The 237,500-nt window shown below is 38.4% G+C and overlaps 6 protein-coding genes, 3 long non-coding RNA genes and 6 pseudogenes across 20 annotated transcripts; 7 read left to right on the top strand and 8 right to left on the bottom strand.

Moving 5' to 3' along the window:
• Positions 1-3,110: 3,110 nt before the first annotated feature.
• LOC146465556 (uncharacterized) lies at positions 3,111-6,325 on the bottom strand (annotated as a pseudogene).
• A 1,185-nt stretch (positions 6,326-7,510) lies between these two features.
• On the bottom strand, positions 7,511-9,253 carry LOC146465555 (uncharacterized; annotated as a pseudogene). Its single transcript, XR_014868340.1, has 4 exons — positions 9,060-9,253; positions 8,547-8,695; positions 8,243-8,431; positions 7,511-7,978 (listed from the first exon to the last, which is right to left on the bottom strand). The product of XR_014868340.1 is annotated as an uncharacterized LOC146465555 (transcript).
• A 1,816-nt stretch (positions 9,254-11,069) lies between these two features.
• Positions 11,070-12,820, bottom strand: LOC146465554 (uncharacterized; annotated as a pseudogene). Its single transcript, XR_014868339.1, has 4 exons — positions 12,502-12,820; positions 12,076-12,389; positions 11,421-11,769; positions 11,070-11,319 (listed from the first exon to the last, which is right to left on the bottom strand). The product of XR_014868339.1 is annotated as an uncharacterized LOC146465554 (transcript).
• A 3,175-nt stretch (positions 12,821-15,995) lies between these two features.
• LOC146465553 (uncharacterized) lies at positions 15,996-21,530 on the bottom strand (annotated as a pseudogene).
• A 12,402-nt stretch (positions 21,531-33,932) lies between these two features.
• On the top strand, positions 33,933-36,009 carry LOC146465552 (uncharacterized). Its single transcript, XM_085128846.1, has 3 exons — positions 33,933-34,708; positions 34,773-35,353; positions 35,449-36,009. The coding sequence occupies exons 1-3, from the start codon at positions 33,967-33,969 to the stop codon at positions 36,007-36,009; spliced, it is 1,884 nt and encodes a 627-aa protein (XP_084984972.1). The 5' UTR covers positions 33,933-33,966.
• Positions 36,010-56,686: 20,677 nt separating this feature from the next.
• On the top strand, positions 56,687-79,167 carry LOC146465551 (uncharacterized). 6 transcript variants are annotated; one of them, XM_085128875.1, is made up of 7 exons: positions 56,687-56,757; positions 62,958-63,025; positions 66,716-66,817; positions 67,200-68,159; positions 74,837-75,016; positions 75,983-76,333; positions 76,847-79,167. In XM_085128875.1, exons 3-7 carry the CDS (start codon positions 66,748-66,750, stop codon positions 77,497-77,499), a joined length of 2,214 nt encoding a protein of 737 aa, XP_084985001.1. In that variant the 5' UTR covers positions 56,687-56,757; positions 62,958-63,025; positions 66,716-66,747; the 3' UTR covers positions 77,500-79,167. The 6 variants fall into 6 exon arrangements, with proteins under 6 accessions (XP_084985001.1, XP_084984998.1, XP_084985002.1 ...); XM_085128876.1 differs by lacking the exon at positions 56,687-56,757 and adding an exon at positions 61,686-61,892; XM_085128872.1 differs by lacking the exon at positions 62,958-63,025 and having other exon boundaries at positions 56,728-56,757.
• Positions 79,168-83,628: 4,461 nt separating this feature from the next.
• On the top strand, positions 83,629-108,950 carry LOC146465550 (RYamide receptor-like). Of its 3 annotated transcripts, none has more exons than XM_085128582.1 (3): positions 83,629-83,758; positions 106,420-106,957; positions 108,068-108,950. In XM_085128582.1, the coding sequence occupies exons 2-3, from the start codon at positions 106,623-106,625 to the stop codon at positions 108,828-108,830; spliced, it is 1,098 nt and encodes a 365-aa protein (XP_084984708.1). In that variant the 5' UTR covers positions 83,629-83,758; positions 106,420-106,622; the 3' UTR covers positions 108,831-108,950. The 3 variants fall into 3 exon arrangements, with proteins under 3 accessions (XP_084984708.1, XP_084984706.1, XP_084984707.1); XM_085128580.1 differs by lacking the exon at positions 83,629-83,758 and adding an exon at positions 102,495-102,811; XM_085128581.1 differs by lacking the exon at positions 83,629-83,758 and adding an exon at positions 104,736-105,599.
• An 8,508-nt stretch (positions 108,951-117,458) lies between these two features.
• Positions 117,459-131,106, top strand: LOC146465549 (gastrin/cholecystokinin type B receptor-like). Of its 2 annotated transcripts, none has more exons than XM_085128617.1 (3): positions 117,459-117,727; positions 126,706-127,234; positions 127,861-131,106. In XM_085128617.1, the coding sequence occupies exons 2-3, from the start codon at positions 126,843-126,845 to the stop codon at positions 128,810-128,812; spliced, it is 1,344 nt and encodes a 447-aa protein (XP_084984743.1). In that variant the 5' UTR covers positions 117,459-117,727; positions 126,706-126,842; the 3' UTR covers positions 128,813-131,106. The 2 variants fall into 2 exon arrangements, with proteins under 2 accessions (XP_084984743.1, XP_084984742.1); XM_085128616.1 differs by lacking the exon at positions 117,459-117,727 and adding an exon at positions 121,887-122,171.
• Positions 131,107-137,954: 6,848 nt separating this feature from the next.
• On the bottom strand, positions 137,955-147,624 carry LOC146465548 (uncharacterized). Of its 2 annotated transcripts, none has more exons than XR_014868327.1 (2): positions 147,104-147,624; positions 137,955-138,295 (listed from the first exon to the last, which is right to left on the bottom strand). It is a non-coding gene; the product is annotated as an uncharacterized LOC146465548 (long non-coding RNA). The 2 variants fall into 2 exon arrangements; XR_014868328.1 differs by lacking the exon at positions 147,104-147,624 and adding an exon at positions 140,891-141,008.
• Positions 147,625-151,257: 3,633 nt separating this feature from the next.
• On the top strand, positions 151,258-152,326 carry LOC146465547 (uncharacterized; annotated as a pseudogene).
• A 10,523-nt stretch (positions 152,327-162,849) lies between these two features.
• LOC146465546 (uncharacterized) lies at positions 162,850-163,606 on the top strand (annotated as a pseudogene).
• Positions 163,607-185,322: 21,716 nt separating this feature from the next.
• LOC146465545 (uncharacterized) lies at positions 185,323-197,921 on the bottom strand. Its single transcript, XR_014868329.1, has 3 exons — positions 197,791-197,921; positions 190,465-190,547; positions 185,323-185,621 (listed from the first exon to the last, which is right to left on the bottom strand). It is a non-coding gene; the product is annotated as an uncharacterized LOC146465545 (long non-coding RNA).
• Positions 197,922-207,397: 9,476 nt separating this feature from the next.
• Positions 207,398-211,112, bottom strand: LOC146465544 (uncharacterized). The gene is made up of 2 exons (XR_014868280.1): positions 210,867-211,112; positions 207,398-207,598 (listed from the first exon to the last, which is right to left on the bottom strand). It is a non-coding gene; the product is annotated as an uncharacterized LOC146465544 (long non-coding RNA).
• An 844-nt stretch (positions 211,113-211,956) lies between these two features.
• Positions 211,957-218,551, top strand: LOC146465543 (mitochondrial ornithine transporter 1-like). The gene is made up of 5 exons (XM_085128633.1): positions 211,957-212,876; positions 213,805-213,977; positions 215,252-215,343; positions 215,460-215,529; positions 216,771-218,551. Exons 1-5 carry the CDS (start codon positions 212,398-212,400, stop codon positions 216,881-216,883), a joined length of 927 nt encoding a protein of 308 aa, XP_084984759.1. The 5' UTR covers positions 211,957-212,397; the 3' UTR covers positions 216,884-218,551.
• Positions 218,552-220,751: 2,200 nt separating this feature from the next.
• LOC146465542 (pyrroline-5-carboxylate reductase 1, mitochondrial-like) lies at positions 220,752-225,691 on the bottom strand. Its single transcript, XM_085128688.1, has one exon. It carries the CDS (start codon positions 224,492-224,494, stop codon positions 223,664-223,666), a length of 831 nt encoding a protein of 276 aa, XP_084984814.1. The 5' UTR covers positions 224,495-225,691; the 3' UTR covers positions 220,752-223,663.
• Between the last annotated feature and the right edge of the window lie 11,809 nt (positions 225,692-237,500).

Raw genomic sequence — 237,500 nt, 5'->3', positions numbered from 1 at the left:
GGCAGCCACAGATCATAACGACCACCTATTTAGACACTGGATCGAAGCCGGGGTGATTAATGATACAATTCGGTGTATTGGTAACTTCACATAGAACTAACTCATTGTTGAGGGATTTTTTGCATCCCTCAATTCATCACAACATTGACGCTTCCAGTTCTGTAACAGCTCAACAGAGCAGTTGCCGCTTTTGCCCCTAAAAAAATAAATAAACGTAACCTACTTTACAACTATTTTCGTTGTACAAAGCACCAACAATAAAATAAACCAAAATGCAAACAAATAAACAAGCCTGTCTTCCATAAGTCTGCAATGCAATATGGCGGCTGGCTTATATTTACCTATTTATATTTACTTATATTTATATTTTATATGTACCAGGTCGATTTTGCATTGCCTGCTTCCTCTCCTCGATTCGCCGTAGTTCCTTGTTATGTCCTTCTAGCCATTCGGCACTTGCTAATGGTTCTTCAGCGTACAGCCCTTCTGGATCGTCATCGACAGTGGCGATAGTAGATTCAAGTTTTCCAAACTCTATCTCGTCGTGAGTATCACTTGACTCTGATGAAGACCATTCTTTGTCGTCTTCCGATAAAAACTCCCTGTCATTTGTGTTTTCCATGTAGGAGTTGAATAGCCCTTGTTGAAAGTTTGATGAAAGCAGTCTAATCGGTGTAAACACTGTTGGCTGTCCGGTTGTCAATACAAATGGTTCCGGTTGTGACATCACTAGTTACCAATCTTCAATTGCGTGGTCAACTTGATTGTAAAGTAAAGTTAAACATGAATGATAGTCAAAATGACATTTATTCATTCCCTCTGCAAGGGGAACAAGACTCATACAAATAGCTTGGGGAATTTAGTGATGCCAAAACACCATATTATTCTTTAACAAAATTCACTGCAGTCATGAAAAAACGTAAAACCAAGCTTCGTTTTGCATGGTAACTAAAAGTCAATTTTTTTTCATAGAAATAAAAAAAAATATTTTACCCCATACACTGTTAAAAAAAGTAGGGAAGGAAGGCCGGCTGTATAGACAGCATAAACAGGAACCATAAAAAAACCCACCCTTCGCTCTTCTTTAATTTTTATGTAATGTTTAAAAACGAGCAGGAGTGTTTATCAAGTTTATAAGGATGAGGCGCAGCCGAGTGGTTTTAGACCTGATAAAACACGTGCTGTGAGCTTTTTGAACAGCTTCAAAAATATTTCTGGAAAAGTGTGTCAATACAGTTCATGACAATTAAGCTTTTGTGACATTTGGAAATTAGCATATGAGAAAAACACCGCATACTAATGAGGAGTATTTTATCGTCTGATGATTGTGAAATTTGATCATATCACACCCGCACTTATCGACCTACATTGGCTCCCAGTAACATTCAGAGGTCAGTTTAAATTGCTCCTCCTTGTCTACAAGTCATCTACAAGTGTTTACGCAACCAAAGTCCTCCCTACATTAAAGATCTTTTGTCCCTGAAACCAGCTACTAATTATGCTTTTCGCTCGTCTACACAATCTCTTCTGTTCGTTCCAAAAGCCAACTGCTCTTAACTTGGGGATTGGGCCTTTGCTCATGCTGCACCTGTTTTATGAAACTCACTGCCACTAACCATAAGAACAAGTAGTAGCCTCGCCATTTTTAAAAAACAACTTACATGTAAAACATTTTTATTTAGGAAAACTTTTAGTTTATTTCAATAGTTTTAATGTTTAGTGCCTTTCAATATTTTAATTTTAAATTAGTGTAGATCGACTTTGACCTTTCCGAAAATGTAAGTGGCTATGATCATGATTTCCCCATTGCGAACCTTTTTGGGCGGCTGTGCCTAAAAGTGGGACGGGGACTCAGGGATGGGGGTGCATGCAGAGATGTGGGACGCAGGGACGTGACATCGGGTGCCCCTGACCACAAAGCAATTTCTCTTTGTGTTACCCATCTCGTCTGAAATGGTTAATTAAGTGCTGTAAAGATGCTGTTAGGCTGTAATAAACTTTTTACCTCTTGGCGTAACGCTGACAAATGCAAATGAATTTACGCAACTTTTTAATGCTAGCGTAAATAAAAGCTTATAAGCTGTATATGAACCTGTCTTATTTCGCTGTGGCTATATGACCCGCAGCCGGTTAAGATTTTTAATAGACAAAACTGAAAAGAAAAGTCTTAATCTTAGCTTTTTGCGATATTCTCCCAATAATTATAGTTTCAGTTCCTTTCAGGATTTGCCCCACTCAATTTTTGACTGCAATACATTAAGTTCCTGAATTTGTCAAGAAGATTAAGCCTGTTTTAAATTCATGAGATAAATCAATAGAATGGTAACAACAACCTTTTCTCTTCCATAATTAAATTTAACTTTGTGCTGAACTGTCAAACATTGACTGTGAATTCTTTGAGCTGGAATGAAAAACATTTCAGAATGACTTTCAAAATCTGTACACCATACTTCAAGGGGGTCTAGAAACCAGTTCCTTTCGGGATGGGTCTTGAACCTCAGTGAGCGCAAAAGTAAGTTTCTGCCTTTTGCCTCGGCCTTGCTTTACAACCACATCATGGGTAAGGAATCTGCAAACTCTTCCTGGTCTACACTCCCCATTTAGCTAAAAGACCATAGTTCCTTGAACATCTGTATATTGCACCACTGATTTTAACTCTCGAAAAGCTGTCACAGAGTCTTTGAGTAGAAACTACTCACAGTTGGGAAGCAAAGTTTTATTCATTTCTGTAAGTTTGGAATGATCATCATCATTTAAAGCAATCCTCTTGACTGGTGGCAAAGGAACAATTGTCTCACTCTGTTCTTCATTCAGCATTTCTCCAAGAGTGCCATTTTGAGTAGCAGTAGTAGAAAGTAAACACTGGAATTGTTTATGTTCACCAGGGAAGTCCATCATACGTAACTCAATATCCCGAAGAAATCTGCTCATCAGCTGAATACCTACAAGAAATATATATTTATTAAAAACTGTATCATTGTATAATGCAATTCCAGCGATTTGATTGGCTTAGCGGCTATGGTATATGAGCCATTACTTACACTTTTTCATTTAACATAGGATCTTTTTAATGTAAATTCTTCCATAGTTCGATAAAAATAAACATACTAGAACAAGTAACAATACAAGGTTTTTTTATTTATAAATAAAGTATTGTTTGAAATGAAATGAAGATGTCATCATGGCAGTTCTTTACTTTTTGTTGGGATAACATGCATATTGTCCTGGTAATTTTTTTTCTTTTGGGTGGGTTTTGTCAGGAATCCAAGAAATCAATAAAGGAATTAAAAAGTGTGTTCCACTCGGCAGTTTAAACACAGTTTGAGGATATACAAGCTTTGGTGTGGGTCCTCAGTAATTCACATAGGCTTCAGTATTCGATCATGAACACGTTTCATACTTCGCATGAGTCTTGTGTTCCAGTCGAACACCACAGGACACTTGAAGTATGTCGTTTACAATACTGTTAAAACCTAACGTATGTGTCAATTCAAACATAAACATGTTTCATACTTTGCATGACCCTTGTGTTCCAGTCGCACGCTTCGGAACACGTAGCATGTTGTCTGGCTGTACTACGCGGTAGTGTATATTACTAGATAAAACCCATTCTTGATGACACAAGACATTTTTGGCTGTGAAAAATAATTAATGGGACCTAACTTTCGTATTCTTAACATGCGATTCTCGAATTTTAGAGCATACTCGACGTATCCTTTAGTATTCGAAGACATTCAAGTCAGAAGTGGCGTTGTGGATCTCGTGTTCCAGTCGCAAACTCTCGAACAACTGAGAGGATTCGAAAATGTTCGAGTCATAAATGATCACTATATCTTTAAAGAACATCTATGTAACATTAATCTACCAAAACGTGGCCCGTATGATATATCGAACACTTTGAGTGTTCAATTTGAATACAGAAAAACAGGCCGGATTTTAATAGAATATTCCAGGTGTATTCAAGACAGCCATAATTGAATATGTCAGAACATTGCAATATACGTGGTGTGCGCCCATCCCGATTAGAGCGAATTCGGGCCCAAATATTTGGCTTTTCGCGCAGCGTAAGCAGTTTTTGAACAATTTGATATGAAGATACCAGTGTTTCTAAAGCTTTCTCAGTGTTTATCTTAGTCTGAACTCGAGAAATTAAAGAGAAAATGCCGTGACTTATCTGATTTAGGTCTCTGTTATGAGCATCAACCAAATAGGCAAAACCAAAAATGTACAGCTGGGCTACATTTAAATAGTTGCACAAAAGTTGATAAGTATCAATAGCCCTGTAACTCGAGTTATCCTCCTTGATGTTTAAGAGACTGTTTCTTTCAGCTATATACAATGAGGCTGCTTCTCGAGTCGACATTATCACGGATTCTTCAAGCTGAACAGCCACCTTAATCACTCCGTGTTTAATAGCTTTTTTGTGCATGTTTCTTCCATTTTTCAGTTGCTCCTGCAAGTGTTCAATGTTTTTGCGCATGGAACCAGTTACGTTCCCTCTCTGTAGCCTGCTCATTCCATCCTGAGTGGTTTGTGGTGGTGCTTCATCGTGGGCCTTATTTCGTACTCCGTGCTTTGTCCAACGCCTTCCGTCACATCTGTAGAACTCCTTGGATACGTCAGGAAAGGGCAATTTTGAACCCGAAGTTGAAAGTTGTGCTTCGCACAGTTGCTTCCTGCATTATTTTTAGGGATTTTTCTGTGGGTGGGCACGCCGTGCTGGGAAGGAATAGTGCTGTCAGCCAGCATTTTTTTTTGCTGTGGTTAGGCAGGCGCATCTCCTGAATAAATAGTAAAAGAGTAGAAACTCTGTAGATGCGTGACACTCAAGTATAAAATATATGAAAATAAACGTTAATAAAGTGTCAACTGAGTACATTAGTACAAACGTTTCGGGCTGAGCCCTTCATCAGTGTACCGAAAAAGGCACGTTGCACCATACAAAAAACCTAACCATTAACGTAGTGCGCACGTAAAAGAATCCTCATAAATTACATTTAAACCGTAACTGTAAAGCACTTGCGCGCGCATGTGGAATACGCGCGCAAGAAGAAGAAATAAAAATAAATATAAAAATAAATACAAGAAACTAAAAGAAATGAAAAGAAATTAAAATTAATGTTAAGTCCGCTTGGCCTAAGTGTGCCAAGCGTGAAGAAAAGCTTCATTTCCTGCCGCTTTCGATGGAGGTTGTTCCCCGTGCACTGCTTGACGCCGCAGACCATGACATCGTCTATCGAGTGGGAAGGTGGAGTTAAAGTGTTCAGCTACGGGAAGCCCAGGGGTTCGATTGCGAATACTGCGCAGGTGCTCACTGAAGCATTCCCGTATGCGCCTTCCAGTCTCTCTGATGTACATGCTGGTACAACGGCGGCAAGTGATACAGTACACAACATTCTCAGACTAACAGTTGAAACAGTCGCGGATGGTGTGTGCACTTTTGGGTCCATGAAGAACAGTCTGAGATGTTATGTACTGGCATGTCTGACAATGGGGACGACGGCAGGGAATGGATCCAGTAGCAGATGGCGTTGTAGGGCCATCAGTGGAATGCATGAGAATATCTCTGAGATTTCTGTCACGACGATATGAGATGAGGGGCGGCTCAGGGAAGATTCCACATGTTTCAGGATCTGTTCACAAGATGTTAAAATTGTCCAACAAGATCTTTTTGATTCCAGTGTTGAAAGGATGGTAGGTCAATACGAGAGGCACTCTGCTGTCAGTAGTTTCGCCAAGGCGTGTTGGGTTTAGAGCTGTGTCCCGCGAGATGGTTGCAAGCCTCTGTAGATCGTCGTTCAGGCGCTGCTCCGGATAGCCCTGTTTTGAGAAAAAGCTTCTCATTTCCTCCGCTTTGTTATTGAAGTCGTCGTCATTAGAACAGAACCGTCGGAGACGGAGAAACTGGCTGTAAGGGATTGCCTGTTTGCACTGTTGTGGGTGGAATGATGTGTGGTGGAGATAGTTATGTGTGTCAGTCTTGTTGTAGTATACCGACGTTTGTATCCCGCTGCCGTTAATAGACAACTTGATGTCAAGGAACGGCAGCTCCAGTTCAGTAATGGTAAATGTGAACTGGAGAGCTGGATGAAAATTACAGACGTAATTGATGAACTGCTCCAACTCCAGGCGATTGCACTGAGCAACCCCAACTACGTCATCAATGTAGCGCTTGTGTAACTGGGGAAGAAAGCCAGTGTAGTTTGCATAGATCTGTTCTTCGACGAACCCGACAAATAGACAAGCATAGATTGGACCCATCTTGGTACCCATGGCCACTCGACCAGTCTGACGATAGTGTTGGCCATTAAAAGAGAATGCGTTGAGAGTCAGCACAAGCTCAGCCAGATGGGTCAGTGTGTGCGTTGGTGGTTCCTTGTTGGTCCGTTGGTCCAGGAAATGAGCGAGAGCTTCAAGTCCACCATCATTAGGGATGACAGTATATAGGGACTTAATGTCCATGGTGGACAGAAAATGAGAACGAGCGTCCATATCATCAAAACTGAATAAATCAAAAACAAGAAGAGCGTGGTTGGTATCCTTGATATAAGTAGGAAGGTTTCTGACAAATGGAGCCATTACCTCGTCAAGGTACGCTGAAATGTTCTCTGTACGACAACTGCATGCAGAAACAATTGGACACCCAGGGTTACCCGGCTATCAGCTGGCAGGCCCTCTTTGGGAATGTTAGCATCAGCGTACAAGTTCTTTGCACAATTTTTGCTATGATGGGAAAGGTTTTCTTCACCAACTTTGGCGTCGGTGGGCAAGCTATTTCCAGGATGTTGTTGTGGTTAGGTATACTTTCCTCAGGAACACCAGGGCTGGTAGACAGCTGTGCAGGGATTTTGCTGTGGGTAGGTGGCTTTTTGTCAGGAATTTGCGCGTCGGTCAGAAGGTGTTTTTCGGGACTTCTGCCCTGGGCAGGTAGGCTTTCTGTAAGAACACTGGTGTCAAAAGACAGGTGCTTTCCAGGAATTGTGTTGTCAGTTAATACGTTCTGTGCAAGGACTCCAGAGTCGGAAGGCAGTCTCTTGAACGGATCAATTTTCTCAGCACATGTAAAGTCTTTACGATTCTTTCCTGTAGGATTCGTGTTGCTAGTACTTGAACGACTCAGAGGGCTGTCTTTAACAAGTGGTTCCTCCACATTGCTCCACTTTGGGAACAAGGTAATTGTTGGATCCAAATAACAGAGGCTCACCTCATCCTGTACAAGCCAACTCATTAGTACTACCCTTAGCAAACTTGATTTAGTTGAAATGTGTTTAATTCTTTTACAGAGTTCATAGTCAGTTTGTTCCAAAGTATACTTCCACGCGTTTTCATGTTTGCGAGCAAAAGCTGCCATGAAAATTGGACAAAGGCCACAAGCGTTTCCACAAGTTTGCAGGGGAAACCCCTGAAAACATCTGTTATTGCACTTGTTATGTGAACCAAGATTACTGGCGTGGTGCATTAATGTCGGCCTTAAGAGTCCACGTGGGCCCAAAGAGGATAAGTAACGAGGCTTCGTGTACAGCTTCCCATTCACATAAGAAAGAGTTTCAAAAAATGGTTTCATCACAGTAGAAAGGTTATTTGGCAAATTCCAGCCTAAACAATCTCCATAATATAGTTCAGAGAGGAATTAAAGACGAAATATGTCCAATGATTTCCACTGCCAACAGACACAGTTTCATTCCAGTTTCTCTCACGTTCAAAGCGTAGTGCGAATATTGCAGCCCATGTGGTATTTTCTTCTCTATTTCAGCCTTTAAATTTTGTTGGGCTCTGGTTGAATAACAAGCAGGCCTAAGTTTCAAAAGCCTTGCATTAAATAACAGTTTTATGGCTGTCTATTATCCCTACTCCTGGGACAGTCTTTAAACTCCTTGTCCTTTCATTAGCCTTTTACAGGTCTGACAGTGTCTTTTTCTCTTCCTTGATGACATGGCATTGGTTACACCCAGAGCCTCCATTTCCAAAACCTCAGCCACTGAAAGAAAAAAGGTAAAACAATGCTGGTTAGGTCTGTAGTGGGGAGGGGGGTTGGGGGGTCTGCCTTTCCCATTTCCTGTACCTTGTAGTTCCGGTCCCTTCCCCCTCCACTCCAATATGGTGGTATTCATGCAGGTAGTTTTGACCTAAACAATAGGCAGGACCTCTACCATGCTATCAAGTGTCATAATGTATAGAGACCACCAAATCATAATTTTCTTGGTTGTGAACACAACAATTGGAAATGGAGGTTATTACTCACATGGTGTAGTTGGGGGGATATTTTTGACAACCATTTCTTTTCCTTTCTACCTCTTATCCAGTGCAGTCTGTCTTGATTCCTTCTCAAGCATGGTGTTCGTGGGAAGAGGTGTTATTTCTTTGAGCTCTTTAACAGTATCGCCCAAACAATTGGATGTGTTGGAGGCTTGTAGGAAGGTCTGATGTACTTCTCAACATAGGCTAGGAAATATAGTGAACAGAAATATATGTGCTTTTTAGTTTGTGTTTCTGTTAGTGAAACAGAGCCAGAACAGTCAGATTTTTGAAGGACAAAGCCCAGTTACCATAATTTGGTTCAATCCTGACATCTCTCACGGAGGCTAATCCATTCGTAAACTTTGGGTAAATGAGTTTCACTTGGCTTGAACCAGCTAATTTCTTTTTAACATCTCGGACAAGATTGTAGTTGAAATGCAGGGCTGCAAGAATATGCCTAGAGGATCCAAAAGAAGAAAAAAAAGACAGCAAAATAATGTATATAATATAAATCAGTCAAGTATCAATCATCTGGGCTATCTTAGTCTGGTGACCGTCCAGGGATGTTATGGTGTCATTGAAGAGAATGTTGCATTCAAACTAAAATTAAGTGCTGCTGTTGCTTATTATTATTCAAAACAAAAATTTCCAACTAACCCTAACCTTTGAGCAATCTATGTGCCCATTGTATAACAAACCTGTTGCTTTGTGGGCGAATTGAACGAACCGCAGGAAATCTCACCTATAATATTAATATTATCGCTGACCACCTTTTCATGTCAAGTATTAGAATTTTTTTGAAACTCCTTGCATAAACTAACCTGCATAACATTCCAAAAAATGAAAAGGATATCATCTTGGGGCAGAAATGGTTCAGTACTGAATGAAAGCCCTCAAGGCAGCTTGTCTGGGCAATTGGAGAGGTCTGTTTGATGCCTTTAACTAGCCTGTTGTCAGTTGGGGCTGCAACATTTTCTCGTACACCACTGAATCTGAAAAAGTAATTTAGCAACATCACCAACTTGAGTACCTCTACATCTACATTTTTAAGTTGATAAAATCTTGTAAGACATCGCATCAACGGTAATAAAAGCTAAAATAAAATATATATGTATGTATGTATGTATGTAGGTAGGTAGGTAGGTAGGTAGGTAGGTAGGTAGGTAGGTAGGTAGGTAGGTAGGTAGTGTCGTGGTCAACACACTTTATTTGACGTTTCGCCTATTCAGGCTTCTTCAGTTGTGTGTGTTGAGATTAAAAATTCTTGGAATAAAAAAATCTCTATGAATAAGTGTTATATAGGGTAAAAATTTGAATACGATTGAAATAACAATAAAATTAATAGTGTAAGAAAAACAATAAAATTAATAGTGTAAGAAATAGGCACTACGCCTCTAGGGTATTACATAATAAAAAGAAGAAGAAATAATGAAGCAAAAAAATATATATATAATGTCGTAACAAAATCCCAAATCAAAGCCTTTGAACAAGGCACTTTCGAACTCACAATGCAAATGGGCATAACAGGATCCGAAAAGAAAGGCCTTTGAATGGTTAATAACAAAATCCTTATTATCACCCCCTGAATTCCAGCATTGTGTGGTCTACTCTCAGCCTTGTAACAAAATCCCTGATTGAGCCTTTGAACGATTATTTCAAAGAAATATCTAGAAAAGCTAAAAATCTTTGTCATCAAGTTAAAAGGAAGAACGCTTGTGGGTGATAAAAACAAGGTGTTAATTGTATCTAATTCTATTCCTAGAGTTGAACTCTGATCTTTTATTCAACCCGTGAGGTTGAAGGGTACAAAGTTGAGCACTCCAAAAAGCTTCTCTTGTAAGCAGGCGGTTGTCGAGGCTATTGTGATCACTGAAATTGCAAATTTGTTCGATGATAACGAAACCGAAATCAGACAGAACATGAGTTTCTTTGTTAAAGTGTATCGCAACTTCACAAGTGGTCTTCTTTGTGCTCATGGCTGACTTGTGTTTCCGAAATCTACCTTTAAACTCGTTGGTTGTAGAACCGACATACTGGACATTACATTTGTTACAAGTGATCAAATATATAACGATCTTAGATTTACAATGAAGTTGTTGTCTGATGGGATAGCTCCTGTATGTATGTATGTATGTATGTATGTATGTATGTATGTATGTATGTATGTATGTATGTATGTATGTATGTATGTATGTATGTATGTATGTATGTATGTATAAGTTGAATAAAAGTAAATATGTCAAATAACAAAAAATAGATGATAATTCAAAATTATAATTTACTATAATTTACTTCACTTATTTCACGTGCTTTCCTAAATTTAACTTAAAATCAGATAATGACTTTCAATTTACTAAGTCAGCGAGCAGTGAATTCCACTCGGTTATTGTTCTAGGAAAAAGGAAAACTTAAAGACGTCCTTAGAAACATTTGGCATTCTATACTTAAAAGCATGGCTTTTGCGTGTTCTTAATTCACTGTTTGGAGTACTGCAAAAGAATGTATTATCGTCACATAGCCTTTCCATCTCTACAGTGTCGCATGTCACACGTGCATTTTGGAGGCAAATTACCCAGGCTACACAGTGTACTCAGTGACTGCATTTACTATTCCCTAAACTATAAATAATTAAATAAATAAATAAATAAATAAATAAAAACAAATGCCTTATTAGGTAGAAACCACTTCCTAGGAGGAATGCTCTCTTGATGATGTCATTTATTGTAGAGTGGATTATCTAAGTTCTCATGTTTATTCACAATGTGGCTCAAGAATGACTTAAACGTTTTTTTCACAACCTTTAAGCTTGCCTATTTTGGTGAGAACCACTTCTAAAAGATATAAAGACAATATATTGGAATTACAAAGTCAGAACCAAATACAGGCTGGTCTGCAAAATGTATGACCAGTGGTAAAGAACAGCAAAATATGGTGTATGCGCCAAATTTGGCACTGTGGCCCATACTGTCATGTCTCCCATCTCCAGACATAATGAGGGACTTTCCCATGGCCTTTAGTTTCTCCAAGACTGTTGCTAGATACTTTTTCCAGTGGAGATATATGGCTGGAAAAAGTTTGTCGTAAGTTTGCAAGAAAAATAAGGACAGTTCAGCAAGGTGCAAGCTACACCCCTTCAGCATTCTGATTCTGATTCTAATAATAATAACTGGATATTACTTACACGCTGGTGTTGAAAGAAAGTGGATAGGCAAATACAAGCCAAGCCCATGTGACCAAAGATCTGGTTAACTTTTCTGGCAGAACCACCTGCCATCAGGATGAAAAAGCAAAGAAGAAGATTCCCATGTGGAATTTTAGTACCAGGCATGTATGGCTGGCTGACCCACACCTTCTCTTTCTGTGGACACTGGATTCTGGCACGTAGTGGTAACAACCACCATAGTTTCTACTTCTCTTGTTTCAACCATTGGATTATCAGGCTTACAGGAATGGCAAAACTGGAAAAGTAGGAGGAGCTTAGATAGGAAGACTATATGCTTTGGTTCGGTGCAGAGATTATCATCCTGTAACCTTAAAAACAAGCAAACAGCATAATGTCAAACACATATTCCTTTCATAGTCTTCCAATAATGGCAAGAGCATAATGATTTGAAGAAATTAATAATTTGTTGAGTGTAATCATCTAGTCGGGTGAGTGTACCGGTGATTCTAAAAATAACTTTTGTTGGTGACAGAGTCAATTTTGTAGAGTTATTTGTCGGGTTAGCTATGTTTCAGATTTACACTCACTCAGACGATCACACTCAACAAACTTCTGATACTCCTGGGTTCAAATCCTTTTACTACAATACTGAAACCTATATCTACTATTGTTACCTTGGAAGTTTGGCGTGAGTGTTGTCTTCATCGTCTGTCTCTGACTCTGACCCAGAGTCCTCGCTCTCTGTGTTTGGCTGGTAGTTGCCATCCTGCCAGGTGTCCTGATCATATTCAGGCTCTTCTTCTATGACATCAAACTCGCATGCATCGTCACCAGCATCTTCGTCAGCACAGTACTGGATGTCATCAACTGCAGTTTCACTCCTACATTAGTGGGCTGCTGATCATTGTTGAGAGTGGGCTGCTTCTCTGCTACAGGCATCTCATTACCATCACATTGAATACCTTTGTCAAGCAAAAAGAAACATTTTCTCACATCAGTCTTTTTATGGACTTTTGGAGGGGGAGGGGGAAGTGAGCCTGAGTTTATTACATATATTAAACTTCACCGGTGGAAACGTTAACTAGTTTCTTCATTGCAGCAGCATAGCAGCATATTTGTCCTTGAGAGTGATAATTTTGTTCCCCAACTGACGGATGTCGCCCTTCAATCTGGTGCAATCAACACATCCCTTAGTTTGAGTTGTAGCATCACTGGATATCACAACGGGTTCTTCGTTAAGTGCAAGTTCCATCGGTTCTTTGAGCATTTTGACGTCTATTGTTGGATCATGATCAACAACTTTGGGTTCTTCACTGGGGGCAGTTTGAGTGCACGAAAATCCCTTGAGATCTTCAGTACATGTAGAATTGGTCGATATCAACACCATCGCTTCCTTCAAAATCTACAGAAGTGCAACGAAATGTAAAGCGAATAAACATAGATAGTTTGTGAGTACGTGATGACAAATCAAAGAGAGTGTCGTAACGCAATCGATGATTTCTCGCATAAACAAAAATTATAATTGCTAACCTGGTAGTAGCCTCCCACGCAGTCGTTTTTAGGGGAATCGTATTACTTCCTCCCCACAAACGCCTGCTTACCCAAGCGCCACATTCCTTTCCGCCGCTAAGCCAATCACAGTGAACCTTCTAAAATTTGGAAGGTTGACCTTGACCTCAGAACGCCTCTCGCGGGAACAGTGAAAAACATCACAACGGAGAAAGAACTTGACCGAGCTTACGTGAGCTTTTAGCACCGTGTGCCCTACGTTCAAAATTTCTCGCGTAAATGCCTGTCAACTGACTGCAATAAAAAAATTCGTGACGGGAAATAGCGGTATTTTCGTCAATTTGCCTACTGGTTACGCAAAGTCGCTTTAATATTTATCAAGCTTTGCCTTCAATCTTGTCGACCTTGTCGGTGTGGAAGAAACCGAAATATTACCCGATATGTCGGTAAACTTTAAAGATTTTGCAGTTGAAACTCGCTTTGTTGTTGTAATTTGTTCGGGGGCATGTGCGACATTTTCCACAAGGACCACAAGTTGAACGGCTCTTTGTCGTTTAACTTTCCGTTTAATAGTCTTTCGTGGACTGATAAATACTGCAGATCTCCCCTTGATACCTTCTACATTCTTCTTTGCTTTCTCGAATCTAGTTAGTCTGTCGTAGCACTTCGTACAAACAAACAAATCTGCTCCAGAGTTTCCGCACCCGTAAGAGGCGATATCTTCACCGATTGTCAACTCGATCAGGCGGGGAAGATCGATTCGGCACTTTCCCGAAGATTTTGACTCTCCCAGCAGTGTCAAAACGTCGCACAAGAAGCGCTTGTATTCACATTCGATATTTGTTTTGGTGTTTTAACCATGACCAGCCATTCCAGAAGTGAAAAAATATATATATTCCAACTTAACTCCCGCATCTCTCAAGACGCTAACAGCGACTGTAGACACTGTACAAAGCTCGCAGGAAACGGAAGCGACCATTGTAACCAAAAACCAGAAATTTGATTTGATGTCATTAAACAATGCCTCAATGGTGATTGGCTAGGGTGCTTGGGGAGTAAACAATGGGAAAGGAATGTGGCGCTTGGGTAAGCAGGCGTTTGTGGGGAGGAGGAAATACGATTCCCCTCAAAACGACTGCGTGGGAGGCTAACCTGGTAGCGGCTTTGATGTGACAACTCCTCTTCTTCTCCCCACGTATTGCGGTGAAATTTGGGAACAGGAAGAATGCCAAGTTCATCTTTTACATTTTTCCGCTGGTATTTAACATTGCCAAATGAAAGTCGCTTGATGAAATCCTCAGGAGAGAAGTGACATGAGCAAAATTTCGGATGAAGCACTTGGCTCCATTTTGCCGCGCCTTAACTTTATGAAGTCAACCCACTTCTTCCTTCTGGCTTTAGCTTCTTTTCGATCGTCGCCATAATACGGTTTGAACACCCAGCAACAACACACGTTTCGGACCAAGCTTATCAATTTGACATTGCCAGAAGATTTGGCAGTCCTGGTTATGACGTCACAACCAGGACTAAGGTTCAGTCTCTTTTTGAGGTTATTGCGCGGTCAATTAGACTGCGTGGTCAATTTGATTGAGGCCTTGACAAAAACCGACTCCTATGCCTTTACACAAGTTCACTGGTGGACAAGGGAATTGTAGGTCCAATAGTGGGTGCAATTCGCTTGGGATCATTGAGTGACATTTCCATGAAATCTTGCATGTACCCAGAATCATTCTTACGCATCTTGAAAATTTTAGCCATAAACATAGGAATGTACGAATAGTCCTTGTCTTCCTTCAGTCCAACAGCATCCCAGTGTTTTGTGCGTTGCTTGTATTTCCTGGAATATTTGTGTACCCCTGACTCATCGGCAAGTCTATTACGTGGGTGGGGGGTAAGTTCTATTTTGTATGGATCGATGATGTACGTTTTATTATTTCATGGGGCAAGCTATGGGGATCTGCGATCCACGAACCAAAGAAACTAATCCTGCTTTATGCTGTGAGAACGTCAACATTATTGAGTTGAGCGATGTTCAACAAACACATAAAAGTAATCCAAACTGTGGCATTTGTTTATTGTATTCCTTTTTTGAGACTCGTAAGATCTAACACCTGACACTGCAGAGCATGCGAGTATTTGCTTGGATCGACTAAATGATACGAATTTGTTACATATGTGCAAAAATGTAATATTGAAATCAAAACATTCATTCGACGAAAAAGTTGGTCAAAGGTCACATAACTTGGGCATTAAACCTTCTAACTTTGTTGAACCAACAAATGTTGCACAACATAAAGCCAGCACTTGCTATCACTATATCCACAAGCAATTCTTCTTTTGAGTTATTAATTGTCTACTGTTATACTGGTTTTGATTCTGCAAACTGTAACAAAACTGGAACTGTATATATACAAATAAACTAAATTAACTTTCCCTGGTTAATCATTTGTCGTACTGGCTTTCAAAAAACCTAGACCGTGAGCGGTCGTCCTTTGTTCCTCAGAGCCAAGCAGGGCTCATGAAAAGTTAAAATTATGCAAATTACTGGCATAAAATTAGGAGAGATTACCCATTTCAGCAAAATGGAAATTCCGATTGGCCGGCTACTTGTCAATCTGTCAACAATTCTGTCAAAAAAGTAGGGTAATCGGAAGGAAACATCGGGGTACTAGGCTGATGATATAAAAACTAACAGTCTTCCCAGTTTCGGTATAACAAACCCTGTTTAAAATTGGGGTGGGTGGAATTAAAGGTAACGGGAAGAGTTAGATTTAGACCACCCTCACCCCACACCCCTCTACCCCCCGCCTCCCCCCCATCCTCCCCATCTACTCCCCTCTTGTCTCTCGGAAACGTCTTAAGTATCAAATTTACCTATTGAAGTCTCCGGAAACAGTCTATTTGTAGTTAAATAGTGACTTTGTGATCAAATGATGTCATTATGACGGCAGTATAATTGTTTGATGTATTCTCACTCGTGGTCACTCATGTGTACTTTTGGACACAATCCAAAAACAATACACACAAAAGTGACCAAAACTGGCCTTAAAGAGTATCATAGAGAAACAAAGCAAAGAGACGACGCTTATCCCTTGAAGGGATTTTTGGCGTTAGATGGTACATTGGCTTCTTTGTTTGAATCCATCTGGCCCTCCGAACAACCATCACTCTCGCTGTATAACTCCTGTTGTGAGACATGCTCATTTTCTCTGTAACCACGGTCGTTCTGAGATTTGACTCTGTGATCTTGCTGCTCTTCTGAACTGCTGTCATCATTGTGTTCGTTGCAACACTCACCTTGCGGTGAGTCGCCAACATCAACGCCCCATGAACCGTCGTTGCTGTCATCATTACAACTTCCAGGGAGAGAGAATTATATGACAGATTTTTTTTTATTTGCTTGATCAAATCTTCATGTTGTTCTCGTATGAAAATCGAAAAAATAAATTCGTAAATGGAAGTCGAAAACACTGACCCCGAGCTAAGTATTCGGCGGTGTCCTCGATGCATCGCAAAGAAGATTTCACTCGCACGTTTTCTTTCAACCAACAGTGCTATCAGGAGCGACTGAAGCATGATGAAATTGGTGTTTTGCCCGTTCCTCGATTTTATCGACCAAAGGTTGAGCAAGAATATTCAACTAGAGATCGTCGTTTGCATCGCCGTTCGATAAGATTTCTCACCTCTCATAGTTGAATTATGAGCACTTGATCAAAGTTTATAAATGTTCTGCTTTCGATTAACCTTAACTCATGGAAGTTCAGTATGAATAAGAGTACATATTAATTCTCACATAAGTGTAAGTTTGACTTTATGCGCGTGGTTTATTACACCTTTGTTATTCTTGCTACCCTTACTATTGTAGTGATTATGTCATGCCGGTTGGTAGAGCTTCATTTTTGCATAATTCTTTTTTTGTTTTCTTTTCTGTACAGCTTGTCATTTGCAATGGAACTTTTATAGCATATGTGAAGAAGCAGCCTTCACACAGTCTTTAAAGGATGAGTAGAGATTCATGGGTTCACTTTTAGAATGAAGAATGTGTTGGATTTGAAGATAATAAATGATAATGTGATGTCAATTTCAACTTGGTTGAAAACTTACAGAACATTGGAAAAGTTTTATTCTTGTAGTAATAAAGACCTTTAATTCGACTATGGAGGTGAGATAAATCTTACCGAACGGCGATGCAAACAACGATCTCTAGTTGAATATTCTTGCTCAACCTTCGGTCAATAAAATCGAGGAACAGGCAAAACACCAATTTCAACACGCTTCAGTCGCTCCTGATAGCACTGTTGGTTGAAAGAATACGTGCGAGTGAAATCTTTGCGATGCATCGAGCACACCACCAAATACTTGCTTGGGGTCCAGTGTTTTCAGTCGACTTCCATTCACGAATGAAATCCATTTTCGTCTCCTTTTCACGGCTTCCGATCTTGTATCACCGTAGAAGGGAATTTGGTGGATGTGAATCCCCTTTTTCTCGTCTTTCTTGTTGCTACAGTCGTACACAACACACCGCAACACCACGATTTCTTCCTTTGCACAACAAAAACACTAAAACCCGCGAAAGCAGCGTTCTTGCATTCACGTCACAGGTCCACTATCCCCAGTTTCCCACCTTGCGCGGTTTTGTACACAACCGGAAGTAAAATTACGTATTTGTCCGCCTCAAACGAAGGGAAGAAAAATCGATAGCGAATTTATTTTTCCGATTTTCATATGAGAACAACATGAAGATTCAATCAAGCAAATAAAAAAAAAATCCGTCATACCGCTTTAACAAGATATACAATGGGATAGAGTAGCTTACATCTAACATTCTTCAAAAAAATCAGTACCCTCCTCAGATAAATGTAACGGTAGTTTGTATCCTTGTCATATCTTGCCGACAGAGTTTATCTCGAAAGCGTCAAGCAGGCGCGTAACCAAAGAGTAACATGAGAGTTTGTCAAATTATACGTGACATTTCGATGATCGACTTTTGAGCAGAATTTGCCTAAAACTGCCCCCAGAAGTTAAAGGGAAAATGGAAACAAAGAAAACCCACAGAGGTATGGTTTCGTAAACTTAAGTTTCATTTCTGTTTCTTTTTCTAACGAAAACAGAGATTAATTTCGCCTGAATTTCAGGTCCATACGAACTCTTATATTACGCGTTCATTACACGTGGTACAACACCGGATAAAAAATGAACATACAGCCAAACCTGTGTTAAGCGGACACCCTCTGGACCCTTCCAAGTGTCCGCTTATTACAGGTTGTCCGCTGAAAACAGGTTCACTTAGAATTCGTCTTAAAAGGGTTATATTAATATTCCTCAGTATTAAATGGCCTTGAAAGGGCCAAATACCATTCTCGTGAACGCATACGATAACTGTGGAATGCCATATTTCAATAAGCAATGGCAATAAAGTATCGCATGCGGGATCACGCTTCGTAGGACTGCCCAGACTGCTTTCTCGAAGTTTAAGGTGATTTGCTGGACTGCCGGGGCTGAAGGGAGGATCTCAAGAAGGTGTTTCAGTACCTTGCAATAATCACTCTTTCTCCGTCCGGACATTAACACGAACAAGAGGGGCACTCGTTTGGCATGGTCGTCCTTCCTGACAAAGGCATTTACGGTCAGCAGCTAGTTAAACGGATGCCTGCACTGCTTAAAGGTCCCGTCGATATACCACGCTTTGGCCTGGGCAAGGTACTCTAGTTGAAGTTTGAAGTTTATTTGCCTTTCTTTCTAATATATTGACAATTAATTGAGTGGTTAATGTATGGCGAGGTGACCTCTAGAAACCACCAGGCTTATAGTTGAGGCCACCTCGTACCTAAAAGTTGCTGGTCGGTTGCAAAGAGAAGATGTCTATGATCGCGTACTCGTACGTCTCTGCGCAGGAACCCGTCAGGAATATTCTCCTCGTCTAATTCGAAGTCTAGGTCCGTGGGGTCCTTTGGCCTCAGTCGCTGCCGGTGTCGGTTGGCTACTCTCGCTATGTACTCAGACCGTGGTAAGCATGCGCAGGGGACGTCTTCCAAGTCTTCTAATAGTACCTCTTCAAAGATAGCGGACGCTGGTCGGAAGGTATTGGCGACAGCTCTGGCTTTGACTTTCACCGTGATATTGGCTGCTAATGCTGCTCCAACTTCTGCAGGGTGGTTGTGGGCGTTGGAACTGATCTGGAAAACACCATTTGTGCGCTCTATCACACTTGCTTTGCAAGGGTTCTCCTGAAAAAAAAAAAAAGAAAAAAATTCAATTAGTCCTTGTAATGGGATTCAAGTAATTGATGAAATAATTTATCACCAATAAAAACTGTATTTACCTTGGGTCTTCTGGTGCACACCCAGTCAGTGGCGGTGGCTCGACAACGTTTAATGCCGTAGCTGTAACCTCTGCTATCAACCAGTTTGGCTTTCCCTTTTGAAGTGGAGTCGCTGATGATCTTAAAGGTGATTTCAAATGCTGAGCTGGACAGGTCTCTCCGGCGGGTGGTTTGACAATGGATGATTCATCGAGAGCGGGATCTTTGACAGGGTCAGCTGCAGGTAGGTCGGATGCGATGTCGACAGACTGAACGTAAGGAGTGCTTTCAGCAAGAGGGATCGGCTCAGCAAAGTCGCATGTTGAACAGCACCAGTCAATTGAAGTACTGTTTTTGACTGCATCGCGGTAATCAGACTAGCATACTCCGGTGCCATACTTGCGGTGTTGCCAACAGAGACAACCGTCACACTGGAGACCTTCTTGACGGGCTCTGACTGGCTGTTTGCAAGAAATATACTTCGTTGACATAACGGAATAACTCGGAATGAACAGATTGACTTTGACTTGTTGTTGTTGCTGATTAAGCTGATATGAATAACCCTCAATAAAGTGCCCCTTTTATACGCTTCCCCAGGATCAAAATTTTCATTTCGAATAAAACTCTCGATTGGATTGGATAAATCCTTTATCTAACAAGCAATAGCCATGAAGTGAAGTATTAATGAATTAAAATTCTCGCCTCGAATTAACATACTTCACACGTTGTTTTGTTTAAGTTCACACATTACGCGTGGGCGCGTGGGCTTAAAGCGTGCGAGGTTGTATTTAGACTGACGTTCTTCTTAGTTCACGCTGGCTACTACAGAAATGTTTTCTGTTGGGAGGGAGAAGTGGGTGGGCGCATATTAACATTATTGAATAAATACGGTATTTTAGTGCTAACGAATATAAACATACGTGCAATTTGTACTTTATAGTGTTCGCCACATTGCACGTGGGTTTACTGTGTAGGGGCCGTAAGGGTGCGAGAAAAAAAATAAATGTAAGCTGCTAATTCGGGAAACTGGATCGAAATCCACCAATCACAGTGCACAAACCCGACCCCGATTAGCCAAACGTTGTTGATTTGTTAGAGGTCCACAGAAGTGATTGATGGCAGTGAAAGCGTAAAGGTTGGTTGAATCTTGAACTCTTGAACAAATCATAATTGCGATGAAATCAAAGCAGATACTCTTACTCGTCGTTCTGATCAATCATATAAACGGTACTCAGAACTTTCACTCGAATAACACTCGTGGAGTGACAACCTAGACTCGATCTATCATGTAAACAGTTCATCGCCTTGATCGATCGTATGAGCAGTATTCGGTCATGTTTGTAGTATCGATCCTGTGAGCAGTCTGATCTTTCTGATCGTTTACGTGACCAACTGAACTTACATTCGTGGAGTGATCTATGAACTATTGAAATATTTTTTATCTGACCATTTCTTAGTGGAACGATCTGACTTTATTGTGGAACAATCTGACTTTTCTGTGGAACGATCTGACTTTCCTGTGGAACGGTCTGACTTGGAACGATCTGACCATGGAACGAACTGACCGGATACCTACCATAGCGGACTGTCTACGCGCCAAAACAATGAAGCAAAGCAAAAATCAAAAAACATTTGCCACGTACATAAGCTTATTAACATGTAACTTTTGCAGTGACAAATTCTATAAAATAGGTGCAGTTTGTCACGTTATGCCTTGTACATTACATGATGCAGAAAATAAATCAAATAAGCATACGTATATCCATGTATATCACGAATTGACAGATTTTTAATTGAGAGGAACTCACCTTTCCCATGGCTTCCGCAGTCCTTCTTTGCAGGAGATTCTAAATCTTCCATCAATAATGAAATCCCTTCAACACTAAGATAAAGAGAAACAAAATGTTAACAGGTACCAATGTGTTCACTGAAATGCGCCGCGGGACGAAAGCTACAAATTCGAAATTCTAAGCAAACATCCGGACTACCCGTTTGGTTCCCAAGGTATTTTTACAGCACTACACGTGTGGATCATTATTAAGCGATAATTATTAAGCTGTTATGACTGCGAGACGTCTGGTTAGACTGACACCATAAGATTAAAAGTAGCCAAATCGAAAATCAAACATTACGTATTTTATGTGCCGGTACAAACAGTTCAGAAAGCTAGGCCTGAGGAGCAATATTATAATGGCGACGGACTTGAGGTTAGATGCTTTAGGCATTTATATTTAAGGTTTTTTTATTCTGACCGCAAAACTGAAAATAAAAAGCAAAGCATTCCACGTACCTTTCGTCTGAATCCTCCTCCCAATCCATGTTACTGATGTTATTAAACGAAGACAAAACATATGGTACCTTCGAGGGACTATGATAACACAGCTTGCCTCACGGCGAAGTGTAGTGAAGATTTCATTCCAGTTGGCCAGCGGAATGCGCGCAAAGAAACGTTTGCGCGGGAACTCAGCTATAACAGAACCCCCACCCCCTACTCCTACTAATAAATAACGAAAAACTATATAATCGCCCCGTGGGGATCAAAATAGGAATTTGACAGTAATAGGACGAATTTATTTTTTGGAATTTTTTTTTATGAAATTAACCACCTTGGGCTGACACCTTGCCGTGGTGGTGAAGCTTGTGTGTCTCAATGACCCAGAGAGCTGTCCCGGTGGGGACTGTGGTCCCTGGCAGGTCTAACCATGCCGGATTAGTCGAAAGGTAGAGGCCAGACGAAGAACAGCCCCTGCTCCTCCAGGTTGGGGGTTAAGTGGCAGGCTGTTAACGCGCTCCCAGAAAAAATTATTTATTACAGAAACCGAAACTAGAACTACCACTGCACCCTATCGGGAAGCAGGTGTAAAAGATGTAAACACCCGGTTGGAACAATGTGCGAAGCAGTGAATGACACATAAACCGCCGACGAAATTGCTGTCGCCAAAAGCGTGTGAACTACCGGTAGGCCATGGCCTACCCTACGTTTCGTCCCAACCTGACCAGCATCAACCTTGTAATACCATGATGTAATTAAGTACATAGGTTACCAGAATTGAGAACATGATCATCAATAATGCACTGTTTTGGTATTGAATGATTATAAAGTATTTTTTCCACAACAAAAGGCCAATGGATGAGAACCGAGGATTTCCCAAGGTCAAGGTCACGATATTTACAGGCAGCTACCTTGGAAATCAAATATCGTATTAAAGGGTTTGAAAAAGGTATTGATGAAAGGTGAGTTGGGGTCAAATTATGTGTTATTTTTGAAAATTGAAAATGAGTGAGTTGAGCTTGTATTCGAGACAAATATGGGGGAGTTGGGGGGGGGGGCAAAAGGGGCACATGTCTGAAGAGTGTGCTTATACCCTCATATTGCCTACTACTAATATGACCACTGGGGTGCTTTTAAAAAAAATGTGGTCGTATTGAATGGGGTGGTCGGATCACCGAGGTTTTGTAACTAGAAGACAATTACTTAATAACCTTTTTTTTTTTTAAATAAAATTTTGGAACAATAAGGTGGTCATATTAACAGGGAGGTCAAAATAACTCCTCCATAATAACTCCCAAGCATGAGTAAAAACAACTCTCCTTGTAGAGTTAAAGTTACTCCATAAAGGTGAGTTATGTTAACTCTTCTTACAGAGTTAAATTAACTTTTCCCAAGTAACTCTCTAAAGTGAGTTATTTTAACTCTCCTTGCAGGGTTAAAATAACTCCTGTAAAAGTTTAACTCTTTTTAGGAGTTTCAGTTCACTCCCTTTGGGAGTTATAGTAACTCTAAAAAAAGTAACTCCATTATAGGAGTTAAATTACAATGGGACCAGGAAAACCGTGAACACCTAAAATATGTCAGGAATGCTTATTATTTTTAAGCCAATCATGTTTGAGGACTTCACACGCCAAAACCGCAATTTAAATAACCGTTACTAGTCGCGCTTAATCGAAATGAAAAGAGTCGAAAAGGCCAATATTACGGGCGCTCGTGCAACGACAATTTCCACTACCAGTAGTGCTAGAATGCCTATTTCTAGATCATTCAGTAATAGACGATTGCATCCCTATTTGTGACCCTAAAGCACGTTCGACTTCGTCGACTGATTAAAGGAGACTTGCAGCCGGCAAACTGTTACGTTCTTTCAGCTCACTTTCGTAGAAAAATGGCAAACAAAGGAACACGAACATTTCTTACAGTTAAGGCTTAAAAAAAATATCGGCTGACTGTTGAGTTGTGATAAGTTCATCGTTCAATAAATCGTTCATGATTTTTATTGAAATTATTTGTTTTATTTCAGAGTAGTAGATAATACAGGTATTAGCGACGGCGCCACATGTTGAAAGCAACAATTCCTTCAGAGCGTCAGTGATCGGTGAAAGGACACATACATGCACTGTTCTGTTTCTTTATGAGTAGTCTGAGAGCTTAAACGACCAGAATTAGCTCAAATTAAATCAATTACCCTGAAAATCTGAAGCCGACACAATTCTTGCCGCGCAAAGAACAGTAAACACTTTGCAGTTTGGCAAGTGGATTTCGGACGCGTGATTGGACAGAAATAACATTTCTGACATATTTCAGGTGTTCCCGTTTTCCTGGTCGCACTGTAACTCCTCCAACAGCAAAATAACTCCCTTTTGGAGTTCTAATAACTCCCAAAAAAGTAACTCCACCTTAAGGAGTTAATTAACTCTATTAAGGGAGTTATAATAACTCCTTAAAAGTTAATGTGTACTAGTAGACTTGCAAAGTGTAACGTAACTGTAAAATAATTTTTACAAGTGCTAGAAATTTACAGTGCTACTAATTGAACTGTATACCAGGAGTAAAGCTCCAAATGAAAAGCCAAGTTCTGATGAGAAAACAAGGAAAAAATTCTTTGTTTACTTTTAGTTAAGAAATGCATCACTTTATCATTGAGGTGCGATATTAAAGTCATAGAGCACTATTGATTCTAAGAGCGCTGGACAAGCGAGAAGTGGAACTACACTGTCCATGTGCAATCGACCACGCATACACTGATCTCGAAATAACTTTATGAAAAATGAACTCATTTCTTTTATCCTGGACATATTTCGATTGTCGTTTCCTTTCTTTCACGTGCACCATAAAGCAACTCAACAAATGAATTTTGATTTATAGTCGACTCAACTGAAACAGCATACATCAAAGACATGGGAAATGTTACAGTCATTTTAAATGTTGTGCTTTGCACACCCGGTGTTCATTAACAAAGCGTACTGTTACACTATATTAAATCCCCATGTACCTTTCTCCGTTAGGAGTGTAGTGAATTCTTCTGAGAGTTCGCTGAGGGAGTGGTATGTGTATGGTAGCTCCACAAGAGGCCCGCAAGTATGGACGATGGGTCTGCGAGCAAACCCATCCATTGACGTAAACGACACTGCTATGCTGTCTGGCAAGATGTCACTTCCAGTGGTGTACTTTAAGAAGGTGCCCAGCATAGGTGCATCTGACGAACGGATGAATTTCTTTAGGAAATCCAGGGATTGCCTCTCTGCATCATTGCTCGGATTGCACTCAATTGACCTCACAACTTTCCTGGTTGTTGGTTGTTTGGCGGTGCGCTCTGGGGTTGTGAAAGGTTCATACTTCTTGAGTTCAATCAAAATAGGTGCCCAGCATTGACCTATATATCGAGGTCTCTGGATCAACTCTTGGTGTGCCAATTCATAAAGGATCACAGGAATGTTTTCCTCATTTGGACGTTTAAAAGGTTTGTCATTTCCCAGGAAATCAAGGACGTCGCCGTCATCATGAGCTGTATTATTTTTTCTCAATTTGTCGAAGATTTCCCGCTCATCAGAGGTTATGTGACATCGAAATGACTCGAGTAGGTATTCATTACTAATACTTTCCTCACCAAATAAGCAGGATGCTAAAAACGCAGATGACAGGGACTGATTTAAAGCTATAAACTAATATTCTTGCCATGGCTTGCCACTCCACCTTTTGATAATCGTGGAGAATACAGGGCACTTTTTTCGTGTCCCCAACTGAAGTCGAGGAAAAGTTGATGCCAAAAAGTGTCTATATCATCTCTCAGTACTCCAACGCCTTCACCTTCCTATATGTGCCGTCCATTGAAGTGTCTTGAAACCTTTCATAAAAGTTTTCGTTCACCACCGGTACCTGGCCAGATTCATTTCATGAAATTAAGTATTTCTGTTTAAAACAATTTTCTAACCAATCAGAATAAAACCATAGAAGGAGAGGGTTGTTAGAATTAAAAGGACTCTGGCATCGATAAAATTAATATTTTGACAGATTACTTAAGAAAGGCTTTGAAGGTAAGACCATTATGCACTGAATTGACAACTGTAGTTGGGTATTTCACTGGAGCAATAACCAAACCAAGGAGATAACGATACTGTCCGCTGTCGGCTGATCGTTGAGATTCACTTTCAGTAGCAATGAACTTAGCATAAATAAACAATAGCCTCCATTTGGGGCAAAAATATGCTCAGATATTTGTCCGCGGACAGTATCTTTTCCGAGAAGCGAACAGTTTTCCGAGAGCGAAGCTCGAGGAAAACTGTGAGCTTCGAGGAGCAGATAATGTCCAAGGACAAATATCTGAGGATATTTTTAAAGTTAAATGGAGGCTATTGTGGTTATTATCCTTCAAATATCTTTCGCAACACGTAGCAACGAGCTTGAGTATTTGAACATTTCGTTTAAGAGCAGTTTACCATCAAAAACGCTCAGAGCGTATGTTGTTTTGTGATACTGCTTTATCGACCAGCAGATTTATCTCTCCTTCTGTCTCAAAAGCAAACCGTTCCTTCATCTTGACATTAATTTTAATTGCAGTTTTGACGCGCCTTGAAGGTTTTGAAATTGGGGAATATCATCGGATATCCCCCAGTTTTAGCTGGGGTATATTCGGTCACGTGAGGCGTTTAGACCAATCGCGCGCGAGCGAAAATATTTGATGGATTATAATCATAAATATCCAGCTGGTGTTATTTCCTTCATATTAAATACCACATGGGTTTGTTTTACTTCAGTTTATAACAATAAATGAATAGTCCACCTATACTTATACTTTGTAATTACAAAACTGTACACAAGATAACTGCAGAAGTAAAAGATCAACATACAAGTGCACTGTCTTGTGTTTGCTCTTCGCACCTTGTTTCTGCTTTAAGTTGATGTAAGAAATCGTGGACATTTGAGCCCGCGCTATGGTATGCGGCTTTCTTCTTAACAACAGAGAATCCAATGTGGCGGACAAATGGCGTGCTTTCCCCGTTGATTACGCACGGCGTCACAATGTTTTGTCTGTGGTTTTGTACGACATGTCCAGCAGAAAATCCAAAAGAAGTAAGCTGTACGATGTCGAGAGAATATTCGAGCGGCGGAAGATGTTCCCTTGCCTTTGAAATATTCACCGTAAAAAAGTATTTGATCTCCTGCAACACATTCATTTTTCACATAAGAAAGACAATGCTCGGTGAATAGCGAAATCTTTGCATTGAATTTATTGAAATGAACAGCATTGAGAAAGTCAGACATTGTTCCTGAACTCGATTTTACGAATATTTAATATAAAACTCCCGCCATCTCTCACCGGAAGTAAAATTACCCACTTTTCACAACGCTGGCCAACATTACTGTTTAACCACTATTCCCCATTCCTCATCGGAGGTTGAAGCCTGGTTTCTAAGCTTTATTTTGATGCCAAACATGGTGGATAAACGAAGGAGAAGGCAGCGAAGAACTGGCCTTACGTTTGCGTGTAAAAGCAACCTTCGTTTGCTCGCTTCCGGTCGTTCACGATTTAACGTCGCTACTTTCGCAGTTCTTTTTTTTCTCGTGTTTTCATCACAAAAAAGGACGCTGTTAAATTTAGCTGAAAATTGCTGTGTTTGTGAGCCACTATGTCGACTTTCAGGAATGAGCGCGGCAAACTAAAAAAATCGGACGTAAACGCGGTCAGCTGAGGTGAAAGACTATGATTTAAGCAATTTAACACATGAAATAGAAGGATTAAAAGAGCGAGATCACAGCTAAAATCAGCCTGAAAAAGGACTCAAAACAGAACGGTGTTTATGGACTTGTGCAGATGAAAGATTCATACAATGTGATTACGGATACTTTCTACTGGTGGATGCAAGGGCGGCAAATTTTACAGGTATGCGAGAACTTTTCCTATTCTCAAATATAATTTTCGCTCCATACGTACATTTCGTTGTTTCCTTCATGTTTTGGCGATTCACTAACTCGAACTCCCAACTAACTGGAACATATTTTACTTTGCTTTGGTGCCATTGAATTTTTTTTACAATAACTAAGCAAGAGTATATTCTTTTTTTGCAGCTCGTTGTTTCACTTGACATTTGAACATCTTTTCTCAAACCCATTAGTTGTTCGGAAAGAAACAACAAAAATAATATTTAATGAGTGTTTATAAGTCAGTCAGTCTCATTTTTGTATCCTTAACTTCTTCTAAATCATTTTCTTTGAGAAGTAATATGAAACATTCCACACAGTATTTCGTCACAATATCAAACACCTTTCTTGAAGTTCATCTCTCATCAAAGCCGGTGAAATTAATGAAAAGATGGCGCTTGCACCGGTTCCCATATTTTAGTGTATAGTGTAAGTAGGTGGTCTTCAAACGTCATTGTGTTGATGTTGTCAAAACCAGGAAAATGGTCTTGTTTGGTTGGCAAATCAGTGTTCATTATGTCCTCATTTGCTGTTGCTTCTCTGGTTCCTCAAGATCTTCGTTCTCAGGACCCCTTTGAAATGTTTAGTTCTGCAATTTAGCTGCCGGTAACCGAAACTCTTCCTTTTTTTAACTCGCGAATGTGCGCATACCCAATGAACGAGTAATCATAATGTCGGGAAATGTCACTCGCTCGCTCGGTCCATCGTTTCATCGATAGGTCGTAAACTTTCAAATATGGCATACTCTCACGGCTCGCTTAAGTTTGTCTCCCTCTTCAAAATAAATAAAATAGCCTAAAGAACACTCGACCGGTGTGTATAATCTTCGTACTCTTTTTTTTCCTTTTTTGTGAGAAAAGCCCTGTGTTGAAAGCCGCTCAAGCAGATCGAGATTGTCGTCCAAGTGAACAGGGATTTCGCGCAAAACGGAAGACGAAACTACGATGGAGAAATGTATGCGTATTCTTCTTTGGCAGTCCGAAGTCATTTGACTGTTAAAATTGTTAGAAACCGTAAAGAAATGATAAAAACAAAAATTGTTCTCTCCAAAGAAGCCAGAGAGGAAAAAGGAAAATACACAAACACCGTAAAATATAAAACGATTGGCTTATTACAAATACATTAAGAGGATAATTGTATCGATATACATTCATCAGCATTAAGTTAAGTAACGACAACGACGATTTCGCACCTCCGTGTTTTCCTGCTTGACATGACAAGGCTTCCCTGTGTTTTTAACAGTCTTTATAGTTCCTCGAGCATGGGGAGGCACATATAGCGGTCTGTCTGGGCGTCGCTTGTTTCGCCTGCATGCTGCCTCCGTCCGCACACGCGCTTGATACCCTTCATGTCTGTCGTTCCCCTTCTCCGTCAAACCTATACCCGCCTTATCTTGACTGCTTTCCCTGTAGAATGAGACCCCTTATTAAGCCTTTATGACTTTCTTGTTAAGCACGATTTAGATTGTGAGTCCTGGGCCAACCAAACACAATCCGATCAATGTTTGATGCGAGTACTGCGTTACGGTTACCACTATTCACTTGTACATTCACGATTTGGCTCGCAGGAGCCTTTGATTAACTTCATTTTCTCCTCTGCGCTGCCTCTTCTTCCTTGCACAGTGTGTACTTTACTACTTGAATTCTTCTCTAAACCGTCGTCGTCTCTGTCCATTTCATCTTCATCAACAAGGGCTGGAAGTTAGAAGGTGTAGAATGAAGGTTTCTTTACTGTCTGGACCTCACAATATGTTTACATCAGTTTGTGAAGACAACTTCCATCAAGTGGTTTTAGTCTGGACTTTATTTAAAGGGGAAGTATCATGGTGTTTTTGGTATCTTTTGTTAAAAATGATGAAGTAAGACCTTTAATCAGCTGCCAAATAATTCTAGAATGACAAGAGGAAAGAAATCAACTCAGTTCTTGAAAGGAACAACTTGTGATCTGTTCTAGCGCATTTTGGAAACAAAAATGCGAGAACTTGAAAAACATTAGCCTAATGTTTTTCAAGTTTCAATCCATTTCGACCAACTCTTTCTCTGGCCAGAGGCACTAATCGATAGTTTTATTGCACTGGGGTGATAATTTATAACAAACTTGACAATTATTTATTTGTTTCTGCTTACAGACAAGCATTTTTGGGTTTTGAAATGACAGCAAATTTGCGTGATACTTCCCCTTTAAGCAGATACAACTAAAGTTTCTGCCAACATCCCACGGAGAAGGGCGCCACTTTTATCTGCTTCTCATCCTTGAGAGAATGAATTGTGAATGGCTGCAATTGAAAAGGGTACAATTGATCAAGTTATGTGCGCTGCAGATTTCAAATAACCTTTCTTTGCTATATTGTCCACAACTTTCCATTCGTAACTGACATTTTCAGAGCCAGCTTCTGCGTTCAGCTTAAAGTTATTGAAATGGTCTTACGTGTTATTTTTGGGAGCATGAAAATAAAGTCCATTGATCTGGCCATATTGTCCATATGCTATTTCCAAAAATAGTGATCACAAACATTTATAGAGCAAATTGAATAAAAAATGAATTATCCATTGCCCTTTTGCAATAACATCTATAGCCTTTTTGCAGCTTTATTTATTTTTTATTTTTTTTTTAAAGTCCTTGTTTTGCGGGACAATTTTCAGACATATTACCCTAAGAAGGAATAACAAAAACATTGCCCTAACAGTTTTTTTTCTTTCCTGTCCATTGATTTTACACGAAAGTTACAACTCGATCTTTAAAATAACACCATATAGTTTTCATCGGCATGTGTTGATTTTTTAATTATCTTTATTATTTTCACCCTTTTTTCTCCACAGTGGTTATATTTGCACATCAAAGAAATACGCTTGGTTCACCCGGAGGCGACCTGCTAAATTTTCAATTTGTCATGTAATAACCACGGAAATAAAAGTAAATGCTCAGTGGGGGTCTTGCAATAATTTGACTGTCTGAGAAAAAATTGAGGTGCTTCACGTGTGGTGTATGCCCTCATTTGGAGTGATAGTCGCTCGAGCGGGAAGTTCGACTTGGTTTTATTTCCGATAAAATAAACCCTTGCTCCATAGACTGATACTGAACCAAAGTGGAAGACACAAATCAACAGAAAGCTTGATTAAAAGGGATCCCCTAAGGCGCCGAATCGTTGCTCTTTTTTAAGTGAGCCTGACTGATATTTTAACAGGGTAGGCCACAGAAGGCATTAATTGTGCAACGTTGCTAAGTATCAGTTCTGTCTTCAACGAGGATGTAAATAGTGAATTTTCCCATTGTGTTTGTTCTTTGGCTGCACCAAGAGCTGAATAGACTGTGCTGATTGCAAAACAAGAACCAGTAAGTTTGCGTAGCGTTGTCTTGATATACGATTGTTATTTGTAATGTTGTGTGACGGACATTTAAAACATGATCGACTCAGAGCTACTCACAAAAGGCAGAATTTATGTGGTTTGTTGGAGTCAATACAGCGGTGGTCCCATTGAACTTTCACCGGAACGTCGGTGCCTTGAGGCTGGTCTTTGCCCATTTAGCGGCTAATTTGGAAAGCCCAGCTCGTGTAATGACCGCTTTGGAAACGATTGCAACACGGTATCTAACACAGACGTTCTTTCTGGTTGTGTAACGACACAAAGAACGGCTGCAAAGGAGACTACTTGTAAAGAAGACCAGCCTCAAGGCACCGCCTTTTGGTTTGCCGTAACCTGCGATCAAGCTCTATTTTCGTTTGGATTCTAATAAGATAGTGTTTTGAAATATAATAATTAATGAAAATAAGCGAAGAAAATCCGACGTTTCGAAGTAAACAAACCCGGAGGAAACACGAAACGAACGCACACCCCTGTTTTGATGGAACGAACGTACGTACGTACATGTCGGTGTTGTGTAGTAAACATTACAGGTTTCCTAAACCTAAAATACTAAAGTTTAAATGTTACATACGTCCCCGATACATCCTATCATTGCCGTATTCAGATATCCTAAAGCTAAAAATGAAACAATTTGACTGGAGGCACCTAAAGTTACAAGATCGAAGAATTTGAAAAAAAACTATTACTAAAATTAAAAGTAATAATATTCACATTGCTGTCATTGCCATATACATGGAGGTAAGTGAGAATTATGTGGCGGAGTACAGTTTTTGCAAAGATTGGTGTCAAGAATCGTAGTCAGATCAGCTTTACGAATAAAGAATTTAAATTGTTTTAGTGATAAAGTGTTTCTGGCTTCAGTAGGGAGGTTGTTTCTTAGTTTCCGTCCTGTGTACCGTAGGGATTGCTTTTCGAGGGTGTCAGAGCTAAAGCGAGGAAGAATGAAATCAGCCTTTCTTTAGTTATAGGGGGAGAGGCTCGATGTGAAGAGATCTCAGATTCCCTGTGGTAATAGCTTATGCTTAACTTTAAGCATAAGAATTGAAATGTCTTGTAGTCGCCTGTCGTGTAAGGAAGGCTAGTCGGCTTGATTGACAGTTTAGAAATTTGCCAATCGAAATTACTTTCGTTACGCGATTCGTGCGTCGCCTAGTGGTGGGGGAAAAGTAGACCCCATTTTGTTGGGGTTAAATTTTGCATCACAAGCTCTTTACTTAATGTATCAGAAAAAGTACTCAGAACAAACTCTATGAGCCTCGAGAAAGATATTCTGTGCTCGGAAGTCTTGCGGCAACTGATATCTTGGATCAAACACCAACGACTTTTGCGATGGATCTCGATGAAAAAAATTCCAAGCTGCTGTCCAAGTTGGTAAATATGTGATATCTACAAACTAAATTCAACACAACAATCGGAAGAAAACGAGTGTTTGAAGCGGTGTACGTAAAGTTATACAACAGGCCCTACTCGCTCTAGTTTCTCAAAGGGCGGATAACTTTATCCATTGAATAAAATGTACTTCGTTTGACTACATTTTATCCACTGGATAGCGATCTATCCACTGGATAAAGTTATCTGCTCTTTGAAACTGGGGGCCAAGTTTGTTTACGTGATAATTGAAATTTATGTCGACCTCTCTGAAAGGTCGATAAAATGCGCAATTCAAGAAGGAATAAAACACAGCACTTAGCTTTGTTTTTCTCAACAGCTGAATTGACCTGCGTAGAAGCGTAGTCACAAATGTAGTCTTGTCCACTGTCGAATAAGCTGTTCACAACTTTTCACTGGAAAAGAGCGAAAAAAACAGCAAGCAAAACAATTTCGCAAAACGCTTTCTCGGAGAAACGAGGAACAGCACTTTCAGCTGACGCGACCAACACTGCATGTATGATAGCCGAATGGTAGCCCGAGAAAAGGCGCGAAAATAGTGGCCTCCTTTTCGGTTCCAAGAATTTTTCCCGGGCTCTCTTGTTAACTTTCCTCGCCCGTTTCCAGGCTACCACCAATGAAAAAAAAATGTATTCAAGATATGATGGAGTCAGAATCGAAGGAAACCGTCGATGCCATTCGAGCTTACATTCAAACCTCGTATACGAGTTTGCTTTTATTTTTAACTTGACAAGTCGCTGAACAGGAGACATTCAACGGAGTTATATGAGTACATGTAAATCATCCTCCTTGCCTTCAAATCAACAATGTCATTTAGCATTTGCAATTTTTCAGGTGCAAAAGATTCTGGGAAGGTTTTTATTATAATTATATATTTTCTCTATACGGAGATACTTAAGCTAACATTAGTTGTCTGCATTCGAAATCGCAAATAGGAAGAGCATCAATCATTAACAATTCCTCTTATACCATAGTGGTATAACTATTGAAAGAGCATGTCACGGTGTCAAACGCTAATTTTAGGTTGTTCTGGGTTACTTATGAGGATGTTATACATTAGCGTGGTTGATTTACGTACGCGAGTTGATTTGTCATCAGTCGCCCATAATATATAGACTGGTTTACCTCTGGCTGCGTATTTTTCGCAGGATTCCTCAAAATACGATTGAAAGCGTTCTGCAGAGTTATGTAGCCTGCAGATCATGCTACAGATAATATCTTTTCTGGAACCAAGATACTGAATGCTTATCCACAAAGCTTGAAATGTCCGATGATGCTAAAATAATAATCTAGCTCGAGTAATAAGTGAATCAGTCGGCTTCTCAGGTGGCGTTTTTCTTTGAGATCATGGAAATTGTTTGTAGAAAAATAACGACATCGAACCTGATGAGACTGAACCGAAATGTTTTATTGATAGCTGTATTGTTACATCTTCACCTTGGGCTGTCACCTTGTAGTGGTGGTGAGGCTTGGGTGTCTCAATGACCCTAAGAGCTGGGACTCTAGTCCCTGGCAGGTCTAACCATGCCGGATTGGTCGAGGGGTAGAAGCCAGACAAAGTACAGCCCCTGGTCCTCCAGGTTGGGGGTTGGGCGGTGGGCTAATCACCCATCCCCTTAAAACAAAGCAGATTACAGAAACCTTAAACACTCGAACGCAATCTTCTCTTGGTGCCAATGTGGTACCTTGCTTAAGTAAGCAAAGCACGACGCCCTTGAGCCAAAGCCGAGAGGAAGGTCAGGAGCTAAACAAACCACTAATGACATCAAGTGCTCACATAAGAATAGGGAACTGGAATGTGAGAACGATGTATACTACAGGAAAATCTGCACACGTTGCGAGAGTGATGAATCAGATGAAGATCCAAATTATGGGAATAAGTGAGTGCCGATGGACAGGAGCAGGTAGAATGAAATTGAGTTCAGGCGAAACAGTACTTTACTCAGGACGAGATGACGATCAACACATGCAAGGCGTGGCGATAATGATGACAAAAGAGGCAACAAAGGCTCTAATTGACTGGTCACCAATTAATGAGAGAATAATAAAGGCAAGATTCTACTCTAAGTTTGTCAAGCTTACGATGATACATGTGTACGCGCCAACCAATTATGCCGATGAGCAAACGAAAGAAGATTTCTACGGGAAACTACCAGAAGTAGCTGAACAGGTACACAATCATGATATGTTAATCATCACTGGAGACATGAATGCAACGGTGGGAAACCTTGTCAACGGCCTTGAAAGAGTAATGGGAAGACACGGGCTGGGCACCGTTAATGATAATGGAGAAAGACTGAAAGAATTCTGCAATTTTAATGAAATGGTTATCACTGGAACAGTATTTCCTCACAAGGAAATTCACAAGCAAACCTGGGTGTCGCCCGATGGAAGAACAAAAAATAAGATAGATCACACTCTGGTTAACAGAAGATTTAGAACGTCAGTGTTAGATACCAGGTCCATGAGGTCAGCAGATGTGGCCAGTGACCATTACCTTGTACGATCAACCATCAAGTTAAAGCTCAAAAGAGCACCGTTGACAAAGAGTACCAAGGAGAAGTTTTTCACGGCCCTATTCTCCCAGAGGAGATAAGGAACTAAATCAGTAAGTCACCAAGAAGAAGTTTAACACACAGAAACTCCAAAACAATGATATACACAGAAGGTTTAACATACAGCTGAAGAACAGATTCCAGGCACTAGCAGTAGATGAGCCAATGACCGAGGAAGAAGAGGAAGATGAAAGAGACAAAGTGGAAAGGAAAAGTGAGATAATGGAGAAAGCTTATGTACAAAAGGGAGAAGAGGTCCTAGGGTATAAGAAAAAGAAAAACAAGCCATGGTTAAGCCAGGAAGCTTGGACTCTGATAGACCATAGGAAAGCCATTAAACAGAAGTTAATTGGTGCAAGATCAGAGAGGCAAAAAAAGAGATGGCATGATAAATACCGACAGAAGGATAGGGAAGTTAAAAGACAGTTTAGGGTGGATAAAAGAAGATGGACAGAAGAGATTGCAGAAGAAGCTGAAAATGCGGCTAAACAACAACAACACATGAAAACACTGTATGCCCTGACAAAAGTATTAAGCAACGAAAGGCCAACGCAGAGTGCTGCAGTAATGGACAAAAACGGCAAGATCCTTAATGATAAAGAAAGTAAAACCAAACGATGGCTGGAGCACTTCTCTGAAGTACTAAATAGGGAGAACCCTAGCAATCCAGTAAACGAAATTGAGACAGAACTGCCGGATGAAATAGAAGACATTGATACATCTGAACCCAGCAGGACCGAAGTAAGGAAGGCGATAGGGCATCTGAAAATGGAAAAGCACTGGGAATTGACAACTTACAAGCAGAGCTGCTTAAAGCTGACATTGACTATGCTACCACTAAAGTCAAGGAGATCATAGACATAGTGTGGAGAGATGAGAAGACACCAAGAAAATGGAGAAAAGGACTGATTGTCAAACTGCCGAAAAAAGGAAATCTGAAGGAATGTAAGGTCATGGGGAGAATTGTGATCGACAGGATACGAATTGGAGTAGAGTCGAAGCTCAGAAAGGAACAAGCAGGTTTTCGACCAGGTAGAGGAACTACTGAGCAAATTTTCATATTGAGAAATGTCATGGAACTGTCAATAGAGTGGCAGTTATCATTGTACGTTAACTTCATAGACTTCGAGAAAGCGTTCGGTTCAGTCCACAGGGATAGCCTATGGTTGATTATGAGAAGCTACGGCATACCATCTAAGATAATCAACATGGTGAAAGCGCTTTATGATGACTTTCAATGCGCAGTAGTGGATGGCCAGGATACAACGGATGGTTTAAGATCAAAACTGGAGTAAAACAGAGCTGTAACATGTCAGGTTTACCATTCCTACTAGTCGTTGACTGGGTAATGAGAAATACCTTGCAAGAGGGGAACACCGGTATAAGATGGAAGTTCACCACAAAGCTCGAGGATCTAGACTTTGCAGATGATATAGCCCTTTTGTCATCAACCAGGCAGCACATTCAGACTAAGACCGATGAGTTGGCCCATGAAGCAGAAAGATTGGGACTGAAAGTCAATGTAGACAAATGTAAACTGCTACGAATAAATTCGCGGAACAACGATGTGGTGGAGGTAAATGGACGAGGAATAGAGGATGTTGATAGATTTGTGTACTTGGGTGCTACAGTTTCCAAAGAGGGCGGAGGCACTGAAGACATCCACAACAGAGTAGTCAAAGCAAGAGGGGTATTCTTGAGATTGAAAAAGATTTGGAGTAGCAACAGCATCAGTCGACGAACCAAAGTCAGGCTATATAAGACACGGGTAAAGCCAGTCTTGATGTATGGCTGCGAGACGTGGAAGATGAATAAAAGTGATGAAAACAAAATCGACGTCTTCCAAAGCAGATGTCTTAGACGGATATTTAAGATACGCTGGCAGGAAAGAACTACAAACAAAGAAGTCCTGATAATGGCTGAGATGGAAAATCTCAGTGAGGACGTGCAAAGGCGGAGATGGAAATTTATCAGCCACTTCATGAGGAAAGAACCGAATAATGACTGCAGGACTGCATTATCCTGGACACCAGAATTGCGACAAAAACGGGGCAGACCAAGGACAACATGGAGGAGGACGGCGGAGAGGGAAAGGGAAAAGGCTAGATGGAAGAATTGGAGTGAGGTACAAATCGCCGCGGCTGACAGAGCTGATTGGCGGAGTTGTGTTGAGGCCTTATGTGCCACATGGCACAAAGTGGATAGGTGAAGGTGAAGGTATTGTTACATAGCTTCGATAGCTTCAGTGACCGAGTTAACTGATGTTGATTATTCTGCTAGTTTCTTCGATAAGGGGAGGAGGGATAGCGCAGGGGTGAGAGCACTCGACTGCTACGACCAATGTCGCCCGGGTTCGATTCCCGGACTCGGCGTTATATTTTGGCTCAGTTTGTTGTTTTCATCCTTGTTCCGAGAGGTTTTTCCCGGGTACTTCGATTTTCCCTTCTGCTCAAAGACCAACATTTCCAAATTCCAATTCGATCTGGAATCTGAGGGCCACAGGGTTGTCAGTCATAACAGACTAGTAAGTTTCACCCTCGTTGAACATTGTTATTTAATTAATTAATTAATTAATTTATTTATTTATTTATTTATTTATTTATCTGTCTGATAATCGATTTATTTCCGCGCCAACAGTTTGTTTGAAGGTGGCGAGGTCGTTCTATGCGTCCGATAAGATCTGCAGTCCATCTTGACGGTCTTGCTTCTTGGCGGTGAGTGCTTATTTTCTCCTTGTGTATTGCCATTTCTTGCTCAAACGCTTTCAATTGAATTTTCAATGAATCATACCCTTTTTATAAAGACTTCAATTTTGGCATGAGTAATATTTACCATTAAAGCAGTTAACAATTTGCGGAGCAGGGCTTCATACGTCTGCACTGTTCGAGCTCACAAAGTATCTGGCCCAAAAGGGAGTCTTGTAAATCGATGTCGCACCGAATAGGTGTTCAATGTTAACAACTTTGAGCGGGGAGTTACCAGCATCCACTGCTTTCCCCAAGGGAGGTAAACTCCTTAGCAGCTGCACGTCGACTGTAGACATTCTCCTCTCCTGTAACCATTGGATATTGGGGCCATTAAGCGTCTTGGGGACGTCTCATGTGTAAAAACAAACTCAAACATCTTTGTTTCATCGTGTAGTGTTCTTGTTGTCAGTTTTCCCTAATCTATTGCAAGCCATATCACGTCAGTCACTGGCAAAGGTGACAGCCAGGGTATGTGCTCCTCTTGTTTAACGATAATATCATCATCCATCTTCTTGAGAAGAACAGCTGTTGAGCAACTGGGATTTGCTGTGAGAGAGTAGCACTGGGGAACAAAAGGAATAATTTTCAGATACACTTTCTTTGGCAATTTATCAGGTTTGTCATAGACGCAATCGTGCCCGTAAAACAGCCGATTCAGTCTGGAAGAAGCTCTGATATCCATATTGTTATTTTTATTTTATTTTTTATTTTATTTTTTTTATTTGCCTTACGCGACCCGATATTTACAATACTGAACACTACTAACGATTACTTTACAATACTCACAATATAAAATAAAAGTAATAATGTACAACGCAAAAACCTATATCAAGCCCCTCCCTTTCACCCACACACACACACACAAAGGCCAAACAGCATACTAACAATAATAGAGTGTAAAAATTTCATATTAAGGAACAAAAAGTTTGTGATGGCAGTTTACATTTAGTTCTACGTATCTCTGATTTTTTTATTTTTTGGCCAGCTCGTTCAAAAAAAGAAAAAGGTATTTATTAAAAAAGTGAGGTAAAGGGTTCCCATTTACTATAGTGCTTTAAAAAAGAATCATTTTTCCTAGCAATAAATAGCTCTAAATCACATGTGGCTTTTAATTTCCCTTTGAAAACTTCAAATGACGGAAAGATTTTGTTGAGTTTACACCAATAAATAACGAATTTTGCTAATAAGATAAAATGGTTAATTACCATGAAATCAATATCTCTATCAAGTTTACCAAAAAGGATATTAGTAAATGAAAGATCAACGACTTCACCTCTGCAACGAGCCAGCCAGGATAGAATCTCTTTCCAAAATAGCTCTGTTACTTCGCAGAAAAAAAGTAAATGCTCAAGAGATTCCTCATCAACTGTGCAGAACGTGCACAAAGGGGATTCGACAATATTGAAACAAAACAATTTATCGTTTGTGAACACAATTCTTGTAATGAAAAGTTCTTAGTTTTGTGTCTAAAGTAACACCAAAGGCTAAGGAATAGATTTCCTTCCATTTAAAGGAAAAGTTTGGATATTTATCTTCAAGTTTGGTTTGAGCAGTAGGGGGAGTTGTTTTATGCGAACAAAATTCTTTGTAAAGAAGCTTTGAAGTGGTACTCGTAAGTGCAGCATGAGAAAAAAAAAACATGTCACCTTTCCACTGATGTTTCCGGATATTTTCTACTTCTTTGGTGCTATACGTTTCTTGCAAAAAACAAATGTCAGCTCCTGCTTCATTAGCCATCCAAACACCGCTTTACGTTTTTCAAAAGAACGAATCCCTCGAGCATTTAGAGATACTAATTTAAATGCAAAATTCATTAATTACCTTTACACAAATATGTACCACTCGCCACCAAACTTGATAGTAGATCACCCTAATTTTACCTCTTACTTCGAAATATATTAAATTTGCATACCTCCAAAAGAAAAAACAAACTTGCAAAACCCCCAACACAACACTGGGAACAATAGTTAACACTAAACAGGAATTTTGAACAAAAGACGGTAACCAGAGAAACTGTTGAGTTACCGTTGAATGAATCGAAGCGAGATATAAAAGGAAAAACAAAAACAAAAGCGAAAAGAAAGACAAAAAAGACAAAAACAAATAAAAATAGATAAGCGAAGATTTCAAATTTGACACGACTATTCGCTCCCCATACCTCGACCCAGTCCCATCCATATTATGTTAGTGTCTCAGTTAAAGTTATATAGCCATAAGGACTTCTTAATCCAAGAAGGCATCATAGACCAGTAATGGTGCGAGGTTTGCTTCTACAACAACAACAACAACAACAACAACGTACAACAGTTTCATTTTGCGGTTTTTAGACCGTGCTTCAAGGCTTACACACTGGCCCATTGGGTGGATGGGTTTAGTTGCAAGCCAACATTTCAAGGATAGTTCAATCTTCAGGAGAGGTTTCTTGGTGTTTTCTTTGCACAGTCTATAACGGCTCCTTGTCTCCAGCGTCAAGTAAAATCACTATACTCCTTGATCGCTTATAGCGTAGCGCAATTCAGTATCATTTTCCTTCAGTTTGTTCGATAAATCTTCTTTTCCTTTTGCCACGAGGTAAACCTCACGAAATGCATCCAAGTGTTCCTTGTCTCGATGCTCTTCAAAGGGATCCAGATTCATGCGCAGTGAAGCGGTAAATAGAACTGGATTCTGGGTAATGACTGCCATGGCTCGGTGAGAGCTTTGAATGCTAATATCACCGATATAAACATCACCAATAAAGACGTCACCAGTCACTTGAGAGATATGAGAGAGAGCTGCAACCTATGACGACTTTCCAGGTCCTGTACGACCAACGATTCCAATTTTTCCTGTTTGTCCGGTTATCTTTTTTTTTGCCACAAGGTAAACTTCACATTGTATAAAACTTCCTGCAGCTCTGGCGTCAAGTTGTGAACTCAACTCACATGAATGAGGCTACTGACCTGACTTGCGGTGTGTTTTGCCAAGTTATCTGGCCTTGAATTACATTCGACGTGACCGAAAATTTAACACTTCCTGAGGAGGATAATAAATAACCGTGGTATCACATATATTGTGGAAAAACACTAATGAGCCGAATCTGCTAATGAGTCATTCAGTCGTTTGTTGTCTGCATTGGAAAACAGTGTGTTGTTATTCTTAGCTTATTCAAGAGTACTGTTTAATTTTGCTCGTTTTGGTAAAGTGAACAATGAAAATTGAAGACTATAACGAAGCTTTCAACATGAATAAACTCAAAAGTAAAAATGTTGCTTCATTGTCACTTCTACTCCATGGCTGTTTAATTAAATGGAAACGAAAATACCACAAAATTACATCAATTTATCGGTTCATGTTTATTGCAACAACCTAGCACACGAACCCTGTAATTTTCACCGCCCGTTTATCGATAAAACACGATGATCTCAATACCATTTATCGACTGAAATAGTAACTAGTTGTACTGTTACAATTTACAAGAATAGGTTGCTTTTTCATAGAGTTGAATTAATATCAACACAGCTTGTTACTTGACATCAATTTTTCTTCGTCAAAAAGATATTTAATTTATTGGGCATGCATAAAAAAGTGTCGAATTTGATTACCGAAGCTCTGGTCATTGTTCAGGTATTTTCTAGGCCATCAACAGAACAGTGGGCAGGCTTAGTTGTCGCGAAAAACTTATCAACCTACAAGAAAATACAGTCAGTATCTAAACGAAATAATTCCGAAAAGTATCTCGTTGACCTCATTTTTATTTATGTTTCACCGGCTGCCTCGTTTGGAAACGCCCACTTGTAATTTAAGGCTGGCATGCTTTTAACTCTTCACAATAACAATTAAATATTTAAACCAATACGAGACTCTATTGGAATAAAAACAAAACAAAGACCTCGAAGGCTTGCAATTTGAAGGTCGACAATTAGAAATATTTGCATAGGATAGCCTTAAATAGGTTTTTTCGGACCGTCCGTTTTCGTTAATTTAACCAGCTTTAGTCAATCTGCAAAACTTCCTTTCTGAAAGGGCTTGACGATAAAGTGAAAAGCTTTCAGGAGTAGTTCACACGACAAGTTGTCTTTTTAACTTGAGAGTTATGAGTATTTAAGCTTCCTAACCCCTGCAAGACAAATTTTCGCATTGTCTTTGGCGCCTAGAAGTTCACCAAATCGCTTTCGCATGAATATCGAGCATGTTGTTGGTGCATTACATTTGGAACATAATAATACAGGTCCACCTGTCATACATTATAAGACAACTGACAACAGAAAGCAATTTTGTAGATAATGGGTTAAAAAGGCCAAAGTGTATGCTTTAGCTGAATCTCACATCAACTTGAAATTTATGCCAGGTTAGTCGGACGAAACAAGTAGAGCGATTATCCCTTGAAAACGACGGTTTATGGTCCCGCGCCAAGCTTACTGTGATACCTAAGGTTGGTTTTAAAACCATTAACGCCCCGAAGGGGCTAAATTATCTTTTTTTTTTCAGGTAAGTAATTTAACACCCTTTGAAGAGGCTACAAATCGATGATATTTGAAAATTTATGATTATTTGTTTTTCCATTTGTCATTTTACAATAACTGCCCGTTGAAATTTTCATTACTTCTAATAGAGCAGCAAGCTAAAAACAGCGTAACTTAAAAATTCAATAAAAGCTTTGCATTAAATTTTTTCTGGATATAAGAACATAATGTTCTTGACAGGGAATCACTAGCTCTGGGAGTGAAAAGTATTCTTGCCGGTCAGGTATTCATGTACCCATTATACGCCGGTGTCTGAAAATGCATCTCTAAGGTGGTAGATTTATTTTTTTCCTCAATATTTTACTAAAGCTGAGCTGCAAAAGAGTAAAAACAAAACCTAACTTTACTAGCTTTAACCCTCGAATCAAAATACAGAAAGAAAGTTCGTTAGCGCAAAAAGAAGGACCACATTGGATAACATTACCATCAAGGTAGGCACAGGTGCTTGGATAGCTTCAAAGACCTTAATTTGGTGTTGAATTTATTCTTTTAAAGAAAAGCTAACATTAGTGTCAAATGGCTGTTCATAGCTGTCTTGCGTGAGTTACAGTGAGTGTCTAGTTACTTCCATGGTCATGAAGTTGTCGGCAGCCTAATCGGATACACAAATTTCCCTAGAGAAGCGAATCAAAGGAAGTGAAACACACCATTACAGCGGTTGGCATTTTAAAATTATGTAACTCTCACAAATGTTGCCCTACGCCTGTAATGATTAAAACGCAACTTTCGCGCGTTTTAAATCTGCGAACGTCAGAGATAATTTTTGAGGTCGATAATAAACCAAGCCAATACTTCATCGACGGCGATATTACCCTTGAGGGCTTGTTTGCTTAATTATATAAACAAGTTTTTCTATCTTTGGAAATAGATTAAAAACCGCCTCGGGGAAATGGATGTGTTTTATGAATTTGCATTAACATGGCAAATAACAAAATAGCTTGACAAAAAAATGAATTATTTTTTTAGGTGACAAAATCTTCCAGTTAAAGCGTCTAGAAAAAACATGATAGAGAAATATAGCTTAGGGAGGATAATTCCGTTGAAAGCTCCTATCATCTTTCATGCAAATTTGGCGCGTAAAGTATTATACGAATATATTACCAAGTGAGTGTGTACGGTATTAACAAGTGTGTGTTAGATAGATCCAAATGTAAATCTTCTTACCCTGGGCTTAGCGCTCTGTTTAAATGCCTACTAGTCATGACTAACTGTCTATAAATAGGTTTTGGAAAACACTGAACCTAGCTAGTTGATACTATTAGGTTAATCTATAGCGTTAGGTTCAGTTTTGAATTTTGAGGAAAGGAAAATGCCTTGAAGCAGCGGTCTCAAATTTCCTTGACCAAAACAGGTCGCTATACCGCGGTCAGAATACTGAGGAATTCATTTTTTTTAATGCTTTATTCAAAATTCGCTTCAAAACTACGTTCTATTTACTATTTACATTAGGACTCTGCCGCAGACGGTATGTCATTAGCTACTTATGAGAAGAAACAATGACTTCCAACAATTTGAACTCCAAGGAACGGCCATAGTACGGAGTGTGAAGTTTTTAATTTTCTAAAGCAAGAGAGATACAGGCTTATTTGTTTTCATCTGATTTTTACATTCAAGGATTTTCGGCACTTAAAAGTTACTATTTATATACACATTAAAGACTCGCAAGCTGCATTGTAAATTTATTGTTTTCTATTGTTTTTGGCTAACGAGACAAAAACTCATGACCAGTAGTGGAATAGAGTGATTTCTATCGTTTTATTGTTCAGTGAAAAATCGACAAAAACTGACCAGTATTGGGATAGTCATTTCTGTCCTTTTATTGTTCAAGTAGTGAAAAATGGATCAGAAATGTCACTAGCTTATCGCTTGTCGGTGGTCACCAGTTGTAGCAGTGTGACGTCACATATTGATTTATCCTGATGTAGACTAAACAAACGACCTCGAATAAAGTATACAGATATGTAACAAAATAAAGGATACAATAACAATAGGATAAACGTCAACACGGAGTATCGTGTTCTTCGCTTATATTTGTAACTCCGCAGAAATTACACGCTATTAACCTTCTTTTTGGCCAGACCATAAGTAAATCGAAATTTTTTTTAAGGCGGGTGACACATATGGAAACACACAGAAAGCTGTGATCATTGAAACATCGATCAAGCATACAATGGTGCGTAGAAAGTTATAGAATAATTTGTGGAAATAAGGAAAGCTGGAGACCCGGAAAAAAAAACCCTTGGTCAAGAAGGAGAAACATCAACACACAACGGGTTCTCTTATGACATAAGCCCTAACCTTCAACTCTTAACGCCGCCAGAACTCGTCCGACACAACATAACAGGTAAAACATTGCCTAACTTATATTGTCTTAGTGCGTTGTCGCCTTATTGTGTATTTTTGTGTTTCTCCTATTGGGTTTCTCGAACTTTCTACCGGAACAAAAAAGAGCAAGTTAAATTCCAATTCGGTAAACGATCCGAGAGCTGAAACAAAATGTTTTTTTTTTAACGCAATTTATTTAGACATTGTAAAACATGAATTTTTGCTTCTTTTGGATGAGGGCCGAGTGCTCCTTTCTTTACTTCAGTAGAAGTAGATGAATTCGTATTGAAAGACGAGAAATTGTTAAATTTGATTTCCAGTGTGGGAAGAATTTTCTGTCTTAAAGACGTATCTACCGATCATTTTCCCTTCGTTATAATAACGGACAGAAAAGTGAAAGTTGTATCCGTCGAAATGACAGGAACATGTCCGGAATGAACCATCGGCAAGTAATAAGGACGGTTTCAGCATGAAACAGGTAAAGTAGATAGGTGGAACTAATCGATTTGTAACTCTGGTTACTTTAAAAAAGATGATCTTTCTGATTAAGAGAGGTTTTTCGTTGTTGGCGGGTTTCTCAGCTCTCTCCAACCTCGTGCTAATGAAGCCTAAGGAATAAATCCTTTTACGACTGTTTCCGCCATATTGGTGAGGGTTGCAAACGTAAATTGCATGGATAAGCACTGATAGGGCCTGCGCCTTGATAGGATGATACACAAGCACCACCGCAACTCAAGCTTCTGACTTGATTACCGTAACGTTCCGATAGTAGCGACCCTCGTTGCTTTCGGAATTAGCAGCGTTTGTGGCTCGTTACTTTCGGGGGGTCGTTATTTTCGGGGAACAAAAACAATGAAACAAGCTAGCGCTAGCTCTTTTCTCCGAAATGAAAAATTATATGATTCGCGCAGAGCTCAAACAACAGACAGAATTAAGACCATTTGCACTACCCATTTCGGGTAGCAGGGACAGTGAAAAAAAAAAAAAATGGTCTACCGGACTACCGCATGAATGAATCAGCCGATGTAGAATCGAATTCTTCTCTAACTCAGAGGAGGAAAGATAAACTCAGTGCTTTTAGTCCATGACACATCAATGCGTTTTATACTGCAGTATATATAGAGTTTTTAATTTGAAGAAACGTTCCTGTTGTTAATTAATAAGAAGTTCTACCAGTTTAGTTTTCACATTACGCTGATGTCAAGGACGAATGATGGCTTAAGGCTTCCCGTTATTGTAAAGTGCCTTATCGTGATCAATTTGTCCATGCACGAAGATCTTAGTATTGTACATTAAAAATTTGACTATGGATTGGGAAGCAATAAAGGCATTCGGTATTTGTATAAAGACTCTATAAAGTAATTTAAAAAAAGACGCATGGTCTCGCCACTTTTTGGGGGACTCGCTAGTTTTGGGAGGGTCGTTACTTTCGGGGGCTCGCTATTTTCGGGATTTATTAGTAGCCACAAAGTTTTGACGTTACTTTCGGGGGGTCGTTACTTTCGAAGGGTCGTTAATATCGGAACTTTACGGTACTTCAATGCAATGGAGACAGATGTCAAATACTGAATCCATCACTGTACCTCAAAGTTTCTTTCTTTGCTATTCATGCAAGACCCAAACTACTATCTATAGAGTACAAATTTTAACGAAAAAAAACTGACATTGCTTTCCGTTTTTCCTCAAGTAAAGTAGTGATCTTTATAAATCTTTATCTCTATCTGTGTTCTTCGCCATGTTTCTGTAAACGTCAATTAACTCTTGCATTGTCTCTAAATTTTCGGCAGACATTTAGAGGGACTACAAACAAATGTATGATCAATTTTATGATTCCTAGAATGACTAGGCTATCCGCTATCTTCATGGTATCTGTAAACATGTATTATCTGCATAAGTTATCATTTCACTGAAGATACAATTCAAATAATAAAACTATATCAAGAATAAGAAATAGGGAACACGCAGATCACTTTTGCATTAAGAAGATGTAACATTGGCTCTGAAGGCCTCCGCGCTGGGTCGGCGAATCAAATACACTGGAAGAGAGTCCCACTCGACTATATATCTTGCAAAAAAGCTGAACTTATAGGTGTTACTCGCAGAAGTGGATAAATCTCTTGGGATGCCACTGCCTTGTCCTTAAATTTGATCAGCAAAATCTTCCACTAGCTGTCTTGAGTTCACACGGTTCCTTCCTTTGTTTCAAAAGCTAGACTTACAGCAATTGTTGGACATTGGATTTCTCGCCATGTTGCTCCAGTTGAATAAGATGGCGACTAACTTGCTCGAAAGTGCTTAAATGGGGTAAAACAGTCAATAGGAAAAATTTATGACATTTCGATTTTTTGGGTGGTAAAGAATTAACATTTGAGATAAGTGTAACATGAAACTTAAATAGGAGACTTTCAAATTAAAAGTTATGTCGTCTCCAGTAAAATTGGAATGATTTTGTGCGTATTTATTAGACAACATACAACACCTGGCTCAACATTTTGGAGACAGTAATAATTCCGAGATGCTCTTTTCAGCAGCTGTTTGACGTTCTATATATATATTTTTTCTAGTTTTATTGTTTTAATTTTTTTAAATTGAAATTTACAATTGAAATTAGGCAAACTCCAAGGTGGTCCATCTAGAGTAAACTTTTAATCAGCTATTTTATTAGAAAACCAAACGGGGGAAGAAAGCGCGGCCTTTGTTGAAATATTGAAGGTTAGCATGTCTTGTCTTGTAATGCCGCCAGGCGCCATTGTTTAAAGCATTCAGTTGTTGTGAGACAGGTTGCACGAATTTAAACTTACCTAGAGTAGCACCGCCCTAAAAGTCTAGGTGGTGTGCATATTCAATTTGTCGCTAAATGCTTGCCACATAAATATGGAGATTTTTTGATGTTTGATCATAGTCTTCCCCTTGCTCGGCCTTATTCTGTCATCAATATAATTTATATTAAAATTCTAATTGATCATTTTTCTTGTTGTCTGACAAGTAGCTTTTCTTAGATATGGGGTAACTTAAAGGTATTAACAAAACCTTACATCCAACAGCCTACACATGACTGGCGAGCAGATTTGTATCTGACACATGCGCTAACCTTCAACTCCTAACGCCGCCAGAACCGGCCATCGGGCACAACATAACAGGTAAACCAATGCCTACCTTAAATGGTCTTAGTGCGTTGAAGCCTTAATTTTTCTTTCAGCTTTCTCGTGTTTCTCCTATTGGGTTTCTCGAACTTTCTACCGGAACAAAACCGAGCAAGTTAAATTCCAATTCGGTGAACGATCCGAGAGCTGAAACAAAATGTTTTTTTTTTTTTAATACAATTTATTTAGACATTATAAAACATGAATTTTGGCTTCTTTTGGATGAGGGCCGAGTGCTCCTTTCTTGAATTCGTATTGAAAGACGAAAAGTTGTTAAATTTGACTTCCAGTGTATAAAGAGTGTATCCACCGATCATTTTCCCTTCGTTATAATAACGGACGGAAAAGTGAAAGTCATATCCGTCGAAATGACAGAGACATGTCTGGAATTAAAAATACTAAAATTGTAGTCAGGGATAGACATCAGAAGTAAAAATTTTTTGTTTGGCACTGACTATTGTTAACGTTAGAAACAACGTTAATTAAGCATCAATGACGTTTCGGCCAAACAACTTCGGCCCTCCTCGGTTATTTTTAAAAGCCAACTGAATCACGGCTTTGTAACGGTTCACGGTTCTACGCGTGCTACGCTAGCAAAACGCAACGAACGGCAGCCGCACGTGTTTACATGAGGGTTTTGTAGACATCCGGGATAGCAATATGTTCGTTTCCCGCGTGGTTGTCACTTTGCGAATACCAAGCCTCGAGAAAAAGTCTCTTGTGAAAATTACGAGCCTTGTCTACAATTGTCGCATGGTCGAAGTCTATATTATGGACAAACTGGTTCGCGTGTTGCGCAATTCTGGAGTTATTATCTCGAACTCGATCTGCCCATTTATGTTCTTTTAACCTTGTTTCCAAGGCTCGGTCAGTCTGTCCATAATACACGAAGTTGCAATCAACGCAGCCGACCTTGTAAACAACGCCTCGGCACTGCAAAGCAGAAGGTTTGTCCTTTGGTCTCGGGAAACGCGTGCGCAAAACATTGCAAGGTTTGTAACCCACTTTAACACCATTGTTGCGTAGTACTCGCGAAATTCTCTCAGAGACGCCTCTAAAATACGGAAGAACAACAAATGTTGACGTTGAAGGTGCGCTAGCGCTGGAAGCGTCGTTGGTATTTGAATCGCGGCGGAGAGCGCTGCGGTAGGACTTGCAGCTCCGAATAAAACACAGAGGGTAATTGTTATCTCTTAGCACTTTGATGACGTGTGTCCTCTCTCTAGACCGCCCCGTATTTCAGTGTTGATGGAATTTCTTGGGCCCTGAGAAGGAGAGTATTAACGACTGACCTCTTGTGCTGCGATGGGTGGTGGGAGTTGTAATCGAGGTATTTATCTGTGTGTGTTTGTTATTTGTACACACTGACCTGTATGCGCCACGTACTAGGGTTGTTGTTGTGTCTAAGAAGGAAAGCCCGTTATCCTTCTCAAGCTCCTTGGTGAACTGTATGTTAGGGTTCAGATGATCATGAAATTCTTGTATGTAATCCTTCTTAAGACACGCATGGCTGTCGTCCACGTATTCAATTTACAATTGAAATTAGGCAAACTCCGAGGTGGTCCATCTAGAGTAAACTTTTAATCAGCTATTTTATTAAAAAGACCAAACGGGGGAAGAAAGCGCGGGTTCAGTTGAAATATTGAAGGTTAACATGTCTTGTCTTGCAATGCCGCCAGGCGCCATTGTTTAACCCATTCAGTCGTTGTGAGACAGGTTGCACGAATAGTTAAACTTACCTAGAGTAACACCGCCTTAAAAGTCTAGGAGGTGTGCACATTCAATTTGTCTCTCTATACTTGCCACATAAATATCGAGATTTTTTCATGTTTGATCATAGTCTTTCCCTTGCTCAGCCTTATTCCGTCATCTGCCATGCGGTCAATCAGGGCTGAGTTACATGCCCGTACTTTCTCGATTAAACGTCTACCCTCGAATAGGCGCCCTCCGTAGAACTGAAAATCGCCTCTTTGGTGTCATGAAAACCGCAAAAAATACCCAAGATCCTAGCCAATTATTGATGCTGAAAAGTAAAAATACTAAATAAATAATATTAAGACGCTCTTCGCATTCCTGATGAGCCCAAAATGAGTCTGCGCAGAAGGGTAGGATATCAAAATTGTCTTGCGTGGATAGGCGTTTAGCTGAGTGTGTGTTTTCAATTTTTACCCTACTGTATTTAATTTTTTAAATCACATCCTAATTCATGAAAATCCATTCACTCCTATCAACTTCCTCTAATGATTCTGTATGATATTAAGCTTTTTCCATGTTTTAAAATTATAACTTAATTCCTGCAACTTGAACAACAGGATTGAGCTGCTGATTCCAAAAAATATTTGCATGCCAATTAGTTGTCTTCCCGATATTTAAACAGAAACAGCGAATCAGGAATAAGTGGCAAGGTCACTACGGCAGGATGGTTTTAAAACAAAACCTTTTGCAGAAAGTTAAAAGCGATAAAAATTTAACAAAAAGTACAAATCAGTAGGTTTTCAAGTTACTCTCTACCCGCTCAGATGAAAAAACAGGGAATTTCATCTAGATTCTATGCTAATGTAACTTCCAATAACATTAATTACGACTCCCCAGGAGTATATTAGAATTTCACACTTCCATATTAACAGGGCAAAATCCAATTGTTTAGTCCAAAAACGATTTCTATTGTGTTCCAATGTTTTGACTCACACAGGGAGGCTTTTTGTTTGGCTGTTGGCGACCTGTGGGCGATCTGTATTCTACTGCTGAATGAAAGCGCTAATTACCTTATAGCACTTTTATGAATGCGTTCCCCAGCCGACTTTCCGTTACTGCCCAACTTCTATGAACTGAATTGTTTACACAACCACGCTATGAAACGGCGATGTTCACCCGACAGGTGAATATCAAATATGTCATGAACGTGTTAAGAGGTCCACATAACAAATTTCTCTCCGCTGCTGATAATCCTGGTTTCTGTTACCGCTTCAGGCATGAATAACACGCTAAGCAGGTGCGTAACTTTGTTTTGTTTTTGTTTCTTTTGTGATGAGCTAGTTGAACTTCTATCGTCCCATTTTCGCCTTCCTGTGGATCCCGCAAACGCGATGTTTAGTTAAGATCGAGATACGAAAATTATTCAGTCGTTTTGAAAACGTAGTCTATTTTCAATTCTCGAGAATCAACAAGCACGCACTGCGATTGAAATCAAGGTGATATGCCAAACTAGAGTTGTATAATCTTGAATTCAGAAAAATTGAGTGCGTTTTTCTCGTAGCCTGTATCTGATACGATCATCAGGCCGATGAATTCTCATCACCGTCATTCAAGCTACAACAAACAGGTTTAATTTAAAGGATCGAGTAAACTGGATGTTTAAACAGCGGTTTTGCGACAGTTGCCTGACATTGAAAATATTTATTCAGGACGGTTCGGTAGTATTTCAATGTTTGGGTTACAAAATTAAATAAAGCCAGGTGTCACGTGACGCTGCGCTTGTTTTAGTAGCAGACAAGGACTAAACCCAAAAAATAGAACTATAATGGATAGCTTTTTCCAATTGAACCGGAACGATCTAATAAGTCGTCAATCTAACAACTGTATTCTCGTTATCTCTTTCACGGAATCATTTCCTTTAAAGCATTACACTTTTCTTACCATTTATTGCTTGTTCATAGATATCTTCCCTGAAAGATATGATGCCATTAAATTTATAGCCAGACAGTTGTATTTAATAGCGCAGAAAAAAAAATTACCATGAATCACTGATTAGCTGGTTGTATAGTTAAACACGGGTGAATGCATAATACGGTAAACTGCCGCTTAGAAGCCCTGATCTTGTACTACTTCGCAAGGGGTTTTAATGTGCTTATAATAGAGGGACTTTTAGGCGAAAAAAAAGCGTAATGAAATGAGACGATGAGAAGTCGAGACGGTAGGCGATATCGATCAACTGAACAGGTTTTCCATTTACTGGTTTTTAATTAAGCTCTTAAACGTCACGACAATTCGAATTTTAATATTTGGAGCAATAATCAAAACTGTAACAGCACGAACGTAACAGGAACAAAACAAAATGGAAGGCCAGCAGACTCTTGGCCTTAACCTCATGTAAGCTATTATTATTGTAGGTTATTATTCAACAGTCAGGTTTTAATGTCTAGTTCTCAGTGGTTCCGGGTTCTGATAACTATTGTACATTTACAGCAATATTACAGCAAACGTTGAACGGTTACTTTAACACTATTTGACTATTTGACGTCTCTCGTGAAACTTGTACCTTTTTGGGAGTACCTTAATGTTGAAGTTGTATTTTGGTCACCTTAATAAAAGCAGTAAGTCTTCACGTACCTTGTGCCGCACAACTACTGCCCGATTTGTGTCAGTAAAGCAGCCGCGTTCATCTAGAAACTTGTGTTACAACTTTTACTTGACTTAACCCTTTCGTACCTGCCATGAAGCCCTCTCTTGCAAGATTGAAGAAAATTGAACGTATGTCCATGCATGATATACTATTTAAAAGGTCTTGATGTATTCATAAATTACATTAACAAACCTGAAGGAAATTTCGATTTTGAAAAAGTTTATTTCAATTATATATACGTTGTTGTCTTCATGTGTGTATATTAGGTATAACCCTGAACATAACTATAGCTTCATATTTCTCTAGTTGCACCTCTCAGTGCAAAGATATAATGTGACAAATGTCTTAAACTACAATAATAGTGAAAAGTTGTTGGGTGGTCAACCATATGGTGTATTGGAGGGATGCAGTACTTTACGCGTTTTAATGAGACCACTTTAAGAGCATTTTGGTGGAAAAATTGATTGAAAAAAAAAAAAAAACAACAACAAAAAAAACAAACAAACAAACAAGAGCCATTAGATTTTCAGGGAGGTCGTGGGAAGGGGTGATATACAGCATCCACAGGAGCCTTCCATGTTACCCTTATCTCCATCCCGTTATAGACCTTCCTTTCTTGTGTCATATGCGTTAGGTGGTCTTTCGCCGTCTAAGTTCTGACTGTTACGGCGGTTCTCAATTGTGTATTGAAAATGATTTGCGTATGCATTGGTTTTCTTTCCTATGACAGGCTGCTATTGGTTACAAAGGTTTGCGTCAGAATCTCATCCAATCAAAACTAAAAGCAATCGTGACCTTTTCGCTTGGTTTTTCCTCGCCTGTTTCAATCCCATGTATTTCCTTCTCGAACTGATTGGTTCATTGTGTTTTAGCGGATGCTGTAATTGGCAGGTGAAATTTACTCCTACACGTTTTTACACATTTGAAGTCCATTCTAATAAAAGAAATATCAAACCCTTCTCCGTCTTCTCCTCTGCAATGATTTACTCAACAGTGGTTGTCCTCCCGGTTCCGCTAGCGCCCCGTTAGCCACCCACGAGTTTTTGCACCTTCTCGAGAACGTTGCCTAAGTTGCTCGACAGGAGCGCGTGTTCGGTGTAAAGTTCGTTGTGAATGCGAGTCCACAAATCACAAAATTGTTAGTCGACGCCAGTTCACTCTTCTCGAGCATCGACCCTCTTGAGCACTGAGTTGTGGTTATAAACCTTATTCCAAAATGGATTTCATTTACCATTCTTTTGTTTGCATTCAAATTAGACCTTCTTGCCTAGTTCAAGGTCAATATTCTTTCGATTTTTGAGCTTAAGAACGAGGTAAGATGGACGAATTTGAATACGAACAAAAGAATCATTAAAATGGTAGCTATTTTGGAATAAGTTCTATTACCAAGTTCAAATCTCTCTTATAATCTAAACTAAGCCTGGCATTTTGTAATCTCAGGGTAGCTTAACTTGTTAATATCTGTGGCATTATGTTTTCAGGGAAACCCTCGAACAACTGATATGATTTTAACTCCTGTCGCATTTAATAACCAAATGTCTCATTCTATACAACCTTTTTTAATCTGTCTGAAACCGCATTGTCTCCTTTCCCTAACAACCGCATTTGCTAATACTCGTCAGTGTCGCAAATTGTAATATATTTTGTACTTTGTAATAAAGCTGCGTTTTAATGAAAGCTTGTCACATTTTATAACAATAGTTGTCGTGCTTCGTACTATGTGTTTTGTAATATATATTACACCTTGTCACATCTTGTAATAACAGTTGCTGTATTTTTTAATATCAGAGTGTCGTAAATTTTAATACCTTTCACATTGTTGCATTGCATTTTCTAAAGCCTGTCACATTGAAAGAAATGTGATATTAGATTTTAAGCCCGGTGAATAAATGATTGGAGTATTTTTTCAGTCAGTAAGGCTCTCTTGAGTCTCCTTTTTTCTTTCTTTTCTCTTAAAAATGGCAGTAGTGGAGTAGGCAATTGCTTCGGTGAATGGCGAGCAATAGTATGAGAATTTTGGGCGAAGCTAGTCCGCGGAATGGTACGTTTAGAAATTAAGGCCAAACAACAGATTCTTAATTGGAAAAAACGGCTTTTGCTGAAATATTTTCAAAGATTTTAAGATTTGGGCATTTACGTTTTTATATCAAAAAGTCGTTCTGCAAGTTAATACAAAAAAGGTGAACATTTTTCATAGGTCTGGCACTGTTTCAAAACGCAACAATCGTAATTTTACAAATTGCGACAGCGGCTCTGGTGACAAAAAAATTATAAATGATGTTATATCATATTATATCATATCATACAGTCAAACCTCACTGTGCGATCACTTCTCCGTAAGCGACCACGTTTCCAGCATACCTTAATTTAATTTTCTCGATCAAATTACTATAGTTGGAACCTCTCGTAAGCAACCACTAAAGCTTGACATTTTGGGTGGTCGCCTACGGGAGGTTCGACTGTATTTTACTACAAGAATAAGGCAGTCAGAGGGCCAATAACTAAAATCAGCCAATCAGATCCCTCTATTGCCGGTCAAGTATTTTTTAAGTATTGGGCCGGGTATTTTCCCGAATGATCCCGCGTTTGGGTCCCGCTCTCAACTTGAAATCAAGATATGGCGGACATGACAGTCAAAACTGGGCAAAAAACAGCTGGGCAAGTTTTTTTCAGACGCTGTTTATGCTGCTGGCCTTCAATAAGGCAAAAGAAAGCTGTCAAATCATTCAGTGAGGAAAACCAGCATCGGACATGTCGGAAGATTAAGATTAAGCCCGTAAAAATCGGCTTCTTTTGGCCATCAACGCCAGATGTTCGATGCACTCAGCGGAAGAAGAAACGAGTGAACAACTGGAAGCTCCAGCGATATAAATGTTGATGATTCCTACAATTCTGTCAAGGTTCCTTCAGTTTTTAAAATTCAGAACGTTGTGACCTCCGTCAGGTTACTCGTCAGGCTCAAACACCCTTGCACGTTCCAGTTTATGACAGGGTCGGTTAAAATTGTTAATAAACTAGCCCTTAAACGACCAAGAACACTCATCATCGGAAGCAACGAAGAAGATTGAATAATATATTTCTGACTCGCCCTAGCGTGTTTCAGTTGGTGGCAGCTCCTTCCCACCGGCAATCAACCTTGCAACGCCGATTTTGCCATTTACTTGAGTTTCGACATGCCAGACGAGCCGTTCATTAAGACGCTCATTTTCCAGGTCAGTGTTAAAAACACAAAGCTCTAAAAGCAGTCCACTTTGTTAAACTTTTTCTTTCCTTGTTGAAGGATTCCGTAGAATCAAAGCTTTTTGATTTCGAGAGAAGTGAGTTAAAAATGGTCGTTGACTTATTTGACAGTTTTATCATGTTTTACTAAAATTAATCTGATTGGTTCAATTAAAAGTAAGTCAAACTGATTCCTGCACTGGAATGGCTTATCCAAACTTTTGGTTTGTAAAATCCTACGCTAGAACACCTTGTAGGCCCTTAATCAGTATCGGGTAATTTTTATTCTTTACGACTCCCACATTTTTTTTTTTGTTAAATGTTATATTTGCAATATATTGAAAGTTCTTTCCAATCGTCTATTAAATAAATCACTTGTTAACCAAGTATGCTGTTCTGGGAGAATATCGGCCCTCTGTCTTATTTGTACGGACCTCCTTGCGCTCGGTCTGTACTATCAAGACCTCAGGAGCCGATTTCTTCCAGTACGGCTTTCGCGCTTGGTTAATAAGATATATGTACCACCCCTCCATCTACACCCCCCCCCCCCCCCCCTCTGCCGTTAACAAAGCTTCAAGAAGAAGAACAACTCAGTGAGCGAGTTCTTGCTGAGTGCTTCCGTTTTTGCGTCTTCTTGGTGGCTTCTTGAATTAGCTTTTAGTCTAAGACGGATTTTACAGTACAGGCGAACTACTCAACTAAATACTAACTTCGGCTGCCTGACATAATACCTGACTAACAATAACTGAACCAACTAATTATTTGTTTCATTAAACAACGCTCAGTAGCCATTGACGCACTGTTTCAACTTCACACCAAAGACCAACAACAACGAAACACCCCAAGCAATGCTTGTTTGACTGTGGGGTAAAGGGATACTCTTTTAATGTTTTCCATAATTTCAAATTAATCTATTGTACAATAAACTTGAAAAAGACTTTGCTTAAAAATGCTATTCAAGTACCTGTTGCCACGTGCTCAAAATTCGTCTAGAAAAATTGATTAGAAAACTCATTATTTTCCCAGTAGTATGATGTTTATTATAAAGGATCTGTAAGTCCTGGTGCTCATTGTATTTTATTGCACGATCACTGGTAGCCCCCTGCTTGAGCAAATATGTTGTGTTCTCGGTAAACAACTTGGCTAATTAGTTTTTACACGCTTATTGAATCCCCACTGACTAGCTCTGAGAGGATCCACCAGTTGTAAAAATTGTCAATTGTCCTTCGTCCTCAGTAACGTTGTACCTGCCGTTCAACCACGAGGCTCCAAGTGTCAAATTAGGCCGGAAAACCGCAAAAAGCGGTCCTTTTTGGTTTATAAGTGGCTCGGCAAGGGTTGGAAACATGCCGGATTTTTTAACAACGTTCAAGGGACTTCGAACGTTCTCGCTTATTTCATGTGGTATAGATATGTGAGTAGTGGTTTAATAATTTCAGGATTAATTCTACGGTTTGCGCTCGCGAAAGCGAGGTCAAGGGTAATAATTCCCATGACTTCCTTTCGTGTTCTCAGCGTATAGAATGTTTTTTACAAAGTTGAAATTCGGCATCAAGTTGGAGTGTTGGGTAATTTTGGTTTCCGGTTTAAGTATCTTTTCTAATGCTTGATAATTTTGTGTGATGCACCTTAACACGTTTGCTACTTAAATTTGGTTTATTTTGGACAGATATCTTACAGGCTGACTGAGATTCAACTTGTACGTCTGATTTTGGTGTAGCGTGGACTGCATATGAAGGTTAAGCTCATGGTATGATACATGGTAAGTTTTATGACCATTTAACGTGTTACAGTTGTATTTGTGAAAAGAAACAATCATTAGTTCAGAGATCATGCCCCGCTTAAACCGCCTTCCTTTTCACCGCCCTCTCTTTACCTCGCTAGAAATCGTTGTTGGCAACTTGTAGGATAGCATTTCCTTATCATAGCTTTTGTGTAGCTTCATGAGTGCAGAAAGATCAGTTGAGTTGTGCTTTTGTCACAACATATTCAGACAATTTTATCATTTTAGAACATCGCCAACAGTGAACTGACGGACTGACGGTGCCGAAATTTGCAAGATCAGGCATAAAGATGGTTGACTTGTTCCCACGGAAGTAATAAACAACTCGCGTCGTCGCTTCGTGTTCGCGTCGTGTTCGCTTATGTTGCAACCTGCTTTTCAAGTTTTTATATTTGTTTTTGGCTTTTCTGCTGCTGATGAGTGTCACTTGACTTTTTTTGAAATTGATTGGTAAAGCGATAGAAGCAAGATATACCATTGAAGCTCGGCTGATTAACCGATGAAAATCGATAATGGTAATCAATAAATTAATCGATATCAATCGATGGCTGTTAGTTAACTGAGCGGCATTGGCCAATCAATGGCCAATCGATAGTCAAAAGAAGGATTTCTCTATTACATCGATATTGATTGTTATCGATCGTTATGATATTTGGTAGCTTCCGACCAGCGTCGGTCACATTCTGGTTGGCGCGCCGTCTTGACAGTGTATGGGTACGGTTTATCGCATATTGAAAAGCTTTTACTAAAAATAATCAAGTACCTATTCGCGTATAGTATCTCTGCGCGGTTTGCTTGTAGCTGAGTGTCGTAGACAACGTGATATTAGTGTTTAAATGTTTGGTGAAAGGGGTACCATGCCTTTCGACGTGGGAATTGGTGAAGTGTTTGCGGCCCGAAGGGAAAGAAGGGCTTGTAAACGTGTTATTAAACTACTACATGGGGTGGACTTTTTAGGCCAAAAAAGGTGTGTCGTTTACAACCGTAGATATGACGCTTGCCGACTAATAACACTGGGGATATTCCTCCGTCTCGGCAGTGTTTATAGCACAAGTGCTAGTGGGGCCGAGCATTAAACTTCACAAAGAAATAATTTAAATTGCAAATAACATAGTTAAAAATCCCAACTGGCCGGAGGCAGACCAGCTGGCTGCTTACAAGGGCGGCCGAGGAGTTGAACTCGGGGCTACCGAGAAAGAACTCCAGCTAATAATTAGCGGTCAGAGCGGGACTTGAACCCGGGACCTCCGGATTTCAAGTCCGGCGCCCTAACCACTTAACCACTCGACCACTCTGCTTCCCTGGTTTAATCGCTTCCAGGAGTCAGTTAGAGTCGATCCAAGAGGACAAACATGGATGGAAGTCGATAAGAATTGATGGTTATCAATGGCAATCGTTGAAAATCGAACATGTTAAAGTTGCGAAGTTTCCCCTAATCGATTGGTCATTTAATCCAGAGGTTGTGGGTTCTATTCCCGCCGTGGTTGCGGTCTCCCATTTCCTTACTAGAGCTAACGCTCAGTGGGATTTTCATTGGTTCATTTAGCACTTTAACATAGAATAAATTCTCTGATCCATCAACCTTCAATCGATTAGCTTGAAATCGACGGTTAAGGTTGATATTGATTCTCATAAAGGGAACATGAAGTGTTATCACCGATTATTGATTTCATCGATTGGTCACCCCAGGCATTGAAGTTATTGCCCCCCACCCCCACCCCCTCCTCTCTACTTCCATTCTGGTCTCCTTCATTGGCACAAAATGCCCAATCCAGTCCAGCTGGCGGAGCACTAAAGTAGCCTCGAGAATCGATATTACCCGGAAGATTGGCCTTTCACAGAACAACGTAAGCAACTTTGGTAACGTTCCCTGAAATAAGTAGGCAGTAACAGAAGTATCGGTTATTATCAGGCGGTGTGCGTCACGAAATTCGACCAATCAGAATGTATCATTTGATCAGTAGTTTTCGCTCCCACGAGCCGGTTGTCAACGTAAACACAAAATGACTTTCACTGTTGTTCAAATACTAATAAAATAGTGGTTGCCTATCGATATCAATTGAGTTGGCTGCTTCTTCCGCTTTCTGATCCCGCCACGTTGGTCTTTTTAGTATCCGATAATTCCTGTCCTGTGGTGTATACTGTCCAAGCTGCCTCTTGGCGCACACAGGTGGTGAGGTCTGTGCATAGACCAGTTCCTCTCGTTAATCCAGATCAATTTTTCTTTCAACGAGTTGCCTTTATGACCTCGAGAACATCCGTCTCAGTCGTTGCCCATTCTCTTCATCAAACATCATTCTTTGCATGTAGACTCCTTGCCTGACGTGCCACATCTCTGGAATTTTATTCTGCAACTTGCTCCTGCAGGATCTTTAACGCTATGTGAACCGATACACTGAGAAGCTACTGAAACAAAGCGTCTTAACTTTGTAATACTATCGGTCATGACTCTTGACCTATTTCCTAAGCTTCCAAACGCAATCACGCACGTTGTCTCTTGCCTACTGGCTCCTTCCATTCTCAGCACACTGATTTTGTTATAAACAGTATCACTAGAAATGCATAGGACAAAGCATTAACCAGATGCCAATAAGAGCTTCCTCGTATGAACCCGATCAACTGGGCTGGCCCGGTTTCCTAGATCTTACCTGACCACTATTTCCTTTATAAAACTTTCGATGAGTTCATATGAGAAGGAAGGCTAACCCTCGGTTTTTGGGTCCGAGATCTGGGTAACCAGGCTAGAAATCTTTCTCATTGAAACACTCCAGTCCGGTGACCAAGACGAATCAAAAATGGCCTATGAAAGCCTTGATTTTGCCCTTGACGAACAAATTCAGTACCAACAACTGAGAGTGGATTTTCTGTACGATATATCTATGTTTGGGCCTGCGGTTGTTTCACAGTTGCCGGGTGATTTCGACAAGCGTTCAAAGGTGGGCATGGCCAAAGCGAAGAATCGCGCCTTTTGCATCTCAGTAACCGGGCTGAAACTACCCCCTATGAACAGAAGACAAAATTCGTCCCGGTTACTTGGCACATATGAAGAGGCCCTTAGAGGCCTGTATGAACCTGCTGATGCTGATGAAGATGCTATTTTCTTGTTTGTGTACGGCTGCATGTGTATTTCTATATCACTGAGTCATTGCTTCCAGAGACTTATAGTAATAATTACTGATAGTTTTGTCTATTTTGCGTCATTGCCGGGCTTGGCCTGATACAGTAGTCAGAAACCGATCAGGTTTACAGTTCTTTTATGGCAATGTTGCTTTTGTTTCTCACCGAGATTCCACATTTGTGTTCAAATGGGCTTAAAATTCAAATACTAAAAGGTGAAATCCTCTCAGTTTAAGAAAGGCCGGTCCAAAGACCGAACATTGTAAGTGCTCTTAAAATAGGCACCGGATCGTAGATGTAAAGAATGACTCGGATTCAGTGCCGAAAGAAAAAATCTAAAAATGTTAAAGATGAGCAAAATGTTTGATTCCCAAAGGAGAGGAACATTTCAGTCAGTAATTTTTTTCTTCCTAAACGCTGTTAAGTAAGTATACAACGGTGGCAAGGTCGGGATGTAGCACAGCCGGGGAAAGATTTTCATGATACACTCTATTACTGTAATTGCCAAGAAAATATAACATATGGGAGCGTGGTACCAGTGATCGTTACTGCTCAGTTCCCGACACCGCGCGGGTCAGTATTCCCTTGGTCTGAAATAGCAATAAGATTTTGGCCATCAGTGTAAGTCTCAAATAAGTTTGTTTAAGAGAACACTTTTTGTCGTTTTGCCTGAACGGAGGTAAACATTTTAGACTGAAACATGTTTAAAGTATCTACGAACTTTGGTAGGAGGTTTCAGTCTGAGCCCCTGTGCGCAGCTCCAAGTAAGTGACTCCCTTCCTGACGTCAGCTTACCACAAGCTGAAAATAAATTAAAAACAACCCTCAACAAAGGCTCCGCAAAGACATCTGCGGAGCTCGTGAAGCAAAAGTTTGGTCGTGTAAAACCGCCACCCTCCTATCTTGTTATCTTTGGTCGTTAGAATAATAATTTAGCTACGTATAGAACACAGGTATTCCAAACTAAGAAAAAAAACGCAGATTGATACATTTCAACGCTTCAGTGTCTTGCGCTTGATCTGAGATTAAGATAGTTCTTGATGCATCATTTGCAGTGTTATGAATCTTGATTCCTATTGTGTTTTCTTGACAACCTTCAGTTTACACATGTCTCCGTTTTCTTTGTCTGATTATATTTGACACTTATATTTACCTAAATGCACGTGGATTTTGGTGGATATTTACCAAACCGCGAAGTATAAACAGTGGGCCAGTGAATAACCATCCTCAATGATAAGTCACCATTTTGGTTCCGACAAATTGGCGAAAAAATATGACGCAAGAAATCCAGGACAACGCGAGGTAGCCAATCAGAGTGCGACAAACACTATTCACTGGTTTGATATAGATATATGTACTAATAAATGTATCTGTGTCAAGTATAAGACCTAGTTAGTAATGTTATCATGTACAGAAGTATCATATGTGTTCCGGTGCGAGAGTTGCAAATTTAATCAAGTTCTGTCAGTGGCAGTCTGTTTGCCTAACAACGGATACGCCGGACAGTGCCAGCAGGACAACCCAATGTTGTAGATTTCAGGAAAACGCTGGCCCTTTGAGAGGTCGTTAGCAGTGGCCAATTTCGGCACGTATCCCTGGTCCTAGTTTGCCACTCATGATCAGTTAGGTGAAACGTGATAAAATGCCCGTGGATCATTATGGGCTCTTATAACTTGGAACGCCGACCAAAAAACAAACTAAATCCTCTTTTCAAATTTAGCGTCAGTGATGTTTATACTAACCAGAACCGTTTTATTTCATTGTAAGAATGGAGCGCAATCGATCAGATTTACATCTCGTCTAGACAACATTGGAAGTTGTCGGATGAATCAGAACCCAAAAAGTGTAATAATGAAACTGTAGAGACGAACGGTCATCCATCTTATTTAAGTAAACTATCTATGACAACTTGTAACAAATTTAATTTATTCAAGCCACGGCAAGTTTGACAGTTGTAGTGGAACCGATCGATGACCACATTAGAAATGGAATCGTCGGTAAGCAAGAAAAGTTCTCCCTTCGATAATCCTATATAACTTTTACTATAAAATGTACTCAATTGATTGGTTTAAAACAATTAGGTTAAGAAGGGGAAATAACCAAATATTACAATGTAGAGTTGAAACTAAAACTTCTACATGCATCCAAGAAATAAATAACTGCTTAAAACATGCTTCCAAGAAATGAATAGGAGGATATATTTTATTGTATATTGACGATTTACAAGATGTATGTTCCTCTGAATTGTGTGTAGCAAAAACGTTGAAAATCAATTCAGTTTATTGGATTGTATAAACAAGCTAAGCCGGTACAACTTCACAAGAATTTTTCAAAAGTTACTGAGTAAGCCAAAGGGATTAACTCGGACGCCTTTCAATCAGATCAGTCTGCCGGTTTTAATGCTTCAAAGGCTTTGAGGAGAATTAAAATTATGAAACTGTAAACCTCTTGCCATTTGGCTGCTATTCATGTTCTCGTGGATGCCATTCAAAGTGGGATAAGCTGCAAGCGAAGATTCATTTAGCTCAACCTCATGTTTGAGTCACGAAAGTATCTTAAATATAGGTTAACAAAAATTTATTCATCAGCATTTTATATAATCGGTTTCTTCAAAACTTTGTGCTTATGTTTCAAACGTATTGATTTAGCAAAATTAAGGTAGAACACAATCTCAAATGGATGTTTTTCAAACGTTTTCCATTTAATACAGTACGATTAACTTAATCCGGAAATGGAATTAAAGCTATCGAGGACCCGGTCAAAATTCACCTACATTCGACAAAAAAAGTCAAAATCCTTTTATTCTGGATTAACTTTGCCTTTTTAATTTCCCCCCTCTTACAAAGGCTAACTTAATGGATAGAAGCATTCGCTAAGCCCTAGCTTTCCTATAAGAAGCTCAAACTGAAATCCAATGTGTGCCTTTTTCCTCTGAAAATATTTATTTAGTGTCGTGTTTACCTGTTGTTATGTTTGTTCAGTTGCGAATTATCTCAAGCAAGTCGATTTAAATACGTTAGTAGCGAAATTTACCATTTATTTCATTTGTGAATTCTTGCTAGCCAGGACTCCCTGGCCACAATAAAACAGCTAGCTACACCGACAGCCGTCAAGATCATCGAATCAAAAGGTAAATTTTGGTTTGTCTTAAATTTCCTTTATTGTGCGTCACATGGATATTATTTATTTTAAGTTGCGTGTCTTCGACTGCTTGCAATGTTTGCGTTGGTTTGGAAGTATAGGCGAATATCATTTACTGTTCTCCATAATATTAATATCTGCGAAACTAATGTTAGGCTTCGTTGTTACCACCTTCGTAGAAACCTCCCTCGTTGAAACGCTATATAACTTTAAAATACGACGTAGACTAAATTTATTCATTATTTAAAAGTTTATGGCAACGCAAGTGTTACGAGGAATTGAGTGATATTCACAGGAGACTATTACCACGACCTTGACCGGCATTTTCGCTACTGCTTGTGCTATATGTATTACTCAGTTTGTGGTCTCCGTGATAAATATTTCAGTTTTAAGTGTCCTTTGTAAAATTCATCACAGCAGATGTCATTTATGTCAGGTGCTTTTGAAAGCACGAGAGACAAAATCTAAATATGTCTGCCTCGCTCAACGTGTCTCGGAAGCAAGTTCTTGAGGTAGAAGTGAATCACAATCCTACATAGACATCATGGCGCGGATCCTGTTGTTGCCAGCTTGCCAAGCATAAAAAAATATGACGTTGATCGACACATTTACCCACTTCACTCTCTGATTGTGGCTATTCTTGGAAGCAAAAATTGACAGTTCCTGACTGATGCAAATGGCTACAGAAAACCACTTTTGATTATGAAGGAAAATCTGAAAATTGCTCTTCAAACTCCGCGAGCCAATTTGATATTTCAAAATGACGCCTGTGGAAAACGAAAAAAGAAAACGGCAAATTTCCAATGTATTTAACTCGATTGTCTCCCCACGCTAATCTTTTTTTTGCGCAAACAACACTCACAAAGTAAAATAAGAAATGTAATGGCGACAGAAGGTGGACACCGAGTTTATCTGATTGTAAAGAATGATTTCATTTGGCTTAATGGTGAAAACAGTGTTTAGAGTTATTGCTGAATTCATTACGGCTTGTTCAGTCTGGCAAAATATTCGCTGTTTTATACAAACATACGCGTTCCACTTAACTTTTCTGGGAATATATATATATATGTATATATTTTTACAAATTCAAGCTATAATTAACATTTTCATTAAAACTAAGACACTATTAAACACCGTTGCTAGAGAGGTGATTGAAACAGGCATCTGTCGAAAAGCAATGAAGTAAAAAAAGAGTGAAAATAAACTCCGCTTTGCGTTTGGGGTTATTTAACAACGAAGAGCATAAATGCCTTATTTCGGCCAATTCAGGACTTGTGTTACTGAATTGAGGATTAAGTCGTCAGGCCGAATACAGAGTAAATGAAGTCGAAGGAAATTTGGAATGAAGATCCCTAGTTTTGTCATGTTTAAAACGCCTTCGGGTAAATGGTGTTGATACGTCTTCCATCATAACAAGGTTTGCTTTTGTTTCATTGGACAAGTTTCTAAACTTCACCACCCACCTCATCAAAAAACAATACAACTGTCACTCAGAATGCACTTTGCCTTGACGCTGTGTTGTCAAAATTGGACAAGGATATTTTGATGTAAATCAGTCCCGCGACCGATAAGTTGACCACGTGCACTCTTATCTAATGGAAGATATAAGCCATGAAAGATACACGTCTGATCAGTAGCGTGTGGTATGTTTCCGGTAACAGATCAAACAAGCAACAGCACTAAGCTTTGCCCATTAAGACCTTCAGCGTGCATTGCCCGGCGACAAACGAGCGTATTCCAATTGGCAGTGCGTTCGTGACATGCATCGCGAAGGCAAAGCAGCGAATGCTACATCTGTAAAGGAATAACAAGAGCGAAACTGGAGCAAGTCCAAAGAAACGGCCAGTGTAAACACAGCGAACAATCATTTGCGGATTAGGCGATTACTGCGAGTTCTTGCTGTGTTTCGTCAGGTAGGCTGGCGTTAAATTTTTTAATGTATCAACTCGATTTGCATGCAAAACCGAGAAATTACGCTTATGTCATCGAGCATTTAGCTCAAACACACGAAGCGAAATTGTGATATGCATCAGCACCCGCGAGCTTGCTGTTTATCTTCAAGGACCTTTGCGTGCTTTCGCGAAGCTTTGAATTCACTGACGCTAAGCCGTGAAATTATCTGCCATTCTTCAAATTTCAGATTATATTGTTCAGGTAATGTCTAGGAAGCTCGATCTCATGGAGGATCATGGAATAAAAAACAGCAAGCTAGCGCCGCCACTATTATATCACCCTTGACTCAATTTTGTTGCTGACACGAATCGTTCGAAGTTTCCATCTCCGTGACCTTCTACGACACAGGCAGGCAATCTGATCTTATTTACAGTTTTTGTAGCGCGATGATTTACTGTGTTTTGGCAACTGAGTGAATGGAACAGGAATCTACTGCTCCGCCTTGTTTATCTCGATTCTTTGCCTCGTCGACGGCTTCTTAGTGGGCATAAAATTTACGCTGTGAAATTTTCGTAATCCATTCAAACATTTTAATTATTGCAACGATTTTAAGTGGAGGCAAAGACGCGCATTAATCAAGGAATCTTCTAAGCCGATGAAAAGACAGACCGATCGAAAAAGGTTTGTTGTGTAAGTTTGTACCTGAACTGTAATTAGAGGGAGGGGAAATTTATGTGATGATTTTCGCCAATGTTTTTGGAAGACTTCGATCTGTGGAGTCAAACTGTAATGGCTATGTTGACGTCCCACGTCATAGATAGCAACCAACCATGAAAGGCTTGGATTGACATGTTCAATACATCTTAACACGTGTCTCATTAGAAAACCAAACATAGGGGCGTATTCAGGGAGGGAAATGTATTGTCACGACGTAATTACTGTAAAAACAGAATATTCAATTAGGAAATTTGTCAGCGCCGAACGAGGGCCAAAACGGATTTTGTTTAATTTGCAGTTCGTTTGGGTTGTTCTCACATCTTTGGCGACAAATTTCGCGTATTGGACTCGAAAATAGCGTTGGTTACTTATCGCGAGTCTGTTTACAGCAGAAGCAATTTTCACCCTACATTGCCAGATGTGTGAAAAACGACTTGTTCAAGAAAGCGAAATTTGCATACAGGATGGCAACCGATATCTTAATATATGCAGATGATAAGAAGAGAGGGAAGTTGTTGTCGCTTGGGTGATATCAGCAGCATAAAAAACTGGGGTGTTTTTTGGGTTAACATAACAACTCGCTAATCCGGTCGACAAACGTAGACGAAAGAGGTTAAATCCGTTAAGTAAACATTATAAGCCGGCGGGAGGTAAATCACAGTAAAAAGCCACTGAAAAGATTGCTATGCGGCCTCCCGCGCGCCAAGTACAATACGATTACAGTTATTCGAACATCACTTATCATGTAGCGATTGCTCGTTCCATTCGCTTCATTTTGGCAGGCCAAGGAGCCGTCAACATCTGTTGAACTGTGGAGCTTCTGTAAGGCGCAAATTAGCAATCTGTTATTGGCACAGCAGTTTGTCATTGTTTGGCTTTCAAAGGGCACAACAAGCCGAATGCTAATTGAATATTACAGCACAATGTAACAAGATAATTGTGGACAATTAATTATATGTCTTAAATGGTTTAAGCAAACGTTGAGTCCAGCAGTGAGCGGGCACATATCGCGGTGAGATATAAGCTTTGCCCTCGTGCTCTTGGCTCATTCCATTCTTGTCGGTTTCAGGACAACAGACATTCCATGAAGAGGAAAGAGCGATGGAAACATGGTCGATGCTGTTATGCGGTTTGTTGATTGCCTCCGGCATTCTTTCATCGCAGGCTGAGGGTAAGAATATCTGCTTTCAACAGTGCAGCGAGTGCCGGAACGCGACCGAATTTTCGCTCACAATACAACGCTGTGATGAGCTCTCTAGATTACTATTAGTCACTCAAACATAACTTGTTTAGCTAAAAGTTGAAGTTCGACCATCGCTGTTGTAATTGTGGTGGGTCGCGTCTCAATCCTTCTACAATAGTTGACAAAAGAGCGTTTAAACTACAGTTAATGTAAATTACCTTTATTTTGCCACGGGGTAAATACGTAACAAGACCTGTCAGATGATAACGGCATATTTGTGCAGGGGCAAAAGTTGAACGGCGAAAAATGTTTGGATTCTGTTTTTTTTTATATACATAAATATATAAATACCTAATATTCGTCATTTCAGGTAACAAACAGTTTGGAAAGGGAGCGCTAGCTGACCTTGTAGTGGATTTATCCCCGGCCTCATCGGAAGTTCTTGGAGGCAATGTCACTTTGTACTTCCATTTTCCCAGACATTATCCTGGATTTTCACCCGAAAGAACACTTAGTGTCCTCGTGTATGATAACAGCACTGGCAAGAGACTTCACACAGAAACTGTGCTGTTGGATGGTCCCGAAATTTCCGTGGTTTTGCCCTGCGAAGTCTTCGACCACCCAGGATTGTACCGATTCAAGTATCGCATTTCAAACAGTGAATTTGCGGCGTTTATCTCTCCGACACTGACTCTAAAATGGGGTAATATCATCATTGAGTCGCCGACAAACCACACCGCTTTAACTCGATTTGGCTCCATCTGGATTCGACACAATCGCAAGTGCTTACCCAAGAAACACCGCGACGAAGTAAATCTCTTCTATCTTAAAGGCCAAAAGAAGATTTTGGTGACCCGAAAGTACGTTCGAAAACTCTCGAATGGAAAGCAAAGAATACCTCTTGGCTCGTGGATTCGAATGAGCTTCTCTTGTGATGTTTTCGACACTCAAGGAACATATTTTTTTGAGTACAAAACTGGATTTGCAAACTTGTCACTGGCCAGGAGTGTTGCCCTCCACGTGCGCTGGGGTCGTCAAACATTGTCCTCTCACGCTAACAAAATTTTCCCATGCACAAACTCGTTTACAATTTCGTTCCAGCACCCCGATTGCCACTATGCAAGGACTAACGACGCTATATTGTTACGCGATAGATATTCCGAGAAGGTCATCGCGCAGAAAACAGTAGAACAGGGACACACAGCCACATTCTTTCCGTGTTCTCAGTTTAAAGACTACGTTGAAGAGTATTGCTTTGATTATGTGACTTATTCGAGCCTTACGAGGGGAAGAGTTAAAGTCGCTTCGCTGTGTCTTCCAACGCGTCCAGGTATGTAACACATTCTTATCTAATGAATAGCACAACAGAAAGACATGCTTTAATTTTTAGCTGCCACATTTTAGGATTTCATCCACAGACGTGAAACTTGAAACCGCTTTTATTGACTCGGTGTTTTCCTCCGCGGGTAATAAAGGTAAACGAGGGTGATTTTACTGAAGACAATGCTATAGTTTTCCGGCACTGCCCCCTGACCCTAATGATTATCCAGAAAGTTGCCAAAATAGTAGCCAGTTTTGGAGATTAAGAAGTTAATTTGTGGACTAAAATTCGTTTTTATATGACTTATGTGTCCATTGTTTCGAGACATTAGTAGAAATGTTCGATTTGCAATACAATAATGCAACATTAGCAGAGGAAGGCGTGAGAAAATGTAATTACGAGTTTGTCAACGCAGACGCTACGTGGAATACGAATTACGAAAATTTGAAGCATTTGAGTTCAAAACGCGCTACTTTCCAATGCATTCTAAAGGTCTTTTTCCGCGAATTACTCGGTTTGGAATGGTAACTTGGCATGTAAGGAGGCCATGCAATTTGTAACGTGATTTTGTAGCTAAACAGCGTTTACAAATCAACTTCCTTCATATTTTAATGCACTACATTAGTTACATTGGTATCATAAAAGGCCGGTGCGTTTCTAGATATTTGTTATTATTTCGTCAGGTTTTCAACTAGAGGCGAGTTTATATGTCATGGGTAGTGTTAATTGCAAACAAATGAAGTGAAAATGGTTCGATAGGAAGGAAATGCAGCGAGGCGAAGATGAGCTATTAAGCGTCAATTAGCGCCATTCTACGACACGACTCAGAAACCTGTTAAATTTTTCGCTTGATAATAGAAATTAAGTTCTAAAGGAAAATTAGCTGGTAATTAGTCGCATTCATTTGTAAAGCGATGAATAGGTTTCTAGTGACGTTAAAGGTCCCCTGACAGGTATTAATGATGTATATTTTGAGACAGCTTTGTTGTTTTCTACAAAAGACAAATCAACCTGGTCGCTCCTTGAATCAAGTGCCCATAGCTTCTTTTAGCAAAAATACAACACGGCAGAAGTTTGGAACAATAGCTTTCAAAATATTGACTCAACATTCCATTACGCCTCCCGCAATGGGTTAAAATAGCACCTAGTCCTTCATTTTGTCAAGAAAACATCCCGTCTCTAAAGTAAACTAACTTTAATATAAACAGAAACAAGAAATATATTTGTATAAAATCGATATGTTGTAAAGTGGTCAGCTTCCTGTGTCACCACTGCGGCTTCCCACTAAGGAAGGGCCAGAACTGATGAATAACAGTAACTCTTTTTTAATTGAACGCCAGCTGAAGAAAGTTCGAGTTGTTGAAAGTTCAGTAACGCCAGTTTCGATCGGAAAGAGTTTGTTTATTGGTCATTCCAAACTTTTTTAATTTATATATTTACGGCATGGATTTCGCAGCTGACTGATTTCAACTTTTTTCGTCTTTGCGTTAAAGCTTGAATTAGATAGCTAAAACTAATCGCCAGGGACTAACAGAAAGACACACTCGGAGACGTTGCAATCCGTTCAGTTTGTCATAAATGTTTTAGATACAGCAGGAAATTCGTGGAGGCTTAAACTTGTCGTGAATTTTTTTGTTGCCTTTCCGGGAATTTATCTGTCAGATTCGTGGGTATAATCCGGAAAAGAATGTCATGATTAAAATCAATCTTTGCTCTACTTGAACATGACACGAAGAACGGTGAAATGTAAATACATTTGTGACAATTAATGCCTTCTACTGGCATCCCTGTCAATATCTGTGAAGTGCCTTTTGCTTTGCCACTTAGCTTTGACGGTTCTATGTTTTGTCTTTGAATGTTTTTCACAACCTTCGAATTTTCGATAATATTTTCTTTTTTGTGTGCGAGTGGTATTCCGTAGTTATGTTGTAACTATGTCTTTGAATGGCGTATGTTGTTATATTTTGTATTTTTTGGTTGTTTGTTTTCCGTTCCACATCCACTTCGTCATAAAAATGGTGAATGTTTCCCGCAAACATGATGAAAGGAAGTTCCTCAAAAAAAGTCAGTCTTGTGGGGTTCCTGTTATATTTTGCAACATTTCATGTTGTTAATTTGTATTTTTAGAACGTTTTCCAGCTTGTCAGAGTTTCTACAGTTGTCGATGCTGATACATGCTGATACGAAAGCAAACTCTGATTTCATTTTGCTAAGTTAATTTGCTGTATTCGAATGTCTGGAAAGCGTATGATATTGGCACAGATGGTCTGGTATAACGTGTCGAAACTGTGAAGGTCACCTACAAAAACAAAAAACAAAACCTACGACTAAAAGCTGTTTACGTTTGAGTATTTTCCTGTCTTTGCGGGATAGCAGACATTTAAAGTGCGCTTTGCTGATGTCAATTGATGTTTGTTTCCGGAGCATTGTCATCTCAAAATTGAACACAGCTTCACGAAATCTTATGAGCTCTCAAAGTTTGTGGTTTCAGATACTTTACTATATTAATACCAAGTAGTTCCCTTAACAGTGAACAGCTTTCATTTATCAGGGTCTTATCACATTCTTTGTAATACACTGAAGTTTTCCACGTTTGTAACTGTTTTATTTTGGGCTGAACCACAATTTAAGAAGGAACACTAAAGCTTACTGGCAACTCACCCGGGTAATTGGCTTTGTAGGATCCCGCTCAATTGTGTCTTGCTACTGATTTCACTTTTATTATTTTTGTTGGTCCTGTAGTAAGATACAGGAAAAGGTCTTGCTAATTTAGCGGTCATAAAACAGGGTATTTCTTCCAGAATATGTGTTCCTTGTAAATATTACTGTCCATCACGTGCTAATTGCCCAATTTAGGCTTCCCGCCAAACCCAACCTTACCACGGTGACCTTGAATAGCTCAGAGAGAAATCACCTGGGATTGAAAAAGTATAGACATTCATACTGTTCCTGATAGCTTCTCAAAAATAATCTTGGTTTTACTTCTGACTTCCATACCGGTATACCTTGTCTCGTGATTCATTGTCTTAATTTAGAGCATCACTTCCATAACAAACCAGCCCAAGAATTTCTATCGTTTGGGAAGTGTCAAACTGAAGAAGATTCTTCTTTCATGTTGTTCACGCTATACTAATAATTTGCAAACCAGGCATAGTTTGAGTATATGGGCAGAAACAGGGTGTGGTAATTAGCTTTTCAATAATAGGATTAGGAGTAACTGAAAGTGAACTCAGATGTTTAACTCTAGCTGGCATGCTTGACACTTATCATCATAAGTTGTGGATGAAAAGGCCTATATTATACTGCAGAAAAATCTAATAGGGAAAACGTTCTCGTAAATTAGGGAGCCCCTTGAGGTGCCTCATTAGCTGGAAGAGTAATACGCTAAGATTTTCAAAATGGTATCTAAAAATATGATGTAACAAGAAAGATTAGGTGATCATGATAAGAAGAAAATATAGATAGCGAAGCAGGCAATTTTGCCATATAAGGTGTCATGGAAAACAAACACTATTAGCTATCGCTTTACAAAGGAATATTTCGTTCTGCATGTATTCTTCAGTATTGTATTTCTGTCGGAAAGGGCAAATTAAAATACTACGAAAGCAATTTCAATAGATGAAAAATGCAGTGAGCAGAAGAATAGCTCTGGCAAATTTTACAAATTTCACTGTAATAAATTTGGTGATAAATTTGACTTATTTCCGAACGAAAAACTCGTGGTCGACATGCATGTTCTGTTAAATATGTAATCGCAACTGAAAATATATGACAAATGTTATAAATAGTGGTAAGCTCGATAAAAAAAAGAAAATCAGGTCGTGCTACGTCAGATCCCCGCACCTGAGTCTCAGCTGACTTCATGTAGAGGGATCTTGAGTACGTCAAATTGACAGTAGAATTTGTCATGCCGATTTCGTGACTTTGATTTGTATTCACCTGGTCACGCACCAGTCACGTTACGTATAATTAATGAAAAATCAATTACAGATATTAGTCAACCACACACACCCCGCATAAAGTTTATTTCTCTAACATCACGAAACACTTTTCTTTTCTTTAGCGATGGAAAGAATATCTTTGGGTACAAGAACGTATTACTCAAACAATTGAAACGCGTAATCCAGATCAGAAATTATAGGTAGACTTTCAATACAAAGACTTTCAATCCTCTTAGAAAGTTCCGGAAAAGGATTTTTTGTACAAAGCTATTTTAGGGTTAATAAAGAGGAAAGAATACTTAAGACTAGACTTTGTGGCGCCAAAACCCGGTGCCAATATTTTCTTTCTGTTTCATGAATACAAAGTTTGCTTTCGTATCGATAGAGAGCCATAAAAAAATTCCCACCCTCAAACGATTTTCGTTTGAAATAAAAATCTGCGTACTTGTGAGTGAACAGAAGTAGGGTGAACTCATTTTCCGTGATCCGAAATTTGAAATTTCCGTGAGCAGGCTATTAAGTTTCCTTTTGTTTCTCTTTACTTATAATATAAACATGATAAATTAGCACTTTGTCAAGCAATAATTCATTCTTAAAGTGCTTTTAAAATAGACGAATTTAGCCTTGAGGCGAGTACAAGAATTATTTGTGAGAAATATTCTTGGCGAGATAGGCGACGGTGATGTAGCTGAGTTACTAGCCAATCGGTTAATCAGTTTACAACTAGAAACAAAAGTAGCCCAGGCAGAAGGAGAAACGGGTTATCTTTTAATCCGTTTAAAGCCTTGCGGTCGACCTTAATATCCTTTCGGTCAGTCGTTAATGGCAGTAGTACTAACCTATGACAATGTGCAACACCATTTCACAAAGTTTTGGATAAATATAAGTAACAATTATGACCGAATTGTGTTTTCATTAAAATAAATATTGAACGGCCCCATATAATATTTTCATTTTAACTTTTTTTCTTATTTTAACTGCAAATCCTACAGCTCCTCAGTCTGGGTGTTGAATAACTCATTCCGACTGAGCAAAGCCAAAAAGATTTGTTTTGTGATTTTGTTGCAAAGCAAAGTAAACGAGAGGCATTCAGTACCGCGTATTGTCGGATGTACCCGGCGTAAATCGTTGCCAAAAGCGTTTTCTTTCAAGACGTCACGACTGAGGAAAGTAAACACTGTAGTGAAAAACGTGATTTGAGTCAGAAACTAGTTAATAGATGAATTCAATTCAGCAATTCCATGGTCCAGCTCATGTAGTATTATCTCGTTGTTGTCAGCATAATTGGCAGACTTTCTTCTAATTATTGTACAGCGGTTGCTACTGTCTGGAAACGTTTTTTAGTGTACTTTTCAATACCCCCCATGGACATATTTTTATATTGTGTCTAAAAAAAAATAACCTCAAGATTTTGGTTAAAGAGAACGTTATTCACACAAAACCATGTGCGTGCTATTATGGTGTAACGTGTAGTTATTTTTATTGATAATCTGTAAAATAATGAACGTTTTTCAAATCATCAAACTCTTCGAATGCAGAGTTGTTGATTTTATTCAGAAAAAGTTTTTCTTATTTCTAAAATACTGAAAGCTTTATTTTCCGAAGACCAAAGGTAATATCGAAACGAACTTCAAATGCGATACGGAAATAAATCTTGTGAACCATTTGATGAACAACTGCAACTAATATTTACTCATGTTGTGTTTGTGAGCTGTGTTGAAGCCCAAAAACGTATAATTTTATAAAAAATATTGGGTATGGGCAGCACAAAAAACTGCCCTTTCTCCATAGAAACTGTTTGAATGAATGTAATTGTCAGGTTAAATGTCTTCTGGGCTTTGAAAAAACCCATCGGGTGATTAATGACAATTCAGGTCCTTACGTGTTTGGTTCATAACAACATCACGTACTATCTCAGTTGGGTCATTGTAAACAGAAATATCGCACTCACAGTTCTCAAGAAGGTTAACTTCAAGTTTTTCCCTTACGTCAATCAATTCATTACCGGCCAACACAAGAGTGTATTTGCCAAGGCAAATAATATCGGCTCAAGTTCAAAATATGTGAGAGCAAGTGTTTTTTTTTTACGAAAGTCCGAGTGTAGGTACTTGAAGGATTTCCGCTGTAAAATGAAAACTACAACGTTGTCATATTATCATGAATCCGTGATCTAGGCGGTTTGCATCATTAGCGAAAAGCCCGAACGATATCTCGAACCATAAACAAATTTAGAGAATGCGTCGAGTTTGTCGAAAGACACATTAAGTGCAATTTTACATTTTTTAATATATATATATATATATATATATATATATATATATATATATATGTATATATATAATTGCCTTCCTTACCGGCTCAGTTAGTAAGACAGTCAGCTACTGCCAAATAGAGGAAAACGGAGATTTCTTCTTATCGAACAAAAATCATTTTAATATGATAATTAGCGATAAGAAAATCCGACGTTTCGACGACTCCATGTCGTCATTACAATGAATACACAATTACTGGTTTGTGAGTATGTAGATAATTCGTTAAGAACAATACAATGAATGAAGGCGTGAAAGTGCAAATATGTTCAGCTTTTAAACAAAAGGTTTGGCACGAGTCAGCTTGAGTGTTCAGTTTCAGCCTCTTGTTTCTAGAAACTAATAGTCCCATCCCATTTTAAATGGAAATTGTTGGAAATAATATATATTTCCTATACTCTTCCTAGTCTTAATTTGTTTTGAAATATTTTCGCAGGTACCTCGAACGTTGGCTGGAGTTCGTGGTCGTCTTGGGGCCTGTGCTCTAGCTCATGTGGCGAGGGCAAGCAGCACAGATATCGGTACTGTTTGAGTGTCAGCACCTCAAAAGACAGGAAATCCACGTGCGCAGGGAAAGCCCTGATGTCCAGATCATGCGCACTCAGCCCTTGTCCAGGTACGAAACATAAAACATAGCCATTGCGTTCTGTGTTCTTAAAGATGTTTGTTTCAAATTATTTCAGTCCTTGAGTCACAAAATATCAGGTTTCTAACTTTGGGTATACACCTGATGTTTGAAGTGTAACTGTTCTTATGGAGAGGTAAAGTATTGTGACTTAACTCACCTGAGAGCTGCATGTACGGCTTAGTCCCTTTTGGTATTTTGGTATTGTCAGGAGAATATGGCTCTTGGTACTGTTTATCATGTACAAGGCGGTTCTACGTGTTGCGTCTGTGGATGTGAACTTCCCATGAAAGCTATTCGGCAGCATATTCCTGTGGTGCTGTTTATTACGCTGTGCTGGATGGTTGTAACTTTTAAAGCTTGCGTGGAAAGCATTTCCTTACAAAGCGTTTCCATAGGTTTTACTCTATAAAACTGGAAATTTTGCTCGGACTCCACTTTTGCGGCGCAAAACGCATGAAACGCCTGGTACGCAGACTAAAACTTTCAGTCTTAAATGAGGCATTTTAATTTTGCCATTCAATGAAAGTACTTTGTCAAGCTTTGAACGCAGGGAAGTTGTAAGGTTCATTTTCTTTAGTTACGTTCAAAACATTGTTCAAGAGTCCATGAGCCTGTGGTCTTTCTTTTAGTCGAATTTTTTTGATGTTTTTTCTTGCTGTCTTTCTTAATCACTTATCTACTTGTGTAATTATTATGTCTGCCTCTAGTGTTTGTAAAAATTTGATGGGTGCTGAACTGAAATAAAAAAATTTAAAGTCTTAATTTACAACATGATATAGTTTTGTACTAATACAAAAATAGGCAAATTTACTCAGTATAAGTAAAAAGCTAATCGAGCTGACTAAAGATATGTAGTATTTACAAGTATAAGGTGACTATTTATAATTAAAAATCTTGTCAAGCTACAGATAAACTCGTAAACTCACGCCTTTAATGAGTTATTAAACATTCCAGTTTCAGGATCCCGTTGTTACTGTGGGTGCCTACTGACTGAACCTCAGGGAATGATTACGTCATCTCCGCAGCTTTTCCCTCGCCTGGGACCTTCCACCTGTACGTGGGTGATAAGACTACGTTTGGGGAGTAGGGTCAGGTTGTGGTTTGACGCCTTGAAAATGAACGGAGACTCGATTATAATACGAGATGGAAGCGATTCTAGCGCACCGCAAATAACCATTATCAAAAACGATAAGCTCAAAGAGGCGATAATTTCTACCGGTAACAGTATGTACATATTTTACAAGCACAACGGAATCTGGACAAATGGTACACGAAGAGGATTCACCGCGTCTTACAGGGCAGAAAGTAAGTAGTATTCAAATGTGAGCAGCGTGTATTTTTTGATACAGGCAACAAAACCTAATCCACGCGGAATATCTCCTGATAATTAGCCGACCGACGAGGCTGTAGGCCGAGTGGGCTAACATCAGCCGATATTCTCCAAGATTGAGCAGGATAATTGTTTTATTTTATTGTTCAACATATTGATAACAAAGCGCAGTACTATTGCAGAAAGGCTGGAGATGATCATCATTTGTTACATTCTTCTTCCGGACAGATGAAATTTTGTTTATCGCAGAATATATGATGTGCAAAGACGACGAATATTGAGTTCACCATGACCATGTTTTGTTCAATTTGATCCACCATGTTGTCTTGCACTATTACTGTCATGCACATTGCTCTGTACGTTTTATCTTGGTTTTGGAACAATCCTCTTAATTGTCTAGGAAACGTGTGGGTGGGGGCCCAATTTACACTGCACCCGTATTAAGCATGTTTCAATTTAATATTGTTTTTATTTCCGTCTTTTCTCAGCTGCTGAACCCGTGCCTGTTCAAGCGAGGCCAGTGCTCCGCAGAAACAAGTTAGGAAATCAAGAAGTAATTTTCCTCGCGGTCTTTATCTTTGCGGTACTTGTCTTCGGTGTTCTTCTGTTTATTGTATTCACGAAGATTCGTCGTCAGCACAAACACCTCTCTGCACCATCCAGCGGTAGTTCAAGCACCTCTGAGTCCACACTAAGATCCACGGGAACGGCGTCTCCTCTTGATGACGAGGCATCCAGCAGCGAACCTCTTAAAGGCTGTCATAATCAAAGAGTGAAAAAACATTCAAGAAGATCATCGCATAGAAAACGGACTCGAAGGACAGAATTTATTTGTGATGCGGATCGTGTTCCGCGCTGTACTTGCGGGGAGATTTCTGAACTTGATTCTGCATCAGGAAGCAACTCTGCTAGCGATTGTTCGCCTGTCAGGGTGGTGGAAAGGATGGTGCCAAGGGATGAGATACCCTATGACTGTCCAGAATGCCTAAGATGTGACAGATATCCTGTCGGTATTCCGCAGGAGTTTCGAGCTCCAGAGAAAAAATATTATGGGGACTGGATGCTGAAAGAAATGCCGCCAAAAACGAATTTTCACACAGACCATCATATTTATAGAGATCCATGTAAATCGTTTGTGTAAATAGTGTTGATATTTCTGCCTGGGGGCGGGATCCAGGAAAACAGTTTTAGTTTATAAAAGTGCTTAGTGACAGTCATTGCCGACAATAGAAGTAAGAACTATCTCCAGTATAAGAATCAAATTGATGAGGATTTCATTTTCATTACTTGATGCTTCTTCAGTTTTAAGTTATGTTCTCCTAAAGATAGATAGTTTTCGACGCTAGTGATTATTAAGCTTTTCTAGTTCTCTCAACGGCTAATTTAGAATAAATGCGATATTGAGCACTAACAAAACACCTTCACACTAAAGTCACTATTGTCACATTCTGATATCACTGAGCAGTTTTCTAAACAAGGTAATGATGTATGTTTGTCTATGTTTATGTATTCTAGTCGCCAAACGTTTTTCATCTACCTTTGGCAGGTTTAACATCTAATGCAAGTATAACTTTATCCAAAGTAACTGCTTGCTATTACATCTTTTTCACTAATTTGTCATCAAGTCATCGACTCGAAAAAAATAATATATAATTATACTAATTTTTTAACCGTTCTAAAGTTTCTAAATCCGTTCAAGATTATGAACATTTTATAGTAGATCCCACCATTCTCGAAATGCTATACATAAACTATCGTGATGAACTCAGTTATACCTGAGAATTAAACTTTGCAGGTTCATTCAGTTGATTTCCAGGAAGTGGACATGCGCACTGGCTCAGGCTAACCAAAGGGGAAGTGTTATCTACAGGACTCACTCCCATGCGTTTTTGTCTTCCGTTTGGTCGGAAAAATATTGAAATTTTTGGAAACCGCAGGTTGACATAATTTTGGAAAGAAATTCCCAGGCTTCTCTTGAAGATCTGGAATAACGACACTTCTCCTTTTAATGCGCTTTGTGGAACAATCATCGTTTGTGTCCTAACCTAGCTTAATAACGATACACATGTCGTGACTTTAAACCTGTGCTTCGTCATCAAAACGATGGATTCACAAATTTCGTCATTTTCAGACGTCAATTTGGTTATTTGGAACCTCTTTCCACACTGGCATACAAAGATAAGTGTTTTCCTGACATATGTACCAAATTTGCCCAGTTTCTATTACTATCACCTATCTTGACCCATGAAAGGACATGTTAATCTGCTGGGAACGAGTCAGCGACACGTGAACTCGGTTTCAACGTTCAGTAAAACGTCTTTGCACTCACTTGCTTTTGAAACCGTTCTGTGGAATATTTTTTCCTAAGATAATATAATTTATTTGGAAAAAAAAAGAGAAGTTAATTTTACTGACATGAATAGCATTGAGATTTGATATTTTCTAATCAGCATATTAACATTAATCAAACATATTAACATTAACTTTAATCAAAACCAGTTGGAAATAGCGACACGTTAACCCACCGTTTAACCATGACAGTACCCGAAAAAGATGTATCTTTGTAGTATAAAGTTTTGTAAAACAATTTTAGAGCCCTGTTAGTGGGGTAAGACTAAATTAAGATACTTTTTTGGAAAAAGAGGATATATTGTACTATTAAAAGGTAATCACTATTTATTAAAAGAAAAGGGGACGAAATCCTTTAGAGAACTAAGTTTGGGAGATTGAACCACAGTAGTTTAGTCTGAGACGCGGATTTATAGAATAAAACATTAAATTAAATTCAAATAGGAAAACGTTTGCAACATTTGTGTGGTTTCTCTTGATTTGCGCGCTGTCCTTGGCTTGTCTTACCTTCTTGACCACGCCAAAGTTTTTTCAGTCCGTATTTTTCGACTGTTGTGTAACGGATACAGATTTGAGATCTCGACTCGAGTTGGCATCTTTCTTGTGTCCTCAAGTGTCGGTCATTTCTCATAGCCATACAATATATCGTTTTGCCTTTTTATTACTAAATGATATAAAAACAAAAAGTTGAGTGGAAAAGAATTCAGAAGCTTTATTTCTTGGCGTTTATCTTTTCGCAATCTTTCTCGATTCCCAGGGAATGAGAAACCAAGAAAGCATTTTTTGATGCGCTGATAAAACACGGCTTATTGGCCAACTGGAGCGCATGGGTTTCATGTACACATACATTGCGAACTTTTCCTTTGAGATGAGAAATCACATTCAGTGGACCTTACCATCCGAATACTTTTCTGGAATGGGGGACGGGGGATAAATATTTTGAACTCTTAAATTAATTGCAAGAAGCCATTCGTCCGCCATTCCAATTCTGTTATCGATTGGAACGATGTGGTTCCTTCCTTTTTACATCAAAAAGCTGTATGTGGATTTTGGGAAATGACCACGAAAAGTTTACACAAACAGCAAGTGCCACTTTAATTAGCCCCTTTTACCAAATCAACTGTAATAAAAGTGCTAAAAAAATCAACCTCGCATCTATGGATCCAAACTCGTATATGATTAAATTCTCCCAACCAAAGCTACACGAAATGTATAGGAGAGAGCTTGGGACTATTAGGTTTGTGTGTGGTAGGTAACGAAATAAATATAACGGGAAGGGTAACAATTAGAATCGGCGAAATCAATCAAAATTCCCCAAATCAGTGGCAGAAGGAGTCTCCCTTCCTTCAAGAATTAAGACTAATACAGGCTCTTCCCTAATGCATCAGTCATTTCCAGCAGGGCCCATACCACCCCCTACCCACACCCCCCAGGCTGACCCCCGGGCACGGGATTCTTTAAAAAGAAAAAAAACGGCAAATGTCCCACGGCAGGGATGACCGAGCTGTTCCAATGCCCCACAGTACAGCAAAAGATAAGTTGATTCCTTCGTTTCATGGATTTCTTTCATTCTTATCAAAGCTAATTCAGGCCAAACAAAGTCTCGAATAAGTCTTTTTTCTCCGTATTGGTCTAGTCACCGTCAGTTATGTGGATTCGGTAGACTAATGTACGATTAAATCTGGAGGTCGTGGGTTCGATTCACGCCGAGATCCGAGATTTTTTTCTTTGCCTCGTGCGGTCTCCCATTTCCTTACGAGGGCTAACGCTTAGTGGGAAATTCATGGGTTCACTTTAGCACCTTAACAGACACTGCAGAGCAAATTCTCTGATCCATCCTAAATGAACAGGTCATACGTGTTCGGTTATAATTTTGGTCTTGATGGTGATTTACAAATATGAATGAATTTAGGTGAAATAGATAAGATTATATTGTGGGAGAAAACAACTGAGTTTTGACTTTTGTATGTCAGTTATTTTCCTACAATCAATTTTTAAGAAACATATTAGCAATCTGTCATTATTTATCGCCTGTGATGGTCGGAGGCTTTTCGGGTGAAACTAGGTTAAAATATCTGATCCCTCCTCAAGAACTGTCCTATTATGCACTCCCTGAATGGACACCATGGGCGCTTACCAGCCCCTCGGTGGGAAATTTTCGACGTAAATATGAAATGATTTAGCTTGTTTTTAACAGTAGACGGATAACGTGCAAAATGTATCAGCATCAAGTGGAAATCCCAAAAGGAGCAGTAGAAGTGCATCACTTGACTCACTTTGACGGGGAGCCCATCCTTCAGAAATGTTCCAAATGGCCCGACTTGTACCATTTGATTTTCCAGCCGGAATGTTTGGGTTTTCCCTGTAAATGGTAAGCACCCCAAAATTCCTTATACAGCCCAACCCTCCAGCCTCACTTTATAATTTTACTTCAACACACCAAAAAATCTCCATCTCGGTCTGTTTCTCAGTTCTTACACTACGGCGGTGTAAATTTTCCATACATTCAGCTGAAATATCTTCAGAAAAACATAGACACAATGCAAATGCATGGAAAGCTGAAAACAACCGTCAAATTCAATCATTAAAACCCTTTCCATGGCCCCGGAGCATCTAGGAGGGACTGGCGTCATACCAACTGGGAACGTTTTGTATTTTAAAAGCACCACACGCTATGAAATTTAACCTGGCTACAATTGACCAAAATTTCAAGTATCGAAGCTATTTTGGCAGTAATCTTCAGCATGAAATTTATCGTTATAGTACAAGATGAAAATAAATTGCTTCAAAGCTGACAAACCCCCCCTTTGTCTCAGCGTAACTGAGTAATCTCCCCTTTCATTGATACCGAAATATAATAACCCTCCCCCCTTCTTCCCTGGCCAAAATCCTCCGACCCACCAAAGGTGATTAATAATGACCGGTCCATTATTTTAGTTCATTATGGCTGGCAATATCCCGGGCGTGGGCGTTGTGTTTAAACATAGTTTTATTTGCGAAATCTGGACGTCGGGCAAGAGCTTTTGGCGGGGAGGGGCGGAGGGGGGGTGAAATGAGGGGTTTTTGGGGGTGAAATCTCCTATCCAAAAATGTGGAAAAGAAAGGGAATACTGGACAACCCTGAGGTAACTCCTCCCCTATAGGATTATGGTTTTTGAGCTTCTTTGGTCTGAAAATGGCATTAATTATATCCATTTCGGTCTAAACACGGGTATGGATTTTAGAGGCCAGGTCCAGCCTGAAAACAGTTATTAGAAAATTACATACCTGAAAGAGGGACAGGGTTTGTAGGACCAGGGCGCACGCCCCCATTGAACCAAAGATGCCGAGGAGTACCTCACCCCAATCCCCCGAGCTGTGCTCCACGAGAGATCGTCCATGGAACAGTTTTTCTCACGTCTCAGGGTTGAGCTTGAAATCAGATGAACGCAATGCTCATGCAGTAAGGTGAAAGTTTTCGTTAAACTTGCTTTTCAACGCAGGCGTAAGCCCAAACATGTATTTTTATGCTTGTACTTACGTTTTGAAGGAAAAACGAGGCCTTACTCTTGCTCTTGATCTTGACCAAACCACAGCAGGTTTCATAAAGAATTTGTAAGGAGCAATTATGAACGGGGCAATGCCGTGTCACTTTGAATAGCCCAAAAAATAAATCTGCATTAATGGCAACGTTAAAATAATGGTCCAGTTTTGTTCACAATTACTCCTCTAGTACACAGACACCAGTGTTAATTATATTTGTCTGCAGATGGCCAGGATAGAAATGGATTACAAACTTGAAAAATTATGCCCTTTTTTTCGATTTTTTTTTTCTATTTTTTATTCTGGAAAAGTTACTTAAAGCTGGTATGGTCTTTTTTTGTATAAAAATCACTTGGTAGTTTCTTCTCACAGCGCTGGGAACAACTTCGGGCGTAAAATAGCAAAATCCCCTTGGTAGCCGACCCTTTAAACCATTAGTAGCGTTCACGTTAAGTTATTCAACTCTGGAAACGAGAAATTCGAGGTTAAACATATAATGGAACATTAGAAAGATTGAAAAATTTTCAGTTGCCATCTGGCCTGATTCCATTTCCCATTAGTCAAGTTACTAGCATGATTCAAGAAGATTTAAGATCATCCCTATGCTCCTACTCCCCTCCTCTTCGTCCTCCTTGATATTTTTGTTAGCATTTTACTTTCTCCTGCTGATAACCCAAAGAAGAAAGCCTTTATTGCGAGATGTTGGAAATGATCTGAGGAAGTTCTGACCTCGGAACGTCTCAATGACATCTCAAATATTTAAACAGTGAGTTGTAATAAACGAACGCGTTGAAATTAAGGATATCTCGAGCCGCACAAGGCTTGAAAAAATGCCAAGGAAGAACATGTGGTTTCTTTTTTTCATGTTCGTCATTAGACGTACTTTTTTGCCAAAAGTGTTTTTGAAACAGAATATGCTGATATTTATTAAAATCGTGCCTAAATAATTTACTGAGTAACTATTACTAAAAGAAAGAAACAAGGATAGGCCATTTGCGCCTAAGATGAAAGTCTCGCACACCAAAGTGTCTTTCTTTAAAGTCTGTAATTGAGGTGCACGTTAGAAATGCGCCGGGACAGGCATTATTTCGAAAGGTTATTTACCCGCTCACTTGAACGGTTAGATTGCCCTTTTTTCAGCTGAAGAAAGGAAAAAAAAGGCCGATTTGCGATTGCCAGTTACAGACTTTTAGAAATAAGAGATGCGAAAACTCATAATTGAAGAGCAAATTGCGCACTTCTGAGATATTGAAAATTTAATAAAATTCAACCAATTTTTAATTCCATTAGACTGCACATTTCCATTTGGACACAATGTCAAGGTGATGTTAGGTTTTTTAATAATTCAGTGCTATCATATCATGTTAACAGCTTCTAGAAAATTTCAGCTTGGTGAGTGAGAAGACAGCATAAACAAACCATTACGTCCAGGTTTAACATTTGCTTATGGGGCACTGAAATAACAACAGAATTTAGCCCTAACAAAGGCCACTGGAGATCTTTACGCAAGAATTCATTATTGTGACAAGGTAAGTTCTGTACTACGAAAATATTGTCGCTTTCATCCTAATTTAAATATGCGTATATGATGTTATCTTCGACATAAATTGTCGGTGTTTAGGTGCATTCATGGAGACAAACTTATATTCACAAATGGTCAACGAGAGAACCTTTCAGACGAAATTCTTACCAGAAGACAACGACCCTTAGGCTTTTCAGCAAATTTATGTAAATGGGAGTTTTCTTCACGTCTTTTTCCTTTTATTTCTGCTTCGTTCAAAGTAAGCGAATTGATAAATAAAAAAGACATGAAATACTTCTTTCATGAAATGACTGAGACTTATGCCACCCAGTACGCCGAATCAACCTAAAATTCTTCCGATAATAATCCGTCTCCAATATAAGGACACGTTTCACATTTCATATTTGAAACATGTATACGCACTGCGGATGAAAAATTATATTGAAGAAAAAGTTTCTAGCGGTTATCTTTATCGGTTATCATGAAAAAAATTCAGGCTTGAATGGGATTCGAACCCATGACCTCTGCAATGCCGGTGCAGTGCTCTACCAACTGAGCTAACAGCCAACTTGAAACATGTTTACGCACTGCGGTTCACTGCATTCAAGCCTGAATTTTTTTTCTGTTTTTTTTTTCGCAACAGTCTGGTTGCTTAGAAAACTGCGAAAATCTTTTTCCTCTCTATAGCAACAAGTGAAGTTTATTTACCTTAGTTTATATGAAGTAGTTACAAGAATTAAACGACCATATCGAGAAAAATTCCACCCAGAATAACTATAAGAGTTAATCCAATGCGTTCTGCCGGTTAGCTTTTTTCCTGTGAAGAACAATTTTCAATTTTCAGGCTGAATGTGTTCTTATATATATGCTTCTTTTTTACCAAATTTCAGCCTGGGTGTTCTTATCCACATGTTCTTGTTTACGGGTTTTTACTGTAGTTAGCTTGGTGTTTTTTAAAAGCACCTTTTACTCGGTCAAACCAGTAAAAACGCAATTTTCCCTCCAACAATAAGCATTCCACTTCCCATAAAAACAAGTGCTCCCCGAAAATAAGCCCTTAAAACAGTCTTAGGCATTAGATTTAGCTTTAAATTCTGAATTTTATTGTCTGAAATTTGAAAAGCTTTCATTTTAGTGGGAGAACTTACAATCATAATTTTATGGTATACTAACAACATGAAAGAAAAAGAAGCTCAGCTCTTTTCCCGTGCTTTAAATCATGACACTTCAACCGGCAAAAATATGACAACACAGACGAGGCGCTTGTGAAGGAGATTGCAGTTACAATGCCAACGAACGATGCCGAAGATGTGAGTTGGAGTGATTATCTCTATATTGTCGATTTACATTGTGTCGGTGCGACTGAATATCTGTCTCCACATTTGTAGAGTTCCGAATGTGAACGTTCGCACGTTTTGCTTCGCTGCTTCGTTCAAGAAACCATCCCTATGCTAACAATGTCGATCTCACTTCACTTTGAATTGAATACTGATTACTAATGTATAGTCCGACACCCCTTTGAGACCGAACTGACCTGTATCCACGTGTGAAATAAATATGTGATCAATCTGGAGTCAGACTACGCCGACATTTTTCGTTTGCCATATCAACATAAACCACAATCTTGGACAAAAGTAGATAAGAAAAACGTGAATTGTGCGCGTAGATCTCCATGTCCCTTGAAGCAAACATTGATAGGAGAGTAGTAAACCTTCCCTCCCCAACCTCTCCTCACTCATTGTTGCTTTGAGGATCTGATGATCAGCGGCGGACCAACACTGCTAAGAGGGAGGGGAGCTGAATTGTTGTTGTATAAATGCAACGGTGAATTTGTAGGTCCATCAAAGGTTTCTTAACATTCAAAGTTTTCCAAGTTTCCAGTTATTTCAGACTCATGTGTTTTCCTTTGTGACGGCACGTAAAGCCAGTAACGTGAAGTCAGCCAGGAAGTCCCCTGACTGAGTGGACATCACATTTCTTTCACATATACCACAAAAATGTTAACAGTATGCAGGATGTTTGTCCCATGAACCTTGTTTAATGGTCTTAGCTTTCACGAGTCTCCTGTAGCTTAGTGATAGAGCATGCGAGCTAGGAATCGGAAGGTCTTATGTTCGACCCCAGTTGGGAGAACTCGGATTTTCTTTTTCCGAGTGTGCCTGTGTCACTGACTGAAAAACATACATCTATCATTTTTTCACCAGGTTCAAAATATAACATCACATTTCTTGTCTCTCTTTTGTTCAAAACTTTTTTGTTCGTTTACTTACTTTTGGGAGGTTTTTGTTCGTGCAATTTTTCACTATTATGAACAGCCTCACGAAAACTAGGAGTAGATCAAGGCAAAAGCCAACATGTTATTCCAGGGGCCTTTAACCGTCCTTTTTTCACCCAAAACTTTCGTTGGATCCATTTGTGGTGGCTGACTCTCTCCTACCACTCCTTATCAAATGATACTACAATAATGGTGTATTAAACAAATGTCTAAACATCAGTGAACAACTTTTATTTGTTTTCTCGATTTTATTTACTATTGAATTGTATTCAGCATGCCAGGACGTAACTTTTCTTCAAACAAACTTTTAGGGAGGAGTTCAGAACCACCTTAAATTTTCGAGAATATAAGAATGCTCTGAACCCCTTTCTATATTTTTTTAAATTGCAAAAGTTGCGTCTTCGCATGCGATCACAATTCGATAGTGAAAAGATTGGAGGTCAGCGAGCTCGTGTTTGAATTATATTCACCTAAAACTAAAATTAGGATTGCTTTAACAGGTTATAGTGTTGCCATGTTAACCTATTAAGGCCAAAAAATGACCGGCCTTAACTTGTTTACCAAAGTTTAGGCATTTGTTTGATACCACTAATATCCACTGATAAAGAGTGGTAGTCATGATTGACCAAGTTATCGAAGTGGTGGAAACCGTTGTAAACCACCTTAAAAAATATTTCCCCAAAATATCTACTCCCCTTTTAAAATTAACACTAATATGTCTTTTAAACAAAAAAAATTCAAAAATAAACCACTTTCAATACTACTTTCTGACGGTCAGGATTCCATCCTGCTAGCAGAGCTTTTCTTTCCACGAGAGAAGAAAGGTTCTGCAGATATCTTCCCAAATTTGTATTGAGCATGCGCAAGCTTTTGCTTTGGCTAAAGTTTAAGTCCAGGCCGAATCTCGTGGCCTCAAAATAGTGTTTGCCTCAAAACAAAAAAGGGAAACTTCCTTTAAATTAAAAATAAATAAATAAATAAATAAATAATAATAATAATAATAATAATAATAATAATAATAATAACAATTTATTCAGATAAGCTTTTGCTTATGTTTGAAAACCAAAAGCGTTCAATTTTCGTTTCAAGGAAGCATACCCTAACATTGTACTTTTTTCGCAAAAGCTGCTGTATTCCGAATACGAAGAATCGGTCAATCAAATTTCATTACAATTTACAATCAAACATATACATGCAATTCACTTTACCAAGAACTCCCAAGGCGCTCGAACATTTCCTAGAAAGTCTACCGCTCGTGTAATATTTTGTGATTACAGCGTTTGTCTTCCCGGCCGCGCTTGACCAAAAAAGAGCTGTTCTCCAAGAATGATATGTTTCACTCTGAATTCTTTGAATTTTACCGTTTAATCCGCAGATTATTCCTTAGAGCTTCTTGTTTAGATTTGTAGTTCTAAAAATATTTGTTTACCGAGTCTCGTCAAACGTACCACTCCTCAGGTACACATCATTCTAAACAATCCTGCAAAACATTTTGCCCTGGTGGAATGGGTTCAGTCTTGGCCTTCGGTCTTTAAACAAAACAAAAATTGTAAAAACCGGAGTTGCTAAGCCAAAAGTTTGGACTACGGCGCATTCAAAGACTTATTACGATTTCTGCAGAGCTAACTTTCCCCTTCTTCTTTGGAGAGTCAAGAGGGTCTCTACTCGCAGGATGTTAAGCACGTGGCTTAAGCGCAGTGCCTCCTAATGCAAAGGAATTTTCCCAGTTTATGACTACGCGGGAAAAGTAGATCTTAGAAACGGATTTTGAAATCGAAAAAGGTACCTGGGGGTAGCCATGCATTTTTCAGAGACAATTAAGCAACTATAATTCTAGAAAGCGTTAAAATACAAAGCAATGTATGGCATCTTTTTCTAAGTTGAACCTTAACTATCCCTGAAAAATACGTGGCTACCCCCAATTGTCTTTTTGTATTACAATAACTCTTGCTAAGATCCTCTTTTTGCGCATAGTCATAGGCCGCGCCAAAAAAGGCTTTGTATTTTTAGGCCCCTTCCTTAACAAAAAAAACTGCAAACGAGCCCAGCCGGCAGTAAGAAAATTTTTTCCCCTCCCCTAACCTCCATTCCAAAGAGAGGAAGAGCGAGACTCGGCCCTAAGAACATGAGATGATGATGTCTCATGACATAATGGTTCAACCTCGTTCTCAGAGTCCTCTCTCTTCTTCTGTCAATCGAGAAAGAAAGAGGACCATTGGAACGAGGTTGATAAGATTTACGCCAAAATTGACTCTTAAATAGTTAAAACTAATGAGCGTAGGCTAAAAGGATAAAATGTAAATGGTAGTGCTAAAAAAAAGTTTTAAAAAAACTTTCATTGAGTTAAAGAGAAAATTTTAAATTATGACACGCCGCTCTTAGAAAAATAAATTAAACAAGAACGCGTGTGTTCAGTCTCGTGGGCTTTTGAGTTGCTTTATGACAGAGCAAATTCCCGTGAGAGCAACATGTTTGGTCAAGAAAGTATCAAGCTTTGTACAAAAATATCTTTTTCTTTATTGATGTAAGCAAAACGCAACAACATGAGGGGTAGAAAAAATTTAAAAAGCCCAAATTTCACAAATGAATTTTCAGGTGAAATGCTCATTAAACCTAACGGAAAAAAATCAATATTGAATTACGAAGAAAATGTAAGTGAATTTCAAATGCCATTTTACATGATTTTAGGTCCTTTTAAAAGCGCTCTAAATAAGTTCTTTTTTAAATCTTGGCAGACTACGTAACTCGTTTCCTTTCATCGGCACTCGACACATCTCCAAAAGTAATTATTGTTTTCTAAAGTAATTTTAGTTCAGTTAATGCTTTCTGATTGCCGCGTCATTGATTTTCTTAACTTCATTATTATTCAAAGTTGCTGTTCCTGAATTCATTCAATAACTTGATTTGAAAAGCGGAAAGCCTGTTTCTCGGTAAGTTCTTTGCTTCATTTATTTTCGGGTACAGTTCTTTTCAGTAACGTTTAACTGCATCGTACAAACTAAGCAGAAATTTCACCTTTAAAAGCAACAATTCATGCTACAGCCAAAAAAAATTCCGGTAAGCCAGGAGCTGTTCGTAAACAAAATTGTACGTACTTCAGCTAATACTAAACTAAATACTCTTTCAATTGTTCTACTTGTCTAGTCTGATAAACGAAATTCTTGTTTAGATGCATTCCTGCTTTTCATTTTTAGAAAAAAAGATTTAATACTTAATATAACGAGTGTGTTTTCCCACCAGCTAGAAAAATAGTGGCTTCGGTGGTAAATGAAGTGTTTCATTTGCCGGCCACTGCAAGTAAAATATAAACTTATCATTTCAAACAAACGATATCCAAGAAATTTTCTCGGACTTATAGCCAGCCATTAGGAGCAGCTTTGTTGAAGCTTTTATACAATTTAACTTCTGTCATTAGAAAAAGAGCAGTGATTGAAGACTTATGTTTGATTAGACCTGCCATCATCTTCACACGCCCATACTCAATGAATTCAAGGTTTTGTCATCGTCTCTATTTTGACTAAATTACGAAAATACCTTCGATTCACGTGTAGCTTAGTTCCTCTACGCACGGAACAGATGTAACCGTGGTGTTTTTTTTCCTCTTTTTTTCTCTTGTATAAGGAATCGATTTATTAGTCATATGGCTACGTAACAGGAAACCTTAAATCAAAATGGAGTGTCAAGATGCATTCGTTTTGCGCATAAGTGCAAATTGTCTGCTGCAGGCGCGTTGAGTAGTTCTTTATTCGGAAAAGAAAATATTTTCACAAGTTCAAACAGTTCATTACATTTTTCCCCTTAATTTCTAAAATGCTAAGCGTTCTGCATGCACTAGGAAGCGTCGCTCTTTACGTAAGATTACCCTCTGAAAAACAAAATCATTTCATGACGCCATTACACAGCAGGTGTTTTGAGATAGCTAAAATGGAAATATTGTTACGACCTTACCATTTTACTCAAACCAAAAAGAAAGACAAAATACACTTATTTCTCTGATCTTTTCCGCTAAGCATCCCTTTTTATCAAAACTGAAAATTACAACAATAGCATTAGAAGCAAAAAACTCTTCTCTCTCAGATAAAATCTAATTATGTTTAACGAAGCTGTAAGAAATGGGTAGTTTTCATTCATCTATTCATTCATTCATTCGCGAAAAAAAAAGTCAGTTAGCTTCGTATTGTCATTTTTTGGACATAAATAATACAGGATTATAAAGAGACAAGGGTAATTCATCAGTAGAACATAGAAAATGCTTTATTTCTGTGTATTCGCTCTGACAAGCTTTATCTATGTTCAACATCGCTCGTTTCCAAATAGACGTAATAAATTCAATCAATCGCTGACAAGGCCATCATTTTTGTCTGCAATTCGTTCCACGAAAACGCCTAAATAAACTCTGAAAGGAAAGAAGAAAGTAAATATTTAACGGCCAAATCTCACCTTAATAAATAATGACTTTATTTCCCTAGAATTACGGACCACAATTTCATAAAAAATTATCTTAACTTGATCTTGTTTGATGACAATTAACAGAAATATTTTATAGCTACAGCAATCAATCTTGTCGTATTCGACCTCTGTATTTCTGGAATTCAACTGAAAACACTGTTGTGTTTTCAAGTAATCAGTTGAAGTCCAGTTATGGCCTTTATTTATTTTGCAAATGGAACGGAAGGTAAGACAACATTTTACTGACGCATAAAAGGACTTTTTTTTAGGTTCAAACACAAGTTTCTTATAAGACAACCTCAAACAGTTCTTTCTTTATAAAAGGAGCTGAAATCAGTAGAACCGGCCTCTCGCGGCTTCACTCACAGCGGGTTATCTGTTCGGTTCCTGTCAGAAGCCTCGAATGTCTTTTAAACTTGCTTCAGTTTGCAAACAATTTCAAAGCGCTTTTGTAACTGCGGATCAGATCACTGTCTATGTCACAGTTCATATACACGTTATCACGTAATGATCTTTATTGGAAATAAATTTTAGAGTCTACAGCGATAGCGGCTCCTTTTTATGTTCTGATGTCCCACAACGGATTAAGATAAAAACAGAATGTAAGGTAACCGTGCTCTAGTTATAGAAGAATAATTGCTTTGAGCTTTACCACTACCCAAAATCAATAAGATATCCAGAACCAAAAAAAAAGAGAGAGATTTTGCACGCCAGTATGACCTGCCGCCAGCTTTGAGTGACGTTAGGAAACAGGATTCTTTTCATATCCTGCCTTATGAATTCAATTCATGTTATTGTGTTCAATGAGAAAATTTTATTTGGAGAGTTCGCTGTATATAGACAAAATTATAGTAATTTGCGCTGTATTTTGACGTGCTCGCGTGAATATCTGCACCCGGCCGTTTACGGTGAATAAAATACCTCGCTAAATGTATCGTTGATGTTCTTAAAAGAATTCATGGCGCCATTCCATTTTCTTAATTCTTGTAAGGATTCGTATTAGCGCAAGAATTACACTCAGTCTGCCTTTCTTAGGTTTCTACAGACTCATTGCGAGAGTTATCTCAATCAAAATCAGGTCTTTTGTCACTTGAATGTTCACCAACATCGCAATTATTCGCCACAGAAGGAAAAACCATGTTTTGAACCATTTAACTTTGCAAAAATTTTTGACGGTGTCTTCGGTCCATGTTAACGATAAGCTAAAAGTGTTTATAAATACGAAACCTTTTACTGTTATTGCAATGAATATTTTGAATTTTGTTTCTTGTATTATGAGGGATAAATTAATCAGTCAGTAATGAAGTGCTCAAACAACAATAGTTCGCATCGTTACATATGGGTTTGACATTTAATTATACTATTGTAACAAAAGAAAACATAATGAGTCCTCACAAACTATTGGCATAGTTTTAAAATGCAATGGATGCACACTACGACTGATATCAGTATTAAGGACATATACTGAAGGCAGTGTCCAACTGGCAAACTAACTAGGTGATGTTATGTGTTGTTCATCTTCCCATCACGTAACACTTCTTTTGAATTTCCAACAAAAATGTTTCAAACGTCCATGACGATAACACCGTGAAATGATTAGTGTGCGTTTTAATCACTCTCAAAGCAAAGGTGTTGTCAATGGCCCGGCTAGCGGCACCATATATCAAACAAATAAGAACATTAACTTCTATCTTTAAAAAAAAAAAAAAAAAGCTGGCACTAACAACGTGGCGTTCCTAGCCCCGGGTGGTCGTTGATTTTCAATCAAATGAAATTGTGTGGAGGTCAAGGTTCCAATAATTTTGCCTCTTAGTTTTAACAATTTTTCTTTATCCAAGTCTGTCGTGTGTTGTTGGTCTACCCATCACCTAAAACTCCTTTTACCATCTCTTCCCCGATCACTGTCCTGACCGGAGTAAGATCTTTTCGCTTGGAAATTCAGTCGTTATAAGGGTCTTTCATAAAAAAGACATCATTTTTCATTGAAAGTTTTCTTTAACCTGGAATAGGATCGTTTCACTTGAAAGTCCAGCCGTTATCCAGCTATTTCACAAAAAAAGACAGCTTCTAGAGAAAACTGTTCTGAAAAGTAATGCACTAAAGCAAACCATTATGACGGCGGCTTCATTTTTGTTCCTACTGGCCAACAGAAAAAAAGTTACATCAATTTTGTTTAGTCTCATTTGTCCAATTTGCTTATCTGTTCCCCTTTGTTTGTGTGTGGGTACTTTCTGATGTTGAAACACATTTTACTGGCTGGAAGCAGAACGTGCGTCAGACAAGAAGCGAGTCAAGGAGACTTCCTGCAACTCAGTGGTTAGAGCATCTGATTGGTGCGTGCAAATTGATGGCGGATGAACAAGTAAATCCGCTGTGTATGCGATATGCGCGCGAAATTCACTAACTGCAGTTCACAAAGCATTTACAGTGAAATGATTCGGTAGAATTCGGTTTACATGTTGTAGCTTGGCCTAACCAGTGCTTCTGTTTTCAGTCAATTAAACTGGTTTACTACTCAGCATATGTGTTAGTATGTAGTAAAATTACAATCTACAAAACGAATACACTCTTTTTTTATATAAAAGAACGTCTAATTTTGGGTGCTGAGGCTCTTATACACGCTCTTATTATTTTTGGCAATTAAAGCCTGACAAGGTCTTAAGATGTTCTTAGTTATCTGTCGTAGTATTTCAATAAATTCAAGAAATCTATGCGGACGTGACCAAAACACCTATTGTTGGACAATAAAGACTGACGTTTTACATGACATATTTCATCCGTATTTATACTGTTCATTTTAAAAACATTTGGTCGTAATAAAAATGTTCTTAACTGTCTGCCAGCCCGGGTTATGTTCTTAAGGGGGGACTTAACCTAAAGGCCATTTTTCCGCCACTTGACATGGCTTTAATAGAAATATCTCGTTTACGTTTCAAGCAATCCAAAAACTCTATGCTCATAACGTGAATCTATGTTAAGGGGTGTTTTGTGAATTTTTGGGTGATTTTTGGGTATATTTGGGAGGAGAAAGTTTTTCTTGAAGGATTCGTAAAATTAAAAGAAATAAGAAATATTGAAGATCTAGTGAAGTTTTAAAATTATAATTTGTAGTTAATAATTAATAGACGGACACCAAGTTAGTCCACTAGCAACCTGGGGTGCTCTTGCGTGGGTATCAACTGTCTGTTAGTGTTCAAAAAATCATTTTCTTTCTTCCATCCCTTCTTAAAACCTCTTCAAATTTCATTCAAATTTAGGTTAAGTCCCCCCTTAAATTTTAGTTAATCTCAGCCTCAGCGTTGTAATAAAAAAGGTTCTTATAAAAAAGAGTGTAATTTTCAATTACATTCTTACAAGATATGTATGCCATAATAGCTTTTTCCTTCTTGTTGACGGATGTTACTAAAATCAGGAACGGGGACCCGGAACAACGGGGAACAGGAGTCTGGGAACGAGTGCACAGCGGTGATCTGCATAAGAATTCGATAATAATAATAATAATAATAATAATAATAATAATAATAAGCTTAATACTGAGATGAATGGGAAGCTTTTTACGCTAGACGACTCGCTCTCTTTTTCTTTTTTCTTTTTAATGTCGTCTAGGCAAAGTCATGGAGCACCGTATTCCTGTTTCTGCAATGGTTGTTACCATTTGTTTGGACGAAAACAAAATCTGCCATCTTTTGGCAAAGTTTGTGTATGTAGGTGTTTGTGTAGTCTATAAACCTCATTATCATTATCAGCAGATAAGTAGCGAGGCGGTAACAGATCGAGTCTGAACACCAATGAGGCAGTCCGGTTAAACACACAAAGTTTTTGCCGACACGCAAGCCGCCACACACGTTCGCACAGGCCTACCTATTCGAAAATAAATCCAGAAACTTTTGTCATTTTGCCGCCAAATTGTATTCGAAAACGTTTTGAGGGATCAATTTAGTTCGCGATTAATTTGGATCAATGCCCCTTAAACAGAAGACCCTTTTGAAAGTCTAGCCTGATGGAACATATCTGCCCTCGAAGGCTAAGTTGGTTACGTGGGTGGGTTTCTCGTGCCACTAAACCGCGCGAGAGATTGGTTGGCAGGCCATGCATACACAAACAGGCTCATTATATATGTGGTTAATATGTTTTATAAATATACGCCGAATGTTTCAATTTCCTTCAGTGAATCGAATCCCTGATTTAAAACTGAGTCCTTAAGAGAGACATTTTCAGAATAGAATTTCGAGTTTTTGCCTTGAATCTTGGCTGCCTCTTTGAAATCTTGGAAAACCGGTAAGTTTAGTCTAAAACTAGTAATACCTGCCGGTAGAGTACCAACGAGTAAAAGCTGTCACAGTTGCTTTGCGAATGAAAATTAAGAAGTAACCAGACTACAAAACATTTTTCAAACTGAATCATTGTTTAATAAAGCATTGCAAAACTCTCATGCTACTCTTTGTTGTTTAGAATGTCTATAAGATCTAAACTTGTGAGGTAGATTAGAGGTGAAACATCTGCGGCCCTTGCATTACCTGTTTGAGTTTATACAAAAACCAAAATAAACAACTTTAATGTGTACAAGATTAGCTATCAACCTGGGAATAACAGAATTTTACAATAAATATGAGCTTTTCAAATCCAATTTATTGAATTAATGAGCCGCAAGTATGGTATTTAAAAGAAAATAGAAGAATGGCACAAAGCTAAGTTGCAATTGACTTGAAATATTTCTCGTGCATTCAAACAGCTCCAATGTGCATCTCCCTCAAACAGAACCTAAAAATCAACAAAAAAACACTGACCTACTATTGTCCGTTTTAGCTTGCAATTTGACTATATCATGATTAAAGACCGAAAGGTTACTTTAAGAAAATTGCTCCCTCTTCAGAAAACAAAACACTCTACAAACAGTTAAGATTTGAATTTTCTTACCTCCTCGATTGACAGAGCCGTCGGAGGGATCCGCTGTAATTGGCTACGCTGTAGTGGTCTCCCTGCCTAATTATTATATCTTTGGTATTTTTTTTTTGTTTCTATTGTTTGTTTCCATTCTGTTTGTATTTTAGTTAGGCGAAGCTAAATAAATAAACTTTCGCCGTCCACCAACGGAGCAACAAATCTGCTATTAGAGCTTAACATTTCCACACTGTCGCGCAGGATCGAAAAATAAGATGGTGCGAAGGAAAAATTCGATTGCTCCTAAACGTGGAAACTTCTGCAAAGTTTCCTAGCGCTTAAAAAGATCTTTGCTATTCTTATACACCATCCTTATACAATAAGACGTATAAACACTGCTATTCTCGAAGACAACTAAATTCGCCACTTCGGCCGCCATATTGTTTACAAAATTTAAGTTCGCGCGTGTGTAAGAAGAATCTGGGTACTAGCGCTCACCGATCGTGATACTCCTGATTGGTTTAGATAAAAAATACCGCGATGCCATTGGCTAGCTCGAAAACAATCACCGATGATGTCACTCTTACATTACCTTATCCTTACCTTATGCTTACATTTTCATTCGAGATTTTTTCTGCCTGTACCAAAACTAACTCGCGCGTCGGCTTTATAATGCTGCCGCCTCGTCACCCTCGCGTCCTCGCGAGGGTGACTCGTTGGCAATTTAAAATTAATTTACTGTTCGACGAAGGGGTGAGATTATTCACAAATCTTTCCTGATGTGAGATCATTAATTCCTGTTATGAAACTTAACCCGGAACATCTGCCAAGAAAATCTAAAATAAACCTTAAAGGCGCTCTCTTTTTAAACAGCCTATTTTGAATTCTTATAGGGATTACCCCTGTACACTCGTTCCCAGACTCCCGCTCCCTGTTGCCCGTTCCCGGTTCCCGGTTTCCCGTTCCTGGTTTCCCGTTCCTGGTTTTAGTAACATCCCTTGTTGACCTGATTCAGTGAAAGGGATAAGCCGATTAATTGTTTCCAATCGCCGTTATAACCAATTAACACGTGGGAAAAAGTATCCGTTCGTGCTGGAATTTCCTTGTTATTACACTGCGCGTTGGCTCTCATGACCACTTCAAAACTTGTAACGACGTCTAAAAACAATGCGTGATGCAAATTGCTCATTTGATGCTCTTTTATACGCTCAAGGTTAGAAATAGCATAAAATTCCTGCATATTTTTAAACCTAAAATCTGATCATTTTTTTCTCTCGACTTTGAAAACATCGAAGGACACGCGATAGCCGATCATTTTCAAGGTTTTGCTGCTGATTGAAATGTTTTTTCGTTTGTTTTATTAAACACCGTTACATTAAAAGTAATATCAATAGTGATGATTGAGCTGTTTTGAAGTATGTTGTTATGAGTAACCGGAAAATAAGAAATTTAGTAACTTGACAGATTTATGAGGTTTGCGAGGGCGTGGAAATTCCACGCGAGTTGAAACGTACTTAAATCACCCTGGTCATTAATACTCCATGACACAACTCTTTTGACCAGTTAAATGGACAATTTTAATCGACATCATTAAAGTCATGGCATTGATGTCTGTTACCGTTCGATTTCTTTAATCCCACCCTTATTGGAATCGTTCATTTCACACACAAGGAGTTGTGCTTGTGAATGCTGTGGGAAGGTATAACTAAAAATTTTGTCAGAGGTAAGTTCCTTGCAATCTTTGATTTGAATATTTTTATTCTTAGTAATTATGAACACCACCATTCACTCATTGACATGGGATTTTCTGTGTTATAAAAGCTGAAAAAATATCCTGACAAAAATGTTTTTATTCAAAATTAAAGGGGCAGTTTCATTAGGATCTGTTGTAATTACAAAAACTCGAGAGCGTTTTTCTATCAACAGAAACTTAACAATATTGGTTCAGTTTTGTTAAAAATTTCCACCGCAGTGTATTCAATTTGTGGATGAGTGTGTCCGGTTACGGATGGACTTGGTCGGAGTGGGTTGGAAATTTAAAACGCTATACAAACATTATTCAAGTTTCCGCATTTTCTTTTTCAAAATGCGCTGGAACAGATCATAAGCTGTTCGATCCTTTGCTTTCAGTCAGCGATTTCTGTATTTCGCTGTTCCGCCTGGAACTAGTCAGCTGTAACTAAGTGAAGGTGTTGTTGCACAATTTTCGCTACAAAAGGTAAAAATCCCCGCGATACTTTCCCTTTAATATGGTGCCTACTAATAAAGAAGTATTTTTGTGTGGTAAATATGACAATGCATGGAAAGCAGATCTTAGAAAGGGCTTTTGAAATCCAAAAAGAAATTTGGGGATGACCATACATTTTTTAGAGATAATTAAGCAATAATTATTCTAAAAAACAGTAAAATACAAAGAAATGTATGGCGTTTTGTTCAAAATTGAAGCTTTTTTTCTCTGAAAAATGCATTGTTACCCCCAATTTCCTTTCTGGATACCAAAAGTACTTGCTAAGTTCTGCTTTCTTCACATAGTTTTAAACCGTGCAAAAATATCCCTGTATTAGTAGGCAACACCCATAGGAAACTCGAGTATCTCGAGATGCGCAGAACGTATGCGCAGTAACAAAAGTAGGCACCGTCCTTAAGGACAAAAAAAAAAGATTCCAGTCCTCAAGTCTTTCAAGCATTCACCCTGAATACTGATAGTTTTAATAGTTAAGAGTTACAACCACCTTGTATAGCATACTAAGGCAGTAACACAGGAAACACTGCATCAGCAGCCTGCTTCAACTGAATAATCCGATACACTTTGGGTTTTCCTCCACCGATTCAATTAAGATATAACCACCTTGTAATGTATGATACTGAGTTTTTCTTAATCAATTAATTGAGTAATTACTTAATTAACTAATTCGTTCATTCATATGTACGTTATCATTCACGTTATCGCCATCAAAATTTGATTAAACCTGAGCCGGACTTACGTATTAACTTACTATTACCATTAACTTGATTAGGTCTCTTTAATTTTCTCGACAATCCCGTCTTAAGATCACACATATTCTAAAACCATGGAACTTTAATGGACCATTTTAATCTATGTGGGCGATCTTCTATGTCTCTATGACATGATTTAAGAGAGGCTTCAGTTCCGATTGATAAACGTTCATTTTTGGAATGTCATCTTAAATAACACGGTTAAGAATCGCTAATTGGCGGATCTGTAAAAAGGAACGACTTGTCTTTTAAATCAAGAACTAATTTCCAAATGGACAAAGCTAGATTACAATTTTCTTAAATAATATGCAAGCCTGCAGAAAACTGCATGTTTTCCTCTAATCTCTGATCAGGGAGAATGCTTATAAGCAAACAAAAATGTTCCGTAGTCTTTTAAAGTTGTAGGTTACAACAAATCTTTTCAGCTGAGAGTAACACTTTGTATGATATTTCTTAGTTATTATTTAAACCCAGGAATGAAGCTGTCTCTGCACCCGATGGACACATTTTAATCAGTGGATTCTTTTTCCTGTCTGATCTCTGAACGGTAACACAGGTTTACTTGCTGTTGATGGACACGACAAAGAAAAATCTTGCCGGAAAATATTTGCGAAAAATATTTGGCACAAACAATTTAGGTGCCTATAAAGTGAAACATTTTACTCTAAAGAAAATTTATCCAGCTATTTAAGCGTACTTTCTTGTTCATTTATTTCGATAAAACGTTTTTTATATATTCTGTGTTGAAAGATGTAACAATATATGGAGGTACATCCATACATCATCAGTGACACGGCTGCATGCTAAATCAATTAAAGATGAAACAACACCCGCATTGAAGATAATGTTAAAGTTCATAATTTAACTGGTTAACTATACTAACGCCTGAACACAATTAGGTGCGGTTGACAGTTATATGAGGTATGATCTTGACGAAAATAAGAGATAATATCATTGTCAGTTTTATACACTGCTGCTTCAGAAAGTACACAAGACAAAACAGGCATTGCTTTTTAAATTAATTTTTAGTTAGAAGTCATGGCTTGACTAAGCGCTAGATTTTGTCCCGTTGCTATGGTAACTCCATCTCAATTTTCATAATTTTAGTCAGGTATGACGATAAGATTGGCCCTTACAGTAATAAATCAACTGATCTAACAAGCTAAGTGCTAGCACCTTTATTTGGTCAACTCATAATTCTGACGTCACATAGGTCAGACTTGTCCTGAAGCAACAAGAAAGTGAGAGCATTTCAGACGCGGTGAGTACATGACAAGAAGCTTGAGCGTCTTGTTTCTTTCATGGTTGGAAAAAGAAGCGAGATTGTTAGGTCGCGCACTGGTATTATTTTTGTTGTTTTGCTCATTCCTGATTCCTGTCTGCGTTCGATGGTATTTAGTGTGCAAATGTTTTGTTGTCGTCTCACTGCAGAGTGATTAGAGAGCAATGTATTTTCTTACGTTATGGAAACAGGATTGTATTGGGGATTATCCCAAGTTTACAGTATTAGTGTTATGCACTATTATGTATTGCTCTCGCAAAATAAAGACTCTACTACGTACTACATTCTGCTTTGGAAGCACGCATGACTTTTCCTAATTTAGATATATATTATTTAGGTGTTCTTTGCAGTTCAAGGTCACTTGACGACATATCTCGTTTTGGCTTAACGTAAAGTTTTTAATATGGGCTGAGAGGAACCTTAATTTAGTATTAGCTATTGATGTAAACGTTGGATATGCAAGGCTAAAATGCATTTATTTAATTAATGAATATTTGTTATGATCCTTAACATTCAGGACGACTACACTGTACTGTTCTTCTGCAGCCCGTGTATAGGTATCAGTAATCATCACAAACGAGAAGCCTATTCCCGATTCTTGACTACATTTGACGAAATTTTGAGTAAAAATGTTTAGTTCTAGTTTCACTGCAGAGTGATTAGAAAACAAGCAATACTTGATTTGTATCTACGAATGTTGTTATCGTTATTAATATTGTGGACATCGCCATTCAGTTCTTGACACGGACCTTTCTGTGCTCACAAAACATATGGGCAAGTGACAAGTTAGAAAGAACGCGACGAGAAATCCTGCTTTTAAATTTGATATTTGTTTTCAGTAGAAATAAATTAATTATTCTCAACTTACGTCATTAAAAATTTTGAAGTTGTTCAATATTTCAAGATTCTTCTTTCGACTTTTAACCCTCTTTGGTCTTATTGTTCAATAATTATTTTCGCCGGTTGCAGTAGCACGAGATCACAGTATCTGCTAGCTGCTGAAATATACGGCTAGCCTCGTCTTGATATTTGTTGCAATCGCATCTAGTTTGAAAACTACATATGTTGATCGCTTGTGGAACACACTGTCTCGGCGATACCTTATAATTTAATTAAAGTAAATCATTTTAGTTTTAACGTGATTCGGAAATATAACTTAAACCACTAAAATTGACAAAAATGACAGAAATTAAGGACGAAAATACGAGACTCCAGTTCTCAAGCTTAGCAAGAGTTCATCCTGGAAAATATTCTGTAATACTCTCGTTTTAATACAAGATCAAGTTCCCCGACGGGTATTTAGAGCCCTATCAAGGACGATGCCTCTTTTTGCTACTGCGCATACGTTCTGCGCATCTCGTGATGGTCCGAGAAACTGATTTCTTAAGGCTTCCAAGGGCTGTTGGAAAACAAAAATAAACTTGGGGTTAACGATGCATTTTTCAGTGATAACTAAGCTTCAGCTTGGAAAAAAATATGCTGTCATGTATTTTAAAGATTTTTTGAATTATTGTTGTTTAATTGTCTCGGAGAAATGTATGGTTGCCCCCAATATTTTGGAGGTATTTCAATAGCCATTGCTATGATCTGCTGCTCCTTCATAGTCATACACTGTGCAAAAATATCTGTGTTAGGAGGTACCTTCCTTACGGTTGTGAGAAAAAGTTCGGCCATTTTCTTTAAGTACGTTTTAAAGTAGCAACTTATAATTATTACAATTTTATCGGTTGTAGCAAAAATGGACAGTACTACAGAAATAAGGTCACAGGTTTCGTTTGCACATATTGACCGGAGGGCAGTCTTCAGTTCAGAAAAAACGCAGAACAAAATCTGGCTTATGAGCGGGATACGAATACAGAGTTTATAGCGATACTCAGTGAAGCAAGTATTCTACAACTGCAGGTTTCCAAGATACAACTGGGCAAACCTTGCGGCCATCGGGGCTTAACTTACACAGGGTTTCGGTTGAATCTTACATGACTCCAAATTTCATTCAGTTTATTCTTTTATTAAGAGTTCTTCTAAATCAGTTAATTCACTTATTCGTTATCACCAACAAAATTTATCTCAAAGCTGGGCCAGCCTTTTTTGAAAAAGCCAATTAACTTGATAAAGTTTTGTTTAATTTTCCCAAATAATCCCGTCATAAAATTACACTTGTTTTAGAATCATGTGGATTAAATGGGCCATCAGTTTAATCTATGTCGGCAGTTTCTACGCCATGATTTAACAGACTGACGTTTTTCCGATTGAGAAACGTTCATGTTTGAGATGTTAGCTAAAGTAACAAAGAATCGCTAACTGACGGATCTTAAGAAAGGAAAGAAGTGTTCTTTATGCAAAGCGAGCTAATTACAGAATGGAAAAAGTGAGATTACAATTTTCTTAAATATGTTAATTTCTCAAGGTGCTACAATATCAGCGTATTAATTCCTGAAAATAGAAACTGTAATTAAAACTGTATTAATTTCAATAAAATTCCTTTTTTTTCCGTGGTATCAATGTAGGCAAGTACATCTATCCATACATCATTAGCAACATGGCTGCTAAAACACTGAAGATGGACCAACACCAGCATTGAGGACACTGAGAACAATTTTAAAGTGTTTTATAATTTGACAGGTTAACTGTAGTATTCGGAACACATAGATCTTGTCAATCTTTCCATTACTATTGGTTGTGGTTTAACAGTCAAGGGATCTTGAGTGAAACTAAGAGATAAAATCATTGACAGTTTTATGTAATATGTTTGCGTTAGAATGCTAGCTACTTTAAGAAAGTACACGAGACAAAACGAAGTAGACTTTAGGCCACTATGTAAAAAAATAATAACATATTCATAGTTATTCAGAAGTCATGTCTAGAATAAGTGCTAGATGAAAATATATATGACGAATATCGTTAAAAATTAATTAAAACGCCTTTTATCTCGCCGTTTGAGCGAAAGCAAATTGTTCTCGCATTTTGTCCCGTTGCTATGGTGAATCTATCTCAACTTTCATAATTTTAGTCATTTAGATTGGCCCTTAGGGAATACGTCGACTTCTCTAACAAACTTATGCCCACAACACCTTTATTTGGTCAAGTCCCGACAGCTAAAAAGCCTTTACGATTCGGTCGTCAGGGAGATCACTCTTGAAATGAAGCAACAAGAAAGCGAGAGCATTTGAGGCAAGGTAAGCTTGAGTGTCTTGTTTCTTTGTTGGTTACTAGTATTGGTTTTTAAAATTAATATTCGGTACATCTTCATTAAGATTCAGTTCGTTAGTCTTGAATTATAAAGCTTTATGCCCGTTCTAAAAGCTATGTTTCTGAATCCTGTCTTCGCACTAATTAGAGGATTCTTTGATGCAGCTGTGTGGTAACATAAAAAAGTTTTGCATTTTGTTAACAGAAATATGAGTTTTAAAGAATGATGCTGTGTAGTTAGAATTCAGAAAATCCTGGGAATAGACCTCAGTAACATCGCTTAAATTTTCAACGCATAAACGCAACCGTGATACCTTAATTCTTAGAGAATAAATGAATACTGGAGTGCTCTAGTTTAATGACGAAAGAAAGGGACCGTTGTTTTTCATCAACTAAAGCAATTATGAGGAATATAAGGCAAAATAAAGCAATAATAAATGTGAAAACTGTTTTGATGAAAAAGTGCTATTTGAAAAAATCCTCATTTTTTCTTTGTATTTTAACTGATAACTGAAAGGTGAATTAAAAGAGGGCTTTTATCAAATAAGAAATGAAATATACGCTGTGTTTAGGTTAAAAATTTCATGACTGGCTGTATTAACCAGCTGGTGTTCACACCTTTTTTCAGAGAAACGACTCTCACAGTAATAACTTTAAAAGTAGTTCTCTCTTGAGCGCCGGATAATTACAAGCTACGCCACAACTCAGATCGTGTAGTCATGTCGGTTCATTTTAATAATGTTATTTTTCTTGGATGAGCTTAAGTTCTTCCCAACAATTTGTCATTATCTGTATAGACTACACAGACCAAAACAATCAAATTGTTTGTGAACTAAAACTGTTTTTGAAAAAAAGGCTAGAGGCTTTTATTTTCAAAAGGAGGATTATATTTATCGCACGCAATCGGTTGTTTTGAAATGAACGCAACTAACCCGGTTAATTTGCATTTTAAGAGCCTGTTAAACTTAAGCACTGTAATTGGTTTTCTGTTGTAATATTCATGAAATAAGTCAATTTGTGTTATCCACTCACGGCATGACGCAAAATAATACAAATGGATAAAGACACCAAAATGGATCGAGAAAAACTGATATTGTTTCAGTCCGTGGTGTGTGCATACGACTGCAAAATACAAATCATAAAATGACCAAAATTGAAAAAAAAACAAAACAAAACAAAACAAAACAAACAAAAAAACACTACATATTATATACTGCGAACAACATTTTATGAATAGGGCGCAGGTAGCTGTAGCAGGTGGATTAAGGTATTTGACAAACTATCAACCAGAAAGTACAAGATATCATTGCCTTAAACAAATTTCCTGTACTAAAGGCACTTTGCCGAAAAGATAATAACAATTTGTATTCGGTGTTTTGTTCCTTCTGCTGTCAGCCGCGATATTTATGCCACCAGGTCGAGATGAAAAAAACTTTCAGCTGTGCAAACTTGCTGCCGGCACAATCTAATTTTCTTTAGCTGGAGTTAAGCCTTGAGCAAGTAATGAGATTCTGCCTTTTAAAGTAGCTACTGAGCGGTTGTTCAGTTTACTGTGGAAGTTGGATCTGAACAACTGTGTAACTATTCAATTCAAATGAAAGCTCTTTTAGCATGGTTGTTTCTTTTACGCTTAATTTTTCTTTTCTTGACCTTACCCCAAGTGACACATTTCAGAAACGTTGTCAAATTGCGCAAGCCTTAGGTGCAAGTAAAATCGAAGGCTTTTAGTAAATGCTTTCGTTGCGTCTTCGAGCTTGAAAGTTTTCTCATTATAAATTTGAAAATACAGATTCGATCATCACACACTCTCTCTCTCTCTTAGGTCGTTAGATCCGGAATTTGATACCGCACCATCGTTTATTGTTTTAACAAAGTCAAGTAAATCGGAAGAATAAAAGAAATCATGGAGATTAAACGAGCTTATCTCTAGGAAAGAGACCGAAACGTTTCCAAATGCTTTACAGCAACAAAACCTGAATTAAGTACGCTGCAACAATAACGTAAGACTGTACCTTCTCAGCTTTCATTTCTTCTCTCAACTTAACTTTATACTTCACAACTTTCCAACCGAGTCACTTCAGGGAAAACAGTTATGTCCCTTTCAAATGTCCTTTTGACTAAAATGACATCAGCCGTTAGCTTCCAAAAAATTTCTTTAAAAAACAAGATCATCCTGGTTCGATGCAGATGGAGATAAAATTATTCTTAAATTGAATTTTGTACGTAAAAGATATATTTTGTTGATCTTTTTTAAATGTCAGTCAGTGAGATCTCCGCTTTTCCGGGAAATGTTCCCATTATCCTGCCGCTTAATAATTTGTCACTTTTATCACAAAAAGAAGATTGAAAAACTAATCTGTATTTGAATTGTCACGTACAGAGGAATATCTTTCAAAAGTATGTCTTGTTGTGAGTAATACCAGTCAGGTGGTTGTTCAACTTCGCAATTGGACCTTCTTCCTACAAAGAAAAAGAAAAACTGCATTGTATGGAAGCGATATTAGAAACTATATTACTACGCATTTGAACCTTTGTTGCGATTTGTGGACATAAAGAAGGACACATTTCTTAAGAATGGGGTTTTACTGCTTTCACTTCATAAAATTGAGTGTACTAACAACATAACTTGTAAAACAAGTTTAAACTGGAAAAGCCTTAAAACGAAAGAGGTTAAAAGAAACCTGCTATTAATCTTCCTGATTGACTTTGCGCTAAACTGATCACATGCCTAAGGCTAATTCATTTAAGCATTGGAAATATAGAACCTAAAAAGAGGTATCGTCTTTATTAATAATGTAATAAATAATCAGGAATATACAAAAGTTGGGAGTATAAGTTGCCACGGCACGTTATTTTCTTTATCTTGTTAAGTGGTTCACCCTACATTGCCTAAGAAAACAGCTCAAACTAACTGTGACCTGTTTTTTTTTTCTGGTAAGCGTGTTGTTTTAAGCCAGTCAGTTTGAAGGATTTCTTTTAAATCAAACGTGAATTTTTCCACTGGCCTTGTTGTACAAATGGTCACTAAACTGCAGGTGATCGCTTGGAATATTAAAAAGGTACTTCATTAAACTCAAACTGCAGTCAGCGAAACGTAAGAAAAATGTCATGCAATGACTACGAAAGTTGAATGAACTTTTTACTGATTTTCAAAGGATTCTCAAAAAATACGAAAGACGGTCAGGAGTTACGCTACGAGTACGACTAGGAGTTCCCACTACGAGTGCGTAGATTTCAATGCTATAACACGCCAAGCAAACCATTCTCGCTTCCAATACCTGACTCCGTTGATTTTAACATTGAATTGATAGTTTCATACAGATTTCCAGACCATTTCTCCAGTTGTTGATAAGGCTGCAGCCTTGTTGAAAAGTTGACACTCGGGCTGAGTGTATTTCTAGGATACATTTTTAACCATACCAATTTTCCAGAATTCTAACCACTTTTACTTGGAATCAACGATATCTTGAAGAAATCAAATATCAGGCATTCGTCAAACTGGATTATACTCTACGATAACTACATCTTCCATAGGTTTGATTTCAAGTAAAAAATCATGGCATTAAAATATACATAACTACTTTTCTTTGTCCAGAAATCATCAAGAAACAGACATACCTCAGCAACTGACTGAGAATATACGAAGCCGTTGCACTGAGTATTGGAGGACAGTGGAAGGCCTGCTTTTATAAACGAAAAGTTTGCCAACTCGTTAGAGCGGAATACATAAACAAAAGAAACAGTTTTAAAGAAACAAAAAGCAGTAGAGTGGCTTGCTACTGAAACTTTGACGAAGAAATGACGAGCTCAACCGAAGAGGGAATAACTGCCATTCAAGTGACAGAGTACACTTTGTTTGCCATCATCTTTATCATTGGTGTCACCGGGAACACGCTCGTGTGCTTAGTGATTTTTCAAACACCACGCATGCGCACTACACGTAACTACTTATTGGTGAACCTGGCCGTGTCAGACCTTATGGTAGCGATGTTGTGCATTCCGTTTGATGTGGTGTTGAAAGTAACATACCCTGTCTGGCCTCTTGGTGCTGCCATGTGCAAACTGTTATGGCCTGCTATGACGCTCTTCACAAACTGTTCTGCCGCAACTCTTGCAGCCATCAGTTATGATCGGTGAGATTTTTATCGCTTTTACTATTCTTAGACCGCTTTCTGATTTACAACCTTAAATACTCGCAATGGAATAAATGTGATGGAATATTTTAAGCCTGGTGAATAAATGCGAATGATGTATTATTCAGTAAATGACACAAGCATACTCGGAAAAAATCCGAGTGCTCCTATCAGGAGTCGAACTTAAGACCTTCCAATTACTAGTTCGGGTGCTCTACCACTGAGCTACAGGAGACTCGTGGAAGCTTAGGCCATTAAAACTAAGTTCCATTGTAGCTCAGTGGTAGAGCATCCGAACTAGTAATCGGAAGGTCTTAGGTTTGACTCCTGATAGGAGCACTCGGATTTCTTTTTTTCCGAGCATGCCCGTGAATAATACTGAATAATACATTATTCTCAACCTTATACGATTTTGGAGACTTGTTGGCCAATCAGGCTAGAATCCAAACGCAATCTCTGAAAATTTAAAGAAGAGAACATCCTTACTATCTCCTGTCTATTTGTTTCATTTTGTTTTATTTTTTTGTTGTTGCTGTAAATTCATACTAAGTGTACAATGTACTGATAAGTAGAAAACCTAGATAACCTGCCTATTTAGCCGTGTTGGAGAAGGGGGCTCCTACAGGCTAACATGGCATTGTGGGTTCCCTTTTGTGACCAACCTAAAATTTCCATGGAAAATTGCGAATCAGGAGTTAAAGGAGGCAACAAGACTAACAGGGCTTTCCAGGTTTCAGCTTTTGGACCAATCCCTGGCTTTCCTGGTTTTCAGGTAAATTTGGGTCCGACTTACCATCTTTTTTCCTCAAAATCCTGGAAAGGGAAGGGAACAACCATGTACGCAGTGCTGGGTTCCATTCCCGGGCACAGCATTGTATGTTGGGTTGAGTCCGTTGCTGGTTCTCGACCTTGCTCCGAGAGCTTTTCGGCTGGGTATATGGGTTTTACTCACTCCTTCTCCAAACTCAATTAGTCCCAGAATAAAAGGGTCACAGGTTTGTCATTCGTTAAACTGTTCCGTGTCACTCTCGGTAAACAAAATCGTGTTTTTTTATTTATTTAGAGTATCGTTTCATTAAAATAACTAATACTTTTGTCCTCTTTGCCAAGGTACCGGGCAGTGATACACCCATGGAAGCCACGCTTCACCACCATGCAAACAGCAATTATTATCAGCACAACATGGTTCATGTCCCTAACCCTAGTGCTTCCCTACATACTAGCACTTAAGATGCAAGACGGCTACTGTGCAGAAGACTGGCCTTTACCTATTGCCGTTAAACTCTACACCATGGGCTTGTTTGTGTTTCAATATGCCCTGCCGCTGGTTATCATTGGTTTTGCGTATACGATGGTAGCTCTAAAGCTGCGCGAACAAGCATCGCGTATAGCAAAGAACCGGCAAGCGAGTGGCATCTCCGACAGCGCCTACAGGAGCGCAATGAAGGCCTCTAACAAGTACAGCGAGTTTGCCGAGGAAAGTGAATTTCCTTCAAACGATCCTTCGGCCCTCATCCCACTGAATTCAGAAAAGGAACGCCGCAAAAACTCCAAAAAAGATCATGCTTCCAGCGCACGGCAAGAAGAGAAACGCCTTCAAAGGAGCACCAAGATTGTACAGATGTTGGTGGCAGTCGTTCTTCTTTACGCCATTTGCCTTCTTCCCAATCAGGTGGTGTGGTTATGGTACGAGTTTGGCTCAGGAGCTGACTGGATTCATTTGGATAAATTTCTCACTTTTGGAAGTATCATGGTTTACGTTAATAGCTGTGTGAATCCGCTGTTGTATGCTGGTATGAATGACGAGTTTAGGAAAGGCTTTTTTAAGATTCTGAACTGCCGGGGCAAAATTCTTCGTTCCTATGTTTCATAGCTACTTAACTTAAACAGCACACTTTTATCACAAAATCTATTTCTAAGAAATTACTCATCAAGACTTCGATGTCTAAACTTAAAATGCCGATAGTTGATATTTGAGTCAAATATCAAATATGCACATTAAAAACAAACGATTTGTTTTTAATGTGCAAAATTGAGGGGCAAAAAGTAGTGGAACCTCTTCAAGCCTGATCTATTGAGGAAAGTCTCTTATTTTAACAGACTTCGGCGATATAAATTAAAGTCGGGAAACCGGTTGCTTGTCGGTCAGAAGGTCTCTCCATGAAGTCGAAAATTAGATTGCTTCTTCAATTTGTGCCCAAACTTTGAGTCGATTGAGCGGTAAAGGAATGTCTGAAATTCCGGTTGGAATGGTATAATGGGTCACCGGTTCAAGTAAAACAATTTCAATTTTATTGTCCAGTTGATATTTAGTATGTTATTCATTTTCCGTAAGGACAAGCTAAACATCCAACCGGATGGTTTGTCTAAATTGTAAGTGCCCAAGGGTATGCCAGCACGCCAATGCCAAACAGACTCACGTGCTTTTTAGAAACTCAACCACAAGTTGTTTTGATTCCGCAATAATTGTTTAGTTTAGTTTTTATGGTGGCTTTGAACTAGCTGACTTATCGGCAGGCGATGATTATAAAATGTTATTAAGAGATGTAAATATATTATCTAGAGAACACAGAGCATTTAAGTATATATTAGTAAATAAATAAATAAATAAATAAATAAATAAATAAATAAATAAATAAATAAATAAATAAATAAATAGGTCATTAATTAAATCCATAAATAAAACACATGTATAAAGTTTGAAGAAATCTTGATAGATCTGGCACACACTCATCTTTATCTTACTCAGTACGACAATAAAACTGGTTAACTTAAGCCTCAATTTTACAGGGCTTAAGCCACTCTCACCAAAATTACACTCTTTCTATGCAACACGACGTTGTTGAAAACAACTAAAAAGTAATTTCAATTCTGACAGACAATTATTTCCTCTTTCAATGTTGATTTTCGCAGACCTGAACGTAATCCAACCCGAAGTCAGCGGCACAAGAATTATTTGTTAGGGAGGAGGGAAGACGACATATCAATTCAAAAATTATTCCGCAAGCAATCGGTTAGAACTTTCTTAACAAACGGTTGTAGGTAATACCTTCTCAGTGTCTTACATGCGATCAAACTGGCTCCTTTCGTGTCTAGAGTTATAATACGCGTTCTCTCATCACAGGGAGCCGACAGTAATTCTGGTTAAATTCACTGTGGAGTCGATACTTGTTGATTCACCGAAAGAAGGATGTCACCGAACAAAGCGTCCTGAGATCTTGCTCCGAACCTTGCAAAATTTCAGCTTCCACAAAACCAATGCCGCAAACAGCACATACTGTGTGTGCCCCCAGTAGAGAAAGAAAGAGCAAATTCGGTCATATCTGAGTCTCCTGCAAATCCCAAAGTGTGATTAAAAAGGGTCATTTTCGGCAAGTGGAAATAAAAGATTTTCTACCCAAACTTATTAAAAATCCAACCGGTGATTTCATTAAATTTAACTTTTGTGGAGCAATTTTTGTACAGTTAAAGGTTTGCTCTTGTGCGAAGTGGAACGGATGTAATGATATTGGCGACAGTAGTGGGTATTCAGTTGCATAATCATGCGTTGTGCGCAGGATCAGCATCAGGACCGCTGGCACTTGGCCAAAAAAAAAATATAGGGGGGCAACAAAACAAATAGTTACACGCGTGATGCTTTTTAACATAGGGAACATGGAAAACCTGGTGTTTGCGTTTTTTATTTCTTTCTTACTACTATTTACATTGAGACGTGCGAAACGAGGCAAGAGGCAAGGCAGACTTGTTGTCCATATTTCACCGTTTTGCTGGTAGTGAAGACCAAAAATTATTGTGAACTTAGAAAACATGCCCTTTTGATGTACATGGCAGACTTATTGGTGTAACAAATATGGAGCTATGGTTGAGGAATTAAATAAATCATTGTGGTTACATGACATGTCTATCTATTTTTCTATTTGCATGTCGCAGAAAAATGGTGAATCTCTGTTGACATCAGTACAAGGAGGAAGCGCACAAGAGTCCATCAACAACAACTTTTGCTTTTCGCACTCGCTGGCGTCAATATTCTTACATCGACGTCAACCTTCCCCCCACCCCTTCCCCTCCCCCTCCCAGTTCCCCAAAATCGATGATAGTCTCTCTTTAACTGGCCGATTCTTTTGCAATACCAGCATTCAGTATTGAATTTTTCGAAATGTATTTTTTTGGAGTCTAATTTACAACTGGTGTTATGAAGGCAGGTTAGATAAGGTTTGAACAATAGCTCAATAAGTAAAGATTACTTAATGACAGGATTAGGGGTCTGAAAAGAGCCCTTAAAATTTGTCAAATTGTAACAATAATTTAGTTCTTGTGGCGTGTTCAAAAATTTCACCTCGCCAACAATTTAAAAATAGTAATGAAATTATAACAAGGTAAAGAAGATAAAAATTTCTAAAAATTTAGAAGAATATCTTCTTCAAAAGAGACGTCTTGAGGAAACTTTTAATACAGTGTTTCAGCTATATTATAAGTTTGGCAGTGTTGACCTTTAAAATAGCAAAGATGTTGTTCCTCAAGTCCATGAATTTGTGCAGACGTTAGTGTGGAGACGGTCGGAACCTGCCCAGTTAGTCAGTGGAACTCTCTACCAAGTATGCACATAGCTTACTAGCTTTTTAAGAAAGGATCGAGAAATTATTTTTTTGACTTATAATGTTTTTTTTATAATTTTTTTGTATTTAGAATTTTTCCAAATTTTTCTGACGTAATGGAAGTACATTTTTGCTATTTTAAAAGATCACACTCAAATTTGGCCTTTTCACTAATTTTAAGGTCCTCTTCTCCGTAGAAAAACGACAACTAATCAACCATCCCCCACCCCCTAAAGACAAAAAGTTAATTTACCGCTCTTCACATCGACACTGACCCTACCCCCGCCCGTTCCCCTCCCTCTTCAGTAACACACGGAGATCACTACAGCTCGTTCAGTTCCAGACTGACTTTATTTCCAAATCTGTCTCTATTTACTTGACAAAACAATAAGTTAAGAGAGTACATTACATCGGTCAATTACAATTCTCTGCAGATGACGCAAATCAGCTGTTATTAACTATTATTTCCCTCCAACAACAAAATCACGCTTTAAAGGGGAAGTATCACGAAAATTTGCTGTCATTTCAAGACCCCAAAATGTTTGACTGTCAGCAGAAACAGCAAAATAATTGTCAAGTTTGTTAAAATTATCACCCTTTTACAATAAAACTGTCGATTAGTGCCTCTGGCCAGAGACATGGTAGGCCTGTTCCGATTGAAACTTGAAAAATATTAGGCTAATGTTTTTCAAGTTCTCGCATTTTTGTTTCCAAAATGCGCCAGAACAGATCACAAGTTGTTTCTTTCAAGAATTGAGTTGATTTCGTTCCTCTCGTCATTCTAGAATTATTTGGCAGGTCATTGAAAGTCTTATTTCATCATTTTTAACAAAAGATATCAAAAACCCCATGGTACTTCCCCTTTAAGTGGCCCAATTATTGGTAATGCAAGTATTCTGAAAAAGGAAGACTTATTTATGCCATGAAATAGAAGAAAGACCCTCGCAGTTATGTACGCAACAACACAAAGCCTGAATATGGGCGAACCCATGACCTCCGCATCCCGTTCAAGCCTACATTGAACCTTTCACCCGCAGTTCAAAAGAAGGTTTATGTTTCCGATATTAATATTCATTTATGTGTACCTTAACACCCTTTAAGTCCTGACAATGTAAATGCTTATTCGACCCCAGAGGTCGTGAGAATTAAGGCTATGATCACCCAAGGGGATTTCTATTGATATTTTGATTACTTCTCCCCAGACAACAACTGTGATTTTTTTGTATTGAGAGGAATTGTGAGTTGATGGGGTACGGTTGTGTTACTGTGATTCTGAAGATTATAAATCTTGTGAAATTGTGATCAGAGTGGAAGTCGTTTTTGTTGAGTTGCCCTTTGGAGTCCATTTTCGATCCTATCAATTGAAATATTTTGAAAATTTGATTAACTTACTTCCTTTTCTGGTACTGCTGTCTTGTTCTAAAAAGAAAAAAAAAAGAAAAAATTTGGCCCAATTTTTTTCATTTCAGTTTGAAGTTCAATCTGCTTAGTCTATTAATGTTTCCCTGAACCCTGAGAGCATGAGAATCGAGGATATGATCACCCAAGGTGATTTTTCTTGAGAAGTTTGCTAACTTCTCCCTCTTACTTCGCCTTCGGAGAATAATTGTTAAATATCAATGCTTTTGTTGTATCCCAGTGCACATTATCTTGGGGGCAGGTCACTGAGCTCCTCTTCATCCAAGGTTTTCTTAACAAAGTGCAAAGACGATTTTTCCTGTGGTGATCGAACACCAGTTTCTAAAATTTTACAACCTAAATTTTTAAATGACGCTGCGTTATTTATTGACTTCATTTCATAAAACAATACTTCTAAGGGATTGCTCTTTCTTTCGTTTTGTTTTGTCCCTTAAGTTTTTTTTAAATTCATCGAGTTAACACTTTCCCAGTTAGAGGTTTTCAGTAAGATATGCTGTTGAAAAGTGTCCGATTTCATTCCAACCCACCTCCTTCTTTTCTAGAAGCGAGATGAGAACTCTTAAGACATCATTTCCTTTGATTCCGTCATTTATCATAAAAGCTCTGTTAAGCTCCCATCTCTAATGAGCCCTCCATATAAAGTTATAATCTTTTTAACAAACCCCTCCCCGACTCTCTATTAATCACCGTTTTTCTCATGTTTAGAAAATACGATAGAAACGCTTCAAATCTCAGTCATAAATGATTTGAATTAGCATGAGAAAGTCAAGAAAAAGGGTCTTTAAAACATCTGGGGCATATGAAAGGTTGCAATCGGGAACCCAATTTATCTGACTTCAGGGCACGAAACCAAGAATTTGGTCTACTTTACCAGACATTTTTTTCAAGAAATAGCACTTGCAATAATATGTCCTTGGATAGAAGAAAACCAAACGTATAACTCTAAAACAAACTAGATAAATTCAAGAACAATAAGCTGCCTAAGACTTTCAAAATGTGTTCACCCCGCCCTCCCCTACCCTTCTCATCTTTTAAAATTTTGTTTGGAATCAGCATCTTATGATATTCTTGTTATTAAATCAGCTACACCTTGTTTGCTAAAGTTTAAGCAAAGAAAATCTTGAAGCACATTCTAAAATTTTGTTGAATTTAAGTTAGTTTTAGGTAATGACGTAAATGTAATGTTCGCCTAACACTTTCCCAAACCATTTCCGATTATGAAGGTAAGCCTCAGACGAAAATCAAGAGGAAATGAAAAGCAAATTCTATCGAAATATTAATATTGGCGTAGTCATACATCATCTTCGGGGTGTGTTCCGAATCCACCAACCAGCGTTTGCACAACTTTTCGTATGCCTTATGAAGACTATGCTACTGATATGACACTTTACAGAAAATGAGAAAACATATATTTATTTGATATTTTATCGGCTGTTTGTATGGAAGTGTTTATTTCATGGGAAATTAAACCTTCCCCTTACATTGCGCTTATGAAACTTCAACATAAAACGGTTGAATGTATATGAAATGAAATTATTATACAGATCTATTTATACATGCTTTTATATTCGATTTAAATATTAAACGAAGCATTCACAATTGTTTAAAAGAGTCAACTGTGGGCAACGCAAAGCTTAAATCGCACTTTATCAATTTTCAAGGTAATTCAACGTTCCCGCAATTAATTACAAACTTTATCAGATTGGCAAAGGTCATTCGTTCAATGTATGTCAGTTTATATGGATCCGCCCTTCTTCTACTTCATTACCCATCAGGCAAGGCTGACGTCCATTATAATAAAACTCATTTAACCCTTCTCATCTTGCTTGCTTGTAAAATTTGTTATATTTTTTAAGGCAATAGACAATCTTTATTTTGCCATTTTTCTTCCCGACACACAGTTAAAATAAAACAGTTTCCTCTTCTGATGCATTCATATTTTCAGGAACTATATCCATTTGGATAATTTAATAGAGCGAATCGCGTATTACCTTAGTTATTATTTTGGGTCCAATAAATATCATTCGGGATTTTCTACGAATTCGCAAGCTGTTTTTACACCATGTGGCATTTTCTAACGATTTCGAAAGTGGTGGCCCATCATCCCTGTTGTTTTGTTACTTTCGCTAGCTCCTTAGCTTTGATGATAAAGTACCCTAAGGCGATTTCGAGGTGGACCACAGGACTGGGATGAGTTGCAAATTTAACCAAATTGACGCATTACAGTCACCACAGAGAGAATAGGGAACTTAAACGGCGACGGCAACGAAAAAACCACTTAAAAATATAACTTCGCTCTATTTTGTGCTACTTCGCAATTATTTCAACTCATCCAACTTGTACAAAAACAGCGAACTACCCAGGAACCAGATCGGTAGGCGTGCAAGAGAATGAAAAATTCACCGTCGTGTGCTCACGCTCTCCTCAAAACCTTGAGCTTGGTCATAAAATGAATGTTTTGCGGCGTTGTCGTTGCCGTCGCCGTCATCTTTGCTTAAGTTCCAGAGTATCATTAGCATAAGTGACTTTGCCAAATTTCAGTTGGACAGTAACAAAGTAACGTTCTTCCGAACATGGCTTAATTATGTACACTGTATACTCCAACCAAATGTCTAGCTAAAATTGTCCCTCACATCTATTTTTCTCATTTTCGTGATGTTAATGACTATAGGCAAACGAAACAACATTAAAGGTCATTTTGATTAAACAGTAGCTACATTCTGCATAGATTCCAGGGAAGCTATAGTATCGATTTTTAATCGTTTTCAACTGACTGCACGTGACCTTTAATGATGAAGAGACAGTAGTCCAGAAACGTCTGAGCCTCATGAGGAAATATCAGCAGCCAAAGAAAACAAACTTTACAAACCACTGGCACTACACAGTGGTAAACAGATTTTGATACCTTTAATGTGTGTTTTATGTACCAGTAGGGGAGATTTTGTTTCGTATATGTAATCGCATGAGGCCGAGTAGATTTAAGGATTTTAAAATTTTCACGCGTATTTTCAAAGTTTTTGCAAATTTTGCCCACGGTGAAAGGAAAATTAAGAAAAAATGCTCTCTGTTTCGACCAATAGGCATTCAGTAATTTTGCCCTCTATGTTATAAGGCTCAAAATTCTTTGTTCCTCAAAATATGTTCAACACTGTAACGCCAGTGGTTTGCAAAGTTGGTGTTTCTTTGGGCGCTGATATTTCCTTATGAAGCTCAGACTTTTCTGGACTACTGTCTCTACATTTGACTAAAATTCGACTTACTGTAAACAGTCAGTTATGAAATTATAGTCAACATTCATGGTCTTGTTCGGAGCCGTTCCCTGTTTCAACTTATTTTAGAATAGCATTAAAATCCTGGCCTAAGCTTGGCTGCCTTAGGGTAAATGACTTAAACAATATACCAGTCCTGCTCTTGGAGAAATGTCGGGATGGAGCGCGGATTATTTGGTCAAATGTTAGAGTGGGACTCAGCCTTGGTTGCCACTGGTTTATTGATCTTAGCACCAGTCCAGTTTACTGCAGGCTACATATGTGAAGAGTTTTTGTGTGCAAATGTAGTTATAACCAAACCGACGTGTAAGACTTTCCTAGGAAGGTCTGTTTGACAGAAGGGATTCTTAGGTTTCGAGCAAAAGCACAGCCTACATACATCATACAACATCAACCCCAACAGCTGCCAACAACCAAACAACTACTAACAAAAACTACTCAATATAATGTCGAACGCACGGGCTATATACATTTATTCATCAAAAGCGCGTCATCGAGTTGTATCATTCTATATTTTTCAGGCAGAGATTCAATTATAATAAAATAGCAATCAATGTTAAAAAATCCACAAAATAATATAACGGTTTGACGTTTCTTTGATCGTACCGGACGGTTCCTTTCTCTATAATTCTGTAAATATAATAATCTGGACAATGAAGGGAATGAAGAACACTTCCCCTCTTTGTCAAATTTGGATTCAATTATATTTACATCCCCGCTTTAATTAAAAATTGTTTGTCTTTCTTCTATCCTTTTTTCTACAAATCCCAAGACAGCTGATCCAAAATGAAGGATTTAATTTAGAATGTACTACATCGTTTTCTCGTAATATGACAGGAGTAGTCGCTTGACAATACTAAGAGAGGGCTTCTTCAGAACATTCAACCTCTCGAATTTCATATTAATATTAAACTCCTCTATACGCTTTTTCTTTCAAATCCCATCCGTCCTCACGTAAATATGCTCTCTTTTATTTGATATTATTATATTAACTTTTAAGACCACCTGCAATACATATGGTGATGAGCAATGACAAAAGGCTCACCGCTGTATTAAATTTACGAGAAAATTATTGATTGGTTATAAAATAGAACATATTCATTTCCTCAGGGCCTACTACTCTCCTTGCTTTATTAATCTAAACTAATTGAAAACGTGACATCTTTTCGCTTTCGGCGATTACCTTATTTCGCACATCAAACCACTTTCAACTGTTCTTAATTGTACACCAGTGTCGTCCTTGCAAATGTTGGTAGGAGTTTGGAAATGTAATCAGGTAATAGCAATATTCAAGAAATCCAGGTCGCAATTCTTTACCACTGGGAAGTCCAGCAACTTTTATCTTTTCTTGGCTGACGAGGCAGACAAATTAAAATCATAACACACCAGGGGAGACGCTAACAGAAAAGCTAGCAGAACACCAAACAATGTTTGGAGTTATTCAAGAACACGTAGTTTATCGCCTAACATCCTCGAAAATTGAGGTGGTAAGTTAGTTGTGAGACTCAGTAGTGAGGACTTAAGCTGTTAGTGACGCATTCTCGTAACTAGCGGTAATTTTAATCTTATCCAAATATTTTTAACATGTATTTGAGCAAAAGAAATTGTTTATATTTTATCTCCAAGAAAATTACGACGAAACGTGAAGATGGTATTAACAATTCCGTCTGATTTTCTTTAGTTTAATCTGTTAAAATGTAATGTAAAATAGTAAACATAAGCAAAATTCAGTTATAGAATTGCCTAGATACGTTTAGTAATGCCAGTTAAAATATTGGCTTTGTGGCTATTGTTTTTGAGGTCGTGCGCTCTTTAGGGATACTGAATCTGAATATACAGATTGGCAAATAACAAAGGGTAAACTCAAGTCAAAAGTCAAAGTCAAGTCAAATCAAAAGCACCCAACGAGAAGATTTATGCAAAATATTTAAAATGCTGTTCCTATGTTACCAGATTATTTTATGTAAACTACTACAGCTTTATCTGTTCGGATTCTTTATCTGAAAAAGCCGCAGAACGTTTTAGGGAAAGGAACTGTGCTAGCTGGCCTTATTTCGCATTTAAACTACATTTTTGTCTCTCCTGAAACGAAAGCAATTATTTTTTTTATTTGCACGAAAGTTTGAGGTGATATTTTCCAACGAAAATTACAATTCAAATCATCACGATTTTTCCAATCTTTTTTCTAGACGGCCAAAGTCTTCCAAATAGATACCAGTCCAAAGAGACGAACCGTTGAGTGCTCCTGATAAATCAAAAGATTCTTGTCAGTTGAAACTGTAACCACTGAATTAAACGCAAAGATTTTCTTGTCTATTTCCAACATAATATGACGCATGAAGATCAAAATCAGTTCACGTGTAATACACAACTATACAGACCCAGCAGAACCTTAGATTTCCGTCAGAACAGAAAATTGTCGTGATAGGATTGAGTGTGTTGTTTAAAAACTGATGTAAGTGAATAGAATTTTACTCTTCTTCAATGTTTACAGGATTGTCTCTATTTGCTTCATTAGTCGTGTAAGATTGTGTGGTAAAAGCATAATTTTCTTAATTGCAGCATGTGCCCCTTTACTGTCAAGTCATTATCTATTCTTCTATTTCATTTTGGATTTTGCATCATCATAGGTTTGCGATTCGTAAAATATACTTTAGAGTATCCAGTCATAAGTAAACTATTTCACGTATTACTAACTCATTCCATTGTGGCTGGAGTTCGTCCTTAATTTTCAAGCTGTTTGTTATCAACATGTTTATCCAGGTTAATCACGTTTCATCGGAGCCTTATTTTTCTTCTTCCTGTCCTCCTCCTCACTTAAAAGTTAATTCTTTTTTATATATATACGTAACCCAGTTGTCAACCTTTGCTCTATTAAAAATCTTTAGAAAAGTAAATGTGTTGAAGGTTTACACTCAACTTGTTTTAATATGTCAGAAAGATAAAATGAAATATGCCTATATTTTGCGGAAAGTCGTGGGGTGCCATCTCTGTTGGTTTAATTAAATTTTTGATATCGACTAGCATTGTAATCAAACTACCTGCTCAGATCGATCACCCGCTGAGAGCAATATATAAAATTGAAACAAATCTATATCTGCAAGCTTCGGACAAAGCGAGGACGCAAATACAATTTTAATAGGGGTGAGAAAACAGACTCATGGGTGCCGATTCTCAATCTCATTTATTATTTATAAGCTGATGACCCATTTGGTCAGGTGTATGTATCTTGATACCCAATGAATATACTGATCAAGACACTTGAATATTAATCAGTCTTAATGCTAATTAATAGCATTCCAATTCCCGCTTCTCTCATTACTTTAAGAGAGCCACATACTATTCTTTCTTAGGAATCGTCACATTAATTGTGCAGTTACAGAATTTTCCTTTCTAGAAAACAAAATCCTTGAAAGCAATAGATTCGTCTTGTTTCTTTGTGCTTGTACGTGTACGAAAGAAGCTTGAGAGCGCGCACAATGCCATAAGCATTCTGGGGACGAAATCTCTCTCCGGACTTCAAATGTAGTTGGAAGTTTTTAACGGTTTGACATTGCGTGTTTTACTGACCCTGAGTAATCGGTAAAAATTCCTGTGGTGTGACAACATTCACCCTTAAGAGTGATAATAAGAGTGCGTAAATTAGCTGTACCCACAATGGTTTTCGGGGCAATTCTACCGACCTAATTAGCCGGCTTTTTGCTTTATAAGTCAATTCATATGACTAAGTGAATCCTTCGGTTTCGTATTGGCTGCATGTATTTCAATGTGAAAAGGTCTAAAAATCTTAATAACATTTTTTTTTTTGCAAAACTGTACTGGATGATATGTCCTTCCAAATATATGCAATCTCGTACCCAATGTCCTCACGCTCTTTGGCAAGCAGTTGGTCGCCGGAATTTTTGCAAAGCATAATCCTGTGGTAAAAATGCAAGTGAAAGGCAGAACCGTTAACAAAACAACCAATCAAAAATTTTCTTTTTTCCGATTTCTCCAGAGTCTCTCCAGGCGACCAACCGCTGGCCAAATAGCCTGAGGACTCTGTGTGAGCACAGGCGTCCAGCGAAGGATAAGGGTAAGCCAGGCTCTGGGAACAAGTTTGGTAAGGTCGTAAAACACTCGCACAAAACAAAAAACAAAAAAAACAAAAACAACAACAAAAACAACAACAACAATAATAACAACAACAAAAAACAAAACAAAACAAAAAACAACGTAAACATCACTGATCGGGAAAGTATTGCTAAACAACCTGCACTTTCAGCACATCTCACTGGTTCATCTGGCATTCCTACCTTCAAGATACGAATGTACAAGTTTTCATTGCAAGAATTCTGATTTTTTCATGCCGCACATACGCAGCACTATTCTGCATTTATTGTGTTTTCGAGGTGACCTCTTTGCATAAGCCCGATAGTTTCTTGAGATCTCCTGGCCATATCTTTAATTTCTTGCTACTTTTGTCTTACATTAATGTGTTTTGTGGCAAATGAATAAAGCAGACCTTGATTTGTTACAATTCAGGCTTCTATCCATCAACTGCTTGTACAGAGGATAGGTAAGCACAAAGCTTTCATTTCAACGGTCACACTTTAGGATTTGATACACAGCCCCGGATTTGATAACCACGTGATACGGCTGTGTTGACGCTAGGTGAAAGTTCCAAACATTGATTTGTACATGGAACTCAATGTTAAAATTGGGCGCCAGTAAAGAATTTATCGAGATATGATTTTTATTTATTTGTTTTTAATTATGAAAAAAAAAAAAGAGTTGTACAGGCTCTAACATGCCCAAAAAGGTCCGAAAGGTTCAAACCAGCCAGCTCAACGAGAGACAAGGAAACTGATAGAAAAGGCGGAAAAAACTTTATTGTGCCTAAAGGTCGCTATAGCTACAAGCCTTAAATAATTCATTTATTCATTTCATTTTGTTTATTTATTTTTGGTGGGATAAAAAACTTAAAAGTTACTTCATCAGTTATAGAGAAAGCAATTAGTTTCCTCTTTACTTCTACGATATGCAGATTTGTATAATGAAGATATAAGGTGTTCCTTTTTTTTATTTTCCTTCAAAATGCAAATACAAATGTCCCTACCATAAGCCGTCTGAACTAAATATGTCTTTCGAAAAATGTTTAGATAAATAAAGGTAGACAAAAATTAAATATTATTAAAGTAGGATTTAAAGGAAATTGAAATTCGATAACGCTTGTCATGGACGTAAAGTTACCGATTAGTTGTAAGGAGTTTTTAATCAAATTACCTTTAGGAATGGTCATGATCAAAAGCAGCTTTCGGCTTCCTTAATAAAATGCGTTTTAAATGTTTAATCGTCAAAGCTTTTACAAATGTATTTAAGTGATGTATATTTTGAATTAGGTTACTGAGAATCAACCGTTTATTGTTATCACATAATTGTGGCCCTCTCGAAAAAATCAAAATAAACTTTATTTCATTTCCTTTTGCGGATCATGATATAACGCAGTAAACTTTTCAGTTATAACGTAGTCAGACTAGGATTTTGATGAGTTGTTTCTCCATTCAACTGTGAGCTTTGCCAAAAACCTGTCGCGGATTACCGTCAGGAACAGTTCAACAAACTGACTCAGGTTGATAGATGACAGAACCGAATTCCGGTGCGGACGTCGCATGTCAAATTAAACGACAAAAGCTAAAGTAGTTTTCCTGAAGAAATAATACGTTTAAGTCCTCAAAATTTCCTCTTCCATTGTCTTAAGGCCAATTCATTATTCAAAGCCTTTCAAAAGTGAATTATTCTTTACAAGAAAAAGATAACAATGAAAAAAAAGCTTTTTGTTAAAATTTGCATAATGGTATCCATTGCATTAGTTGGTATTCTGCAAGAACTACAATCTCATCAATTCTACCTCCGCTCCATCGTTCTTCTCTGATGACAACAGAAGCTCAGGTGAGAAAGCCTTCAAACTAGATTATATCAGAATAGTGAAATCTTTTTTAAAACCACTATAAGCGTTATTTAGTTGTTTGATGCATGGGTTACGAAATAGGTGGTGGCTCAGTATTTGCAATTGCGTTTGCCTGAAGTAGACGATGTAAAATGCGAATAATGAAGCGTTTAGCAATGAAAACCGTGAATTTTTTAATTAATTTTCCGTTACTCGAAGATGCTTTACGTGTGGCATTGATAATGTTTCGTAACAGAGGAAAAATCGATGACAAATTATCAAGACTGTATTGATATCAGAACGTGATAACAGCGGGAAATAAATAACTTGTAACAGCCCAATTACTATTACACTCCCAACCAATAAGGAGGGGAAAGAAACATATCTACTCTTTGTCTCAGCCATTCGATCACGCTGTGATAAGTTTGCGTCTTTTTTATCCATTCTGTCATATGAACTGAGTTCAAGCGGTTCAAATAAATATCTCTTGCTCAAAAAGTCCAGGAACATGACAGATTGCCAGTTTAACTAGATTTCTACGTTGTTCGTAGTTGAGTGACATCGAATCTTTTGAACTATCATAAAGTAATCTGAAGGGAGTTTATATTTTTTCACTGCGAGACTCAACAAAATTAATGTTTCATTCCTCTGACCAAAACGCGAATTAACTCTTACAGAAGAATTATCAGGCACTTATCAGAGACAAGTGGAAAAGCACGAACGTTTTTTGCGACGGCAACAGGAAACCATTTCCTTCTCCTAAATGTTTGTAGAAAAAAGCAGTGTCAGATAATTAATAACATTCAAAATCTACCTTTATTGCTTCGTGATGTGGCAGACTTCATAAGTGCTTAAGGTAGATGTCAAACGCAACCACACACCAACTTAGGTCTATATATACGTATTAACCGATTCGTATATACTGCTTTTTGATATTTTTGATTGGAGCAATCCAAACAAGGCATGAAATAGCAAGACATCCTTGATTCTTATTTACTGCAATAAGTAAGTCAACCATTAATGTTTTATAACTTTCATTAAATTTATAATAATTCTGCATCTATTTACTTCCTTTCTATGTCACGTTGACAAAACAGTAAAACCTTATTGTTCACATAGCCAACATTACAAACACAATGATTACAAAGGAAAGAATAGAAGCCTTGGAGACGAAAACATCTTTTGAAGTTCCATTTAAAGTGTCTTTTGAAGTAGACTTAACTACAAACAAAAACACGATTCAAAAGTTATTGATACGCGAAACAAACCTTTTAAAGACACGGTTTGGTGAACTTCGATGGGAAGGTCCTATTAGCCACTTGCGAGTGAAATTTACTAGTATTTAACAGCGTTTTCACTAAGCCGTACAACACAACTTTGATCTTGGCCTCTTTCGGTTTCCAGGAAAGCTGACAAAACTGTTCAGGTGAATATAAATTGTTGAACTCATACTTCGGACTTAAGAAATTATTACCCTGATTTTTTTAAAAGTAGGAAATGTTTGAGTATCCAGACTTTCAATCACTTGTTATGAGAAATGTTTTGTGTTCTAAGCATTAAGGAGGTCAACATGGTGTTCGATGCTATTATTGAAATAAAACATTTGTAGCTAACAATGACATCAGTATAATAATAATAATAATAATAATAATAATAATAATAATAATAATAATAATAATAATAATAATAATAATAATAATAATATAAAAGTCTTTATTTCCTCACAAGATAAAAAATACATATCTCATGTCACAATTAAATATTTGAGTAAAAAGTACCTACATCTAAGTTATTTACAATTATTTACAGTATTTCTTTTTTTCTCAATATTGTCAGCTGGACACAACCAACACTACTCGATCCAAAGTCAACACAAAAGATGTTCATGTGACGACATACAGTGATTAAACTTTATATTTTTGGTCAGTGTCTTATATCTCCAAAAAAAAACAACAACAATTCAAACCAATTTCCAAATTTCCAAGCCTATCAGTAAGTCCATGTAACACTTTCTAACAAACTATGCTGAATTCCAGTTCAAATAAAAAAGCTAAGACAACTCTGGTATTATATAACTTGTCGTATCCATATACGGTCTGTGTAGATTTTGTTTTATATCCTATCGTAGCAGAACGTCGGTGGCAAATATAAAATTTATAACCAAATGGTAAAGGTCAATTTATCCTCAGGCGAAATAATTTCAATATGAAATATAAGACAAGATTGAGCCTCATTCAGTTAGTCTACTTGACTTTTTCTCTACGTGCGCCCGCTCTGCCTTGTGGTTTAATTGTTCTGGCTATTCAATCGTAGTTTGAAAAGTATTTTGTGTCATAACATCTTCATACGAATTAGATACAAACAGATAATCGGAATAATGTATAAAAATATGCCAGTAAACAGCGATAGTACAGACTAAGATGCTTGCTGTTTATAAACTGAATTGTTGTCGTCATTTTTTGTTATATTTAAAATGTGCCAACCATTCAAAAAGTAATTGATTGAACAGATATCGCCTTGTAAAGAACTCATATCTTGCAGCAAAACAACGCTATAAGATATCAGACTGATATTTGCAACGTACTACATACAAAAGCGATAGACGACCTTCACATGTCAACCATACAAACGTTTGACAAAATTCTGACATTAACTTGAGTTCAACCTTTGCCTTTATTAAAATTTCGTTATTGAAAATATAACTGATGAGACACTCCAGATACACCGATAGCGAACGAGACATGCGACAGGAAATAAAAGAAAACCATTTTGCATTTAATGATGGAAAGACACGTGCATCTTATTCACAAACTGACAAAATCTGTTCGTAATAACTAGGGACTATGCAAGGCTCTTTACAGCTGACGTAGAAAACGAGAAATAAAAGGCGAGATCTAACAATGCAATGTCTCTAAAAAAATATGGTGAGTTTAAAAGTAAATACAACATGAAATCCATTACGTAGAATATTAAAATTTATTAGTATTAAAATACACAACTTTTTGTACTTTTACAAATAAATGAAAGATAAGGATTTACAGTCAGAGTTATACTTTTTTTATTATTATCATTTTTATTTGTAATGTACATACGCTCACGTAATATCCGTTTTTAAGGATACTGTCACCGATCTCTGAAAAAGCTTGAAACACACACTGTAGTTTTCAAAATTTGATATTCTAGTCTACCGAAATGCAAATAAGCGTATCTGACTGAATCAAAACCGGCCAACTTGGAAAAAAAGTGCCTACTTTTCAAGTTTTCTCCTTTTGTCTTTGATAAAATTGTTAAAAAAAGGCTATTGTCGTGGTCGATAACAAAAATTGTATTATTTGGTCAGGTGGACAAATATGTCCACCTGACCAAAACGTGAAGCTCGGTCAAATAACTGATAAGCAATCTTCTATGTATTGATTACGAACTCAAGACTATACCGAGAAAAATATCTGAGACATATACAGAAGTCGAACCTAAAACCTTTCAAGCAACCAACAAGCTATAAGAAGATTCGTGGTAAGTTTAGTCGATTTTAAAGGATTAGTTTCAGGTTTTTACACCCAAAGCATGGATCTCAAATAAAAAGTTCCCAGAAAATTATAAATCCGAAATCCAAAGTGGAAAGTTTGTATCTGAATACATTTACGAATCCGGTACATTTCATTGTATGCAATGAATCCGGAGACATTAGCGAATCCGGAAAATTTTTCTCTGATTTTAATGTAGTCTTATGATATGTTTTTTTTTTTTGCAAGATATCGTTTTTATATTTATACGTCTTATGAATGAAACGCCGCTGACTTGACTTGAAAACTTTTGGTATTTTGGAACGGTGGTCGCTAATGATAGGTGGTCGCTTACGAGAGGTGATCGCAAAGGAAGGTTCGACTGTAGTTTCATTCAACATTGTCGAAAACGAGACAATTTTATCAATCGTTTCTACTCCTTATTGAACACATCTCATCGAAATTTAAACTTTTCAATAATATTACTATCCCGTTTCGCCTTGCTTGTGATCCTTACCGTTTCCCATGGAAACTGCCATCCACTCCATTCTTCGAATCGTAACGCCAAGGTTGAGCCCTGATGAGAAGACCATGGATACTGACTGTATATATCTAAATTGTCGTCTATCATAATTTCTGTGAACAACGAAGCGAAGTATATGATGGAAGTTTGCAATAGACACCACGTTTGCTATTAGATATAATCACGTTCATGAGCGAACGAGTGGTGTGTTTGCATTGGAAAACCGCAGAAGCTGAAAAAAAAAAAGACGTGTTATTTCCCTACAACTCGGGGATACGGGATATATTCCCCACAACGAGGGGAATACATCACTTATTCCCTCGTTCCAGGTCAATAACACTCTCGTGAATTCAAATATACTTTCATTTCAATACATTGGCATTTTCACATAGGTTAGGCTAATTGATGACGCTTTATGCCTAGTTTATTATAACTGCAAAGTTTATCATCATCATCAGCGATAGCCTAACTGAAGTATTCCGATTATTAACTATTCTTTCTTATTGGTAGCTTAGGAAAGAAGAATCTGAGAATCTGAGAATCTAAGAATCAAGAAATCCAATTAAGAGGAAAAGATTGGAAACCAAGTACAAGCCATTACACTGAGGACAAAATCAAACCCTCTGTACTTGTGATCTCACTAATCAATGGATGCAATGAACAACTCGACTCACGCATCCTTCACAAACGGTAGTCCAAATTCGACAGATGATACTGAATCTTATGAAGCGAAATGGCTAGACATTCTACAGTTCACGTTGTTTGGCATTATATTTGTGGTCAGTGCAACAGGGAACACGCTGGTGTGTTTGGTAGTGGCACTAACAAGACGCATGCGTACTACACGTAACTATCTGCTTGTTAACCTCGCAGTGTCAGATCTGACTGTGGCGCTGTTGTGTATCCCATTTGACATGGTGGTCAAGATAACTGCTCCTAGATGGTTACTTGGAGATTCAATGTGTAAATTACTGTGGCCATCCATGACTCTGGTCACCAACTCCTCTGCAGCTACACTTGCCGCGATAAGCTATGACAGGTACGAGGTAATATTACTGTTAATATTGTGATTACTAAAACTAGTGATTACGCATGTGCTTTTAAAATTCACCGTGTCTAATCAACCGATCCAAACGTCAGTCACTATTAATTATTATGATAAAAACTATACTAAATAATGCATGCTTGGCGTCTAGAAGAGGTCATTGGTAGACACATTAACCGAACGCAAATTCATTGGTAGCTTTTTTTTTCTTTTCGAGATTTGCTGTGAAAACCATCTTCTATTTGACTCAGAATGCTGTCAGTTTTGTACAAGGACACTCGATTCCAACGCTAAACAAATGAAGAACCAAACTAATTACAGTGCAACCCCGATAATTCTGTGAGAGAATGAACAAAATATTCGCCATAAACCGAATTCTGTTAATTCCGTTCGATCTGCCATCGGGAGCAGAATGAATGGAATTGATTACTACTCCGTTCATTTCGAAAACAGAATAGGTCCAATAAGAACACGATTACCGAATATTCCGTGTAATCCGGTTTCGTTTAGAATGCGCCTTCAGTGTCATTGCAGTTCATCCTACCACTTGTTATAACAAACAAAACTATGTGTTATAAAAAATATTGAAATTAAATGCCATCCACGATTTGCGTTTTTAGATACCGAGCAGTGATGAAACCCATGAAATCTCGTTTATCAACTCGTCAAACTGGAATTATCGTAGCAACAATCTGGATGATTTCGCTGGTGCTCGTGCTGCCGTACATGTTGGTTTTGAGGGTGACTAACAACAACTGCATCGAAGTCTGGCCAAGTGACACCGTCAGGAAAATTTACACTATTGGACTATTTGTATTCCAATATGCTCTACCCCTTACGATTATCGCAATTGCTTATACCAGAGTGATGCTTAGGCTTCGCGTGCAAGCTGAACGAATGGCAAAGAATTTTGAAATTATGATGAAGCCACCATCGCCACCTCTCGTTCAAGAAAATTGTAAAAACGTGAATCCTCTTGCATCTGAGCCAGGTGATAATGCCTCTTTGGCTTCTCCTCTGCCAGAAAGGAAAATATCTCTCAACGGAAATAAAGAAACACAGATACGTGAGAACTCTTTGTTGAACTCGCCGAATCCAGGAAAAACGCCATTTCTGAGTGGGATCAAAGACGACAAGCATTATGCAGAAAGTAATTATCTTGTACCAAAAATTGTTGATAAACAGTCGTTAGCCTCCCCTCTTCCACCAAGGAAGTCACCCTCAATGAAGAATGAACGAAAGCAGCGTTATCTTACATATAACAGCATTGTAAGGCAGAAAGAGGCCAGAAGATTAGAGCACAATAAGAAGATCGTTAACATGCTTCTATTAGTGGTTCTTTTGTATGCCATTTGCTTGCTGCCAAACCAGGTCGTTTGGCTATGGTATGAGTTTGGTTCTGGTCAAAGCTGGGCGCATATCAATGAACTGTTGATATTCGGAAGCATCATGGTGTATGTTAACAGTTCTGTAAATCCTTTACTCTATGCTGGGATGAATGAAGAATTTAGGAAAGGATTTGCAAGAATTCTTAGATGCAAGTGGAGGGGACGTCAGCCGGTACTGATCTAGTTAAACGAAATGATGTAATCAGTTTCAAAAGATATTGCTCTCTTCATTATAATATATTGTTGTGACTGAACGCCTATTCACAACTGGTGTTAAGCACAGAAAAACAATAAGCAAATAACGATTGGATTTCGTTTTCCTCGTGGTTGGTTAAGAAACAACATCTTTGATCGACTTCGTTAAAATACATTGAGGTTGTTTTTATACATGTAAATTCCGTAGCGTGCTCACAACCAATGCAAAACGCAACTGATTGAAGCTCAGAACGGTGAAATAATTACGACATTTCCACCCAGTAAAGTCAACTCCCTTTATTGCTGACACCCTCGGGACCGGGAGTTAGTGTCCTTAATAGCGAATGTTTGTAATAACGGGAATTTATTTCATTCAAACACCTGTAATTTATTTTTGCTGGGTATCTGACTGCTTTCCACGGGGTGTCCGTAACAGCGAGATGTCCGTAACAACAGTCAACATCTCGCCTTGCGGACACCTCGCTATTACGGACAGCAGTTAGATACTGTAGAACATTCGCTTGGCTTAGCAGATAGGAACCAGGAATCATTGTAGCCCTTCAACTCTACAACAATTCTACGTCTTCTCTATATCTTTTCTGCGAGTATCACTCAAATCATGCCTTATACTTTATAGTGTGCTGTAAATATGTTTACGACTGTAATTCAACCAAGGCCAGCTGGTCCCAAACAGAGATGAGAATCGGTTTAACAGGAAAGAACAACACAACTGTTCTAAGAAAATAGATAGAAAGGGAAACCAATTAGGCTGATAAAATCCCTAAGTGTTTGCCTTGATTTAAACCTTTGAGAAGGCACAAGCCAAGGTTAAAGGAAGTAGGCAAACCTGTCCACAACACAACTTTTAACGCTAATCTTTGAGTAACAGGAAAACGTCAAATAATCTGGAAAATATCCATCAAAACCACCGAAAGGAAATAACAACTGTATTCTAAAATTAAAGTCGAAAACACATCCTTACATTAGCTTCACAACAATACCCAGCAAAAATAAATTAGAGATGTTTGCCTGAAATAAATTCCCGCTATTTAGACCCTCGCTATAACAAAGGATACTAACTCGCAGTCCCAAGGGTGCCAGCAATAAAGGGAGTTGACTGTATGTGGTGCAAACTGACTTGAATAATGGTGTATTTTTTATCTATTAGTATTATTTCTCTTAAAGTAGTTGTTTAATGGGAAGCATAGTCAAATTACTTGGACATACCAACGCCAGACAAGGTTCAGATAAGAGTATGGGGTTGTTTCGATAATTTCAAAAAAATGAATCTGTGATTTCAGTCGATTGCTCACGTTGAACGCCTATCCTGTTCTGAAGGTGATTGAGTATGGTGACCTGGTAAGGCACTAAAAAGCATCGGGCCATTAAATATTGATAACCGATTTAAAAAGGTCCAAGATGAAATAATATCCCTATCAATCCCACACTTTAATCAGAAATTTAAAACCTCAACATATAAAAGAGTACGTAAATTTCTCCGAATCTCGCCTTGCGGACACCTTGCTATTACGGACACCCTAATATACGGACAGTTAAATAACCAGCAAAAATAAATTACAGATGTTTGACTGAAATAAATTCCCGCTACAACCCACAGTAATTGGCGTAAGCTGTTGCGGAGTCCATGCCTATATTGTATCATTTACATTTTTTGTTTTGCTTATGTGTATCTATATTAAGTTGGGGGTAGCTAATAAAATAAAACAAATACAGTTTTTTACGGACTCTCGCTAGTAAGGATACTAACTCGCGGTCCAGAGGGTGTCCGCAATGCGAGCATGCATCTGTTACTCCATGGGCAAACGGCCGTGTCCATAAAATGACGTAAGCAAGCACAGGGAGCCGAAGCTCAATATAAGAGAACCGTTAAATTATAAGGATTTGTATGGGAATAAAACGGATTTGTGTAAAATGGTAGAAACTTACCCTGCTGCTTCTTGTATTCTTTGTCATTTTCCAGCGTTTCAAGCCGATTCGGAGCGATTTCGATGAGTTAGCGTCATTCGGGTTTCCACTGCTAAGTGAAACATAAGGCCGAACACCGTTTCAGCCATGTCCGAAGCGCGAAACGGAATAAATCCTTTAAAATCATTCCTAGTGTCCCAATTCCTTCATAGAATTAAAGTAGAGATGCATACCTATCCTGCCAGCGCAATTACGACTCAATTGAAGCCGTATCACGTTTGCTAGAAAGATTTTCTTTCAAGTCAGCTTGCCTCTGAAATTTCGAAAGAACCGCGCCAAGAACGCCATGGACACTTTCAACGTTCGATCAGCACACTGGGTAACAAAAATTCCCTGACACGGGTGGTCAGCGGCCAGTTGTCGACAGGCAAACAGATTTGTTCCCGGGGCTCCCTCGTGTCCTGTCCTTTTTGTCGAGACTGTCAATGAACTATTGTTTCCATCGACCAATCAAAATCACTACCGGACTTGTTTTCCAAATTTAAAGGGCGCGATCCATTCAACCTAAATTTCCGGTACAGAATCAAATATATGGAACGGCAATTTAATTTTTTTAATTTTTTTAAAATTTTGGACAACCTGTGGTCCTTTTTTTAGGAAATTTGGAAATTACGGGAATTTTCTGTTTTATTGGTCATACCAGTTCGTTAGATGCTTAGCCCCAGTTTCTTACGGTATTTAAAAATTACACTCGCGTTTTCTGAATCTGTCTCTATATATTTTATATACATATTTTTCATTTTGGACAGGCGTTACTCTTTTTAATTAAAATGTCGTTAGATTTTAACTTCAGTACAAAAACATTGCTTGGTAGAATAATATATTACTCGTGAAAAGGACAAATTAGGTGGTTGGAAAGATGTCATTGCCAGATGGTACGATATTAAAACATGAATGAAAAAGCAAGATCTGTAAAGTGCAAATTTTCAATTCTCAAGGAAGGGTGCAATGGTTAATCGGAAAAGTATTGTTCTCTGAAGTCAAATGTGTATTTGAATGCACTAGACACACCCGATGGCAGGACCGCAGCTCCTTTGAAGTTTCGCCTGTTTTGACAAAACGTTTTCGACTTGCCAAAAGGTGATCGTACTTGTCTTTGCGATGATTTTCAATAAATACACAATAACTCATTGGGGGGTTTCAGGGTCTTTATTGCTAAGGCCAACGCATGCGAAATTCCCAAAAAAAATTGATTACATGTTATGCAAAAGTAGTATAATTTCCAAATAATACAAATAATATATTTCTTTTTTATTTATTAATTATTTATTTATAGTACAATTTATGAAGGAGCAAAATATGCATTTTGACTGTATGGCCAACGATTTACGCCAGCAATCGATGTTCATCTCCATTGCAGTCTTCTTAACGTTGAAAGTGATACAATTCACTTTCAGGTTGATAAAGGTGGGAGTCCGCTCGAAAATGCCTTCAAAAACTATTATTTTGAAACTGGTGTTCGTCGTCTGTGCGTTTTTTTTACGTCCAACTGTGAAGAATTAAGTGTGGCGACTTTCCCAGATGGTCAACACCCAATCATTAACAGAATTATCGATTTTCTCTTCTGTATGGAGTAGGGTTTAACAATTAACGCGCTTGACAGTAAAAAAGAGTTCATTGCATATCAGCGACGTTAACTAAACTTCTTTATCAAGCGTGATCCCAAAAATGATTTGAAATTATTGCTAACGTGGCGAAGAAAAATTAGAAGAAAAATGAAACCTAAATTACTTCTGATCGTTTGTTGTGCACTCGAGGTATACGCGATGTTCGCATTCCATCGTGTAATGGCCAACTCTAATGATTTCTACTTTGGTGATGCAGCCTCAGATGTCGAAGGAAAAGATGACAATGGGATTGAGAATGAACATGAATCGGACGCGAGCGATAGTTCGAGCGGTGAGGAAACAGATGTCGAAGGCACTGATGAAAGCCTGACAAGCAGAGGAACTGAGTTCAACGATGAGGAATACACAGAGAATACAGAGGAATGGACAAAGGGTACTGGATACTCCAATGAAAAATCACATAAAGGCCAAGCTACTGAATTTTCTGTAGGGATGGTCGTGCGAATTGTTTACGCTGTCCTTTAATCGCACTCCTTAAGTATCGGCAGCTATTCTGATCCCAGGCATGATGTCTAACCGTACTGTGTGGTTTGGGACTTTTGTTAATCCAGATAACCTACAATACTTCGTTTAGTTAACATGAATAATGCCGTGATCCAAATTATGGATCCCTTTGCTGTTGCCGTGCGTTACGACCAGACGATCTCATGCGTTTGTTTTCCGTTTTTCTTCTCAGTTTCAACTGTGTGCATTGTGCTAACCACATTTTCACAACACCTACTTAACTCACTTTAATTACCACTGTTTCCGTTTTTAAACAAGGTACTATTGTAGAAATAAGTCAGATCATGTATTTTGCTTTGAGTGATATGAAAAGATCGCATAAAATAAATTTATTCAGAAAATAAGAATTTTATTCACTCGTGGAGGGCAGCAACTAAAGTTTATTCCGGCTTCCATCGTTGAAAAACCTGTCATTTGACATATTTAGTTCTTCAGTTTTCTTTCTTGTCATCGCTAGATGTCGATAATGTTTTTGATAAAATTATTAATCACGCGGTAGCAACGAGCAACTTCACCTGGAAACATGGTTGAGCGATGAAGCCTTTATATTCTTCCTACTTGTATTAATCCGGCTGAGTTATGTGTGCATCTGCTGCTGCTTTGAGGAGTGTATTATTTCATCGAGTAATCCTTCAAAACTGTTCAACGAGACACAAAGGAGTCAGTAATATTATAAAGCACAACTAATATTTTATTATTAATGTATTTATGTTTGTATTTATTTATTTTATTTTTATTACAACTTTTTTTAAATTGTAAGCTCTAAGAACACAACATGTTTGTTGGATGAATTGCCACTTCAACGCTCGATCAATCGTTTTTCGTCTCTATTACAGTCTTCCTTTTATCATAACGTTGACAAAGTTTCCAATTCACTTTCAGATTGATTACGCCATGTAAACATTTCTTGATACCATATTACTTGTTTCGCTTGAGCTCCAATGAAGAATTTGCGTTAGATTCACAGGATGTACCTGCAAGATGGTCGACATCTTGAAAAGGCGTGGCGACTACTTACCATATATGGAAAGACGTCTGTGGTATCAACGTTGAGTTGAATTACTTCTGCTTGATTTTTACATAAAACAATTACCTCATGGCACGGATATATTCACGATTCACATCTCACAAATTTAACTTGAATAATAACAACACAGTTATTATATTGTACAAGTAGGGTCCAGATTGGCGAAGCCCTCCTAAGTTAAGAAGTTTCCTAAGCATTGTTTCTTGACAAAAATCTATTGTTAAGAAACAATACTAAACATACATCTAACTTAGGGGGGCTTTGTGAATCTGACCCCGGGTCGCTAACTGTTGAAAAGAGTAGTCTTAAAATTCATATGAACATTAACTAAAATAATAATTCAGAATTTTCTCCTGTCAGATGTTAATTTTTATCTTACGTTTGTAACTTTCGTCAATTTGGTAATGTTTATTCTGAGAAACCGTTTTCATACAGGGACAACCTTTCAGGAGATGTTTTTAACTTGTTTTCCGTTGTTGCTTCCTAAATAAAGTATTGTGTCATGCTACGTTACGCGATTTTGATTTGATGTGATTTGATATTACGTCAGTCATCTCATGGCAAGTGTTGTTTTGGGTAATGCCATGTGCATGTGGTGGTAGCGGTTGATGGCGGATAGAGGATAATGACTGGTGGATTACGATTCAGGGATTAAGGGACTGAATGGTGTTTATTTTATTTTATTTCAGTTTATTTCAAGTTTAGTTTGTTTAGTCGGTTTCCATCTGACAGGTATATACTAAGAAATAGATAAGGGGATTAGTTTATAAAGAAACTGCGATACTGCGTCGGTGGGGAGTGGACTGAATGAATGTTTTGTTTTTTAACAGAGTTGGGTGATAAATTAAGGGAAATTGGCCACCGTAAAGAGATTCGAGTACTAACGATTCGAGCGTTATTCCTTCGTCAAAGTGAATCATTCGTTCTGACGAAGGGTTAAAGCCCGAAACGTCATTATTCGAATCTCTTTACGGTGGCCAATTTACTTTTAGTTATCAACTCTGTTGATAAACGAAAGACTCGTTTCTACGAGGAAGTGTTCGTCTTTTTCCCGTCATTTCACTCTCTACTGATTTGGGGTTTGGCGTGGAGACGAAGAGTGTTCCCTGGCTCGTTAGGGAGGAGTTGGCTGTAGCCATAATTTGTAAAACTCACGCTGTTACGGAAACGTCAACAAAAAGTATACTGCCACACACTGCAACAATTATTGTATTGCATGAAGATCAGGGAATATTTGGTGACACGACGAGACATTGGACAAACGAGGGGCGGGTGGGTGGGTAGGTTAATTGCGCCGAACTCAGCTGATAAACATTCTTTAATTAACAAATAAGGAAGCCTCGACTGTGCTCTGTTCTGTTGTAAAGCACGCAGGAAGCGGCTAGAGCACGAAAGAAGTGTAGGGGGAAACACGAGACGTAGTCGAGTGTTTCTCCCTACTTCTTGAGTGCTCTAGCCGCTTCCTAAGTGCTTTACAACAGAACAGAGCACAGCCGAGGCTTCTTTATTTGTTTTATGATAAAGAATTCTTTTATTTCCCCCCGCATTCACCCTCATTTTCAGAACCAACTTCATTTTCCGAACGAACAGATCTGGCGTCAGCGTGCATCTGTACTCTGATAAAGCACGCTAAAATAAGCCAATCGCAATCCTTGTTAGAATGTTTCAAATGATTTGATTGGTTGAACAACACGAAAGCTGTCAGACATGTCAAAACAAGGCATCAAAGTTTACAAACTTTGCTCAGTTCGAATGTAACGCCAGTAGCGTCAGCGCTTCTTCAGTTTTCCCTTTCAAAAATCAGGATGGAAAAGTAAAATGTTCATTGAAATCAGGTGGATTTGTGGCTCGTGAAAATCTGGACGTCATCAAAATGGCAATTCGAAAACAAACCGCTTTAAAGCTTGCGGCCGGTAATAAACCAACTGCTGCGCTGTGTTTTGTGAATGAACAACATTAACAGTCGAATTCACGGGAGCAAGAAGAGTGCTCGAACTGTTGAAACCGTTAGGAAAAGGGCTGCTGTGACTGCTGTGGCTTCCCACTTAATGCTCCAGAGAGGATATCTGAACAAGCTGTAAGTTGTTCACTCGAAGGGCGAGCGTTGTAATTTCTGAGGCTTGCTTCACTGCGGTGAGCGGAGGTGGCTATGATGCGGCGTGATAGAACTTGCACCAAAAATGTAAGGATCTTGTAAGCTTATGTATTTGTGTATTCGTTAGCTAATTAAATTTTCAGTTCTCTCAATTTTTTGTTTGATCTTTTTGTACGAGAATATAGCTAACGAGCGTTTACGGGACCTTTTAAGACTTGTTTAAGCTTGTGACATTTTTACATCTTTCGCTCTAAAACTTGAGCTGTCCATTTTATGCTATCTTTGGTGTTTATCGTCTCTGCCTTCGATGTAATTCCGACCATTTCGTCGGTTGACATGTTTGCAAATCTCGGTTTGTTTATATTTCTACTTGGCTCTGTGTTTTAGTCGCTAACTTCTTCGGAAACTTCACTTTCAATCACCGTGTTATTTGTACTGTTTTTTTACCTTGTATGCGCACAGAATGGTCTATGTCCAGCTCGTTTACGTTTTCTAGGTTATAAAAGACGTCTGGATCGAAAAATTATAATAGTAGTAAATAATTAAAACCGAGAAAGGAATCCAGGAATTTCTCAAACAGGTTGATGGCGTGACACCGTTGCTCCGTGCATCTGTACTCTGATAAAGCACGCTGTTTCAACCAATCAGCGGGCGTGTTATATCGAAATTTTATTATAAACAGCATCAAAATCTTGGCATGCACTTGCTACAGTAAACTATTAGCACTGTAACAATAACCGTATGGCATTGAAATTTGGAGACATTCGGCTCCCACATTCAGTATGGGCTCTCAGCTATGCTTCTAATCGTATCCTAACTAGACCAATTCAAACAATACCTGTTCATATTCAAACCACTTATTGACAAGAACGACCCTGCAACGCATCAATGCCATCTCCCTCGAGGTAGCAATGCAACCATCTGACGGCGCAGACTCCAAGAGGCAAGTCATCCACTTGATCTTAACATACAACCCTATCAACTTCCGAGTAAAGAACATCTTAACTAAGAACTTTGATTAGTTTTATACTGATCCCGAAACCAGTGAAATACAACAATACATCGTTCTTTTTATCCATCATTTAGTTAAGTTCCTGGTTGTTGATATATCGGAAAGAGCCAAAAAGTTCCTTTAAAAATTTCTTTGGTGCGTTTTGGCGTGACGCCAATTTGAAAGACTTCGTCCGCGGCAATTTCCAACCTGGCGTGCACATGGATGACGAATGACTCAATTAGAAACTTTCCCTATCACAATTCACGAGTTAAGACCTGCGCCTATACCAACCCAGCCCTCCAGATCAACATCAATTGTGCACCACTGAAAAAACGACAGATAGCCAGTACGACTAATAACCTCTTTACATTATTACTTGTTATGCAAACACTCTGTCGTACATTGATGAAAATAGACGCAGGATTGGCGACTGGTTCTTTGAACATGTACATTTCGTCACGAAGGAAGCAGAACTGGCAAAAAATTTTTTCTCCCTCAGACACACAACGGAAGACATGATGGTACCTGTGGTGAGAGCAGGATTCCGAAACACCACGGAAAGACTTCGCGCGGAGGGCGATCTAACATGGGGATACCAAACTCTCCAACCGCATGCATAACATGAACATAGAATCTAATTTAATTTAAACTATAGCGCACTCCTCAAACGACATTTGAATTGAATTAGATCACGCATGCTTCGTTCAATGGTTAATTCCACCGATAAAGGGACAGCATACCACGGCACAAAGAAAAGCATGTTTTGAAACTGATTTTTCACGATTGGAGCTACAAAGTGTTAACCATTAAATGAATTTGTGCTCTTGTTGCAGTTGGGTGATAATTGCTACCCATTCTTGGTATATTACCAAGATAATGCAGGACAATCATAAGACATTTAATAGCTAGCAGTTTTATTTTAATATTCACCGTGTTCTAAACTGCATACTACATCATTTTCCTCTACAAAGTAATGAGTCAATAATAGTTTCCGGTGGAGTTCTCAGAGCGGTTTCTCTTCAAGTCATTGTTGTTTCGCCAGTTTATTGTTAACAATCACAGTTTGCAGCCGAGCACTGAGTACAGGGTTCATCCCAGCCATAAGGGTAATATCCACAGAAATCTAAGCAGTCTTGATAATCATTCATACATTCTTGGTAACATTGGTTGGTTGGAGCCCCAATGGACATGGTGATTAGAGCCAACAGCAAAAAGGCAGAAACTGCAACACTCTTCATCTGATAAAAAAAACGAGAAGAAAGAAATAAAAAAAGGAATCATAGTTATTGCTACCCCGCTATGGAATTCTTCATTCTAAGTTACGGCTATAGCTCCGAAAAGGACGTATTTGCTTCCACAGTATGAATATAGACCATTAACTAAATTAAAACAGCGGAGTTATCCTAAACCCAGATTTGTGATTAAATTAAAGATTGAACATAATCTCAAACCGATACTAAGCATAAAGAAAAAAGCTTTCATGGTCAGTTAAATGAAAAGGAAGGTTAAAACGGGAAAGGTCAAATGGTGAATTCCGCTCAAATTTTTGTTAGTTAGGCAAATGTCTTACCTCTTTATATATTTATGTACAATTCACATGAACAAGTTAGCCTTGCCTTGACAAGTTTTGATGCAGTTTTCATTTGTTCTTTGGTTGTTTCTATGTTAAGTCGTTATTTCGTCATACTATTTTATCAATAAGAAGTCATCGACACGATGCCGGAGAAGTTCTATAATTGCATTTACACATAACATGCTTTTCCTTGAAACGTCCAAGCATACCACTGTTTAATCATAGGGGGACGACTAAGATAGTTGAGGAGGACCGATGATTAAAGGGGCTGAACTGAACCGTTTGTTTGCCCAACATAAGTTCAACAAAAGTTGAACGGATGTTGCGCAAACGTTGGAGTGTTCAAACGGTTTCAACGCTATCCAACATTTTCAACAACAAAGGAAATGTTAAATTGATGTTGAATGAAAGTTTAAACCAATTTAAATTTGATTCAACACACTTTCAACAAGCTTTCAACAGTTTTTTATACTTTCAACAATGTTGAACGACCTGTTCAAACGTCCCCCACATTTGGTTCAACAACTATGTTGAACCCATGTTGAAGCAAATGTTGAAACCGCTTAAGGGGGCCTTTACATTGTTGGTCGAGAGGACAAAAAGAACGTACAACAGAGCAATGCTCCCAACCCTAAAAAAATGCAGCTTTATCAGGGTCCAATGAATTTCAAAATAGAGCTTTTGGAAGGTGCCGGTCTATTGTAATTAAAATCAGCGAACCAGAATTCTCATATAGCCAGTCCAATATTTTCCAAGTGTCAGACAGTAATTTCCCAAAGAATCCCACTCAAGAATTTATTGCAATTTAATTGTTGCTTCAAAATGTCGAAAATCCGCAATTTATGGGTTTTGTTTTATTACATCGTCAAACTAGCTTCTGTTCGTATTTTGGTCTTCTCCTAGTATACATGCTGTTTGCTTCTGTAGATCATTGCATTTCGTATGCCTATACCTATTCTGTTTTCTTTTACGTCCACTGACCGTTCTAGGTCGACCGTTGTAAGGGACCTTGTGTCCTATTGTTTATTCTCCATGAGTTTTGTCCCTCGATGTATAAATAAGTAAATAAATAAGTAAATAAATAAATGAATAAATAAATAAATAAATAAATAAACTCCTAAAATGCCGAAGTAGTCCACGCCACATTGTATGAGCCAAGTGCAATTACTGTAGCGCATACAGAATTTTGTCATAAGTCGTGTTATGATTATAAATTTGCATATGTTCTCATCAGCCGCCGCTTCTCGCATATATTCTTCAAGTGAATGCATACTTATGATGCTGAGAAATCATCCACGACCTTGACTGAGCTTACCCCGGACCTTGATACTGTGAGAATATTATTAATACTGTAAAGGCCTGGCGAGTACTGAGATATTCTCGCGCTTGGTTGTAAGAGATAATGATTATTAGTCGGTGATTTTAGGTGTAAAACGCTGTTGTGTATGGAGTTGTGGTACTACGAATGTGTCCTTCAAACTTTTGCCGAAAACTGCACTTCGAATAAGTCAATTGTTTGAAATACCATTGATTAGCAAAAAGTAACGCTAAAAAGGAATGACGTTTAAACTGATTATGAGTCATTTTCAAGTTCGAGTCCTTCAAGGACTCAAGTTGAGTATCAAAAAAACTCCTGAAATCAGCTCTTTCGCACTACCTACCGTCAACTGTAATATCCAAATATACTTTTTTCTCAGTATTAAATAGAATATCTCAACCTACCCCTAGTAGTATATGAGGGTTTTGTCCCAAATTCGATACCTATTTCCACCTCCCTTGTATCCAATTGTTTTCAAATCAGGAAATGTTGCTGTTGACTTTTCACCTAAGTCGTCTTTTTTTTTTTTCACCTAACTAATTATAACATGATATTCTTTCCTCTCTCTGCATAAATGAAAGGAGAAATGAACTTCACTGAGAAAGAAAAGTGAAATAGCGGGGTGTGATTAGCGGATGGGAGACTGAAACAAAGGGTCATTTTTGTTAGCAATTGTTGGACCACAGTGCCGAAAGTTTTAGCAAGGGTCTTTTACGAAGCAGATGCCAAAGATGCAAATAGATTGCAGCTTAAAAAAAATTCGGTTTCTATATACATTCCGCCCGTGTGCTGCGCAAAAATCCGTTCTAGAATCATTCTGTGTGTAAACGAAGGTCTCTTGTAATAATCTAAGCTCCGTTTTTATCAAAAAAGCAAAAAAAAAAAAATGCCCGTGAATTACTTCTTTACTAGAATAACTAGAATCTTTAACCTTAAACTTACCTTAGCGCATACAGTTTGTGGCTTATCAAACTATCTTGGACAAGAAACTTCAACACAATCTAGTTGATTGTCAGCTTAGTTGCGTTATGAGTTTCGAAGTGTGTGGACTGTAGGTCCGTGGGTGATTAATAACATCTTTATAGGCTCACAGCCGGAAGACACATGCCAATTGCTCAGATCATTACATTTAATAAGTCATAGCAACTGATGTCAGCGACTCGTTGTACTTTGTCTTCATGCGATAATGCACACTCTTCTTACCTCGATGATGCAAAAAGCTACATTAAAGCACTTTATGGTGCCTTTTCAATGTTGTCAGCAGACCATTAAAAATGACATCAAAACATCACACATTGGAAATTTCAATTTAATCGTAAGCAGGGACATATTAACAGATTCTTATCGCTCCCTGATGCTTCCTAACAAGCAATTAACAGTTGTGGACAATATAATCCTTTTTAATATTTATTTTTCATCAGAAGATAGTTGTCACCCCCCAAAAAAGAAAGGATTTGAAGCTTAAAAGCGCATTGAAGTGAGAGACATTTCCTTTTTCTTTGAGTGCCTCTGTACGTAGGAGCATTAAATCTAATTGCAATTATGTTTCATATCCTTCTCCACTTAGAGGAAACTTCCGCGATATCAAAGCCGCCCCTTGGATTATTAATGCCACGTCTTCTTTCTTTAGTTGTTTGCATTTCGTTAACAATGCTCTTCTCCGCTTTTTGAATTAGGCTGGCTGGCTGACTGGCAATCCTATTTTTTTTTTTACTTTATTATTACAGGGAGATTAGCCACATAGATGACAATTTTCAAGTTAGGTATCACAGTTCATATTTCTTTAGAACAGCTTAAAATTTCACATTTTCTTAAACTTAAATGACACACACTGAGGACTTTATGACCTCTTTAAGAGATCGTTCAGCTTCAGTAATCTTTATATTGAAAACGTAAGTGTATTCCTACATATAGATATATATCTTTACATAAAGTTTAGTAATAGCCGGGAAATTCAAGTACTTTTGTTCTGTAATATTACAATTTACTTTCGCTGCCGGTATGATCAGAATCTATTCTTCGATCAACATCTGCAATTTCATTTAAAAACAAGATGACTGAGATGTGATAAGAGTTGTGTTAAATCAAAGCTTTCTTCCACGTACGAAAGTTAAGCCGTCCTTTACAACTCTTTTGGCGAGATTGTAAACAGAGATGCGAACGAAAAAGACGGCAAAATTTATATTTCCAACAGAGATTTCGTGATTAAGATACAGTATCTTAATTAAAAATATTGTTTGTTTTCAGTAAGAGCTGAGAAGTTGTGAACATAAAATGAAGCTCTTCAAATCTCTTAATAAAATTTTGGCCGCCTTGTTTCCTTTCGAAAACCAATTAATTTTAGAACGGATAGCCTTCACGACTTTCCGAAAAGGAATAAACACTTCCCTCGGTATCTTCCATACACTATTCCCTGACTACTAACACGAGTACAATTTATTTTAAGTTTTAAATGAGCTTACACCTAGCTGTTTCAAGTTCTGATGATAAAAATATATTATATAAAAAGGTCCTTTGAGGTACAGAAAAAGTACAGTAAAAAATAATTCCAATCAACTTTATGAATCATAAAATATGACAATTATCACGACTTAACGGCACACGAAAGAGTTCCTCGAGTAAATACTAATTTTTTTATTAGGCGCTGTACGATATTGCTGTGACCAATTCGTACGATTTCTAATCGGCACTTATTATTATTTAGTAAAGCATCATTTCGAAATTCAAGAGAAGTTAAATTAAAGTTTAAGAAATTGAAATATTTGATATTTTACAAAGCATGAATTAGTCAAGCTCTTATCAAGTACTATTTATTTCAGGAAGGAAATTGCAATTAAAGCCCAAGGTAAATAACCAGAAACACAGGAAAAAGTTTTTTTTTTAATCATACTCAAAGATTTTCACAGAGCCGTGACAAAAAAAATTCCCGTCATATAATTGCTTCGCCAAATAATCAGAAATCTCAATTTCTTCCTTTTCGTAATGGTAAAGTATTTTACGCAGTTTTCATATTTTTTGATTTCTTTATTTACATTTTATTAGCAAGGATCATGACAAAATCGTTAAAAATTTACTTAACTGAAGGCGACTGAGAGACCGGCTATTGTGCTCTGGAGAGCAAGTTTTAACTGTAGTTTACAAGCCTTCGTTTCACTGCCAACAAGGATCGTTACTTTCTCCTTAAATAGTGTTTGACTATGGTTTCTTTTGACTAGTAGTTCCTATTTAAGGTATTTACTACTCAGTTCCGTGTCCAAGTAAAATGATTACACTTTGCCATGGACCGGTGGCAGCGCGCGTCGTCGTGTGACACTAACCGGCGCCATTGTCGTGCAAGCCGTCAAGCTTGATTTGAAACGTCGTGGAACTGCCTTGTTGAACACAATTCATATATTATAACAGAAATAATCATTTCAACAGATTTAGTTTTCTTACACTCGTCACCCGTCTTGAATATCCTATACATGGGCACCTAACAGTTTATTTCGGTGGCTATCTGTTCGGACGGCATTAATCGCCTCAGAATTAGGGTTAAGTTTTTAAGAAAAGCTATAGTTTTGTTTGGCAAAATCTCAGCTCAAAATTTCGTAATACTGAAAAACTAATTCTTTTCGTTTACGTAGGGGGGCAAATATGTCGTTAAAAATGCGAAAAACGTTTCGTAAAGCCAACGACAGCTCAGTCGTTTATTCGGAAAATAAGATTCTGTTTCCTAAACGTTCTGAGACTTAAATTTTCAGCTGAAGCATTTGAACAGGTGAAACTGTATTAGGTTACACAAATACGTCTTTAAAAGCTAGCTAAATGACCTGGGAACTTAGGAGATAACATTATAAAAGTGATTTGTTTTAATGATCTCGTTAGGTGTCCCTGTCTATAGCTGGTGGAAAAGTTATTGTTGTTGTAAATGTTCTCATTGTGTATTAAAAAAACCCCTATTGTTGGTTGCTATTGTTATTGTTGTTCTAAATAAATTTGAAAGGTTTCCTCTCCGCGCAGTCGCTGGTAGTGCTTTGATACGTCTGAAATGCGACCAAATTGCACGTACAGACTCTCTCTTTTCCTGCAGAAATCTCTCTGGAACTTGACTGCCGTCACTTATCTCCAGTCCCTGGTAGTGGAGATCCAAGTGCCAGACGTCAATTTATGTGTAAATAAACCAAACTGATTGCAAGAAAAACTAGTCTTTTTCATGGTCAGAGCCTCCGTTATAGGAAGTAGCCCCACTCCCCCCCTGGTGGAAATAACGAATAAATATCATCATGTGACTAAAGCTGAAATGAGAAACAGATCAACAAATATAGAATCCTTTCATCCTATGATGTTCTATTGTAATGGTCTGTAAGGTTTTGTCCACAGCCTATTATACGCTGGCCAGAGCCGCTTTCTTCCTCTTTATCCACCTCTCAAAAATTGTCAATTGATCATAAGCCAAATGCCAATGTAACGGTGATTTTGGTCTTTTTCCACAAATTCGTTACGTGTTTGTTATAACAAGGTTTCCGCTTATAACGAACCCGCGTTATAACGAACATGTTTTCCCAGTTCCTTAATTAGCACTTATTTACATCGGGGTTCCACTGTTATCGATTTCAAGAGAGGAATTCATTTGAGAACTCTACGGCCAAACAGTAAATGAATATTTAAGTTCCGACTTACAGTTTGCTCACGAAGAAGTCTAAAAAGATTAGTTAAGTAACGGCGTAAGTCAATCCATTATTTTAATTTGAGTTTGATTTCACTGAGTCCATAAGTTTTAAAATTTCTGTTCTCTGAGGGAGCTTTTGATATTCGTATTTAATCACAAAAAACATTTTTCGAAATGATAATATTTTGGTCGCAAACCAGTGTTAGGAGAGCTTGGCACTGATAACAAGTTTCCAGTGTTTTGTGTGACTGAGGAGGTTAAAGTGGTAACTTAAGCCGGCGACACACCTGCCGATTTTATACGCCGATCGCGGCGAATTTGATCGCCGATTGCGGTGATCAAAACTTTAAGAAAATACTAAAACTTTGAGAAAACTTTTCAATAGTCTTACCTCTACACAAGTTGCGTGTCAAAACCTACTAAGCGGAAATTTATCTCGAAATAGAAGCTCCAAGTTTGCTCCAAGCTTAATCACCCTGTCATTCTTTAAACGCAGTGTTACATTAGGTGACTGGTTGACAACAGCCAAAGAACATATTAAAATAGCCTGAAAAGTACTGGCAAGGTGTAGCAATTGCTTACCAAATTTCTTTAAGACAACTTTTCAATAGCCTTACCTCAACGCAAGTTGCTTGACAAAACGTGATATGCGGAACTTTCTCTCGGATGTGGTCAAATAGGAGCTAATCCATTTAAGGAAGTGGAGGAAAGCCAACAATACAATATCCCATAAAAAAACGTAATGTTCGACTCTCCAATCTCGCACCCAGAGTTTTCGTTCCCCCTGACCAGCGGTCAAAAAACGAACGAAAAAATATCCAAAAATATCGGACTTCCAGTTTTACTATTTTACTTTCACTATTTTACTATTTTACTTTTCTATTTTACTTCTGGTAGTTTTTAATTGTTTATTGAAACCAGGTCAAAATCGATCCCTCAACGGATCTTTCCAGGATCGCTCGTTTGCTGGGTACAAGATTGATTTTTCTCTGATTTTTCTCCAATTTTGTACCCAGCTGATGGTAAGGCGCCTCGCACTGTAATTGTTTAAGCGCTTCCCGGAACATTAAGTTACTGCACAAATATTCCTTGTGATCGTTTCTAAAAACACTATTTCGCCAAATAACTACTGTAGTTAGGGTAATTTATCTGCCTTAATTAGTTTTCTTTAAAACTGCGCGGTGTCCATTCAATTAGCTGGTAATTTGCTACCGGAATAGCCAGATCCAGATTAAAGTATAAAAGGTTTTGCTGATTCGTAGAATTCAAAATATGCAGTTTTTGTGAAAGGAGGTAAACTCTGCAATTAAACGGCGATGGTGCGTGATTCAACAGTCGCTCGCTGACCTGGCAATTCTATTCATGCTTCGCTAGTACTTGCTCCAAGAAACTTTGCCTACTCTGCTACTCTTGTAATTTATTGTTTTAAGGAATTCTCAATTCAGGTTACTTTTAAAAGTATCCTTAGCAGCAATAGCTTCTGGAGTTAAAAATATTTTTTGTGGTTTACTTTCGCTAAGATCAAACAAACTGTCTATGCACTTCTTTTTATTTCTTTTAGTTGAATAGTTGTACGAATCATATATAACGTAGTCAGTTTCTTTAATTGTCCTGTTTTTCGATTACATCTGCCACAACCTGTACGATAACATCTCTGATAAGATGTACGATTTCGAACAAATAAACGCTGTTGGACTCAAGTCAAGTTTCTCTCATTGCTGCGTACAAGTTCGTGGTTAGATCCCGTACCTCAAGAGAGTGACAGCTGTTTCCCCCAAGCAAGTTGCACATTTGAGTTTAATTTCCCCCGTTGTCATTTATTCCCGAACGCTAGAGGATCGTAAAGTCTCTAGTTATCCAGAAAGTGGAAAAACCGTCCGTCACACTAGCGTTTAGTTGAGCTATTGTGTCCCCACGTGCTTAAGCTTCACGTGCTTAGGCATCACGTGCTTAGGCTTCACGTGCTTAGGGATCACGTGCATGGGCCCTGTCCTAAAGGAATTAGCAGATTTATCAAGAAGTCAAGATTATAAAACAAAACTCAAACATTCTTTTGAACCAAGGTGATTGAAATCGTGTCAAATCTTAGCTTTCATCCACAGACAGAGTTTAAATCCTTTTTCATATGCTGTGATTCAAGATTGTGGACAACTTAAAATGTTTCCTTTTCTTTAAGAGGCACTCAAAAAGATTTGTGATAGTACCGCAGGTCACCAAAGCGTGCTATAAGAGTTTGTATGGCGTTAAAATTAAATCGAAAATTAGACAACAATATTCCCACTAAAACCCACGAAAATATAATAAAGTCTGAAAAAGCTTCCCTTCAAGGCTTCTCAGGGATTCCAAGCGCCGTTTTGAGCGGTTTATCTCTCAGCAGCTGGTCCACGCACAGGCAGCCCAAGCTCAATATCAGAGAACCGTTGAATTATAAGGATTTGTATGGGAATATAACGGATTTGTGTAAAATGGTAGAAACAAACATTATTTTGTCAATAAAGTCAACTTACCCTACTGTTTCTTGTATTCTTTGTCATTTACCAGCTTTTCAAGCCGATTCGAAGCGATTTCGTCGAGTTAGCGTCAATCGGGTTTCCACTGCTAAATGTAACGAAACGCCGAACACTATTTCAGCCATGCCCGAAGCGTGAAACGGAATGAATCCGTTGAAATCATCCCTAGTGTCCCAATTCCTTCAAAGAATCAAAGTAGAGACGTATACCTGTCCTGCCAGCCCAACTCCGACTCAATAGAAGCCGCCGTATCACGTTTGCTCTAGAAAGATTTTCTTTCAAGTCAACTCGCTTCTGAGATTTCGAACGAACCGCGGCAAGAACGCCATGGACACTTTGAACGTTCGAACAGCACGCTGGGTAACAAACGTTTCCTGGCACGGGTGGTCAGCGGCCACTTGTCCACAGGCAAACAGATTTGTTCCCGGGGTCTCCTCGTGTCCTTTTTGTCAAGACCGTCAAGGGACCATTGTTTCCATCGACCAATCAAATAAAATAACTACCGGACGTGTTTTCCAAATTTAAAGGGCCCGATCAATTGAACCTAAATTTCCGGTACAGAATCAAATATATGGACAATCTGTTGTCCTTTTTCCCGGAAATTTGGAAATTCCGGGAAATTTCTGTTGCATTGGTCATACCATTTCGCCAGGTGCTCAGCCCCAGTTTCTTGTGGGATTTAAATTAAATTAAACATTCACGTTTTCTGAATGAATTTGCGGCGGATAATTTCTACTCATTTAGTTTGTGTAATGTGGCCAAACTATCCAGGAGCTAACGTCGTAGGAGCGGCATTTTTATTTCTGGGTAGTCCGCCGTTTCTGTAAAAGTTGAACGAGTTGAAATAATTATGAGGCAGCATAAATGAATTAAAGTTATACACTCTATTTTCAGGTGACTCGATGGGACCTGTAGACACGACGACGACCACAACAAGAACGTCAGAAAACAATAGTTCTAATTAGCAAAACACTAGCTCTGCACGTGCGTTATAAAATTTGGTACATTTCTTTGTCGTCCTCTGCAAAACAACGACGTGGTTTAATGGAGAAAGTGAACGCATGATGATTTATTTTCCTTTCTCTTTCTGAGCTTTAGCCGCCGCTACGACGTTAGTTCCTGGATAGTTCGACCACATTACACAAACTAAATGAGAAGAAATTATCGCATATTTATCCAGAAAACGCGAGCGTAATTTTGAAATCCCCTAAGAAACAGAGGCTGGGCCCAGTTTTTCAAAGCCCGATTCATCTAATTCTGGATTAACACAACTTTGGTTCGAGTTTAACACAACATGAATGATTGACGTTGACTTTTCTTTACCACTAGCTTAGAATTAGAGTTTAAAAACAATTTTAACGAGCGACCAGAAAACCTCGGTTAACTCAGTTTTAATCGTGGATTAACGTTAATCGGCTTTCGAACAACCGGTTCTCGGAATTTCCAAATTTCCGGGAAAAAGGACAACAGGTTGTCCATATTTGATTCTGTACCTGAAATTTAGGTTGAATAGATCGCGCCCTTAAATTTGGAAAACACGTCCGGTTATAAATTGATTGGTCGATGGAAACAATGGTCTCTTGACGGTCTTGACAAAAAGGACACGCGGAGACCCCGGGAGTGGTCTCCTCAAATTACACACACCCCGGGAGCTGGGTGTGTGTAGTTTGTTGCCGGAGCCAAAGGTTAACGTGGATTCCCCATGGCGGAAATATTTTAGTACTCGTGCCTAGGTTTGACCGTGGGTTTGTCATGACATTCCAGGAAACGGCTTGGTCCGCGGCAAAAATGGCGCCCGATTTGAAATAAACTTTGTTTTCAACAAAGGCCTGAGTCTCAATAAATGAACTTCTCCGAGAAATAGTTGCCCCGGAAGGACTACACATTACCTTTCTTGGCGTGTAGTGAGGCAGGTAAGCGAGTGCTTAAGTTTCAAGCAAATTTTAGCGAGGTTTTCAAAGTGCTCTCGTCAAATTACATTCAAATTCTACTTCAAGTTTCCAACCTTTTTACTAACATAATACAGTGATGCACGTGGACCAGCTGCTGAGAGAAAAACTGCTCAAAACGGTGTTTGGAATCACTGAGAAGCCTTGAAAACACAGCAAACACACTGGGTAAGCTTTTTTAGACTTTCTTATATTTTTGTGGATTTTTGCGGGAATATTGTTGTCTAATTTTCGATTTAATCAGATTTTAACGCAATTTGAACATTTTGTGCTCGTCATTCGCAGTGCATATTTGTAAACATTACTACGCCCTAATTTAAAAGTAATCATTCAAATATTTCGAATCATAACCAAATATTATTTTTCCTTTATTTCTTTTCTTGTAACGTTTATTATGAGACTATAAATATTGCTGTACGAGGAACATTTTCAAAGTAATAAATTTTGAAACAAATATTTTATTTTTATCCGAGCGACCAAATTGCACGCGTGGAAACATTACGTAATAGCCACATTTTCTTTATTGTACGCATTTCAAACTTTACACAAATGCATCAATAGTTTCCACAGGAGAGTTATTTTAGAGAGGGCGTAATTTTTTCATCCACAAGTTTTTTATGCTCTCGAACGTCATCGGAATTCAGCAATGTGATCTCGCACGATCAACAAGAACAGCTTATGGTTCAAAACATTTTCCTCTGACGCGTAAAAAGTTTGCTTTATATGCACTTAAGATATATATAACTCTAGGCAGTATGAAGAATTTGTAACGTTATTACGTTCATACAATAAGCAGAGTAGCATGTATATAAATGCTATTAAAAAGGAATTGTGGAGCTCCGCTTTTAAAAATATATGTTTTATTACTAGTAGTAATCACAGATTATTGGAGTGCCTTCGATTCTTTACATAGTACAAAACTTAGGTATGGTGAGGCCCTTTCCTGTTCGTTTTAATTTGACTTATTTTGCTCGTTTTACTCTTTATGCAGCTTTTTCTTATTGCAATAAACATCATCTTAACAGAATATTTGAAGTTTCCTTTCCAAATTAATGACCACAGTTCTACTGCTGCTGCTTACCCAGCCTGAGTAAAGCAAAGTTAATTTGCAAACAAATATCTTAATTTTGAGGGGAAGAAACATCTGGAGCATAAGGGATTATTTCACTCTTTCACCCTGAAGTTACGACCCGAGTACGTGACGGATCTGACGGAGAAAAAGTATAATTCAGTTTGCGTGACATAAGCAAAATATTTTCGTAACGTCTTTAATCATTTAGGAACGTATTTTAATACAAGACGGTATACTTTTTATTTCTCTTTCCTACTACCATTTACTAACAACAAGAAAAGTATTTCTTATACACTACGCGAAAATCCCGCTGCTAACAGCTGAAATTAGCATGAAGCATTGAAGATAACAAAATGGGCGTGTACAAGCATAAAAATCAAACACCGAAATAAAAATGCTACCGTAGGCGATCGACCATTTATTTCCATTTGCTACTAATCTTGCTATTCACTTGCTACCAAGTACAAGTACAAGTAAAAAAATTTATTGTCGAAACCTCAAGAATTCAGAGAAATGAAAGTGTTACTGAGACGGTATATGTACTTGCTACTACTCTCTTAATACTTGCAAGAAGAAAGATATTCCGCTGCTATGAAGCAATAAACATTATGAATGTACTCTACGCGAAAATCCCGCCGCTATGAAGCGATAAACATTTTGAATGTTCAGAACTAATTAACATATTGAAAGCCTTGTACAAGCATAAAATTTTTTTATAGAAACCTCTACCGTATTGTTCATAGCAAACGATCCCATATATGTCCTTGTTCGTCGAAGAGTGAAAGAAACAAAGCCTTTGAACTTGAGTTGTGAGACGAACACAATCTACTGGCCGCTTTACACAAACTCCATCGAATTGGGTTCGTGTTTTGCTTCGGCTCAATGACCGAAGTCCAAAGCCCCTGAAAAAACCTGGAAGGGTGGACAATCTGCAGTCTTCACACGGCGAAATCTCAAATTCTACCTTGCAATTGCATACATTCAGAGATCACATGAGATGGCAAGTCACGTGACTTCGAGGACAGTGCGAGTTTTGACTTCGAGTTAATCGTTTCGCTTCGCAGTGGATCAGCAATATTTCTCTCTTCACTTGGTGGAAAATGCTACTTACGAAGCTGAAAAATACCAAAATGACCCACAACAAGTCCGAAGACGAACATTTTGACCTTCAAGATGACGAGAAGTCCTCTGATACTTTCGATGTTGACAACAGGCTACGAGGTGCATTAAATGGCGCTCGCATCACATGCAACCCTAACAAAAACTTAGCACCGGCATCTTTGCAGGAGATTAGCCTTCTGACCAGCGCAAAATAAATGTTATCCAACAGACTGCCTGGAGTCCTTAACTCGCCTCTCGTAGAGAAACGAACGCAAAGAACTCCACGAGTGCCTCAGCCGACTCACATGACTGCCAAGCTCTTAACGATTCTGTCCTTCACAGCCAAGATGATAATTCAGGGCTGAAAGCTACTCGTAGTGGTGATGAGGTCGAATTTCTCTCAGAACTCGTGAAAGAGTACGAATCCGACGATACGGTCGGAGAAAACCTCAGAGGCGAACAACTAGCTAAGCTAGTGAACAGAATGTTTCGCTGCAAATTGAGTGAGAAAACTAAGAGCGCCTTTAGAAACAAGAAAGACCTGCAAACTGCAAGGCAGCTAAACCTCCGAAAGTTAACTCTGGCATTTAGCGAAGATTGAGAGAATTTGCCAAGAAAAGAGATCTTCAGTTTTACAAACTACAGCAAGCACTCACCAAAGGCATATCGCCGCTTGTCCATATTGTCGACCAGCTAATGCTGGCAAAATCGCTCACTGAACAAGAATGTCAGAGTATGAAGAAATTGGGTTTGGAGGCCATGTCCCTCCTAACCCATGCGTCGTATGAAATCAATATGCAGCGACGCTGCTCCCAAAGCCTGACATCGGTAAAGAAATTTTTGCACTTTGCTCTTCCCAGCTGCCATTTACTGATCTTTTCTTTGGAAAAGATCTCCAGAAGCATTTGAAAGATATTGGTGACCAGAACAAAATTGGGGCAAAAATTACCCCTCCTTATAAAGGATCATGGTCTTCTCCAGACAAGTCTGGCTACAACAGCACCAACAGTCAAAAAACTGGAAGGGCCCAACTTCACACCAGGGAAGCGCAAAGGTCAGGGGAACAGGGACAACAAGCCCTCCCGCCCAAGCCAATAGAGCACTAATCGCCAGCTACTAGCCAGTAAGTACATGTTACTTGTCATGTTCGAAAACGTTTACAGCTGGAAATACAACAAATCATAATAATGCCTGGAAAGCACTAATCTCTGATGAACGAATTCTTAGCATTCTTATGGGTTGTCAGCTTGACTTTGCTCAACCTCCTTGCCAAACCAAAGTGCCTAGAGTGACTAATGTCTCTAGCAAAGAGGCTCAAATTATTTCTTGTGAAATTAATAAACTCTTATCAAAAGGGGTCATTACAAAAGCCTCTCATAGTGTTGGCGAGTTTATTTCAACCATTTTTACAAGGCCCCAAAAAGATGGCTCTCATCGCCTCATTCTAAATTTGAGAAAGCTCAATGAGTATATTGTTTATCATCATTTTAAGATGGACTCATTGCAGTCTGCAGTCCAGTTGATGAAACCCAATTGTTGGATGGCTGTTTTAGATCTAAAAGATGCTTACTACTCTGTTCCCATAGCAACAAAGGATAGGAAGTACCTACGTTTTATGCATGGGGGTCAACTTGATGAACACCTATGTCTTCGAAATGGACTTTCCAGTGCGCCTAGAAGTTTCACGAAGCTCCTTAAACCTGCTGTGTTAAGGGGTCATGGGGTGCTCATCATTGTCTATATAGACGACATCATCCTTTTGGCAGATGATCCCAGAACCTTGATAGGGCACATTCACCAGACAATGACATTGTTCAAATCCCTGTGCTTTTTTGTCAATGAGGAGAAATTCCAACTTTCCTTTCTCAAAAGGTAACTTTTCTTGGGTTCATCTTAGACTCTTTGACTATGGCAGTCTCTATGAAGTCAGACTAAGCTGAGAAGGTTAAAACAGCCATGTGTCAGGTTTTAAAAAAGGGAAAGCCCCTGGTAAGAGAGATGGTATCAGTTGTTGGTCTCATGGTGTCCTGTTTCCCAGGAGTAAAAATATGCACCATTGTATTATCGTGCACTTGAAAATGACATAACTGATGTTTTGAAATTAAACAGAATGGTTGGAATCACCATGATCATACGCATATTTCTGAACTAGCAAAGAAGGACCTTACCTGGTGGCTTGATCATGTTGACAGTGACCCATGCTCGGTTATGCTGCCAGAGCCATAATGAACCGTAAAGTGTTATAGCTCTCCAGAAGGATGGGGAAGTGTTGTTGATAATTCTTCCACTTCTGCCAATGGCAGATGGTCCCACCAAGAGAGAGTGCGCCACATAAGTTTCATGGAGATCAAAACAGTCTTCCTTGGTCTCAAGTCGCTATGCTCAGTACTTAAACACTGCAGCATCAAAGTGTTATCGGATAACAGCAAACAGCTGTTTCTTATCTTAGAAACATGGGTGGAACTCACTCGAGAATCTGTAATGATATTACAAGAGAAACGATTATGTGGTGCAAAGAACGAGACATATCCTTGACGATAACCCACTTACCTGGGATACTAAACATTGAAGCTGACAGGGCAAGCAGGGTGTTTCATGATGATACCTAGTGGTCATTAGATGATAAATTTTTCCAATCCTTAGTATCAAGATGGGGAAAACCAGATATTGATCTGTTTGCATCACGCTTGAATTCAAAACTTGGCCTTGCTATGTAGCATGGCAACCAGTCCCAGGTGCCTTTGCAATAGGTGCATTTACACTTAACTGGTCTGTGTATAATCTCATATATTGTTTTCCCCCTTTCAGTGTTATTGCAAGACTGCTTCAGAAGATACTTCACTGCCAGGCAACGGCCATCCTAGTTCTTCCAGATTGGCCAACACAGTTTTGGTACCCTCGGGTCACATCAATGTTAGTGGTCCCTCCAGTGAAAGTAAATCTTCGGAAGAAAACACTGATCCTTCCTCACGATGGTACCAAAGTTCACCCACTCTACCCCAAACTCCGGTTGGTTGGTTGTCTTGTGTCAGGGAAACCCTCCAATGTCAAGAAATAACTGGGGAAGCATTGAACATAATCATTGATTCATGCGGGAGGGAAAGCACTTAAAAGCAATATAGGACCAGTGTATCTGCCTGGATACAATACTGTAAGAAGCAAAAGATAAATACTACAACACCATCACTGCCACAGCTGTTGGAGTTCCTCACCATTCAATCAAAAAAGCGTGGATACAGTGCACTGGGAACTACTAGCAGAGACATTTGCAACCTGTTATTTTTAAGAAATATGAACATGGCAGCAGTCTTTGTGTTTTTAAAATGTTAGAAGAATATGTTATTAGAACGGCTCAGCTTAGAGGTTAAAGTTCTCGACTGTTACTTTTTCATAATTAGCCTCATGGACCAGCATCCAAAGATACTATTTCAAGGTGGCTAAAACAAGTTATGTTTGATGCAGGCGTAGATACTTCTATATTTAAACCTCATTCTACTAGAAGTGCTGCTACTTCTGCTGCCAAATTAGCCAGTGTCCCATTGGATGAAATTATGGCAACTGTTGGTTGGCGTTCAAATTCAGTGTTTGCTGGGTATTATCCCGAAGCCAATATCTTCTCCTGGCACCTTTGCTTATGCTGTATTGGGCCATGTTTAAGAGTTCTAGACTATTAAACCCTATGTTCTTGTTGAATGATGTTCTTATTATACTCTTTGTCAAGCTCTCTATCTTTATAGGGCCCAAATGTTGCTCTCAAGTCTCATATGATCTCTGAACGGTATTTAAATGCGAGGTAGAATTGAATAATTAAACGAGACTTACCTGTAAGTTGAAGTTTGATTGAGATTCTACTGCATTTGCAGCAATGAAGAGATCACATCCCTCCCTAGACCTCTCCCTTACCGTTTGGTACCTCGACTGTTTTCTTTAGAAAGAAATGTAAATATACGAAACATATATTTTGAAGTGTGGATGAAAGATCAAATAGAAGAAAGATCCTCGCAGTTACTACGCAACTTAAGCAGTTGCGAAAAGATCGCAACTGCTTAAGTAATATCATATTTTAAGTCCGTAATATCAAGCCAACTGGGAGCTGATCATATTGTGAGTTCATAATATTCCCGTGAAGAATGAAAAATAAATGTGAACAAATGAGAAATATATATTGAACTACGGATGAAAGATCAAATAGAAGAAAGATCCTCGCAGTTACTATGCAACTTAAGCAGTTGCGAAAAGAAAGCCTGAAAAAAGTTTAGGCTTGAACGGGATTCGAACCCATAACCTCTGCGATGCCGGTGCAGTGCTCTACCAACTGGTTTTCAAGCCAACTGGGAGATTGTGAAGCCTGAATATTTTTTCAACCTTTCTTGGTACCTGAAACAGTTAAGATTACCACAATGGACGCGATCAAAACAACACAACATAATGACCTGATAGAGTGTTTTCATTCACGTGACTGCCGGCCATATTGGTTTACTGAAACAAAAGAAAGCATTTGCATAAAAATAGAGTTCAATACCCAGAGGTTTAGTTTGGGACACCAACATGGCGGCCATTTCTTTGTTTTGGGACACCAACATGGCCGCCGTGACCTCATGTGTAAACACTACCTCATACCCAGACGTTCTTAGCGGTTCGTGCGGCAGGAACGCGTGACGAACCCCTAAGAACGTCTGCATGGGCAAAGAGAAAATGTTCGCCTGGGAAATCTGGTCTTAAGCAGTCACGTGAATGAAAACACTCTATCAGGTCATTATGTTGTGTTGTTTTGATCGCGTCCATTGTGGTAATCTTAACTGTTTCAGGTACCAAGATGACTCATTTCTGTCTGGTGATGAGTTTATTTTTGGTTCTCTTTTCCCAGTAGCTTCACTTTAAATCAGATGAATTGCCTAGGACACGCTTTCAACCGGACTAAGACCAGTTTTTCTGCCCGCAATTTACACGCTCCAACTCACGCGGCGTAAATTCGGTAAAGTGACACAACAAAGTTACACAACTGAAGTTTGCCTTTATATGATGCAACCTTACATCATCTCAGTAGACCCTGTCATTCGACTACCAATGTCCAGATATGACAATGGCCATGGATTCAAAGGTTCAAGAAAGTGAGAATGTTCTTTTCTGCCCTGTTGCCTCTCTCTATTCGCTTTCCATCTATTCAGCCAGGGACAAAGACAGCAAGACGATTTCAGACTGTTTTCAATTCAATAGTGAGGTTGGGCCAGGCTGGATACAGTACGACCCTACCAAGATCACAGCCATCACCTGCAATGACATGTTCAGACCGATTAGCAAACCGCACGACATTGTGCAATCAAAGAAACAGATGATCAAGATCGTAACACCAGGTGACTTCTCGACGCTTGAGGCCACCCTGGAAAAGCCAGTGCTCATGTGTGTAACCCGAAGGCAGCATTTCGGCATCTCTCAACCCGAAACAGACCTCCCCAGTAGAAGCACCGCCAGTGGCTTTGATATCGACTTTGCAGTTATATTCCCTCCTGCGCTCTTGAAAGAAAAGCTGAAAGAAACATTGGACCTCATTCGTGTGTACCTTACAAAGAAGCGCAAATTTTGCTTCATGTTTGACGTTAAGGACATGCTTAAGAAGCTCATTCCCGAAGATCTGAAGGATTGCAACTCTCTGGAGTATGTTTCATGGAATAACACTGCCTTTTGGCTCACAAACCACTGCAAGCCGTATCACTCACTCAAGTACGTGAATAATCTTCTGTTTTGGACAGCTCTCTTCCCTTATGCGTTTTTTGCCGCTCTACCGTACCGCGTCGGACGCCGCTTTCTGTGCAAAGATAGGAAGCTCGTTTTACGCGGTCCAATGAAGTTCAAGGTTGGTTGTCTGGATGATGTCGTTGTGGTGTGTTTGTGGTCAAATGAAGCGCCACCACCGGGAACTTACAGTAAACACTTTGAACAGTTCTTTATAACTGCAGCTAGTGTGAACTGGCTAAGACCGTTCTTGAGGGACTCTAATATGATCACATTTGCCTTCGAAGATAACTGATGTAACAAACAATTGAAACTCTATTTGGGCCGGATTATTATATTATCAGCGGCACCTATAACCTATATAATCGCGTTTTAATCACAAAAGCATTTTTCGAAATGATAATTGTTTTGTCGCAAACCAGCGTTTAGTTGAGCTATTGTGTCCTCACGTGCTTAGTAAGTAGTAAGTAAGTAATTTATTTAGTGTCAAATACACAGGGGGTGGTCTCCCAGTCCCCCGAGCCACAGGCTCATGATATAAGTGTTTGACAGTATATAAAAAAAAGATAATAACTACTAATTAAATTAAAAAGTAACATCTAAATATAAATAAATAAAAATAAATCGGGTCAGAGGCAATTGCTGCATTGACAGCCGTTAAAATTTAACTTAGTTAAAAGTCTCCGAAAGGATGATGCATTAGGTGCGTTTTTTACAGCAGATGGCAACTGGTTCCAGATGTGTGAGATCATGTACGCATATGAGCCATGAAGGAATCTACTATTGTATGAAGTTTGTACAACATTTAGACCATTGCTTCTAAGATTATATGGTGTAACTCGGGATTTGAATAAATTGGCTACATAGCCTGGACCATTCTCCCTGAAACATTTAAAAAATATCATCAAAGATTGTTCTATGCGTCTATGTTCCAATGTATTCATGTCTGCCATCCTAAGAATTGATTCATAATCAGTACTTTTCTCCATGTTCATTATAGTTCGTAGACCATAATAGTTCGCATCTTCCAGTTTCTTGTTAAGTGTTTTACCTATACCCATAAGTAAAGAGTTGCAGTATTCAAAATGTGATAATACAAAGCTCTTATAAAGAAGCAACATAGTGTTTGCCGGTACTAAGCGCTTAAGGCGGCGAAGTGCGCCTATCTTAGAATATACTTTCTTCAGCATGATACTTATATGTTCTTTAAAAGATAATTTGTTATCTAAACATATTCCTAGGATCTTTAAGTGGTTGTTAATATCAACGGGAGTGCCGGCAAACTCCAGGTCATATCGATAGGATGAGTTCCCAAGGATCATCGCTTGGGTCTTGTCCTCGTTAGCCTGTAGATAGTTAGAGGCAAACCAGGAAGATAGCTTTGCCATGTCTTGGTTTAATAAATGTTGAAGAACAACTGGGCTATAATCCGCCGTATATTGAGTTGTATCATCTGCATAGAGGCGGAGGGAAGAAACGGTGACAGTTTCGTTTATGTCATTCATAAAGATGTTAAATAGTAGAGGACTAAGAAGACTTCCCTGTGGAACGCCACATCGTACCGGCGATCAGCTAGAGCACTTAGGCTTCACGTGCTTAGGCATCTCGTGCTTAAGCATCACGTGCATTGGCCTTGTCCCATTTATCAAGACGGTCAAGATTAAAAAACAAAACTCAAACTTTTCTTTGAACCAAATCTTAGCTTCCATCCACAGACAGAGTTTAAATTCTTTTTCATATGCTGTGATTCAAGATTGTGGACAGCTTAGATGTTTCCTATTCTGAGAGAGTAACTCAAAAAAGTTTTATGATAGTACCACAGGTCACCAAAGTGTGATATAAGAGTTTGCATGGCATTAAAATTGAATCGAAAAATCAGACAACAATATTCCTACATAAACCCACAAATATATAATAAAGTCTGAAAAAGCTTCCCCGGTGTGTTTTGTTGTGTTTTCAAGGCTTCTCAGAGATTCCAAACGCCGTTTTGAGCGGTTTATCTCTCAGCTGCCCGTCCACGTGCATCACTTTATCATGTAAAAGGAAAGGTTGGAAACTTGAACTAGAATTTGAATGTAATCTGACCCGTCATTTGAGGAGAGCACTTCGGAAACCGCGCTAAAATTTGCTTGAAACTTAAACACGCTTACCTGCCTCACCACATGCCAAGAAGGATGACGTGCTATCCTTCCGCAGCAACTATTTCTCGGGGAAGTTCATGTATTGAGAAACAGGCCTTTATTGAAAACAAAGTTTATTTCAAATCGGCCGGGCGCCATTTTTGCCGCGGACCAAGCCGTTTCCCTGGAGTATCATGACAAACCCACGATCAAATAGCCTCCCACGCAGTCGTTTTTAGGGGACTCGTATTACCTCCTCCCCTTGTGGTGAGGAGGTAATACGAGTCCCCTAAAAACGACTGCGTGGGAGGCTAACGATCAAACGGCTAGGCACGAGTACTAAAATGTGCCCGTTAGGGGGAATCCACGTAAACCTTTGGCCCGCAACAAACTACACACACCTCCTCCTGGCTAAGTGCAGTTCTGTACCAACACAGCAAAACATACCAGGAAAGCTTTTTCAGACTTTATTACATTTTTGTGGGTTTTTGTAGGAATATTGTTGTCTAATTTTTGATTTAATTTTAACGCCATACAAACTCTTATATCACGCTTTGGTGACCTGTGGTACTGTCATAAATCTTTTTGAGTGGCTCTTTAAGAAAAGTGGAAGATTTTAAGCTGCCACAAGTAAGTAAGTAAGTAAGTAAGTAAGTAAGTGAGTGAGTGAGTGAGTGAGTGAGTGAGTAAGTTAGTAAGTAAGTAAGTAAGTAAGTAAGTAAGTAAGTAAGTAAAAACTTTATTATATATTATATATTATATATTATATTTGTGTCAGATCGGAGAAAGAAGAATTCTTTCTCTGTTGCAAGCCAGCCATGGGTATTTAAACATGAAGGAACTTCTTCGTTTTATTGCTTATTACATTTTATGCCCATGAAAAACAAAAAGAACTGGGCAAACGGAGGAACAACTGAACAAACCAGGAACGCAAACGAACGAACCACCGGAAGACCAAGCGAACGAACATCCGAGCGAGCGAACGGATAGCCGAATGACCGAGTTGACGATCAAACGGTCCGACCGAGCGCTCAACGGCCGCGAAAACGAACGAACAAGAAACCGAGTGAAAAAACCCGCGAAACTAGATGAACAGCAGAACGACCGAGTGGATAGCTTTTTTGTTTGCAGTTCTAAGCGTTTATAAGAATCGATTTTCTGATATCCTACAGCAAACGTAAATGCGTTCAGTTATCTTTTTGGAACGAGTGGGAAGCGATGTAGCTTACGTTCTCATAACTTAAATGTTAAATAAATATAGAAAATCCTACGCACGTATTTTACTGAACTCACCAAAAAAAGAATTAAGAAAACACCATAATTTGACGAAAGCAAAACAGAGCTCCGTCTGCTCAGAAGGTCGTTTATTCTCGTCAGGGGCACAGTGAACAGACACGGCAGAGAGTCATGGCTATTTCGCATCTTACACTGTATAGCCGTTTAAGAGTGTTAATTAATCTGTAGAAACAAATTAGTTATTTCAAGGGTGAAACCCACGCGGTTTACGAAAAAACCACGCAGTCTGCTAAGCCAAGCAAGAAGTAAAGAAGTTCATAAACTCGACCAGTTTTCGGAATATAGCACAAAATTTAAATATGGTGGGCCCTTTCCTGTTCGTTTTAATTTGACTTATTTCGTTCGTTTTACTTTTTATGCAGCTTTTTCTTATTGCAATAATCATAATCTTCACAGAATATTTGAAGTTTTCTTTCCAAATTAGTAACCACAGTTCTAGTGCTACTTACCAGGCCTGAATAAAGCAAAGTTAATTTGCAAACAAATATCTTAATTTTGAGGGTGAAGAAACATCTGTAGCATGAGGGATTATTTCACTCTTTCACCCTGATGCTACGAGATTAGGGGCAAACCCGAGTACGTCACGGATCTGACAGAGAAAAAGGATAATAACGTTATTTAATACAAGGCGGTATACTTTTTATTTCTACTTGCTGCTACTTTTTACTAACAACAAGTAAGGTATTTCTCATACACTGCGCCAAAAGCCCGCTGCTATCAGCTGAAACTAGCATATTGAACATAACCAAATGCGCATGCAGGTACAAGCATAAAAATCTAACATCGAAATAAAAACGCTACCGTAGGAGATCGACTCCCTTTCCATTTGCTACTAATCTTACTATTTACTTGCTACTAGGGTACAGGTATAGGTATAAAAATCTGTTTCGAAACCTCAAGAATTCAGAGAAATGAAAATGTTACTGAGACGGTAAACTTGCTACTACTCTTTTAATACTTGGAACAAGAAAGATATTCCTCTGCTATGAAGCAATAAACATTTTGAATGTACTCTACTCGAAAATCCCGCCGCTATAAGCGATAAACATTTTGTATGTTCACATTTAATTAACATATTGAAAGCCTTTTACAAGCATCAAAGATTTTTATAGAAACCTCTATCGTATTGTTCATTGAAACGATCCCGAATAAACCTTGTTCGTCGAAGAGTGAAAGAAACAAAGCCTCTGAGGCCCCGTTTTTATATGAAGAAAAGTTGTCCCGGGAAAGAGGGTCACCCTCCCAGCCGAGTCAACTTCAGCGAGCGTTTATATGAGAAAAAAGTTGACCCCTTTGCTCGCTTAGACGGAGTTGACCCAGCTACGCGAGCCAAAGTGTTTATATGGAGAAAAGTTGCCCCGGCTAGGAGGGTAACCCTACCATCGAAAAAGGGTAACCCTGCTAGGCGGGTCATCTTTCCAGCCGAGCCAACTATTTGTTTCTCATGTAAACGGTTCGCCAAGTTTTGTAAGGAAATGTAGGAAAAGTTGGCTTGCCCAGGGTAGCTCGGGTAGACGAGTGACCCTTCTACCCGGGACAACGTTTCTCCATATAAATGGGGCCTGAACTTGAGGTGTGAGACAGACACAGTCTGCTTGCCGCTTACACAAACTCCATCGAGTTTTGATCGTGTTTTACTTCGGCTCAATGGCCGCTGCAGACTTTTACAGGGAAACACGATCGTTTCCTTTGTAATACGAACACGAAAACGAGGTACGCGACATCGAGATGCAAAACCCCTAAAAAACCTGGAAGGGTGGACAATCTGCAGTCTTCACACAACGAAATCTCAAATTCTACCCTGCATTTGAATACCTTCAGAGTTCACATGAGATTGCAAGTCACGTGACTTCGAGCTCAGTGCGAGTTTTGACTTCAAGTTAGTCGTTTCGCCTCGCGGTGGATTTGCAATATTTCTTCCTTCACTTGGTGGAAAATATTGCTTACGAAGCGGAGAAATTCCAAAATGACCCACAAGTCCGAAGACGAACTTTTAGACCTTCAAGATGACGAGGAATCCTCTGATGTTGATGAAAAGATCTCTGATACTTTTGATGTTGACGAGAGGCGTTAACACAAGAATTCAACACCGGTATCTTCGCAGGAGATTAGCCTTCTGACCAGCGCAATATAGATGTTCTCCAACAGACTGCCTGGAGTCCTTAATTCGCCTCTCGTAGAGGCACGAACGAACGAAAATAGCAAAGGAAAGCGGCGATCCGCTGGCGTTCCCACCAAACGTCAAGAGGAGAAAGCGAGGAAAAGAGCTCCAAGAGTGTCCCAGCCGACTCACATGCCTGCCAAGCTCCTTACGATTCTGCCCTTCACAGCCAAGATGATAATTCAGGGCTGGAAACCACTCGTAGTGGTGATGAAGACGAATTTTTCTCAGATTTCGTGAAAGAGTATGAATCCGACGATACTGTCGGAAAAAAGTTCAAAAGCGAACAACTAGCTTAGAAAGTGAACAAAATGTTTCGCTGCAAACTAAGTGAGAAAACACTCAAAGAGCGCCTTGAGAAACAAGAAAGGCTTGCAAACTGCGAGGCAGCTAAGTCTCCGATAGTTAACCCTGGCATTTGGCGAAGATTGAGAGAATTTTCCAAGAAAACAGATCTTCAATTTTACAAAATACAGCAAGCACTTTTTCCAAGACATGTCCAAATTTGGGACCCACAAACTGTGCTAAACCACCTTAAAGGCTACCCGGCCAACAAGAAAATGACTATGCTCATGGCCTTAGTCACTGCTCAGAGATTTCAGACACTTTAGTTGCTTTCAATTCAAGACATGCATGTTAAACCGGGTAAATATTCTTTCCATATCATGTCACTTCTTAAACAAACTAGTGCTAGTGGTGGCAAGCAAAGACATTTGTAATCTGTTATTTTCAAGAAATATGAACATGACAGCAGTCTTTGTGTTTTACATTGTTAGAAGAATATGTTATTAGAACTGCTCAAGTTAGAGGTTCAAGTTCTCAACTGTTATTTTGTCATACTAAGCCTCATGGACCAGCATCCAAAGATACTATCAAGTCAAGGTGGCTAAAACAAGTTATGTTTGATGCAGGCGTAGATACTTCTATATTTAAACCTCATTTTACCAGATCAGAAGTGCTGCTACTTCTGCTGCCAAATTATATTAATTAGCCAGTGTCCTACTGGATGAAATTATGGCAACTGCTGGTTGGCGTTCACATTCAGTGTTTGCTGTGTATTGTCACTAACCAATATCTTCTTCTGGCACCTTTGCTAATGCTGTATTGGGCCATGTTTAAGAGTTCTAGTCTATTAAACCCTATGTTCTTGTTGTATGATGTTCTTATTATGCTCTTTGTCATGCTCTTTATTTTTTGAGGGCCCATATGTTGCTTCCAAGTCTCGTGATCTCCAAACAGTAGGTAGAATTGAATAATTAAACGAGACTTACCTGTAAGTTGAAGTTTGATTGAGATTCTACCGTAGCATTTGCAGCAATGAAGAGATCACATCCCTCCCTACCGCCTCTCCCTTACCGTTTGGTACCTCGACTGTTTTTTTTATAAATAAATGTGAATATATAAAACATATATATTGAACTGCGGATAAAAGATCAAATAGAAGAAAGATCCTCGAAGTTACTACGCAACTTAAGCAGTTGCGAAAAGAAAGCCTGAAAAAAATTCAGGCTTGCACGGGGTTCCAACCCATGACCTCTGTGATGCCGGTGCAGTGCTCTACCAACTGCGCTATCACGCCAACTAGTAGAGCACTGCACCGGCATCGCAGAGGTCATGGGTTCGAATCCCGTTCAAGCCTGAATTTTTTTTCAGGCTTTCTTTTCGCAACTACTTAAGTTGCGTAGAACTGACTTAGGATCTTTCTTCTATTTTATTTTGTTTTCTTCAGCATACAAATCCTGCTCTTATGTGAGGTGGCTTTTATGACTGAGCTCGAAGTCACGTGAATTGCTATCTCAAGTGATCTCTTTATTGCTGCAAATGCTACGGTAGAATCTCAATCAAACTTCAACTTACAGGTAAGTCTCGTTTACTTATTCAAATTTTGCTGGTTGTACGCAGAGACCGAACGAAATTAGGAAGCTAATGCAATTACGAAACGATGCAACGACTGGTCTCCATTTGCATGTAAAATTAAGACCAGATTTCCCCGGGGAACATTTTCTCTTTGCCCACGCAGACGTCCTTGGGGGTTAGTTCCTGCCCCACGAACCGCTACGAACGTCTGCGTGGGAGGAAAATAAGGTCCGATCATGTTGTGTTGTTTTGATCGCGTCCATTACAGTCATCTTAACTGTTCCAGGTACCAAGATGACTCATTTCTGTCTGCTGATGAGTTTATTTATGGTTCTCTTTTCCCAGTAGCTTCACTTAAAATCAAATGAATTGCCTAGGACACGCTTTCAACCGGACTAAGACCAGTTTTTCAGCCAGCAATTTACACGCTCCAACTCACGCGGCGTAAATTCGGTAAAGTGACATAACAAAGTTATACAACTGAAGTTTGCCTTTATATGATGCAACCTTACATCATCTCAGTAGACCCCGTCATTCGACTACCAATGCCCAGATATGACAATGGCCATGGATTCAAAGGTTCAAGAAAGTGAGAATGTTCTTTTCTGCCCTGTTGCCTCTCTCTATTCGCTTTCCATCAGTTCAGCCTGGGAAAAAGACAGCAAGATGATTTCAGACTGTTTTCAATTCAATAGTGAGGTTGGGCCAGGCTGGATACAGTACGACCCTACCAATGTCACAGCCATTACCTGCAATGACATGTTCACACCGATTAGCAAACCGCGCGACATTGTGCAACCAAAGAAACAGATGATCAAGATCGTGACACCAGGTGACTTCTCGACGCTTGAAGCCACGTTAGAAAAGCCAATTCTCATGTGTGTAACCCGAAGGCAGCATTTCGGCATCCCGGTGGATGTCTCTCAACCGGACACAGACCTCCCGAGCAGAAGCACCGTCAGTGGCTTTGATATCGACTTTGCAGTTATATTCCCTCCTGCGCTCTTAAAACAAAAGCTGAAAGAAACATTGGACCTCATTCGTGTGTACCTTACAAAGAAGCGCAAATTTTGCTTCATGTTTGACGTTAAGGACATGCTTAAGAAGCTCATTCCCGAAGATCTGAAGGATTGCAACTCTCTGGAGTATGTTTCATGGAATAACACTGCCTTTTGGCTCACAAACCACTGCAAACCGTATCACTCACTCAAGTACGTGAATAATCTTCTGTTTTGGACAGCTCTCTTCCCTTATGCGTTTTTTGCCGCTCTACCATACCGCGCCGGACGCCGCCTTCTATGCAAAGATAGGAAGCTCGTTTTACGCAGTCCAATGAAGTTCAAGGTTGGTTGTCTGGATGATATCGTTGTGGTGTGTTTGTGGTCAAATGAAGCGCCACCACCGGGAACTTACAGTAAACACTTTGAACAGTTCTTTATAACTGCAGCTCAGGTGAACTGGCTAAGACTGTTCTTGAGGGACTCTAATATGATCACATTTGCCTTCGAAGATAACTGATGTAACAAACAATTGAAACTCTATTTGGGCCGGATTATTATATCATCAGCAGCACCTATATTCGTACTAATATTCGTATTTTAATCACAAAAGCATTTTTCGAAATGATAATTGTTTTGTCGCAAACCAGCGTTTAGTTGAGCTATTGTGTCCTCACGTGCTTAGGCTTCACGTGCTTAGGCATCTCGTGCTTAAGCATCACGTGCATTGGCCTTGTCCCATTTATCAAGACGGTCAAGATTAAAAAACAAAACTTAAACTTTTCTTTGAACCAAATCTTAGCATCCGTCCACAGACAAAGTCTAAATTCTTTTTCATATGTTGTGATTCAAGATTGTAGACAGCTTAGATGTTTCCTATTCGTAAAGAGTCACTCAAAAAGGTTTTATGATAGTACCACAAGTCACCAAAGTGTGATATAAGAGTTTGCATGGCGTTAAAATTAAATCGAAAATTAGACAACAATATTCCCACATAAACCCACAAATATATAACAAAGTCTGAAAAAGCTTCCCCGATCCCCGATGCTAGATCTTACTGATTTCGCTGTGCAAGAATAACCAGCAGACAATTTAATGGTCGCCATTTCTCAGCCATGATATAATGGCTCATATACCATGGCCGCTAAGCCAATCAAATCCCTCGAATTGCATTATAAAATGATTCAGTTTTTAATAATATATATTATATATTATATTTGTGTCAGATCGGAGAAAGAAGAAGTTTTTCTCTGTTGCAAGACAGCCACGGGTATTTAAACATGAAGGAACTTCTTCGCTATATTGTTTATTACATTTTTATGCCCATGAAAAACAAAAAGAACTGGGCAAACGGAGGAACAACTGAACAAACCAGGAACGCAAACGAACGAACCACCGGAAGACCAAGCGAACGAACATCCGACGAGCGAACGGATAGCCGAATGACCGAGTTGACGATCAAACGGTCCGACCGCGCGCCCAATGGCCGCGAAAACGAACGAAGAAGAAACCGAATGAAAGAACCCCCGTAACTAGATGAACAGCTGAACGACCGAGTGGATAGCTTTTTTGTTTGCAGTTCTAAGCGTTTATAAGAATCGATTTTCTGATATTCTACAGCAAACGTAAAAGCGTTCAGTTATCTTTTTGGAACGAGTGGGACTCTCATAACTTAAATGTTAAATAAATATAGAAAATCCTACGCACGTATTTTAGTGAGCTCACCAAAAAAAGAATTAAGAAAACACCATAGATTGACGAAAGCAAAACAGAGCTCCGTCTGCTCAGAAGGTCGTTTATTCTCGTCAGGGGCACAGTGAACAGACACGGTAGAGAGTTCATGGCTATTTCGCACCCTACAGTGTATAGCCGTTTAAGAGTGTTAATTAATCTGTAGAAACAAATTAGTTATTTCAAGGGTGAAACCCACGCGGTTTACGAAAAAACCACGCAGTCTGCTAAGCCAAGCAAGAAGTAAAGAAGTTCATAAACTCAGTCTTCGAAATATAGCACAAAATTTAAATATGGTGGGCCCTTTCCTGTTCGTTTTAATTTGACTTATTTCGTTCGTTTTACTTTTTATGTAGCTTTTTCTTATTGCAATAATCATAATCGTGACAGAATATTTGAAGTTTCCTTTCCAAATTAGTAACCACAGTTCTAGTGCTACTTACCAGGCCTGAATAAAGCAAAGTTAATTTGCAAACAAATATCTTAATTTTGATGGTGAAGAAACATCTGTAGCATGAGGGATTATTTCACTCGTTCACCCTGATGCTACGAGATTAGGGGCAAACCCGAGTACGTCACGGATCTGACAGAGAAAAAGGATAATAACGTTATTTAATACAAGACGGTATACTTTTTATTTCTACTTGCTGCTACTTTTTACTAACAACAAGTAAGGTATTTCTCATACACTGCGCCAAAAGCCCGCTGCTATCAGCTGAAACTAGCATATTGAACATAACCAAATGCGCATGCAGGTACAAGCATAAAAATCTAACATCGAAATAAAAACGCTACCGTAGGAGATCGACTCCCTTTCCATTTGCTACTAATCTTACTATTTACTTGCTACTAGGGTACAGGTATAGGTATAAGAATCTGTTGTCGGAACCTCAAGAATTCAGAGAAATGAAAATGTTACTGAGACGGTATACTTGCTACTCTTTTAATACTCTTTTAATACTTGGAACAAGAAAGATATTCCTCTGCTACGAAGCAATAAACATTTTGAATGTACTCTACTCGAAAATCCCGCCGCTATAAGCGATAAACATTTTGTATGTTCAGATCTAGTTAACATATTGAAAGCCTTTTACAAGCATCAAAGATTTTTATAGAAACCTCTATCGTATTGTTCATCGCAAACGATCCCGAATAAACCTTGTTCGTCGAAGAGTGAAAGAAACAAAGCCTCTGAGGCCCCGTTTTTATATGAAGAAAAGTTGTCCCGGGAAAGAGGGTCACCCTCCCAGCCGAGTCAACTTCAGCGAGCGTTTATATGGGAAAAAAGTTGACCCTTTTGCTCGCTTTGACGGAGTTGACCCGGCTAGGCGAGCCAAAGTGTTTATATGGAGAAAAGTTGCCTCGGCTAGGAGGGTAATCCTACCATCGAAAAAGGGTAACCCTGCTAGGCGGGTCATCCCAACTATTTGTTTCTCATGTAAACGGTTCGCCAAGTTTTGTAAGGAAATGTAGGAAAAGTTGGCTTGCCCAGGGTAGCTCGGGTAGACGAGTGACCCTTCTACCCGGGACAACGTTTCTCCATATAAATGGGGCCTGAACTTGAGTTGTGAAACAGACACAGTCTGCTTGCCGCTTTACACAAACTCCATCGAGTTTTGATCGTGTTTTACTTCGGCTCAATGGCCGCTGCAGACTTTTACAGTGAAACACGATCGTTTGCTTTGTAATACGAACACGAAAACGAGGTGCGCGACAACGAGATACAAAACACCTGAAAAAACCTGGAGGGGTGGACAATCTGCAGTCTTCAACGAACGAAATCTCAAATTCTACCCTGCATTTGCATCCATTCAGAGTTTACATGAGATAGCAAGTTACGTGACTTCGAGCTCAGTGCGAGTTTTGACTTTGAGTTAGTCGTTTCGCCTTGCGGTGGATCCTGAATATTTCTTCCTTCACTTGGTGGAAAATATTGCTTACGAAGCTAAAAAATTCCAAAACGACCCACAAGTCCGAAGACGAACTTTTAGACCTTCAAGATGACGAGGAATCCTCTAATATTGATGTCCTTCACAGCCAAGATGATAATTCAGGGTTGGAAACCACTCGTAGTGGTGATGAAGACGAATTATTCTCAGATTTCGTGAAAGAGTATGAATCCCACGATACGGTCGGAGAAAACCTCAAAAGCGAACAACTAGCTTAGATAGTGAACAAAATGTTTCGCTGCAAACTGAGTGAAAAAACAGTCAAAGAGCCCTTGAGAAACAAGAAAGGGAGTTGCAAACTGCGAGGCAGCTAAGTAACCGAAAGTTAACCCTGGCATTTGGCGAAGATTGAGAGAATTTGCCAAGAAAACAGATCTTCAATTTTACAAAATACAGCAAGCACTTTTTCCAAGATATTTCCAAATTTGGGACCCACAAACAGTGCTAAACCACCTTAAACGCTACCCGGACAATTGACACTGAAAATGACTATGCTCATGGCCTTAGTCACTGCTCAGAGATTTTAGACACTTAAGTTGCTTTTCATACAACACATGCATGTTAAACCGGGTGAATATTCTTTCCATATCATGTCACTTCTTAAACAAACTAGTGCTAGTGGTGGCAAGCAAAGACATTTGCAACCTGTTATTTTCAAGAAATATGAACATGACAGCAGTCTTTGTGTTTTACATTTTTAGAAGAATATGTTATTAGAACTGCTCAAGTGTAGAGGTTCAAGTTCTCAACTGTTATTTTGTCATACTAAGCCTCATGGACCAGCATCCAAAGATACTATCAAGTCAAGGTGGCTAAAACAAGTTATGTTTGATGCAGGCGTAGATACTTCTATAGTTAAACCTCATTCTACCAGATCAGAAGTGCTGCTACTTCTGCTGCCAAATTAGTCAGTGTCCCACTGGATGAAATTATGGCAACTGCTGGTTGGCGTTCACATTCAGTGTTTGCTGTGTATTATCACAAACCAATATCTTCTTCTGGCACCTTTGCTAATGCTGTATTGGGCCATGTTTGAGAGTTCTAGTCTATTAAACCCTATGTTCTTGTTGTACGATGTTCTTATTATGCTCTTTGTCATGCTCTTTATTTTTTGAGGGCTCATATGTTGCTTCCAAGTCTCGTGATCTCCAAACAGTACGAAATCCAAGGTAGAATTGAATAATTAAACGAGACTTACCTGTAAGTTGAAGTTTGATTGAGATTCTACCGTAGCATTTGCAGCAATGAAGAGATCACATCCCTCCCTACCGCCTCTCCGTTACCGTTTGGTACCTCGACTGTTTACTTTATAAATAAATGTAAATATATAAAACATATATATTGAACTGCGGATAAAAGATCAAATAGAAGAAAGATCCTCGCAGTTACTACGCAACTTAAGCAGTTGCGAAAAGAAACCCTGAAAAAAATTCAGGCTTGCACGGGGTTCCGACCCATGACCTCTGTGATGCCGGTGCAGTGCTCTACCAACTGCGCTATCACGCCAACTAGTAGAGCACTGCACCGGCATCGCAGAGGTCATGGGTTCGAATCCCATTCAAGCCTGAATTTTTTTTCAGGCTTTCTTTTCGCAACTGCTTAAGTTGCGTAGAACTGACTTAGGATCTTTCTCCTATTTGATTTTGTTTTCTTCAGCATACAAATCCTGCTCTTATGTGAGGTGGCTTTTATGACTGAGCTCAAAGTCACGTGAATTGCTATCTCAAATGATCTTTTTATTGCTGCAAATGCTACGGTAGAATCTCAATCAAACTTCAACTTACAGGTAAGTCTCGTTTACTTATTCAAATTTTGCTGGTTGTACGCAGAGACCGAACGAAATTAGGAAGCGAATGCAATTACGAAACGATGCAACGACTGGTCTTCATTTGCATGTAAAATTAAGACCAGATTTCCCCGGGGAACATTTTCTCTTTGCCCACGCAGACGTCCTTGGGGGTTAGTTCCTGCCCCACGAACCGCTACGAACGTCTGCGTGGGAGGAAAATAAGGTCCGATCATGTTGTGTTGTTTTGATCGCGTCCATTACAGTCATCTTAACTGTTCCAGGTACCAAGATGACTCATTTCTATCTAGTGACGAGTTTATTAATGGTCCTCTTTTCACAGTAGCTTCACTTAAAATCAAATGAATTGCCTAGGACACGCTTTCAACCGGACAAAGGCCAGTTTTACAGCCCGCAATTTACCCGCTCCAACTCACGCGGCGTAAATTTGTAAAGTGACATAACAAAGTTACATAACTGAAGTTTGCCTTTATATGATGCAACCTTACATCATCTCAGTAAACCCCGTCATTCGACTACCAATGTCCAGGTATGACAATGGCCATGGATTCAAAGGTTCAAGAAAGTGAGAATGTTCTTTTCTGCCCTGTTGCCTCTCTCTATTCGCTTTCCTTCTATTCAGCCTGGGACAAAGACAGCAAGATGATTTCAGACTGTTTTCAATTCAATAGTGAGGTTGGGCCAGGCTGGATACAGTACGACCCTACCAAGATCACAGCCATCACCTGCAATGACATGTTCACACCGATTAGCAAACCGCGCGACATTGTGCAACCGAAGAAACAGATGATCAAGATCGTAACACCAGGTGACTTCTCGACGCTTGAAGCCACGTTGGAAAAGCCAATTCTCATGTGTGTAACCCGAAGGCAGCATTTCGGCATCCCGGTGGATGTCTCTCAACCGGACACAGACCTCCCGAGCAGAAGCACCGTCAGTGGCTTTGATATCGACTTTGCAGTTATATTCCTTCCTGCGCTCTTAAAACAAAAGCTGAAAGAAACATTGGACCTCATTCGTGTGTACCTTACAAAGAAGCGCAAATTTTGCTTCATGTTTGACGTTAAGGACATGCTTAAGAAGCTCATTCCCGAAGATCTGAAGGATTGCAACTCTCTGGAGTATGTTTCATGGAATAACACTGCCTTTTGGCTCACAAACCACTGCAAGCCGTATCACTCACTCAAGTACGTGAATAATCTTCTGTTTTGGACAGCTCTCTTCCCTTATGCGTTTTTTGCCGCTCTACCGTACCGCGTCGGACGCCGCTTTCTGTGCAAAGATAGGAAGCTCGTTTTACGCAGTCCAATGAAGTTCAAGGTTGGTTGTTTGGATGATGTCGTTGTGGTGTGTTTGTGGTCAAATGAAGCGCCACCACCGGGAACTTACAGTAAACACTTTGAACAGTTCTCTATAACTGCAGCTCAGGTGAACTGGCTAAGACTGTTCTTGAGGGACTCTAATATGATCACATTTGCCTTTGAAGATAACTGATGTAACAAACAATTGAAACTCTATTTGGGCCGGATTATTATATCATCAGCAGCACCTATATTCGTACTAATATTCGTATTTTAATCACAAAAGCATTTTTCGAAATGATAATTGTTTTGTCGCAAACCAGCGTTTAGTTGAGCTATTGTGTCCTCACGTGCTTAGGCTTCACGTGCTTAGGCATCTCGTGCTTAAGCATCACGTGCATTGGCCTTGTCCCATTTATCAAGACGGTCAAGATTAAAAAACAAAACTTAAACTTTTCTTTGAACCAAATCTTAGCATCCGTCCACAGACAAAGTCTAAATTCTTTTTCATATGTTGTGATTCAAGATTGTGGACAGCTTAGTTGTTTCCTATTCGTAAAGAGTCACTCAAAAAGGTTTTATGATAGTACCACAAGTCACCAAAGTGTGATATAAGAGTTTGCATGGCGTTAAAATTAAATCGAAAATTAGACAACAATATTCCCACATAAACCCACAAATATATAACAAAGTCTGAAAAAGCTTCCCCGATCCCCGATGCTAGATCTTACTGATTTCGCTGTGCAAGAATAACCAGCAGACAATTTAATGGTCGCCATTTCTCAGCCATGATATAATGGCTCATATACCATGGCCGCTAAGCCAATCAAATCCCTCGAATTGCATTATAAAATGATTCAGTTTTTAATAATATATATTATATATTATATTTGTGTCAGATTGGAGAAAGAAGAAGTTTTTCTCTGTTGCAAGACAGCCACGGGTATTTAAACATGAAGGAACTTCTTCGCTATATTGTTTATTACATTTTTATGCCCATGAAAAACAAAAAGAACTGGGCAAACGGAGGAACAACTGAACAAACCAGGAACGCAGACGAACGAACCACCGGAAGACCAAGCGAACGAACATCCGACGAGCGAACGGATAGCCGAATGACCGAGTTGACGATCAAACGGTCCGACCGAGCGCTCAACGGCCGCGAAAACGAACGAACAAGAAACCGAATGAAAGAACCGCCGAAACTAGATGAACAGCTGAACGACCGAGTGGATAGCTTTTTTGTTTGCAGTTCTAAGCGCTTATAAGAATCGATTTTCTGATATTCTACAGCAAACGTAAAAGCGTTCAGTTATCTTTTTGGAACGAGTGGGAAGAGATGTAGCTTACGTTCTCATAACTTTAATGTTAACTAAATATAGAAAATCCTACGCACGTATTTTAGTGAGCTCACCAAAAAAAGAATTAAGAAAACACCATAGATTGACGAAAGCAAAACAGAGCTCCGTCTGCTCAGAAGGTCGTTTATTCTCGTCAGGGGCACAGTGAACAGACACGGTAGAGAGTTCATGGCTATTTCGCACCCTACAGTGTATAGCCGTTTAAGAGTGTTAATTAATCTGTAGAAACAAATTAGTTATTTCAAGGGTGAAACCCACGCGGTTTACGAAAAAACCACGCAGTCTGCTAAGCCAAGCAAGAAGTAAAGAAGTTCATAAACTCAGTCTTCGGAATATAGCACAAAATTTAAATATGGTGGGCCCTTTCCTGTTCGTTTTAATTTGACTTATTTCGTTCGTTTTACTTTTTATGCAGCTTTTTCTTATTGCAATAATCATAATCTTCACAGAATATTTGAAGTTTTCTTTCCAAATTAGTAACCACAGTTCTAGTGCTACTTACCAGGCCTGAATAAAGCAAAGTTAATTTGCAAACAAATATCTTAATTTTGAGGGTGAAGAAACATCTGTAGCATGAGGGATTATTTCACTCTTTCACCCTGACGCTACAAGATTAGGGGCAAACCCGAGTACGTCACGGATCTGACAGAAAAAAAGGATAATAGCGTTATTTAATACAAGACGGTATAAGAAAGGCTTAAAATTATATATTCAAAATCAGCCGTGTAATTAATAGTAGAACAAATATGGTTAATTAGTAAAATGATACCTACAATGTAATTAGTTTACTTGTCATTAGTCCGCCTTCTGTAATTAGTCTTAGTAAATTGTGTTAATACTGCGGAGATCTTTTAAAAAGCTCATTAGAGCTTGCTGGATCTCCTGCCTTATCCGATACTACATGTATATGATTATGATGTATACAGCTATTTCAATAAACGTCGGATTAAAATAAAGCTAAAAGACAAGACCGAAATGTGTTGTGGGATTATTTTTTATGAATAATTTCATCAAAATCATCCCTGCACGTGCAGGTCATTGTACTGCTAATTACAACTTATTGTTTTCTCCAGGCATGACTGATTTTCATGAATTTATTCATAAAAATCCCACGTAAACTTTCGGTCTTGTCTTTAAGCTTTTAGCTTTGATCCGACAACGTTAATTGAAATAGCTGTATGTTTGAATGAAAGAAGGCGAATAAAGAAACTTAAGTTATACTTTTTCTTTCTACTTGCTACTACTTTTTACTAACAACAAGAAAGGTATTTCTCATACACTACGCCAAAACCCCGCTGCTATCAGCTGAAACTAGCATATTTAACATAACCAAATGTGCGTGTACAAGCATAAAAATCTAACATCGAAGTAAAAAACTCTACCGTAGGAGATCGACTATCTATTTCCATTTGCTACTAATCTTACTATTTACTTGCTACTAGGTACAGGTATCGGTATAAAAATCTGTTTTCGAAACCTCAAGAATTCACTGAGACGGTATACTTGTTACTACTCTTTTAATACTTGGAAAAGAAAGATATTCCTCTGCTATGAAGCAATAAACATTTTGAATGTACTCTACTCGAAAATCCCGACGCTATAAGCGATAAACATTTTCTATGTTCAGATCTAATTAACATATTGAAAGCCTTTTACAAGCATCAAAGATTTTTATAGAAACCTCTATCGTATTGTTCATCGCAAACGATCCCGAATAAACCTTGTTCGTCAAAGAGTGAAAGAAATAAAGCCTCTGAGGCCCCGTTTTTATATGAAGAAAAGTTGTCCCCGGAAAGTGGGTCACCCTCCCAGCCGAGTCAACTTCAGCGAGCGTTTATATGAGAAAAAAGTTGACCCCTTTGCTCGCTTAGACGGAGTTGACCCGGCTAGGCGAGCCAAAGTGTTTATATGGAGAAAAGTTGACCCGGCTAGGAGGGTAACCCTGCTAGGCGGGTCATCTTTCTAGCCGAGTCAACTAATTGTTTCTCATGTAAACGGTTCGCCAAGTTTTGTAAGGAAATGTAGGAAAAGTTGGCTTGCCCAGGGTAGCTCGGGTAGACGAGTGACCCCTCTACCCGGGACAACGTTTCTCCATATAAATGGGGCCTGAACTTGAGTTGTGAGACAGACACAGTCTGCTTGCCGCTTTACACAAACTCCATCGAGTTTTGATCGTGTTTTACTTCGGCTCAATGGCCGCTGCAGACTTAAACAGTGAAACACGATCGTTTGCTTTGTAATACGAACACGAAAACGAGGTGCGCGACAACGAGATGCAAAACCCCTGAAAAAACCTGGAGGGGTGGACAATCTGCAGTCTTCACAGAACGAAATCTCAAATTCTACCCTGCATTTGCATACATTCAGAGTTTACATGAGATAGCAAGTTACGTGACTTCGAGCTCAGTGCGAGTTTTGACTTTGAGTTAGTCGTTTCGCCTGGCCTCGCGATCGATCCGCAATATTTCTTCCTTCACTTGGTGGAAAATATTGTTTACGAAACTGAAAAATTCCAAAATGACCCACAAGTCCAAATACGAACTTCTAGACCTTCAAGATGACAAGGAATCCTCTGATGTTGATGAAAAGATCTCTGATACTTTTGATGTTGACGAGAGGCGTTAAATGGCGCATCACATCACATGCGACCTAAACAAGAATTCAACACCGGTATCTTCGCAGGAGATTAGCCTTCTGACCAGCGCAATATAGATGTTATCCAACAGACTGCCTGGAGTCCTTAATTCGCCTCTCGTAGAGGCACGAACGAACGAAAATAGCAAAGGAAAGCGGCGATCCGCTGGCGTTCCCACCAAAAAGTCAAGAGGAGAAAGCGAGGAAAAGAGCTCCACGAGTGTCCCAGCCGACTCACATGCCTGCCAATCTCCTTACGATTCTGCCCTTCACAGCCAAGATGATAATCCAGGGATGGAAACCACTCGTAGTGGCGATTAGGACGAATTTTTCTCAGATTTCGTGAAACAGTATGAATCCGACGATACGGTCGGAGAAAACCTCAAAAGCGAACAACTAGCTTAGATAGCGAACAAAATGTTTCGCTGCAAACTGAGTGAAAAAACACTCAAAGAGCGCCTTGAGAAACAAGAAACGCTTGCAAACTGCGAGGTAGCTAAGTAACCAAAAGTTAACCCTGGCATTTGGCGAAGATTGAAAGAATTTGCCAAGAAAACAGATCTTCAATTTTACAAAATACAGCAAGCACTTTTTCCAAGATATGTCAAATTTTGGGACCCACAAACTGTGCTAAACCACCTTAAAGGCTACCCGGACATCAAGAAAATGACTATGCTCATGGCCTTAGTCACTGCTCAGAGATTTCAGACCCTTAAGTTGCTTTCAATTCAAGACATGCATGTTAAACCGGGTGAATATTCTTTCCATATCATGTCACTTCTTAAACAAACTAGTGCTAGTGGTGGCAAGCAAAGACATTTGCAACCTGTTATTTTCAAGAAATATGAACATGACAGCAGTCTTTGTGTTTTACATTTTTAGAAGAATATGTTATTAGAACTGCTCAAGTGTAGAGGTTCAAGTTCTCAACTGTTATTTTGTCATACTAAGCCTCATGGACCAGCATCCAAAGATACTATCAAGTCAAGGTGGCTAAAACAAGTTATGTTTGATGCAGGCGTAGATACTTCTATAGTTAAACCTCATTCTACCAGATCAGAAGTGCTGCTACTTCTGCTGCCAAATTAGCCAGTGTCCTACTGGATGAAATTATGGCAACTGCTGGTTGGCGTTCACATTCAGTGTTTGCTGTGTATTATCACTAACCAATATCTTCTTCTGGCACCTTTGCTAATGCTGTATTGGGCCATGTTTAACAGTTTTAGTCTATTAAACCCTATGTTCTTGTTGTACGATGTTCTTATTATGCTCTTTGTCATGCTCTTTATTTTTTGAGGGCTCATATGTTGCTTCCAAGTCTCGTGATCTCCAAACAGTACGAAATCCAAGGTAGAATTGAATAATTAAACGAGACTTACCTGTAAGTTGAAGTTTGATTGAGATTCTACCGTAGCATTTGCAGCAATGAAGAGATCACATCCCTCCCTACCGCCTCTCCGTTACCGTTTGGTACCTCGACTGTTTACTTTATAAATAAATGTAAATATATAAAACATATATATTGAACTGCGGATAAAAGATCAAATAGAAGAAAGATCCTCGCAGTTACTACGCAACTTAAGCAGTTGCGAAAAGAAACCCTGAAAAAAATTCAGGCTTGCACGGGGTTCCAACCCATGACCTCTGTGATGCCGGTGCAGTGCTCTACCAACTGCGCTATCACGCCAACTAGTAGAGCACTGCACCGGCATCGCAGAGGTCATGGGTTCGAATCCCATTCAAGCCTGAATTTTTTTTCAGGCTTTCTTTTCGCAACTGCTTAAGTTGCGTAGAACTGACTTAGGATCTTTCTCCTATTTGATTTTGTTTTCTTCAGCATACAAATCCTGCTCTTATGTGAGGTGGCTTTTATGACTGAGCTCAAAGTCACGTGAATTGCTATCTCAAATGATTTTTTTATTGCTGCAAATGCTACGGTAGAATCTCAATCAAACTTCAACTTACAGTTAAGTCTCGTTTACTTATTCAAATTTTGCTGGTTGTACGCAGAGACCGAACGAAATTAGGAAGCGAATGCAATTACGAAACGATGCAACGACTGGTCTTCATTTGCATGTAAAATTAAGACCAGATTTCCCCGGGGAACATTTTCTCTTTGCCCACGCAGACGTCCTTGGGGGTTAGTTCCTGCCCCACGAACCGCTACGAACGTCTGCGTGGGAGGAAAATAAGGTCCGATCATGTTGTGTTGTTTTGATCGCGTCCATTACAGTCATCTTAACTGTTCCAGGTACCAAGATGACTCATTTCTGTCTGGTGAGGAGTTTATTTATGGTTCTCTTTTCCCAGTAGCTTCACTTAAAATCAAATGAATTGCCCAGGACACGCTTTCAACCGGACAAAGACCAGTTTTTCAGCCAGCAATTTACACGCTCCAACTCACGCGGCGTAAATTTGTAAAGTGACATAACAAAGTTACATAACTGAAGTTTGCCTTTATATGATGCAACCTTACATCATCTCAGTAGACCCCGTCATTCGACTACCAATGTCCAGATATGACAATGGCCATGGATTCAAAGATTCAAGAAAGTGAGAATGTTCTTTTCTGCCCTGTTGCCTCTCTCTATTCGCTTTCCATTAGTTCAGCCTGGGACAAAGACAGCAAGATGATTTCAGACTGTTTTCAATTCAATAGTGAGGTTGGGCCAGGCTGGATACAGTACGACCCTACCAAGATCACAGCCATCACCTGCAATGACATGTTCACACCGATTAGCAAACCGCGCGACATTGTGCAACCGAAGAAACAGATGATCAAGATCGTAACACCAGGTGACTTCTCGACGCTTGAAGCCACGTTGGAAAAGCCAATGCTCATGTGTGTAACCCGAAGGCAGCATTTCGGCATCCCGGTGGATGTCTCTCAACCGGACACAGACCTCCCGAGCAGAAGCACCGTCAGTGGCTTTGATATCGACTTTGCAGTTATATTCCCTCCTGCGCTCTTAAAACAAAAGCTGAAAGAAACATTGGACCTCATTCGTGTGTACCTTACAAAGAAGCGCAAATTTTGCTTCATGTTTGACGTTAAGGACATGCTTAAGAAGCTCATTCCCGAAGATCTGAAGGATTACAACTCTCTGGAGTATGTTTCATGGAATAACACTGCCTTTTGGCTCACAAACCACTGCAAGCCGTATCACTCACTCAAGTACGTGAATAATCTTCTGTTTTGGACAGCTCTCTTCCCTTATGCGTTTTTTGCCGCTCTACCGTACCGCGTCGGACGCCGCCTTCTGTGCAAAGATAGGAAGCTCGTTTTACGCAGTCCAATGAACTTCAGGGTTGGTTGTTTGGATGATGTCGTTGTGGTGTGTTTGTGGTCAAATGAAGCGCCACAACCGGGAACTTACGGTAAACACTTTGAACAGTTCTCTATAACTGCAGCTCAGGTGAATTGGCTAAGACCATTCTTGAGGGACTCTAATATGATCACATTTGCCTTCGAAGATAACTGATGAAACAAACAATTGAAACTTTATTTGGGCCGGTTATTATATCATCAGCGGCACCTATAAGGGTTTAGCACCACAGTGTGTCACCCAGAAAGAACAATGATTTGTCCAGTGTCAGGATATAGTGTTTACATCGAACCGAGAGACACGTTTTTCACGAAAAACGTCATTTTGTCGGAGGGGAAGATGACGAACTTATAGTATCGTTTTATTTGTTGGATATCAGTTTGTAAAATTGTGTTTCGGAAAATTTGCATGTTCGGTTTATGTTCTTGGAACAAGAAACCTTGGAGGTATATTTTTTTTCGTATTGCACAAATTACTCAATAAAGTCAGCCACAAATTTGTGAACTATATTAACACATAATCAAATTATCGCTGTGGTTTTAGTTATTGTCTCCCAGTACTGTTGGAACTCAGAGCTTAAAGTGGGCCATCACATATTTTTTTAAAAATGCTAAATAAAAAAATGACAGTTTTAATATCTCACAAGTCACATGTTCTCAAGTGTTTTTACAAACAACCCCGTGAATTTTATTTAATTAAAAAGCTTACTTAATGAACTTACTCGGCAAACTTTTGATTCTATATACATCCCTCTCGGCTTTGTTCCGGTCATAATAGAAGCGTTTTAACATTTCACTTAGACAGTGCTCAGACCATACTAATCACACCTAAAATATCTCTAATTACAAAAGCTCGCACGTACTTTCATTTAAACTCGTCAAATTGATATGTGTGAAAAGTTTCTTCATGTGTGTGTGTCTGACATCTTTCGTTTGGTTAACCTTGAAACAAACTGAATTACATTCATTCTTAATTGAGAGCGCAAACACTGTTGGGAGTTTGAGCATTGCTGCTTCGCTTTGTTTTGTCTTCTTTTGTTTTTGGACAACCAATAACTTTGTAAGGATTCATTTTTGTCTCTTTTATGACTTCTCGAACCCGCGAATACGGAAGGACTGAGGCGGAAGGACAGCATTGCCAGGATACGGAGCTTTTGCAGTTGCATCCAAATGGTAACCAATGGTGAACTAACTAGTGTCACTAAAAGGATGCCTATTTTGCGCCTGGAAAATTTTGGTCGTATTTTTTGTGACAGTTGCAACTTAGCAGCTTAGAGTGACTAACTTAGCAACTTAGAGTGACTAACTTTGACCAGGTAAGAACGAGCCACTGTTATTCTGGATCCAGACTTTGCCCACAGAGGCCAAAACTTCCCTGAACACGCCAGTAAAACAAGTCAGATTCTAAACCAGAGACAAATTGCGATTCGATATTGCCGTCAATGAATCGCGTACGCAGTAAGTCCGCCGTGCAACCAATGGCTATTATCTTCCAAAAAAATTAATGTAAGCATCTACGAATATTACGTAAGTGGGCCTTTTTTGAGGAGATGAAATATTTTGTTAATACTGTGTAGCCCAATGTCTACAGCCTTCGCGTGCTTCAGGCAGTGTTAGCCACATCAAGCGTATAATCTTGCTTCTCTTTCTCTCCATTATCTCAGGCCCGTAGGCTGGGTCTAGGGGTATTCTTTTTCTCTTTAAACGGACCAAACAACTGTAGTTTTAAGAATTCACTATTAATACTCTATCGTTGTCAATGTCATATAATGATTATTTAATTGTCATTCAACGAGACCGCGCGGAATATCACCTGATACTTAGTCGACGAGCCCGTTAGGCCGAGTTAGCTAAAATCAGGGGATTTTCCGTAAGATTGAGCAGGATAATTGTTTTATTATTTAACACTTTGATAACAAAGCACTGCTTCATTGCAGAAAAGATGGAGACGATCTTCCAAGGTCATTATTTGTTTAAAGTACTCTGCCATTTTTCTCCCCTACACGCGACATTACGTGTATCGCACTGAGGATATCTGTTGTGCACGGAGGACGAATATTGAGTATACCATGACCATATTTTGGGCAGTGTTACAATGTGTTGAATAATAAATTGTGATATACGAACTGTTTCAAAACTACAACTGGAAATCTTCTCAGTTACTGAACTGTTAAGTCTAAAGTTACCGGAGAAGGTTTTCCAGTTGTATTCCTCGGGGGTGTAGGCGTACATAGGTATCTCCTACCATATCTAGGTCCACAACTGTATCGTAATAGATATCAAGAAGCGCGAGGTTCGATGAACGGCTTGTCCACATCGATGCGCTCTTGCACTCCTTTCACATTCACATGATGTTACTGGAATTAGTGCACGTAATCTTGATGAGCAGAACGTTAACGTTATACGTTCGGATATAAGACGGGAAGCTGGACTCAGTTCCAGTAACATTGAGAACTATCAGGCTTTCCACTGCGCAAGCTCCATTTCGAATAACTCTGTTGATGGAAGGTCGTCACTGTATTTAGTAATAGCTGCCTCGAGTTTGACATTCTTCGAGCAGAGAACACTTGGAACGAACCCAAGAAGTGATGAAGAAACTGTCGCCAAAGGCAAATACTGCTCATCGAGACCCATAGTGAAGCTCGGCGCGCGCGCCGAGCACCATGGGTAAGAAAATATGGTAAACCCTTCGATGCTTGGTTATGACGTCACTGTCCGTTCGTCCGTACGCAGCACCACAGGACAACCAATCCGAATGGCACAGCAGCGGGAGAATCAAAACGACAGAGCACGAGAAAATTACTCTCTAATAGCTGGCACATCATAAACAGCTTTAAAGAGAATATATAATAGCCGTAAAGACAGAGTATTTTGCCGTGTCAATCGACTCTGTACACCTCGTTGAAGTGGAGATAGTACTTTTTTGAATTTGGTACAACGCCACAAATTCACGCTCCCCGGTGCGGGCTAAAACTAACACAATTTCAAATTGTGAAAAGTGAAAATTAATCCTTTATTCTACGAGGACCCGTTGCGATTACAATTTTATAACATAGAGGGCAAAAGTTTAATATCGAGGCACTTCGTAAAACAGTCAGCCCCCCCCCCCCCTCCCGAGTAAAACACTCCCGTAAGTAAAGAAAACAAACGAATCATTTAATTGTTTCGTAGCGTACTAAAAGGACAAAAGTGACAAGAAAAGTTGATTGTTATACCTATGTAATTAAGAGAAAATACAAGTTTAACTAACAACGATTAAACCAAATGTTAGGCATCAATTAACGGATTCACCGTCGCTGTGAAGCTTTCTACCGCTTGAAAAACACACGAACACAGATCGATAAAAATAGAAAACGGTGAATCCAAAGAACTGGAACTTGCAAGGTAATTTCTTCCACCGAGTTTAACCTGCTACTCTCTCCCATCAAAGGAACACTGTTATGCTTGGTTAGTGTTCGTAGAAAGAAGAAGAAGCGAGGTGAAAGCACTTGGTCGCCATGACTGATTTCAGTTTTTCAACCAAACAAATCCGATCCAAGTTTTTAGCTTTTGACACAAATAATGTTTTGCTGTTTCTCGTAAGGCAGGAAAATTCACCTTTAGGAATTTCCTTTATAGCTGCGGCACTTGATTTCCATGTACTTTTGGCACAAACAAATTGCGAACAACCCGGTTTAAGAAGTTGAACTCCAAAGAACCCGAAAGAATGTGTTGTTGTTAGCCACAAAATAAAGAAACCAACTAAATGTAGAAATGGTGTGCTCATCTTTTTCTCAGCCAGTAAGGAGCGAGTATTTTCGCCGCTTGACCAATCAGGAGTTATTAATTTTGCCCTCTTTTACAAATTAATCAGAATTCAGTAGTTTTGCCCTCTAAGTAATAAACATTGTAATTGTTATTGTTGGTAAGCAGTTTGCTGGCATATGCACTAAAAATATACATAACTCCGGAAAATATGAGGAATCTGTTTCATACAATAAGCAGACTTACATAAATACGATTAAAAAGCGAATTGTGGAGCTCCATTTTTAGGCTTGGCTAAATATATAAATGTCATTATATGATCGACTAAAGAAATCGCCACGTTCCGTCTAGAAAACTCTTTAAGAGTTTGCGGCTCAGGATTAGATACTATTGTCTCGAAGAAAGTCGGCGCATTTCAGCAGTAGTGCCCACCTCCTCAGCCACTGAAACACTTTGTACATAAATACGGGAAAAATTTGTATCAATCTTCTCTTTCTTTTCAGTAGAAACTAGCAACTTTTTTAATGATCCCACGGGCTTCCACGACGCCATGATGAGCGGCCCTCTAAAACTTAACTGTGATGCCAGCCAGCTGCGACAAACACTGGTACATGGCCATAAACACATCAATTAAATAAGATTTAACTGGAAAGTAGAAGAAAATGTTTTTTTTTTTTTACAAATAAATAGAGGCGACATTAGTAAACTTGAACAGCTGTATGAGCAGACTATCTGCAGGAGCGCGGATCGAACCTTTTCTGGTTGTAGGGGGGTTCGTCCGGGCCCACGAACCATCCCGGCCTACGGGCCTAAAGTTTATCGGGCAGTTCATAAACAAATTTGATCATAGGTATTCCAGCACCTGGATTCTATCTAATTCAGAAGTCGTTGGTTCAAACTCGATGCACACATAAACAACGCGTGCAAAGTGAACATTACTTGGGCCTCATTTTACTCAACCCTGTCTTGTTTAAGTTTGTGGAAGATTAAATTGTGGGCGGCCTGATGTTTGTTTCCCTTATCCCGATTTTAAACAAGAAGACAAAACCATATCTAAGTGTTGCCATCCCTCACCAAAAATAATGGTATTTCAGGCCTGGAGCATTCCTTATTTTTTTTCTTAATCAACACGTTTTGTTGGTTGTTTAAAACATGACTGACTAACTGAGTGACAGACCGTGAAATGACCTATGGGTTAAGGGAAGGATAGAGGTATGGACGGAAGATAGGAAGGAGGGAAGGGCGGTCGGTGGTTCGAGGCTACTAGGTTGGTCTCTGTATTACCGTGTTGTTTCCTTTGACAACAAAATTTGCTTCACATGGTCTCTCTTCACCATGTTCCAGTTGTTCAGAGAGCAGATAACTTTATCCAGTGGATAAAATGTACTCTCTCGTTTTATCCCCTGAATAGTGATTTATTCACTGGATAAAGTTATCCGCTCTTACAACAGCTGGAGCCAGGTGTATACATCAGGGTACCGGCATTTATACAGCTGCGGGTAACCCCGCGATAGACTAGCATCCCATCCCGGGGGGAGTAGCAATACTCCTAGCTGTTTCATGCTACAGAAACCGGGTTAAGCTCCGTCCGTGTGGGCCGGTTAGGCTTAAAGGGAAAGTATCACGCAAATTTGCTGTCATTTGAAAACCTGAAAATGTTTGTCTGTCAGCAGAAACAACGAAATAATTGTCAAGTTTGTTATAAATTATTCCCCCAGTGCAATAAAACTGTCGATTAGTGCCTCTGGCCGGAAACAGAGCAGACCGGTATGGATTGAAACTTGAAAAATGTTAGGCTAATGTTTTTCAAGTTCTCGCATTTTTGTTTCCAAAATGCGCTAGAACAGATCACGAGTTGTTCCTTTCAAGAATTGAGTTGATTTCTTTCCTCTCGTCATTCTATAATTATTTAGCAGCTGATTGAAGGCCTTATTTCATCATTTTTGACAAGAGATATCAAAAACCCCATGATACTTCTCCTTTACCTCACTTTTCTAATTCGTGAAAATCGTGACAATTGCTGGAACATCTGACCTTACAAACTAGGAATATTTACACATGACACTTGACAACTACATCGGCTCATTTGCTCTGCTGTGCTACATTTTTATTGCTTGATTTTTAGCGTTATTATTTATCACTTGTGGTACATAGATTCCGTGATTTAATGACCCCTTATCACTTTGATGGACATCTGCTCAAACAATTAGCCATCATTGTTTCGCACCATTCCAGAATACTACAGCCGTGAATTGGGCTGTATTGAAGGAAACATCCTCCCCGACACACGGCTATGGCGTTGTAGGGTTTCGCTGCAGTCCCCTCAAAATTGCACGTGGCCAACAGCACAAGGCAGGTGAAAATGAAAATCTTCATCTGGATGAAAGGAAAAGAAAATGTATATCAGAAAAATTAAGAACGAATTCAAAATAAACTTTACCCTGCTTAGTTCTGTCATTCCTGACTTTGTTTGAAATTCATTATGAATATTACCGAAAATTGCGTCATCACCAAGTAGCATTTTTAAAACAGTGTATACGCGTTTTACATTATTTTCTACGAACTCAAAATCGTGCCGAAATTTGATTCGAAATTCTGTTCATTATCTTTTATCCCTCTCTGAAGATTTTGATGGTGGAGTTAGTTTGATTTTCTTCTGGGCTAGGCTGGAGTTCTTTACTGATATATACTTGGGTAAGGGGATAATTTACATACATGTATGCTCCTGCTTCTCAAGTCTTCCATTGTAAATTTTACCTTTTGCACGACTTCACGCAATCATAAATATTCACAGCTTGCGAATAGCAGTGAAATAGACCGGGACAAACAAAATTAAACTTTTGTTCAGAGAAAGCAAATACCGACTGAAACTTGACCAAGATTGAGCCTTCTTATCTAACAACGATTTCGGTTCTTGAGCCTAAAACTTGCGTGGATATCGAAAAGAATTCTTACTTTAAAGTGCCCATATCGGAATTTTTTTTATTTTCTTATCTGAATCTTAACATCACCCTAAGAACTTGAGTGAAAAAATTTTTCGATTTGCATAAAACGCGAATTTTTTATGAATTAAATAAGACGTTCAAATTTGCCGCCATTTTGGCCCACCATTCGCATTAGTCTCCTCTCGGTTTAGCAAGAGCTGTGACGTAGATTTAGGAACACGTGACTTCAGCCTTTCTCTGGATCTCACTGAAAACAAGTCGCGGCATTTCTGCACGTTTCGCGAAAATGCCGGAAAGATGTGTTGCAGCGAGATGTGGAAACATCACAGACGAAGCGAATGGAATAAGCATGCACAGGATTCCTTTCTTTGGCACCTCAAGCCCGCAAAGACTGAGGAGGCGAAAGAAATGGATCGATTTTATGCTGGAGCGGAGGAAGATGTGGACGCGCGCCTGGAAAGACCTCGTCCTTGTGCTCGATGCACTTTAATGACGAGGATTTCACAAGGCTGATGAATTCAGGTTTAAACTTAAAACATGAACTGAAGTAGGATGACATCCCGTTTGTGTTTATCCTTTAAAACAGCTAAGTGAAAGGAAGACGAAGACCAAGAGCCACCTTCGAAGAGGAGCAGTGAAAAGCGAATGGTAAGCTTTCGATAAATATTCACACCCGCTTGTGACATTCTAAGCGTTGTAACCTTCTGAGGTTTATAGTTTGACCTCACTGTTAACTCAGTCGCAAGTTTTATAAAATATGGCGTAATTGTTTCGGTATATATTCTAATAGATCGTGAGATCCGCGAAGTTTCGTTGAGACCAAGCTCTCAAAAAATACAGTCGGACCTCTATTAAGCGGCCACCTATTAGGCGGCCACCCTCCATTAAGCGGCCACTTTCCAAAGTCCTGAATTATTGTTTTGTCAGTAAAGTGCTGTATTCGATACCTCTATTCAACGGCCTGAACCTCTATTAAGCGGCCAGTTTTCAAAGTCCCCAGGGTGGCCGCTTAATAGAGGTCCGACTCTATTAGCAAAGATGTTACCACTGATGTAAATAGATCGATGCGAGAACAGTCGCACTCGGCGAACACAGAAAACATTGTAAACCACGATGTAGATAAGGTAGATAAACTGCAGCAAGAATTCAACGAGCTCAAACAAATATTGTACACACATGTGTTCCAGAATTCTGCAAACAATAAAAATGTTGAAAAGTATAACAGCGTTTAATATCTCTGAAAACCTAACCACCACAACGGGGGTTCAAAATAAAAAAGGGCACAAAACAAATAACAAGCACAAAGAGCCCAGAAAAAAATTGGCTAAAAAACGGATTGAGACACAAAGAGAAAAACACGAGAAATTCATGAAGAATTTTTCAAACCAACAACTTAGCGACAGCCTGTTAGCGTTATTTCTAAAGGGCTCAAATTTGTCCTGACACCGGTGACAGACACGAATTACATTAGACGCCAACTCTTGTTAGACTTCGAACATTTCGCAAGGCGTATGCGCCTAAAAGATACAATGGATTTCGTAAACTGTGGGACAGTGACAAAAAAGAAATTAACCTGTCATTGGACAAGCTAACAACTTCCATCCTACAATTAAATTTACAGCCGAAATTTCAGAGAACAAGACAAGCTATTATTATCACAGTTCAACACGTGTCCTTCCTGTAGTTCTGCGAGAACAATGTCGCTAGTCAGCGCTTCCCAATTGCCTTCGAGTTCCTTGCAGCAGACTAGCACTCGCTGATGTTTGCTAGCAGATCACAGCTACAGTTACCACAAGTACATCTACATGGAAAACAATTCGTTCGAATGTATGTGAGTACTTGGCCATAGTTTTGACAGATGATAATGAAGAGCGCGTATGCAAAATGCAAGGTGAGAACTTTACCATCCACTAACACGCACTCTATTCTCCAAGCGTTTCGTTAAATCTTCCTCGAGTCGTCGCTTCTCCTCTTGTTCCTTGCGATATCTTTTTAGCCATTCTTCGTCTGCTATGGGCTCGTCCGCGTACGGTTCGAGTGTATCATCATCTTCACACGTATTACTTGTTTCGTGGACGCCATCTATCGCCTCGACTTCGACGCTTTCAAATTCGTCCTAGCTGCTTTCTTCAGCGGTTTGCTCACTTTCCGTGTCAGATAAGTTTTCTGCCATGGAGTATACTTATTTGGAGCAAGTTTTTCCTTCCTACCGGTGAATCTGACGATTTTCTTTCTGCCGCGAATGTACTTTACTGAAGGTCAAGTGAGTGCATAGACTCGAGAGTTCCTGAATGTACGTCACAGACCATGTCACGTGGCCCTATTGTGAGCCCGTTGGTATTCTCATCAGCGGGGCGGGTGGACCGCAATAAAATAGGATTTTAAAGATTTGTAAAATTCATAAAAAATTCGCGTTTCATGCAAATCGAAAAATGTTTTCGCGGAGGTTCTTCGCGTAATGTAAAGATTCAGATGAGAAAATAAAAAAAATTCCGTTATGGGCACTTTAACCGCTTGTAATTTAACAGAAAAATCTGTGGGGGCATTTTAAAGATACCTTTATTTATGCAAAGTAGGAACTTTTTCATTCATCTGCGCTTTATTTTTACTGTTTTCGAACATAAATATCTTAAAATCGGAGACACCCATGAAGCTCAATGTACATTTAGAATGTTTTTCTATGAGGAAAGACCTTTTAACAGAAAAGACAAAGTGTCAAGTTTTACTTTGCCAGAAATATTGGTGAAAATGCGGGAATAAACAAAATCACCCCGTAAAAGTTGATTCATTATTTACTTGAAAACGCTCTTACAGATTTTTTTCTAATATCGCCTACAAGTTGCGTAGGCAATCAGCTCAGCTGTTTCCTTATGTGTGCGATTGAGTTTTCGTGAGAATTTCGCCTCGCGAGGCGAAAAAGATTTTTGTTTCACAAACGTCTACTAATGGCCCTTGTAATCTATGTACTTATTGATCTGAAAATAAATTGAAAATGCTAAAAAAAAAAAAAAAAAAAAAAAGAAAACATGAATATCTCAAGAAAAGTTAACGAAGAGTTTAATTTCTATAACCACCTTCTGGAAAATCAGCTCAGATATACGCGCCCCAAGATCCATTGATTTGTTGGTTGTCACATACTTTGTCTTGATAATGAGCGTTAGTTTTAATTAATTTTTTGGATGTGAAAATTGCGCGAATAATGAAACTTTGCCTTCAACCAAATTTCTTGTTTTTAGTCATTTCCTACAAAAAAAACCAGTGAAAAAAATTCTGATCATGTTAAGAAAAGAAAACAGCGCAAGAACATTGAAATATACTGAATTAAAAATACCTATAATTTGAATTAAGAATTACTGAATTGCGATTGTTTTATGTGTGAAAAGTTGTCAATGATCGAATTTAGCGTCCAACTGGAATATTTCGATTTCATGTAGTCATTTTGAGATTGTAAAAATGATGGAAAAAAATACGGGGGTAAAAGTTTAAAGTAGAATGAAGTGGAAAGTGAAATTTTGTGGTGTAAACACATGTTGCTGATAATGCAATTTACAACCCAGAACCTCATACAATGTAAAAATATATATAGAAAACTGAAGGTGAATGCACAATAAGGTGGAAGTTAAAAATTGTTTGATGTGTTGAAAGCTCAGCCGACAATTCAACTTACAATCCAGCTCATTTGAGTTCCTTGGTTTAGTCGTTGTTGAGAAACACATGAACACTGTATTCATATAATTCTACAGAAACCAGGAGAAAAACAAATTGAAAACACTTGATGAAACAAGGTGAAATGTGTGAAAGTTAAACGTAGACTGAATAAGGCAGCGAATGTTAACATTCTGTCTCCGTGAAAATGTACCGAAATTGTAATTTACTGTCAACTACGTTTCTAGTCATTCTTTAAAAGAAAATTTTTCCTTCGCAGATTAGTACTAAAATGTATACTTGAGGAAGACAACGAAACATGAAAAAGTTGTTGGTTGAAATCATGCTGATTTTAACTTGCCGATTTTGAGTGTCGATCGCTATTCCGCATCACACCCAGCCTTGAATTATAATACGGGTCAGTACGAGTTAATTTTAATCGTGGGGAGAGTTCGATCTGAAACTGAGGAATATTCTGATGGTTATAGAAATCTAATAAAGAAATTATTTCTGACTAAAGCTAAGATACCTTCTCTGTCCTTTGAATATTCATAATTAAAAATCGTAGCTGTATTGCTTTTTTTTCTCAAATCGATCAAAGTTTTTGCGACAACAGCTAAAACACTTACCTTGCTGTAGCGCAGTTAATCTTGGTATTCAGTCAAGCTCAAAGGTACTTTTTGTCTTCTCTCTATCTCTCTCTCTGGCTGAACTAAGTGGAAGGATTAAGGACGTTACAAAATATAAACCTTTTGCCGCCAATTATTGACACGGCCGGAAATTATCTCAGAGCAACTTATGTTGCCCTAAAGACCGTCGACAATTAAAAGCTAATTGCTCGTTTTTTAACCACAAGATTACAATTTTTAGCCTTTCCTCTTGAACTGTCGAAAAAAGGAAGGACACAATCGGCTTAAAAGTGTTATCTAAAACATTATCTTAAGTATTCTCCGGCGGATAAATCACGAGTAATTAAAAACTTTCAAGAGATGTAAAACTTTTTTCAAACAGCTTGTAAATTGATTTGTGTCGTGTGTTCAAACGTTAGTTTTTACACTGTTATTTACTATAGATTGGAAGGCCTGGTATTAACTAGTCCAATTTTCCTCGTTTCAAATTAGAATATTGGTAATAATATTTATAACTCTGATAGCTGATAATAAGATAAAGGTTTGAAAAAACTTTCGTTTCGGAACATACACGGTTCAATGGTCAAATTATTGTAAAATTTAATGCGCTAAATAATATTATTTTGATCAGTGTTCGGACGATCATAAAAGAAATCACACCTTTCAATTTACAAGATAATAAGTTTCGTAAACGTTTTTCTTCCTGAGAATTTTAAGCAATTAAAATTGAGTTTGAAATGTGACATAGCCCTGCCGCATGTTATTTTAAAAAGTTTCGCCAATAGCCAGCAACGAATAAGTGCCTAATTTGCTTATTAACATATCAATGATCGATACCTAACTGGTGCATGATAACGGCCATATTTTAAGCTCAATTCATCATTACTAAATATCAAGGACGAGTACAAAAAAACTAGCAAAAGTTTCCCGACTTAAGATCGTGAACATTCAAAACGCTATAATTGTAACTTTAATTGAAACTTTACCGCTTTTTGTCTGGCAGTAATCTTTTGAAATTTATATCAATTCGCGGTAGCTGACATAATTTAGCTTAAAATAATCCTTGAAAATTAAGAACTCTTCCTGTTAACAAATAAATGGGATCTAGTAAAGTGGCAGATATTTTCCATATTTGTTTAGTCGTAAAAAAATTGCCGAAGAAGTGAATCCAAGAAATCTTCTTGTCTACTTTCTTCACCTTTTAAGGAAGTTCTTTGTCTTTTCAAAACTTGGTGTGCGGTTGTTTAATTCCAGGTATAAAAGTTTAACAACGGTATTAACGTTATTAAAGTTCAACTGAGTTTATTTTTTTCCAAATCCAACTGAGATCTTCGCAAAGATGACGCAATACAACAACAAATTCACTTAGACTCCAATTTTGCAAGCACAAACTTTAATTCAACTTCCTGTTTTAATTACTTCCCTGTTCAATATAAGGCTATGTGTGAGGCTAATTATTTTGATGAAGGTTCTGTCGAATAACTCAGATTTACACAAGATAATATCGATCTACCACAATGAAAAAATCTTTCAAACTAAAGGCCTGTTATCAAACTTCAATTATAACGAAATCAAGCATAATTGAAGTTGTCTTGTCTTTTACACAGCAGCAGAATTAGACCAAGAGAAATTACAATTTTGCGATGTAAACAAGGAAACATTGGCTGCTTCCAATTGGACTATGAAGTAAACTGAACTTAAATAAGAGGTAAATTACAATTGCGAAAACTACTATCTAGAAATGTCGGATTTCTCCTACTAAATGAACATTCACCAGCAAAGCAAACTGTCGCTAACAACAGACTGAAATAGTTTCGATCGGTTTTATTAACGAAGTTATCCTGATTGAATAAACATGATGTGATGTAAGTAAAGCAGTTGTAAACAAAGCACAGGAAAATAATTTGGGCTTCAACGAGACTCGAAACGATTACGTCTGCAATGTATTCTTGTATCATCGTTCTTTTCCGGAGCGATATTCAGCCCGTGCGTGTGTGGAAACTGGAGCAACTATGAAAATCCAATTTATACCGTTATAATTCTAAACGCAATTTTGTATACATGACGATAATTGCGTGTGAGAATTATATTAGAGGCAGAAACAGAAATGGAAAACTTTGGTTAAGCTGGATTCTAACAAATTTTCTAACTCTGTCGCTATAAATCTCAGGATTGTATCTAAGACGGTAAGGCTGTACCGTTCAAGTTCAGTGCAACGTAATGTAACCCATCGGTCAAGAGTCATGTTGTTGTGAACTGTAAAACTCATCATCAATCAAATCGTATGCAAAAAGTGGCCAATAAACAATACAAAAGTTTCTCTCCCGTCCGGCTATCACTTCTTTTTCTCTCTACATAAACCTTCTCTGGAGTGAAATCTATCATATAATTCAGTGCAATTTTAATGACACAGCAGATTAGAGTTAAGCTTACATTGCTGATCTAAAAATTAATGTCTGAAAATAGATTTCTAACTATACATGCTTTGATTTTTGTTTCATTCCTTGCGTTTTTTACAAATTCAGTTTTTAGTTCGTCTCTTGGCTGTTTTATGTATTCTCGTTTGCAAGTCCGTACTCTTGACCACTTTTGTCCAACAAAGTTTGCGCGAGAGAGTCATTTTCTCAGTTGAAACTACACATTGATTACACACAAGCAACAGCTATTCACAGTGCCGGCCATGACTCGGACACTGATAGGAATAAGTACGTAAATTATGATCATCCGGGTGAGTGTAGTCCTGAGAAGGACTGTTTGTGGTGACTTTGACTGACGTTTCGACAACCTGAGCGGAAGTCATTGGTGCGGATCAAAACGCACCAATCACTTTTTACAGTCTTCACAGCCAATAACATCACGGCTTACTGACAAACGACCAATAACATCTGGACTTCGTTGACCAATCAGGTTAACAACCAGAGACGTATATACCACCTACCGACGTTCCACAATTCACTTGACTCTGAAGATGACTTCCGCTCAGGTTGTCGAAACGTCAGTCAAAGTCACCACAAACAGTCCTTCTCAGGACTACACTCACCCGGATGATCATAATTTACGTACTTATGACATGACTCCTGGGTTCAAACCATTTGCAACTGATAGGAATATTACTCAAACTAGGAACGGGAGATGAATGAATAGCATTTCCTCAATAATAATAAACGCAGAGTACAGCAGAGCTAATGTAGTCGTTTGTTATTACAGTGCGATAAGAAAACAATTAAAAAGTGCCTAGTCCTTGGTTTTATTACCACAATTGACGTATACTTTCTATAATCGGGAGTTTGTATACCTCACCAGAGCGCACGAAAAGCACTAATATAAATCCGTTGGTTTGGATATACTGTAATCCAGGTTGTTCAATGTTTTACACACTTTATATTTATAAACCATATAATCGGCCTACCCAACGAATCTTTTCGGTCGGAAAGCTGCCTGTTCCTTCACGAAATGTCCCCTCTATAAAATTTTCGGACCACCGGAAGACTTCCTTTTGTTTTTGAAGGGCAAATATATCGTTTAACCGCGAAATAAGGCCAGCTTGCATTTTTGGACAGCCAACCGTAGCTTGGAGATCCCAATAAGATATTACTTGGCTAAAATTGTCTGAGACTTAAAGTTTCAGGTAAAGAATCCGGACACAGCTCAAAATGTGTTTGTCTGCACAAGTATCTCTTTACCAAATCGAGAACATAGCTATCAACATTTTAAATGTTGATTTTTAAGAGTTAATAAGCTTAAATAGAAAAGAAAAATAAAGAAATCGCGGTCACGGTCGAAAAATCGACCTCTTGGCTCATTTTTTGTCTACAGAAAGTTTAAGATTCTAGAGAAAGCGAAAAGTAATTAGTTCTTCGAAATATTGTAACCGAGAATTATTTGGCTGAAAACGATCTGATTGAATTTGGCTCAGCACGAACTTGAAATTTTGCTCTTTTTGTCAGCTTGTCATGAGATGAAAAATGTAACAGGCAGACTTCTATATTTACAAACACAGACTGGGTTATATTTAATCAAGAAATGGAGACATTTTCATTCTTTCCTCATTCCTGAATGAACCGTGAAAATACAGCAAATTAAGATTTAACTTCCTGCAGTTCAGCCACATGAAAAAACTGTGCCAAAAGGCTCTGTAGAAATATATGTGGTAGCGCCTCAAAGTATCGTAAATTTAAAACCACCCATATTTAAACATAGTTCTAAAAAGTTATGCTTTTATTTCTCTGGGACCTCTGCATTTTTCCATGAGAGCATCAACTAAATAAAGCGTTCCTCAGAGTTCAACATCAGTGTTCGCAAGCAGTAAACAAATCTTTGCTTTACTTACATCCGGTCTCTGCAAAAACTCACGCTAAGCTAAGTAGAATTTCATGTCTAAAATATTTTTGGTGTTCTTCCTGACATTAAGCTGAAATTCCACGCTGCTAATTTCTGAACAGTTGCACCTATAATCAGGCTGACAAATTGTCTTGACTTACTTTTTTACCAAGAGCCTGATTATCTTAATTCATGTCCTAGGAAAACTTGAAGTTCAGAAAAATTCTGTTTTGGCATAGTCAAACTTAAGCCGGCGACACACTAGGCGATTTTATTCGCCGATCGCGGCGATCGGCGTTTAAAATCGCGTAGTGTGTCACCGGCTTTACATAACTTGCTTCACCGATTAACGTACAGCACGAGCGATAATTGCTTTCAATCTCAAATAAAAAAAAAAGGCAAACAAACAAACAAAAAACAACATAAACAACAACTGACTTTAAAAAAGAGGTTAAAAACATTTTTGTTTTTGGTAAAATTACTTTTACTTTTAAGAGCTTGTTTCAATCCGAACTACATATGATAAAGCAAATGTTTAGCCTCCGCTCTGTTAACTACAACCTTCGGGGCGCAACATTCTCACCCTGCCTAAACCTAGGACTACAACCTATGGGTTGAACTCTTTTAGATATCTATCCGCAGAACTGTGGAATTCCCTCCCACACAAAATACGAATTTGTACGGACATGAACAAATTTAACAGGGAGATTGTAAATTGTAAATTTTAACATTTTGATCCTTATAGTTAAGACAATCAGATCTCTCGCATTCTAGTTCACATTTTATTATATTTCTTTTTTGTTTGGTTTTGTATATGTATTTCTTTTAATTATGCTCGAAGACACTAGCTATCAGCTACTCTCAAATTCGAGTGAAAATAAAGTTTATGTATGTATATGTGTGTATGTACTGGAAATTACTGGAAAACTGGTGTTGGATTAATACTCAAAATAACAACTTAAAATTACCCGGACCCAAGGAACACGTTCGAGCTCCCAGCCTTTGACGAATTGGCTGAATTCTCTTTTGTATTTCCAGTGATTCACTTTGTCACACCTTACCCATCTTGAGGAAAAAGAATTCCCCCCACCTTTTCAAATGGCCTATGGGGACTCTCCCACTGCCGCACTCCTGTTACAACAATTCATGCAAATCCTCCTATTTCCATTCTGTTCTTTCAGCTTTATTGACGTTACTTGAATTTACTTTCCTTCTTATGCATCTCTCCATTCAAAAATGTCCTTTCCCGGGCAAAAATTTCTTTCTGGTAACGAGTTGTTAGTGTTGCTTTACACGGCGTCATGTAAAATCTTGCATGAGTCATGATAAATCACACTGGTTCTGGAGTTTGGCCTTGGGCTCGCTTTGCTAATTTCCAGAAACTCAAAAGAAGACTCAAAATTATACCTCTGAGGTTAATCGGGCGCGCGGGAAAACTTTAAAATTCAGCGGGACGAACAGTGGAATACGGCCCGCAAAATTGACCAATCACAGCGCGCGTACTAACTGAGAGACATAATAAAAAAGACTTATTTGATCAATTTAAATACGAATCGCGAACGGTGTGTCTCAAGTACCGAAGAACCCCTTGAAAGGATAATTTCGACTGCGGAAATCACGGTAAGTTTAAGTCAAAATACCTTAATTATGTTTATAAGAGGATACCCAAAACAGTGTGAGGAAGAAAGAATGTTTAACATGTTACAGTGCGTGCAAGCTGCTTTTGGTTATATTTTTGGAAGAAGGTTTATCTTTTTACCGGAAGTTGACAATAATTTTTTTTTGTTTCAACATGACGCCATCTCTATTTTTATCGAATTTCGGTTTGCGTTTACATTGGAAAATTAAAAGGTGCCAGTTAAAGTATAACCCACATAACGAAGAGCTGTCTTGGAAGAATTCCTGCATCAAAATTGGGAGGTGTTTTTGAGGCGCTACCGCATGAATTTTTTCCCCGGCTATTTTTGCCTATGTTTTGGGATTATTCAAATTCTGTCACTGTTGCCTCGTTATCGGTGTCTCACTCCTACAAAAACAATATCATACATTCAATATTACTATATCTTAAATCTAAAAAGATCGACCCGATGTATACGTATATCTATATAGTTAGTATATACCACACAAGTGAATAGTGCTTTTTGCGCGCGCTGATTTGCTAGCTCGGAGGTGATAAGACAAGTACAATTCACCTCCGAGCAGCGAAGAGAAACAAGATGGCTTTCCGTTTCGCCACGGTCACTTAAGAGGAAATATTTTGATAAAAGAGACGGCTATTACAAAAAATAGAAAAACTACAAAAATGATAACAAAGTCTGGTTTGACGGTATTACATGGTACGGTTATCTTATCTTTCTATCCTCATATTCTAAGGCGAAAAATAAGAATGCATTGTTTACGAAAACTGTGGAGCACTATGATCACAATGTAAACAATGAAACATCTAATGTTTTGCAGCATGGTTTCAACAACAGGACAAATTTCACACAAAAATCGAAGAAAAGACACGTAGCAACTAAACAAGTGCCTCCAGAAGTTTCATTTGTCCGCAAGAAAGCGAGAGGGAACTTTCTACAATAAATCGCTTACCGCGCGGCGCGCGAGATTTTAAAATTTCCCTCCATTTGTCGGTAAATTGTCAAAAAATAATAATAATAAAAAAATTTTTGGTCCACTTCTTAATATTCAGCCTGTGTGGCATATACTAAAACAATTATTCACCTCAGTGTCGGTGAAAGTGATGGATATTTACCCCGCCGCCGCTTCGCGGCTCGGTAAATATCCATCACTCTTCACCTCACCACTATTTAGTGAATAATTGTTAACTATAGACGTCTGGCTGTGGTATTAAAGTTCGCATGCGAACTAAAGAAAAAAGTACATAATTTCGAGTTCGCCCGAAGTGAAGTTTGATTTCTAGGGCAAGTCGATTTTTTTGCTGCTTATTCCAGTTTAATTTAACAGAATTTTTCAAAAAAACTATCCCTATTTCACTTTGTTACACACCTCAAGCTTGCTGCAGACACAGAACAATCCCCTGAGCCAAATCGACTTTCGGTCCGTCTCCACGATTTTTAAGAATTTAAAAATTTTCTTTGATTTTTAGTGACGTTCACTCTTATTAAAGTTTTTTTTTTTTTTGCTTAAATTTCTCGTTGCGTGTCCTGTTTAATCACTGCATTGTGTTCATTGCTTGCTAATTGGTTGAAAATGGACGTGGAATCAGAACTATTGTTTTCAAAAAAGTCAAAAGTGATACAAACACTCGCCATGAAATATATAAACACTCGCTGAGGTCACATTTATTTATTAAAGGATGCCGTATACTAAAACTCGACTAAAGCTCAAAGACAACCTCTTGCTGATAAACGTATGCTATACAACCTTGGATCATTAATTATAGTTTCAATTCTTCAACAAATCCTGACTAAAAATTGGAGTAGAATAATGATCAACAAACAGCCTCTTATTGGGGCATCAAACATAGAACGCTAATTTCTTCACACAGAAAGTTAAGCCGTTTTATATAATAGAAGACTCATATCCTTCTGGATGACGAACTATCTTCCGTCGTTCAAGACGCATATAACATGTTTTGTGCCCTTATTTATACCAGAGACGCATAATACCCAGAGACGAACAACTGTTTGTCCAAGTTCGTCCAAACAGATAATGCGTCCTCTAGTATAAAAGCGGCCAATCTTAGCAGCATTTGTCAATATTAAAGGCTCTAAAATTTTACAATATGAGACTTTTTGAAGGGAGAACAGTTTCATAAAAAATCTTAAAGTTTTTGGAATATTTTTAAACGCATCGTATAATAAAGGTGTATGTAATAACGCCTATGTATAACTCGTATCTAACTTATGAACTGCTTCAAGTAGAAATCCAAAAGCGTGACAATTCAAATAAACACTTTACACTGCTTATTATGATGTACAAGGTGCTTCCACTATTGATACCAGGGCCGTGGTGAAAAGCTAAAGCCTGACCACTCAAATGGAGCAGTACTTTCCTGTAAAACTGTGCGTAACGTTGTACAAAACGGTTCTAACTTTTGGGTCCATGGACTGAATCCTCAAGTGTGACCAGTTAAACGAAAGATCATCCTCGTAGACCCAGACCCACGGTGGGGCCTAAGACTCACTCTCACTCACTCTCTGCTCATCGGTCTCCAAGCATGATGAAAGCTTTTCAGTGAGTACTGCTTTTCTATCCGTGTGGTACTGTTTCCTATGATGTACAAGTGTTTTCTAACTTTTAAATCCGTGGATGACAGTCTGGGTCAGGAGGTGTCATGAAAGGTATTGAGAGCTAATGAGCTATGAAAATGTTTATGCCAATGCCGGAATATTAACTATTGTTTCTTTTTCACAAAACGAAGTCAGCAAATTGTTTTTGATCGGTGGGTTCGCGCAAATTAAACTTGTTTAGTGAAATGTAGTTCAATTCAGAAATTTTTTCAACTCAGTACACAAGTTTAACCTTTGTCGTGAACCGCGCCGGCATCTGCTTCCAACTCGTTCGCTAACGAAAAGTAATTGTACTTGTAACAATATTGGCTTTTGGGTCCTGTCCTCACTAACTGATGAAAACCGTCACCGAAAAATGAACCTTTTCGAAAACGATGGCCATTGACTAAGTCGACCTCATAACTTCATCGTTTTCGAAAAAGTTTTGAAAATACGGATTTGTGTGGGGTGGATAGCAGTCGTATTGACACGTCGTACCTGTGTTATCGCTCATAAACACAGCACCACCACACCGAAAAAAAATTAATCCTAATATTTCTTACTGTTTTGAGGCAATGAGCCAAAAGCCTGAGGTGGCACTCAACAAAGCTTTATATGAGGACGCTCCAGCCCGAGGTCCAAAGCCTTACCTTTTTATCATGATGTAATTTTTCACAGAATACTGAGGTAACTGACCCCTTCATATACCTTCCATCTGGTATCCCTCTTGCAATGCATCTCATTTCAGTTGGTCTGTTCGAGATATTTTGAAAGGTCGTTTATATACCTAAATGACTGTTTTTCCTACTCTTTTCTATACCTCAGTTAGTGAAATCCCAACCCTTTCATACACTTCCATTCTGAAAATACCCTTTCGGGCGGAGACTCCCCGTAAAGTCCATTAGGGAGCAACCCTTCCCCAGGGGGACCCACCCACCGGACAACCCTTCCCCGGGGGGAAGGTTCTTCCCTGCATAAATCTGTGTCGAAAGAAGAGCACTATTAAACATTTTCTCCTCCAAAGTCAAATGAAATAATATTACAGTCCTGAACAAAAGGTTTCAACTCTGCAACCTTTGCTGTGCGTGCAGAGAAATCCTTAGCGTGTTTAATGTAGGCGCCTGGTGGAGGCCTTTCCAAATACCATACATACACTGCCACAGTTTCCTGAGGCTCAGCAGTGAACTTCAACGCTGTTTGTAAGTCCACATGAGCGTCTTTACATGAAATCTTGCGGATAACTCTGTAGGGAAGCGCCACAAATAAAGAGAATGGAAAGAGAACTGTCCAAAACAGCAAACCATTGACATACATGAGTGAGTGATGTGGCTTGCTGTGGTTTGTTATCCAAAAGGCTGTGTTATGCCACGACACATACTCAAATGAGTCTTGCTCTTGCAATTCAGGCGGTGTTAGTTTTTTCATCATTTCCTTTAGATCGACAGTAAAACAGTATTTTCTCTTCGCGTCAATCTTGTCCTTCACTTTCTCCAAGGTTTCAGCGATGAGATCTTTAACAACACCCGGTGGAAAGATTACAGCAAAGTCGATATCGAAGCCGTTCATTGATTTCAATTCTCTCTCTAAGAGGTTGAGAGATAAGTTCTCAGACATTAAGTCTGAACGCGATGTATTGGCAATGTCGGGGCATTGGTGACGTCTTGTAACGCACATCATCACGGGTTTTTCCAAAAAGCCCCTCAAAATTTCCAGCTCTGCCTCGTTCTTCACAGAAATCATTTGTTTGTTAACGTCCACAATATCATTAACTGGGCCCAATGGACGGAAGCTGTCGTTGCAAGCTAAAACCGTGATTTTCTGTGGGTCGTACTTAATCCAGCCAGGCTGAACTTCGTTGTCGAAGTGAAAACAATCTTGAAGCATTCCACTTTCTTGGTGATTGTTTTTGACGACAAAGCGACGAAGACATGTTAAAGGGCAAAAAAGAACTGCCTTATGCATTTTTCTTTTTGACAAATGTCCGCCAGAGATGTTCTTGTTTTTCACAAGCTTGCAATAAAAACAACACAACAATCTCGGAAAAGTTTATCTTCAAAATCCATCTATTCAAAAGAGGCAGCCGAACTCTTGTGTAGAGATCCCATGAGAGGGGTTTAGTAAGTAATTAAGTGTGATTTCGTAGCCTAGCACCATTGTTCCGTGAGATACGGTAGTACAAACAACTTTGACTAAAAACACGCTTTACAATACCTTGAATTGTTTTTACGGCCAAACAATTGCGTGCAGTTTAGTTACAGAACTTATGAATCTAGCACGAATATAATAGCAGCCTTTCATTGCATGTGTATGTGATGTTCATGTCGAGCATCCTTTGTAATGTGAAGCAAATTTGCTGAAATTTAGCAGCTTTCCAATTGAATGCCCAAAATAATTTCGCGTTTGCGTTGGTTTGCGTTGCCTGCGTTCCGTGATTAGTGAAACAACTTGTGTTAAGTTGATTTAATTCCGAAGTGGGACGAGTTTTCTCGCATGTGACGCCATTCCCTTGTAGATATTTGAGTTCTGATTGGCTGGTTGCGCGGCTTACGCACGTCTTTTGTTATGACGGGATTGACTGATCCTTATTTGATCCTTATCGTCCTACAACACTCATATTGTCTCTCGAACGGCACAAGTAAAGACTTAACGCCTTTGCGATACAGAAGATAGAGTGTGTGATATTGTACCCTGCTGTCCTGAGACGGAATAATGAGCTGTTTGAGGCCATTCAACTGACATGACGGCCTCATGCCATGGCAATCTCGGCAATGTTTCACATTTTTCTTTCATAACGTATCTCATTTTAAAAAAAAAGTAAAACTTTTTCCCTCGGTCACGGATTTTGACCCCTTTTAGATTATGACTATTTGAAGACCGCCTGTTTCAGGCAGTTCGATGTCTGCAGTGAATAAATTAATTTTACGTTTCTCTGTGTTTTTGCTCTTTAAAAGTTTTCGTTTTGCAACTGCCATTGACAATGCGGCCAATTAAAGGGGAAGTATCATGGGGTTTTTGATATCTTTTGTTAAAAATGATGAAATAAGACCTTCAATCAGCTGCCAAATAATTCTAGAATGATGAGAGGAAAGAAATCAACTCAATTCTTGAAAGGAACAACTTGTGATGTGTTCTAGCGCATTTTGGAAACAAAAATGCGAGAACTTGAAAAACGTTAGCCTAATATTTTTCAAGTTTCAATCCATACCGGCCTACCCTGTCTCTGGCCAGAGGCACTAATCGACAGTTTTATTGCACTGGGGTGATAATTTATAACAAACTTGGCAATTATGTCGTTGCCTCTGCTGACAGACAAACATTTTAGGGTTTTGAAATGACAGCAAATTTGCATGATACTTTCCCTTTAAGGCGATGCCATTTCCGGGAAAGCAGAAAGCGTTGAGACTGATATGTTTTAAAATCTTTATTAGAATGCAAAACAATAATTTGTTTCGATAGTGTTCTGTTCTCAAATGATTTGAACGGTAAATTTAAATTCAAGCTAAATTTCCTTTAATCAGTTCGAGATAACTAAAACTGGAGATAACTTGACTATTTACGAGAATTTTTGAGAAATTTCGTTAACTAGTGTTCCTGACCCATGATTTTGAAAGTTAAATGATTTTTGGCAACACGATGGGCGAGTTGCTCTAAAAGTTGAAACCAATCGTTAAAACTGAGACGATTTTGAAAAAATTAAAATACTTATAGTTATCCGCGTTACTTTGGGGAAACGGTCCCAGGGCACTTTTTTTCAGAGGGATCTTCGTCCACGGCAGGACAAGGTCTGAAGACTGAGATCCTACAAAAAGAGCAGAAAATACATCGGCATTTCTCAATTTAGTTTTATCACCAGTTCACCCTTATTCTTTATCGTTTTGTCGAAAAGCTATCAATTGGGGTTAGACGGAGTTCACAATTTATCTTGTGGCCTGTTGGTGCTGAAATAATTTTTTTGTGAATAAAAATTCTGACGCTGAAAATTACCTTTTAAAAAGGCCATAAAATGATGAGGGAATGTAAGAAACATTTGAACTGTTTTGTTTTAATGTTCTCATTGTGTAAATCTGTTATACGAGGAGAGGCACAAAACTGTGAGAAATGATAAGGAGGCCCCGGTATAAGAGCTCCCATCCGAAAGACTGACGTAGTGCTGAGGATTTTCATAGCTGCTTGCAATGAGAGGAGCTTGAAGGGGAATGGGAGGTGCGCTACTTTACACCTAGCCTCCCTCGCAGACGCTCTTTTGGCTCGTCACGCAATCTTTTCTTCCCAACTTTGGGGAGGAAAGATTGCGTGACGAGCCAAAACAGCCCCTTAACCCTAAACCCAAACCCTAACCCGGTTGAGAAAAGATAACATCGGCCTAAGGGAGGTGACGTCATGGGTTATTCTTCGGAGCAGCCACGAACCGAGATCCGATTATACCGGAAATTGACCTGCATTCACTCTCTTTCAGTAGTAATGGCGGACGATGTCGGGGAAATAAAGACTTCGAACGTTTGTTAGGATTCGTTATGGTAGAATACAGAGTTCTTTCTACTTTCGTTTCTCGGCGTCTGAACACTGACCTCAAGGATTTTACGTTCGATTTGTGGAAGAAACGTGGAACTATGAAAACAGTCAAGATTTGCTCAGGTAACATCGGCCTACGGGAGGTTAACATCGACCTAAGGGAGGTACGTTTTATAGCACCACGTTTGTATCGTATGTGTTATACTGGCACAATCGTACACATGGAAAGCTTATTTGCAAGCATTAAAACTTACAATCTTGCAGGAGCTTTTCTAATCATTGACCTGAGTGTGATTTCATTAATTTTATTACCAACTCATAACATTCACCTACAGGAGTTTAACATCTACCTAAGGGAGGTACAGTGGCTTACAGTGTATATTTTATAACTTATGTATCATAAAAGTCAATTCATAGGCATAGAAGCTTACTCTCTAGCAGGGAAACTCATCATAAGGAGCTTTTCTATCATTGACTTGAATTTCATAAATATTTTCATTTTTACCAACTCATAACATCCGCCTATAGGAGATAAAGATCTACCTAAGGGAGGTTATGGTATTATAATAAGGAAGGATGGACTTGAAGAAAGCTTACGAATCTTAAGGGGCTTTTGCATTTCGTGTACATGCCGTTTTAGAATAAATTTATTTATAAAGAATTATTATTATTATTATTATAATTATTATTATTATTATTATTATTATTATTATTATTATTATTATTTGAAAAGCCTTTTAATCTCACTAGAATGAGATTAATGAGAGTTTTCTCATTTTTTTAGTTACACTCATAACATGGAATATTTAACAATTATTCACCAAAGTGGAGGTGAATAGTCGCGGCTCGGTAAATATCTGTCACTTTCACCGACACTGAGGTGAATAATTGTTTTAGTATATACCACACAAGCTGAATAAGAAGTGGACCAAAAATTACTTTAATTTTGACAATATACCGACAAATGGCGGGAAATTTTAAAATCTTGCGCGCCGCGCGGTAATCGATTTCTTATTGTAGAAAGTTCCGTCTCGCTTTCTGGCAGACAACTAAAACTTCTGGAGGCACTTGCTTAGTTGCTCACGTGTATTTTTTTCGATTGTTGTGTGAAATTTGTCCTATTGTTGAAACCACACTGCAAAACATTAGATGTTTCTTTGTTTACATTGTAATTATAGTGCTCAACAGTTTCATAAAAAATGGATGGTATTTTTATTTTTCGCCTAGGAATATGAGGTTTGAAAGATTTAATGACTTACCATGTAATGTCGTCAAATCAAAATTTGTTGCCATTTTTGTATTTTTTGTAATAGCCGTCTTTTTTAAAGAAATATTTTCCTCTTAAGTGACCGTGGCAAAACGGGAAGCCATCTTGTTTCTCTTCGGTTGCTCGGAGGTGAATAGTACTTGGCTAATCACCTCTGAGCTAGCCAATCAGTGCGCGCTACAAGCACTATTCACCTGTGTGGTATATACTAAAATATATTATTATCAATATTATTTTTTGGCAACACACTGACCTATGCTGGGCCATTTATATTCATCTAATGAAACAATTTTACACCCATAAAGATTTGCTGTGAGAGGTGTTATGGGTTTAAATAGAAAAAATGCAGGTGCATTAAAATAGCATAATAGCTGTTATGATGATTAAAGGCAATTATTTTCTTGTTGTTGTTGTCGTTTTTTCTTGGTTGACCCCATCAACCTGTAATTTCCACATTAAATTTTGCTAGAAGTGAGTGTTTATGACTGTTGAAATGATAGATCATTTTTAAAAATATAACCCTTAATATGTCAGAATTTATTTTAATTTAATTTGTGATCACTTACAAGAGGTTTGACTGTTTGACTGCTTACTACAGTACATTAACAATATTGGTTTTATTTTATTTCTTTTCAGGATGCAATACTTAAACTGTGCAGACCGCTGAAGAAACTGCTACTTCAAAGACACCTATGACTCATCAATTCCTCAAAAGACTTTGTGTACAACAGATGTTGTTGAACTGTTATTGTCAAGCTTGACCTCTCGTCATGTGGCAAAATTATGTAAAATTTGATATTCAAGTTTGTAGGGTTAATTGACGGAGGATCTCCCATATAATGATGGATTGGATGCAAATGGTCATAATTTTGTTCCTCTCTGGCAGGAAATTGTGTAGATTGGTATATATGTACCACTTAGAGTGCAAAGATACAAAATGACCAACATTTTTAACTAATGTTTAATTGGAAGAAAGATTCTCAGTCCTTTCTAGAACTTAAGGACGGTGCCTACTATTGTTACTGCGCATACGTTCTGTGCATCTGGAGATACTCGGGTTTCCTATGGGTGGTGCCTACTATTACAGGGATATTTTTGCGCACTTTAAAACTATGCGGAGAAAGCAGAACTTAGCAAGTGATTTTGGTATCCAAAAAGAAAATTGGGGGGAAATCATGCATTTTTCAGAGATAATAAAGCTTCAATTTGGAAAAAAAGCGCCCTACATTGCTTTGTATTTTGCTGCTTTTTAGAATAATAAAAAATTGTTGCTTGGTTATCTCTAAAAAATGCGTGGTTACCCCCAATTTCCTTAAATTTGGCTTTCAATACCCGCTACCAAGATCTGCTTTTCCCGCATAGTGATAAACCATGCAAAAATACTTCGCTATTAGTAGGCACCGTCCTTAAGCTGTTGTGAAAAGAAATCCCAAAAAAATAACTGAGGGTCTTTCTTCTACTTAATCTTTCACCTGATATTAAAATGTATCTTTCAAATATCCATATTCAATTACAGTTATGGTTGCTAACCTTTATGGCTATTGAGTCAAAAAGATATGACATAAAGAGCTATTATTTTGTAAGTCAACAAATCTGTACCTCAAGTAAAGGTCAAAATGAAATTGAGCCATGCCATGAACCTTTGAGTGTGCTTTTCAAAAGATCCAAATTACCACCCCTAAATGTTTTCATTTTCAAGTTTTAAGCTCATGACGTGTCATTTGTTATCAAGTAAGCTCTATGCTTCTAAATACGGGTGGAACTTTGTCATGAGTTGGAGAACAAGTCAAATTTGAACAAAAAATAAATGCCTTGTCCCCCCCCCCCCCCTCCCACATGGCATTTGACCATGTACCATGCCTGGGAAGAAGGGAATTGAATTTGGCTGGGGTAGAGAAATTGAACTGAATTTACACTGTACCTTTAGCATTGGAGAATTTGGACTTTTCTCTTTTTTTTTCTTCTGTTTGAATACAATAATTATTGAACAACTGAGACAATATAATATATAATGCTCTTTATTCATAATGATAGTACAAGAGAGTGCATGGTAATAAGACATAGTAATACCTGTAAATCGATATTGAGATGCCGAAGCCGGGGGCTTGTATGGCACAATTCATACAGGAGATTGGTCAAAATGGTGCAATTACTTTACAGTTTACAAATAAATAAATAAATAAATAAATAAATAAATAAATGAATAAATAAATAGATAAATATTAATGTTAATAATAGTGGTGATAATAATAATAATAATAATAATAATAATAATAACTTAAATGAAAAAAAATTAAATAAATAACAAATAAAATATTAAATTAAGCTAAGCCGTGTATACGAGAGTTCAAAAGGACATGAATTCACAATTTGATTGGAAGTAATCTTTAAGTTTTTGTCTACAATTCGAGATAGTAAGCGAATTACCTAAATCAAGAGTGTTGTCATTCCAAATTTGAGGGCCTTGTGCATGAAGTGCAAAAGCCCCTTAAAATTCATAAGCTTTCTTCAAGTCAATTCTTCCCTATTATACGTACTTGCATGGTGCTATAAACATCATGACCTCCCTCAGGTAGATGTTTACCTCCTGTATACGTAGGTGGAATTGTTATCACTTGGTAAAAATAAAATGAAATTCAAGTCAATGATAAAAAAGCTCCTTATGATCCCAAGTTTCCCTGCTGAAGAGTAAGCTTCTATGCGTATGAATTGAGTACACAATGTCTTTTGTGGAATTAATGAGTCATAGGTGTCTTTGAAGTAGCTGTTTCTTCAGCGGTCTGTGCAGTTTAAGTATTGCATTCTGAAAAGAAAAAAAATAAAACCAATATTGTTAATGTACTGTAGTAAACAATGAGAGAGTAATGTACAATTGTCTTTTAAGGTTTCTTAATAATCATAACATTCTCTCTGACAATCAGTATGGTTTTCTCAAGCATCACTCCACGGCTAGCGCTTATGCTCTTACTTGTTTATATGACAAAATCTCTTCCGCCATTGACAATAAGGAATGCACAGTTGGTATTTTTATGGACTTGTCCAAGGCCTTTGACACCGTTGATCATAACATTTTGATTTCAAAATTAGAGCATTATAGTGTTCGTGGCACTTCACTTAGAGGGTTCGAAAGCTATCTAAGCAATAGACAACAATATGTGGAATTTAATGGCGTCAGTTTGGAGTCTTGCGAAATTAAGTGCGGGGTGCCTCAGGGTTCTATACTAGGTCCCCTACTCTTTCTACTCTATATAAATGATCTGTGTAACGTGTCAAAGGTCGTGGATTTTATTCTTTTTGCAGATGATACAAACATATTTTTCTCCCACAAAGATTTTAACTTGCTTCCTGGAATCTTGAATTCTGAAATGCTTAAATTAACTCAATGGTGTCGAGCAAACAAGCTGTCCATTAACTTTAAAAAATCAAATTTTATGGTTTTTAGACCACCCCAAAGGAGGAAAACACTTGATATATCTATTCAAATTGACAACAATGCAATTGAACGTGTGAAAGAGACAGTATTTTTAGGTGTTATCCTCGATGAGCATTTGTCATGGAAGCCTCACATATTTCTTAGTGTTTCTAGAAAAATATCAAAATCAATAGGTATTATTTATAAGTCTAGTTTTTGCCTTCCCAAAACCTCCTTACGCTCCTTGTACTATAGTCTAGTTTACCATTACTTAATTTATTGTGTTTCTGTGTGGGGATCGACATATCAGTCTAATTTAAATCGGATTATTGTTCTGCAAAAGAAGATAATCAGAATAATATCTAAAGTTTCTTTTGATGCTCATACTGGTGTTCTTTTTTAAAAAGAACAGGAGATTTTAAAATTCTCTGACATTTATTTATACCAAATAGGTAAATTTATGTATCTTTTTAAAAGAAGCTTACTTCCAAATTATTTTCGCGATATGTTTACTCTTGCAAGCCAGATACATTCTTATAATACAAGAAATTCCAACCTTTTCTATATACCTTATTGTCGAACTAATCTTCGAAAATTCTCAATTCGGTTTCAAGGTCCTACGCTTTTCAACTCGCTTAGTCGTGAAATTCAAAACAGTGAAAGTATCAGTTTGGCAAAGACTTAGAAAATTCCTTCTTTCTAAGTTAAATTGACTCTTTGTTGAGCTACACACCTTTTTCTTTTTTTTTTCTTTTTTTTTTCCTCCTTTTAAAAAAAATTAATTGGAATTTTCATTCAGTACCATTAACTTCTATGGTTTATCCTATAGTTTCAGGACGCCTATAGTTAATAAGCCCCAGGCTTCTATATAGGCTTCCTAGCCTTTAACACATTTCATCTTGTAAATAGTTTAGTAGGAATATTGTGTATCATCTTTAATGTATTTATGTTGTATTTTTTGGTTAATGGCAAATAAAAAATGAAGCAGTCAAACAGTCAAACCTCTTGTAAGTCAGATCACAAATTAAATTAAAATAAATTCTGACATATTAAGGGTTATATTTTTTAAAAATGATCTATCATTTCTACAGTCATAAACAGTCACTTCTAGCAAAATGTAATGTGAAAATTACAGGTTGATGGGGTCAACCAAGAAAAAAATGACAACAACAACAAGAGAACAATATTGCATTTCACTGTATTCCATGTTATGAGTGTAAATAAAAAAATGAGAAAACTCTCATTTATCTCATTCTAGTGAGATTAAAAGGCTTTTCAATTAATAATAATAATAATAATAATAATAATTCTTTATAAATAAATTTATTCTAAAACGGCATGTACACGAAATGCAAAAGCCCCTTAAGATTCGTAAGCTTTCTTCAAGTCCATCCTTCCTTATTATAATACCATAACCTCCCTTAGGTAGATCTTTAACTCCTATAGGCGGATGTTATGAGTTGGTAAAAATGAAAATATTTAATATGAAATTCAAGTCAATGATAGAAAAGCTCCTTATGATGAGTTTCCCTGCTAGAGAGTAAGCTTCTATGACTTTTATGATACATAAGTTATAAAATATACACTGTAAGCCACTGTACCTCCCTTAGGTAGATGTTAACCTCCTGTAGGTGGATGTTATGAGTTGGTAATAAAATTAATGAAATCACACTCAGGTCAATGATTAGAAAAGCTCCTGCAAGATTCAGGGCTTGAACAATCGATGAAACCGATGATCGGAAAATCAATCGATCAATCGATGACAATCGATGCCAATTAATCGATTGATATTGATAATCGATGAACAATCGATGCACGGGTTTTTTGTGATTATCGATTTCATCGATTATCAATTTTTATCGATTATCAACGCCAATCGATCAGCTAATTGACATCGATTGGTTCTCATTTTTGATGCGTTTTATTTTCAGTAAAGATTTACAAAAAGAATCTGAGTCCAAACTGTGGCCTATAGTTCTCTTGTGACCGGTGGTAACTGTGTTTCGGACAGAGGCTGTACATGTTGTTTTGTTGGCTTTTTCCTGTGCAGCTCTAAGTTTCTCGATATGGTCTCCTTTTTTCCAGCTTTTACTATACGGCTCACCCATTTAAGCCTGCATGCAGTGAACTTTATTCATTTTTTACCCTGTTTACTTTATGCACCTTTGTTGTGAGAAAGAAGTAATAAAATGATTACCGAAGCCTATTCACGTTTATTCTGGTTTATTTTATTACAATTCAGTATAATTACATCACCCACCATTCAGAGCTCACTCGTCTCCATTCGCATCTGCATACAAACAATCCGGTGAACGAATTCAAATCTGAAACATTTGTGTGTACTGCGAGCGCGTATACGTACGTGCTGGAACGTGTGGAATACCGAAATTTTTTTCAACACCAATCGATGACAATCGATGAGTTGCGACCACTTTTGTGTGATTATCGATTGGTCATCGATTGGCCGATGCCAATCGATGCCAATTAACTAACAAGGCATCGATTGTCATCGATTGATCGATTGATTTTCCGATCATCGGTTTCATCGATTGTTCAAGCCCTGAAGATTGTAAGTTTAAATGCTTGCAAATAAGCTTTCCATGTGTGCGATTGTGCCAGTATAACACATACGATACAAACGTGGTGCTATAAAACGTACCTCCCTTAGGTCGATGTTAACCTCCCGTAGGCCGATGTTAACCTCCTTTAGGTCGATGTTAACCTCCCGTAGGCCGATGTTACCTGAGCAAATCTTGACTGTTTTCATAGTTCCACGTTTCTTCCACAAATCGAACGTAAAATCCTTGAGGTCAGTGTTCAGACGCCGAGAAACGAAAGTAGAAAGAACTCTGTATTCTACCATAACGAATCCTAACAAACGTTCGAAGTCTTTATTTCCCCGACATCGTCCGCCATTACTACTGAAAGAGAGTGAATGCAGGTCAATTTCCGGTATAATCGGATCTCGGTTCGTGGCTGCTCCGAAGAATAACCCATGACGTCACCTCCCTTAGGCCGATGTTATCTTTTCTCAACCCCCTAACCCAAACCCTTTTCATATTCATGGGGTCATACATGAACTCCTCTCCCAAAACAGCGTCTGCGCGGTAGACTACTTTACCCCATTCCCTTCCATTTACACGGCTCCGGCTTGCGAAATATTACGTATTGCCAAAATATTTCGGTTTAAGACAAAAATAACCTTTTTGCAGCCCCTGAAGAAGGTTAGTTTTGTCTAACCGAAATATTGGGCAATAAAATTATTTAGCTTTGCATTTGATTTTTTACAATAACTGTCCAAATTCCCGCGCGCTGATTGGCTCGTAGCTATCGTCTATAAGAGTACAGACAATAAAAATGACGTCAGATGTAACGCGCGCGCTTTTCTCAACAAAAAAAATAGCCAATTCCGCTCGTACTTTTTCCATGTTATTGTAAAAAACAAATCGACGGCAGTTTCCTATGGTCTATACTCTTATAGACCATAAAATGACGCCATAAAATGTCCAAAACTTGGCAGTGAAACCACTCGCCTGCAGATCGTGGTTCCACTTGAGTTTTGAATATTTTTGACGTCATTTTATGGTCTATAAGAGTATAGACCATAGAAAACTGCCGTCGATTTGTTAATTACATACCCGGTATTCAAGAGTTGCGAAATATTGGCGATTGGCGGGGACTGTCATTGGCGGGAAGTTGCAAATGTGGGCCAGCGGCTTTACCCATGAGTATTGTTCACCTCAAATTTCAATGAATGGATTAAGTGAAAATCGAACGACTTGTTTCGTAATTTCTTGCATATTAAGTGGATTCTCGATACTGAGAGCAATTTCTACGAATCAGGATAAGAAGAACGCTTTTTGGTTCAAGTTCGACGTTTTTGGTGTGAAAAGAAAAAACCTCAGCGCCACACGTGTTTCATCACAAACCAGGTCAAAGACTGAACGTTTAAATAATACATTGACATCAATTTTCGTTTTCCTTGTAATCTGTCTCCTGATAAGAAACCTTCTACTCATGCTGCTGAATCACATTTGCGGCAAATCTTATTGCGAAATATTCTGACGATGGTATGTGGCGCTGATCCCAGCCAAAAGACACCTAGCAAGGTCTGAAAAGTCGGTACGTGGATTTCAGTTGTTTTACTTTAAAACTTTCTCAGTCGACTACTTGGTTCTTCGAGCAGGAAAATGGTAGAGGGGGCATCTTCAATGAGCGTGGATTTAAATGTTATAAAGCGGATGTGTAAGGACTTCACGGCTGGTGCAATGGGCGGGACAGCTTGTGTGCTGGCCGGACAACCTTTCGATACCGTGAAAGTAAAGATGCAGACTTTTCCATCACTCTTCAAAACTGCCTTCGATTGTGGCGTTAAAACAATCAAACAGGAAGGATTTCGGGGACTCTATGCTGGCACAATCCCTTCGTTGGCCGCGAACATAGCAGAAAACTCGGTGCTTTTCTTGTTTTATGGACAGTGCTTGTCTCTAGTGAAAAAAATAGCTGGAAAACAAGATGAGAAGGAATTGAGTGTGTTACACCGAGCTATTGCTGGAAGCGGAGCAGCAGTTTTCTCATCCTTTGCCTTGTGCCCCACGGAATTAGTTAAATGTAGGCTTCAAGCTCAGCATCAAATGAACGTAATGGCTGGGAAAGGTGGAGTGAAGAGGTATTACTAATTGCCTTATTTTGGAATTGAACTGAAGTTCTTCCCCCCAAAGTAGTGGCTATGCAGTGAGAAGGCAAAGCTTCTTTCTCACTCTGTAGCAACTTCAAAATATACTCCATGCAATTGGAGGGGAGGGCTGGTCTTTCTCACTGTGTAGCCTTGTAGCCACTATGTCTTAATAATAAACTCCATGAAATAGGAAGGATGGGGTGGTTTTCTCACTGAGTAGCCGTATAGCCACTTCAAAATATACCCCATGAAATAGGAGGGGAGGGGTGGTCTTTCTTACTGCGTAGACACAATGTGCAGTTCCAGAAAATATCCATACTCCCCCCTCGAGAGATTTTTGTTTTGCACCCCCAGTCCCTCCCCCCCAGAAAATTCCAGTTTAGCTTAATACTTTGCTTCTAAAATTTTGACTTTTAAGACCCTCTCCCCATAGGAATTTTCAATGACCTCCCATGGGGTAGGTGTGGTTTTTTTCTGGAACTGCACTATTTTGGGGGGAAGAGCTTTGGAATGGCAGGATTTTCTGTAGTTATTCCTCAGATCAATTCATAAGGGGCTGTCTTTCATTTTTCCTTAGCTTTTTGTGACAGAAGGATTGGGCTGCATTTGATATCAAAACAACAGGGGTTATTGTCTTACCTATAAAGGGGGGAAATTTGTGGATTGGTAACGCTGAGGGTGCAGACACCTATAATGCCCACTGTTGGAGTTGTGATGGCACCTTTTAGGGTAATAGGACAGGAACTCTTTGTCAGTCAACCACATTTATACCCCTTCAGGGTGCAACCACATTGGTACTTCTTCAAGGTGAAAATGAATTTTAATAAGGCAAACAAAACAAGATTCCAGTGATTACACCTGTCATTTTTGTATTGTTGTACTTTGTTTCAGTTAATTTTGGTTTTGCTGTATTTTTTAGTGGAGTAGTGCAAGTAACAATGCAAATTATCCGTGAGGGTGGTTTTCTTGGTCTTTTCCGTGGAATGACTTCTACCCTAGCTCGTGAGGTTCCTGGCTATTTCTTTTTCTTTGGTGGTTATGAGCTTTGCCGGCACCTTCTCACTCCAGAAGGAAAAACTGCCGATGACATAGGTAAGGTTTACTCTGTGTACTACTAGGTAGTCCCATGATAGCGACAATCTGAAATAGTAAAAAATAAGGAAAGCAAAAGGGAAATCACTACCATGAACTAGGTTTGGAAATGTGATCTTAATTGTAGAATTGTAGAATTATTTTTCTGTGTGGTGAGTTTGGACATTATCATGTAAAGGTGTCACTGGCAGCCGCTATCAGACGGCTTGATCTTACCCACTCACCCAACCCATGCATGAATGTGAAAGGCCATCCCCTTTTTTTTTCGTTTATTGTCGAATGCGTTTTCTGATTTTGGGTCAGTCAGTCGGGAAAGGAAAAAACAAAACAAAAATAAAATTGGAGAAGGAGTCTGGAGCTAGGAAGCCCAGTACCTCAGCATAATATCCGTGGAGCCTGGAAACAACAAGGTGTGGTTACAAAGTCGCCTGCTAGAAATGGAGGTGCATAATTATTTGCTGCCAGCAAACCCACAGTAGCACAGATGGAGCAGCTCAGTGAAATAACCGATGTGCTGCAATACAGCTGTGGGGCTCCATTAATTCTGTAAGATCATAACTTAAGCGGCGTCGTCGTTGTCAGGCAAGATGTTTCGTGCGCTGACCTGGTTGATAAACTCTATTACTCATGCCGAAAATTTGAAGAAATTTGCTGTTGGTGTGGTGCTTTGGAGCCAGAGGCAAGAATCAATGACGAGACAAGAGCCATCTTCAAGGTCGTGAACCCTGTGTGCCAGGAATGCGCCGCTGCCGGCAAGAGACCAGTGGCAAGCTACAAGAACGAATAAAGTAGCTCTGCTCAAGTGTTTTCCTATCACATGGACAGAAAGTCTCTCTCGTCGAAGAGTGAGTGTTCTCTGGAGTATGAAGTAAAAACTACAAATCTGTAAAACAAAAAAATGCTTGTTTCAGATTAAAGTGACAATAATTTCTGTTTGAAATAATGTGTCATTGCCTTCATTGCCTTCTGCATAACTTTTTTTTTTTTTTTGAAAATGTGAAAATCTGGGTCGGTCGGACGACGCTAAACAGAAAAAAAAAGGGGATGGCCAAAGACAGATTTTCTCTTTCTCTCTCTTTATAGTTTACCTGTTGAAATTATGTGAAATATTTGAAATTAAAACTCTACATTTCAAATTTTATGGCAGATATTTGAGAACTCAGTTTATTGAGTACATTGATACTTTGCTTTTATTGTAAAATGTAAATCTGACAACCTTGTAATACCAGCAGTCATTAAAATGAAATCCTTAAGGGTATACTTTTGCTTTACAGGTCCTTTACGACTTATTTTCTGTGGTGGGATGGCAGGTGTGTCTCTTTGGGTTGCTGTCTTTCCTGCTGATCTCATCAAATCTCGTATTCAGGTGCGACTGTACATTACCAATAATTTCATGCCCACCCTCCCTGTTTGTTCTTACAAACAGTTTTGACAAAGTTGTTTATTAACAAACTATAAATTTTTCTTATAATCTCTTAACAGATATTGACTCGAGGCTCAGATAAAGTGCCAGGATTCTTTGAGACAATGTTTCAGATTATACGCAGTGAAGGTTAGTGCTCTGAACAATGATTTGTAGTTAAGTCAACATCGCCCAAATTACGTGCAAAGATTTATGTATGTAATCCCTGGGTGTACATTTAAAGGGCTGAGACTATAACCGTCTTGTTACACAGGCCAAGACTGTTTTAGTTTGATTTTTTATTTTGCCCAAAAAGCCTGAATTTTTCAGGTGTCCAGTTACTATTAAAAAAAAAGGATAAAATTTTTATCCTTTTTTTTATTTTTTGTATGTGGCTTCAATTTAATCAAAGAACATTACTTTGTGTTTTTCCCTCCAAAGCATCATTCTTTTTTTTCACTTTTTCTGTGGCTTTTTTTTTTTTTGGATGATTTGATATTTTGGCCTTATTTTTCTGGAAAACTAAGTAGAAACCAGGGAAAAGCAACACAGAGCAATATTCTCTGACTAAATTGAAAGTCTCATGCAAGAGGTCAGGAACTTTTGAGCGAAACGAAAAATCAGCCAAATATTATGTTACACTCCCAGCCCTTCATTTGTTTAAAGGACTTCTGGGGTCTTTATTATTGGAGTGAATTTTACGTTTCAAACTTGGGCAGGTTTAGTTGGCCTATTTTTTCAAATGAGCATTTATTTCTTCTTCTATTTTCTCTTTCAAACTTCGATACCCATGTTGACTGATTTTTTATTAGCGTTGTATGGATGAGGAAATACTGACAGTGATATTAACAAACATTTTCTATTACTTGAACCCTGTTAGTGAATTCAGTCTGTTTGTAGCTTAAAGGGGATTACTGAAGTATCACACAAATTTGCTGTCATTTCAAAACCCAAAAATGTTTGTCTGTCAGCAGAAACAATGAAATAATTGTCAAGTTTGTTATAAATTATCACCCCATGATTACCGGTAGTGCCTCTGGCCAGAGACAGAGTAGGCCGGTATGGATTGAAACTTGAAAAATGTTAGGCTAATATTTTTCAAGTTCTCGCATTTTTGTTTCCAAAATGCACTAGAACAGATCACGAGTTGTTCCTTTCAAGAATTGAGTTGATTTCTTCCCTGTCATCATTCTAGAATTATTTGGCAGCTGATTGAAGGTCTTATTTTATCATTTTTAACAAAAATGATACAATGATCAAATAAATAATGATAAAGTGATAAAATGATGAAAAACCCCATGATACGTCCCCTTTAACTATGGTACAGAAACCTAAACCTGGATAACTCAAACTTTTCATTTCCTCTAACATGGTTTCCATTTCCTCAACAGGCCCAAGAGCTTTGTACAAGGGCTTGGGACCAACTTTGGTCCGGTGTTTTCCTGCATGTGGAGCTTTGTTCTTGGCTTATGAAGGAACACAACATCTGTTAATAAACGTATAGACTGAGATAACAAAATCCCACTAGCAGTGCTTAGTGGATAAACAATTATTTCTAACATTTTATTGTCATTTAATAATATTTCTTCGCTTTATCCTTATGAATAATTCAATTCATTGTCAGGTGAAATTAGTGAATCATAACTTACACGTAATAATTTAAAGTAGTGGGAGTGTTAGAAACATTTTAGCATATTTCCTGTTAAAATGATGTTTTTAGTAAAATGGTGGTGTTATACGTTTCGTATAAATCATTATTATTAATAGTGTTTTAAATGTGTGGTATTTTATCAGCAAGAACAAAATATTTTATTTTTCTTAAATGTGATATTTATTTTGCCCTGAAAAGGTTTGGGGTTTGTAAATCAATGAGCATGATGTATTCATCTATGGCAGATAGATGCCATTGTTTCACATGCTGTGGGTACATTGTCAGGGATTGATGTTCAATATACAGTCACCACAACTGAAGGATGGTGCCTAGTTTTGTTACTGCAGATACATTCGGCGCATCTTGAGATGATTGGGTTTACTATGGTTGGTTCCTACTAATACAGGGATATTTTGCGTGGTTTAAGACTGTGGAGAAAACAAAACTTAGCAAGTGCTATAGCTTGGTATCCAAAAAGAAAATAGAGTAACCGTGCATTTTTCAGAGGTAATAAAGCTTCGATTTGGAAAAAAAAATGCCATACATTGCTTTGTTTTTGACTACTTTTTAGCATAATTGTTGCTTAATTATCTCTAAAAATGCTCCACTACCCCCAGTTTTCTTTCTGGATAATTTCCAGTAGCCCATACTAAGATCTGCTTTTTCCACAGTCATAGACTGTGCAAAAATACTTCTGTATTAGTACGGACCGTCCTTAAAAGTGTTAAGTGAATGACACAAAACTTAAAATAATTCAACATCTGTTGCTCTATCAACAAAGTAAATCAATCTTTCAAACCTAGCCAGTTTGTTGGATGATGCCTGTAGTTGTTAGCACCATCATAAATTGCTTTATATTTACCTTTGCTGTTCAACATGTTGAATGCAATAATAAGTGTTATTGAATGAAATAGAAGGAGCAGTTGTGAATGGTAAATATGACAATAACCAGTAGTTTTCTTTGTAAGCCCTTGTAATTTGTGAGACTTAGACTTTGGTGTTCTTTCAAGAGCAAACTAAAACTTTCAAAACACCAAATCTTTTAATAACCACTTTCTTTGGACAATCTTAGCCTTGCAACAAAAAAACAAAAAACAAAAAAAAAACAAATGGGACTCAAAGATAGCTTTATGAAAAAGCCAAGTTTTTTGAGTTAGAGAAGCATGAAATTCAACTAAAATTTTGTGACCTTACAGGAATCTGGCTATGTTCATTCAACAGTGCTCAACATGTTCAATGGCCTATCTTGGTAATAATAAATAAATTTATTATATTTGAAGACCCAAGGTTGCGAGAAAGTTACTGACTCAAGGAATGCAACCTGAAAAATTAATGTTGAGAAAACTCAACATGGCTGATGTTTGTTGATCAACAAACAGACATTACTATTTTTATTCTCATAATCCCCAACCACAATGAAAATTGATGTGAGAAATAATTTAATATTATTTAATATAAACCATGAAAGGTGAATTTGTAACAACAAAAATGTAAATAAAGAAGTGGAACAAATATGGTAAAGCTTGTGTCCAACATGTTTGCTTGTTTGGGCATTCTTTCTCGTCTATAGTCAAAATCATGCGACTTGTTGATATGTTTAAGTTACATACATTGTAAGTAAGACTAAGATTAAGATTCCTGAGGTAGGATATCTAGTAAGCTCTATTTGAGCTTTTATGAGGATCTTTAGAACTTCTGCTTATGTGGACTTCGCTGTAAATTTTACAAAAATGTTTTGTCAAGATCAATGCATTTTGCCACTCAGTTAACAGAGACTCGGGGACAGATAGTCTGAGTGAAAGTCAAAACAGGTGAGAAAAATTTCAGTGAAGAAAAGTCAAGTGGTAGGAAGATTTACTGAAGTGCATTTCAAAGGCCCTAAGGAAATTATTCATTTCTGCAATCAGTCATTATATTAGGCTTCTAGGAAACAAAATTTCAAACAATAGTGTAACAATAGACCAGAGGCAATATTCATGAAACTGTCTTAAAATATCTTTGGTATTGTTTTTTTTACTAGCTTTTTGAACTCAAAGAATACTTTAGGACACATCTTATACTAAGATGTTGTTCTAAAGTGGCCCCAGGCCACAGAATGTTTCAGACCTAAGTCATAATAATTATTGCTATCAACTTATTGGCTGATTTTGCTTAAATTTTAAGGATAGCAAGTTGTTATAACATCAATTATAGGGGTGTGTGGAAAAAAGCCCCAAGCAACTTCGGGGAAATTCTGAGGTGGGCAGTGTTAATCATTGTCCAACAAAAAGAGATCAAATAACCTTTTGGCAACACTGCTAATAACAACATAAAAATTTTGAAACCAGGAACACAACAAACTGTATTGAATTAAAAACCTTAACTAGGATGGCAATCCAAATGTCCCTTTGAGGCTCTTTTCTACACACCCCTTCAATTATTTACAAAATGCACGAACATTGTTAGAAATGAAGGCATTTTGCAATATCTTTAAAGGATATTTCAACCATTGCACTGATAGGAATTTATTATTTCTTGAGAAAAAGCTGTATTGGTTCAATACTTTCAAAACTGATTTCTGTCAAAGTAGAATTTTGTAATTTCACTAGTAGATCTTATTATTTTCGCTCAGTAATGTGGAACAATGCTGTGTAGTGATTAGCTTGTTGCCCTTTCAATGGAAAGTTTGGTGGTTTGAGACTGGCTCGGTCTCTACTCTACTACTACTATTGTTTTCTCCACATTGTCACTCTCCATGCTAACCCTGTGATGCACTAGAACCCCATCCAGGGGGAGGGGGCAGATAGCAATACTCTAAATTATTTCATGCCAGGAAATTAAAACAATGAGCACTGCAGGTGTGGGTGGCCCATGTACAAGTTTTCAACTTATGGGAAAAAAATATACTTGACCTGAATGAGTTCAACTGCCTAAATGTGTGAATTTTCACCCCACCTATTCCAAATCAAATGCCCAGTTTAACTACCGCTGACTGGTTAGCTCAGTGGGTAGAGTGCCGGACTACCATGCGGGAGGTCGCGGGTTCAAACCCCGGCCCGACCACCACTCAGGGTCTTTAAATAACTGAGGAGAAAGTGCTGCCTTTGTTCTGACATCTGCAAATGGTTAGACTTTCTAGTCTTCTCGGATAAGGACGATAAACCTTAGCCCCCTTCTCTCAAACCTTATTTGTAAATAACTTTGTGGGACGTTAAAGAACTCACTCACTGTTCGCAAAGAGTAGGGGACGTAGTTCCCGGTGTTGTGGTCTGGTCTTTGTGTGTATATTCCGTATATCCCGGGTCCGCAGTAATTGGCCTTAGCTGTTGCGGTATCCCTGTCCATATTGGACAAAGCTAAATAAATAAAGTGTAGCTTGATCGACACACTTTTAGGTGTGTAAATGAAGCCTCCAAGTGGTACATGCAAAATAGGAGCTACCGACATACTTTTTTTGATATTCTGTAAAATAAAATTTGCCTATGAATCTTGGTGATGCACATCAAATGATGTGGTTTTGCACTTCTTTTAAAATTAATGGTGATTGGACATCAAGGTTGGTTCTGTCCAGTGAATTCATTCCATTGAGGTAGAACCCCTCCCCCACCCCCACCCCCCACTTTACTGGGAAAGGAGACTAAGTGATGTTTCAGACCTTTTTTATTTAATTAATATTATTAAATAGTAATTTAAAAACTGTGTTATCTGCAAGAAAATGTTAACCCAAAAGAAAAGATCAAGATGAACATGTGGGTTAGCTTTTATTCTTATTAAATATAACACCTTATAGTTTCTAATAATCACAACTACAAGCACTGTAATTTTAGAAGGGTAATTCTGTAAAACAAACTGTGACAAAAGCACCCTGTCTAAAGAGAATTCAAGATGTTAACAGACAGCGAATGATGTTAAAAAAATTCATTGGTATAATTTTACTAGGGTTCCAATCCAAGCAACAACCAGTTTCCTTCTATTATTATTAATGTTGTTGTTGTTATTATTATTATCATTATTATTATTATTGTTATTATTATTATTACTTCTGTCGATGGTTATTTTATATAACTTCAAATATCATTCCTGAGAATGACATTTTGTTGTGACCAATATCTATCTCGCTTTAAAACCTGTAACAATGTTTTCTTTTGGAAGGACATTTATTAACTGTTAATAAAATGGATCTTCATGACAAAGTTCAACACTGGGCATTTGAGTTGTTTTTAAAACAAGGCTTAATAAAACATTTATAACAATAAATAATGCTTTGTAACTACTGTAATTGAGGCCAGTTAAAAATGAGATAATGGAACCCTGACAAATATGCTGAAAAAAAATATATAAATCCAACTTCCATTGTACTGCAGAAACAATAGTTACAGTTAAATGACTAGAGATGGAAGTCTTTGCTTGTCACGTAAACAATGAGTAATAAAATATACTAAAATAAATATTTTTAAAGTTGATAATGTCTCTTGTTTATGTCCAGCTGTAACCCTTGGATATAAAACACAGGATGATGGCAATATTGTGCTCATCAGATTTTCTGACTTTCAACTGATTATTATGGACTTTAACAATGATGAAGGCAACAACAACAAGAAAATCACAAAACTGTGGTTTGAATGGACAAAATCATAGCCCTCTATGTATGTTGTACATCTTGGTTCGCTCCTTTGCATCCATGGTGTGTGCAACTGAATGCAAAATGATCACAGTAAATGAATGTTAACATGCAACATTCTCAAAACTAAAAATTCTAATTAGTTCTTGAACAGTTCAGTTACACAAAACAAAATGAATGAGTCAGAACAATAATTACTGTGAAAATTATAGAAACAATTGTGAAATCGCTTTTTGTGATGTTTTTGTTGGTGCTGGCCATCGTAAATGTTTAAACTCCCCATCAGTTGTTAGAATTTGACTTCCCACTAAATAAATGGTAGTGACATAGTAAATGTTTTGTTAATAATTAAATAACTATTGATAAATTTTAGGAATCATCATTACTGAAAAAAAAAGCTTTTACAAACAAGATTTTTTGGGCACTTTTTCATTTAAACATTCTGGAAATTCTCCAAGGAAAATATAGTACAGGATAAATAATTTTTCAGAAAATGAGGATCTACCTCATGAAGTCCCAACAGCCTGACAATTTAGAAAAATATTATAATAATTGTTCCATACAGGCCATTCCTACAGAAACCTAGGTTTTTTTGTTAGTTGTATATTTTGAGTGTGTGCTTGGGTGACTGGTTAGTTTGCCTGTGAATTAAAAGTGGTTTGCTTGTCTACCACACTAGAGGTCTTAAAAATTAAAGGGGCACTGTCATGGTGATTTCTCTGTTTTAGGGCAAAATGCTAAATATTTGACAAGGTACCTGTTCTCTAATAAAAAATTGCTCTTGGAGCACCAAGAAGAAATTATTCAAGTGATTTCTCCTGAAAAGAAGAAACAAGAACTTGAGAAACTTGGCCAATTTTTTCAGACTGCAATCCATTTCCATCTTGACTATGTACTAGTTGGGTCATTAACAAAACTGAACCATTACTTTAACATTTCCATTGATAAAATAAATAATTTTTGGCTATTCGGAGTAAACACTACAATGGGTGTTAGTGTCGCTTTGAAATTATAGCAAAAAAAAACAAAAGCAAAAAAAAAAACATATTTGTATTGATAAAAATGCCAAAATAATGGTACAGTTTTGTGGAAAATAACCCTACTAGTGCACAGAAACTCATGTGTATTCGGAGAAATCCCTAAAAACAGGTCCTCCCTGTTCTCTAACAGCGATTTCATGTTAAAGAAGGGGTTCGTTGTCAAATATTTGAGCAGTCTTGGCCAACATACAGCAAAATCTCTGTGACACTGTCCCTTTAAGTGCTGACAGCTGCTGGCTAAAAACCTGGCTATGCTGACACTGGGTGATGAAGTAAACTGAAAACAAAATGTATAGTCAAAGGGAAAGAATGCTTATTTGTTCTTCTTCAAAATTATTACTCTGCTGCACGGTAACAAAAATCAAGAAAATCAATATAAAGTTTTTTTCATCACCAAATTCTCATAATTTTTGTAAACAAACTATAAAAAGGTCAGGAGAAGTTTGTAAAATATTTATCTCTGAGTTTGTAACTGGTAGTTTTTAAAAAATACATTTGGTATAAGCCAACTACTTTCAACAATATTATTCTTCAAGAAATATATTAGCCTTATCTATAATAAACTAGTAACTGTTGGAGTTGAAATATTTTATATTACCCTGATAAAATCAATTCAAGGTGTTCCCTTCTAATACCCCAGTCAGTAGCAAAGCTACTGCTTTCAATTTACTGGACGAAGGAGCAGTTTTTGTTCTCCCGGTCTAAAATACTAAATAAAGCTGTTGTCTTGTTGATATATGGCGTGAAGGTCGATATGGTGATTTGTCACTAAATGTGAGAAGTCAAGCATGGAATTTGGCGCCCTTTCTGACGTAACCGTGGTTTCAACTATAATCCACGTGGCATTTTGGTACTTGAGGAATCTCTAAACAAAATAATTTTTCTTGACCAATATAATATTTATAAGGCTTCTCTTCCGACAAAAATACAACCTAAAATACTCTTCTTTCTTTTGATTGATACCATACGTTCTATCTCTTTGTAAAATCATTTTCACCGTGTGCCATCTTGACCATTATTTCCAAGCGCTTTTGCTCTTTCGGTGGCAGCACACACAGCTTTGATCAGCGATCCTCGAAAACCAGATTCTTCGAGCGCTTGTATACCAGCAATTGTTGAGCCACCAGCCGAACACACAGCGTCTTTTAGTTCCCCAGGATGTTGTCCACTTTCTAAAACCATCTTAGCCGCTCCAGCCGCCGTTTTGGCGGCTAATTTCATCGCTTCTTGCCGGTTCAATCCCACGCGTACAGCACCGTCTGCCAGCGCTTCTATAGCGAGGTACACGTAAGCGGGCCCGCCACCAGTCAAGGCGGTCATTACATCCATAAGCTCTTCATCCACATCAAAGCAATATCCCACTGAAGACATCAGTTGATGAATTAAAGCGTAATCGTCTTCGCTAGCAAATTTCCCAAACGTACAAGCAGTAACTCCTTCGCGAAATTGAACAGGAGTGTTCAACATCATTCGAACAGTACGACTTCTGCCAGGCAGCGACTTCTGCATATAATCCAGTGTGACTCCAGCAGCTATGGATGCTATTAAGTGATTTCTCGCCACTACAGGAGAAATTTCCTTGAATACTTCAGGGAAAACTTTAGCCTTTACAGCGAGGAAAACTAAGTTACTTTCCTTCATAACTGACTTATTGTCGTTGGTTACGTTACATCCCATAGCCTTAAACTGGTACAAGTCTCTTTCTGAAGGAGCACTGGCGTAAATTTCATTTGCCTTCACTACTCCTGCTGACAAAAATCCCTTAGCAAGAACCTGGGCAGCTTTTCCGCCGCCAATAAATCCTAACCGCGAAATCAAACTCATAGTTTCAGTTACCAAACAAATCAACCATCTACTACATGAGCAGCGTTTTTATCAGGTTGTTCTGTTCAACAACAAAAGCTTATTCATCATCCAATCAAACGCCCGGATATTTTTACTAGCCAATCACAACTAGCCAGGACGTTAAATAACTTGCAAGTATAAAACTAGGAATACGGACAACGGACTGCGGACTGGACTGGCTGTAAAATAACAGGTTGTTCGAGGTCCCATTACATTTTATCTGTTTTTCTAACAACCTCCAGAATTATACGGTAATTGATAAAGATTACGATTATTTTCACAAAATAATTATAATAATTTTTGGTCCAATTTTGGAGGCAGTGCCTTTCACTGATCCAAGTTTAAGGGACTTTCAGTTTCAACAGAGAAGCCCATCCTTTTTTTTTCGATCGTTGCGAATGCCTTTTTCTTCTCTACGTAATCTTCTTGGCCCAGTTGTTCAAAATCCTGGGTTAACGTGAATTTTGATTCGAGTTTGATTACCTATAAATGAGAAATTTCCCCTTCAGTTTTGATTTAGACTTTTCTGGTTTCTTTATCTTTAGCTTAAACTTTCTTAAAGGGGCACTGTTACGAAGATTTTGCTGTGTTTTGGTCAAAGCTGCTCAAATATTTGACAAAGAATGTTTTATAGCCAGTCCGTAGCCGTCCTAAGTCCGCAGTCCGACTCTGCATTCTCACAATTATTGTTGACCATGCATGAACTGTGTGCTGTGCGTTACTTTTGGTCACGCGACGCAACCAAAATTCCTGAAAAACACTGATTTCTATCATGGGCTAGGCTAGGAATTTGGCTCAAGTGGTTTTCCTTTGCCTATATTAATTATATTGGCTCAGAAGACGAACACAACCAGTTTGAAGATAATTGAATCAGCTTTTAAGACCAACAAATGAAGCTTTTACTCAAGTACAACAATGACTTAAAAATAGTTTTCCAAATGACCAATATCATTTGCTTAATTTCAGCTTCCTCTGACGAACATTGGCATCATAAGATTTCTATAAACAATGCCGCTAAGATATTTTTAACTTACAGGGTCATTGGAGTAAAGGAAGACAAAGGCCTTTGATTTTCTATAAAAAGCTATTTATTACTTAAAACATTTGTGATAATGGAGCTGTCTAATTTTGTTAATTAAAAATACGTAAGACGGCTTTGATCGCTTGTTACACAATAAAAGAATTGAATCGATCAGTTAAACGAAGCAAGTGAAATTCGAAGCAAAACCATGCAATCCCTGAGCTATGAACTAATTTGGAAAAAATGCCATACAGTATCATGCATTGTGTTTTCTGAAAATGAATGCTTAACTCAAATTTCCTTTTCGGGGTTTCAATAGCCTTTGCTAAGTTCTGCTTTTTCCCGCATAGCCATGAACCGCGGAAAACCTCTTTTTTTGGAGACACCGTCCTTCAGACGTGGGAGGAGTAGAGACCCCTTTAATTGCAAATAATGAACGGATGTGCGTTTATTTAATGCTTGATAGAGCAGAACAGGATCGTTAAGCAGAAAAATATGAAGCCAAAATCTGATTATAATACTGGCTAACTGGAGAACTGGCTAGGGCATCAAATGATCAGTTGATGGTCGGGTATCTTTGTTAAACAAAATAATGTCGTATCAGTTACAGTCAAATTGTGTGAATGTATGAGAAGAATGTGTGAACAGACAGGGACATAATACAGTTTGTTCATACTCAGAGCCTGCTTAAAGACCGAACACTATCCGCTCTGGAACAAGGTTAAGTTTATTGACCGTGACCCACTCTGGTACTTCAAAAGCCGACTTCGGACTTCTGACTTCGGACGTCGGACTTCCTATAGTGAATGGGGTGATTTAAGTGTTAAAACGTGACAGGCCAAACACGACTCTCGCTGGTCGCTAAATAAACGTTAGCCCTCAGAATAGAGCTCTTCGGAGAACGCTTCTGAGAGATTTTTCGCCTTTGATCAAAATGTGATAAGGCTGCTCTGCTCAAGGGCGTTGGCGTATTTTCGTAACAGTAGAATAAATATAAACAGCTTCAAACTGAACGACACAACGTTTGACTTTAGAAGACATATTTCGGATACTTCAGTAGCCATCGTCAGTTCAAGAGGATGTTTACAAATCCAAAATCTGCAAACATCCTCAAAAAAAAAAATATTATAAATATCCTTGAACTGCCTGCAGTCGGAAGTCGGAAGTCGGAAGTCGGAAGTCGGAAATTGGAAGTTGTACTGGTACACCAGTAGGGTTTTAAAAAGATGCCATTCACATAAGACCGTCACCCTAACAACATCAATAGGGATCAATGGAGTTTAAATCCCAGTAGCATAGATGTCCACAGCTGGCCCTGAGGAACAGTGTGTAGTCTGAACAACGAGGATCGAGCCCCCCCCCCCCCCCCCAAACACTAGCACACAAAGCCAGGATCGACATGCGCTACTTCATTATAGTGGTACACAGGTAGTTGACACCATCGCCTGATGAAGACCAGCTGTATAGCAGTCGAAATGTCGGGATAAACACCTATGCTATATAAACGTGAGATAAACGATTACTTTTTGAGCTAGCAGTCAAACCGTATGGCCTCTTCTTTATTGACGTAATTGCTATTATTATATTGCGGTTTTGTCCACACTTCAGTGCTTCATTGCAGTCTATGATAAAAGCGACTCCTAACTGTTACATAGTAAATACATCAGGACAAAATAACGGTGGTAGAATACCAGAATATTAGCGGATGAGACCGCGGATACACTGTCACTTGTTGCCTTTTCAATACAAAGTTCTTAAATTTTCGTTAATTGAATTTCTTCCCCTCAAACGGCTCATCCAGTTTCTGAATGTACCATTCTAAAGAATATACAAAACAGAGTAGGTAGGTAGCATCGGGGGGAGCACCCACCTTACATGTTCAAAACAGCGTATTCTTTGACATACTGGCCCATCTGGCGGGCCATTAAACAAACTTTGGCAGCATCCTTACATTGAGAAAGGAGGCCCCATGGGGAGGAAGGGGGGGGGGGGGGGGCTAAGGAGGCGTGTCCCGTTAATTCCTGTGTATAATGCCAGTTACTACTGATGACAACGTCGCGCGTGACATTTTTGGGTACTAGGTCACTAAAAACATTTTTGATGGGCTTTTCGTTCTTTGAATTAGAATTTACGTGCAAATAAAATTTCAAGGATGGTTTTAATGTTTAGAAAAATGACAAGTCCGGTGGTCGGTATCCCGGAATCTCTTTTTTTAATCATCCTGTATCCCTATATTGCTTTACCTAAATATCCCGTATCCCGATAACCCCTAATAGGGCCTTAGAAAGGACACAACACTACTTCACTGTGAGTTTAATTTTTCCCTTTTATCCCATGGTTCAACAGTCAACAGCCACAACCTCGTTCCCAGAACGAGTCTCATTGTAACTCTGAACAAGCAATATGCTGGTCGCAAAAGAAAGTTTGAATGAATGAATGAATGAATGAATGAATGAATGAATGAATGAATGAATGAATGAATGAATGAATGGATGGATGGATGGATGGATGGATGGATGGATGGATGGATGGATGGATGGATCGATCGATAGATGAATGAATGAATGAATGAATGAATGAATGAATGGATAAATGAATGAATGAATGAATGAATGAATGAATGAATGAATAGATGGATGGATGGATGGATGGATGGATGGATGGATGGATGGATGGATGGATGGATGGATGGATGGATGGATGGATGGATGGATGGATGGATGGATGGATGGATGGTTGGATGGATGGACGGATGGACGGATGGATGGATGGATGGATGGATGGATGGATGGATGAATGAATGAATGAATGAATGAATGAATGAATGATGGAAAGATGGATGGATGGATGGATGGATGGATGGATGGATGGATGGATGGATGGATGGATGGATGGATTGATGAATGGATGGATAGAGGGTGGATGGATGGATGGATGGATAGATGGATGGATTGATCTTAACAGACTTTATGTTAATAGGATCAAGACAGAGAGGAGCGGCACTCGAAGGAAATGTGACACTGCGTTGGAATGATGCAGTGTTGCAACAGGTGCATTCCCTGAAATACCTTGGTATAAATTTTGACCAAAATTTATCTTGGGATTCCCATATTGCTTGTATTAGGAAAAAGGAACTCGCAGCGTAGGTATTTCAAAAAGGTTAGGCCTGTCTTAAACAGGCTAAACTTAATTTATATTTATTGGTCATTGAACTGAACCCTACTTTACCTATTGTTGTATTGTTTGGGACTCTACAGGTGAGACCCAAATTAACAGTCTCCTAAAACTTCAAAACCGTGTGCACGGATTATTACTGGTGCCTTTTACTGATCAAACCATGTTCTTGATCAATTAGCCTACTTATGTCCAGAAAAGCACCTAACCTCCACTTATGAACACCTCCCGTAGGCGGCCCCCTTTCGTAGCGGACACTTGGTCAGCTACGTACAAACTACATTTTTAACCTCCTATTAGGGGACACCTCTCTTAAGTGGACACGTTTTTTCTGGCCCCAAGGGTGTCCGTTTACGGGAGGCTCGACTGTAATATTTTGCCAAGGCAAACTGTACGTTTCTTTTATGACCGAATTTTTTTGAGGCCATTAAGGCTATTCGAATATATTTTGAACAAAAAGAACCGTTGGGTGCCCCTGATTCTAGCGCGGCACTATTGTTCTATAATCCCAATGTCCCCGACCGCCGCCCCCCCCCCCCCCCTCCCCTTCTCTCGCTTGGCTTTATGCTTTATGGGGAGAAACTATCTTCAAGTAACTGTAGATTATAATTTGCTATTAATAATGTCCACTTTTATTGATGTAAAGGAATTGTAAAGCATCTTGCCTTCAGGCCTGCAGCTTGTCTGTCGGTCCCCCCACTTAACCAGGGTTACTAGAACAGTTGTATGCTCCAACAGTGTTGGTGCAGTTAGCAAGGCTTGGGAGGCAGTCATTAGATCCTTGAGTGCACTCATCGATATCTGAAAAAAAAAAAATCAACAAAGAGTCACTGATCACATTGTTGCATGTGTCAATTTACACTAATGGTTTCTTTGATTTCCCAACGGCGATCCGAGGAGGGAAAATAGAAACTCGTTTCCTAGATCAGGTTTAACTTAAATTTCAATAGTAAGGTTCCCCGGTTACTCTGTAAGGTAGAAAATAGTGACGTAGACAGAAACTCTATCTACATGTATGTATATCTTTCTCTTGTCCGCACGTCATGTGTTTCAATTGGAGAGTTTTGTGTAATCCCCTAGGTGAGCTAATTTAGCTCTTTTGGCAAACAAGTATATATTGTAATATCTTTTAAAAAAAACATGCAAAATAAACTACCTTCACAGGTATTTCCAAAATGGCGGTATCCAACCGGACAGATGCGTACGTATGATCCTCCAGTGCTAGTGCATGTGGCATCCAAGGGACAGGAACCTGTATGGCATTATGATTTCATACCGTGTTTACATGAAAGCTAGGGCACTTCATGTCGACTGACGTGATTGTGATGTCATTATTACTGGATTGGATACCGAAAACTGCGCACGCGTTCTGTCGTGAATTGTAATACCGTCGTGAATTGTAATACCTGTCGTGAATTGTAATAACAGTTGTCGTGAATTGTAATAACGTACCTATCATGAATTGTAATAACCTGTTGTCGTAATTTGTAATAATCCGAGCTGTCGTGAATTGTAATACCACGTTGTCGTGATTTGTAATTACAAAAAAACAACCTTTATTTTGATCCATGTGTATTTTTTTAAAATTTTGAAACACAAAATCCAGCTTTCGTAACATATGTTTACGCTTTGAAATTGAAGCCACACAACGTTTTAACACCCGAACAGTACAATTTGTCCGAGGCACCCTTTGTTGAGCAAAATTATTCCACTGACCGTATTTCAACTGCGTGACTTTTCTAAAATACGACAAAAATACGCTTTTTCATAACAAAGTATTTTAAAAATACGAAAGAGATCTTGAGTGGTGAATAAATACATTTGGACAAGGAAGCCGTCTCATTCTTTTTAAAATGGCTCTGCAAGCGTGTTGTCTCAACGTATGAGAGTAACGTACATACTTTACACTCGGTTGTAAATAACAGTTCCTTGAAGACTTCTCAGAACAAAATCTTCAAAAACAACATTTGAAGAAAATATTACTCTATTCAAACAGAGATTACGCTACACAGGTTACCCCAATAACCTTATAGATAAAACTCTCTGAGAAGTCAATTTTAAAGATAGAATGTCAGCCCTACAAAAAAAAACAAAAATGCGCAAAAAAATTTTGCTGTTTGTTACAGAATGTCGCCCTTCTGTGCTTTACTCAAAAACCATTCAGATGAGTAAATGGCACTTGATAGAAAATCAGCCTCTGCTAATTAATTAAGAGAAAATACAAGTTTAATTAATGAACAAACTAGGCATCAATTAATGAAGCTTTCTACCGCTTGAAAAACATACTATACGGATCTAAAGAAGGAACGTTTAGACTCAGATTCCTTCCACTGAATTTTACCTGCTCCTTCTTCCCATCAAAAATATATTGTTATGCTCGGTCATCGTTCGCTGGAACATTAAGAATAAGAAGAAGAAGAAGAAGAAGAAGAAGAAGAAGAAGAGGAAAAGAAAGGAGGTGACAGCACAAGAAGCGGTGAATATTTGCCTCAACGAAATAAACTCTACAATCACATTTCACAAATTCCAATAGCTTAAAATTAAAGTAGCAGACTGCCACTTCTTCTCGGCATCTTCAGGAACTGAAACGTTCGGAATTTGAAGACCAACGATCACGCTGCCGGTCATGGTATCGAAGGCTGACTTTTTAAATAGCACTGTTTCTTTTCTTTTCTTTTTTTTTGTTCAGATTTTTTTTTAAATTCAAACGTTTTCAGACATAGCATTTCAGACCACCCCACAGGCCGCTTTACTTTTTTGATCCGAAAATTTATCGTAAAATTTAAAGGAGAACAGCATTCTTTGTTTTCTCGCAAAATTCACAAGGGTTCCGTGAACCGGAAATTTTATTTTCGCGCTAATTATTAATCGCTTTGAAACTCAAAACGAGAGCAAACTGTTATAAATTTTACTTGCCATCAACTTAGTCATTTTCGTATAGTTAAAGTCTAGTTACCTTTTTATCCATTTAAGAAGTTCTTCAAAAGAATTCCTATTGTGATCACTAACAAAAATCCTTATTGACTAGATACATTTTTTTGTCTTATTTACTTTATTCGCCACACACAAGTAACAATGATTAATAAATTACAATGATTACAATGATTACATTGGTTACAAATGATTACAAAGTTAAAGTGATTAAGTAAGGCATTAAATGAGACCATAAAGTCTTTTCAAATTCAACTTCATAATCCGTAGCAAAGTCAAAGAGGAATTATTATATATTATTTACATAATTACAAAGAAACTAAATGTCTTATATTGTTTTCACCTATTTATATTCAACCACGAAGAAACAGCCCACTTTGCCTTGATAATGTTGATAGCATGATCGAAACGTCGGACAGCTTTAGTTTTAATATTTGTACTGAAATTTTTAAGTAAATCTTTAACTATTTATGATATGAGATATTTATAATAACCATAGCGTGTAACCCCTTCTTCCAGAAGAATCTAAATTCAACATTTGCCAGGGCCGAAAGACGATTTTCTTTACCAAACTACTGGACTTTCAGTTTTGTTAGGGCTATACTATAGAATTATAATTTTATGATCCATGATCCAACTACCGAGCTTAAAAGTTTTTAATCGTTTTAAATCTAATATTTATCACGGTGAAAGTTTGACGGTCATCAGACTTAAAAGTCGTATCCATGCCAAAGCATTGCCTAATAGCTTAAGGTTACCCTGTACCTTCAGAGGTGTCTTCAGAGGGGTCTCGCGTCCAAGCGATGTAGCGTGTTTGGGTTAAACTGTAGATACCTAAACCCTTATATCAAATTAAAGCTTATAGAGCTGGCTATCCAACTAAACCAAGAATTTTGAAATAAAATGAATTGCCGAATTTTTAGCGCTGTTTTCTCGAATAAATTTTTTTCACTTGGAGGAGCCACTTCAAAGAGCTAAAACTCAAAATGAATTTGTTGGTTTGCCTTCAAATTTGGACAGTGGCTAGTTTAACATATAAACAACAAAAACATGTCTGCGAATTTTTTCTTTCGAAATATTTTTTCTTCGAGAGCGATTTTCGTACGATTACTCCACATTTTTTTCATCCTATTTCCAAAATGCTCTATAACTTTTCACTGCGATCGAATATGGCAAAACGCAGACACGTTTTCTTAGCGCTTTGGGTCCGGAAACTGAGGAGCAAATTAGATTAACAAAAAACAAAATTCACTTTGACTTGTAGCTTTAAAAAGGTGATTCGGACGCTCGCAATTAGAGGTCGTGAAAAATACAACAATTCATTTTATTTCAAAATTCTTGGTATCGTTTGATAGTCAGCTCTATAAGCTTTAATTTGATATAGGGGTTTAGGTATCTACAGTTTAAACTGGACGCGCTACATCGCTTAAACGCGAGACACCTCTGAAGGTATCGGGTAACCTTAAGAAGATATCTGCGGATTGAAACGCTAGAGCCATGGTCATTTTCTCAAAGTTCAGTTTACTGTACTGAGAGGGAAAAAAACAGGGAGTGGCCACTAATACGTTTTTATGCTTATGCCCTTACCTTGACAAGTCGCTATAGACAGCAGAGACGACAACAGAAACACACATCTGTACAACAGCACAGAAGCCATCGTAACGGTTGCTTGTTAGTCAAGTTTGGAAGTTTTCAATTCTCAAGGCATCGAAACGAGCGAAAACATTGTTTTCAATTCTAACTTCAGCACTCACTGCCACCTGTTAATGACTGGAGCTCAAGATGATATATTTGTTTGGTACCTAATTTTAACTAACTTCTTTGTCCAAGTACCTTATTTTAAACCGTTAGTACCCAATCAGTTTTAATTAACACATCCTGTTATTTTTGATGTGGAGCTTCCCTGCTGCTGACTTTGGTTGTTTCGCCCTTTGTTGTGTCTGTTGTATTGTATAACTTCATTTTCTAAAGTAATCTAAGTTGGTCTGATCATGGGCCTGCTGAGAACAGGAAGAAATAGGCTAACGGAATAAAGAGACCTCTGCCTCATAAAAGATGCAGGTGAAAACCTAAAAATAAATCTTATAAAGGTAGCTTCTCCGAAAGGAAGCCTTGTGAAAAAATAAAACATTTGTAAAAGTGTATTCCTTTAAAATAAATAGCCGTCCTCACGAACAACTGACACCTCTTCTTTTTCCCAGGAACAATAATCGGTCCCTTTTTTGTATATGGAGAATACAACTTGGCAGAAATATTGTCCCTAATTTAATTTAATTTAATTTAATTTAAGGCCCTCAAGAAGCTTCATTTGGGGTAAAAGATAAATTCACTTTAATTAAAACTACGAGGGACCAAGACCTTGGATCTTCAGCCAACATTGTGCTCTCTACGGTTTTCAATTTGATCTGTGCGATGAAGGTTATATAGGTTATACTTGTGACTACTGACACGAACGTATGGTACGACATAAACATCAATCATATCATCCTCGATATATAAACTCGATTTAGGAAGGAGACGTCCGCATGCTGGCTAATTTTAATCATGTTTGATCACAGTGGGTTCTGAAAAACTCTAAAAACGGCTAAAACACGCACGTGAGAGTCGCGCAGGCCTGTCACTATTTATAAAATACATTTGGATTGGTAAATTATACCTAACGAAATTCGGCCGTTAACTCATTTGGGATAACGGCCGGGTGTGTCTCGGTATATAGTATTAATTAAATTGTATTATCATTCTTTGTACTGATCGAGACTCGGCCGTTAACTCATTTGGGATAACGGCCGAATCCGTATCGGTATATAACAACCGAACAAGTTAACGGCCGAAAAATGCTTGCTATATACCGAACAAGGTTGAGGCTTATTTCGTTATTATCAAAACACTCGCTTTTCGAACCGCGCGTAATAAAAAAAGGTCGATGCCGCGAGATATCGACATTGTACTAAAATAAAACCGTATACGTTCGCAAAAGTTCTGGCATTTCTTGAATGTCATGGTTCATAAACGAAGCGGCGCTGCAAAAATTCCCATGTGTTTTACATGGACAGCCTTTTTGCTTCTTTCTGAAACGTGACCGAAACACTGCCCGGTCAGTTTTATTTTTATGCCAGCAAGTTATAAGACTTGCCCGCCGTATCCCGCCGGTGTTGTGTACTCGCTTCTAATTGGTCCAAAAACAATTGGTTTGACAGCGCTTACGTTATCGCTCGCACATGCGCCGAACCGTGAAAGCTTGTACTAACTCGTACCTATTTTGTATCCTATTACAGCGCGAGAAACATGAGTAGTACCTTTTGTACTCTCGCAAGTCCCTTCTCGTTCTCTCTTTCAACTTGCACTATTCAGTACAGTCCCTTTCGCGTGAGTGATCTGGGAAAAAAATGTGTGACCACCCGAAGTCTAAGTCCTCGTTTCTGAGCTTGCTCAGATCAGTAAATCATTTTATCACCATCAACTTTTTAGAGCCCCAAATTCAAACTGGGTGTATTAGCTATACCGTGCTTTTGCTCTCAATTGACAAACTACATGTGCTTTTTATGTTAAGTTTTATTTTTACTTATCTGATGTTAAGTTCATAATCAAGAGATAATCATACAACATTGCAGTTATAGTAATACAACTTGTTATGATGATGGCTTTGTCAGTGATAATCTAATGCTCTTTAGTGAAAGTATCTTACAAAATGCTGCCTTCTGAAGGACCAGGCAACTGATAAAATCATCATCATTATCATCATCGTCTTATTTATAACTAGGTAAATAACATACTACAAAAACGTGAAGGGAAAGAAAAAAAAAGAAAAAATGGTGCTTACTTTATTCGATGACATGGTATTTACAGTCAACATTTTCCAACTTGAACTTATTATTTACATTTCATTCTTTAGCAATTTTCTTAAAATTTGGAAATACAGTCGAACCTCCCTTTGCGACCACCTCTCGTAAGCGACCACCTCTCATTAGCGACCACTTTTCCAAAATACCAAAAGTTTTCAAGTCAAATCACTATAGATGGAACCTCTCGTAGGCGACCACCTCTCGTAAGCGACCACCTCCCGTAAGCGACCACTTTTAGAGATGATTGTTTAAAATTTTTAATTGTTTTTAACCTCCCGTAGGCGACCACTTGACACACAATCTGCTGTATCTCTCACGGGGGGAAATTGCAAAATGTGTCGCTGTAACATATTGGCCCACATCATTACAGCAGATGTCGTATTAAAATCTCACAGCCGAAGCTACTGGAAGTGTCTCCCGAAATAGCTTAGCATTGAAACAATTGATAACATACACATGCACTATAGTGTACACTGAAACAAACTTTAATCCTTGTAGGAAAGAAACTCTCTTCTCTTGTAAATAGCATGCAAATGTGCATGACCGGTGATGACTCTCTCAACCTTGTATTACTCAATAGGAAAATTGTGGCGATAAAGAACGTCAACTGAATTATGTAGCAAACAAACAAACAAAGGCGAAAGTTGTGGATGATTTACGCTTGAAATGTAACATTACAAAAATGCCGCTTACTGTTTGCTCCTAAATCAGGCAGTCTAAAAAAAAGTTATTACTTTGGGTTTCGATAAGCACTGGAAAAAGGGTTAGGTCTCCGCAATTACAATATGTAAATTACCCGAAATCAAGACCCCCTGTGGTCTGACCTCTGGTAAGCGACCACCTCCCGTAAGCGACCACATATTCTCGACATTATGGGTGGTCGCTTACGGGAGGTTCGACTGTAGTATAAATTTACAAAACACAGAAACTGAAAACATAGCAATTATCAAGACCTCGCAAAATCAGTGACAGTAAACTACTTTTGGAAAAATTGAACAGATTTGATCCCTTCATAAGCAGGAAAGGAAAAAAATATAATCAACGACCAAGAAAAAATTACAAAAACACAGAACACAGCTCAGAGGTTATATTTAAAATTAAAAAAATAAACATTGAAATTCTAAATCCTAACTTCGAATGCAGCGTATCCTTTTCGCTAGTTTGCGCCTACCCCACCAAATTAATTGTTCAGATACTCTATAACTGAGCTACAGGAGACTCGTGTGAAAAGTATCCTGCATGCCTGTGGTACTCGCTGAAATTAAAGAAAAAAACTATGTATTTTATTTACCAGGCTTAAACATAACATCTCATTTCATTTTCTTTCCTAAAAAATGGTAACATTTTAGTAAGTAATCTCAGCTGAAGCGAACCTAAACTCGCTCATAATTTTCTGGCCCGATCGTTTCAATGCCAACAACAAAATTTCATCACGTCACATGGCACAAGAAAATTAATTCTTCCACCCACATGAAGATGGCTAATCGAGGCTGGGATAGAAAACAAAGGAATTGCAAACATCGCGGTAAATGAAATTGTAACTAAATGAGAACACTTGTTGTAAAAGAAGCAAAAGGTAACACTGACATTGTAAAGACTAGTAAATTTAAAGAGAAAGTTAAAAAATGTACAATACTCGAGCTATTGCATTACATTGATAATTTAATTTCAAAGTAGTCGTTATTTTCTAAGAAAACGTCCATGGCCCTTGATTTAAGTTTCTTTTGAAAAGTAGATTTGGGTAAATTCCGGCAATATAAGGGTAATGAGTTTCAGACTAATCATGGGTTCAATTGTAAGGAATGAATTTGTCTCTTTCTCAAGATTGGAATGTTCATGTGTTTAATCACTGCCACAGTAGCGGAGTTTAAAAAAACAATTTGCAGGGGTACCACGAAGGTGATACACATAGAATGAACTACAGTTCCTAATTTTGATAGTAGTGGAAAAGAGACAACAATTGAGGTACCCGCGAAAGCAGACCCTTCTCTCACTTTGTCCATCCGCAACACTGGGA

Source organism: Pavona decussata, unplaced genomic scaffold (assembly GCF_977016875.1).
Source record: "Pavona decussata unplaced genomic scaffold, jaPavDecu1.1 SCAFFOLD_156, whole genome shotgun sequence".
In the NCBI taxonomy this organism is placed as follows: Eukaryota; Metazoa; Cnidaria; class Anthozoa; order Scleractinia; family Agariciidae; genus Pavona; species Pavona decussata.
The sequence above is the reverse complement of the archived record's forward strand: the minus strand, read 5'-3'. Positions and strand labels throughout refer to the sequence as shown.

Excerpts from the sequence above, each read along its gene's own strand:
- LOC146465552 (XM_085128846.1), top strand. The coding sequence starts at position 33,967 with ATGTATACTACAGGAAAATCTGCACACGTTGCGAGAGTGATGAATCAG. Across the intron at positions 34,709-34,772 it reads AAGAGCACCGTTGACAAAGA|TCACCAAGAAGAAGTTTAAC; the intron begins GTACCAAGGAGA and ends TAAATCAGTAAG. Across the intron at positions 35,354-35,448 it reads GGCTGGAGCACTTCTCTGAA|GACCGAAGTAAGGAAGGCGA; the intron begins GTACTAAATAGG and ends TGAACCCAGCAG.
- LOC146465551 (XM_085128872.1), top strand. Across the intron at positions 66,818-67,199 it reads TCTTTCATCGCAGGCTGAGG|GTAACAAACAGTTTGGAAAG; the intron begins GTAAGAATATCT and ends TCGTCATTTCAG. Across the intron at positions 68,160-74,836 it reads GTGTCTTCCAACGCGTCCAG|GTACCTCGAACGTTGGCTGG; the intron begins GTATGTAACACA and ends ATATTTTCGCAG.
- LOC146465550 (XM_085128582.1), top strand. The coding sequence starts at position 106,623 with ATGACGAGCTCAACCGAAGAGGGAATAACTGCCATTCAAGTGACAGAG. Across the intron at positions 106,958-108,067 it reads GCAGCCATCAGTTATGATCG|GTACCGGGCAGTGATACACC; the intron begins GTGAGATTTTTA and ends CTCTTTGCCAAG.
- LOC146465549 (XM_085128617.1), top strand. The coding sequence starts at position 126,843 with ATGGATGCAATGAACAACTCGACTCACGCATCCTTCACAAACGGTAGT. Across the intron at positions 127,235-127,860 it reads GCCGCGATAAGCTATGACAG|ATACCGAGCAGTGATGAAAC; the intron begins GTACGAGGTAAT and ends TTGCGTTTTTAG.
- LOC146465543 (XM_085128633.1), top strand. The coding sequence starts at position 212,398 with ATGGTAGAGGGGGCATCTTCAATGAGCGTGGATTTAAATGTTATAAAG. Across the intron at positions 215,344-215,459 it reads TCATCAAATCTCGTATTCAG|ATATTGACTCGAGGCTCAGA; the intron begins GTGCGACTGTAC and ends ATCTCTTAACAG. Across the intron at positions 215,530-216,770 it reads TCAGATTATACGCAGTGAAG|GCCCAAGAGCTTTGTACAAG; the intron begins GTTAGTGCTCTG and ends TTTCCTCAACAG.
- LOC146465542 (XM_085128688.1), bottom strand. The coding sequence starts at position 224,494 with ATGAGTTTGATTTCGCGGTTAGGATTTATTGGCGGCGGAAAAGCTGCC.